Below are 230,022 nucleotides of genomic sequence, written 5' to 3'. Positions count from 1 at the left end.
GTCCGTATGCGTCACCCATTGTTGTGGTTCGCAAGAAAAATGGAACCATACGTATGTGTGTGGACTACAGGACATTAAACAGGAGGACAATTCCTGACCAATACACAGTCCCACGTGTGGAAGATGCGCTCACCTGCTTGAGTGGTAGCAAATGGTTCAGCGTGCTTGATCTCAGAAGCGGCTACTATCAGATTCCTTTAAGTTCTGCTGACAAAGAAAAGACGGCTTTCACCTGTCAAGCAGGATTTTATCAATTTGAGCGAATGCCGCAGGGCATATGTGGAGCACCAGCTACATTTCAACGTGTCATGGAGAGAACTGTTGGTGACACGAACTTACTGGAAGTGTTGGTGTATCTCGATGATGTCATCGTTTTTGGGAGAACATTGGAGGAACATGAGCAGCGCCTTCTTAAAGTGCTCGACAGATTAAAGGAGGAAGGATTAAAATTATCCTTGGATAAATGTCAGTTCTGCTCACCCTCTGTAACCTACCTTGGACATGTTGTTTCTAGCAACGGCATCGCTACAGATCCTTCAAAGATTGAAGCCGTGAAATCGTGGCCACGCCCAGAAAACATCACTGCTCTTCGTTCTTTCCTTGGTTTCTGTGGCTATTACAGACGGTTTGTAAAAGATTTCTCAAAAGTATGTTATCCACTCAACCAGCTGCTCCAGGGCTGCCTTGTGCCTGGAAGACAAGGGAAAAAGACAAAAATTAAAAAGGAAACCAAAGAGAAAATGACCTCAACACCAGACATGGAACCAAAAGAGTGGTACCACCCCTCACAGCCGTTTGGGGCAAGGTGGGATGAAGATTGTGAGAGAGCTTTTGAGACGTTGAAGCAAAGTCTCACAGAGGCACCTGTCCTGGCCATCGCCGACCCAAAGCTGCCTTATGTCCTGCATGTTGATGCGAGTCGAGAGGGTTTGGGAGGTGTCCTCTATCGGGACCAAGGAGAAGGTTTGCGTCCAGTTGCATTCGTCAGTAGAAGCCTCTCCCCATCAGAGAAAAATTATCCCACGCATAAACTGGAATTTTTGGCTTTAAAATGGGCGGTCACAACCAAGCTACATGATTACCTCTATGGAGTCAAGTTTGAGGTTCACACGGACAACAACCCATTAACCTACGTCCTAATCACAGCTAGGTTGGACGCAGCGGGACATAGATGGTTGGCGGAACTGTCAACGTATGATTTTAGCCTGAAATACCGCCCTGGAAAACAAAACATTGATGCGGATGCATTGTCAAGGCGGCCTCATGTTAACAACAATGTGTCTGGTGAGGAAAGGATATCCATGCCTGCTCCCAACGTCCAAGCTGTCTGTCACATGTCGTCCATCAGACCACCTCATTCTCGTCGTTACAGAGCCGTTGACCTCCTGGGCTCCTCCAAACATGCTGTACCCAGAGCCTATTGTAACTTGTCTTCCTCGAGTTTGCAGCCACTGCCCAAAATGACTTCAGCAGATATCTCACATTCTCAGCAGAAAGACCCGTGCATTTGAGAAGTGTGGCGTGCTGTTGTCCAGAACTGTGCTGACCGGGCTGACAAAAGAAAACATCCTGATGTGTCATTGTTGCTAAAAGAGTGGGAAAAGTTAAAGATCAAAGACTCTGTGTTGTACCGAATCAGTAACCCACCCAACAAACCAGTTCGCCAGCAACTGTTGCTCCCTCAAGAGTTCAGAGAGACTGTTCTTCGGTCATTGCATGACCAGTCGGGCCACCTCGGGTTTGATAAGACCTATGGCCTGATACGAGAGAGGTTTTACTGGCCTCGTATGAAAACCCAGGTTGAAAAGTACTGTAAAAACTGTCCCAGGTGTATTCAGAGGAAAACATTGCCAAAAAGAGCTGCGGAGTTGTCACATCTTAACAGTGAGGGACCGATGGATCTCATCTGTATGGATTTTCTAACAATTGAGCCTGACTCCAGAAACATCTGTAATGTGCTTGTAGTTACAGATCACTACACACGCTATGCACAAGCGTTTGCAACCAAGGATCAAAAGGCGTCTACAGTCGCTAAAGTTCTGTGGGAACAGTATTTTGTCCACTATGGTCTACCAAAGAGAGTGCACTCGGATCAAGGCCGGGATTTTGAGAGTCGCCTCATTCATGAACTGTTGAGTATGCTTGGCATAAAGAAAACTAGAACCACACCCTACCACCCTCAGGGCGACCCACAGCCTGAGAGGTTCAATAGAACTTTGCTCGACATGCTCGGTACTCTTGAGATACAGGACAAAAGTAAATGGAGCCGATACCTCAGTCATCTTGTGCACGCGTACAATTGCACGCTAAATGAGTCAACAGGCCACTCACCATATTTTCTTATGTTCGGCCGAGAAGCTAGGTTGCCAGTAGATGTGGCATTTGGAGTCTCAAGTGATGGTACCTCCACCAAATCCTATTTGAGATATGTGAAAAACATGAAACGAGAGCTACAGACTGCCTATCAGCTGGCTGAGAGTGTGGCGAACAAGAAAAATGAAGGAAACAAGCAACGCTATGATCAAAGAGTTCGTTTCTGTCCTTTAGTCTCCGGTGACAGGGTTTTGATCCGAAACCTTGGACTACAAGAAAAAAACAAGCTAGCTGACCGCTGGAAAGCTACCCCATATGTTGTGGAGAGTCAACTTCCTGGTTTACCTGTCTTCAAGTTGAAGCCAGAGGATGGACAGGGCTCTGATAAAGTATTGCACCAAAATCACATTCTGCCTATTGGACAGGAAGTACAGCTGAGACTCGAAAAGAACAGAGATACACTCAAACCTAAAAGGAGAGCCAGCAAACGGCTCAAAGCAAAGAGAAATTAAAACTGTAACCTTTCTGACTTACCCACACCTGAGCATGATGACAAGATTGAGTCTACATCTGACTCAGAAGATGATGAAATTGGTGTATGGTATATCAGTCAGCACGAGAGTCAAGGGAACTAGAACCTCAGAAAGTTGATCAATCAGAACCTTTCAGTCTGGACGTGGATTTAGCTATCCATACAAGTAACTCAGAGACACAAGAGGCTACAGCTGAGGAACCTGCAGCAGCTGGGGAAGATGAACCCTCAGTTCAAGATAAGACTGCCGAAAGGACTGCTGAAGCCGAAAGAGACACTGAGACACAGACATTAGACGAACCAACTGAGACACAAATGATAGATGACACTGTTGTGAGACGAGACATAACAGAGAGCTTAGACGAGACAAGACGACCTCAGAGACTAAAGAGGGTCCCTACCAGACTAACCTATGACTTTCTAGGGAGACCAACGTCTGTAGCAGTTAGTACCCATACTGCCTCCCTAGTTAAGGTTGATGATAAGGAAGTTGGTTTATTTATATCTCCTTTTAAGAGACACAAGAGCACTTTTTATAAGTGGATAGGTTAAAGGGATTGTGTACCCTGTTCATAACAAAATTATGTGGTTTATGATGTTATATATGTCATGAGGACATGACCATTTTTTGGTGGGGGGAGAGTGTAGCGCCCTGCCATGAATAATGTTATTTCATGTGTTTGGGTTTACGAATATTCAGTATATTTTGAAGTATTGCCTGTTAAATTAGTTCTATGGTGAAATAAGCTTGAATTAATACAGAGAAATTAATAAGTGCACTTCTTTTGGGTAAGGTACTAAAATGTCCCATGTTTTTCATGGTCTGTGAATGTCTCATGACGTTTCTGTTGTTTATTTGAGTAACCAGGTATCAGTCTGTTATTAGCCAATCCGTGCCTGTCAGAGATGAGTGTCAACTACCTACCGGATTCGGGAGGGGGTGGGATTAAACAAGGCGAGGAGACGAGGCTCGGGCTAGTAACGGGAAGAGACGAGGAAAAAGAGGGACAACACCATGGAAAAGTAGTTGTAAGCTATTTGAAACCGTGTAAAGTTACTGTTGTTACTAAAACCTTTAACCGTCTGTTTATGTGTTACCGGTACCAAATGTGGAAGTGAGCCGAGTTCAGAGCTGTTTCAGCCGGGAAATTGTACTGAGTGTCAGAGACGCCATTATCGTTGTGTATAGAGCTAGAGTTAGCCTCGTCCCTGCTAGCTGGAAGGAGACCGCGTGTGTGTGAGGGAGAAATGATTTGTGCCGAGTTTCCTGAGTGAGTATGAACACTGGTTGAACTGGTAACAATATGAAAATGTATGAGAACGAACAGTGAGTTTATTAGTGTTTTGAATTTATGCTTAGTGTATCTACGACCTACATGCCTGCCTGCCGGTTTGCCTGCCGCTGATCTGCTGCGGCTGTAGAGGGTGCTCAGGATCCCCGCTGTCGCCAGAGAGACTGCTGCTGCACGAGGACGTGTCAGCAGGACTAGTATTCTTCATCTCCTTTCACCTTATTCCTCTGAGCCGAGGGTTGGAGGAAACTGTGGTTATCGTGAGTACTAAGAAACACTTTCACAAGGATACATGAGCTCCAACTCAACAAGCGCGCCAACGATATGGTACCATAACTGACTTACAAAACCCCGGTATTTATTTATTTTTCTATTTTATTTTATGAGCTCAAAGGGTCACCAAGTCAAACATAAAGGGTGATTGCCTATATTTCTTTCTGTGTAATAAACACTGCTTCCTGTTGCAACGTGTATTTGCAGTCACAAATGTTTATTTGAATGTGGTATTATTAGGGCTATAGTGTGTTAAAGGTACATGCATGGGAGAATTAAAGTTAACAATAACAATGTAGCTATAAAATAAGCTAATCAGGCCTCTCTGCACCCTAGTCAGAGTCATATGCTCTAGATTAAGTAAACACATTAAAAGGTTGATATTTTCGTGGACTCCCTCCAATTCAGCTCCCATGCTCAAGGTGTCATCAGGTATAAGGGGTTTTACCATGACAATGCTGTAATAAAATAGAGTTGGTTGGGAGGGCTACACAACTTTTCATGAATTCAAAATACCGTAGAAATATTACATGCAACTACTGCACAACATGAAAGACAGAAAAGCTATATAAACTCTGGACTATTACAAGCCTCTATATGGTTTGCTAACACCCCTATCTGTGTACATATGAATATAATTGTTATAAGTGAATTGAATAAGTGTCTGTCTGTGTGTATTAATAAATAAAATAAAAAGACAAACGGAAGGAAAACAAGGGAGTTGTGGCTGCACACTGCCATTAAAGGGATAGTTCACCAAAAATTCAAATTTCACTCATTATCTACTCACCCTCATGTCGACTAAGAGCTGTGAGAATTTTCAGAGTCCTCCGTTCCTTCTCTGAGTTACGGGGGGGTCCGTGCAGCAGTATTTGTCCATATAATGGTTGTCAATGGATACCAACTTTCTTCGTCCAAAAAGACACACCAAAAAACATCCAAATACCTCCATAGTGCTCGTCTGTAATGTCCCTCTTGTATTGAAGCCCCGACATGAGAAATTGTTCCGAAAAAAATTAAATAAGTCTATATTTTAAGCTTGTTTTGTAGCAGAAGCTCCCAGTGTCTCAGTTCACTGCTCTTCCTGTGTCAGTGCAAATCTCGCGTGATTTACACTGACCGGAGGAACAATTTCTCATGTCGGGGCTTCAATACAAGAGGGACATTACAGACGAGCACTATGGAGGTATTTGGATGTTTTTTGGTGTGTCTTTTTGGACGAAGAAAGTTGGTATCCATTGACAACCATTATATGGACAAATACTGCTGCGCGGACCCCCCCGTAACTCAGAGAAGGAACGGAGGACTCTGAAAATTCTCCCAGCTCTTAGTCAACATGAGGGTGAGTGAAATTAGAATTTTGGGTGAACTATCCCTTTAAACAATAATAATAAGAAGGTGTATTATAGTTTAATAGTATTGTCTTGACTTGTAACAGTGGCTTCTTATTGGCCATCACGGCTCCAGTTGGCGCTAACTCCAGCCTCACCTGTTAAGCCTCAGCTCGGCCCCGCCCCTCCCCCTCCTCAGCCAGTAGAAAAGCCCTCAGCAGTGGAGAGCAGATTGACAGTGCGTCTCCATGGCTCCGAGCAGCAGCAGCAGCAGCAGAGCCAAGCAGCGGGCTGAGTCCTTCTCCTCGGCGGAGCAGAGCCTGCTGCTGGAGCTGTACGAGCAGCACAGATCCGTGATCAGCAGCAGAGGAAACACCACGGCCGTCAACAAGGCCAGGGAGGGGGCGTGGCAGAGCATAGCCGGCCGCCTCAACGCGTGAGTCCTCCTTCTCCATGCTTTGGTTCTAGTCCAGGCAATCTAGCTCATTTTGGACCCAAAAATACAACTAATTATAATAGAATTTTTTTTCATCATACATCATTTCTATGAGGTGTCCAGAACAACATACTAAAAGTCCTAAGAAATCCTAGTTGGAGAAATATGTTTAATTCTCATCAATCCAAGACTAATTTATTGTATAAAGTCTATGGCGCCAATAAGGCCAGAAAACAATACACCCCAATAGGTTCTTTTTTCCTTTACTACTATCACAATGAAACTTTACACAATTTACTATTCGGGTGTATTTTGGGCATATTCCATTAGTGTATGGCTCATTTGCATAATTCATTTTCAAAGAAACTTGTAATACAAAAAATGCTACATTTCATAGATACTTTCATTGTGTAAAGTTTCATTGTGATAGTAGTAAAGGAAAAAAAATAAGCCTATTGGGGTGTATTCTGGCCTTATTGGCACCATAGACTTTATACAGTAAGTCTTGGATTGATGAGAATTAAACATATTTCTCCAACTAGGATTTCTTAGGACTTTTAGTATGTTGCTCTGGACACCTCATAGAAATGATGTATGGTGGAAAAAATTCTATTAAAATTATTCTGTCGTAAAATGCTATTTTGCCTGGACTATTCAGACATAGCTGTATAGAAGTAAAGAAATGATTAGAGTGACATCAGGGCTCCAGTCTGCCCCTATGGAGGCATTTCCCCCTACAATTTGAAACAGTGCAAGTAAATGTTTCATCTACCTGCACATGTGCAACCAGTGAATTAGCTGTTTTATTTTTAACACTGGTGAAACATGGAAGGGGCACCTCAAAGAATCTAGAATCTGTCATTCTAGGAGTCAGGCTGATGTGTGTGAGGATCATGAATGAAAAGGAAATGTGCAAGTTGATTTATAATGTGCAACCCTAAAATTTCTTCTTGCGCTCCTAAAATGCTAAGTTAGGGAAGAGTTGGTCTGGAGCCTTGGGCATGTTATTTCAAACTATGTAACATTTATCATACAACTCCATTCGGCCTATTAGAAGTGCATGTGTGTGTGTGTAAACAGGAGCAACCTGAGTGGGCAGAAAAGGAGCTGGCAGCAGGTGAAGATAAAATACAAGAACATCCTTTCAAACGGTGAGTGATGCACAAGCACATGAAGGTTGTTCATCAACACGGAGCTGCAGCTGTGTAGCCTACAGACTCAATGGCGCCGGAATGGGGGGGGCCAAGGGGCCATTGGCCCCCCCACTTTACGCCCCTGCCCTGCCCTACCGGTCGCTGATCGCCATATAATAGGCGGCTATCCCGGTTTCAATAATTCCCCCGGTCCCACCCACATCAAATGAAATAAACCAATATAACATAGGCTAGAAGAATCTTTCATTATAAATCAAATCCAATGCTACTCTGTCTATAGTGCAGCCCAGTAGGCTAAATAGTCCCAATTCAAGTCTCTCCGGCCATATGGTGCCCACGTGAATGCACAGCTGAGCGGAGCTTCTCCAGCTTCCGTCGTCCTCCCTCCGCTTATTATCGTCACCTTCTCATCCTGGAGGCTTCATCCACAAACACTGTGGACCCAAGTGCTCCATCTCAGAAAGTGCAACTTCTGCTCTGCCGGTGAGCGAAGGGAAGTTTACTTTGAAAAAATGCGAGGAAAAGATGAATTAACCTGACGTGTTAATGGCCTAGTTCAGCTTTGGTGATATGCCTTTAGTTATTATCAATTCCAGGTGTTTTACAGTTGTTACAGTTCTTTCACCTGGAGATGACATAGCCTACACCCACAGACAGGTGATGAAACGGACTACGCAGCGGCGAGAGATTTATGACGTTACGTAGGCTAATTCAATAATCAGTATTAACGAGGGCAAAGTCTCCTGGATATTATTTTTTCTTTTCCTTTATTCATTTCTAACTGGCTCGTTTTGCCAGTAAAAACCATAACTTGTGAGAAAAAGAAGAGACTCGCGAAAAAAAACAAAATGGAAACATTGTATCGAATAATGTGACCACAGCTGGCCCGAGTGGTCTATAACAGCTGTCCATATGAAGCGAGCACAGTCACGGACTGAAACAAAGTTATTCAGCTAGGCCCACATAAAGTCCAAACGTCTTAGCAGGCGTTGACCTTAAGCATTGTTCCTAGTATTAAAACATGAATGACAAGAATAAGAGGTGAAAAGTGGCCGCTGCAGACTGATGCGCCACAGACCTGAGTGCTCAAACTGTTACTTCGGCTTTTACAAAGGCTGATTTTCTGCTTGATCCATGATGATTAATTTACCTACAGAAAAACTAAATGCATGGTAAAAGTAGCCTAACATTACTAATATTTTAGAGATCTCAAATTCACAAATTATGTTTTCTATTATTAAAATTCTGATTAAAAATTGGGTCAGGTCGGACCACGGGCTTCTTTTATTTTATTTTATTTTTTATTTTTTTTGCCGTGGTCCAGCCGAGAGACTGCTCGTGAATCCGGCTGCATCAGGTCCAGGCTTCAACACCTGGATCGGACCGGGTTGGGCCGTTGAGCAATGGCGATTCTGGGGGGTGGCCTGGGGTGGCACTGGCCACCCCTGAAAACTCATTGGCCACCCCTGTGGCCACCCCAAATTTGATAGGTAGTTGTTGGTTAAGTTCGTCAACACAAGAAACAAGAGGAACGCTGTCACACACTCCTCTACACACAGTCACTGTAGCTGTGCCTCGCTCCGCTCTCTCTCTCTCTCTCTGTCACACACACACACACATACGGGCGCATAGGTCGCGCTTGACCGCTAATAAACGGTAAATGCGCTATATCGCGCTAATTGTACAGTGTTGAAATTAACACACTTTATACAGAGTGCAGTCAAACACCAGGCTAAAGAGAGAGGAACAGCAGATCCTCTTACTGCGCAGTCAGCTGCAGGTGAGTGACAGGTGACTGTGAACCAGCGACACCAGTGAGGCACAAGTTAACGTCCGTTTGTGGTCAGACCTTCCGTCACGGGGTCGGGGACGAGCTGCTGCATAACTGACACACATCAGGCTACTGTAGCCTAGGCTAAGTCCTCCTGTTAATATGTTTGCTGTGAAATAGGACTAGACTATATAGCTGTGCAGTACCTATTCTTAGTAGACCGGAAAGCAGCAGATGATAGAAGCGTCATTACAACCAGAGGAGACAGGAGATTTTTATTTTTTAGAGAATTGAGACTTGACTTGGATTTGGTAAAAAAAAAAAAAAAAAAAAAAAAAAGAAGACTTGTGAACATCTCTGGCCCCCACTACTTAACTTTAGTTTTCATTCTTGCATTAGAGCATGGCATTTAATGTTTTAATGTCATGGTGTAATTTTCTGTCATGTTTGTACATTTACTAGCTATACATAATGAATATTGCACTGAAGCTTGATTTTAAGAAAATCGTGAATCAAATCAGAATTGTAATATCTGCCCGAACAATTGCAATTAGATCTTTTCCCAAAATCGTTCAGCCCTAGATGCACTTAAGAATATCCATGTTCTGTGTTTCTAAGAAACTTGTTCTGTAAATTGTTTACTTGTGATCAAAAATCTGAAGCTCAGTGCTGATGCTTTTCTGTAAATACTATAGTTTTCTAATAATAATAATAATAATAATAGCAACTTCTTCCAGTTTTAGGCTTACAATTACAGGTTAAAGTCCCACCCACTCCATAGGCTGCATACAGATCATTTTTATATGGTTGAAGAGACAATGGTGTAGCTACTTGCTCATCCCTAGCCATCTGGCCACCATCTGTGTCACCTGTATTGTTACCTACGTTTGCTTTACTAATTTAGGTCAAGGTCAAGGTCAAGTTTATTTATATAGCACCTTGAACCAAAGTGCTTTACAGTTAAAACAATTTCAATTACAGTTTAAACATCAGATAAAAACACAATAATAAAAGCACAATAAATAAAATAAACATTGGATAAAACATTGGATAAAAGCACAACATACAATAAAACTGTAATGATAAAACAATCGGTCAAGGGTTAAAAGCCCGGGAGAAGAGGTGGGTTTTCAATAGAGATTTAAAATGTACTAAGTTTGGAGCTGTTCTGATTGGGAATGGCAGGCTATTCCAGAGTTTAGGAGCGGCGACTGCAAAAGCTCGATCGCCTCTTGTTTTTAATCTTGACTTTGGTGTGCTGAGGAGGAATTGGTCAGCTGACCGTGATGTTCTGCTTAGAGTGTGGGGAACAAGCAGGTCACTTAAATAAAGGGGAGCCAAGCCATTCATGGCTTTAAAGGTCAACAATAAAATTTTAAAATTTATCCTCTGGCAAACAGGAAGCCAGTGGAGAGACCTCAACACTGGGGTTATATGCTCGGTTTTCCTAGTACTTGTTAAAAGGCGAGCGGCCGCATTTTGGACTAGCTGGAGACGCTGGATAGAGGACTGGTCTAGGCCCACATACAGAGCATTGCAGTAGTCCAGCCGGTTGGTAATAAAAGCATGCACCACTTTTTCTAAGTCGCCCGGGGGAATGTAGGCTTTTATTTTGCTTATTAATCTCAATTGAAAGAAGCTTGAGCTGACCACAGATGAAATTTGTTTTCTAAATTTAAAAGAGTTATCGAGGTGCACTCCAAGACTTTTCACAGAGTTACGTGTATTTGAGGAGATTGGCCCGAGGATGGGTTCATCCCCCAATGACAGCGGGGAGCCAAACACAATGAATTCAGTCTTGCTCTCATTTAGTTTTAAAAAGTTTGATGACAGCCACAACTTGACTTCATTCAGACAATCAAGCAGAGGTTGCAATGCACCTTTGCTTTTAATTTTAACGGGCATGTATATCTGAACATCATCAGCAAAGCAATGGAACGAGACATTATGCTTTTTAAATATAGAACCTAGGGGCAACATATATAATGAAAATAGGGTGGGGCCCAGAACCGAACCCTGGGGGACACCACATACGAGCGGGGCATGTCCAGATGAGTAATCTCCCAGGCGAATTGAAAAAGTCCTGTCCGTCAGGTAGGAGTTGAACCATTTCAGAGCAGTGCCCCTGATCCCAACATAACTCTCCAGGCGGGACAGGAGGATATTGTGGTCGACTGTGTCGAAAGCAGCCGTTAAGTCGAGAAGAACAAGGACTGCCGAGTGACCAGAGTCGACTGCTAAGATCAGGTCATTAAAAATCTTTAAAAGAGCTGTCTCAGTACTATGAAGCTGTTTAAAACCAGATTGAAATTTTTCATGGATACCATGTTGATCTAAAAAATCTTGAAGCTGTGATAAAACAACTTTCTCTAGGACTTTGGATAGAAAGGGCAGTTTGGAAATGGCCCTAAAGTTAGAGAGTACAGTGGGATCGAGATTTTTGTTTTTTAACAGTGGTTCTACAACAGCATGTTTAAAGTGAGCAGGAACACAACCAGATACAAGACACGTATTTATCAATGAGAGGATTGATGTCCCCACTGTGTCGAAAACCTCCTTCAACAGGCGAGAGGGAATGTTATCAGAAGGGCAGTTAGTAGGGCGGAGATGGTGGACAACTTCTTGTAGAGCTGCCAGTGAGATTGGCTCAAAATGATCCAACACTGCTGGGCACATAGATACAATATGAGGGTCAAGATCACTGGAACTGGTCAACAAAGATCTGAGGACAGATATTTTCTCAGCAAAAAATCTTAAAAATCTATCACAGAGGATGGGCGAAGGTGTGACTATGACTGCGTCGCACGGATTGGCCAAAGAATTAAAGGCACTGAACAATACCTGTGGCCTATGACAGTTTTTTGAGATTAATTGAGAAATGAATGCAGTTTTTGCATTTCTAACAGCTTCTTGGTAAACGGACAGACAGTTCTGCAAAATCTCATACGACACTTGAAGCTTCTCCTTTTTCCATCTCCTCTCTGCCTGCCGACAAGCACGTCTCAAGGGGCAAGTATGGTTATTTAGCCATGGTTCCGAAGGTGCTTTTGAGTGTTTCCTTCTTAAAGGAGCAATCAAATCTAAAATGTTAGTACAGGTACTAAGGAAAAGATCCAAAAGACTATCGGCAGACAAAGTTTCAGTGGGTTCATCTAAGCTAGGGAGCACAGTATCTTTAAAGGCAGTAGAGAATTGTGAAGGGGTGTTACTGGTTATAGCACGGCGGTGAAGTGTAGGAGGAGAGGGTTTTACAGAGTGGGCGACAGTTGTAGTGAACAGAACAGGCAGATGATCTGAAATACATGTGTCACAAATTTCACTAATAACAACAGAGACACCAAGGGACAGTACGAGATCCAAAGTGTGCCCCTTCTGATGGGTGGGGCCTGTCACTGCCTGAGTAAGGTTGAAGGAGTTAATTAAATCAATGAATTCCTTAACCATAGGTTTCTCCTCACAACATATGTGAATATTAAAATCACCACAGATTAAGAGATGGTCGTAGTCTAATAAAATGCCTGATAAAAATTCAGAAAATTCCTTTATAAAATCCTTGTTGAATTTTGGTGGTCGATACACCACTGCACAGAGGACAGGGGACGGGCCCTTTAGTTCAAACAGTAGCAGCTCAAAACTAGAATAATTAACAGGTGTGGCCAACTGGCACTGGAAGGCAGATTTAAAAACAGCTGCCAGACCTCCACCTTTACCAGTGGTTCGAGGAGAGCTAAAATAGGAGCAGTTAGGAGGGAGAAGTTCCGAAAAAGCTGAGCACTCCCCAACTTGCAGCCATGTCTCAGTTAAGAACATGAAATCCAGAGTGTGGGAAGTGAAGAAATTATTTAATATAAAAGTTTTATTTGATATGGATCTTGCATTAATCAGGACTATATTAAGGTCCATGTTATTCTGAGTTGGTACACGGAGTAAAGGGCGAAGATTGGCTTGATTAATACAAGAAGGATAAGGTCTAAGTGGCCGGTGCACATTCTGTCTTACACGCTGCCTCCCAGAGATCCTAACAGGAATAAGAAAGCTGTTTGCAGAGCTGAAACTGAAGCTTGCAATTGAACTGGAATAACCAATTGGAGAACCATCAGAGTAAATGCTGGGAGAGACTCTAGCAGAGACACTAGCACTAGCACCAGCAGGGCCTGTGTAGTCAAAGGCGGAGGGTCTAAAAGAGGCTGGGTTAGGTTGCTGGGCCTGCTGGGAAAAATGTCAATCCGAGCAAAAAGCAATAAAGTCAATAAAATTCATGGTCAGTCTCCTTGTTCCCTTCCTGTTTGGATGTAACCTGTCAGATTTAAAAAGGTCATGTCTGGACCAGAAGGAGTCAAAATGGTTAACAAAACCAAGGCCAGTAGCAGAGGAAAAGTTTTGCATCCACAGGTGAAGGCTGAAGAGACGGCTGAAACGTTCAGAGCTGCCGTGCAGAGTGGGAGTTGGTCCAGACAGGACACAGCGCCTCCCCAGGCTCTCGATTGTGGAGGACAGGGACTCCAGCTCCGCGTGCAGCTTTGATGATTGCCGAGACATTACGTCATTTGTGCCAGTGTGAACTATAACTGTGTTGATGGAAGGATGAAGGTCAAGGAGTGCAGGAGTGAGCTCAATAAAATCGGTTGTTTTACCACCTGAAAGACAGTAGGTGATAGCGCCTGGGAGTTGGACAAATCTGACAATCGAGTCGCCAATTATTAAGAGTTCTGGTTTTTCCGTTCCCAGATTATCATTGTAGACTGCTAGTTTCGGGTTGAGAAACTTGGAGGATGAGATAGGAGAGCACGGGGGGGCGTGGCAGCTGCCTACCTTGTCCAGTGTTTGTGTGGGAGGAAGTGCAGCAGGTGGTCTGGATGAGGTGGATGGATCCGCAACTAGCGACGGAGAGGAGGACGCAGGCACCGCAGCAGGACGCCACCGCAGGGGTGAAAGACGCCGTTTTTTGCGACCCGGAGAGGCTGGAGGGGAGAATGCTGAACTCGAGGGCGAGGAGATGCTGGATGGTGCAGAGCGCTTTCGGGTCCGGGCTGCGCTGCGTGCTGGAGGGGGGGAGACTGGCTCAGGGGGAAGATTCGCCAGCGGGGAGAAGAAGTTTGCCAGAGTGACATCACTGACGCTGGGGCCAAATGGGTCGTAGAGGGGCAGAGAGATCTTTTTTGGGCCTTTAACGACACGGGTCCAGGATGGAGTGGAGGTTGCGCCGGGGACGTCGTCAGGAGCCGGAGCCAGAACTGGAGCCGGAGCTGGAGCCGGAGCCGGAGCCGCCGCCGCCGGGTTGGGGGACCGCAGGGTGCCCGGAGACTCGAGCGCCGCCAGCCGGGAACACAGCATGGACTGCCGCTGGAGGAGCTCATCGATGAGGCGTTCTATGGAGTGGAGTTCAGTCTGTAGATCCGAGAACTCTACAGTAGGAGCCATGTGTGGAGCTGAGAAAGAGGAAAACAGAGACAAAGAGCCAGCGACGAGTGGAGAGGAGTCCAGCGGGAGCACTGGAGTGGCAGTCTCGGTTTGAGGAGCAGCGAGGGACTGGAGACTTACAGGGCCAGGGCTCCAGTGGAGCCCAAGGCGATGAGAACGCAGATTTTCAAAACTAAGCAGAGAATAAGCAGGAAACCTACCGCCGAGGGCCCGAGACGGGCCCGACGAGGATGTGATCACTCAGGTAGGTTCCTTCAGTCCCAGGTGAGGTGGGGAGTTAGAAGCTCAGACCAAGCAGACGATTGTGGGCTAGCGCTGCCGGCTAAAAGCAAACCGTGGCAGGCCAAGCACCCAGTTCTCTTAGGGCAAAAATACAAGAGATCTCTGGTCTGATGGTTAATTTTAGTCGTCCGGATGTGAAATATGTTTACAACAGACAGGGTTTCTGGCTCGATTTATTTAAAAGCAGTCTAAAACCAGTTTTAGGAGTTAGATTTCCCGGAGCCGAGATGACAGGAGTCCACAAACGCCACGCATGCGCAAGTAGGGGTTGGTAGCTACTTGTAGGCAGCATCTTGTGATTAAACAAAAACACAAGTGTGCTGGCAAAAAACAAACCAAAAAATCAAATTCCAGTATCTCCAACAAATTTAGATGTAAGATAAATAATAACATAAACCAAGCATGTTAAGAGCAATTTCAGTTTTTTCTTACAAGCATAGTTTTTCTTTTGCTTACAGATAGGCCTACACTTTTTAATGAGGCCTATCTTTAAATATTAAGCTTTAATTTGAGTTTTTGGGTTTCCTCTGTTGCCTAGATTGCTGTGTTTATTTAATCACTAGATAGGGCTTCAATTAGTAAAGAACACACAGGTAACAATACAGATAATGAGCTAATGACTGATGAATGTTATTCTATAGGATGAGTTAAGAGCAGGTGAATTTTGCTACCCTGATACAAATTGTGAAGAGGTGAGGACTTTTATCCACTACAAGGCTCTTAGAAAAGCTGTACCCTATCCTGAACAATTACTGATTAAAAACCGACATGTTAAAACAACCAGAGAGTACCAAGAACTGTGAAAAAAATACTGTTTTTTAAAAGTTTTTTTTTTTTTTACCAGTAAACCTTTCTTCTTGACATTTATGAGACAGGAAATCATGGGCGAGAGAGAGGTAATGTGACATGCAGTAAAGAACCTCCAGCCAAGATTTGAACCGCGGTCGGCTGCGTATATCACAATAGTTTTGTTATGCCATGGCCACCCCACACTAGCTTTGTGTCCCATCTTGGCCACCCCAGTAAAAATATCCTGGATACGCCACTGCCGTTGAGAACCTAGCAGTTTATAGAAACTGCTCAAACGGGCTTTAAGAGGTGTATTCACAACATTTTATTTGCTCAAACCTGCAGCCAGACCAGCACAGGTGACCGGAGTACACAGCTTTTTTTTTTTTTTTGATAAGTTACGGTAGGCATGGCAGTCTGGGAGACGCTGGCGGGGGGGGTTTTTCGCATTATGCTGGTATTACGCATCACGGCCGGACGCTACAATATGACTATTGCACTGACAGTGAGTGTGTAAATCTATGCCCCGTAACAACCCAACCTCCACGGCTCCCCCACCTCTAAAATGAATCCGGCGCCGCTGTACAGACTGTGTCATTACCTTGCAGCATCAAAGAAACAGACGGAACACAGAGCCACTGCTGGAGCTGGACCCTCACCATCAGAGACCCTGGACCTCAGTCTCAACAAGGGGCCCCACACTGAGGGGATCCACTCAGGGAGGGGACATCACATCCTACAGCTGGACCCGTCACAACCACAAGAAGACCCTCAGGACACAGGACGCCTGTATAAGACATACCTGCAGCTGTCCATAGAGCACAAGAGGCTGCAGATCAAGAAACTACAACTGGAAATAAAGCAGATGGAGAAGGATGGAAGTATGAGTCCACACACAGCATGAGGTCTTTCTGTCTTACTGTCTCTGACGGTCCTTTCTGTCTCCACAGCCTGACTCTTTGGAATGATAAAGATCTGAAATCAACTTTTTCTACAGTGTTGAAATGTTTTTTTTATTGGTTAGGTGATTTTATTTTTTAATTGTTAATCAATTATATAATTTAAAGGTGATAGCTACAAGTTTAATTCCTCCTGGCCAGTAGGTGTAGAACTCACATTTCGGACCCGCCAACATTTATTAAACAATTATTTATATACTTTTTTTTTTTAATTCAGTAAAATTAATACTTTTATTCTGCACCCCTCTAGACATTCTGTGGATGCATTATTTTTGAAAAATGTATCCTTTTGATGAAAAAGTTGTAGCTATAACCTTTAATGTTATTTTATCATTGCATTGCCAGTGTGTAAAAGCAAAGCAGAGGTGTTTTTTGTTTTTTTTTATTCCAGACTACTGAACAGAGCTGGAGCTAAGCCTCACCTTAATCCTACTGGAGGGGAGGATTGCCTGGCAGCACAAGTCACCATGGTTACAAGGCTGGCTTTCATGGTAACCACTTTGATGGGATGGAGTTGAGGCCCAGGTTGATGGAGCAGAAGTCTGAGCTAAGCTGGAAGGATTAGGTTTAGCTGGAAGCATGGTTTCCATGGCTACTGAGGTGGAGCTAATCTTCTGGAGCAGAGACAGGGCCGTAGCTACCTCTGTCACACTGTTGTCTAGTTCATGTGCTGTCTTGTAAACTGTCTTGTAAACTGTCTTCTTGTCTGTATCTATGTCCTCCGTCTCTCACCCTGAGCTTTCTCCTCTTTTTTTTTCTCTTGGAGTTTTTCCTCAATGGATGTGAGGATGTTGTTATGATGCTGTGTGTACAGACCTTTGACACAAACTGTTTGTAAAAATGGGCTATAGCCGAGGTTACTAATAAACCTGCCTTGACTGTGAAAACAGTGTGTTTGAACTGCAGGACTTGATGCTATAAAGATTTATGGGACAGTAACAAGTGCAGCCATGTCTCTCAGTACTGTGGGGTCAGGTTAAAGGAGAATTCTGGTCATTTTTTACCCCTACATCGTTGTCATGATGGTCACCCAGTGTTGGTGGAGCAAAAAACACGACTAAAATTGATGCAGGCAAACACCACGCACTTTGTTGTGATGATTTCTTTACAAAAATAACCGGTGGAGCAGTGCAGTGGTAATGTCCATAATGTCTCTGACCGTTTATTTTAGGAAAGAAATCATCACAACAAGGAAAAAGTGTTTGTTTCTGTGGCGGGGAGAGAAGGCGCTCTGTGATGGGATAGTAATGTCTTTCCAGGATGTCTCAGAGTTCGGCTATCTGAGGTGAGTGGCTACATGCAAAAACACAAAGTTTATACTGTTTATACTCTACACTATATGAGTTCAGTGGTGTGTCATAAGGATTCCAGTCATGTACCATAGATATTTTATTGTTTTCTGAGTGTTTGTTGTGGTTGAAAGAATTGCCCCCATAGTTTAGCATTGTGGCTATCGCTAGCACCGTCTAGCCATGGTGTAACTCTGGTATGCTGGTGATAACACTGGGTGACCATCAGGACAACGATTTAGGGGTCAAAAATGACCGGAATTCTCCTTTAAGTCTGACTGGCTGAGTGAGGGTAGAGCACTGTAAAAGAGAGTAAGGACACCACCATTGACTCCCGTGGTAAGGGTTTTGCGCCCCTAGTGGCAGGATATGGGTATTGCAAAAGTGCCCAGAAAACTCATTCACTCCAATGTATGTGTGTTGCCCACTTGCTTGTAAATTGATGAAAACGGCCGTGTTTTTGTTTTTAGGTGTCTTGGTCATATCAAATTATACTTATAATTTGTTTATTACAAAATGTAGATTGAAACATTCATGTAGACAACTATTTTTTTTTTTTTTTTTACTGGCCTATGTGTTAATGTTTATCTGTAAAGGATCCTCAATGATGCTATTAACGTGGGTGATCTATAAATGTCCTTAAATTATTGAAAATACCACACTTGCTCATTCACCAACAATGCAGAGATGTCAGTTCTTGGGCACTTTTGCAAAACCCATATTCCTCCACCAGGAGGCGCTTCCATTGGACCAATGCTGTCCTTACTCTCTTTTCCAGTGTTCTAGCCATTTGTACAGGTAGCCTAGCAATCAGAGGACGGGTGTAGTTGGATGGATGTGGACTCTGGCCCAATTCCAATCCGACCCCTCACGGACTCACTGACTTAGAGGCGCGTTCACGGGAAGTCCGTGAGTGTGTGAGGGCTGTTCCATTGTCAGATCATCAAGTCAGTGAGTCAGTGAATGAGCCCTTACTGCCCTCTTACCGTAAGTCAGCACCGATGCTGACTTTGGGTAGGGGAATTACCCACAGTTCATAGCGTTGTGAAGTCAAACACATGAGATGCCGTCGGAACGCAAGTGTTAAAAAAAAAAAAAAAAACGTAAATTACCACACGTAGTCAGAGAGAGCTCCGCCGCTCTCTTTATTGTTAATGGACAGGAGCAACAACCAAAAAAAAAAGAACGAAAGAAAAAAAAAAAGTAGTTTACTGTCAGTATTAACATGTGCAGTTTGTGATTATTGATGATGATTTGAGCAGATCTGATCCGAGAACATTTTGTTTTGAGTCCGTCCACCTTACACACCTTGTGTGCGTTGAAAGTACGGTAAATTATCGGCCCAAGACCGGAGTCAACAACATGTTGTTGTCAAGGTAACGTGTCGTGAGAGTGTGTAAGTGCTGTTCCATTCATATTTACAGCATCTGGACCCTCACAGACTCTCACACTCTGGGCGCTTTCACACCTAATAGTCCGGACCAAGGTCCGGACTTAATTTTTTTTTTTTGTTACATTGTTTCCATATAGTCCAGTAAAGTTCGCTTTCACATTGCTATTATGACAGCGGACTAAAGGATCTACCGACGTCATGACGGATGAGCGTGCGTCTGACGTTAGCGCATAGAAAGTGCTCTGAAAAAAATAAAATAAAAATATGTGTAAAAAAAAAAAGAAAAAATATAGCCTACAGCTGGAAAGCACGCTGTGTTTTGTAATCGCGGTGCAGAAGAGTGAGTTTAGAGCTGATGAAAGGAGAGAAAAAAAGAGGATTGTGCCGCGGCGAAATGCTCTCATTGATCAGAGTGGCAGCGATCAGCGATCAGCTGTTTTGTGTAGTGGAGGGGAACACACACACACGCGATCCTCCTGTCAGATGCGGCTGCATCTCTCCAGGTCACTTGTGTGTGAGTGTGAGAGAAATAAAAGCTCTGACTTGCTGGGGCAGACGTTGTTTGGTGTCACCCGCTGATCCGTCTTTTTCAGACTTTTTTCGGCGGAAAAAATATATATTCGGGTCATTATATAAAAAAATAGGCTTGCATGTATCGTTTGGGGATTTATATTAAACACTCTACTGTTTAATTCCGTGTAAACGTTTACAAGTGTAGCCTATTGACACACCCATCCCTCTGACCAAATCTGGATATAATATGATCTCCTCCTCTCCCCAACCCAGATAGCACACGTACGTCTGGCCGACGTCGGCCTGAGGTTGGATGTCGGCCCTATAATTTATAACAACTGTCAAGCATCGGCCCATGGGCGAATATCTTCAAATTTGATACTCATTTGTGCCAGCTCATCAAACGTCTCTGGTGTGTCGGCTTTAAGTCGGCCGCAGACCTGCCCACAGACGGCGGGACCTCCTGTCAGTTTGGTCCAGGGACGTCGACGGAGTGCGTTTCAGGTAAGTTACTTGGGATATATTGCCAAAAAAAAAGAAAAGTTAGGCCTATTTCGTTTATTTTGTAAAAGTTAAAGGTTTCCGGTGAGTGGTGAGGTACAACGCGGTCGAAATAATAGGCTACCAGCACAGGTGCCAGCTTACCCAGCAAACATTTCCTCGACCTGGGTCGAGATGGAGACGTCCAATCTACGTCGCGTCACGTCGTGACCTTAATTCGACAGTTTTTCAACATGATAAAATAACATCTGAGTAAATATGACATACATAATGAGTCATTTTAGATCGGATTAATTGGTTAAATACTGCCAGCAAACATTTTCTCAATCCGCGTCCAGATGACGACATCCATCAGACGTTGCGTCACGACGTGACTTTATTTAGACTTTTTTTCGACATGATAACATAAGGGGGGATACGATCTCACATAACACATATTTAACTAAAAAAACACTGCCAAGAATGATTTCCTCTATCTACTGCTGTCTAGTGCTGTGTGGAGATGAAGACATCCAGTCAACGTCCAGTCATGTCAGGACGTAGATTCCACCTCTGATTAACGTTGGGCAGGCGGGTTGATATGACGTCTATCTGAGGGGTGAGATGACCGGGCGGATGACGACGTCATTTCAACGGCGTTTAGACGGCATCGGTTTACGTTGTTAAAAACTATTCAAAATGATGGAAATATGTTTGTGAATGGGAGAAAACAATGTAGTACCATCAAGTGTATTGGCGGGGTGGGCTTAAATGTTTGTTATTCTAGCATCCATCAAGGAACTATTTTCCTCGCGTAGTGAACGCACCTGGTTTCAGCTGCGGTGCGGCGGCAGAAGAAGTTTTGAGTCGGCGAGGAGAAGACACAGAGGCGTGTGAAAGGTGAGCTTCGAAAAATAGTGTAATTTAAAATGAAAATGTGCTTGGTAAGACAATACGTTCATGAGTTACATGTTAAAGTTCTGATTTTGTTGCTGCATCGTGTAATGTTACAGATATCTGCTGCATGTTATTCGTAACCGAGCGGCGGCTAACAGTAAGCTAGCAGGCGAAATAGCAAGGCCTACCCTGATACATCGAGTGTAGCATCGATGTTAAACCGAGTATATGTTCACAAAATGTACATTTTAAATTCAAATTCATACCAAGGAAACAGAGTAACCTCTTAGAAAAAGAAAAGTTTGCTGCTGTGAAAACTGTATCACTGCATTATTTTTTTTATCATAAGCAACATGCATGGCTATGACCTAACAGTATGACAAACATTTTAAGATCATGACACACTAACGTTACTGAGCTTGATGATGTCATATTTAGCTATCTCTACCTGAAACAGGACTATATTTTTGTGTCTCTGTCTCTCCCGCCTGTATTGATAACTATCTTTTCAATATCTCACTTTACAGGTGTATTGCTGTGATAAAGAGACGCATACCAGGTAAGATACACACACTTTGATGGGAGCCACTTGCCCAATGGAAGAGCGTTAGCTGCAGGCTGCCTGCCCAGCTCAATACTGCAGCGACCTCAATAAAAGTATTATCCATCACTCACATATACAGAAAAAAAATATGAAAACAGGGCCCAGGTTGAAATAAACTGAAGTTGCCCTTCAACTTTCAAGTGAGGCCCTGTCTTGGTCATTGGTGTTACAGCGATTAATGCAAACAAACCCATTTTTGTTTATTTTATTTAATTCGAGATTGATCCTGCAAAGCAAATTCAGTTCCCAAAGACAGTACAGCAGTTTGAAAAGGTCTATGAACTTTTAATGTGCAGCTCTAAATAAAAACTTATCTGGGTTTGGTCTTAAAGTCCCTGGAAAGTGAAATTGGAGTTTTGTTTCAAAATATATTAAAAGTGTTCGAAATGTATTGATAAAAACATGCAAAAAGACCCATTTTTGTGCAGTGCTTAATTTTAGAGGTTAGGGTTTCACAGTTTCACTCTGCTTCAGTGGTCTTTGTTTTTAAGGGCAGGCTTACAGAGGGGGCGCCGTGACGCACTGGCGTCCCTACTTTCATAACTCCTCCCATGTGCACAGTAATATTATAAATACTTCAAGAATGCCAACGAGCGTCTGCTGCCACTACCCCTAGAGCTACCAGCGCCGCCGGAGCTACCAGTCCACTAGCTTGGTCTCTGTCTTAATAAAATGTAATGCAGACTTATCAGGTCATTGTAAAACATTTATTTATTGATGTAAATGTGGTGTTATTTGAACATAGTCTATACAGATCCCAGAGGCAGCGCTGCTCTTATGTGAAACATGAAGCTCCACTTTTAATTCAAACAAACTAATGAGACTGCCACCGTGGGACCAGCCGGCGCTCGGTGGCAAAACTCTAAAAGCCAAAACAGCCACAGTCCAGGTGAACCTCTGCATCGTCCGTCCCACAGCTCACCGCCACAGCAACGGCTACACCGGCAACAAAACTGAGGGCCGCCGCCGTCAGCAGATGAATCTCCGCTTGCCCTGATAGCATTAGCTCGGCGGCTAGCACTAGGCCCGTCGTCCTGTGCTGACGGTGGCGGCCCTCATTGTTGTTGTGGTGTAGCCTTCAAGGCTCTCGTTGCTGTGGCGGTGAGCCGTGGGTCTGATGCTGCAGTTGCTCGGGACCATGGAGGCTCGGGGTGAACGAACGGGGCTAGCCGCCGAGCTAACGGTTAGCGCCGGGCTAGTCGAGCTAACGCGTTAGCGCCGGGCTAGTCGAGCTAACGCGTCAGCGCCGGGCTATTAGCCGCCGAGCTAACGCTATCAGGGTAGCGGAGATCCGTGTGCCCCCAGCATATTTCCCTCACTGCTCAGTGTGTATCCGAGACATTCAGATAAGAGCTGGACTCAGACTCAGGCTCAAGCCCGTAGCTGCTCGGGTACGATGTGACAGTTAGCAGTAGGCCATTTTGATTGGGGTCATGAAGCTCAGCAAGTGGGCGGGGCTTATGTGCCTGCTGCAGACATCCAGAGCTGCGAGAACTGCCTCATTTAGTCATGATTTTAAAACCTAATTTCACCTACTAAACGAATTTTTCTAGCATCCAAAATTGGCAGGATGGTTAATAGGACATATGTCTGGGATGTGATTAACTCAGAAAACGAATCCAGTGTCACTTTCCAGGGACTTTAACTCTCCTGTCGGCCTTCTGGGTCAAATTGAACCAATCTGTCCACTTCCTCCATCCTTCCTTCTTTCCACAATCTTTTTCCCTTCCTTCCTTCCCTATTTCCTTCCTTCTTCTTCCTCCTCTATTGATCCAATTGACCCTCCATTTTTCTTCCCTCCCTCTCTCCCTTCCTTCCCTTCTTTCCTCCCATCTTTCCCTTTATCTTTCATCCTTCTTTCCCTTCGTCATTCCTTCTTTCCTGTAGATGCTTCCGCATGTATGTGTGTGAGTTCAATGATCATACATCATCTCCAAAGAGTGTATTTTTATTGTAGCTCCGAGAGCATGGAGTGGCAGACTTACTTTTAGCCTAGCAGGCATAAACAACTGAACCCAAACATCCACAAATACACACAGGCGGCGCGACCCCTACTGGGCACAACAGGGATCATCATGAATGATCTACATTTTCCCTTTGTACTTCCTTCCTTGACCCAGGTGGACAACAGGATGGTTAAAGAGGAACTCTTAAGGATTCCATCCTCAAACCTGCTCCATGTGTCCCTTAGCTCCAGAGTCCTAATGCTGGTTAAATCAATGACTTGTAACTAATGCCTATAGGCTTTATAAGGAACCATCAGAAGATTCAGGCTACTGTGTGGGTCTAAGAAGTGGTTATGTCATTACTCTTTCAAATCCCAGGACAAAGTCTTACTGTAATTTATAAAGTTTTACATCTGAATAGGTGTTCTATAATTTTTTTTTTCTTGTGTCCTCTCTCCAGCTGCTGTGAAAAGATGGAGCATTAAGGCCACAGATGTGGAAATAGAGAATGCAATGATGAATCATCTAAAGCATGCGCCAGCCAGAAGCGGGGGGAAGGAGCAGATCCTCGTCGCTGACTGTTAAGCCTCCTTGGCTATGACCTGACTTTACAAAAAAAAATTTGTTCTCTAATAAATATATTTGTTTTACTTGTTTATATGTTTTCAATACAACCAGTTGAATAGATCTTGTCCTGAATGCTTTCCTTTTATTATTCTACCTATTAGTCCATGCACCACTTGTATTTTACAGTATAGCCTAGGTGAACATAAGGATATTTTAAACCTTCAGGTTTATTTGCTATCAAAGTTTCCGTCAGGTTCACTTTTCCAAAAATGCTGATGTGATTTGATGTCTTTGACTTTTTGAAGTCAATGCAGCTTGAGATTTTTTTTTTTGCTAAAATTGAGAAGTTTGTGTAGATTAGAGCATTGAGAATTACACATTCTTGCAGCACAAGATCTGTGCTTTTCATAGAATTTCTAGATATGATAATGCCAGTTATAGACACCTTTTGAAATGCAATACATTACATGTGTAGACAAAAAGGTTGAAATGTAAGCTATATTGCAATTCGAAACGACAAAAGTTGAAATGCTGATGTAAAAATTATGCCGTCTAATAGCCGTCGAAAAGACGTCGGTCATGGCACCGACGTCTGAAAAACTTAAATTTCAGCACCTCAAATAGACGTAGAATCAACCTGTTAGATCGACGTTAATTAGACGTGAGATAGACGTCATGAAGTAGCCTGCTCTGTGAGACGTTGATAAGTCGTCTAAACAACGTTGAAACAACGTAAAATGATGCCGTCTATTAGCCGTCGAAATGACGTCGGTCATAACACCGACGTCAGAAAAACTTTCATTTGAGCACCTCAGATCGACGTCGAATCAACCTGCCTGACCGACGTTAATTAGACGTGAAATAGACGTCAAAATGTTTGCTGGGTATTTATAACTGTATTTGGCGTTAACGTTAGTTTAACTTAACGTTAGTTATCCTAACATAACGGTTACAGCCGACACCAATAAAATGTTAAGTCCTATTTTTTTCCCTCTATTGGACGTTATCTGGCTGGAAAAAGGTAGAAGTGACGGGACCGGTAAGCCGTTGTCAAAGCAAAAAAAAAAAAAAAAAAAAAAAAGCTCCAGAACTAGAGGGGGGGCTGGCCGGCCTGCTGCCCGGGCACAAGGCGCTGGTGTGCGGATGAGTGAAGGAGGGAGACTCGGTCTCTGGAGCTCACCATGGTTACATAGATAGCAGACGCTTTTTAGGCTACATTTTTGTCCTCGCGCTTATGACACGCGCTGTCCCTGCAGATTGGCAGCTGACTTGAGAATGATATTAGGCTACTCTGGTTAACTGTTGAGACAATTGAAACTGGTAAAAACAAATGTGTATGCTTATCAAAATTACAGAAAGAAGTGGCAGGCAGGGAAGTGAAGTCCTACAAGATGGCAGAGGGAAAGGGCTTGAGAGTGTGATTGTTGCTGAGATTTAATCAGGTTGATTTGTCAGTGATTTATGACAAGACCGGACACTGCACAGAGCAGCAACCACGAAGACTTGTCATCTCACTGGTCATTAAATAAGACACATTGTTTACTCCAGCACTCCTTAATTCTTTACCAATTCGCCGCCGGACCGCGGCGTGTTTTTTCCTTTTTATTTTGCAGAGCAGTGAGCGAGTGAGCAAGCACCTGATAAACAGCGGATGCGCACCAGATGATTGACCGGGGCAAAAACTGAAACGAGAGGCATACAGAGAGGAAAACGCATATCGGCTACAATATAAGGTAGGTAGCCTATGTCCAAAAGGCTTTGTCCTGTCGTCACGACGTGAGTGAGGGAGGATGGTGGTTCAAGTTTAGTGATGAGGAAACTGTCACTAGGTGCGTTTCCATTACCCCTTGAAATGCGCAAAACCTAAATATCGAAATTAAAAACTGGTAATGGAAACACCTACATTTCGAAAAAACTCTTAAATATCGCAAAAAAGTTTTAAGTTTTTGAGACGTATCGATACAAACTTGTATCGCAAAAGTGTAATGGAAACACTTTTTCTACACATCACCGGCGTCAGCGGAGTTGTGTGTGTCCACGCTGTGTTGGTTTACGTAACTTGAGGGGACAAATGAACCACATGTTTGTTGTCATGCATTGCTGACGTGGGCATCGTTTCTCAATAAATTAGAAAAACCTTTCCTATCATTCCCCTTTTCCGTGCATGGTTGAAGGAGACTGGCTCGCATCCACGCTTCCACTCCCTCCTGCGCTGAAATGTCACCTTAAGTCACATAAACCAGTACGAGTGTGTGGACACACACCACCACCTATATTGTTGTCAGCGCCTCATCACCGCTGGTGTTAAAAAGGCTCCGTTCTTTCTGCAGTCAGGTTAAAGCACACATCCACCGTGTTGGCAGTGGCGTATCCAGGATATTTTTACTGGGGTGGCCAAGATGGGACACAAAGCTAGTGTGGGGTGGCCATGGCATAACAAAACTATTGTGATATACGCAGCCGACCGCGGTTCAAATCTTGGCTGGAGGTTCTTTACTGCATGTCACATTACCTCTCTCTCGCCCATGATTTCCTGTCTCATAAATGTCAAGAAGAAAGGTTTACTGGTAAAAAAAAAAAAAAAAAAAAAAAAAACTTTTAAAAAACAGTATTTTTTTCACAGTTCTTGGTACTCTCTGGTTGTTTTAACATGTCGGTTTTTAATCAGTAATTGTTCAGGATAGGGTACAGCTTTTCTAAGAGCCTTGTAGTGGATAAAAGTCCTCACCTCTTCACAATTTGTATCAGGGTAGCAAAATTCACCTGCTCTTAACTCATCCTATAGAATAACATTCATCAGTCATTAGCTCATTATCTGTATTGTTACCTGTGTGTTCTTTACTAATTGAAGCCCTATCTAGTGATTAAATAAACACAGCAATCTAGGCAACAGAAGAAACCCAAAAACTCAAATTAAAGCTTAATATTTAAAGATAGGCCTCATTAAAAAGTGTAGGCCTATCTGTAAGCAAAAGATAAACTATGCTTGTAAGAAAAAACTGAAATTGCTCTTAACATGCTTGGTTTATGTTATTATTTATCTTACATCTAAATTTGTTGGAGATACTGGAATTTGATTTTTTGGTTTGTTTTTTGCCAGCACACGTGTGTTTTTGTTTAATCACAAGATGCTGCCTAAATTAGTAAAGCAAACATAGGTAACAATACAGGTGACACAGATGGTGGCCAGATGGCTAGGGATGAGCAAGTAGCTACACCATTGTCTCTTCAACCATATAAAAATTATCTGTATGCAGCCTATGGAGTGGGTGGGACTTTAACCTGTAATTGTAAGCCTAAAACTGGAAGAAGTTGCTATTATTATTATTATTATTAGAAAACTATAGTATTTACAGAAAAGCATCAGCACTGAGCTTCAGATTTTTGATCACAAGTAAACAATTTACAGAACAAGTTTCTTAGAAACACAGAGCATGGATATTCTTAAGTGCATCTAGGGCTGAACGATTTTGGGAAAAGATCTAATTGCAATTGTTCGGGCAGATATTACAATTCTGATTTGATTCACGATTTTCTTAAAATCAAGCTTCAGTGCAATATTCATTATGTATAGCTAGTAAATGTACAAACATGACAGAAAATTACACCATGACATTAAAACATTAAATGCCATGCTCTAATGCAAGAATGAAAACTAAAGTTAAGTAGTGGGGGCCAGAGATGTTCACAAGTCTTTTTTTTTTTTTTTTTTTACCAAATCCAAGTCAAGTCTCAATTCTCTAAAAAATAAAAATCTCCTGTCTCCTCTGGTTGTAATGACGCTTCTATCATCTGCTGCTTTCCGGTCTACTAAGAATAGGTACTGCACAGCTATATAGTCTAGTCCTATTTCACAGCAAATATATTAACAGGAGGACTTAGCCTAGGCTACAGTAGCCTGATGTGTGTCTGTTATGCAGCAGCTCGTCCCCGACCCCGTGACGGAAGGTCTGACCACAAACGGACGTTAACTTGACTGCCTCACTGGTGTCGCTGGTTCACAGTCACCTGTCTGTCACTCACCTGCAGCTGACTGCGCAGTCAGAGGATCTGCTGTTCCTCTCTCTTTAGCCTGGTGTCTGACTGCACTCTGTATAAAGTGTGTTAATTTCAACACTGTACAATTAGCGCGATATAGCGCATTTACCGTTTATTAGCGGTCAAGCGCGACCTATGCGCCCGTATGTGTGTGTGTGTGTGTGTGTGACAGAGAGAGAGAGAGGGAGGGAGAGAGAGCGGAGCGAGGCACAGCTACAGTGACTGTGTGTAGAGGAGTGTATGACAGCGTTCCTCTTGTTTCTTGTGTTGACGAACTTAACCAACAACTACCTATCAAATTTGGGGTGGCCACAGGGGTGGCCAATGAGTTTTCAGGGGTGGCCAGTGCCACCCCAGGCCACCCCCCAGAATCGCCATTGCGTGTTGGTAAACAATTAATCCCTCTATATATCAACGGAGGCAACCGTGCTTGAGCAGCTTGGGTTGGAGGTGGTGTGAGTGCGGGCCAGCGAGGGACAGGGGAGGGGGCATTCGGGCTTCAGCACGGAACAACTGGCCCGTGTGAGTGCGTCCTTATTTGTGGCCGCTGCCAGCGCCACACGGGCTTTGCCTTTCAGTAATCAAGCGCTGTTTTTGTCTTTGTTAAAAACAGTAACAGCAACAGCTGTAGGCAGCTGAGATGGCGTAGCCACGAGTGTGCCAGTGCCACCCACAGAGGAAGCTGGCATACCCAAAAAATGTTTGTTTTTGTTATAGTCTATAGCTTCTAACATGTTATCGATCAGTCAATACATTTGTAAAAATCGCCGTCAGGTGATGCGTTGCGACACCTGCACCGGCTCCCGGAGAAACTGGACTAATGGAATAATTAACGAGTTAAAGGCCAAACCACGCCGTCTTGCCCTTTAAATTGAGAGCTGCGCAGTGCGCACAGGAAAGCAGCGATATCGTTGTCCTCTGCTGCTTTGCGATATAAAACCATCAGGCCAAGCTGTTACATAATCATATGTGATGAATGATGAGCCCAGTAGTTGTGTTCAGATGGTTAAATAGCTTTGTTGATCATGCGATCAAAGTAATTTAAGCGCCGTTACGCACGCCGCATCTCTCTCATCCAGTGCGCTCCTCTCCTCTCCTCCCTCTCCAGTAGCCTACCGGGCTGCTCAGCTCTGGGACCGGGGCTGTGTGATCCCTCTGGTCAGCGCGTTTAGATCCGAGTGGCCTGAGTGTCCCACACCTGAGCTCTGTGCCATAGCGCGCAGCTCCAGCTCAATGAATGACAGCAGGTCTCCCAGTTACCTGCAGCTGCTGCTCAACACTGATCAGAGCAGCTCACCCTTTGCTGAGGTTTTCTTATGCTGCAGCTCCACAATATGTGTATTTGTCCCTCTCTCTATTAATGCGTTGGATCAAATTTTTATTCTGCGTTTGTATCCATCCAGCTCTCTGTCCACACTCTCCATGGCGGAAACGGTTACGCGCAAAACCCTCATTTAAATACTGCGGTTTGCGCGTGTTGTCATTTAGCATATTACTCATAGTAGATCATTGTGCTTGCGCTAACCAGACACGCAAAAGTGTGTTTTTTGAATGACTTTGTTATTGATTTATTTGAGCACGTCATATCCATAAAACCTGTCCCTCTTCAGTCATTTCTAATCGTTAACACACACACACACACTTTGTACGTGTAGACACTCCGTGACTCTGCTGTTCTGGCCCTGACATCTCTTCCTCATCTTTCTCCTCTTTTTCTTCCTCACCGCAGTTCTCAGCCTCTGCAGATGAAATGAGGAGGGGGGAGCCTAATGCCATTTGATTCGTCAGGGGCCAGCGGAGCCTTCGAGGAGTGAGATGCTGATGAAGAGGACTCACAAGTTATAATCTATTGATGACGGTTTTATTGATTGAATTTATGCTGTTTTGTAGCCTAACCTGAGTGAAGCATGAATAAAGTTTTTTTAAAACTTGACTTTTGCCTCTTAATTGTACATGCAGCACACAGGGATTATAATTTATTTATTTATTACGTAGGATTGTAGAGTATTGTAGGCTACCTAGTTCAAAAGGCCCGACTAAATGAATAAAGGTCGTATGAATTATTTATAGGCTAAATATATGGAGCGCCTGGCGCTCCCGCTCCTGCTTTTATTGATCGCCGAGACGTCGGCCGGTGGTCGAGCTCGATCAAAGGCCGACGTCTCGGCGATATCTTGCCAATGAGCAAACGCTCTCCATGCGACGTCTTGGCGACGGAACTTGATGCGTCGGGAATACGTCGGCACGACGTATGTGTGCTGTCTGGGAAGTGTTGCCGCCGGTTGCCGCGGCTCCTCTTTCCTTTTTTTCTGTTTATTTACTTTTTTCGGCACGAGCGCATCTGACGTTATTTCCTGTATTTGGTCTGATAGTTCGAACCTTCCAAAAAAATGCTTTCACACTACGCAGCAGCGGACCTTGGTCCAGGATAGTCCGGACCGAGACCACGTCCTGAGGCTGGACCAAAGACTCGGTCTTTAGTCCGGACCGTGGTCCGGGGGGAGCTTTCACACCTGTCAATTTGATCCGAACTATCTGGAAAGTCCGAAAGTCCGGACCAAACGAGGTAGGTGTGAAAGCCCCCTCTGTCACTTAGAGCTGACGTCACTTTAGTCAGTGAGGGTTCAGGGCTTGAGTCTTTAGGGGGCGGATTGGAATTGGGGGTCTGGTTCCTTTAATTGGAGCCGGAACAGCAGCCGGGGGGCGTGGTCTAGGTCTAAGGAGGGGGCGTGGCCTGGTCCACCAGACTGCTCCGACACAACAAGGTAAGCAGCAGCTGAACTCTTTATGACGTCTGTCCCCTCAGGAAAACAACACGACCGCGGCTTTAACCTGCTGTTTAATGCGACAACTGACTGTCAGTGTCTTTCTGCTCAGTGGCCGTTCACACACACACACACACACACACACACACACACACACACACACACACACACACACACACACACACACACACACACACACACACACACACACACACACACACACACAGAGACGGTCAGTCAGTCAGTGAGCAGAGCTACAAGTCGGTTTTGACTCCGGTGTTGTGGCCCAACTGGTTTCTGATTTAACTGGTTACCGTACTGAACAGCTGCAGCTGTTTTGCGCTCCCGTCAGCAGATTCGTCACAAATTCACAAACATACACAAATATTACCAGCGAGTTTCAAGCCACAATTCACATCTACTGCGGCGAATATGCTGCTGTGAGTGAGCACTAACAGTTACGTACCAGCCACATGGAAAAAAAAAAAGAAAGTGAAGAAAAAATAATTTCACATATTCGCGTGGGTCGGGACTCGATCTCGCTTCAGCAAAAACAATTACACCACTAACCACCTCTCTAGCTCTGCGAGCCACTCAAGCTCACAGGTGATAGCCGTTTCACTGCATATCAGTCAATTACGTCAGCACAGGTAACGTTTTGATGTTTTGTTATTTAATCACTTTCTCAACACGACAGGCTTTGTCATAGTGTGTAGTGTTGTGCGGAGTGTAGTGTAGCGCTGAATATGTTCATTAGACTGGAGGAAAGAGAACATTATACAACAAGTAGTTCCGACCAAGCAATCTGATTGGTCAATAAGACATTTAGAACGTGCTCAAATCAGCATTACAGCACGGTTGACTCATCACTGAAAATATTACTTCGCCATGTCATGTTGTTTACACATCTCCATGGCAACATGGACTTTTCCCCTTTTATTTTCAGAAACGTCATTTATTACTCGTGAAAATAAATCTCAAACTACACTGACCTCCTGTAGGTTGTTCCTGACAGCTGCCACAGTCATATTTATAGAACAATTATGTTATTTTATTTTGTGTTAATATATTGTAAACTTCCCCGTTACAGCCGAGAGGATTGTCTCCCTCCCATGTGTGTAACGTTACAAAGTCGGAGAGACACGAGTTGTGATCGCGGTGAATATGTTTTTTAAAATATGGCCTGGAGCTGAATATTTCATTGGATAAAACGGAGGTGATTACCTGTATGTTTCTCTCTCTCTCTCGCTTGCGCCTTTTGGGCTTTTAAATAATCTGGAGTAATCGTTTGGCTTTCTCTATCAACTGTGTCGGCGACACGGCGCTATAACTTCATTTACATGCAGAGTTTGCGGTTGTAGAAGCTACATCTGTGAAAGGAAAAAAACGGCATCTTTGTTATAACTTGGGCGAGTTTGTGCAGTGTTGATTTAGTTCGGGAAAGTCCGAGACCGCGTTAAAACATGAACGTCAGCTCAGAGTTCACTCATCTGGGACTAGAAAATCATTTCTGTTGCTAGGTCGTTACTAAGGTTCGGACTATTTGCTGTAGAGGTGAACTAGGTTCCATTACACATAGGAGTCTACTGACGTGACTGATTGTGTTTCAGTTATTAGTCAGACCCCATTTATTTCCATGGAAACGGGAAGCACACTCGCTAAAAACTTTAAATTTTGAGAGCAAAACGTCCATCAACATGAATATTTATTTAATTATACGCTTTATTTTGTTGGTAATTGTTGTATAATCGCAATATTACCCTCGAGGGTGTGCTTAAACGTAATTTGAGCACTTCGGTGATGCGGTCAGGACCGAGGCGCTTGCGCTCAAATGACGTTAAAGCACACCCTCTCGGGTAATATTGCTTAAATAAACACCGATGCATTGTCTGTGTATTTTCAAGGCAAACCAATGGTAACCAGTTGTTTCAGATCAGCTCGAGTCAAAACGTTACCTGTGCTGACGTAATTGACTGATATGCAGTGAAACGGCTGTCACCTGTGAGCTTGAGTGGCTCACAGAGCTAGACAGGTGGTTAGTGGTGTAATTGTTTTTGCTGAAGCGAGATCGAGTCCCGACCCACGCGAATATGTGAAGATTATTTTTTCTTCACTTTCTTTTTTTTTTTCATGTGGCTGGTACGTAACTGTTAGTGCTCACTCACAGCAGCATATTCGCCGCAGTAGATGTGAATTGTGGCTTGAAACTCGCTGGTAATATTTGTGTATGTTTGTGAATTTGTGACGAATCTGCTAACGGGAGCGCAAAACAGCTGCAGCTGTTCAGTACGGTAACCAGTTAAATCAGAAACCAGTTGGGCCACAACACCGGTGTTTTGGCTGCTGCACCCGACAGACGTTAATGTCAATCTCAGCTGGTGTGTGTCTGTGCGTGTGTTACTCACTGTCACTTCATCAAGACAAACTACAGCAGTAAAAACAAAGAGCATAAACAGCACGTTGCTAACTAACGAACTAACGCTACTAGAACAGTGTGGGCGTCGATCTTGTTTCATCCTGTCCTGTTGTCTTCAATAATCACTACAGGATGTACGGTTAAAGCACAAACTTGCTTACTTGTTTTATAGAGAGCCTAAGCGGAAGCAGGAAGTAACGGCGCCATGGGACCTCAACTCTGAAAAACTCGCCATTCAAATGAATGAGACTGAAAATTTTATTTCGTGATCCGATTGAATTGCGCCATGAGAAAAAAATATGTCCTCTATCTGTTTAAAACATCGCGTTTCATGCCGAGAAATCAGCCGTTTGTCATAAAACGGCAACAGAAGAATGTATTTTGTGTGAAGACCGCTCCACGGACTACAGATCTGTGTCCCACAAAAAATACGTCACCAACTGACACGGGAAAGGGCGGCATTTGGTGTGTGACGTCACCTACGCGACTTGTAGTCTTTCTGCTTAGGAGATTCTTCTGAATTTTATTCTACAATAGCTTTACAACAAACGGCTGATTTCTCGGGATGAAACGTGATGTTTTAAACAGGTAGAGGACATATTTTTTTCTCACGGCACAATTCAAACGGATCACGAAATAAAATTTTCCGTCCCGTTCATTTGAATGGCGAGTTTTTCAGAGTTGAGGTCCCATGGTGACCGTTACTTCCTGCTTCCGCTTAGGCTCTCTATTGTCAACTGACGATCATAACTGACATATAGAATGTTCACAGATCAGCTGTAATCGGTGATACTGTAACCTGGCAACCGTAGTGTTCCATTTACAATGTTGCCTGGGACTGCGCTACTTATAACAATCCTATCCACCTTATTCCTGGGGTCGTAACTGTAGAAACGGTTATGGGTGGAACTTCCGGTCAGCACCGGAAGTAGCAGTGAGCCATTGGCTAACAGCAGTGGTTGCTAGCGGTCTTCATTACTGTTAGCGGGTTATTTGAAAGTTTTCACATTGTTTTCTGTTTTCTTAGTTAATTCGGTAGATGAGGCAATTCATGTAGTGATAATAGATCGGTTATTGATCCATGGTGGTGAGCGCTCGTAATTAAAAAATCAGCTCGAGTGAAGAGAGGGAGTAGCGCTGTTGACCCGTCTGCAGCTTCTGGGGGCTGCGGGTGGAGGACTGGACTGTGTTGGACGGGTCAGACCAACAGGTCCGCTTGGACCGCGGCCACTCGGACCAACAGGTCCGCTCGTACAACGTAACCTGGGCAGGAGACCGAGAAGTGGACGGGGCTGAACCGGGAGAGAGGCAGCGTGTGTGTGTGTGTTGTGACGGGAGTGAGGGGGCGCGCCGCCCGTCACAGAGGAGAAATGCATTGTAATGAATGTAACAGGCCCCCCCCTCGAGATTATTGTTATTCTGACACATGAGTTAAATAGAGCTCCGGGAGCTGACGTCACGCAGCCCCGAAACTGACAGCGACGCCATTTTGGCAGGAATCTGAAGATTTTCGTAGAGTAGATACAGGGGAGAGCCGGGTGCGGAACGAGTAACAAAGCGATTTTCTCCGAGCCCATACAAGTCTTACATGTATAACTTTGTCAGCATGTAGTATGACCTAACGGAACTGCAAAACATATTGAGGATACGTCTTACTTTGACCGAGTTACGTTCAAGAACCAGCCGTTTTCAGTGACAGAAAAAATTCACTCCAGCTTAATTTTTTTCGATCGATCAGCTGTGTTTACCGTTTCAGGTGTCATAGTTATGATGGTTAGACCATAGACTGTTTGTTAGACGGATAAATTGGTCCTCAAACACACCCTAAAGCTTGACATGTCAGGGTTTTTCAGTATAGAAGCAACTAGGTTTAAGTGTCGGGAGTCACTGTGGGGAGTAACAGCTGTCATTTCATCCCTCTGCACATTGACAATGAACCTGCCTGTCACTCTGTCGGTACTGCGATCACACTGTGTGTGTTAAACAGGATTAATTAAAACACACAACGTAACGTAAACAATGTGACTGTACATGTAGATAGTGCGGGAGGAGGGCAGACGTGGATCGGTGGACCAGGAGAACAGCTGCATAACATTTTGGCAGTAAAATGGAAGATTTTAAGCCGTCTGTTCACATGATCTCACTTTAATTCCAACACATTGGACTTAATATATATAAAAACTAAATAGATTAAATATTACCGACCCTTATAATGCCCCCGGGGTGCTTTTCAAAAGTATCTCCGGCCGCCGGCGGACGTCCCAGACCTGCAGTATCCGGTCACAGCTAAGTTAGGCTACCTGATCAACTTTGCATCGCCCTGCTCTAAAAGCATACAAAAGCCTGGAGGGTTACACATGGACGCAGTCTGGCTTTGTGGTGAACGTCCAGCTGTGGAATCTACCAGCAAAAACCTGCTGTATCCTCACTAGAAGGGTAAGTGTCGTATCATCCCAGTTAATGCAGTGTAGCATGGCTAACGTTAGCTCGTAGCTGTCCGGGGTGCTATCGGGGTGCCGACCGGGAGCTCTCCCCGGTGCTGATCAGTCCGCGGCGGATGCGGCAGTGCGCTGCGACCATAGACTGTAAAAGGCTGCGACCGGCTCTGGGTCAGCTTGGAAAGGCTGGAGGCGAAGGAGACTCACATCTTGTATGTGTTTGCCTCTTTCTTTTCTTTTTGTCACCGTCTTTCCTGCTTGTGTCATTTTGTGGAGCACAAAGAGCATAAAGCCGGCTTTTGTATGCTTGTAGAGTAGTTCATCAGGTAGCTGTGTCCGGATACTGCAGGTCTAGGACGTCCTGTTCTGCGAAAATATTTTTGAAAAGCACCCCGGGGGCATTATAAGGGTCGGTAATATTTAATCCATTTAGTTTTTTTTATATTAAGTCCAATGTGTTGGAATTAAAGTGAGATCATGTGAACTCAGACGGCTTCGGCGCTTACAGTCAATGCTTCGGAGCTGGCCAGTTTCCTGCCAAAATGGCCGCTCGAACGCTGGAGGTCACGTGGGGTCCGGAGCTCTATAACAGCTGTGTTTGAAACCACGCTGCGGTTCATAATCACGGTGCAGAAGAGTGAGTTTGGAGCTGACGAAAGGAGAGAAAAAAGAGAGTCGGTGGAAAATGCTCATTGATTAGAGAGACAGCGATCAGCTCCGCGGTGCTGACGAACCCGCTTTAATATGACAAACTATGACTGTGATTAAAAGAACCTAAACCAAGTGGAGTAGAGCTGAGCTTAACTGTGTAGTGGAGAAGGGGCAACACACGCTATGCGCACACACGCACACGCGCGGTCGTCCCCTCAGATGCGGCTGCATCTCTCCAGGACACTGGTGTGTGTGAGTGTGAGAGAAATAAAAGCTGTGACTTGCTTGGGCAGACGTTGTTTGGTGTCACAGCTGATTTGCATAGGTACATAAATATCTAGACCCCGAATCTATAAGACTATATGTATACAAATATGTATAAAAAATTGCGTGTATCATTTAGGGGTTTTTATATCCCTAAATGATACACGCAATTTTATGTTTACTGTTTCATTCCGTGTAAACGTTGTGTACACTGACACACCCCTCTGTATCAAAAGTATAGGTCTTTATGATTAAAATAAACTAAATGGATTTTTTTTTTACTACAACTTTGTTGGTTGGACACTCGGATGTGTCTGTGTGTGGTCTTATAATAGATCCATGGTGAGAACCTACAGTAAAATACTCCCCCACCACCACCACACACACACACAGTCCCTGAGAGCAGACAGTAAAGAGGTGAGTGAGAGAGGGACCTCCTCCCCACACACATATGCATTTCTTTATAAAAGAGGAATGTGTTTTAAAATAAAATTATTCCAACTTATATGAGGCAACTTTCCAGAGCTAGCAGATAGCTCGTTGCCTCAACAACTGAAGCAACCAAGTTAACAAGTAGCTAAATATGCTACTGTACGTTATCTTTTTATCTTTGGATACTTTTTTAAGTCGTCCTCACACCTCACAATATTAGTAGGCAGCGCAGGGTTCAAGTCAAGTCAAGTCAAGAGATCTTTATTGTCCCCGGAGGGCAATTTGTAGTGCAGCCAGCAGCATAAGACAACAGTAAACAACAGTGACACAACATACGCTAATAATGGAAATAGCAATAAAATACATACACAGGACAACAATTAACAATAGTTAATAAAATAGATAAAACAACCAATAAAGTGCAACCATGCCATCCTGGAAGAAACAGGATTTAAAGTGACCATAGTGCTGTCAATTGTTAAGAAGGCCAATGGCCACTGGAACCCAGGTATTTTTAAGTCTGTTGGTCCTGCATCTTGGCACATGAAATCTGCGTCTGGATGGGAGCAGTTTCATACACTTTTTTGGCAATGGTTTTCCATAACTTTTCAATGACTTTTCCATAACCTTTCAATGAATTTTCAAGACCCAAAAATTAACGAATTTCAGTCAGACCACTGTAGTTGGTGCCTCTAAATCAAACCACAGATACATTTTGATGCACTTTGTTATGTTTTAATTGCAACTTGAATACAATATAATATACATTCTTCAAAAAATAAATTTCAGAATTAAAGTCCAATTTTTGGACTTGTAATCAACCATCAACCAACCGGACATTTTTGTCCGGCGAAGGGTCATGAGTGTGGTAAAAAAAAAAACACACCCATGACCCTTTGCCGGACAAAAGTGTCCACCTCCGCCTATGGGTTTTTTAATGTATTTTAACGTAAACATTTTAACTAACAGATATCATGAAACTTGATATCATGAAACTTTCCAAGTTTATCAGTCACATTAAGACATTTTTTTTTTATATTACAAGTTTTGTCAAATTTTATGTTTAAATGTGGCAATATCTAATGAAATATGCATTACGCATATTATGCAACATTTCCAGAACTGAAATCTGAACAATGGATGAAGCAACTTTCAAAATTAATGTTTAATTTTGTTGACATTAGAGTCAGAAGTTTTCACCGAGGACATTTTGGATATCTCTTTTCTCTATCTCTTATCACTCTGTGAATGAGAAAATACTGTCACCATACACCTTACTAATCTTTACTGCTTCATCTCTTCAAGTTTTGCATCAATGTCCTGTTCAATATTGTTAAGAGAAACTCTCTTTTCTTTGGCAGTGCGACGCAAACTGTTTGACTTGGTGATGAAGGTCAGCTTCCCAGTAGATTCAGCTTTTTCAGCGAACTCATCAGCTGCCTTCTCCAGCGCCACAATGTCACTCTCTGCTCTGGTCTTCTTCCTTTTAAGCTCATCCAGCTCGTCTGCAAGGGCTTTTCTCTTTTCTCCCCGCTTTTCCTGTTCAGCAGCCCTTCTCTGGTCATCCAGGTAGCTGTGGTACCTTTGCCTTGCTCCAGACACAGATATCAACAGTTCTTTGGTAATTTGCACATCTGTCACACCACCAACTGCTCTAATGTGGCCAACAATGAGCCTTTGGGCAACCAGAGAGGCCTCTTTCTGGTTTTCAACAATCAGTTCCTTATTGATTGAGAAGCCTCTCTCAACACTGGCCTGTCCATGAGAGAGAACTAAAAGCATCTTCACCACATTCCATGCATTGGAGAACGCTCTGCTGATTCCCATGGACTCGTATAGAAGAGTATCCACTCTGTCTTTTTTGGGATCAAAATCCCTGAAGCCTTCTTGGTGAGAGGCAAAATCACAGAAGTCTCCGAATTCTCGAAGGACATCATCACAGGCCATTTCATCCAGACGGTTGGATTCAACAAGGATTTTTAGCACCCTTCTCATTTGAACAAGTGACTTCTCTTTAGACCCAGCCATATTCTTGGGGTCTAGGCACTGCATGCTTCTTACAAGCTGATGCTGCACAGGGCACTTATCCTGCAGTTTCCTCAGGATTGTCACCAAGAATGTCCTGCACTCCTTTTTGATTTCTAGTGACTGCCTCTCTGATATCTTGTTGGTGGATTTCAGTTGGTTCAGACTGGTTTCCGCAGAAAATCCCACACTGACCTTTAGGGGAAAGACAAAATTTGGTTATAAAATATCGCAACACAAAATGGTGAAATGATTATTGAGTGTGATTCTTCAAAGATATATTTTGTTTTACATTTCATTGCTACTCATTAATCAAATAAATCAATTTGTCTTGGGCAAGGGAGTTATGACAGCTGTCATGTAGTACATGTAAAACATCCATACAAAATATATACACCAGTAACAACAAATGCAGAGTTAAGAGTAAGAACTCTCAGAGTAGTACATCTTGTCACATGGAGTGCATAGAATTGTAGTACAATAATTAAACATTTCAAACTAAGGTTGTTAGCATTTGAATCCACATGCCTCATTTTTATTACATAGTTATCATATGACATATATATACAGATAAAATGCTCCTGATATGCTACTCTGAATACAATATGAATGAATCATGTTAATTGCAACCGTATAGATTTATATTTTTATATCTAAACGAATCATGTCAATCGCAACTATATAGATATATATTTTTATATTTCAAGGAATCATGTTAATCACAGCTATATTGATTATATATTTTTTTACAATTCAAAGGATCATTGTCCAACCCTGTAACTATGTAAGTGTACTTTTTTATGTTATCTACTGGTCCTCCGTCTTTATGGAATTTTTATGTTAATTGTTGTGTTGTTTTGGGGACTACAGATGTAATTTAGCACATGTGCTAAATCCGGTGTATTTACAGTGGGTACTCTAGTACTCACTGTCCATTAATATGCACTGTACCGACTAAATAAACAAATAAAATAAAATAGACATACTGCAGTGACATTTTCCATTAATCAATAAGCAAGATCACCAGCTCAATTAAGTGCCCCCATTTTATACATTTTTTTAAATAAATATCTAAACAAGTATTTTATTAGTAGTATCATATCAGCAGCATTGTATCTTGATATGCATAATATCATGAATTGTGTGTATTGTATCACCACTACTAACCTTGGTAGTATCCTTGTGCAGACTGCTGTCCAAGAGGGGAAGGTGGAGGAGCTTTAAGATTGTGTTGGCTTCCCTCAGAGGTTGCTCTTTCATATATCGCCCCATGAGTCCTGGAAGACATAAAACTTAAGTGTGAAAATTCTTAATGCAATAGTCAATGTGACCACCAATTTTTTTCTTAACTTTATATGAATTATGAAATATATTAATTGATAAACAGAAAACGTATTTCAATTTAAAAATGCATTATGGATTATGACAGAATGTAGCCTACTTTATAGTTCCACTATTGCAAATCCCAATACTTTGTTCGGCCAGTAGATGGAGACTTCATAAGGTATTTTTAATTCCAGTTATCTGTGTTCCAGGTAATGGTGTGAAAAGGACAGGTTCCTCACTGGTAGCTTTAAAAGCCATTTTAAAATATTTTAAAGTAATTTTAATATCACTGTGGCCTTTGGGTTCAGACAATAATATAATTTTATATTTTTCTGCATTATTTAATAATCCCAATTTATGGTCTACTTTACAAATAAAAATCACACATATAAAGAGGTTTAACACACATCACACACACCATAAGCACAGATCACAGAAAGACACACATTTACCATAGCCTGCACCTCACACCAAACACACCACAAACATGCAGTGTTAACAGGGATAACGTCGCTGTACTGTAATACAGTGCAACCACATGAGAATGCTTAGCCTACCTTTCATCAGTTTGTAGATGTCCTCGCTGAGGAAGGGTAACATAGGCCTATCCGTCTGGTACAGCGTCAGGAAGGGGGCGATCTCTCTTGCGATGCTGTTGAAGATCATCACCTTTGGGATGAATAGAGGATCCTGTGCACTGTTCTTCACAACCTCAAAAGATTGCGTCTTCGGATCGGGTAGCTCTTTGTTGCGCACCAGCGCTATATATGCTTTCACGTGGGGCCAAAGCTGCAAAGCACGGTCAGACACATTTACGTTTTCAAGCCAGCGGTGCCTGCAAAACTTGAGCATTGCTGTGCTGCATCCAGTTGCGGCAACGAAATCCTCCTGGCGAGCGGGGCAGTCATGGAATAGCCAGTACAGGCTGGACAGGGTGTGTTCAATTTCCCAGCCTGTAGCTTTTGCTCCATCTCTAAATGCGTTATGAACAATGTGTAGACCACATGAGCCGACATTGAGAAGCGCCCTGTCCACTTGCTTATTCATCTCCTTTTGAGTCAGTTCAAAAACTTTCCAGTTCACATGAGGTCCATCCATGGACAGTTGCAGGAGATTGCGCAGCCCCATCTCTGATAGCGTTTTGTCCAGTTTTTGAACTATATCGGCCGCCGTTGAGTGCCCCAAAAATTCAGAGCCAATGTATTTAGTTTTGACCTCTGGTCCATCCCACAGTCTAACATGAATGTCCATTTGTTTCGACTGCAAATGTTTGTTAAGACTTTCGTCAAATAACACAACATATGCTGTTTGTTGCGACACCTCTTTCAGTATCAGCCTCTTAAAATACGGTGCAAGCCCGTATGTGCACACATAGCTGCACTTACTCTCTCCACATGCAAATTTCCTCGCAATCTGACTGTCTGGAAACATATTTTGGAAAAGACGAGCTACGTCTTCCGACGATTTGTACGAGTAATGTGAGTTCATAACTTTCAATGCCCACAATACCTCAGCCTTAAGAACCGCTGTTGTTGCAGAGGCATCCAGGTGTGTTTGCCTTGTTGCACTCGCTGCAGCAACGACCATCGGCGGTGCAGCCGCCACAGCAGCGGTCGTCGGTGCGGGAAAAAACCCTCTGACTGAGCTGCTCCTGCAGCGATCTGCTGCTGCCACGTGTTTTTTCCCTCTCATGTGGCTCTGCAGCGCCGCTTCTCCCATGCCGCCCACATCGAATGACTTTGAGCAAAGTCGGCATTTTGCCCGTCTCTGGTCCGAGTCTTTCTGAAGCCATAGTTGGTACTTGTCCTTAAAAAGCCACTGGTTGTTGAAGCTACATTTTCCCGGCATGTTAACCGTTAGTAGCTCGTCTTTTTAGTCCACATGTCGCAAGCATATAGGTCGCAAGTTGAGCGCGAAATGCAGTAACACTCGGCTTGCTTTACGTCAACGTGATTCACGTGAACTGTCGCACCACCGGAACTGTCGCACCACTCTCACGCTCTCTCTTTCTCTCTCTCTCAAAACTTCTCTGCCTGTCACTTCTTTCTGTAATATCATAATTAATCCTAAGCAAATGTTTATTATAGCAGCAAAATGAAATACGCAATAGAAAAACATATGCATGGATTCTCAAGTCAGCTGCCAATCTGCACTGCAGGGGATGGCGCGTGACATGTCATAATCTGAAAGACAAAAAAGTACAGGAGCAGGAAAACTGGTGGAAAAAAGAAAAGAACTAGGCAGAGACGGTCGCCGGCGCATCTGGTGGAGAAAATGCATCCGCCGCGGGCGATCAGCACTGGGGAGAGCTCCCCAAACTTCTCTCTCTCTCTCTCTCTCTGACACGCTGTCATTAATTTCAGCACTGAGACAGCGGCTTGGTCATATTCAGCACTAAGACAAAATATCAGCAGTTCACTCTTCACCAATAAATCCATGGCACTGTCTATATGAGGCCGAAAGAGAACTCAACACTGTCTTCTCCCGAAGTAGGAAAAACATTATTTTATTCAAAAGACATGTTTCCAGCGACTGGCTCTTAACCTTAAAGACCCGACCCGGTCCGATCCGCTGCGGCCAGACTCACGTGCATTAGTAATTCTCGTCCGTTCCGCGGGAAAAAAAAGATAAAGAAAATAATTTTAATAGGCCTTTACACATCCTAAATATTGTCCACGCTATATTTCAATGACTTTTCCAAAACTTTACAGATGATTTTATTTTTCAATAACTTTTCAAGGACCTAGAAATTGCATTTTCAATTTCCATAACTTTTCCAGGTTTTTCATGACCGTACGAACCCTGGCAGCGGTATTATGATATTGTCTCATTTGAGTTGTAAAAGGTGGTGTTTTATGTCTCTAACCCCCGCAGAAAGTGAATTAGCGCGTACTGTTGGCATGTAAACAAACGCTACTTCCGGTTCGCACTGGAAGCTGCGCCCATAATTCCCGCAAAGCATCATGGGGGCTAGGAATAAGGTGGATTGTTACATCTTTTCCTTTTTTTCTTTGAAGTAACTTCCTTTGTCCAAAATAAATAACTTAATGAAAATTAACCTTAAACAAATGACATATATTATGAGTATCAATAAGGATATCTATCTCACTCTTAAAACAAAATTAATCATACTTTCAAATTGCTGTATCAATTATCCGTACAGAGATAAATGTGACTTAAACCAAAATATTACATCCAAAGTGCAAACACTGTTTCTAATAAAATTAAAGATGTCTCAAATATTATTATTTGTATCAAAGATTACATTCAAAGTGTTCCTATAAATTGCATATCAAATACTAGAAAATTTCCTCTGGGGAAATTTTGAATGGGCCACGGGGCTACTGCTGGTTTTGCCATCTCTGTCAACATGGGAATCAAACCCACGATCTTAAGGTCAAGACAGAGCTGATCAGACAGACACATGATCATCTTTCTATAAGCACTGATATGGAGGAGCTGTAATCACATTAGGTTAACTGTGTGTGTGTGTGCGTGTGCGTGTGCGTGTGTTCACATGAAGTTACCTGTGTGTGTTAGAGTGTGGGAGAGGAGTGCGTGCCTCCGCGCGCATTTGTATGTTACCTGTGTGTTTTGATGTGTGTGTAACTGTAATCACATGAAGCTGGCTCTAGAGTCTGTGTGTGTGTGTGTGTCTGTGTGTGACTGACTTGACACATGTTATGAGCTGCATCCTGTGTCAGTCTGATTTAGCTGTGTCTGTGTTTATAAACATTAAACGAGCGCCAGGTGGATTGTTTATTAAGTAAACGAGCTATGGCCTGAGGATCAGAGGTTACCATGGTGATAGGGGCCCCCCAGGCTGAGGCAGACAGAAACATGGAGAAAAAGAGCGATTTTCTTCCTCTGCACCGGTCTCGCATTTAGGCTTACTGTGACAAAACGGTAGCCTAACTCCTATCAGAACAAAACACAGATCACGTTGCTCTAAGGACTTCCTGAAAAATGTGGTACAATTTGGTGTTTCTACAGTAAATATTTTGGAGACGCTGGTAGTTTTAAAACATCGGTCCGTTCTGCTTCTCTCAGAAAATATTTGTATTGGAGTCAATGAGGAGCAGAGACAGACGTGGCCGCACTCAGAGGCTTGTTCTGTAAATTCTGTAAGTCTCTCTGATATTTTGAGCACATGATATGAGAGATTACAAGTTTGTCTTACAAATTCTGAAAAAAATATGTGTGTAGAGTGTAAATTGTGGCCGGGCCGAGTGTGGAAAGAGAAAAAATCTGGAGTTTTTCTGGCCTCTCTCCCACTCTAACCGATGATGTCACGCGCTCTGACACGAACATTCCGTGCAATACACAACCATTATAATCTCATAATTTCTCCAAAAATGATCATGGTCATTGAACAGGGATTGATCAAAAACTATATGACCTATCAAAACGTGGAGTAATACGACAATACACAAGACTTGTGTCTACTGTTTAAAGTTTAAATGGAGTCTCTAGGTGAAAGTATGCCTGAGCAGTAGACGTTTGTTAAACTCCAATGATTGGTCTTTTTCGCTCTTTTTTTTTCGCCCGTCCCATTGACTTCAATGCAAAATTTTGCGCGTACACTGTTGAGAAAAGTAATAGCACACCGATCCCAATCAGGGCGCACGTTTTGATATATAATTTGAAGAGTTGCAGGACTAGTAGCGAACCGAAAATCGTCCGGAAGATGAAAAAAAAACTAGAAAAAGAAGCATTTCCAGCAGGAAATGCGTGTGAATGCTGAAAGCAGCTGAACGCTATTGCTGAATGAGCTGAAGAAATTGTTGAAACAATGCTGAGTTAGATGAAGAAACTGCTGAGGGAATGTTGAAAAAGGCTAAAGCTAAAACATATAACTTGAAGGCTGAGAGATGAATGTCTTTCTATGGGTGGAAGGAAGAGGCAAGAAAGAAAGAAGGAAGTAAAAAGACAGAGAAAATGGGTAGAAGAAAGAAAGAAAGAAGATAAAGAGAGAAAAAGATGCAGAGAGAGGGGTATGATAGATAGAAAGAGATAGAGAGGGGTAGACAGAAAGCAAAGAAGGAAAGAAATAAAGAAGTAAAAAGACAGAGAAAGGGGGTAGAAAGAGACAGAGGGGGATGACGGATAGAAAGAGATGGATGGATGGATGGATATATGGATAGATAGATAGATAGATAGATGGATAGATGGATAGATAGATAGATAGATGGATAGATAGATGTTAAAAGATGCGTCCTTTGTCAGTCTGATTTAGCTGTGTGTGTGTGTGTGTGTGTGTGTTTATAAACATCTTAACAAGCACCAGGTTCCAAACTGTAATTGTACTATTTATAGAGGTGGAAAGGCAAAAGTTAGGTCATGGAGAAGCTCAAAATCCTGACAGAACCTGAGACCAAACTGAAATTTATGAGAAAAAGATAAATTGTTGGAGATGTTTACAAATTGCCCTCAAAAGTCTAAAATCATAGCCTAGAAATCTAGACGCACCCTAGCGGCAGCAAATATATTTGCTAATGATATAGTCTGGCTTGTCAGGCTACTAAAATCATTGAGGGGTTGATGCATGTAGAGGCAGAGGAGGTTGGTCCTCTATTTTTCAAGAGGAAGATCAACATATTTTTAAGAAAGAGTAACTGGTTGAAATAAACCTTTACCAAATCATTTATAATATATTTTTTAATCTCTTTTATGGAAGAAAATCCACTAAATCCACTTGAAACAGCTCAACAGCGCCACCTGCAGGCGGAGGAGACAGAGTAGTCTGTGTGAAGAGCAGGGAGCAGGAAGGGGGGGGGGGGCTAGAGGAGGATGGAGGGCTTCTGTCCTCCTCTAGACACATTGGATTTGGAAAGTACAATAGTTGATCACCACAAAACCCCTCCATGTGCTAATGATCTGATTGAATACACCTGTGTGGCAGCCTGCACTCAGAGGTCGCCATGGTGACTAACTGCTAACCTTTTACTGGGTGGCACAGTGTTGTGTGTGTGTGCGTGTGTCTGTGTGTGTGACAGACTTGATGGCCACCTGCACAACAGAGCAGGAGCAGAACAGTCAGATTTGAGCTCGGCGCAGCTCTCCTAATGACAGCCAAAAAGCAGAGAACCGTACCTCTTATCAGAATGTGGTAGAGACTTTCTGGGCAAGGAGACCTTCCTGAGCATTCTGATGTATATTAAATGTTTGTAGGACAAATACTTTTCTCAACCTGGCTACTTAGAAAAGGGGGTCCTTTCTCCTTTTCTAAAAAAATCAGCTCCTACTTTTCTATTGAAGTCAATGAGCCACTGGAGTGGGTCTAGCTGCACAAAGAGGCTCACTGAGACAAATCTGTAAGTCTGTCTGCTGTTTTGAGCACATCATATGAGACACGACAAGTGTGGCTACAAACTGTGGAGAAAATCATGTGTCTAGAGTTTAATTTGTGGCCGTGCTGACAGTTTAGCCAGAAAAATTCTAGAATGTGTTTTTGCCTCTCTCCACTCTGGCTGAGGATGTCACCACTCTAGCTCTGCTCGTTAGACGCAACACACACCCATTATAAAGCTGGATTTTGTCAAAAAACTTAATGATTTTAAAACTTCCAAAGATCAGAAACTGTTGAAGATATCAATAAGCTGAGTCATAGAGGAATACTTAAAAAGTTTGTCTACAGCTTAGAATTTGAATGAAGTCTCTAGCTGAAAGTATGTGGACGCTTTAAAGGCTGAAAGAAGTAAGAAGATTTGAAGAGTTTCAAGACTGTTCCAATGCATTCTCTATGGGCCCAAAAAATCAGAAATAGTTGAATATTGCAAAAAGTATGAATAGTTGAAAAGAGAAAAGTCATAGCACACCTGTCCCGAAAAGGCTGAACATTTTGATGTGAGAATGGTTGAAATAGCACAAAGTATGAAGGACTAGTTAAGTGTCAAAAAAGGCGGAAGTTGTAAGAATAATAAGTATAAAGAAAATGGCGGAGCGGAAGAACAATAGTGTGAAAGCATTTCCAAGAATGGAAATGGTGTGAATGCTGAAAGCAATGCTGAATGAGCTGAAGAAATTGTTGAAACAATGCTGAATGAGCTGAAGAAATTGTTGAAAGAAAGAAAGAAGCAAAAAAACAGAGAAAGGAAGTAGAAGAAAGAAAGGAGAAATAGAGACAGAGAGGGCGATGATAGATAGAAAGTGGTAGATAGATAGAGATAGAGGGGGGTAGAAAGAAAGAAGTAAAAAGCCAGAGAGAGATAGAAAGAATGAAAGAAAAATACAAAGAGGGAGAGGTAGAAATAAAGAAAGAGAGAAGTTATTGTAAAAGACAGAGAAAAGGGGGTAGAAGAAAGAAAGAAAGAAAGAAAAGACAGAGAGGGGTAGATAGAGAAAGAAAAAAGAAAGAAAGAACAAAAGGACAGAAAGAAAGAAAAAGACAGAGAAGGGTAGATAGAGAAAGAAAAAAGTAAGAAAAACAGAAAGAAAGACAGAAAGATAGAAGAAAAAGAGAATAGAGAATGAATGAAAGAGACAGAGGGGTAGTAAGAAAGAAGGAAATAAATTGGGGTGGATACATGGAAAGAGAGAGATATACAGAGAGCGGTAGAAATAAAGAAATAAAGAAAGAAAATAGAGACAGAGGGTTTGAAAAAAAGAAAGAAATAGATATGATCTGATTGATTACACCTGTGTGGCAGCCTGCCCTCAGAAGTTACCATGGCGACTTTAACTGCTTACATTTTACTGTGTGGCACATTGTTGTGTTTGTGTGTTTGTCTGTTTGTGTATGTGTGCATGTGTGACTGTGTGTGAGTGTCTGTGTGTGTCTGTCTTCGTGAGTGTGCATGCCTGTGTTTGTGCGTGGACAACCTCTGTCAGTCTGGTTTATCGTGTGTGTGGGGCTGTGTTTAAAAACATCTTAATGAGCGGCCAGGCTGCACCTGCACCTGTTCTATTTATAGACGTTGATAACAAGCTGGCCGCTACAGCTGGCCACCTGCACACAGAGCAGAGCAGAGAGATTTGAGCTCGGTGCTGCTCCCGAAAACAGCCCATAAAAAGAGAACCGTATACCTCTTATCAGAATGTGGTCATTATTTTCTGGGCAAGGAGACCTTCCTGAGCACATTGATGTGCATTAAATGTTTGTAGGGCAAAAACTTTTCTTGCCGTCGCAGGTTAGAAAAGGGGGTCATTTCTGCTTTTCTCAGAAAATCTGCTCCTACTTTTTTATTGAGGTCAATGAGCCACTGGAGCGGGTCTAGCTGTTAAAATTCTGTAAGTCTGTCTGCTGTTTTGAGCACATCATATGAGACACGACAAGTGTGGCTACAAACAGTGAGGAAATCATGTGTCTAGAGTTGTATTTGTGGTCGTGCTGACAGTTTATCCAGAAAAAATCCAGAATGTTTTTTCGATCCCTCCCACTGTAACGATGATGTCACTCACTCTAAGCCCTGCTCGTTAGACGCAACACACAACCATTATAAAGTTGGATTTTGTCAAAAATTTTAATGATTTTAAAACGGCCAACAATCTAAAACTGTTGTAGATATCAATAAGATGAGTCATACGGGAATAGACTAAAAGTTTGTCTACAATTTAAAAGACAAATGGAGTCTGTGGGAGAAAGTATGCTGAAGTTTTAGAGGTTCAAAGACGTAAGAAGATTTTAAAAGTTTGGAGGACTACAGATGGAAATTAGCGGCTCCGCTAAATCTGGTGTAGCCATCTTTTTATTGTTTCAATAACTAATGTCACTGCACACTGTCCTTTTTAAATAAATAAATGAAATGAAATGAAGACGTTTTCAATGCATTCCTATGGGAAAACATTAGCAGAAAAAGTTAAATATTTTAAAAAGTATAAATAGTTAAAAAGAGAAAAGTCATTCCGATAAAGTTAAAAAAAAAGCTGCACGTTTTGATATATGAATTGTTGAAATCGCACAAAGTATGAAGGACTAGTTAAAGACCGTAAAAAGGCGGAAAGTAGTAAGAACTAGAAAAAGCATTTCCAAGAATGGAAATGGTGTGAATGCTGAAAGCAGCTGAACACTGTTGCAGAATTAGCAAATAGTGCAAGCAGTGATCACCATACAAATGTTTGACCGAGGTAGGAATCGAACCCACAACCTCATGGCCAGTAGACTTCCACTCTGCCTCTAGGCCACAGTGTACACACAGTTGCAAAGACTGTTGTCTGTTGATGAGCTGCACTCTGTCTCACTCTGAAGTTAACGAGCCCAAATCTGCACCTGTTGGAAACACACTGTGTCAACACCAAGAAAGCTTGAGAGTCAAGCTTGAATGACTTACAATGAAAATTTCTGTGAATTTCAGGCTGAGAGCAAGTTATCAGAAGTCAACAGAGGACAACTGGGAAAATATTTCATTATAATTGTTGTTGAGGCAAGATTTGAACTAGCAACCTTCAGGTCTTCAGCCCAGCAAGCTAACCACTAGGCTACAGACAGAGACAATATGTGAGGGGCAAAGAAAACCTTTAATAAGAGGATCACTGGCTTCTGCTTTAAAAAAAAAAGTAAGGAAAGTTACTACAGAGAGCACACACATAAGCATGTTGTCATTGATTGTAATGTGATGATGTGCTGCAAACTGTGGCACTAGCAATTAATGCGTCTCTTAACGACCACCTGTAACCAATTGAGGGTGATGGAGGGGAGCAGAATTCAACATAACATAACAAGAGTGCTCAACCTGGATTTGAACCAGTGACCTTGGGGTTGGCAAGCAGCCACCCTGACCACTACACTAGAGTAGAGTTATGGAGAAGAGAGGTTCAGACTTTGATGAATGTGAGATTTTTCAATGATGCTTAAAATAAAAAGAAATGAGTATAAATTAGCCACACCAAGTAAGAAGAGGACTTTTTTGTGACCTGTGACTATTTTTTGGTGAATTAAAATGAATTAAAAAGCACTTAACAGCAAGTTACAAAGTTGAGCTCCTTCTCCTGCTGCTGTGAAAAAAATGCATTGGGCTGAATGAGAGCAGAGAGCTCCCTGGCTGCATTTAAAAAATATTTTAAATTATTATCTAAGTCTCTTTGCATTTTTGACCAGAATTTTAGCCAGAAGACAAGTGTGGCTACAAAACTGGAGAAAATAATTTGTCTAGAGTTTAATTTGTGGCCGTGCTGACAGTTTAGCCAGAAAAACTCTAGAATGTTTTTTTGCCTCTCTCCACTCTGGCACCACTCTAGCTCTGCTCGTTAGACGCAACACACACACATTATAAAGCTGAAAAAAATCAGAAAAAGTTAAATATTTGAAAAAGAATAAAAAGTATGAAAAATTTGAATACATCAGATAAAGTCCAGAAAAAGCTGCACGTTTTGATATATGAATTGTTGAAATAGCACAAAGTATGAAGGACCAGAAGAAGACCGTAAAAAGGCGGAAGAAAATGGCCGAACAGAAAGCATTCACACTAATAACTAGAAAAAACATTTCCAAGAATGGAAATGGTGTGAATGCTGAAAGCAATGCTGAATGAGCTGAAGAAATTGTTGAAACAATGCTGAATGAGCTGAAGAAAGAAAGAAAGAAAGAAAGAAAGAAAGAAACAAGAGAGAAAAAAGAAAATGACAGAAGGAAAGAAAGAAAATCGGAAGGGTAGATGGAGAAAGAAAGAAAGAAAGAAATGGGGTAGAAAAAAGGAAAGAGAAAAGGAATAGAAAGAAAGACAGAAAGAAAGAAACAAAGAAGTAAAAAGAAATGGGGTAGAAGAAAGAAAGAAAGAAAGAAAGAAAGAGAAAGAAAGAAAGAAAGATTGAAACAAGAGAGAAAAAAGAAAAGGACAGAAGGAAAGAAAGAAAATGGGAAGGGTAGATGGAGAAAAAAAGAAAGAAAGAAAGAACAAAAGGACAGAAATAAAGAAAAAGACACAGAGAGAAGGGTAGATAGAGAAAGAAAAAGGTAAGAAAAACAGAATAATAGAAGATAAAGAGAATAGAGAATGAATGGAAGAGACAGAGGGGTAGTAAGAAAGAAGGTGTGGTATATTTTGATGTTGATGCTGATGAAAAGATGACCACTCTGACACGTCTTCTTTGTAGATGGTAAAAAATGGTTTATTACAAAAAAGATACAGTGTCATACAGCCGAATCTTCGAGAAGCCTCCGGAACCAAATTTGAGACCTCTGGGTCTTGGCCAAAAGTCCAGACCTTATATACTCTAAAACTCCACCTTCTCTAAACAGAAGAATGTAGGTGACCAGGATGGTCATAAACTAAAACAATACCTAACCTGTCCAAATTACCCTCTGGTATTTGACATCTTGACCAGGCAATTATCCTTAGGCTAACTTAAACATAGGAGAAGCACACCAAATACCAATGTCCAGCAAAAGTGACCTAACGTAAACATCAGTGTTTAGTCTAAACAAAGCCTTGTTTCATATTATACCAGTCATTTACCTTCAGGCAGGTAAAGGACACACCTGGAGATGAAAGACAATTCTAAAGATAAAAGTAAAGAATTTGAAGTGGATTATATACTAAACACAAAAGTAACTCTCAGGGTAAATTACTTACAAATTAGGAGGTACAAAACACACTACAAAGGAAAGAAATTGGGGTGGATAAATGAAAGAGAGAGATATACAGAGAGCGGTAGAAAGAAAGAAAGAAAGAAAGAATGTGTAGCCCGGGAATTAGAAGCACACAGGACACACTTACTGGGGTTCTTGTAGCCTTCTTATTTATTTCACATCAGTTGCAAAAAGGCTTATTTGACTGAATGTCTAAACTCAAAGTCATTCGTTCTCATCTGAGACTTTAGAGAGAACCGAAACCAAAAGCATAAAAAGAAACAAAATAGCATAGGGGACAAAATACGGCAGTGGGCTATGAAGGTCTACAGAAACAACAAAATACACACGTCATTAAAATCATGACACGGTCATATTAACTCGAAAATGTGCATTCAAAATATTACCACAGTCACTTACACGCCACGCAGCGTGGAACACGGGAGCTGGAGCTTCCTGAAGCTAGTCGTTAGCCCCGGTCGACGGCTGGCATGCTACCCTCTGAAATAAATCACCAATATCTCTAAATGAGACTATATTGTCACATTCTGTTACGGCGTCTCTTACAAAGTGTGCGTATTTTACCTACCAATTGAACAGAACAACAGTCTCCTCTGTTCGGCGAGACATTTCAGGCACTTGTGGCTAGTGTTGTGTAGTTCGCGAGTGATTCGTTCGAAGGAACGAATTATTTAAAGCAGAAGTAAGTGATATATTTGTGTTAATATAAGTCTTAAATAGTTATATCTTCCGACAGCAATCACTTACATAGAGTGTTTGGACTGAAACACGGGTCTGTCAGTCCCTCTGCTCTGCTCTGAGCCGAAGAGAAAACATTTATCGTATCCTACAGTTTTTATCCAATGAGGAGAGAGAACAGCATGCAGGGCTGTGTGTGCAGCCAAGGGACGCCGTGAATGTGGCGACGTAGGGACGAGGACTGTTATGGTGCGTTCAAGGAAACTCGTATTTTTCCGACCATGAAGTCATACCAGTTCGATCTGGTACGAGTTCACCGGTCGGAAGTTACGAGTGGCCATTATAGTGACTTTCACCGGTAAAACAGGTCGGAAAAACACGAGTGGGTTGCCTGGAACGCTACAAAGTCGTAAGTTGTGACTTGAAGCTGTAATTTACGATTTCAAAAGCCTGCCTGGAACGCAGCATTAGCGAAAACGACCGGACCACTTACTTCTGCTTTAAGTGAACGTACTGACTAGAATCACTTCCTGACCTGATTCGTTCCTTTCTCAGTTCAGTAGTTGAGCTCAGCAGCGAGTGTGCAGGCCGACAGTGGAACTGCTGTGTGGTCTGTGAATCACTGAATCACCTGCGAATCTGGTGGCGGAGACTCTCATTGCGAGGGAACGGTGTCAGTGATGCGTTCACTGACACTCGGGGCTGAGAGCTCCAGTTCACTCACTGTGCGCGTGGTTCACTGTACTGGGGACTGAGCTCCAGTTCACTCTCTGTGCGTGTCTTCACTGACAGTCGGGGCTGAGGGCTCCAGGTCACTCCGTGTCGTTCGCGAACGTACTGACAGGGTGATTCACGTCCGCGCTGCCACTCACTCACTCATTACCTGCGAACCTACTGCACACACAGAGAACTGCTGCTGAGGACGTGATTCAGGTTCGCGCTGCCTCTCACTCACTCATGATTCGCATACCTACTGCACACACAGAGAACTGCCGCTGGGGAAGCTGTTACTCACTCACTCACTGGTGATTCGTGAACCTGCACCAGAGAACTGCTTCTGCAGACGTGATTCAGGTTCACGTACTGTGCTGACTGTGGCGCTGTGTCACTCACTGCCTGGTGTACTGCATGCACAGAGCTGTGTAACGACTCATTTTAAGGAACTGATTATAGTGATTCAGTACAGTCAAAAGAACTGCCGATCTCATCACTACTTGTGGCTCACATTCAGCAGAAAAGACAACAATAACCCACAATGCACCTGGCGGCTAAACCAAAATGCGCCCAACTGAACCCCAAAGCAGCTCAATGCTGCCACCTTGTGACCACTTGTTTAACTCATTTACATTTTGTTTACATTTACATTTGAAATATGACATTTAGAAGAAAGAACAAAAGAAAACAAAAACACATTATAGTACATTGGAATACATTCACCCTTAAGTGGAAAATTACACCAGGGTTTCCCCCAGTGTATTATAAGCCTGGCGGCCCGCCAGGCCTTCCTTGCCCCCCCACCAGGCTAAGCATCGTTTATTAATTTTTTTAATCAGTTTTGATATTCCATAAACACGTGATCAGGTGTGTCTTTTTCATCACCTGACAACGTCACAACTTCGTCGCGCATAACGGGACACGTCACGGACATCATGCTCATCAGCCCGCTGCTTCACCAGCTGACCGAGAGGAACGCACCGAGTCCAAACGTTAACGTGAGCGGAGCCGCAGCTCCAGAGGCTCAATCAGCTGGACAGCTGCTGCAGCTGTTAGCTGTTAGCTGGTAGCTGTTAGCTGTTAGCACGTCGTCCCCTGCCATAGATATCCCCTGCAGCGTCAGAGCTCCAGACTCCTGTGAGCCGCGGGGCTTTGACCTGATGTGAAAATGATCCATTGTTTCATTTTTCAGCTCGTAACGTTTGCGATCACACACGTTGTCTTCTCTGGTCTAAACAGTAGATCCGTGAGTGTCACGTTTCCATGACGACTGACCGGAAAAAGAGCGTGGTACAGTCATGGATGTATTATACAGTACGTCATGTGCCTCTGTAACGTGACTCCAGATACAAAAAATCTCGGAGAAAAGAAAAAAAAATCTGAGAAATAACGCTACACTTCAACAATGGAGACACCAGGCAGTAGTTTTTACCTTTAAAATCCAGCCTATTTTTTAGGCCTTTTCTCGAAAATTGCATATCCATAATAAAATGAGTATATCTCTGCAACCACAAGGTCTATTTGAATACTTTTGGTGTCATAGTAAAGGGAAAAAAATGAGGAATTGCTGAAATGTGTAAATTTCAGTATATCTGTTACTGGTGAAGAGTAAATGAAGATGACACACAGAAAAAAATTAATAAAATTAATATTCGCCTAAAAAAAAATCATATTTTTGATGAGTGCCCTTTAGAATAATGCTGATGAACCTCAAACTCTCTATAAAATCATTGTACAACATGTGAACATTGTCTCTGCAGTGGTTGATTCTGATTAATTGAAGCAGGACAAAATGATTGAGATTTTACTACAAAATATCCAGGCGAACTTTCCAAAATGTCCATTTTTGGCACAGCTTGGAACCACCTGCTACTATAAACTATTGTTTAATCTTTATTTTCACACAATTTGGATAAACTAACTGAAAATAAATCTACTGGAACCGATTGGAAATAACTAACATAAGTGGATTCAGTCTCTCTGCGTACTGCTGCACTCTCAGAGCAGCTTCTGGGTGGGTTTGGCTTTCAGCCTCTATCTCTGCAGCGCAGTGGTCGATTCGAGTGAGGGGCGGCTCATTTTAACCAATAGAGAGAGAGGAATGACGCTAGACCCAGGTCGATGTGATTGGCCGCACTGGCAGCCATGTGACAGCCATGAACCAGTCAGATCAGCAGATCCACGTGCAGGCCAACGTGGGGTTGTATGCGCGCGCACCAGGCTTCCGTGCAGGCTTCCGTGTAGGGTCCTAGCGCCGTCGGGTTTCGGCCCGGCTAGTTCAGATGTACACACTAGGCAGAGTTCAACTGGAAATATTGTGGATTTACCCATAACACAACCTTTTCACGGCAAAACAGCAAAGGTAAGAGCAAATGTACGACCATGTTTTGGCCACGCAGTGTCTGTTTTTGCTCGACTTTGCTGATTGTTGTCTTCTCCCTCTGCCGTGCTGCTGCTAGCTGCTGCTGCTAGCTGCTGTTGCTGGGGGACGCCCTGATGTTCACGTTCAGATGAGAGGTCGCTGATGTGTTTTGCATAATGTACAGTTGTATACGAGCCAGAAATGTGGCGACTGGGTCCACACAGAGGTGCTTTATGAAGTTTGATGTCTAGTTGTTTGTTTGAGTAGTGTTTGGGCTGTGTTTGGGTCATATAAACATGGTTTTTACACGTTTTAGCCCAGCTTCTGCTGTTTAATTTGACGTATAATATGACCATATTCTTTCATAATCAGTGCAGTGGGGGCTTTGTTATTGTTATGCATGTCTTCAAGTCCCCCATATGGGGGACTCTGGATTACAGGAGATGCAAAGAGTTGATGTTATTTATTTAAATAGTTTTTTAGGCTATGATTTGTGGTTGATTGAATAGTAGGAGGCTATTTCAAGAGTGCCTTTCTGTAAGACTCTGCTATAGGTGTTTAAATATGTTACATAAATGTCTTATAATAACAAATGTTTATGATAAATTATAATATTTTCAAATTTCCAGTCAACTTTTAACATTGATCTTAAGGCCTTATGGAATCACGCCTTCTAAATGCTACTGCTCCATTAATGAATCTGTTACCTACAGGGCCCTGCCATCAGTCAATGGTCAGGGTCAGGCCCCTGTCACAGAAAAACACGCTTGGGCACCGGTGGCCCGCCGATGGGCCGCCGGTGCCACCCTACCACCGGGCTTAACAAGTTTTCTGGGGGAAACCCTGTACACTTATGATTAATTTACCACCCGGCTACAAAAGAAAGAAAGAAAGAAAGAAAGAAAGAAAGAAAGAAAGAAAGAAAGAAAGTGCATGTGTGACTTTTATATTGAAGTCGATGAGCCACTGGAGCGGGTCTAGCTGCACAATTAGGCTCACTGAGACAATTCTGTAAGTCTGTCTTCTGTTTTGAGCACATCATATGAGAGACGACAAGTTTGTCTTACAAATTCTGAAAAAATCATGTGTGTAGAGTGTAAATTGTGGCCGTGCTGGCAGTTTATCCAGAAAAAATCCTGAATGTTTTTTCACTCTCTCTCACTCTAGCGCACTCTAAGCTCTGCTCATTAGACGCAACACACAACCATTATAAAGTTGGATTTTGTCAAAAATTTTAATGATTTAAAAACTGCCATATATCTGAAACTCTTGAAGATATCAATAAGATGAGTCATACAGGAATAGATTAAAAGTTTGTCTACAATTGAATAGACAAATGGAGTCTGTGGGAGGAAGTATGGTGAAGTTTTAGAGGTTCAAAGTAGTAAGAAGATTTTAAAAGTTTGAAGATGTTTTCAATGCATTCATATGGGAAAAAATTTGCAGAAAAAGTTAAATATTTTTAAAAGTAGAAATAGTTTAAAAGAGAAAAGTCATTCCGATAAAGTCCAGAAAAAGCTGCACGTTTTGATATATGAATTGTTGAAATAGCACAAAGTATGAAGGACTAGAAGAAGTCCAAAAAAGGGAAGAAGAACTCAGAATAATAAAAAGAAAAATAAAGAAAATGGCCGAACAGAATAACAATAGTGTGAATGCCTTCAGCATTCACACTATTAGTGCCTTCAGCATTCACAGCATTAGTGTGAATGCCTTCAGCATTCACACTAACTAGAAAAAACATTTCCAAGAATGGAAATGGTGTGAATGCTGAAAGCAATGCTGAATGAGCTGAAGAAATTGTTGGAACAATGCTGAATGAGCTGAAGAAAGAAAGAAAGAAACAAACAAGAGAGAAAAAAGAAAAGGACAGAAGGAAAGAAAGAAAATCGTAAGGGTAGATGGAGAAAGAAAGAAAGAAAGAAAGAACAAAAGGACAGAAAGAAAGAAAAAGACACAGAGAGAAGAGTAGATAGAGAAAGAAAAAGGTAAGAAAAACAGAATAATAGAAGATAAAGAGAATAGAGAATGAATTAAAGAGACAGAGGGGTAGTAAGAAAGAAGGAAAGAAATTGGGGTGGATAAATGAAAGAGAGAGATATACAGAGAGCGGTAGAAAGAAAGAAAGAAAGAAATGGGGTAGAAACAAAGGAAAGAGAAAAGGAGTAGAAAGAAAGACAGAAAGAAAGAAACAAAGAAGTAAAAAGAAATGGGGTAGAAGAAAGAAAGAAAGAAAGAAAGAAATCAAGAAAGATTGGAACAAGAGAGAAAAAAGAAAAGGACAGAAGGAAAGAAAGAAAATGGGAAGGGTAGATGGAGAAAAAAAGAAAGAAAGAACAAAAGGACAGAAATAAAGAAAAAGACACAGAGAGAAGGGTAGATAGACAATAAAAAAGGTAAGAAAAACTGAAAGATAGAAGATAAAGAGAATAGAGAATGAATGAAAGCGACAGAGGGGTAGTAAGAAAGAAGGAAAGAAATTGGGGTGGATAAATGAAAGAGAGACATATACAGAGAGCGGTAGAAAGAAAGAAATGGGGTTGAAACAAAGAAAGAGAAAAGGAGTAGAAAGAAAGACAGAAAGAAACAAAGAAGTAAAAAGAAATAGGGTAGAAGAAAGAAAGAAAGAAAGAAAGAAAGAAAGAAAGAAAGAAAGAAAGAAAGAAAGAAAGAAAGAAAGAAAGAAAGAAAGATAGAAAGAAGAAAAAGAGAGAGGGGGATGATAGATAGAACGAAGTAGATGGATGGATGGATGGATGGATAGAGAGGGAAAGATAAAAGAAGTTATGTAAAATATAAATGAAGGAGTAAAAGAAAGAAAGAAAGAAAGAAAGAAAAAGAGAAAAAAAGAGACAAAGGGTTTGAAAAAAGTGATAGATAGATAGATAGATAGATAGATAGATAGATAGATAGATAGATAGATAGATAGATAGATAGATAGATAGATAGATAGATAGATAGATATGACACATGTTAAAAGCTGCGTCCTATATCCTAGGCTCCACCTGTAATTGTACTACTATTTATAGAGGTGGAAATGTTAAACGTCTGAACTTAAATTCATGAGAAAAATATAAATTGAATGAATGTGAGCTGAAAACCTATGTGTGAGTGTGTGTCTGGGTGTGTGAGTCTGACAGTCTCTCTGTCTGCGTGTACATGTGCAGAAAGTAAAACTGTTGATAAGCGCCACAGAACTCCTCTCTCCCTAATGATCTGATTGATTACACCTGTGTGGCAGCCTGCCCTCAGAAGTTACCATGGCGACTACCATGCTTACATTTTACTGTGTGGAATAGTGTTGTGTCTGTTTGTCTGTTTGTGTATGCGTGCATGTGTGACTGTGTGTGAGTTTCTCTGTGTGTCTGTCTGTGTGAGTGTGATGCCTGTGTTTGTGCGTGGACATCCTCTGTCAGTCTGGTTTATCATGTGTCTGTGTGGGGCTGTGTTTAAAAACATCTTAACGAGCGGCCAGGCTGCACCTGCACTGTTCTATTTATAGACTTTAATAACGAGCTGGCCACTATAGCTGGACCAACTGCACACAGAGCAGAGCAGAGAGATTTGAGCTTGGAGCAGCTTCCGAAAACAGCCCATAAAAAGAGAACCGTACCTCTTATCAGAATGTGGTCCTGACCATCTGGGCAAGGAGACCTTCCTGAGCACATTGCATACCTGCAAACTAGTCACCTTTCGGCTATAATCGCCGTTTTTCTGGTCAACTGGGTCGTTTACGTGAATCGTGCAGAACCGGGGAGTTTTTCAAAGGGGGGGGGGGGGGTGATAGAGTCTTGATAAACATATCGGACAGCTTTTATTTTGAAACGACACGCGGGAAGTTATCTGGTGTATCGGTGGAACGCAGAAAACTATGATGACAGGCGCCTTGGATAAGCGTGTGTGTGTGCATCGGGGCCATTCAGCTGTAGCGTCTTTTGCTCACATACTTTCAATGTAGGCGCGAGTTATGCACGCGGCGCGCCGCACATTCGCCGTGCTTGTTTTTTCATGCACGTTCGCGGCACACAGCTCCATACCTGCTTCTACCGCTGGTGTTCTGTCAGACCGGTTCTGCTCCGTTTGAAAGGCGAAGGAAGAACGTATGTGGAAAGACGTGATACACACTCATTTTATGTGCTGTGATTTTCAACCCCCAGGCTACATACAATGCTGTGAAAAAGTATTTTCCCCCTCCTGATTTCTTACTCAAACTTGTTATTTGTCATCAAACAACTTTTAATAGCCTAGACAAAGATGACCGAAGTACGGTAAATATAAAATGCACTTTTTAAATTATGATTTCATTTATTAAGGGGAAAAAAGCTATGCAAACCTACCTGATCCTATGTGAAAAAGTAATTGCCCCCTCTTGTTAAATCATGAACTAACTTTGATAAACCTTTTTATTTTTTTTGGAAAGCTGGTTCAATTTCACTCTTCACATCCAGGCTCCAGTGATCCATGGTGAGAGCCTTTATCCACTAATGGAGAAAGCTTGGAACAGTGGTGAAAACCTTCCCAAGATGGCTGCCCCATCAAAATATTATACAAATAAATAAAAACATTGTGTGACAAATCTGCAAAAAAGTAAGAAATCAGGAAGGGGGCAAATACTTTTTCACAGCACTGTATTTAATGGAGGAGGGACAATACCTGATATTCTCAGCTGTAAACAGTAGGCTAAATATAATCATAGAAAGCTGAAAGCCACAGGTCATGTGGTCATCCAAACTGATGCATTATTTTTGGTCAAATAATGTGAACATTTTCTGCAGCTGACCCCACCTGATTGAGGTGTACTTATTCTCTCAAAGCTGTCTTTTTAATGAGAGATTTGCTCTCTGTTTAACTGGGAACGCTCCAAAAAGCATAACTTGCATATTAAAATCACAAACATTTTCTCCCGGGGGGGGGGGGGGTGGTTTGGTTTTTCGGACCTTGTCACCTTTTTTACTCTATGGAGTTTGCAGGTCTGACATTGATGTGCATTAAATGTTTGTAGGGCAAAAACTTTTCTTGCCGTCGCAAGGTAGAAAAGGCGGTCATTTCTGTTTTTCTAAAAAAATCAGCTCCTACTTTTATATTGAAGTCAATGAGCCACTGGAGCAGGTCTAGCTGCACAATTAGGCTCACTGAGACAATTCTGTAAGTCTGTCTGCTGTTGTGAGCACATCATATGAGAGATAACAAGTTTGTCTTACAAATTCTGAAAAAATCATGTGTGTAGAGTGTAAATTGTGGCTGTGCTGGCAGTTTATCCAGAAAAAATCCAGAATGTTTTTTCACTCTCTCTCACTCTAGCGCACTCTAAGCTCTGCTCGTTAGACGCAACATACAACCATTATAAAGTTGGATTTTGTCAAAAATTTTAATGATTTTAAAACAGCCAAATACCTAAAAACTGTTGAAGATATCAATAAGATGATTCATACGTGAATAGATTAAAAGTTCGTCTACAGTTTAAAAGTCAAATGGAGTCTGTGGGAGAAAGTATGCTGAAATTTTAGAGGTTCAAAGAAGTAAGAAGATTTTAAAAGTTTGAAGATGTTTTCAATGCATTCCTATGCGAAAAAATTTGCAGAAAATGTTAAATATTTTTAAAAGTATAAATAGTTTAAAAGAGAAAAGTCATTCCGATAAAGTCCAGAAAAAGCTGCACGTTTTGATATATGAATTGTTGAAATAGCATAGCATAAAAGTATGAAGGACTAGTTTAAGTCCGTAGAAAGGCGGAAAGTTGTAAGAATAATAATATTAAAAAAAGAGAATAAAGATTTGAATAACAATAGTGTGAATGCTGAACAGAATAACTCACACTAAATATAAAGAAAATGTCCGAACAGAATAACAATAGTGTGAATGCCTTCAGCATTCACACTAACTAGAAAAAGCATTTCCAAAAATGGAAATGGTGTGAATGCTGAAAGCCATTGCTGAACCATGCTGAATTAGCAGAATAAATTGACAAAGACATGCGGAATGGCATACAAGAAACATGTCCAAGGAAGGAATTAAACCCACAACCTTCGGTACATCAGCCCAGAAGCACCCTAACACTAATAGACGTGAGCACATTACTCCTGTTCTTAACTCCCTTCACTGGCTCCCTGTCCCTTACAGAATTGATTTTAAACTATTAATGTTTGTTTTTAAAGCACTTAACGGCCCACTGTATTTATCTGAGCTACTTTATTAGAAATGTTTGTGTTAAGTTTTGATGAAAAATTTCTCTTAAGGATGATCACTTTTGCTTATTTCTTTCTTATTCATACATGATGGAGTGTGCATTTCACTCCACTTACTTACATTCAAAACAGACCTCAGATGACACCCAGAAAAAATCAGGGCGATCTGATGTGGAATTTAAATGATACTGTAAATGTACACAAAATACTTCAAAATATTAAAGTTCAGAGGGCTTTTATTCTGAAATTCCACATCAGATTGGTCTGATTTTTTCTGGGTATCATCCTCAGGTCGAGTACTATCAGTCTCAAGTGGAATGGTACAGTAATAACTAGCAGTTAAAAAAAAAGATACTGTAAATGTACACAAAATACTTCAAAATATTAAAGTTCAGAGGGCTTTTATTCTGAAATCCCACATCAGATTGGTCTGATTTTTTCTGGGTGTCATCTTCAAGTCGAGTACTATCAGTCTGAAGTGGAATGGTACAGTAATAACTAGCAGTTTAAAAAAAAAAAAAAGATACTGTAAATGTACACAAAATACTTAAAAATATGCAAGTTCAGAGGGCTTTTATTCTGAAATTCCACATCAGATTGGTCTGATTTTTTCTGGGCGTCATTCTCAGGTCGAGTACTATCAGTCTCAAGTGGAATGGTACAGTAATAACTAGCAGTTAAAAAAAATTATACTGTAAATGTACACAAAATACTTCAAAATATTAAAGTTCAGAGGGCTTTTATTCTGAAATCCCACATCAGATTGGTCTGATTTTTTCTGGGTGTCATCTTCAAGTCGAGTACTATCAGTCTGAAGTGGAATGGTACAGTAATAACTAGCAGTTTAAAAAAAAAAAAAAAGATACTGTAAATGTACACAAAATACTTAAAAATATGCAAGTTCAGAGGGCTTTTATTCTGAAATTCCACATCAGATTGGTCTGATTTTTTCTGGGTGTCATCGTCAAGTCGAGTACTATCAGTCTGAAGTGGAATGGTACAGTAATAACTAGCAGTTTTAAAGAAAAAATGATACTGTAAATATACACAAAATACTTCAAAATATGCAAGTTCAGAGGGCTTTTATTCTGAAATTCCACATCAGATTGGTCTGATCTTTTCTGGATGTCATCTTCAGGTCGAGTACTATCAGTCTGAAGTGGAATGGTACAGTAATAACTAGCAGTTTTAAAGAAAAAATGATACTGTAAATGTACACAAAATACTTAAAAATATGCAAGTTCAGAGGGCTTTTATTCTGAAATCCCACATCAGATTGGTCTGATTTTTTCTGGGCGTCATCCTCAGGTCGATTACTATCAGTCTGAAGTGGAATGGTACAGTAATAACTAGCGGTTTAAAAAAAATTATACTGTAAATGTACACAAAATACTTCAAAATATTAAAGTTCAGAGGGCTTTTATTCTGAAATTCCACATCAGATTGGTCTGGTTTTTTCTGGGCGTCATCCTCAGGTCGAGTACTATCAGTCTGAAGTGGAATGGTACAGTAATAACTAGTAGTTTTTTTTAAATGATACTGTAAATATACACAAAATACTTAAAAATATGCAAGTTCAGAGGGCTTTTATTCTGAAAGTCCACATCAGATTGGTCTGATTTTTTCTGGGTGTCATCCTCAAGTCGAGTACTATCAATTTCAAGTGGAATGGTACAGTAATAACTAGCAGTTTTTTTTTTTTTAATGATACCGTAAATGTACACAAAATACTTAAAAATATGCAAGTTCAGAGGGCTTTTATTCTGAAATTCCACATCAGATTGGTCTGATCTTTTCTGGATGTCATCTTCAGGTCGAGTACTATCAGTCTGAAGTGGAATGGTACAGTAATAACTAGCAGTTTTTTTAAAAAAAATGATACTGTAAATGTACACAAAATACTTAAAAATATGCAAGTTCAGAGGGCTTTTATTCTGAAATTCCACATCAGATTGGTCTGATCCATAGACTGTAAAAAGAATGGACGTAGCGTCCGTGACGTCACCCATTGGTTTTGGGGAGTCGTTTTTGTGACTCAAATATGGCGGCCTGAACAGCGCCATGTTGGATTGGCCGGCCGAGAACCCGCCCACTGGCCTCGAAGCAGCCTGTCCACGGAGCTGCTCGGACCTGTCACTCAACGTTTCCGCGCCCTAATTGGTCAGAGTTTTAACCTAATAACAGTAAAACGGTAGAGTTAAAAAAAAATTCACCCCCCTCAGAGTGTGTGCGGGGGTAGAAACTATCGATTGAGACGAAAAAACGTTCTGACACCAGGCTTTTAACATGTTTACTGAGGATGTAAAGTCGGCGATTTTAACATGGGGCTCTATGGGGAATGCTCCCTTCTGACACCAGCCCCCAGAGGAATTCGAGGGGATTGCAGTTTTTTGAACGCGGAAGTGAGCTTCACTCCTCAGACCGACAACTGCCCCCTTGGTCTGATCTTTTCTGGATGTCATCTTCAGGTCGAGTACTATCAGTCTGAAGTGGAATGGTACAGTAATAACTAGCAGTTTTAAAGAAAAAATGATACTGTAAATGTACACAAAATACTTTAAAATATGCAAGTTCAGAGGGCTTTTATTCTGAAATTCCACATCAGATTGGTCTGATTTTTTCTGGGCGTCATCCTCAGGTCGAGTACTATCAGTCTCAAGTGGAATGGTACAGTAATAACTAGCAGTTAAAAAAAAATGATACTGTAAATGTACACAAAATACTTCAAAATATTAAAGTTCAGAGGGCTTTTATTCTGAAATTCCACATCAGATTGGTCTGATCTTTTCTGGATGTCATCTTCAGGTCGAGTACTATCAGTCTGAAGTGGAATGGTACAGTAATAACTAGCAGTTTTAAAGAAAAAATGATACTGTAAATGTACACAAAATACTTAAAAATATGCAAGTTCAGAGGGCTTTTATTCTGAAATCCCACATCAGATTGGTCTGATTTTTTCTGGGCGTCATCCTCAGGTCGATTACTATCAGTCTGAAGTGGAATGGTACAGTAATAACTAGCGGTTTAAAAAAAATTATACTGTAAATGTACACAAAATACTTCAAAATATTAAAGTTCAGAGGGCTTTTATTCTGAAATTCCACATCAGATTGGTCTGGTTTTTTCTGGGCGTCATCCTCAGGTCGAGTACTATCAGTCTGAAGTGGAATGGTACAGTAATAACTAGTAGTTTTTTTTAAATGATACTGTAAATATACACAAAATACTTAAAAATATGCAAGTTCAGAGGGCTTTTATTCTGAAAGTCCACATCAGATTGGTCTGATTTTTTCTGGGTGTCATCCTCAAGTCGAGTACTATCAATTTCAAGTGGAATGGTACAGTAATAACTAGCAGTTTTTTTTTTTTTAATGATACCGTAAATGTACACAAAATACTTAAAAATATGCAAGTTCAGAGGGCTTTTATTCTGAAATTCCACATCAGATTGGTCTGATCTTTTCTGGATGTCATCTTCAGGTCGAGTACTATCAGTCTGAAGTGGAATGGTACAGTAATAACTAGCAGTTTTTTTTTAAAAAAATGATACTGTAAATGTACACAAAATACTTAAAAATATGCAAGTTCAGAGGGCTTTTATTCTGAAATTCCACATCAGATTGGTCTGATCCATAGACTGTAAAAAGAATGGACGTAGCGTCCGTGACGTCACCCATTGGTTTTGGGGAGTCGTTTTTGTGACTCAAATATGGCGGCCTGAACAGCGCCATGTTGGATTGGCCGGCCGAGAACCCGCCCACTGGCCTCGAAGCAGCCTGTCCACGGAGCTGCTCGGACCTGTCACTCAACGTTTCCGCGCCCTAATTGGTCAGAGTTTTAACCTAATAACAGTAAAACGGTAGAGTTAAAAAAAAATTCACCCCCCTCAGAGTGTGTGCGGGGGTAGAAACTATCGATTGAGACGAAAAAACGTTCTGACACCAGGCTTTTAACATGTTTACTGAGGATGTAAAGTCGGCGATTTTAACATGGGGCTCTATGGGGAATGCTCCCTTCTGACACCAGCCCCCAGAGGAATTCGAGGGGATTGCAGTTTTTTGAACGCGGAAGTGAGCTTCACTCCTCAGACCGACAACTGCCCCCTTGGTCTGATCTTTTCTGGATGTCATCTTCAGGTCGAGTACTATCAGTCTGAAGTGGAATGGTACAGTAATAACTAGCAGTTTTAAAGAAAAAATGATACTGTAAATGTACACAAAATACTTTAAAATATGCAAGTTCAGAGGGCTTTTATTCTGAAATTCCACATCAGATTGGTCTGATTTTTTCTGGGCGTCATCCTCAGGTCGAGTACTATCAGTCTCAAGTGGAATGGTACAGTAATAACTAGCAGTTAAAAAAAAATGATACTGTAAATGTACACAAAATACTTCAAAATATTAAAGTTCAGAGGGCTTTTATTCTGAAATTCCACATCAGATTGGTCTGATTTTTTCTGGGTGTCATCTTCAAGTCGAGTACTATCAGTCTGAAGTGGAATGGTACAGTAATAACTAGCAGTTTAAAAAAAAAAAATGATACTGTAAATGTACACAAAATACTTAAAAAGATGCAAGTTCAGAGGGCTTTTATTCTGAAATTCCACATCAGATTGGTCTGATTTTTTCTGGGTGTCATCGTCAGGTCGAGTACTATCAGTCTGAAGTGGAATGGTACAGTAATAACTAGCAGTTTTAAAGAAAAAATTATACTGTAAATATACACAAAATACTTCAAAATATGCAAGTTCAGAGGGCTTTTATTCTGAAATTCCACATCAGATTGGTCTGATCTTTTCTGGATGTCATCTTCAGGTCGAGTACTATCAGTCTGAAGTGGAATGGTACAGTAATAACTAGCAGTTTTAAAGAAAAAATGATACTGTAAATGTACACAAAATACTTAAAAATATGCAAGTTCAGAGGGCTTTTATTCTGAAATCCCACATCAGATTGGTCTGATTTTTTCTGGGCGTCATCCTCAGGTCGATTACTATCAGTCTGAAGTGGAATGGTACAGTAATAACTAGCGGTTTAAAAGAAATTATACTGTAAATGTACACAAAATACTTCAAAATATTAAAGTTCAGAGGGCTTTTATTCTGAAATTCCACATCAGATTGGTCTGATTTTTTCTGGGCGTCATTCTCAGGTCGAGTACTATCAGTCTCAAGTGGAATGGTACAGTAATAACTAGCAGTTAAAAAAAATTATACTGTAAATGTACACAAAATACTTCAAAATATTAAAGTTCAGAGGGCTTTTATTCTGAAATCCCACATCAGATTGGTCTGATTTTTTCTGGGTGTCATCTTCAAGTCGAGTACTATCAGTCTGAAGTGGAATGGTACAGTAATAACTAGCAGTTTTTTTTTTTTTAAATGATACTGTAAATGTACACACAATACTTAAAAATATGCAAGTTCAGAGGGCTTTTATTCTGAAATTCCACATCAGATTGGTCTGATCTTTTCTGGATGTCATCTTCAGGTCGAGTACTATCAGTCTGAAGTGGAATGGTACAGTAATAACTAGCAGTTTTAAAGAAAAAATGATACTGTAAATGTACACAAAATACTTAAAAATATGCAAGTTCAGAGGGCTTTTATTCTGAAATCCCACATCAGATTGGTCTGATTTTTTCTGGGCGTCATCCTCAGGTCGATTACTATCAGTCTGAAGTGGAATGGTACAGTAATAACTAGCAGTTTTTTTTAAAAAAAATGATACTGTAAATGTACACAAAATACTTAAAAATATGCAAGTTCAGAGGGCTTTTATTCTGAAATTCCACATCAGATTGGTCTGATCTTTTCTGGATGTCATCTTCAGGTCGAGTACTATCAGTCTGAAGTGGAATGGTACAGTAATAAAATAACTAGCAGTTTTAAAGAAAAAATGATACTGTAAATGTACACAAAACACTTTAAAATATGCAAGTTCAGAGGGCTTTTATTCTGAAATTCCACATCAGATTGGTCTGATTTTTTCTGGCCGTCATCCTCAGGTCGAGTACTATCAGTCTCAAGTGGAATGGTACAGTAATAACTAGCAGTTAAAAAAAAATGATACTGTAAATGTACACAAAATACATCAAAATATTAAAGTTCAGAGGGCTTTTATTCTGAAATTCCACATCAGATTGGTCTGGTTTTTTCTGGGCGTCATCCTCAGGTCGAGTACTATCAGTCTGAAGTGGAATGGTACAGTAATAACTAGTAGTTTTTTTTAAATGATACTGTAAATATACACAAAATACTTAAAAATATGCAAGTTCAGAGGGCTTTTATTCTGAAATTCCATATCAGATTGGTCTGATTTTTTCTGGGTGTCATCCTCAAGTCGAGTACTATCAGTCTCAAGTGGAATGGTACAGTAATAACTAGCAGTTTTTTTTTTTTAAATGATACTGTAAATGTACACAAAATACTTAAAAATATGCAAGTTCAGAGGGCTTTTATTCTGAAATTCCACATCAGATTGGTCTGATCTTTTCTGGATGTCATCTTCAGGTCGATTACTATCAGTCTGAAGTGGAATGGTACAGTAATAACTAGCAGTTTTTAATAAAAATGATAGTGTAAATGTACACAAAATACTTAAAAATATGCAAGTTCAGAGGGCTTTTATTCTGAAATTCCACATCAGATTGGTCTGATCTTTTCTGGATGTCATCTTCAGGTCGATTACTATCAGTCTGAAGTGGAATGGTACAGTAATAACTAGCAGTTTAAAAAAAAATGATACTGTAAATGTACACAAAATACTTCAAAATATTAAAGTTCAGAGGGCTTTTATTCTGAAATCCCACATCAGATTGGTCTGATTTTTTCTGGGTGTCATCTTCAAGTCGAGTGCTATCAGTCTGAAGTGGAATGGTACAGTAATAACTAGCAGTTGTTTTTTTTTAAATGATAGTGTAAATGTACACAAAATACTTAAAAATATGCAAGTTCAGAGGGCTTTTATTCTGAAATTCCACATCAGATTGGTCTGATCTTTTCTGGATGTCATCTTCAGGTCGAGTACTATCAGTCTGAAGTGGAATGGTACAGTAATAACTAGCAGTTTTTAAAAAAAATGATACTGTAAATGTACACAAAATACTTAAAAATATGCAAGTTCAGAGGGCTTTTATTCTGAAATTCCACATCAGATTGGTCAGATCTTTTCTGGATGTCATCTTCAGGTCGAGTACTATCAGTCTGAAGTGGAATGGTACAGTAATAACTAGCAGTTTTAAAAAAAAATGATACTGTAAATGTACACAAAATACTTAAAAATATGCAAGTTCAGAGGGCTTTTATTCTGAACGTCCACATCAGATTGGTCTGATTTTTTCTGGGTGTCATCCTCAGGTCGAGTACTATCAGTTTCAAGTGGAATGGTACAGTAATAACTAGCAGTTTTTTTTTTTTTTAATGATACTGTAAATGTACACAAAATACTTAAAAATATGCAAGTTCAGAGGGCTTTTATTCTGAAATTCCACATCAGATTGGTCTGATCTTTTCTGGATGTCATCTTCAGGTTGAGTACTATCAGTCTCAAGTGGAATGGTACAGTAATAACTAGCAGTTTTTTAAAAAAATGATACTGTAAATGTACACAAAATACTTAAAAATATGCAAGTTCAGAGGGCTTTTATTCTGAAATTCCACATCAGATTGGTCAGATCTTTTCTGGATGTCATCTTCAGGTCGAGTACTATCAGTCTGAAGTGGAATGGTACAGTAATAACTAGCAGTTTTAAAAAAAAAATGATACTGTAAATGTACACAAAATACTTAAAAATATGCAAGTTCAGAGGGCTTTTATTCTGAAATTCCACATCAGATTGGTCTGATCTTTTCTGGATGTCATCTTCAGGTCGAGTACTATCAGTCTGAAGTGGAATGGTACAGTAATAACTAGCAGTTTAAAAAAAAAAAGATACTGTAAATGTACACAAAATACTTAAAAATATGCAAGTTCAGAGGGCTTTTATTCTGAAATTCCACATCAGATTGGTCTGATCTTTTCTGGATGTCATCTTCAGGTCGAGTACTATCAGTCTGAAGTGGAATGGTACAGTAATAACTAGCAGTAAAAAGATACTGTAAATCTCTCAATCTCTTCTGGAATAGTACCACAAATATGGAAGACCGCACAAGTAACACCATTACACAAAAATGGCGACAAATCAAATCTTAATAACTATCGGCCGATTTCCAAACTGCCATGTCTCGCAAAGATCTTAGAATCTCTAGTCAGTCACCAATTAAAATCATTCCTATCACATTACTCTGTTTTGAATCCTCACCAGTCCGGTTTCCGAGCTATGCATAGCACCGTCACCGCTATTTCATCTGTTACCAACGACATAATAAGTGCATTAGACAAAGGAAAATACTGTGCTGCTCTATTTGTGGATTTATCAAAAGCATTTGACACTGTTGACCACATCCTGCTGCAAAAACGTTTATCTGATATTGGTTTCAATTCAAATTCACTTCAGTGGTTCAAGGACTATCTATCCAACAGACAACAGTCAGTGACATTGGGACATCATCATTCTTCACACCTACCCTTAACGAAAGGTGTTCCGCAGGGATCCATATTAGGACCTGTATTATTCACAATCTATATCAATGATATTACATCCACAATAACCAACTGTCACACCCATCTCTATGCTGATGATACAATTCTTTACTGTGTATCTGATACCCCACACTCTGCCATTGAAGCCCTCCAGCAAGCCTTCAACAAACTCCAGTATTCTCTTTTCAATCTCAGTTTAATTCTAAATACGGACAAAACCAAGTATATGATCTTCTCAAAATCCAGAAATACAATAAATACCAACTTATGTATCACCACTCATTCTGGACATGACATACAAAGAGTCACTGAATACAAATATTTAGGCATCTGGCTGGATCAAAAACTTACATATAAATATCATATCGACAACCTTGCAGTTAGATTAAAACAAAAACTTGGATATTTCTATAGAAACAAATCTAACTTTCCATTAATTTATAGAAAGCGTATAATAGAGGCCGTTTTGATGCCTGTTCTGGATTACGGTGATGTCATCTACAAGCATGCATCTGCTTCTATTCTTGCCTCACTCGACTCATTATACCACTCTGCTCTCAGATTTATCACCGGATCCACTTATTCTACCCATCACTGCATACTGTAGCCTATAAGAAAGTAGGATGGGCTCCTTTATCAATCAGAAGAGACATACATTACTACCTTTTTATTTATAAAGCTTTAACTGGCTTCACACCAACATATCTTAGTAATTTATTGAACTGGCCATCTCAAATTTATCCAACTCGTTCAAATGATTATCTAACACTCCAGGTTCCTCGGACGGATTCAGCTTTCGGTAGAACTGCATTCAGTTTTTCTGCTGCTCATACCTGGAACTGTCTTCAACGATCTCTGAAAATGAATTCATTTGTTACCCCAGGCCAGTTTAAAAACATGATCATAAATATGCATACTTTTGAATGCAATTGTTTTAAAAAAAAAAATCCTAAAAAATTGTTGATAATGTCTGATCGTATTGCTGTTGATGTATTTTTATGATCACTGTATTTGTTATATGATTGCTGTTGATTTGATGTGCTCTCGACGTCATTGGAAATGAGGGTTTACCCTCAATGGCTTTCAAGATCTAAATAAAGGTTAAAAGAAAAAAAAAAAAAGAAAAAAATGTACACAAAATACTTAGAAATATGCAAGTTCAGAGGGCTTTTATTCTGAAATTCCACATCAGATTGGTCTGATTTTTTTCTGGGTGTCATCCTCAGGTCGAGTACTATCAGTATCAAGTGGAATGGTACAGTAATAACTAGCAGTTTAAAAAAAAATGATACTGTAAATGTACACAAAATACTTCAAAATATTAAAGTTCAGAGGGCTTTTATTCTGAAATCCCACATCAGATTGGTCTGATTTTTTCTGGGTGTCATCTTCAAGGCGAGTACTATCAGTCTGAAGTGGAATGGTACAGTAATAACTAGCAGTTTAAAAAAAAAAAAAAAAGATACTGTAAATGTACACAAAATACTTAAAAATATGCAAGTTCAGAGGGCTTTTATTCTGAAATTCCACATCAGATTGGTCTGATTTTTTCTGGGTGTCATCCTCAGGTCGAGTACTATCAGTCTGAAGTGGAATGGTACAGTAATAACTAGTAGTTTTAAAAAAAAATGATACTGTAAATATACACAAAATACTTAAAAATATGCAAGTTCAGAGGGCTTTTATTCTGAAATTCCACATCAGATTGGTCTGATTTTTTCTGGGTGTCATCCTCAGGTCGAGTACTATCGGTCTGAAGTGGAATGGTACAGTAATAACTAGCAGTTTAAAAAAAAATGATACTGTAAATATACACAAAATACTTAAAAATATGCAAGTTCAGAGGGCTTTTATTCTGAAATTCCATATCAGATTGGTCTGATTTTTTCTTGATGTCATCTTCAGATCGAGTACTATCAGTCTGAAGTGGAATGGTACAGTAATAACTAGCAGTTTTTAAAAAAAAAATGATACTGTAAATGTACACAAAATACTTAAAAATATGCAAGTTCAGAGGGCTTTTATTCTGAAATTCCACATCAGATTGGTCTGATTTTTTCTGGGTGTCATCCTCAGGTCGAGTACTATCAGTCTCAAGTGGAATGGTACAGTAATAACTAGCAGTTTAAAAAAAAATGATACTGTAAATGTACACAAAATACTTCAAAATATTAAAGTTCAGAGGGCTTTTATTCTGAAATCCCACATCAGATTGGTCTGATTTTTTCTGGGTGTCATCTTCAAGTCGAGTACTATCAGTCTGAAGTGGAATGGTACAGTAATAACTAGCAGTTTAAAAAAAAAATGATACTGTAAATGTACACAAAATACTTAAAAATATTGAAGTTCAGAGGGCTTTTATTCTGAAATTCCACATCAGATTGGTCTGATTTTTTCTGGGTGTCATCCTCAGGTCGAGTACTATCAGTCTGAAGTGGAATGGTACAGTAATAACTAGTAGTTTTTAAAAAAAATGATACTGTAAATATACACAAAATACTTAAAAATATGCAAGTTCAGAGGGCTTTTATTCTGAAATTCCACATCAGATTGGTCTGATTTTTTCTCGATGTCATCTTCAGATCGAGTACTATCAGTCTGAAGTGGAATGGTACAGTAATAACTAGCAGTTTTAAAAAAAAAAAAATGATACTGTAAATGTACACAAAATACTTAAAAATATGCAAGTTCAGAGGGCTTTTATTCTGAAATTCCACATCAGATTGGTCTGTTTTTTTCTGGGTGTCATCCTCAGGTCGAGTACTATCAGTCTGAAGTGGAATGGTACAGTAATAACTAGTAGTTTAAAAAAAAAAAAATTATACTGTAAATATACACAAAATACTTAAAAATATGCAAGTTCAGAGGGCTTTTATTCTGAAATTCCATATCAGATTGGTCTGATTTTTTCTGGGTGTCATCCTCAAGTCGAGTACTATCAGTCTCAAGTGGAATGGTACAGTAATAACTAGCAGTTTTTTTTTTTTTTAAATGATACTGTAAATGTACACAAAATACTTAAAAATATGCAAGTTCAGAGGGCTTTTATTCTGAAATTCCACATCAGATTGGTCTGATCTTTTCTGGATGTCATCTTCAGGTCGAGTACTATCAGTCTGAAGTGGAATGGTACAGTAATAACTAGCAGTTTTTTTAAAATGATACTGTAAATGTACACGAAATACTTAAAAATATGCAAGTTCAGAGGGCTTTTATTCTGAAATTCAACATCAGATTGGTCTGATCTTTTCTGGATGTCATCTTTAGGTCGAGTACTATCAGTCTGAAGTGGAATGGTACAGTAATAACTAGCAGTTTTAAAAAAAAATGATACTGTAAATGTACACAAAATACTTAAAAATATGCAAGTTCAGATGGCTTTTATTCTGAAATTCCACATCAGATTGGTCTGATTTTTTCTGGGCGTCATCCTCAGGTCGAGTACTATCAGTCTGAAGTGGAATGGTACAGTAATAACTTGTAGTTTTTAATAAAAATGAAACTGTAAATGTACACAAAATACTTAAAAATATGCAAGTTCAGATGGCTTTTATTCTGAACGTCCACATCAGATTGGTCTGATTTTTTCTGGGCGTCATCCTCAGGTCGAGTACTATCAGTCTGAAGTGGAATGGTAAAGTAATAACTTGTAGTTTTTAATAAAAATGAAACTGTAAATGTACACAAAATACTTAAAAATATGCAAGTTCAGAGGGCTTTTATTCTGAAATTCCACATCAGATTGGTCTGATCTTTTCTGGATGTCATCTTCAGGTCGAGTACTATCAGTCTGAAGTGGAATAGTACAGTAATAACTAGCAGTTTTAAAAAAAAAAAGATACTGTAAATGTACACAAAATACTTAAAAATATGCAAGTTCAGAGGGCTTTTATTCTGAAATTCCACATCAGATTGGTCTGATTTTTTCTGGGTGTCATCTTCAAGTCGAGTACTATCAGTCTGAAGTGGAATGGTACAGTAATAACTAGTAGTTTTTTTTAAAAATGATACTGTAAATATACACAAAATACTTAAAAATATGCAAGTTCAGAGGGCTTTTATTCTGAAATTCCATATCAGATTGGTCTGATTTTTTCTGGGTGTCATCATCAGGTCGAGTACTATCAGTCTCAAGTGGAATGGTACAGTAATAACTAGAAGTTTTTAATAAAAATGATACTGTAAATGTACACAAAATACTTAAAAATATGCAAGTTCAGAGGGCTTTTATTCTGAAATTCCACATCAGATTAGTCAGATCTTTTCTGGATGTCATCTTCAGGTCGAGTACTATCAGTCTGAAGTGGAATGGTACAGTAATAACGAGCAGTTTTTAATAAAAATGATACTGTAAATGTACACAAAATACTTAAAAATATGCAAGTTCAGAGGGCTTTTATTCTGAAATTCCATATCAGATTGGTCTGATTTTTTCTGGGTGTCATCCTCAGGTCGAGTACTATCAGTCTGAAGTGGAATGGTACAGTAATAACTAGCAGTTTTTTTTAAATGATACTGTAAATGTACACAAAATACTTAAAAATATGCAAGTTCAGAGGGCTTTTATTCTGAAATTCCACATCAGATTGGTCTGATCTTTTCTGGATGTCATCTTCAGGTCGAGTACTATCAGTCTGAAGTGGAATAGTACAGTAATAACTAGCAGTTTTAAAAAAAAAAAGATACTGTAAATGTACACAAAATACTTAAAAATATGCAAGTTCAGAGGGCTTTTATTCTGAAATTCCACATCAGATTGGTCTGATTTTTTCTGGGTGTCATCTTCAAGTCGAGTACTATCAGTCTGAAGTGGAATGGTACAGTAATAACTAGTAGTTTTTTTTTTAAAAATGATACTGTAAATATACGCAAAATACTTAAAAATATGCAAGTTCAGAGGGCTTTTATTCTGAAATTCCATATCAGATTGGTCTGATTTTTTCTGGGTGTCATCATCAGGTCGAGTACTATCAGTCTCAAGTGGAATGGTACAGTAATAACTAGAAGTTTTTAATAAAAATGATACTGTAAATGTACACAAAATACTTAAAAATATGCAAGTTCAGAGGGCTTTTATTCTGAAATTCCACATCAGATTAGTCAGATCTTTTCTGGATGTCATCTTCAGGTCGAGTACTATCAGTCTGAAGTGGAATGGTACAGTAATAACGAGCAGTTTTTAATAAAAATGATACTGTAAATGTACACAAAATACTTAAAAATATGCAAGTTCAGAGGGCTTTTATTCTGAAATTCCATATCAGATTGGTCTGATTTTTTCTGGGTGTCATCCTCAGGTCGAGTACTATCAGTCTGAAGTGGAATGGTACAGTAATAACTAGCAGTTTTTTTTAAATGATACTGTAAATGTACACAAAATACTTAAAAATATGCAAGTTCAGAGGGCTTTTATTCTGAAATTCCACATCAGATTGGTCTGATATTTTCTGGATGTCATCTTCAGGTTGAGTACTATTAGTCTGAAGTGGAATGGTACAGTAATAACTAGTAGTTTTTTTTAAAATGATACTGTAAATATACACAAAATACTTAAAAATATGCAAGTTCAGAGGGCTTTTATTCTGAAATTCCATATCAGATTGGTCTGATTTTTTCTGGGTGTCATCATCAGGTCGAGTACTATCAGTCTCAAGTGAAATGGTACAGTAATAACTAGCAGTTTTTAATAAAAATGATACTGTAAATGTACACAAAATACTTAAAAATATGCAAGTTCAGAGGGCTTTTATTCTGAAATTCCACATCAGATTAGTCAGATCTTTTCTGGATGTCATCTTCAGGTCGAGTACTATCAGTCTGAAGTGGAATGGTACAGTAATAACGAGCAGTTTTTAATAAAAATGATACTGTAAATGTACACAAAATACTTAAAAATATGCAAGTTCAGAGGGCTTTTATTCTGAAATTCCATATCAGATTGGTCTGATATTTTCTGGATGTCATCTTTAGGTCGAGTACTATCAGTCTGAAGTGGAATGGTACAGTAATAACTAGCAGTTTAAAAAAAAAATGATACTGTAAATGTACACAAAATACTTAAAAATATGCAAGTTCAGATGGCTTTTATTCTGAAATTCCACATCAGATTGGTCTGATTTTTTCTGGGCGTCATCCTCAGGTCGAGTACTATCAGTCTGAAGTGGAATGGTACAGTAATAACTTGTAGTTTTTAATAAAAATGAAACTGTAAATGTACACAAAATACTTAAAAATATGCAAGTTCAGATGGCTTTTATTCTGAACGTCCACATCAGATTGGTCTGATTTTTTCTGGGCGTCATCCTCAGGTCGAGTACTATCAGTCTGAAGTGGAATGGTAAAGTAATAACTTGTAGTTTTTAATAAAAATGAAACTGTAAATGTACACAAAATACTTAAAAATATGCAAGTTCAGAGGGCTTTTATTCTGAAATTCCACATCAGATTGGTCTGATTTTTTCTGGGTGTCATCTTCAAGTCGAGTACTATCAGTCTGAAGTGGAATGGTACAGTAATAACTAGTAGTTTTTTTTAAAATGATACTGTAAATATACACAAAATACTTAAAAATATGCAAGTTCAGAGGGCTTTTATTCTGAAATTCCATGTCAGATTGGTCTGATTTTTTCTGGGTGTCATCATCAGGTCGAGTACTATCAGTCTCAAGTGGAATGGTACAGTAATAACTAGAAGTTTTTAATAAAAATGATACTGTAAATGTACACAAAATACTTAAAAATATGCAAGTTCAGAGGGCTTTTATTCTGAAATTCCACATCAGATTAGTCAGATCTTTTCTGGATGTCATCTTCAGGTCGAGTACTATCAGTCTGAAGTGGAATGGTACAGTAATAACGAGCAGTTTTTAATAAAAATGATACTGTAAATGTACACAAAATACTTAAAAATATGCAAGTTCAGAGGGCTTTTATTCTGAAATTCCATATCAGATTGGTCTGATTTTTTCTGGGTGTCATCCTCAGGTCGAGTACTATCAGTCTGAAGTGGAATGGTACAGTAATAACTAGCAGTTTTTTTTAAATGATACTGTAAATGTACACAAAATACTTAAAAATATGCAAGTTCAGAGGGCTTTTATTCTGAAATTCCACATCAGATTGGTCTGATCTTTTCTGGATGTCATCTTCAGGTCGAGTACTATCAGTCTGAAGTGGAATAGTACAGTAATAACTAGCAGTTTTAAAAAAAAAAGATACTGTAAATGTACACAAAATACTTAAAAATATGCAAGTTCAGAGGGCTTTTATTCTGAAATTCCACATCAGATTGGTCTGATTTTTTCTGGGTGTCATCTTCAAGTCGAGTACTATCAGTCTGAAGTGGAATGGTACAGTAATAACTAGTAGTTTTTTTTTTAAAAATGATACTGTAAATATACGCAAAATACTTAAAAATATGCAAGTTCAGAGGGCTTTTATTCTGAAATTCCATATCAGATTGGTCTGATTTTTTCTGGGTGTCATCATCAGGTCGAGTACTATCAGTCTCAAGTGGAATGGTACAGTAATAACTAGAAGTTTTTAATAAAAATGATACTGTAAATGTACACAAAATACTTAAAAATATGCAAGTTCAGAGGGCTTTTATTCTGAAATTCCACATCAGATTAGTCAGATCTTTTCTGGATGTCATCTTCAGGTCGAGTACTATCAGTCTGAAGTGGAATGGTACAGTAATAACGAGCAGTTTTTAATAAAAATGATACTGTAAATGTACACAAAATACTTAAAAATATGCAAGTTCAGAGGGCTTTTATTCTGAAATTCCATATCAGATTGGTCTGATTTTTTCTGGGTGTCATCCTCAGGTCGAGTACTATCAGTCTGAAGTGGAATGGTACAGTAATAACTAGCAGTTTTTTTTAAATGATACTGTAAATGTACACAAAATACTTAAAAATATGCAAGTTCAGAGGGCTTTTATTCTGAAATTCCACATCAGATTGGTCTGATATTTTCTGGATGTCATCTTCAGGTTGAGTACTATTAGTCTGAAGTGGAATGGTACAGTAATAACTAGTAGTTTTTTTTAAAATGATACTGTAAATATACACAAAATACTTAAAAATATGCAAGTTCAGAGGGCTTTTATTCTGAAATTCCATATCAGATTGGTCTGATTTTTTCTGGGTGTCATCATCAGGTCGAGTACTATCAGTCTCAAGTGAAATGGTACAGTAATAACTAGCAGTTTTTAATAAAAATGATACTGTAAATGTACACAAAATACTTAAAAATATGCAAGTTCAGAGGGCTTTTATTCTGAAATTCCACATCAGATTAGTCAGATCTTTTCTGGATGTCATCTTCAGGTCGAGTACTATCAGTCTGAAGTGGAATGGTACAGTAATAACGAGCAGTTTTTAATAAAAATGATACTGTAAATGTACACAAAATACTTAAAAATATGCAAGTTCAGAGGGCTTTTATTCTGAAATTCCATATCAGATTGGTCTGATTTTTTTTGGGTGTCATCCTCAGGTCGAGTACTATCAGTCTGAAGTGGAATGGTACAGTAATAACTAGCAGTTTTTTTTTTAAATGATACTGTAAATGTACACAAAATACTTAAAAATATGCAAGTTCAGAGGGCTTTTATTCTGAAATTCCACATCAGATTGGTCTGATATTTTCTGGATGTCATCTTCAGGTTGAGTACTATCAGTCTGAAGTGGAATGGTACAGTAATAACTAGCAGTTTTTAAAAAAAATGATACTGTAAATGTACACAAAATACTTAAAAATATGCAAGTTCAGATGGCTTTTATTCTGAAATTCCACATCAGATTGGTCTGATATTTTCTGGATGTCATCTTCAGGTTGAGTACTATCAGTCTCAAGTGGAATGGTACAGTAATAACTAGCAGTTTTTTTTTTTTTAAATGATACTGTAAATGTACACAAAATACTTAAAAATATGCAAGTTCAGAGGGCTTTTATTCTGAAATTCCACATCAGATTGGTCTGATCTTTTCTGGATGTCATCTTCAGGTCGAGTACTATCAGTCTGAAGTGGAATGGTACAGTAATAACTAGCAGTTTTTTTAAAATGATACTGTAAATATACACAAAATACTTAAAAATATGCAAGTTCAGAGGGCTTTTATTCTGAAATTCCACATCAGATTGGTCTGATCTTTTCTGGATGTCATCTTCAGGTCGAGTACTATCAGTCTGAAGTGGAATGGTACAGTAATAACTTGTAGTTTTTAATAAAAATGAAACTGTAAATGTACACAAAATACTTAAAAATATGCAAGTTCAGATGGCTTTTATTCTGAACGTCCACATCAGATTGGTCTGATTTTTTCTGGGCGTCATCCTCAGGTCGAGTACTATCAGTCTGAAGTGGAATGGTAAAGTAATAACTTGTAGTTTTTAATAAAAATGAAACTGTAAATGTACACAAAATACTTAAAAATATGCAAGTTCAGAGGGCTTTTATTCTGAAATTCCACATCAGATTGGTCTGATCTTTTCTGGATGTCATCTTCAGGTCGAGTACTATCAGTCTGAAGTGGAATAGTACAGTAATAACTAGCAGTTTAAAAAAAAAAAGATACTGTAAATGTACACAAAATACTTAAAAATATGCAAGTTCAGAGGGCTTTTATTCTGAAATTCCACATCAGATTGGTCTGATTTTTTTGGGTGTCATCTTCAAGTCGAGTACTATCAGTCTGAAGTGGAATGGTACAGTAATAACTAGTAGTTTTTTTTAAAATGATACTGTAAATATACACAAAATACTTAAAAATATGCAAGTTCAGAGGGCTTTTATTCTGAAATTCCATATCAGATTGGTCTGATTTTTTCTGGGTGTCATCATCAGGTCGAGTACTATCAGTCTCAAGTGGAATGGTACAGTAATAACTAGCAGTTTTTAATAAAAATGATACTGTAAATGTACACAAAATACTTAAAAATATGCAAGTTCAGAGGGCTTTTATTCTGAAATTCCACATCAGATTAGTCAGATCTTTTCTGGATGTCATCTTCAGGTCGAGTACTATCAGTCTGAAGTGGAATGGTACAGTAATAACGAGCAGTTTTTAATAAAAATGATACTGTAAATGTACACAAAATACTTAAAAATATGCAAGTTCAGAGGGCTTTTATTCTGAAATTCCATATCAGATTGGTCTGATTTTTTCTGGGTGTCATCCTCAGGTCGAGTACTATCAGTCTGAAGTGGAATGGTACAGTAATAACTAGCAGTTTTTTTTAAATGATACTGTAAATGTACACAAAATACTTAAAAATATGCAAGTTCAGAGGGCTTTTATTCTGAAATTCCACATCAGATTGGTCTGATATTTTCTGGATGTCATCTTCAGGTTGAGTACTATCAGTCTGAAGTGGAATGGTACAGTAATAACTAGCAGTTTTTAAAAAAAAATGATACTGTAAATGTACACAAAATACTTAAAAATATGCAAGTTCAGATGGCTTTTATTCTGAAATTCCACATCAGATTGGTCTGATTTTTTCTGGGCGTCATCCTCAGGTCGAGTACTATCAGTCTGAAGTGGAATGGTACAGTAATAACTTGTAGTTTTTAATAAAAATGAAACTGTAAATGTACACAAAATACTTAAAAATATGCAAGTTCAGATGGCTTTTATTCTGAAATCCCACATCAGATTGGTCTGATTTTTTCTGGGCGTCATCCTCAGGTCGAGTACTATCAGTCTGAAGTGGAATGGTAAAGTAATAACTTGTAGTTTTTAATAAAAATGAAACTGTAAATGTACACAAAATACTTAAAAATATGCAAGTTCAGAGGGCTTTTATTCTGAAATTCCACATCAGATTGGTCTGATCTTTTCTGGATGTCATCTTCAGGTCGAGTACTATCAGTCTGAAGTCGAATAGTACAGTAATAACTAGCAGTTTAAAAAAAAAAAGATACTGTAAATGTACACAAAATACTTAAAAATATGCAAGTTCAGAGGGCTTTTATTCTGAAATTCCACATCAGATTGGTCAGATTTTTTCTGGGTGTCATCTTCAAGTCGAGTACTATCAGTCTGAAGTGGAATGGTACAGTAATAACTAGTAGTTTTTAAAAAATGATACTGTAAATATACACAAAATACTTAAAAATATGCAAGTTCAGAGGGCTTTTATTCTGAAATTCCATATCAGATTGGTCTGATTTTTTCTGGGTGTCATCATCAGGTCGAGTACTATCAGTCTCAAGTGGAATGGTACAGTAATAACTAGCAGTTTTTAATAAAAATGATACTGTAAATGTACACAAAATACTTAAAAATATGCAAGTTCAGAGGGCTTTTATTCTGAAATTCCACATCAGATTGGTCTGATCTTTTCTGGATGTCATCTTCAGGTCGAGTACTATCAGTCTGAAGTTGAATGGTACAGCAATAACTAGCAGTTTAAAAAAATAAGATACTGTAAATGTACACAAAATACTTAAAAATATGCAAGTTCAGAGGGCTTTTATTCTGAAATTCCACATCAGATTGGTCTGATCTTTTCTGGATGTCATCTTCAGGTCGAGTACTATCAGTCTGAAGTGGAATGGTACAGTAATAACTAGCAGTTTAAAAAAAATGATACTGTAAATGTACACAAAATACTTCAAAATATTAACGTTCAGAGGGCTTTTATTCTGAAATTCCACATCAGATTGGTCTGATTTTTTCTGGATGTCATCTTCAAGTCGAGTACTATCAGTTTCAAGTGGAATGGTACAGTAATAACTAGCAGTTTAAAAAAAAAAAAGATACTGTAAATGTACACAAAATACTTAAAAATATGCAAGTTCAGAGGGCTTTTATTCTGAAATTCCACATCAGATTGGTCTGATCTTTTCTGGATGTCATCTTCAGGTCGAGTACTATCAGTCTGAAGTGGAATGGTACAGTAATAACAAGCAGTTAAAAAAAAAAAAGATACTGTAAAGCCGCGTTTCCACTACATGGTACCGGCTCGACTCGACTCGACTCGACTCGGCTCGGGTACCAGGTACTATTCTAGAGAGCGTTTCCATTACAGAATAGTACCGGCTTTCTCGTACCTGGGTGTCATAGCGACGCTGCGCGTACGTCTCTGGCGTAACTTCCGTGACGCCGTCTCTAACGCGACACAGCTGACGGTGAAAACAAGAAAAGAGGAAGAGAAGAGTGACAACAATAACAACGACGACGATGGAGGATGTTGATGGGATTATATTTTTGATTCTTGGTATGTGGCTGTTCGTCACAGCCAGGAGAAAAGTAATGTTCCAGAGGAGGCTGGAGGTGGCGAGACGAAGTACTGCAGCAAAATATAAACGAGTTTGGAAACTCCTACAGAGCTCTGACGACGAGATGAGTCGGGTGTCACGGCGACGCAAGAGGGTAAGATAACTTGAAGTGTAACGTTAGCTACTATGAAGCCAGTTTAGTGGATTAGCGAGGTATATGTTGAGTCTAAAGGCTTTCCTGTATCACATAAGTGGCGTAAGATCACCATGGTAACTACTTCCCTCATTACCGTCCGTTATGTTCAGAGTGTCACCTATAACAGCTCCGCACTTTAACAATTAAACTCATTTTCAGCTGGCATCACCTTTCCTTTGAAAGTCAAGTAGAGCTGGATGAGGGAGAGGTTTTCTTGATTTATTGTTTTTTATAGACCGCGCTCTCTCTCTCCGGTCTCCTCTTCCATCGATAGGGGTCTGGCTGCAGACCTGCACTGTGGGAAGTTGAGACATATTATAGCCAGCTATTTGAATCGTCACCTATTTAAGACGCCAGCATATAATTTATTTTATAAGTAATCCTAAAAAGAGTTATCGTAATTTGTATATTCTTTTTTTTTTATCCAATATTAGCCGGTATTTTATATAGTATCAATACAGCATGTGAAGCGTGGTGACGATAGTCTAGAGGTTAAGCATTTTGTTATATGTGGCTTTACTCCATGGACCATGGGTTCGATTCCCGGCCCAGGCACATTTGCTGCTTTCATGTTATGATTTTTTAACTACTGTAATAGAATCAGTGTACCCAGCTGATCCTTGAAACGTTAACAAGAAATGATGGGTAAAGATACCTGATTAAAAAGGTATAATGAAAAATATGCCATGATGATAATGATAACATTGGTGCGTGACACCCGGGGGTCAACGCCAGGGGGCGCACTGCTCTGGGTTAGCAGCCTATAATATACATCTATGGAGGCCACTGAAAGAAGTTGTGCGCTCACAGTAGAACAGATTATCAGATAGGAAATCAGTAAAATTTATAATTCCACTTGAATGTGTCCATGAATAAATTAATATTTATGTTTCACCTGTGATATGGCAATGCAACACAAATCTTGAATATGCCTACGCTATTTTCACAGTTATCTTTGTCATTGTAAAGAGATCATATGAGATTTGCTTGAATTTCAATGTAGGGCTACTGTTTATAAAGTCTTTAATCCCTCTAGATTGCTATTAAAATGAATGTATCTCTCTCTCTCTCTTCAGATCTTTCACTCTTTGAAAAGTCGCCGTTGTACACCATCTGTTTGGACATTTAACCGAGCTACCGAGTGGTGGGATGTCATTGTGCCCGGCTTCACTTCCCTTCAGTGGCTGCAGAACTTCAGAATGTCTGAGGAGACATTTCTCTACCTCTGTAACACAATGCGTCCAGTTATGGAGAGACAGGACACAACCTTCCGTGTGTGTGTTCCTCTGAAGAAGAGAGTGGCCATTGCACTATATGGAAACTTGCAACTGGTTCTGAGTATAGAACTGTTGGCCATCTTTTCGGGGTGAGCAGGACCTCTGTGTGCCGCTGTGTATATGAATTCTGTGCTGCTGCTGAGCAGTTACTGGTACCAGACCAAATTCGTTTTCCGGACCAGGAGAAGTTACAAGAAATGGCTGCCTACTGTGAGAACAGATGGGGGCTCCAGCAGTGTGTTGGTGCTATCGATGGCTCTCACATTCCAATCTTGGCACCTCAGGAGTATCACTGTGATTATTTTAATCGAAAAGGCTGGCACTCCATCATACTGCAAGGTGTTGTCGATGGAAGGGGGCTATTTTGGAACGTGTTTGTGGGCCTGCCTGGGAGCTTACATGATGCACGGGTCCTGAGACTGTCCAGTCTGTGGGAGTTGGCCAGCCGTGGCAACCGGTTTGCAGCACACACAAAGAACATCAGTGGGGTGAATGTGGGTTACTTCCTCCTGGGAGACTCTGCCTACCCCTTGCAGAACTGGCTATTGAAACCATTCCCCGACACTGGACGGCTGACAGCAGAACAGCAGCTCTACAATAAAAAAATCTGCCGAGCACGGGTAGTGGTAGAAAATGCATTCGGTAGGCTGAAGGGAAGGTGGCGTTGCCTCATGAAAAGAAATGACTGCGACATTAAACTGGTCAAATCTATGACGCTGACCTGCTGTGCTCTGCATAACCTCTGCGAGAATCACGGAGAGGCATATGACAACGAGTGGAATGCACCTGTAACAGCAGCAGAGCCTGTTGTGGCAATGTCACAGGCTGTAGAGGAGGAGGGCAGGGATGTCCGAGAGGGTGTTATGCGCTACCTGAACAGCGAATGACATGATGTTTATTGTTTGTAATATATTGTTTTTTCTAAACTGCCTGTTGATTTAATTATTCAGGCTAGCTCATAGTATGTCAGCCTGGGGATTCACCTCGTGTGCTGCACAACATTTTCCTGTTACCCTTCTTTTGTGTGAACATAATAAATCTTGTACTATCTTTCCACGTATGTGCACCCCTTTGTTTTTTCTACTATTCAAGTTTCAGGTTTTGGTAAATTCAATGCTATAGCACTTGAAACAGGAAAACATAATGAGAATGTGTGTAAAGTTAAATAATTTAATAAGCAAACAAATGTGCAAATCAAGCAAACGATATACATAAATAGAATAGAGAATAAAAGACATCAGTGTAGAATGGCAAACCTTGTATCTAGTATAACAAAAGGCATATGGGGGGCAGATGGTACAGAAGACACAGGTCTAGTCCAGGGGTGGAGGAGCTGGGTTGTACCGGCCACTTAAAGCCTGTACTAATTGGCTCAGTGTACCCAGGAAGGCCTGGTTGAAGGCCGCCGTTGCTGCAATCTCCTCCCTCCTCAAGGCTGCTTCCTGTTCCCTTGCTTGGGCTGCATCTGCAAGGGCCACCTCGAACTGCCTCTCACGCAGTGCCCGACTCAGCTCTTGTTGCTCCACATCTGCTGCCTGCATCTCTCGCAGCACAGCTATATGGTCCTGTTCACGCTTCCTCTTGCCTGGACAATAATGAAGAAAAAGCAAAGGTGGTTAACCAAAGCACAATTATCAATTCTTTTTTGGGTACACTGATTCTATTACTGTAACAGTAGTTGAAAATTGGATTACTTATAAAATACATAGCTGGCTAATATGGCTCAACTTCCCACAGTGCAAGTGGCCTCATATTGCAGGTCTGCAGCCAGACCCCTCTCAATTTGGAGCCAATTCACTTTTATTAATTTTACTACAACAATATATTAGCCTATGTACAGTAGCCTACTATCATTTGCTGATATGTGTGTACTGTTTTCTTCACACCCACCTTTGACTACGCGCTGTGATGTCACGGCGCTCGAGTTTGCCTGTGCCGGTGGTGCCGGTGGTGGTGTCTGAGCCAGTGTTGGACTTTCTGCTGGTGCTGGTGTCGACGCTGCAGCTGGTACACTTGCTGTGTCATCCAGAGAGCTCTCTTCAGTCGCCCACGTGTAGTCTAGAACAATAATCAGAAGCAGCTTTGGTTTTTCAGCTTTAAAACAAAATTTTCAAGTTGTTGTAATCTGGGGTGGCAGGGAATGTGTATAGCCTATTATTTTACAAAAAAAAACAAAAAAAAATACATTCAAATATCAGTTTGGACAACTCTATCAACAGATCAGACATGTGCTGTGATTTTCAGCCTTCTATAATTATATTTAGCCTATATTTAGCCTAATCTGACAGCTGAAATATCAAGTATTGTCACTTCTCTATTAAATATGAATACAGGGTAACATGAAAGGAAGCCGAAATTCACAGAGGCAACAAAAACGCCAGCACTCAAGACACACTGTAACGTCTTTGTATCGTTTCTGTTTCTGTCCTAACAGTTCTTAACGGTCCTGGGTTAACGTACATACGTTATTATTTATTTACAATTATGTCAGCTCTGTTTTCATACATGTCCTACACACACGTTTTTTTCTCTCTTTTTTGGTTACTGTCGTGGTTGTAATGCTACGTTTAAAAAAAAAGAAAACAACTTACCATCCTCCATCAGGGAATTTAACAAGGAAGTGGCCGAGTCGACGCCACCCTCCCTCCCGTTATTCGCCGGTCTGTGGCCGTATATAGCGTCCATCATTTCGTACCACTTCCATTTCTTCCTGTTAGACCCACTGCTGCTATTATGATCTTTTATGGACCGATAATCGCTCTTTAGTTTCTTTAGCTTCTCCCGGCACTGCATGAAGGTCCTCTCGTACCCGTGTGCTACCATCTGCTCAGCGAGTTGTTGATAGACCCTCTCGTTTCGTGTCGCCCCATCAAGCTCACGCTGTATGGTTTCATCTGCCACCAAAGTCAGAAACGTCTGCACCTCCTCAAAAGACCACGGTGTTGATTTGCGGGCTGTCATCTTGTATTTCGCCTACCGGTCAGAGACGTGAAGGATTTTGCTACCGGGTAACGGTTGTCAACATCCGAATCGGGTATTTAAAAATGGCGGGCCGCGCATTGATGACGCAGTGACAACTCTCTGACCAATCAGTGGTCTGCAGTGTTGCCACGTCACATTTTAGTACCGCTTCAGCTGTTTTGGAACCGCGGCCGAGCAGGTACTAAAAAAATAGTACCGGGTACCAGATTCCAGGTACTTTTACGTAGTGGAAACGCAAAAAGGCCGAGTCGAGTCGAGTCGAGTCGAGCCGGTACCATGTAGTGGAAACGCGGCTAAAATGTACACAAAATACTTCAAAATATTAACGTTCAGAGGGCTTTTATTCTGAAATTCCACATCAGATTGGTCTGATTTTTTCTGGATGTCATCTTCAAGTCGAGTACTATCAGTCTCAAGTGGAATGGTACAGTAATAACTAGCAGTTTAAAAAAAAAAAGATACTGTAAATGTACACAAAATACTTAAAAATATGCAAGTTCAGAGGGCTTTTATTCTGAAATTCCACATCAGATTGGTCTGATTTTTTCTGGGTTTCATCCTCAGGTCGACTACTATCAGTTTCAAGTGGAATGGTACAGTAATAACTAGCGTTTTATTTCTTTTAAATGATACTGTAAATGTACACAAAATACTTAAAAATATGCAAGTTCAGAGGGCTTTTATTCTGAAATTCCACATCAGATTGGTCTGATCTTTTCTGGATGTCATCTTCAGGTCGAGTACTATTAGTCTGAAGTGGAATGGTACAGTAATAACTAACAGTTTTAAAAAAAATGATACTGTAAATGTACACAAAATACTTCAAAATATGCAAGTTCAGAGGGCTTTTATTCTGAAATTCCACATCAGATTGGTCTGATATTTTCTGGGTTTCATCCTCAGGTCGACTACTATCAGTTTCAAGTGGAATGGTACAGTAATAACTAGCAGTTTTTTTCTTTTAAATGATACTGTAAATGTACACAAAATACTTAAAAATATGCAAGTTCAGAGGGCTTTTATTCTGAAATTCCACATCAGATTGGTCTGATCTTTTCTGGATGTCATCTTCAGGTCGAGTACTATCAGTTTGAAGTTGAATGGTACAGCAATAACTAGCAGTTAAAAAAAAAAAGATATTGTAAATGTACACAAAATACTTAAAAATATGCAAGTTCAGAGGGCTTTTATTCTGAAATTCCACATCAGATTGGTCTGATCTTTACTGGATGTCATCTTCAGGTCGAGTACTATCAGTCTGAAGTGGAATGGTACAGTAATAACTAGCAGTTTAAAAAAAAAAGATACTGTAAATGTACACAAAATACTTAAAAATAGTAAAGTTCAGAGGGCTTTTATTCTGAAATTCCACATCAGATTGGTCTGATTTTTTCTGGGTGTCATCTTCAAGTCGAGTACTATCAGTCTCAAGTGGAATGGTACAGTAATAACTAGCAGTTTAAAAAAAAATGATACTGTAAATGTACACAAAATACTTCAAAATATGCAAGTTCAGAGGGCTTTTATTCTGAAATTCCACATCAGATTGGTCTGATATTTTCTGGGTTTCATCCTCAGGTCGACTACTATCAGTTTCAAGTGGAATGGTACAGTAATAACTAGCAGTTTTTTTCTTTTAAATGATACTGTAAATGTACACAAAATACTTAAAAATATGCAAGTTCAGAGGGCTTTTATTCTGAAATTCCACATCAGATTGGTCTGATCTTTTCTGGATGTCATCTTCAGGTCGAGTACTATCAGTCTGAAGTGGAATGGTACAGTAATAACTAACAGTTTAAAAAAAATGATACTGTAAATGTACACAAAATACTTCAAAATATTAAAGTTCAGAGGGCTTTTATTCTGAAATTCCACATCAGATTGGTCTGATTTTTTCTGGGTGTCATCTTCAAGTCGAGTACTATCAGTCTCAAGTGGAATGGTACAGTAATAACTAGCAGTTTAAAAAAAAATGATAGTGTAAATGTACACAAAATACTTAAAAATATGCAAGTTCAGAGGGCTTTTATTCTGAAATTCCACATCAGATTGGTCTGATATTTTCTGGGTTTCATCCTGGTCGACTACTATCAGTTTCAAGTGGAATGGTACAGTAATAACTAGCAGTTTTTTTCTTTTAAATGATACTGTAAATGTACACAAAATACTTAAAAATATGCAAGTTCAGAGGGCTTTTATTCTGAAATTCCACATCAGATTGGTCTGATCTTTTCTGGATGTCATCTTCAGGTCGAGTACTATCAGTCTGAAGTTGAATGGTACAGCAATAACTAGCAGTTTAAAAAAAAGGATATTGTAAATGTACACAAAATACTTAAAAATATGCAAGTTCAGAGGGCTTTTATTCTGAAATTCCACATCAGATTGGTCTGATCTTTTCTGGATGTCATCTTCAGGTCGAGTACTATCAGTCTGAAGTGGAATGGTACAGTAATAACTAGCAGTTTTTAAAAAAAAGATACTGTAAATGTACACAAAATACTTCAAAATATTAAAGTTCAGAGGGCTTTTATTCTGAAATTTCACATCAGATTGTTCTGATTTTTTCTGGGTGTCATCTTCAAGTCGAGTACTATCAGTCTCAAGTGGAATGGTACAGTAATAACTAGCAGTTTAAAAAAAAATGATACTGTAAATGTACACAAAATACTTAAAAATATGCAAGTTCAGAGGGCTTTTATTCTGAAATTCCACATCAGATTGGTCTGATATTTTCTGGGTTTCATCCTCAGGTCGACTACTATCAGTTTCAAGTGGAATGGTACAGTAATAACTAGCAGTTTTTTTCTTTTAAATGATACTGTAAATGTACACAAAATACTTAAAAATATGCAAGTTCAGAGGGCTTTTATTCTGAAATTCCACATCAGATTGGTCTGATTTTTTCTGGGTGTCATCCTCAGGTCGAGCACTATCAGTCTCAAGTGGAATGGTACAGTAATAACTAGCAGTTTTTTTTTAAAATGATACTGTAAATGTACACAAAATACTTAAAAATATGCAAGTTCAGATGGCTTTTATTCTGAAATTCCACATCAGATTGGTCTGATATTTTCTGGGCGTCATCCTCAGGTTGAGTACTATCAGTCTGAAGTGGAATGGTACAGTAATAACCAGTAGTTTTTAAAACATTTTACTGTAAATATACACAAAATACTTAACTCATTGAGTGCCAACCACGTAATTTCTCGTTTTTCGTTCCCATGCGTTGAGTGCCAAAAACGAAATTTTTCGTTTTTTGCTTTTTTTTTAAATTATGAAAATAGACACTTTAATACACATTATATGTAAATTTGGGGACTCTACGACGAGGAGAACTGAAATAGATGACGATCAAAGTCACATGACAGCTCATGATCTGGAAGTTTTTATCATAACTCAGCTTCTGCAAACGGAGGTCTGCATGTGGATGCAGCAGCTGCTCCGCTGCTGCTCCGCTCTCACCCGCGAGGCTGCAGCAGCTGGGAGCTGAACCAGGAAGCTCTCAGCCCACTGTCCCGCCCAGTCTTCATCTGGAGCAACACCGTGTCCTCCCCAAAGTCCTCCCGCGGTAAAATCTGATGGTCTCTGGACCAAAGCAGACCGGCACCACCGACCCGTACCACAGACGGACCGCGACCACCGGCGGGACCGGTGTTCGCGAGCCGCTGTGGCCGGCAGAGCCTCACGTTCCGCGGCGAGAGGCTGTGACACGGCACGGTGCGTCTGTGTTATTGCTGTTTAGTGGCGCCCCCCCCGCCCCCGATGGTGGTTTTGTGAATAGAACAACAATTGTTGTGTATATTTATCTTATACGAGCCCTTTGATCCAGAAATGCGAGTGTCTGAAGAGCGACAGACACAAACAGCGCACCTTTCATAAAAGACGCTCTATCTCCTTTTCTAGAAAAAAAGGAGGGATTTTGGTGAAACCCAGCCATGTTTAGCTTGACTTTTCTCAGGAACGGAGGCACGTAGAAACAAACGGTTTGTGGCCATTTGAAGGATAAAGTTAAACCTTTCAAATGAGCTACAGTATGTGTTGGTGGCAATAATATAGAATACACTATGGCTCTAAAATAAAAAGTCAAATATGGTCTAATTTGCCGGTACACTTGACTAAAACTTTGGAAAGGAGCGCGGCACTCAATGAGTTAAAAATATGCAAGTTCAGAGGGCTTTTATTGTTGTTTAAGTTGTTTATTATCAGCAGGATAAACCCCTTGAGTTGTCGCAACTCGTTTTCGAGGGGGTCCTGCGCACCTCACATCAACATAAAACACAACAACACAACACATCACAGTACAATGAAAGGATACAGAACAATACAATCAAAACAAAACAAAACAAAACAAGACAAAGATAAAATCTGGACAGACATACAAAAATCAATCAGACAAGTTGCAACCGAGTTTGGACAGGTATTTAGCGAAATGTGGTGACAGATTCAATGAAAGCATGAACAAGTACTTTCAAGATGTGAAGACAGGGCATGATAAAAGCAATTAAGAGATGGAGAAGATCTGATACACATGGGTAGGTGATTCCAGTCATTTGGTGCTCTGAACATAAATGCTTTTCTACCGGTTGTTTTTCTGGTATGTGGAACGGAAAAGTAGGGGTGAACAGAGTGTCTGGTTTGATAAGTAGAGTTGAGTTGCATAAAATACAGTTTAAGATAAGGGGGGTAATTAAAGTGAATACATTTGAAAATAAATTGGAACCAGTGTAACTGTCGTTGTGCATGTGGAGAAGGAAACTGAAGAGATTGGTACATTAGGCAGTGATGTGTAAGATAGGGACATTCAAGTATGAATCTGCAGGTTCTGTTATAAACTTTGATCAGAGGAGCTAACACAGATTTAGAAGCAGAGATATACACAACGTCACAATAGTCCAAAATTGGAAAAATAAGTTGCATAGCAAGTTTCTTTCTAACACTGTATGTAAAACAGTTTCTGGACCTATACAACATATTAATACGATAGTTCACCTTCCGTACCATATAGTCAATGTGCATTTTAAATGACAAAGTAGGATCTAACCAGACACCAAGGTATTTCATTTTATCAACTTTCTGCAGAGTTGTACCATCTTTACAAGATATTTTACATGAATCTGAGATGGATTTCAATTTGGAATTTGTGCCAAAAATCATTACGACAGATTTGTTTTTATTAAGAAGTAATTTATTTTGTAAGAGCCAGTCTTCAAGAATACTGAAGTTAGACTGAATGGTGGTTTGAACTTCAGATAGGTCAGATTTTGAAGTATAAATGACGGTGTCGTCTGCATACAATTGCACAGAGGAATATGTAAATATAGACGGTAACTCATTAACAAATATAGAGAAAAGAAGGGGTCCCAAGGCTGACCCTTGAGGCACTCCTCTTTCCTGCACCAACAAGTCAGAACATTTTCCATCAACAACAACACACTGTTTTCTATTATGTAAAAAAGAGCTAAACCATAGAATTACATTTTTAGATAGACCAATATTATAAAGCTTATCTAATAATAAATACCGATCAACGAAATCAAAAGCTTTGGTTAAATCAACAAAAATTGCACCAGTAATTTCACTATTCCCTGCAGCAGTAAAAATATCGTTTGTTATTTTCAACAAGGCAGTGGTTGTTGAATGGTTGGATCTGAATCCAGATTGAGAGGGAGATAAAATATTATTAATCTTGAGGTATTCTGACAGTTGAGAATATACCAGTTTTTCCAGGATTTTTGCAATTGAACAGATGATAGATATAGGTCTATAATTATTGCAATCAAGGACATCATTTGCTTTATGAAGTGGAGTGATTCGTGCTGATTTCCAGATGTAAGGTAGTTCATTAGTAGAGAGAGAGATTAAACAAGTCAGCGAGAGGATACATAAGAACATTGGCAGCTAATTTGATATATCTGTTTTCCAGGCCGTCAAGTCCAGCGCTACTGTTTCCATTGGATTCCCTAATGACATTCAGCACTTCAGTTGGTGTGATTTTTCTAAATGAGAAAGATGAGGGTGAGGATGAGGTGATAGGAGGTGCAGTGTAGCCACGACAGTCATAGGTATAAGATTATTCTGAAATTCCACATCAGATTGGTCTGATTTTTTCTGGATTTTTTTCTGGGCTTCATCCTCAGGTCGAGTACTATCAGTCTGAAGTGGAATGGTACAGTAATAACTAGCAGTTAAAAAAAAAATGATACTGTAAATGTACACAAAATACTTCAAAATATTAAAGTACAGAGGGCTTTTATTCTGAAATCCCACATCAGATTGGTCTGATTTTTTCTGGGTGTCATCTTCAAGTCGAGTACTATCAGTCTGAAGTGAAATGGTACAGTAATAACTAGCAGTTTAAAAAAAAAAAAATGATACTGTAAATGTACACAAAATACTTAAAAATATGCAAGTTCAGAGGGCTTTTATTCTGAAATTCCACATAAGATTGGTCTGATTTTTTCTGGGTGTCATCCTCAGGTCGAGTACTATCAGTCTCAAGTGGAATGGTACAGTAATAACTAGTAGTTTTTAAAAAATGATACTGTAAATATACACAAAATACTTAAAAATATGCAAGTTCAGAGGGCTTTTATTCTGAAATTCCACATCAGATTGGTCTGATTTTTTCTGGGTGTCATCCTCAGGTCGAGTACTATCAGTCTGAAGTGGAATGGTACAGTAATAACTAGCAGTTTTTAAAAAAAAATGATACTGTAAATGTACACAAAATACTTAAAAATATGCAAGTTCAGAGGGCTTTTATTCTGAAATTCCACATCAGATTGGTCTGATCTTTTCTGGATGTCATCTTCAGGTCGAGTACTATCAGTCTGAAGTGGAATGGTATAGTTATAACTAGCAGTTTTTGAAAAAAAAATGATACTGTAAATGTACACAAAATACTTATAAATATGCAAGTTCAGAGGGCTTTTATTCTGAAATTCCACATCAGATTGGTCTGATTTTTTCTGGGTGTCATCCTCAGGTCGAGTACTATCAGTCTGAAGTGGAATGGTACAGTAATAACTAGTAGTTTTTAAAAAATGTTACTGTAAATATACACAAAATACTTAAAAATATGCAAGTTCAGAGGGCTTTTATTCTGAAATTCCACATCAGATTGGTCTGATTTTTTCTGGATGTCATCTTCAGGTCAAGTACTATCAGTCTGAAGTGGAATGGTTTTTTTTTTAATGATACTGTAAATGTACACAAAAATATGCAAGTTCAGAGGGCTTTTATTCTGAAATTCCACATCAGATTGGTCTGATTTTTTTTGAGTGTCATCTTCAGGTCGAGTACTATCAGTCTGAAGTGGAATGGTACAGTAATAACTAGCAGTTTTTTTTTAATGATACTGTAAATGTACATAAATGCAGTGTTCAAGGCTTTTATTTTGAAAGGCTGGCTCTTATTTTGAAATTCCACATCAGACGTTTCGGGGTCATTGCTTTCATTTTACGGGCACTTTCTGGCTCTTGCGGTAATGTGCCGTATATGCGCGTACCTTAAAACAACGTGTGGGCTGGCTTGACCAAGGATTTCAAAGTGTGGGCTGGCTTGACTTCAGTAGATTACTCAAGTCCAAAGCAAGAATCTGCGGCGGTCTCAACCCGTCCATCTCAACGTCCGTCTTCTCTCGGTGCGCTGCGAGCTGGCGGCACTTTAAACTCTTTAAACTTTCTTTTTCCGTCAGTAACTGTAGACGTCGGCGTTTACTCACACGCTGCCACCATGTTTCATCCTGTCCTGTTGTCTTCAATAATCACTACAGGATGTACGGTTAAAGCACAAACTTGCTTACTTGTTTTATTGTCAACTGACGATCATAACTGACATACAGAATGTTCACAGATCAGCTGTAACCGGTGATACTGTAACCTGGCAACCGTAGTGTTCCATTTACAATGTTGCCTGGGACTGCGCTACTCAATCCTATTGTTACAGATCTGTCGTCATGTGGTCACCAGTTTCCTGTCAACACATCAAAAAACTTTCTAGAATATCAAACTGTATTCTTTGGTTTCTTTTCAGTCACATCCTCCCAATTTCATCAATATTATAGAAATTACTTCATATTATTTTTTAGCTAATATTCATCACCGCCAATTGACTAATAAAACACCATGTTTTGCCGTTTTCGAAAAGGAAATGAAACATCAACACAATAAGTCAATCTGAAAACAAGACTCTGGAATTAGGTTTGTTTATGTATTTGAAATGACTTCATGTTGGCCTGTTAAATATGTTTTGTTTCTGTTCTTCTCCTGCATATTATTATGTAGCTGTTCATTCTATCTGCTGCAAATAACAACAATGGATGTGCACAAACCGGAAACACGTTACCCCAAATATGCATGACGATACAGCCAATCAAGATGAAGTGTTGTTGCTACGTCATGTCTGGTCACATACAAAGCTTTATGTTGCCAATAGAGAGCCTAAGCGGAAGCAGGAAGTAACGGCGCCATGGGACCTCAACTCTGAAAAACTCGCCATAGAAATGAACGGGACTGAAAATTTTATTTCGTGATCCGTTTGAATTGCGCCATGAGAAAAAAATATGTCCTCTACCCGTTTAAAACGTCACGTTTCATGCCGAGAAATCAGCCGTTTATCATAAAACGGCAACAGAAGAATGTATTTTGTGTAAAGACCGCTCCACGGACTACAGATCTGTGTCCCACAAAAAATACGTCACCAACTGACACGGGAAAGGGCGGCATTTGGTGTGTGACGTCACCTACGTGACTTGTAGTCTTTCTGGTTACGGATTCTTCTGAATTTTATTTTACAATAGTTTTACAACAAACTGCTGATTTCTCGGGATGAAACGTGATGTTTTAAACAGGTAGAGGACATATTTTTTTCTCATGGCACAACTCAAACGGATCACGAAATAAAATTTTCAGTCCCATCCATCCATCCATTGTCCGCCGCTTATCCGAGTCCGGGTCGCGGGGGCAGCAGTCGGAGCAGGGATCCCCAGACTTCCCTCTCCCCGGACACTTCCTCCAGCTCTTCCGGGGGGACCCCAAGGCGTTCACAGGCCAGCCGAGTGACGTAGTCACCCCAGCGTGTCCTGGGTCTTCCTCGGGGCCTCCTTCCGGTGGGACATGCCCGGAACACCTCACGAGGGAGGCGTCCAGGGGGCATCCTATACAGGTGCCCAAGCCACCTCAGCTGACTCCTCTCGATGTGGAGGAGCAGCGGCTCTACTCCGAGCTCCTCCCGGGTGACAGAGCTCCTCACCCTATCTCTAAGGGAGCGCCCCGCCACCCTGCGGAGGAAACTCATTTCGGCCGCTTGTATCCGGGATCCTGTCCTTTCGGTCATGACCCAGAGTTCATGACCATAGGTGAGGGTGGGAACGTAGATCGACCGGTAAATCGAGAGCTTTGCCTTTCGGCTCAGCTCCTTCTTCACCACGACGGACCGATACAATGACCGCATTACTGCGGCCGCCGCACCGATCCGCCTGTTAATCTCACGCTCCGTTCTCCCCTCACTCGTGAACAAGACCCCAAGATACTTAAACTCCTCCACCTGAGACAGGAACTCTCCCCCGACCTGGAGGGTGCAAGCCACCTTTTTCCGGTCGAGAACCATGGCCTCGGACTTAGAGGTGCTGATTCTCATCCCAGCTGCTTCACACTCGGCTGCAAACCGCCCCAGTGCATGCTGAAGGTCCTGGCTCGAGGGAGCCAACAAGACCACATCATCCGCAAAAAGTAGAGATGAAATCAAGTGGCTCCCGAACCGTACCCCCTCCGGCACTTGGCTGCGCCTAGAAATTCTGTCCATAAAAATAATGAACAGAACCGGTGACAAAGGGCAGCCCTGCCGGAGTCCAACACGCACCGGGAACAGGTCTGACTTACTGCCGGCCATGCAAACCAAGCTCCTGCTCCGGTCGTACAGGGACCGTACAGCCCTCAGCAGAGGGCCTCCGATCCCATACTCTCGGAGCACCTCCCACAGGATGCCACGTGGGACACGATCGAAAGCCTTCTCCAGATCCACAAAACACATGTGGACTGGTTGGGCAAACTCCCATGCGCCTTCGAGCACCCTGCGGAGGGTGTAGAGCTGGTCCAGCGTTCCACGGCCAGGGCGAAAACCTCCTGAATCCGAGGTTCGACTATCGGCCGCATTCTCCTCTCCAGCACCCTGGAATAGACTTTCCCCGGGAGGCTGATGAGTGTGATCCCCCGGTAGTTGGAACACACCCTCCGGTCCCCCTTTTTGAAGAGAGGGACCACCACCCCGGTCTGCCAGTCCAGAGGCACTGTCCCCGACTGCCACGCGATGCTGCAGAGGCGTGTCAGCCACGACAGCCCCGCAACATCCAGAGACTTGAGGTACTCAGGGCGGATCTCATCCACCCCCGGTGCCTTGCCACTGAGGAGCTTCCGGACTACCTCAGTGACTTCAGCTTGGGTGATGAATGAATCGACCTCTGAGTCCACAGCCTCTGCTTCCTCGATGGAAGGAGTGTCAGTGGGATTGAGGAGATCCTCGAAGTATTCCTTCCACCGCCCGACGATATCCCCAGTCGAGGTCAACAGCTCCCCTCCTCCACTGTAAACAGTGTTGGCGGAGCACTGCTTCCCCTTCCTGAGGCGCCGGATGGTTTGCCAGAATTTCCTCGAGGCCGACCGGTAGTCCTCCTCCATGGCCTCCCCGAACTTTTCCCAGACCCGAGTTTTTGCTTCCGCGACCGCCCGGGCTGCCGTCCGCTTGGCCTGCCGGTACCCGTCAGCTGCCTCGGGGGTCCCCCGAGCTAGCCAGGCTCGGTAGGACTCCTTCTTCAGCTTGACGGCATCCCTTACTTCCGGTGTCCACCACCGGGTTCGGGGATTGCCGCCGCGACAGGCGCCGGAGACCTTACGGCCGCAGCTCGCAGCTCCGGATGGCCGCGTCAACAATGGAAGTGGAGAACATGGTCCATTCGGACTCAATGTCTCCGGCCTCCCTCGGAATCTGGTCAAAGCTCTCCCGGAGGTGGGAGTTGAAGACCTCCCTGACAGGGGATTCTGCCAGACGTTCCCAGCAGACCCTCACGATACGCTTGGGTCTTCCAGGTCTGACCGGCTTCCTCCCCTGCCAGCGGATCCAACTCACCACCAGGTGGTGATCAGTTGACAGCTCAGCCCCTCTCTTCACCCGAGTGTCCAAGACATACGGCCGGAGGTCAGATGACACGACTACAAAGTCGATCATTGACCTCCGTCCTACGGTGCCTGTCCCGTTCATTTGAATGGCGAGTTTTTCAGAGTTGAGGTCCCATGGTGACCGTTACTTCCTGCTTCCGCTTAGGCTCTCTATAGAGCTTGCTACTGTGACGTAAACAGCCTAATTCGGCGCAATGCATTATGGGGTTGTGCGGCTTTTGGAAATTCTGACACTTGGTGTGAACGCAAAATTACATTGAGTTGGTCTTGGTTGAATACATACGGTCAGTCTGATTGGACAAATTGAAACCTCAATGATATGTGATAATGATATAGGCTATAATAATATAAAATCAGCTCAGTGCGCGATATAGAGCTGATACGAGCAGAGTTTTATCTGTCTTCATGTTGCCCTTCATTCATCATCCCGTTACACTCTGAATCAAACAGGTGGGGAATGAGAAATCTGCAGCACTAGTCCATTGATCACCGTGTCTGTAGTGCTGCATGAAGCGGACTAGTGTGATCTGGCTGAGGAAAAAAAAAAACCTGATGTCCGATGATCCTGGTAGAAAACCAGCACGTAATTTGAATGAGAACAGTAGTAACAAACGAGAGTTTAGCTATATATCATATTTTTCACGCCCTATCACCGTTTACACAAATCTGAAATGATTTAAGAAACATTAATATTTATGTGTGTGTTTTGTGTTGCTATGTGTTGTATTCAGTTTGGGGGGAATCACAGTGTCTAGAAAACATCAGTGGCTGCAGCTGACAGGGACAGCTAACGGTAGCTAAGCTAACGGCGGTAGCTAAGCTAACAGCAGGACGTCAGCTGTTAAAACCCTCCCGTTGTGGGACACCACATGAAACTACTCCAGTTAGCTCAGTCATGTTGGAACTCAGATATCCGCTGGAAAAAATATTTTTTCATGGATCGTTTATTGAGTCACTGAGTTATTAAATTTAAACAGGTAGCTAACCGTTAGCCCGGCTAATCTATGATAACCATGACTAATTACAAAAATGTGCACACATAAATAGTAATGTTTGTCCAAACATTGGTTTTATAGACTTTACAAACATCAGATTAGTCTAAACGGTGATATAGTGACGTGAAAAATTAGATATAGCGAAATTCTCGTCTGTCAATATTGTTCCCATGCTGGTTTTCTACCCAGCAGTAGTTGTAAACAACGAAGCGATTTGTTCTCTGTGCCGTATTTACCCAGAATGCATCGCGCTTTCAGCTGTCAAAGTCACGTGTGCCAGAAAGGTCTATAAACTTCATAAGAAAAGTGTTATGAGCCAGAGATATGAAACTGACTTTACTGGACAGACATGGATGTAAACAACAACTAAACGATACCCTCAGGTTGGAACTGGAAATCCAATGAACAGTAAGCAGCCTTGCCTGTAACAGTATATAAAGCCCTGTATCATGCGTCTGTGTCCCTGCCTTGTCCTCCAGCAGGGCTCAGAGCCATGTCCTCTCCAGAGATCGCGTCCCTGTCCTGGGGCCACATGAAGGTGAAGGGCTGCTCCTCCAGCTACAAGGACTGTAAGGTCTGGCCTGGAGGCAGCCGGGCCTGGGACTGGAGGGAGACCGGGACCGACGTGAGTGGAAACAGGATCAGTCAAGCTTCCGTCTAACACTACTACTGAAACCTAACTTTAAAGGGATAGTATCGTTTTTTTTTAAAGTGGGGTTGTATGATCTACAAATAGCCCATAGCCCTGCCCAGAGATTTACAACATACATTGTTGTGAACAGACCCAAAGAAACGTCCTATTTTCACGGCCTAAAAGAGGTTTTACCTGAAAAAAAATACACAGTTCCATTGTTGGCTATAATATAATTTTTTCCAGCCCTTCAAAGTGCAGGAAAAACACAGTTTTTATTTGGACCTAACCAACTGCTGATCAGCGGGCGCTAACCTTGGGCGGAGGGAAACGTGAGTTGGTTAGGTCCAAATAAAAACTGTGTTTTTCCTGCACTTTGAAGGGCTGGAAAAAATTACATTATAGTGAACATTCAGGTAAAACCCATAGACTGTAAAAAGAATGGACGTAGCATCCGTGACGTCACCCATTGGTTTTGGGGAGTCGTTTTTGAGACTCAAATATGGCGGCCTGAACAGCACCATGTTGGATTGGCCGGCTGAGAACCCGCCCACTGGCCTTGAAGCAGCTGTCCACGGACCGTTCTGGACCTGTCACTCAACGTTTCAGTGCCCTAATTGGCCAGAGTTTTAACCTAATAACAGTAAAACGGTAGAGTTAAAAAAAAATTCACTCCCCTCAGAGTGTGTGCGGGGGTAGAAACTATCGATTGAGACCAAAAAACGTTCTGACACCAGGCTTTGATCATGTTTATTGAGGATGTAAAGTCGGCGATTTTAACATGGGGGTCTATGGAGAATGCTGCTTTCTGACACCAGCCCCCAGAGGAAGCCGAGGGGATTGCAGTTTTTTGAACGCGGAAGTGAGCTTCACTTCTCAGACCCACAACTGCCCCCTTGGTAAAACCTCTTTTAGGCCGTGAAAATAGGCCGTTTCTTTGGGTCTGTTCACAACGTTGTAAATCTCTGGGCAGGGCTATGGGCTGGCGTCGCTAACGGGAGGAGTGCAGAGAGTCTTCTACTGCAATTAAAGTACTTAGGGGCTATTTGTAGATCATACAACCCCACTTAAAAAAAATGCTACTATCCCTTTAATGCTTCAGCTGAAATGTTCTTGTTGCCATAATGAAGACAAGTCAAAATGTAACTGTAGGTCCCCAGTCCACCTGGATCACCAGACACCTGTCACACTACTACAGCTACTGCAAAACTCTAGTTCCAGTAATGACAGTGGACTTTCCTTGTGCAGCACCGTCCAGGAGTTCAACCGGCCGATCTGGAGGAGGTGCTGAACAAGGGGGTGGACCTGCTGGTTATTGGCAGAGGCATGAGTGAAGCTTTGCAGGTAGAACCTCCTACACACTGTCCAGTCTGTCCAACAGATCCACTGAGACATTAGATCACATGGCAGCAGTTTATGGGACTGACATGGACCGCTCAGATTTAGTCTTTTATTCAACTGGAAGTGAAGGTTGTTGAGTTCACACGCAGGTTTAAAGGGATAGTTCAACATTTTGGCAAATTGGCCCATTACCATATTCCCTAGTCATAGCAGTAGGTTCGTTACCTTTAATTGTCGGTGCAAGCTATTTTTAGAACGGCGGAGCAGAGCCGTGAGCTGCTCAGAGCTACGCTACGGAGGCTCATGGGATTTCTTGGTTTCCCTCATCAGACTCATCAAATACACAATCCAACAACTCCACAACGCTCTGGTGAACAAGTTGTGACCTGCACATTCACCACGCTATGAGATAATAACACAACGTTACCAGACAGAGTTGTTTTAGAGGGAAATTCATGCAAAACCGCTGATGCGCGTTGCCTTCAGGGACAGTTTCTCATCAAGCAGTCTCTGCATTTACCTCGAAAAGCTCGCTGCTCTGCTCCGCCGTTCTAAAAATAGCTTGCACCGACAATGAAAGGTAACAAACCTACTGCTATGACTATAGGGATTATGGCAATGGGCCAATTTGCCAGAATGTTGAACTATCCCTTTAAGTTGTTGTTTTTCATTTTGTGAACAGAATTCCTGTAATTAGTGTGTGTAAAATTAAGGCAGATGTAGTCTGGGTCCTGCAGGTCTGTACTTCAGTTGAAGTGCTTCCTGTTGAGGAAGACCTTCTTTCCTCAATGTCCAGTGTGGACATGACTCCAGTGTGTGTGTGTGTGTCCCCGTGTGTGTGTGTCCTCTCAGGTCCCCCCCTCCACTCTGGACTTTGTGAAGCAGAAGGGTGTGGACGTCAGGGTCTTCCAGACGGAGAAGGCTGTTGCTGAATACAACAAGCTGGCGGGAACGGGAGCCAAGGTGGGCGGGGTCTTCCACTCCACCTGCTGAGGATGTCCCTCATCTCGACACACACACACACACACACACACACACACACACACACACACACACACACACACACACACACACACACACACACACACACACACACACACACACACACACACACACACACACACACACACACACACACAGAGACGGCCTACAGAAGATGAGGGTCACCTGTAGTCTAGTATGGCTCTTTATTCTCAGCTGCTTGCTTACAGCCAGTGGGAAGACGGGAACGCTGCTGATCCCCTGGCAGACTAGAGGAGCACAGAGAACTAGTGTGTGATAGTAGATCTGGATCTGGATCCAGACTCACATCTGTGTCCAATCAGGAACAACTTCAGCTGTGTCCTTGACCTCATTGTAAAGTTTACTTAGGGATAAACCACACAGACATTATTTGACTTTTGACAACTTCTTAAAAGACAGTCGGTGATGTTAAAGGGATGGTTCAACATTTTGGCAAATTGGCCCATTACCATAATCCCTATAGTCATAGCAGTAGGTTTGTTACCTTTAATTGTCGGTGCAAGCTATTCTTAGAACGGCGGAGCAGAGCAGTGAGCTGCTCAGAGCTACGCTACGGAGGCTCATAGGATTTCTTGGTTTCCCCTCATCAAACTCATCAAATACACAATCCAACAACTCCACAACGCTCTGGTGGACAAGTTGTGACCTGCACATTCACCACACTATGAGATAATAACACAACGTTACCAGACAGAGTTGTTTTAGAGGGAAATACAGAGACTGCTTGATGAAAAACTGTCCCTGAAGGCAACGCGCATCAGTGGTTTTGCACAAATTTCCCTCTAAAACAACTCTGTGTGGTAACGTTGTGTTATTATCTCATAGCGTGGTGAATGTGCAGCTCACAACTTGTCCACCAGAGCGTTGTGGAGTTGTTGGATTGTGTATTTGATGAGAGAAACCAAAGAAATCACATGAGCCTCCGTAGCATAGCTCTGAGCAGGTCACGGCTCTGCACCGACAATTAAAGGTAACAAACCTACTGCTATGACTATAGGGATTATGGCAGTGGGCCGATTTGACTAAATGTTTAACTATCCCTTTAAGGTTATAAATATCCAGAAGTGAAAATGTATTGCTATTGCTGCAGGAAATAAAATGTGACAACGAGTCCTCTCCATCACATTTGTCTTCATGAGAAACAAGAGTACAAAAATATTCCTTGTACAAATGACACTAATGACTTGTATGTGTGCCACTCAACAAGGCTGAGTGACGGTGTAGAAGTTCAGTTGTGTTGTTGTGTGTCAGCGTCTGGCAGGCTTGGGCATGATGTAGACTTTGACCGGCTTGCTGAAGGGGATGGTTCCCTCCACAGCGGCTTCTGGTGGCGGGATGCCGTCTCCGCCGTCGCTCCATCCCTGTTTACAGGCCGGGGAGGAGGAGCTGTAGGCCAGCAGGAGGCGCACCTCCATCTGACACGGCTCTGAGACAGACAGACAGGAGACAGGAGACAGGAGACAGGAGACACAGTCACGGTGAGGGGGGGTGTCCCTGTCCCTGTGAAGGGTGAAGAGTGAAGAGGAAGCTGAGTGTGAGCCTCACCTGTCCACGCCGTGTGTGAGAGGTAGACCTGCGTGATGAGCCGGTGTCGGTCAGGTCCAGGTTTCCTGAAGTCTCCAGGTTTAGGATGGATGATGTGGCTCTGCCCGTCTGGATACAGAACCTACAGACATGTAGAGCTGCTGTTAACACCAGGATATGGACCTAACTTCTCTAGAGAAGCAGAGATGGACAGAGTACTCGACCCCAGTACTTGAGTAAGAGTACAAATACTACTGGTCAAAATTTACTCCGTTACAAGTAAAAGTAGCTCAGTCGACATGTTACTAGAGTAAGAGTAAAAAAGTACTTGCTTTTAAAGGTACTTCTCGTCCAGGCAATTTAGCTCATTTTGGACCCAAAAATACAACTACGGTAATTGTAACAGAAGGTTTTTCACCATACATCATTTCTATGAGGTGTCTAGAACAACATACTAAAAGTCCTAAGAAATCCTAGTTGGGGAAATATGTTTAATTTGCATCATTATTTACTGTATAAAGTCTATGGTGCCGAGAACAATACACCCCAACGGGGCTATTTTTTTTCCTTTACTCCTATCACAATGAAACTTTACATGATGAAAGTATCCATGAAATGTAACATTTTTTGTATTACAAGTTTCTTTTAAAATGAATTTGAATATGGAAATGAGCCTTAAGGGGCGTTCACACCGGACGAGATAGACGCGAATGGAGCGGCAACTCTACATTGAAAATCAATGTAAATGGCGCGATGACACGCGATTCAGGCGGAGGCGGCGCAAATGGAGCGTCTGGAGCGATGAGACGCGGCGCGAATGAAGCGGCGCGTCTGAAGCGGCGAGAATAAAGTTGAAAATATTGAACTTTTCAGGCGGCATCGCGCCGTGACATCCAATCAGCGACGAGTTCAAGCCGACGACGTCACTTCTCTGTACGGTTGTTTACACTCAGAACAACATGAAGGAGAAGCTAATTGTATTTGAGCTGTGTGTGGGCACCGCTGCCGTCTTCTACACAGAGTGAACACACACACACACACACACACACACACACAGTGAACCCAGACAGGACGGCGGGTGGTTTTCCGGTGTTTCTGAGACTTGTACAGCAGTAGTACAGTGCAGCAACGGTGGTGATATCAGCCATGATTGACGTGGAAAGAGAGCAGGTTGAGATCACCGGTTTTCAAATGAACGGGCGGAGCGTCTAGCGCGAATGACGCGATGGACGCGAATGATCCAAAATGACCAAGCGGCGCGATGGAAGCGTCTGGCGCGATTATATTCGCGTCTATCGCGTCCGGTGTGAACGCCGCTTTACACTTATCAAATATGCCCAAAATACACCCGAATAGGCTTATTTTTTTCCTTTACTCCTATCACAATGAAACTTTACAAAATTAAAGTAGACATTAAAAGTAACATTTTTTGTATTACAAGTTTCTTGGAAAATGAATTTGAATATGCAAATGAGCAATACACTAATGGAATATGCCCAAAATACACCCGAATAGGCTTATTTTCTTCCTTTACTCCTACCACAATCACACTTCACACAATAAAAGTATACATGAAAAGTAACATTTCTGTATTTCAAGTTTCTTGGAAAATTAATTTTAAATATGTAAATGAGCTCAACACTAATTGACTTATGGTCATAAAGCCGCAAGCAGCAACAGGGGCCAAATAACTTAGTTCTTAGTCCCGCTCATATGTTATTGAACATAACAGCATATTTAATATAACATCACACACAGTCGTTGAAACGACTTTGATGAATTCTGACTTTCTTCTGATGTTCTCTGCAAACTGGGAGGAAAGGCTTGTTCGTTAATAATTGCTGCTTGCGGCTTTATGGCTTCTTGACCATAAGTCAATTAGTGTTGAGCTCATTTACATATTTAAAATTAATTTTCCAAGAAACTTGAAATACAGAAATGTTACTTTTCATGTATACTTTTATTGTGTGAAGTGTGATTGTGGTAGGAGTAAAGGAAGAAAATAAGCCTATTCAGGTGTATTTTGGGCATATTCCATTAGTGTATTGCTCAATTGCATATTCAAATTCATTTTCCAAGAAACTTGTAATACAAAAAATGTTACTTTTAATGTCTATTTTCATTGTGTAAAGTTTCATTGTGGTAGGAGTAAAGGAAAAAAATAAGCCTATTCGGGTGTATTTTGGGCATATTTGATTAGTGTAAGGCTCATTTGCATATTCAAATTAATTTTCAAAGAAACTTGTAATACAAAAAATGTTACATTTCATGGATACTTTCATTGTGTAAAGTTTCATTGTGATAGGAGTAAAGGGAAAAAAATAGCCCCATTGGGGTGTATTGTTGTCAGCCCCATATAGTAAGGGCATTTTAGCAGATATTTGACCAATCTGGGAACTAAATCCTTACCAAGAAATTTCTTCACAGTTGTCTTTAGGAACATGCGTAGTATGATGTCTTAAAATGTTGAAATTCAACTCCCGTGGGAAACCCCCTAAAAATCTACTCAAAGTTGGGGTACCCGTAACTGGGTTTTTGAACATTCCGAAATGTTAAATTTGGCCTTAGGTAACTTGTGAGGGGTCAAACTAGGGGTTTTTCATGATTCTGAGTTGATCGCAAACATTAGTTTTACACCCAAAACACTCCTTGGTGGAGAAAAAAACAACCACACCCAATTTTCTTGTTCATCGGAACCCCCATCACCACCACCAATAGAATGTATTACAGAGAAGCCATTCCTTAGCATTGCAGAGGTTGTGTTACATAATACTACTAAATACTCAATATAATATAACTTTTATTCTACCTTTTTTTTCTACAGGACATTATACAGACCCTCCAGGATTTTGTGGTGTCGCTAAATTTATTTAAAAAGTTATTATAAATGTCATTTATTATCGCGAGAGAGAAAAGACAGTGGACTTGCACCAGATTTCACATACCAGCAACAACTGAAACAAGTTTTTTTCGAAATGAAGATAGGAAAAGTACAAAAAATACACAGTGGTGCTACATTGATTGCAAACATGATCATGTTAATCTGCACACACACTGAGCATCAATCTCCATCGAGCATCCAGGCTCTTTTTGAAGAATGGAAAAAGATAGATGTTGCAGTGTGTCACAAACTTGTTCATTCCAGCTTGGGCCTATTGCTTGGTCATGACCGTATGGTAACTGTTGTAGTGTATTATGGGATTTGTAATGTGAGTAATGGGAATATTGGTGGGCCATTATTAACATAATATTTTTCTTGAAGGCCATATAAAAGTGTATCGCAGGAGAGATCTGGCCCCCAGGTTTTTGGCATGAGATTGACATGTGTGCTAGATTAATGTCAACAATGTAAAAAAGGTAGAATATAAGTATTTCAGTAGTAATAGTAGACGTTTTTTTTTTGTGACATTAAAGAAAACTTCTTTCATGCACAGGAATGCTGATCTCTAATGTATTCTATTGAGTACAGTAGATCACCGCCTAAACCTAACTGCAAAAATCCTTGCGATGACAATAGGCCTACGCCATGTTTTCCTAGCTTGATAGCTAATGGAGCAGTCAGCCAGCATTTAGGAAAATAAAATGGTCAGATGGTCATCAGATTCAGTCGCACATAGGAGTTGGCTAACTAACCATATTATTTACTACTAGCCAACTAATTTTGGTAAGACTTTGATGCCTATCTCTATAATGCATTATAACCATACTTATAATGAGTTATAATGTGGTTATAGCATTGTATAACTATAATTATAAACAGTCATACATTATCATAAGGCTTTTATAACAATAATCATAACACACTGTAAAGCATTTTATTGTGACTTATAAGGTCAGGTATTATAAATACGTTATAATTGTTAGTAACTTGCTGACAATGCCCACATTGATAATACATTATAAATGTAGTTATAATGTGTATAATTGGCTTATAAAAGTGTATAACCATCATTATAAATACTTATTAATGATCATAAGACTTTATAACAATTAGCATAACACATCATAGAGCATTTTATAATGCTTAAGGTCAAGTATTACAATAGAGATATAATGCTCTATAATGTGTTATGCTTATTGTTATAAAGCCTTATGATAATTTATGAGTGTTTATTATGATAGTTATACACGACTATAAGCCAATTGTAACACATTATAACTATATTTTTAATGCATTATCGATGTGGGCATTGTCAGCGAGTTCCTAATAGTTATAACATATTAATACCTGACCTTATAAGTCAAGATAAAATGCTTTATAGTGTGTTATGATTATTGTTATAAAGCATTATGATCATTTATGAATGTTTATAACTTAGAGTTATACAGTGCTATAAACTGCATTTATACCTTTTATTATGATAACCTATTATAAGTATGAAAATAATGCATTATAGAGATAGGCATCAAATAAAGTATTACCACAATTTTTAAGTTTCTTATGCATGTTATCAACGCAATGACATGACATATTTCAAGTTCTTGAAAAAAAAAAAGGAGATAACACACATAAGGTGTAAAAAGTAGTATGTCTGTCAATGATCTAAGGTTGTAAATGGCTTCAACATGTCTAGCACTAGCTAACTCCAAAATTCCTCACTTTTAATGCTAACCAACTACAACTACCACTAAACAATACTTAGGCCGATTTACCATGGCAATAAATAAAAAGTAGAAGAAAGCAACCTTTAAATGTACATGTACCCAATAGTGAGAAGTGTGTGTGTCTGTGTGTAGGCTATGTTTCCGTTTTTTACTGGTATGTGAAATCTGGTGTGCACCTCATGTCTTTCCTTCCCTCTCGCTCCCGATCGCATACAACTTAATGTTATATGAAAACAATAACTAGTAATAAAAACACAGACATGCAAAAAAACGTAATGGAAAAAAACTGTTGCCACAGCTGACCACAGCTAGCCACGGCGGTCTATGATAGCAAATTTGCAGAAAGTTGCAGTGGCAAGGCCAAAGAATTCATGATTGAATTTGCATTAATAGTTGCAATCGTGACATCACAAAATCCTGGAGGGTCTGTATAATGTCCTATAGAAAAAAGGCTATAGAATATAAGTTATATTGAGTATTTAGTAGTGACACAACCTCTGCGATGCTAAGGAATGGCTTCTCTGCAATACATTCTATTGGTGATGGTGATGGGGGTTCCGATGAACAAGAAAAGTGGGTGTGGTTGTTTTTTTCTCCATCAAGGAGTGTTTTGGGTGTAAAACTAATGTTTGCGATCAACTCAGAATCATGAAAAACCCCTAGTTTGACCCCTCAGAAGTTACTTAAGGCCAAATTTAACATTTCGGAATGTTCAAAAACCCAGTTACGGGTACCCCAACTTTGAGTAGTTTTTTAGGGGGTTTCCCACGGGAGTTGAATTTCAACATTTTAAGACATCATATTACGCACGTTCCTAAAGACAATTGTGAAGAAATTTCTTGGTAAGGATTTAGTTCCCAGATTTTCATATGTTGCCCTTACTAATAGACTTTATACAGTAAATAATGATGCAAATTAAACATATTTCCCCAACTAGGATTTCTTAGGACTTTTAGTATGTTGTTCTGGACATAGTTGGGGAAATGATGTATGGTGAAAAACCTTCTGTGACAATTAGTCTGTCGTATTAAGTATCCAAAAGTAAATGCTTTTAAATTTACTTTAAGTAAAAGTAAGAGTAAGAGTAAATTTCTTACTTCTCACATCAATGAATGACTATAATTGTTTCTAAATGAATGTAAGGAGCTTTTAACTCTTGTTTGTGAGAATGAACTCTTTGAAAGCAGCTGCACTGATGTGCTGCTTTTAGGGGTTAGGGTTTCCTTCTTTGACAAACACAGCTTGTGTCCAATAGGATTTTAGAAAAAGACCTGAAAGTAACCAGTACTTTTCAGCCTTCCTAGAAAGTAACTTGAGTAAAAGTAAAAATATTTGTCTTGGAAATGTATTCAAGTAAGAGTAATAAGTACCAAAGAAATCTAATACTCAAGTAAAGTACAAATCCTCTGGATATGTACTTAAGTACAGTACTCAAGTAAATTTACTCCGTTACTGTCCACCACTGCAGAGAACTTAGGTGGTTTTGAATTGACAACACATCATTTCTTCTTATTTCAGTTGAACCCAAACTGTGTATGAGCTGATCTGATTCAGTCAAGGCCAGAGAACACTGCTGTAAACAAACAACCATGTTTTTATGGAATGTGGTTCATATTTGCACAGCTGTGGTCTGTGGTCTGATCCAGTTCTTGGTTCGGGGTGTTCCATGAAGCTCCCCTAGCTTCTGGCCTCGTCTCGCTCATTTTACTGACCGCTCTGTTCCCATCAATCAATTCCATAAGATCAGCTCCACCCCGGTTACCATGGAAACCATGGTTCCAGCTAAGCTCCGACTTCAGTTCCATCATCAACCTGGGCCTCAACTCTGTTAAACTGAATGCCAGCCTCGTAACCATGGTGACTAATCCTGGTCTGGAGCAGGATTAAGTTCTGCTGGTGCTTTTACACACTCACCGTCAAGTGATGATATAAAATAATATCATTAATAAAAAAAACATTTACTATTAAAAACAATGATAAAATCATGTACACCGATAAAGCTAAGCTAAAGTCAAGCTAATTAAAAGATAATAAAATGAAACTGAGGCATAAAACTTCATTTCATAGAGTCCTCATCTCCTTGAGTTGATGGATTTAGTCAATGTTATTTTCTACAGTCAGTTGTGTGATAAATGTGATGAATCATGGTTAATACATTTCTAAAATAAATTCATACATTGGTGAAATTCTTTAGGTCTATTAACTAGGGCCCGACCGATTTATCGGCGAGCCGATTAAATCGGCCGATTATAGCCCGTTTGAGACTAATCGGTAATCGGCCAAAACTCGCCGATTGTCGCCGATATTTTCAGGAATAAAACAGGGTTTATACAGAAATTCTTAAGTTGAATTTAATACCTTTTAATACCTTTTTTAATACCGTCACAATATTTTTTAATACCAACACGATTTCGAGCTGCAACTGTAGTGGCAACTTTTCGAACTTCAGTGTTGGGGGTAAGTAATTAAAAAGTAACAGATTACTGTCATTTTCTTACTTAACTTTCTGAGTGACTAAGTGTAGTAGGCAAATGCTCACAATTCAAATCAAGTACATGTTACCTGTTGGGGCGGGGGTGTGCTTAGGGCGGTGACACTCAGCATTAACAAATTATATACAGGTGCATCTCAATACATTATAATATCATGGAAAGTCCATTTCCAGAAGTAAAGCCAACATTTCTGTAGCCTATTAAAAATGCTTTTTTTTTTATTTTTATTGGTCCTTTGTAATATTTAGATTTTTGGGGATACTGAATTATAAGTCTTCATTTAACGTTAGTCATAATTAGTACAATTAGAATAAATAGAATAAATAAAGACATGAAATGTTTCATTCTTTGTGTTAGTTTCACTTTTTGAATTGAAATACTGACATATGCCTTGATAAACGTAACCATGATATTCTAATGCACCTGTGAATTGGAAATAATAGGAGTGATAGGTACAGTATATGAAATAATTAATTACTGCATACATCTTGACAGCTCACCTTTACTTCATTTTTAGCCTTCTGTGATTACGTTTGTCTGTACAGCACTTTGAAAACCTTTGTGTTTATTTAAATTGGGCAGAGCTCTGTGGGAAACACCTGCCTGACACAGCAACATAGGGAACCGTGCATGTCTGCAGCGCACAGCTGATACTCGTGCACGAAAAAACAAGCCGTCGCACCGAATGCGCGCGGCTACGGTGCTGCTTTCGGTTGTGAGCGTGCATGTCGCGCGTCTATATTGGATATTGTATAATCAGAGCGAACTATGAATGAGGTTGCACTTTCACGTTATTATCAGCCTGTTCAACATTTTACTGACCTGACGTCTTTTCACATGGGCTTCCTTCACCTTTCAAACGGTGCAGAGCTCCGCGGGAAACAGTAGGAGAGACACCGAGGGAGAATCTTGGTCTGACCCAACACTGACACATTGTGATCGCGCATGATGCGCATCTATGGTCAAAACCAGAAGCCGGTTTTGCCGGTTTGGTGGAATTGTACGTTTCCATGGTTTTCAGTCGTTGTCATAGTTGCGGTAAACGCATGGATCTATTAACGCTGGCTTTTAACACGGATGTCAATTTGTGTGATATCCATCGTTAAAAGCTGCTGTGATGATCCATGCGTTTTACACATTTTCATTGAAAAAAAGAAAAGAAATCCATGCATTTACCGCGACTACCGAAACCATGGAAACGTAAACATAAAATTCCACCGGAAGAGCAAAACCGGCAAAAACAGGCTTACGTTTTTGATGTTTGGAAAAAGGTGGATATGATGCTGAAATAGAGGGAACTCTGTGTCACTTACACATTGATCCTTCAGTCAGATTGTTCCAGACCTCCTCCGTTACCTTGGTAACAGCAGCAGTGTTTCCTCTTCTTGTTGTACATTCCTTATATTCATCATAAATCTCCATAAGCAGCCTTTACTCTGTCTTTGCTTTGGGCCAGTTTATAGTGGAGCCAGCTGAACAGGTCTGGCTTCAACATAACACCATAGTCTGGATGATCTTAGAGACAGTGACTGAATACCTCCTAGTAGTCGTGCTGATAGTTGTTACTACCAAACAAGCTAAGTGTATTGAAGAGCTCAGTGTTTATTTACTGACCTGCACTTTGACACTGCTCTGTGGGTCCTGGACGTGCTCTAGCGTTGCATCGATGTCTAGCGCCACCACCAGGCCTGACGTGAACCTCAGTGGGTTGTCAGACTCCCCCGTCGGCTCTATGATGGTGGCTGTTGCCCGATGGATCTGTTAGCCGCAGAGCAAAGGTTATCAGTTAACCCACGAGTCACAGCTCTTTAAAGGGATAGTTCACCCAAAATTCAAATTTCACTCATTATCTACTCACCCTCATGTCGACTAAGAGCTGTGAGAATTTTCAGAGTCCGGACAAACAAGCTTAAAATATAGACTTATTTAATTTTTTTCGGAACAACTTCTCATGTCGGGGCTTCAATACAAGAGGGACATTACAGACGAGCAGTATGGAGGTATTTGGATGTTTTTTGGTGTGTCTTTTTGGACGAAGAAAGTTGGTATCCATTGACAACCATTATATGGACAAATATTGGTGCGTGGACCCCCCCGTAACTCAGAGAAGGAACGGAGGACTCTGAAAATTCTCACAGCTCTTAGTCGACATGAGGGTGAGTGGATAATGAGTGAAATTTGAATTTTGGGTGAACTATCCCTTTAACCCACTCCACAACTCCAACGGTTCAGAATCATCTGTCCCACCTGCTGGGGCAGTTTGAGCTGCAGCAGGCCGCTCTGCCTCAGGGTGGTCTGGAGGATCTTCACCAGCTCCACCGGTTTACACAACGACAGCCGCGGCATCAGCTCCAAAAGCTTGTCGACAAAACTGTCCTGGAGGTGGGGCAGCTCCGTCACAAACAGCCTGCAGGGGCAGAAAGCACAGGGCGGAGCCGGTAGGACCGGGGCAATCCTGCAACACACACTCCACTATCTAGAGCAGACTATTCTTTAAACCATGCACAGGGACAACACCAGCATGGAGGTTCATCAGTTTCATTTTCATTTGCATCACCATCCGTCCCCATCCAGGTTGGCCCTATACTACCTATATCAAACATCTGCAGGGGCAGGGCTGGATTCAGTCTTAAAGGGGAATTGCCGTTTTTTTTTTTTTTTACAATCTGGACCTTATAGCATAAAATACGATCATTTACTCACCCAGATAACTTTGGTGTCATTACAAGTCGTTCTGATGAAATGAGCTCCAGCCGAGAGCCGCATATATCCGTATAATGTGAGTCTACAGGGCAGCAGAATGCAGCCTCTAAATAACACATTATCTGCAGAGAAACTCCTTCATTTCACCAATATTTAGTTCTGATAGGCTAGTGCTATTCCCCGAGTCCGGGGTTAGCTGTTATCAACATCTGGGGTCGTGGTGGTGTTTAGCTCAGTTGGTAGAGCGCCCGCCCCATGTGTTGAGGCTATAGTCCTCACTGCAGGCGACCCCGGTTCGAATCCCGCGCCGAGCGGCCCTATCCTGCGTGTCACCCCCCCCTTTCTGCCTCCCATTTCCTGTCTCTCTCAACTGTCTTGTCACTTAAAGGTGAAAAAGCCCCTAAAAAATATTTAAAAAAAAAATCAACATCCGGGGTCTGTAGGTTGACCTACTGACCTCTGACCTGGATGATGTCATCTCTGAGCGCTGCCCGGCTCATTCTGATCATAATCATTCCATTTTTATCTCAACTAGCCAGAACTTTAGTGAGTCCAGGTTGAGGAGAGGAAGCCTGTGGAAGCTGTTGTATTGCAACGTTTCGGTGCTAGACCTTTTTCAAGCAAAAACAATTTTGCTTGAAAAAGGTCTAGCGCTGCAATACAATAAATTCTGCAAGTTGGCCATGTGTGCGGGAACTCTTCTTTTTCTAATTTGGACTTAATTGTCACCCTCCGACACACCTGCCAAAGAAATAGATGTGCGAAGATTTTTGCTTGTTCTGACAAGTCGGAAACACGCAGAAACGAACCGTAGCATTAGCGGTAGCAACAAGCCGTGCTGTGCAGCGCTCAGAGATGACATCATCCAGGTCAGAGGTCAGTAGGTCAACCTACAGACCCCGGATGTTGATAACAGCTAACCCCGGACTCAGAGGGGAATAGCACTAGCCTATCAGAACTAAATATTGGTGAAATGAAGGAGTTTCTCTGCAGATAATGTGTTATTTAGAGGCTGCATTCTGTAGACTCACATTATACGGATATACGTGGCTCTCGGCTGGAGCTAATTTCATCAGAACGACTTGTAATGACACCAAAGTTATCTGGGTGAGTAAATGATCATATTTTATGCTAGAAATAAGGTCCAGGTTGTACAAAATGACAATTCCCCTTTAAGAAGCTCAGCACCTCTGTAGGTAAAGACTCCCAGAGCTCCATAATGTTCCTCGTGTGTTTAGAATGGAGCTGCAGTTCTTTCATATGTCCAGAACAAAAACCAAAAACAACACAAGAATACATTCCCTTTTCTATCTTCTCAGTGTCTTTACAAATGAACATGAGGGTTGGTCAGAGAAGCAGTGCTGTGGCTCCATGTTTAAATAAAGGTTTAAATGACAGCTGACAGATGACGACGTTACCTCTGAAAAGACTCCACATCCTGCAGGAACTTCTCACAGCTGCTGATGAGAGGATCCAACCTGGAGACAGTTGACAAACACACGGTCGCTGAGTGAGGCGGTGTGTGTACAGATGTCATCCACATGTTGGTCACAGTGTGTGTATGTGTACCGACCCCTGCCTGGTGCGGGCCGTCAGGACCAGCTGCAGGGCTTTGGCCTGCAGGCGGACGTGATGTATGGCGGCCACCTGTCTGCTCTCCAGACCACAGTACACAAACTCCAGCTTATAGGTCTCCTCTAGGATCTGAAAACACACAGCAGCAGTAGAGTGAGCCATGTGAAGCTCGTGACTCGTGGCGATGATGCCGTGGTGTGGGAGGAGTGGCCGACCTGCTGAGCCGCTGCCGTGGCTGTGACGTTCTGTTTGGGGCAGAGAGGGACGGCCATGTTCCACAGCTTCTCCTGCAGAGCCTGAGGAACCAGAGCCAGGGTCACACATGAGGATCCTCACCTGGACACGCACACTTCTGTTCCACTAATCATGTCTAATGTGTGGAGCATGTTCACACCATGTTAAAGGGATAGTAGCATTTTTTTAAAGTGGGGTTGTATGATCTACAAATAGCCCCTAAGTACTTTAATTGCAGTAGAAGACTCTCTGCACTCCTCCCGTTAGCAACGCCAGCCCATAGCCCTGCCCAGAGATTTACAACATACAGTGTTGTGAACAGACCCAAAGAAACGGCCTATTTTCGTGGCCTAAAAGAGGTTTCTACTGCAATTAAAGTATTTAGGGGCTATTTGTAGATCATATAACCCCATTTAAAAAAAATGCTACTATCCCTTTAAAACTTGGAAGGCTAAAATACGTAGTGTCATCTACGGCCTAGGTCATCAAGGTGAAGTGGAAAAGAACTTACAGATCTTAAGGGTGAAAACTCAATTATGAGAGAAACATTTCAAAGATGGTATGATATGGTTAAAAAAAAATACAAGTTAAAGGGATAGTTCAACATTTTGGCAAATTGGCCCATTACCTTTAATTGTCGGTGCAAGCTATTTCTAGAACGGCGGAGCAGAGCCGTGAGCTGCTCAGAGCTACACTACAGAGGCTCATGGGATTTCTTGGTTTCAGTTACCTTTAATTGACGGTGCAAGCTATTTTTAGAACGGCGGAGCAGAGCAGCGAGCTTTTCGAGGTAAATGCAGAGACTGTTGATGAAAAACTGTCCCTGAAGGCAACGCGGATCAGCTGTTTTGCATGAATTTCCCTCTAAAACAACTCTGTCTGGTAACGTTGTGTTATTATCTCATAGCGTGGTGAATGTGCAGGTCACAACTTGTCCACCAGAGCGTTGTGGAGTTGTTGGATTGTGTATTTGATGAGTTTGATGAGGGAAACCAAGAAATCCCATGAGCCTCCGTAGCGTAGCTCTGAGCAGCTCACGGCTCTGCTCCGCCGTTCTAAAAATAGCTTGCACCGACAATTAAAGGTAACGAACCTACTGCTATGACTATAGGGATTATGGCAATGGGACAATTTGCCAAAATATTGAACTATCCCTTTAACAGGAGACTGTAAGCTGTTGATTTCTCACACCTGCAGGTTCAGACCAGGAGCGTTAGACGAGACCTTTGGACAGTGGAGACAAAGGAATAACAGCTACGTGCAACTAATTTTAATCCCCCTCCTTCTCTCCCCTTTTTATTTATCTATTCATTTTATTATTTAGTTACTTAAAAGTTCTAAAAAATAAAGAAAGAAACAAAGAACACTTGGAAGTCACAAAGCAGAAGAGAGTGGTACCTTGATGAGCAGCAGCTGGCAGTGCAGGAAGGTAGCACAGAAGTCTGCTGCCCCAGCCAGCTCCGTCTGCAGCTCCCCCAGACGCTGCAGGTCTCTGACACACACGACAAACTCTGCCTCAGCCTCGACAGTGCAGTCACAACACTCATCTTACTGAGCTCTACCAATACTACAACACTGCAAAAACCCAAAATCTTGCCAAGAATATTTGTCTTATTTCTTGTCAAAATGTCTCATTTCTAGTCAAAACTAATCTCTTTCCACTTAAAATAAGACTCATCACCTAAAAATGAACTTGTTTTGGGATAATTTTCACTTGTTTCAAACTAATTTTCACTTAAAATAAGTAGAAAAATCAGCCAGTGAAAGCAAGTTTTTTGTGCTTCTAATAAAGAAAGAAAAACTTGCTCCACTATCAGATTTTTCTACTTATTCCAAGTGAAAATCTGCTTGAAAGAAGTAAAAAGTGTCTAAAAATAAGCTACTTCTAATGTGATGAGTCTTATTTTAAGTAGAATGAGATTGTTTCGACTAGAAATAAGACAAATGTTCTTGGTAAGAGTTTGAGTTTTTGCAGTGAACACAATGAAACTATGACCACAGCCTTTTGTTAGTCACTTGCAAACTTACAGAATCCTCGGAGACATTTCTGGAGCTCCCACATCAAACATGTGCTGAGTAAAGTTACAATTATCCAGAAAACATGAAAGAAAGCACAGAGCTGTGTGTGTGTGTGTGTGTGTGTGTGTGTGTGTGGATACCGTATGGTGAAGTCCAGCAGGTCCTGAGCTCCGGGTGCTTCCAGGTTCTGGATGGTGCTGACCCTGTTGAGACTCTGCTGGAGGAAGAGCTGGGCTGACTCCACAGAACCTGAACCACATCCTGAGTCCACCGAGTCCAGACCGTACACCTGCTTCCTGCCCGGCAGCTGAGAGACAGGGACAGGGACAGCTCCAGGTGAGACAGGGACAACTCCAGGTGAGACAGTAACAACATTGTAGATGCTCTTGTTTCATCTCATGAGTTGATAGAGTTATCGTCTTGTGTGATCATGTGTTTGGCTGTGGAACATGACTATAAATGTCATTTTACCCCAAAATGTCACTTACGCCCCTTGTGCTCCAAGGGGTATGTTCTTTTACGCCCCTTGTGCGCCAAACCCTCGCTGTGACCTGAATGTGTCAGCTTGGATTTTAGAAAACTGGGATATAATAGTAGTAGTAGTATAATAGTAATAGTTATTTGGTTTCAGTAGATTCAAACAGTATGGCCTAAAGCAGTGGTTCTCAACGTGGGGTCCAGGGACCCCTAGGGGTCCTTGAGAGATCTGAAGCGGGTCCCCAATTTATTTCTTGAAATTTTACCACTTTTTTCCAGAAGTTTTATTTTTATTTTTATTTATTTTTTACCACTTTTTCTAGATTTTTTAAACTTTTTGTTTTAGAAATTTTACCACTTTTTTCTGGAAGTTTTTTTAAAATTAATTTTACCACTTTTTTCTAGAAAATTTTTACTTTTTTATTTTGAACATTTTTTACCACTTTTTTCTGGAAGTCTTTTTTTGTTTTTTTTGTTTTTTTTATTTTACCACTTTTTCTAGATTTAAAAAAAAAACTTTTTTGTTTTAGAAATTTTACCACTTTTTTCAAGAAGATTTTTACTTTTTTTTATTTTTTTTCATTTTTTTTTGAGAATTTTTACCACTTCTTCCTAGAAATGTTTGAATGTTTTTGGAGAAATTGGACCACTTTTTTCCAGAAATTTCTCTATAATATTTCCAAAAATTCACGCCATTGGCCCCAATTTAAAAGTATAAAAAAGTAATGTTCTTCAGTCTCAGAACAAATATTTGTGTATTTCTGGTGTTTACTTCTAAATTTGGTCCAATGGGGGTCCGTGGTCTAATTTGTGTCAATTTAGGGGTCCTTGATGTACAAAAGGTTGAGAAGCAGTAGCCTAAAGAACTAATAGAAATGGAAATGTACCCCCAAACTAAAAGACAGACAAGGATGAAAACAGAAACTCCCTGGCTGCAGCTATGAACAGCCAATAATACTGGTGTCAACAGTGCTCACCCTGAGCGGCGGGACGAGGTGGGACAGGCTGTCCCTCAGGTAGGCGTAGTGTCTGAAGGTGTGGTCGGAGAACAGAGCCGGCATGGTGGGACACGACCTGGCAGCGTTGAACACCAACACCAGCACTGCAATGTCTGAGAGCAACGGCCAGAGTCAAGGAGAGACGGGAGGAGAGGTCAGAGGTCAACCTGACACCAACACACAGTACACACACAGCCCATGTGCTAGAGACGCTCTGGTAATGACAACATGAGAGCAACACATCTTCTACATGGAGCTGACTGGACCAGACGGGATATGACTGGATCAAGACTGAGCCATGGTTTACTGCCTATGGTTTCTGGGTCTTCATTCAGTGTACTCTATGTAGACTAGGGATGGAACAATACAACAATTTACATTGATATAGTGACCTAATGGTAAGGGAATCACTAGCATTCATCCAAAATGAAAACTGATCAGACATAGAAGGGTTAAAGAATGTATGATATGCACTTTGCAGCCAGTTCACACTGAAATCCCACTTAATTGTTGCTTCAGTTTTCTTTTCTAGAAAAATGTTGCTAAAAAAAAAGCAGAATGTGGCCAGCGGCTATTTTCATTTTAAAGGGATAGTTCAACATTTTGGCAAATTGGCTCATTGCCATAATCCCTATAGTCATAGCAGTAGGTTCGTTACCTTTATTTGTCAGTGCAAGCTATTTTTAGAACAGCGGAGCAGAGCCGTGAGCTGCTCAGAGCTACGCTACGGAGGCTAATGGGATTTCTTGGTTTTCCTCATCAAACTCATTAAATACACAATCCAACAACTCCACAACGCTCTGGTGGACAAGTTATGACCTGCACATTCACCACGCTATGAGATAATAACACAACGTTACCAGACAGAGTTGTTTTAGAGGGAAATTCATGCAAAACCACTGATGTGCGTTGCCTTCAGGGACAGTTTTTCATCAAGCAGTCTCTGCATTTCCCTCTAAAACAACTCTGTCTGGTAACATTGTGTTATTATCTCATAGCGTGGTGAATGTGCAGGTCAAAACTTGTCCACCAGAGCGTTGTGGAGTTGTTGGATTGTGTATTTGATGAGTTTGATGAGGGAAACCAAGAAATCCCATGAGCCTCCGTAGCGTAGCGCTGAGCAGCTCACGGCTCTGCTCCGCCGTTCTAAAAATAGCTTGCATTGACAATGTTGAACTATCCCTTTAAAAATATCTGGCTGAGTTCAGAAATAAAAATATCTAAGGATATCTTAGTTTATTTTGTGAGTGTTAATCATCTCATCTCATCCTCCTGCTCCTTGAATCCACTCCAATCAAAACAGCATCATGGACTTTGTTGAATTGTTGTCTATTGAATGGTCGTGAGGGTTGGGATTCACACCCTCGTCAATACTTTACTCTGCAGTCAGAATATAATATGGAACTGCAAACTTTTGAGGCTGAGCCGCCGAATGACAGACCATAACTCCACCAGCACCAGTACAGTAAGGGGTCTGAGGCTCAGTATGGTCGTGAGCTGCTACTCAGGCACTAGACGTTTACAAGTGGATGTGTATCTGCCTCTGACTTGCATATGTGTGTGTTTGAAGGGTTTTCAGGCTTGTGGAGGATACAGGCTGGATCATCCATATCAGGCTCAGGAGTGTCAAAGTATGGGTGTGTGCTCAGCAGTTCAGAAACCAGCGGCAGCACCAGTGTTGGGTGGCGGGAACCCACGAACTTCAGACACCTGAGGACCAAGTCAAAAGAAAATATCAATCAATCATCAGCTCATCAACACAATTTCCACAACTTCCCATCATCATCATCATCAAACACACAGAAAGACAGACAGACAGAGTCGTACTTCCAGACAGAGTTGCGGTCAGTGGGATACTTGTTGAGGTTCTTGAGCAGATCCAGCAGAGCCAGCTGGATACACTCTTTAGTGGAGACGTTGGTGTAACACAGTAGCTCATGGACGGCTTCTCTGATGTCACGAGAGGAGTCCTGGAGACAGACGGGACAGATCACAGTGTGTTAGAGCAGTGCTTCTCAACCTTTTGTACATCAAGGACCCTGAAATTGAGACAAATTAGACCACGGACCCCCATTGGACCAAATTTAGAAGTAAACACCAGACTGAGACTGAAGAACATTACTTTCTTATACATTTAAATTAGGGCCAATGGCGTGAATTTTTGAAAAAAAGTGGTCAAATTTCTCCAAAAACATTTAAACATTTCTAGGAAGAAGTGGTAAAAATTTAAAAAAAAAAAAAAGTGTAAAAAAAAAAATCTAGAAAAAGTGGTAAAATTAAAAAAAAAAAACTCCTAGAAAAAATTGGTAAATTTCTCGTGAAAAATGTTCAAAATAAAAATAAAAAAGTAAAGATTTTCTAGAAAAAAGCGGTAAAATTTCTAAAACCAAAAAGTTTTTAAAAAAATCTAGAAAAAGTGGTAAAAAAAAAAAAAAAAACAACTTCTAGAAAAAAGTGGTAAAATTTCTCGTAAAAAAATTTCAAAATAAAAATAAAAAAGTAAAGATTTTCTAGAAAAAAGCAGTAAAATTTCTAAAACAAAAAGTTAAAAAAAAAAATCTAGAACAAGTGGTAAAATTTAAAAAAAAAAATTCTACAAAAAAGTGGTAAAATTTCTCGTAAAAAATGTTCAAAATAAAAATAAAAAAGGAAAAATTTTCTAGAAAAAAGTGGTCAAATTTCTAAAACAAAAAAAGTAATAAAAAAAAATATAGAAAAAGTGGTTAAGTTTCAAGGAAATATCGGGGACCCCCTTCAAATTTCTTAAAGGACCCCTAGGGGTCCCTGGAGCCCACGTTAGAGAACACAGAGGGGCTGTCCCATTTCTCCACACTTTGCTCAGTGCGCTTGGTTACGCACACACTTTGGTGACGTTTTGCCGGCGGAACGTATATTTACATATAGTGTGCAAGCATGGACTAAGTGGCCAAGCGTGTGGGGGGATATTTAAAAACAATCGGGACACACTTGACAAGTGCAGCCTGTGCCATTGCGCACAGCACACTAGCACAACTACTACACACTCACACACAGCACAGCAACAGTTTTAATCAACAGTGCTGCTGGATCATAGTCTCATCTGCTCCTAAAGTGTCTCTATGCGCAAGATTCAAATCATAAATATGTAAGTTCAACTCTGTAAGTAAATAAAACAAACAAGAAAAACGAAAAAATAAAAACATGAACAGATCATGATGAATATAACATATGACATTAAAAAGTCATAATTATGAGATAGAAAGTTAATTTCATTTTATTGAGATTAATTCAATCGCATTTCCTAAACGGGCTTGTGGCTGCCGGTGACGGCGGACTTCACCGTGGTGCATTGTGGGATTTATACTTGGCCAAATACCGCTCGGATGCGGTCTTACCTTAAGTGTGGGTAAAGTGCAAATCAAGCGCGCTGCACTTTCGGTCGTTGGAGAAATGGGACACACTTGCGCACTGACACTAAGCCCGTGAACGCGCACGCCAAGTGCCCAAGTGTGTAAGTGTGATCGAGTGTGCATATTGGGACAGGCCCAGAGGCTGCGTTCAGGTACCTCCAGCACGGCCAGCACCGTGTCCAGCTGGTCCTCTCTCAGCGTGATGTGGGTGGAGATCTCTCTCAGCACGTGGATGGACTGCAATCTCACTTCCTCGATCTCGTCGTTGAACATGTCCACCAGGAAGTCCAGACACTTCTCGGCGAAGCTGGGAGACGAGCGAGCCAACTGGCACAAGGCCTCCACCGCTGCGATACGGACCTCTGAAGATACAGATACAGTTCAACATCACATCACCGCCTCTGGCCTGCTGAGTGGTTACCATACCAACACACACTGTAAAACCTTAGGGAACAGTGAGACAACATATGTGGAATAAAAGGCAAAAGGAGAGAAGCTTCACATTGAAAACCTCAATTAAAGGAGAAATCCGGTCATTTTTGACCCCTACATCGTTGTCCTGATGGTGACCCAGTGTTGGTTGGAGCAAAAAACTAGGGCTGTTTTCGACTAAGGATTTTCATAGTCGAATCTGATTCGTCAGATTTTGCCGTAGTCGACTGATCGTCGAACCTTTTTTTTTTTTTTTTTTTTTTTTAGATAGCAGCAAATTTGCGACTTTTTCCCGTTTCAAACAAAAGAGCTAAAACACCCAAAACAATGGTAGGTGTAAAACAAATACCTTTATTTATTTTCCACACTTTGGATGATTTTTAGTGGCCATTGTGAGCCAGGGTATGCGTTTATGTTACGTTGCACTGTGAGTCATCCCTCATCCCTCAACGTGATGAAGGATAGCGGTGGTCGTGGACACAGAGAAACCGGGTAAAACATGTAGTAGCCTATCAAAACAAACGGAGGTCAGAAGGACTCGACAATCCGTACATTACGTTAATCAATCCTGTAACACACACAGTGTGACCGCGGCACCGGCAGAGAGACAGACAGGCTGCAGAGGGACGAGATTACAGCTGTGACTCCCGACACTGATGGTGCGTTCATGACAACTCGGAAGTCGGAAAAAAAACAAGTTCCTCTTCTGAAAAACTCTGACATGTCAAAATTTAGGATGTGTTAGAGACTAATTCATCTGTCTAACCATCAGAACTATTGACACTTGAAACGGTAAACACAGCTGATCCATCGAAAAAAAAAAAATCACCGCTGGAGTTAACTTATTTTCCGTGATTGAAAGCAGGTTCTTGAATGTAACTCGGTCGAAGTCAGATGTATCCTCACAATGTTTTGGTGTTAGGTCATGCATGATAAATGCTGACAAAGTTAGACTGTCGGACTTCCTTGATTTTAAACTTTGGCGGCTCTGCCTCTCGTCTCACTCCGTGAGTGTTCTGCAGTGACTTCTGAGTACCGTGACTTTGACGGTCCTACTGCTCACCTCCGCTCATTTGAAAAAAAAAAAAAAAACCTCCGCTCATTTGATTGTGCAACTGCAGTGGGTGATTTATTAATACGTAGTAAGAAGCTAAGACTACCGTTTAAATGCACACATCATTTTGAACTCTTTATTAACAGAAAGTAGGCAGATTTTGTATCAAAATAGTCTTTTTATAACGAAAAAAGACATTCTATGTAACAATTTATGCTCAGCAGCCGTGGGCACCCCCATATAGTCAGAATGGTATGGTCCTGGTTAGATTCGACTACGAGGTTCATAGTCGAATCAGACCCCTCCGAATCGAATCGTCGAATAGTCGACTTTTGGAGGTCAGCCCTACAAAAAACGTCACTAAAATTGATGCAGGCAAACCAGAGTTACACCATGGCTAGACGGCGCTAGCGATAGCCACAACGCTAACCTATGGGGGCAATTCTTTCAACCACAACAAACACTCAAAAAACAATCAAATATCTATGGGTGAGTTATTACATGCAAAAACACAAAGTTTATACTGTACACTATATGAGTTCAGTGGTGTGTGTGATTGTTTTCTGAGTGTTTGTTGTAGTTGAAAGAATTGCCCCCATACTTTAGCGTTGTCGCTATCCCTAGCGCCGGGTAGCCATGGTAACTCCGGTTAGCCTGCATCAATTTTAGTCGCGTTTTTTGCTCCACCAACACTGGGTGACCATCAGGACAACGATGTAGGGGTCAAAATTGGTCGGATTTCTCCTTTAAGCAACTGAAATAAGTTCTGAGGCGTCGATACATATAATCTCCTCCTTGATTAGAAATCAACAAATATAATGTACCAGACTTTACACATCTGCTTTCAAACATGTCCCCCCTACCAAACATCTCGTCCTCCAGTCCGTGAACGAAGGCCCCGCAGGCCCCTGAGGCAATCAGGTTGACGGTGTTGGTGTCCAGTTTCTCCTTAGGGGCGTCGTCTGCCCACTTCCTGCCGGAGGAGAACTCTCCAGAGGCAAACAGCTCCTTGGCCCGTTCATGGGCTGTACGCTTCCTCTGGACACAGAGAGGAGGGGGAGGGGGGTGAGTGGAGCTGTCCTGATCCACTTCCAGAGCTTTTCTACAACAGACAACCTGAGAGGAAGCAGGCACTCACCCTGAGATCTGACATCAGCTTCTTATCCAAGGTTTGCTCCAGAAAGTGAGGACTGACCTGCGGCATTGAACCCTGACACACACACACACACACACACAGTTTCACTATAAAGTATTATGTTTAAAGGGATACACCAACATTTTTTTTTCGTGTCTTGCCTCACACCCGAGTCCATGACCAGCAGATAGACACCATCCTTTCCACTGTGCGTGCAGTAACAAGGGAGATAGAGCCGTATCGCCCGTAATTAGCTAAGCTCAAACGCTGGAAGTGTATAGGTAGTGTTAGCCTGCCTCCACCTAAAGTCATCAGAGAAACTCTTCAGCAACTCTAAATGGGCCGATCTTCGTCTCAGAGCTGACAAAACTCTCCGGTAAGGCATCTTGAGCGGTCAAATGCCGCTAACGGGACGAGATCGGTCAAAACAGATGGTTCAAGCAAAGACGGTTTATTTTGGTTCAAGCTAGCTACATCAAGGGTAGGTTAGCTTCCTATTTCAAAGTAAAAGCACTTCTGTATGTAAAGGGCAACGGGTGTTTTATTTTGTGAAAGTAACCGGAAGTGCGTTGGTCACAACGGCTAGCTTGAGTAGCGCCGAATTCGTCCGAACAAAATAGTAAACAGCTGATATTTAGACAAATTAACGACACACTGCTGATCTAAACGGCTACTTTCTCGCCTAAACATGTTTGAAATGTTGATAAAGTGATATATTTACAGAGTTTATAGCTAAAATGAAATCAGCTTCTGACTGCTGATTTTGGCAGGGGTAGGAGGCAGGCTAACACTACCCATACACTTCCAGTGTTTGAGCTAAGCTAATTAGTGGTGTGCCAGCTTTCCCCGTATCTCCCTTGTTACTGCACGCACAGTGAAAAGGATGGTGTCTATCTGCTGGTCATGGACTCAGGAGTGAGGCAAGACACGAAAAAAAAATGTTGGTGTATCCCTTTAAGCCTCAGGTACTTTATCTGTGTGTTATAAATAGGTTTGTACCATTGAGTAGGGCCCGACCGATTTATCGGCGAGCCGATTAAATCGGCCGATTATAGCCCGTTTGAGAATAATCGGTAATCGGCCAAAACTCGCCGATTGTCGCCGATATTTTCAGAAATAAAATGCAGGGAATAAGACTTGGTTTTACTTTGAAAATGTTCCCCCATTTGAAAAGATCCCCCGACATTAGGTTATTTATCCTGTAGAGGGCGCATCCAACTGCATCCACTAACCACCTCACAGCACACAGCAGAGTGACTGATCTGCAGCAGGACACGCTCCGCCATAGTCAGTCACTCACACACATCACACAGCTTATTAACAACTTGATTAACTGTTAACTGTCTCAAAACCAGTGTTGCTGCTGGCTTTCTTTTAACTTTTTTTTTTTTTTTCACACCGCGGTCGGGTTGTGAATTTAATTAATGCTTGTGACTCCGGCCGTGTTGGGTCCGAGATTCAACAAGCCGGTCGGGTTTTACAGTTATTACCGGCAGTATGCCCGTTTATCAATAAACACAGTGGATGAGGAGGGTGAGTGACTGAGCTCAGGCTGTGTAGACTGGGGGGCGGGGGCGGCGGCGGTGCGGGTCTCTGACTGCAGCGGGACAATCATGTCTCTGCTCCGTGACACACTGTGCGCGGTGGGACCGGGGCTCGCGGCAGCACCCGCTAAACATTGAAAACAGAGGTGATACGTGCTTCCACTTCGAGATCAACAAACCAGAAACGTCTGGAACAACACTGGAAAAAGTCGCTTTTCAAAAAAAAAAAAAAAAATGAGAGCAAGAGAGAGAGAGAGACCGCCGTCCGTGTAAAAACAACAACAACAACAAAAAAGTGTCACGTGTCATGACTTCCTGTATCTGGCCCTTCAAAATAAAAGCCTACAGCCTTTCACAGTTCAGTCATATTGATTTTGACTTAATTTTGACAAGACAGTACTCCAAATGTTGTTGTTTTTTCCTGCAACCAATTGACCAATGAAAATTTGTCAGCCCTAATTTATATATTATATAATATATGTAGATATATTACTTAAATTAATAAAATTGTAAAACTTTATAAAAAAAAAAAATAATCGGCCGATTAATCGGTTATCGGATTTTTTCCCCCCTAATAATCGGCATCGGTATCGGCCCCAAAAAATCCATATCGGTCGGGCCCTACCATTGAGGTGTCCAGTGTGTCTTATAGTTTTATTCAGACTTGATAAAGAGTCACAACAGTGTGTTCTGGTCTCACCAATGTTTTGGCAGCCTGCACCCGAACCATCCAGGAGCCGTCGCTGACCATGTGACTGATCTTCCCGAAAGCATCATCAACCAGTCTGATCTCCTCATTGGACGATGGAATGGGCACAATGCTGGTTGGAGCAGAGAGAACAGAGTCACACTCTCACTGACTGTATGGGAGCGTTCAACAGACACACAACCAGCTTGTTGTAGACGTGAACGTTGCGCTGACGCCTCGCCTGCAGCGACAGGAAGTCAGAGTCTTCTCACCTCTCTGGGTACAGCTGGCTGAGCACCCACACCATCTGCACGGCTGCAGAGCGGACCTGCTCATAGTCGTCTGACAGCAGCCTGCAGGCCTGACAACACCGTTTAACACTTAGCTTCAGTCTGATCATCATTTAACACCTTCACGCACAAATACAGCACAGTGTCATTCAGGATATTTTTGTCCTTAAAGGGATAGTATAATTTTTTAAAAATGGGGTTGTATGATCTACAAATAGCCCCCAAGTACTTGAATTGCAGTAGAAGACTCTCTGCACTCCTCCCGTTAGCAACGCCAGCCCATAGCCCTGCCCAGAGATTTACAACATACAGTGTTGTGAACAGACCCAAAGAAACGGCCTATTTTCACGGCCTAAAAGAGGTTTTACCTGAAAAAAAATACACAGTTCCATTGTTCGTATAATATAATTTTTTCCAGCCCCTCAAAGTGCAGGAAAAACACAGTTTTTATTAGGACCTAACCAACCCACGTATCCCTCCGCCCAGGGTTAGCGCCCGCCGATCAGCAGTTGGTTAGGTCCAAATAAAAACTACGTTTTTCCTGCACTTTGAGGGGCTGGAAAAAATTATATAATAGCGAACAATGGAACTGTGTATTTTTTTTTCAGGTAAAACCTCTTTTAGGCCGTGAAAATAGGCCGTTTCTTTGGGTCTGTTCACAACACTCTATGTTGTAAATCTCTGGGCAGGACTATGGGCTGGTGTTGCTAACGGGAGGAGTGCAGAGAGTCTTCTACTGCAATTAAAGTACTTAGGGGCTATTTGTAGATCATACAACTCCACTTTAAAAAAATGCTACTATCCCTTTAACCTCATAATCAACAGCAATCCACACCGTCCTGGTGGCAGACATTTGTTGTTATTATCATTACTGTATAACTATATGGCCATAGAGAAATACAGTTGACACTGTAGCCAACCAGTAAGTGAACACAGTTAAACAGTGCTGTTACCTGCTCATAGATGATCTGATGGATCTTCATTCCTCTCTCATGCAGCTGAAGCTGGAGAACAGTCAAGAGCAAACCCAATGAGCTGAGGTGTACTCAGAGAATACATATAAAGTGCTTCAACTGAAGCCCCCCCCCCCCACTGTATCAACACTGAGGGACACAGACAAGGTACAACTGTTCCAATGGATAGAATCTGATTTGACTGTAGAGCTGCACACAGCACATTCAACTGGAAACACAAAGTACATAGAAATGAAAGGAGTTGCAGTTCGGCACACACCTCAACCCTTGAGTCATAAAGGGAGAGTTCAACATTTTGGCAAATTCACCTATCACCATAATCCCTATAGTCATAGCAGTAGGTTCATTACGTTTAATTGTCGGTGCAAGCTATTTTTTAGAACGGCGGAGCAGAGCCGTGAGCTGCTCAGAGCTACGCTACGGAGACTCATGGGATTTCTTGGTTTCCCTCATCAAACTCATCAAATACACAATCCAATAACTCCACAATGCTCTGGTGGACAAGTTGTGAGCTGCACATTCACCACGCTATGAGATAATAACGTATAGTTATGTAACACTACTCAGAACTACTTCGCCCAGGAGCCGTGTCCAGAATGTAGTTCCAGCTGCATTTGCCTTGAAAACAACTCAGCCTCATAATGTTGTGTTATTATCTCATAGCATGGTGAATGTGCAGGTCACAACTTGTCCACCAGAGCGTTGTGGAGTTGTTGGATTGTGTATTTATTTGATGAGTTTGATGAGGGAAAGCCGGAAATGCCACGCGGCGTACAGAGCTCACCTCTCTGCCCCGCCGATCTAAAAATAGCTTGCACCGACAATTATAGGTAATGAACCTACTCCAAAAACTGTAGGGATTATGGCAATAGGCCAATTTGCTAAAATGTTGAAATATCCCTTTAAATACATAGATAAAGATTTTGGTTTTTTTTGCTGAGTGCAGGTTTCAGTGGTGTCCTACCATGGCTTTGATGGCTGCAGTGCGAACTCTGGGGTCTTGGTCTCCAAAGTAGTCACTGATGATGCTCTGGACATCCCTCACTCCACCTAACACACCACAACAAAACCATGGTAACATGTCACACCACAACTGGAAACGTCATCATGAACTACAGGGGTTGAATGACACAAAAATAAACATCTATGAAAATCATTTCACATCTGTGTCTTGAACACTTTTTCCTACACTAAAGAAGGAAAAAGTTTCATATCATTCCATGAAATGAAAAGGCCCACACCTATGGATGTGCCCGGTCCCTCGTCTTTGTTCAGAGGAGTGTCCACCATGCCGAGACATCCCAGCAGCTGGAGACACTTGTTCCTAACCCCAAAGTATGTATCAGACAGGTGCTGAGGAGGAGAGAGAAGAGACACAAGTGTTTCACTGTCAAGAGCAAACACGTAATGATGAGTACTGTGTGTGTGTGTGTGTGTGTGTGTGTGTGTTACCTTGCAGGCCACCTCGATGAGCCTCTGTCTGAGTGTGGGACTCTCAGGTAGCTGTGAACCAATGACCAGCAGAGTGTCCAGCAGCTGAGCAAGGACCTGGTGGGACTCTGGAGACACAGCAGCTCTTATTGTGTGTGTTCTTTTAGTTGGAAGTAGGGCCCGACCGATTTATCGGCGAGCCGATTAAATCGGCCGATTATAGCCCGTTTGAGAATAATCGGTAATCGGCCAAAACTCGCCGATTGTCGCCGATATTTTCAGAAATAAAATGCAGGGAATAAGACTTGGTTTTACTTTGAAAATGTTCCCCCATTTGAAAAGATCCCCCGACATTAGGTTATTTATCCTGTAGAGGGCGCATCCAACTGCATCCACTAACCACCTCACAGCACACAGCAGAGTGACTGATCTGCAGCAGGACACGCTCCGCCATAGTCAGTCACTCACACACATCACACAGCTTATTAACAACTTGATTAACTGTTAACTGTCTCAAAACCAGTGTTGCTGCTGGCTTTCTTTTAACTTTTTTTTTTTTTTTTCACACCGCGGTCGAGTTGTGAATTTAATTAATGCTCCGGCCGTGTTGGGTCCGAGATTCAACAAGCCGGTCGGGTTTTACAGTTATTACCGGCAGTATGCCCGTTTATCAATAAACACAGTGGATGAGGAGGGTGAGTGACTGAGCTCAGGCTGTGTAGACTGGGGGGCGGGGGCGGCGGCGGTGCGGGTCTCTGACTGCAGCGGGACAATCATGTCTCTGCTCCGTGACACACTGAGCGCTGTGGGACCGGGGCTCGCGGCAGCACCCGCTAAACATTGAAAACAGCAGTGATACGTGCTTCCACTTCGAGATCAACAAACCAGAAACGTCTGGAACAACACTGGAAAAAGTCGCTTTTCAAAAAAAAAAAAAAAAAATGAGAGCAAGAGAGAGAGAGAGACCGCCGTGCCGTGTAAAAACAACAACAACAACAAAAAAGTGTCACGTGTCATGACTTCCTGTATCTGGCCCTTCAAAATAAAAGCCTACAGCCTTTCACAGTTCAGTCATATTGATTTTGACTTAATTTTGACAAGACAGTACTCCAAATGTTGTTGTTTTTTCCTGCAACCAATTGACCAATGAAAATTTGGCGGCCCTAATTTATATATTATATAATATGCAGATATATTACTTAAATTAATAAAATTGTAAAACTTTATAAAAAAATAAAAATAATCGGCCGATTAATCGGTTATCGGATTTTTCCCCCCCTAATAATCGACATCGGCATCGGCCCCAAAAAATCCATATCGGTCGGGCCCTAGTTGGAAGATCAACACGTTTTTAACTAAATGTTATTTTAGATGAAATGTGTCAATGCATTGCTGGGGTATGAATGAATGAATGAATGAATAACTGGGATTTCCATTAAACCCTGTCTCTGTCTCTAACACATACAACAACAGGATGTCTTTCAGGTTTATTGAATGTAAAAGTAAAGAAGAAGAAGAATGACAATGAATTTAACCCTTGTGCCTGATGTGGACAAAGATGTTCATTTTTATTTTTCGAGGGTTATTACCATCAAGTTTGGTAAAAAGTCATTTTTCACTAGCTTCGGAGTTCAGTATATTTTAGTATAACAGTATATTTTTCAGTACAATTCACCCAACTAGCCCAACTCAAAAAGGTTACACCTGATGAGGACAAAAGTGTCCACGGAAAAAACACCCCAAAAAAAAAAGTGTACGTTAAGATTTCTTGTATGTGCGTATGAGTGTGTGTCTTTCTTTCTCCATTGTTGTTGTGTTTTGTTTTTTTTATTTGGGTGTTTTTATTATTATAATATATTATTTACTTATTTTATTTTTTCGTTCCATTACTCTCTTGATACTTGTGTGATGTCATTATTACTTATTATCAATTTTAAGATTAGTAACATAATTTATTATTCTTGTATTAATCAGTATATGCACGCATGAGAGAGTATGTTTTTGTGTTTGTGTATGTATGATATGGATGAATTGAAGAAAGAAATAAAAAAATAAAAAAAAGATTTCCAGTTGTTTTTTTTTTGCATACATATATTAATAAATATTCAATTAATTTCAGACTTTTAACCCCTTAAATGCCAGTATATAGGGTCCTATGACCAAGATTGGCTAAAAAAAAGTACACAAAAAGGGGGATATTTACAATATACTGAATCCAAACTGGATTTGTTGAGGGGGGATTATACCAGTCTTGGACGTGTCATTCATTAGTAACACCTGATTTGGATGGATTTTTAGTTTTTTTGCAATCTTAATGTGTACTATTCTTATGGTGTTTTTTCCGTGGACACTTTTGTCCTCCCCGGGTCAGAGTGAACCTAAATGAGGACCAGGCACAAGGGTTAATGTGCATGTGTGTGTAAAGAAAGCTTACTCTCATTGGTGAGTGTGTTGATGGTGTCGTCTACAATGCAGTCGGGGCTGAAGCCCTGAGTCTTGGACAGCAGACCCAGCAGAGAGGCGATCTTCAGCCTCACTGAGTTGTCTGTTTCCTGGGAGAGAACGGCAGCAGCAGATGAGTTTCTGAATATAGTCTACAGCAGTGGTTCTCAACCTTTTGTACATCAAGGACCCCAAAATTGACACAAATTAGACCACAGACCCCTATTGGACCAAATTTAGAAGTAAACACCAGAAATACACAAATATTTGTTCTGAGACTGAAGAACATTACTTTTTTATACTTTTAAATTAGGGCCATGGCGTGAATTTTTGGAAATATTATAGAGAAATTTCTGGAAAAAAAGTGGTCCAATTTCTCCAAAAACATTTAAACATTTCTAGGAAGAAGTGGTAAAAATTCTCAAAAAAAAAGTAAAAAAAAGTAAAAATTTTCTCCAAAAACAAAGTGGTAGAATTTCTCGTAAAAAATGTTCAAATAAAAATAAAAAAGTAAAAATTTTCTAGAAAAAAGTGGTAAAATTTCTAAAAAAAAAAAAAAGTTAAAAAAAGAAAAAAATCTAGAAAAAGTGGTTAAGTTTCAAGAAAAAATCAGGGACCCCCTTCAAATCTCTTAAGGACCCCTAGGGGTCCCCAGACCCCACGTTGAGAACCACTGGTCTACAACACCTTCACTTTAAGAACACTACACATAGTGTTTACCAACAGTAAGCACTCTTTATTATAGACAGATCTATACTGTTCCAGCTTTGCAGGGATGTTCCTGTGTCCTCCTCTACCTTGTAGTAGTGCTCCAGCAGGATCCGGATCACACCCTCCACACTCTCCGCCTCCACAGGCTTGCGTGCAAACTGCAGCAGGTACTGCAGGGCGTCGGTGGAGTTGGTGGCTTTACACAGGTCGATGTGCAATGCCGCAGATTTACTGGGTTTGGACAGACGTAACTTCTTGGCCGGAGCTTCTTCATGAGGAATCTGTCAGAATGCAAAAGCTTGATTTGAAACATTATTTATGGAGAAAAATAAATAATAACTAGAAAATTTCCTCTCGGGAAATTTTGAATGGGCCACGGGAGCTACTGCCGGTTGTGCCATCTCTGTCAACATGGGAATCAAACCCACGATCTTAAGGTCAAGACAGAGCTTATCAGACAGACACATGATCATCTTTCTATAAGCACTGATATGGAGGAGCTGTAACCACATTAGGTTACCTGTGTGTGTGTGTGTGTGTGTGTGTGTGTGTGTGTGTGTGTGTGTGTGTGTGTGTGTGTGTGCGTGTGTGTCTGTCAATTAAAACAATTAATCTAATTAATTAGTTTTGTAATTAATCAATCGCAATTAATTGCATTTTAATCGCATATAAATATTTGACCTGAGAACAGTGAGAAGCATTTTTTTCACATGGATTTTAGTATACCATTGAATGACTGAATAGCTTAAGCAACAAAACATTGTTTTTTTTTTCAAGGTGGTACTTAACCAAGACCAACATGCAAATTATCGATTAATTCATTAATCGATATTTGATACAGATTTAAATGGTCTTTCCTGCCAATACACTATGATGATTACTGTAGTATTTAACTAGGCTACATAAATCACAGTAGCATAAACTGATTTGTTGAACGGACCAGGTGATGGGCTGACTGGTCCTGTCTAACTTCTGTGTACTGGGTGCCATTGTGCAGGGTGTTAAGGCAGCCTTCCTCCACTGCCTCACATTTAGGCTAATCACATGAAGTTACCTGTGTGTGTGTGTGTGTGTGTGTGTGTGTGTGTGTGTGTGTGTGTGTGTGTGTGTGTGTGACTGTAATCACATGAAGCTGGTTCTAGAGTCTGTGTGTGTGTGTGTGTGTGTGTGAGACTATGAGCTGCATCCTGTGTCAGTCTGATTTAGCTGTGTGTGTGTTTATAAACATTTAGACGAGCGCCAGGTGGATTGTTTTAGATGTTAACGAGCCCCCGCAGGCTGAGACAGACAGAAACGTGGAGAAAAAGAGCCATTTTCTGCCTCTGCACCGGTCTCACATTTAGGCTTAGGGTGAGAAAACGGTAACTCCTATCAGAACAAAACACAGATCACATTGCTCTAAGGACTTCCTGAAAATTTTGGTACGATTTGGTGTTTCTACAGTAAATATTTTGGCGACGCTGGCAGTTTTAAAACATCAGGCCGTTCTGCTTCTACTTCAGTCTATGAGGAGCAGAGACAGACGTGGCCGCACTTAGAGGCTCAGAGTTTAAATTCTGTAAATCACTCTGATATTTTGAGCAGATTAAGAGATCAAGGATGAGCTCGTCTACAAACGTGCCGGAAATTATGTGTGTAGAGTTTAAATTGTGGCCGTTTGGAGTTTGGATAGAGAAAGATTCTGGAGTTTTTCTGGCATCTCTCCCAACCGATGATGTCACCCACTCTGACACGAACATTCCGTCCAATACACACCCATTATAATCTCATAATTTCTCCAAAAATGACCATGGTCATTGATCATGGATTGATCAAAAACTATATGACCTATCAAAACGTGGAGTAATACGACAATACACAAGACTTGTGTCTACTGTTTAAAGTTTAAATGGAGTCTCTAGGTGAAAGTATGCCTGAGCAGTAGACGTTTGTTAAACTCCAATGATTGGTCTTTTTCTGTCTTTTTTTTCCGCCCGTCCCATTGACTTACATGCAAAAATTTTGCGCAGTTTTTCGCGACGTACGTCGCGAAAAAATCGTACACTGTTGAGAAAAGTAATAGCACACCGATCCCGATCAAGACGCACGTTTTGATATATGCCCGGGCACTGGTCCCTGCAGCTATTTCATAGCTGTTGGGACCAGTGCCCGGTGCGATTGCCCATGGCCCTAATAATAAAACAATGGCTTCCTCATAGTGTGATATTTTCTGCAGACAAAAACCTCAATCTTCCTTTATTACTACGGCACTGCCTCATATGAGTTCCTTCAAAAACTACCATCTGTAGAGATGTTGAAGGTACCACATTAGACACATGTGTTTACTACGGATTACAGACTATGGATTGAAATTAGCTCTCTAGCGAAATGTGGCATATTTACATCAAATAATTGTTTTTGTCTGTTCATGAATAATAGTCCACTTCAAATAAACTATTATTGTGCAGCTGAGAAACTGAATTTCCTTTGGGATTAATAAAGTATCTATCTATCTATCTATCTATCTATCTATCTATCTATCTATCTATACTAATAAATGAAATGTTTTAGGCAAACAGCTGCAGGGAGAGCATGTAAAAACAGTGACAACACAACCACACAGTCACTGAACAACAGCACCAGCAAAGGATGCTTTCTACTGTGTGAAACTTTTTGGATTTAATTTTTCCACAGTGTAATAATCCAAAACAATGTCAAATACAATGCTACGTCTTCTGATTGACTGATAACCGTCATGGTTCATAGAAAGTCATAATAAACGTTTGATCATATTATGACGTGGCAGAGCATGACAGCACCTCAACACGAAAAGTGTCAATACAGACTGTTGAACACAACACCACACCACACACTGTGTACATAGTGTAGTTAGCTGACCCCAGTGCTGTCTAACGTGTTCTTTAGGCTGTTGTTGACTGGAGCTCAGCTGTTGTTAGTCAAACAAACAGACGAAAAGTCAAACAACACAACAGACTGAGCTGCTCCGGGCTGTTGTTACTGCTTGTTACGGCCGTTAGCCACTTAGCATTAGCATGAGTGAGTGAGTTGTCAGGGTAACAGTCCCGGGTTCGAGTCCCCAGCCAACAGCAGTCAGAACTCCGCCTGCTCACCTGTACCGTTTTGGAAAACTCCTCATACACTCGTTTTTTCAGGTGTGCTGCCATGTTCTGGTGAACAGTTAAGTTAGCCGAGGCTAGCTCCGCTCTACAGCTGCAGCACCAGATTGTCCCTCTTTGAATCCCGTAGTTAAAAACGCGTTTGGAAATGACGTTGTTTCCGCCGCCTGAGAGGTCTGACCTGTTTCTGTAGTTTATTTAGGTATCATCATTGATAAAAATGAATCCCAAAGATGTTATAATAACTTCACTTCAATAATTGATAAAACCAAAAAAAGATTTAATCAGTGGCTTTTATGTGACTTGTCTTTAAGAGGTCGAATACTCCTTTCAAAAGCCGAGGGTAGGCTATATCAAGGTTAACATAATGCTGCCTTATCACTAGGAGTTGAAAGTCGTGTGTGTAAATCTATAGACAAGATTTTATTTGACTTTGTTTGGAAAAACCATAGACTGTAAAAATAAAAACCGGACTCACTATCTTAGAAAATCTGTGTTAATGAATGAATATAGTAAAGGCGGCCCTAATCTCTTGGACTTCACTTCCCTAAATTACACCTTCAAAATTAATTGGGTTAAGCGTTACCTAAAGTTTCCAACCTCTTTATGGAACTTATTCCCCATTATGTTTTTTCTTCAGTCGGCGGGCTCCAGTTCTTGTTGCACTTACAATGCTGACAAACTTCCTCTCAAACTTTCCTCATTCCACAAACAAATGCTGCTAGCATGGTGTTTAATTTACAAGCATAACTTTACTCCGCATAGGTTCTTTATTTGGAACAATAGATATCTTTTGTCCAAAAACAAATCTATTTTCCTCCAACAATGGTTTGATAACAATATACTTTTACTGAGTCAGTTGTTTGACCGACATGGGCGTCTTTACAGTTATGTTGAATTTATGCAACGGTATGGAATCCCTGTTACACCCAAGGATTTTTCTATTGTTTTTGATGCTGTGCCTTCGGGTATTATTTCTCTCTTTAAAAATCTTAATGTAGGCTAAACAACAACTTGCCCATATCTTTAAACATTACTGAAACAGTAATGGGGAAAGCTTGTTTCACAGGTAATAATAAAAATAAAAATAAATTTATTCGTCAACTATTTCAACAAGATATTGTAAGTTCACCCTCTGCTTTATCCTACTGGTCTACATTTGTTGGAAATATTAATTGGGAAAAAGTCTGGCTACTGCCTAATAAGTTTTTTTTAACCAACAAGGTCAAAGAGATTTCATTTAAAATGCTTCATAGATTTTACCCAACTAATCATTATATACAAAGACTTAAGAAGGACATTGATGTGAACTGTACCCACTGTGTCTCTGTCAATGAAACCTTGGTTCATTTATTTTGGTCTTGCCCACACACCAGACAACTTTGGAGCAGACTGGCACGCTTTATCAGTGATCATATTTATCCCCAGTTTAATTTATGCTGGAAAAATGTTTTGTTTGTCTACACTGAATATGATTTAAAAAAAAAACTATTCTCAGTTTTATATGACTAATTTGTTAATTATTTTATCCAAATTTTATATACATAAGTCTAAATTTAAGAAGCCACACTTCTTGGAACTGTCTGCATATGTTGGTCAATATATCTCCTCCCTCTGTGATTGTGAGAATAAAAAAGCTGTTAAAACGTATGATCTCTGTAAGCTTTACAAAATATTTATTTAAGTTTATGTTTTTTCTGTCTTGCTGTCATCCCCTGGCGTATTTATGATGGTTTGGTTGTGTATTAATGTTGTATACACTTATTTCATCTAACTGTATTCAGTCCTGTGTATACTCTTGTTAAAAAAAAAAAACCTGTTTCTGTAGTGTTTTCTGGTAAAATGTTTGTAGGCTACTTTTATTTCTCAGAATATCTTGTCTGGTGTGTCTCTTACATATGTGAATGTGCTGTTTGGGTTCCACTCCTATCATGTGAACAACAAAGATCATTATTACATCATCAACCTGCTTGTTCTACTTGCAAAATACCACAAAAACCCCAGTAGTCTAATCCAGTGGTTCTCAACGTGGGGTCCGGGGACCCCTAGGGGTCCTTGAGAGATTTGAAGGGGGTCCCCGATTTTTTCTTGAAACTTTACCACTTTTTTTAGATTTCTTTTTTTTTATTTTATTTATTTTACTTTTTTTGTTTTAGACATTTCTAGAAAATGTTTACTTTTTTATATTTATTTAGAATTTTTTTTACGAGAAATTTTACCACTTTTTTCGAGAAAACTTTTACTTTTTTTTATTTTTCACTTTTTTTTGAGAATTTTTACCACTTCTTCCTAGAAATGTTTAAATGTTTTTGGAGAAATTGGACCACTTTTTTCCAGAAATTTCTCTATAATATTTCCAAAAATTCACGCCATTGGCCCTAATTTAAATGTATAAAAAAGTAATGTTCTTCAGTCTCAGAACAAATATTTGTGCATTTCTGGTGTTTACTTCTAAATTCGCTAATCACAATCCATCATTTTTATAGCCTGACAAGCCAGACTATATCACTAAAATGTATTTTTAAATAACAAATATTAGGGTAGGGTGCGTCTAGATTTCTAGGCTATCATTTTTAATTTTTCAGAAGGAACTCAAACAATACTTCACAACTATCCAATATTCATCAAACAAAAAAGCTATTAAAACCACTGAGTTATGCATTTTATATAATATTTTATTGATTTAATAGCAATGTTTTGTATACTGTTTTGAATACCACGACCCCCTGGCATTGTATTGTTCTTATTTTTTACAAAATGTAATTCTTGACTTGTCAATAAAATTTACTTAAAAAAAAAAGAAAAAAAAACTTTCTGTAGCCTATTTGTCTGGAACAATTAGATTTTGAAATAGACTGGGTTTAAAAGTGTGGTTATTACCGAGGGGATTTTTTGTTTTTTGTTTCCAATAAGGTGCGACAAGTCTCTCTGAAAATATAGCACAGATGTTATCCAGTTAACTCAGATGTTGTGAAGTATAGCGTTAAATGTTGAAGCTCTCTGTTCCTTCTGTCACCACAGAAAAAAGACAGATCTTTTTTGGGGTTGTCCCTTCAGTCAAATCTTCTGGTGCGACCTCAACCTTTTTTAAAACAGAAAATTAGATATCCCTTGTAGAATCAAAATTGAAAATTGAATAATTATTTTATTTTATTAGGAAATACCTGCAAAGAAATTGTTTATTATCAACATTTTTAATAGCAAAATTCACACCGGCAAGTACAGTATACAAAACAAAAACCCAACTTTTTTGTCTTCATCATATCTGGACACATTTAATTATTGCAAAAATTCCAAATCTTTAAAAACGTTATAATGAGTTGTGATTCATTTAAATTTTTAAATTTTTATTATTTTATTTTCATTTATTTATTTTCTCTCCATCGCTCTCTTTATTCGATTCCTGCATTATCATTATTATGATGTTTTTGTTTTATTTTCCCCAAACTGCATTACCTCAAACATTCCTTGTTTCTATTGACAACCTTGTACTAATTGTGTAAAAAAAAAAAAAAAAGTGACAGCACTGTCATGACCTGATGACAGTCATGATTATAATGTCAGATACTGACACACAGAAAACTAAATCGGACTTCTTCACTTGTTGTTTTCCCTTTTTTCTGTTCTGTTTGAGTATTCCTGTCTGTGCTACATACACATACTGTATCTACATTCAATAGACGACATGTGCAGCCATTGCACCTGTAGCCTACTGTAGCCTGCTACGCTACCACATTCACACAACCATGAATAAACACAGACAATTGGATGTAATTAGTTTATTGTGCTTTTTTTTATGTCCATGGTTCATCCAGACAAAGTTGCTGTATTATGTCTTCATTGATAAAAACATGAAAATAGAACATAAAACATGAAACGTAAGAACCTGTCCACACTGAAATGCAAACTAGCTTACTGTCATTAGCTTAGCTTCATGTGTAAAATATGAAATAAAAGCCAAAATCTGAATAGCAAGTCACAACAGAGAAAGAGTGGAGACATTCTTCTGAAACAACAAGAAGGAGGGACAGGGCCGTTGTATAGGGGAGAAAGGTGTTGATAATTCAAGTAGGGCCCACAAAAACCCCAGTAGTCTAATCTAGTGGTTCTCAACGAGGGGTCCGGGGACCCCTAGGGGTCCTTGAGAGATTTGAAGGGGGTCCCCGATTTTTTCTTGAAACTTAACCACTTTTTCTAGATTTTAATTTTTTGAAATTTTACCTCTTTTTTCTAGAAAATTTTTACTGTTTTATTTTTATTTTGAACATTTTTTACGAGAAATTTGACCACTTTTTTCTAGAAGTTTTTTTTTATTTTTTAAATTTTACCACTTTTTCTAGATTTTTAAAAAAACTTTTTTGTTTTAGAAATTTTACCACTTTTTTAGAAAATTTTTCCTTTTTTATTTTTATTTTGAACATTTTTTACAAGAAGTTTTACCACTTTTTTTTTTGAGAAAATTTTTCCTTTTTTTTTTTGAGAATTTTTACCACTTCTTCCTAGAAATGTTTAAATGTTTTTGGAGAAATTGGACCACTTTTTCCCAGAAATTTCTCTATAATATTTCCAAAAATTCACGCCATTGGCCCTAATTTAAATGTATAAAAAAGTAATGTTCTTCAGTCTCAGAACAAATATTTGTGCATTTCTGGTGTTTACTTCTAAATTTGGTCTAATGGGGGTCTGTGGTCAAATTTGTGTCAATTTAGGGGTCCTTGATGTACAAAAGGTTGAGAACCACTGATCTTTGTATGACTGAATTATTCTGCATAAGACCCTGACTAATACTAGTAATGCTGCATTAGCATCAAAACAAAGTAGGCTAAATAACAAATGATAATACATATGTAGTTTAAGAAAAAAAGTGGAAAAGTGGCCCACTTTATTCTTTCAGGGGCCACAGAATTCCTAGCAACGGCCCTGGACAGGGATCAGAGGACAGCTGCAGCCTTATTGGCCCTCCTGACGTCTGTCCTCCATGTGAAGACCCCCACAATCATCACCATGACCGGCAGAGCCACACAGAGCACGATGCGGCTGATGGGGAGCGGTGCGCTGCAGTCCACAGCAGATGCAGATGGAGTCACGGCTTGTGTGGAGGGATTGTCAAACAGAAAGGCGGAGGTGAAGTCCTGAAACACGGCCCTGCTGTTTCCTGTGGTGGTCACCTGACACCTCCACTTCCTCTGGTTGTCTTCCCTCTGGAGCTTGGTGACCAGAGTCATGTTGCAACGAGTGGAAACAACCACCTCGTACCTGCATGAGGGAGAATTCATCAGAGAAACATTGCAGTTTTGAGTATTTTATATATTTGTATGTTTTTTGAGCTGCTCCTTTATTATCACAAACACAAGCAGCAGTTTATTCTGACAATTCAACATTCAACATTTCCATAACAGCAGCCTTCATCATCCTGGTTCCCCAAATCCCTGCTAGAGCACCACATACGGATTATTTTGCTGCTGAAAACTGTTTCTATCAGCTATTTCCTCATGTCTCTTTGTAAAAACATGAAGTACAGCAACCTGCTGTTTTGGGATATTGCTGTGCCTTTTAAAGAATTATTCTAGTATGTGACTCAAGGTTAGATGATTGATTGGTAAGTAAATTATCATCCACCTTATTATTAACGTATATTAACATCAGCCCTAGAAAACAAACTAGAAAATTTCCTCTCAGGAAATTTTGAATGGGCCACGGGAGCTACTGCGGGTTGTGCCATCTCTGTCAACATGGGAATCAAACCCACGATCTTAAGGTCAAGACAGAGCTGATCAGACAGACACATGATCATCTTTCTATAAGCACTGATATGGAGGAGCTGTAACCACATTAGGGTGTGTGTGTGTGTGTGTGTGTGACTGTAATCACATGAAGCTGGTTCTAGAGTCTGTGTGTGTGTGTGTGACTGACTTGACACATAGTTAGTTAGTAGCTGCATCCTGTGTCAGTCTGATTTAGCTGTGTCTCTGTTTATAAACATTTAAACGAGCGCCAGGTGGATTGTTTATGAAGTTAACGAACTCTGGCCTGAGGATCAAAGAGGTTACCATGGCGATAGGGGCCCCCCGCAGGCTGAGAGACAGACAGAAACGTGGAGAAAAAGAGCCATTTTCTGCCTCTGCACCGGTCTCACATTTAGGCTTCGCGTGACAAAACGGTAACTCCTATCAGAACAAAACACAGATCAACGTTGCTCTAAGGACTTCCTGAAAATTTCGGTGCGATTTGGTGTTTCTACATTTTGGAGAGGATGGCAGTTTTAAAACATCAGGCCGTTCTTCTTCTCTCAGAAAATATTTGTATTGGAGTCAATGAGGAGCAGAGACAGACGTGGCCGCACTTAGAGGCTCAGAGTTTAAATTCTGTAAGTCTCTCTGATATTTTGAGCACATGAATTGATAGATAACAAGTTTGTCTTACAAATTCTGAAAAAATTATGTGTGTAGACTGTGAATTGTGGCCGTGCTGACAGTTTATCCAGAAAAAATACAGAATGTTTCTTCACTCTCTCCCACTCTAACCGATGATGTCACGTGCTCTGACACGAACATTCCATGCAATACACAACCATTATAATCTCATAATTTCTCCAAAAATGATCATGGTCATTGATCAGGGATTGATCAAAAACTATATGACCTATCCTGGCCCGTAGCCAAGGGGGATCGGAGGGTTCGTTCGAACCCCCCCCCCCCCCCCCCCCCCTCACCCCCCACCACACCGCTGCCGCAAATGCGGTGCTTGTCTTTAGGCTCTCTAATAACTCTGATTGGTGTGGGATGCGTGTCCCCGTGTTGACTGGACTGCTGCTGAAGCAAACAGCCCAAAGCCTGTGAGTTCTAGCCAATCATAGCGCAGTAGGGCGCCGCGCGAGTTGACGCTCTGCAACCTGCGGTGCGGTGCGGTGCGTCAGCAGCACTGACATGCTGCTCTGAAGTCCTGCTCCTGGCATCAAGCTGAACGGGCCTGGAAGTTAAAAGCCGAACCCGGTCCGACCCGCGGGTGTTGAAACCCGGACCCTGAATTAAGTGCGTCCGAACCCGGCCAAAAGAAAAGAGAGAGAGAGAGAGAGAAGCCGAGTAGGAGCGCGACCTGACCTAATTAATGTCTACATATTTTCGGACTGAACTGACGCGTCCGGTCCATGAGAAGGTCCATGCACACCTGGTAGCCCAAAAGAACAGCCAGGCAGCCTAGTCCAGAGAGCAGAGGAGAGGGAGACAGCAACAGGTGTGTGCGTGTGTGTGTGTGTGTGTGTGTGTGTGTGTGTGTGTGTGTGCGTGCGTGCGTGTGCATGTGCGTGTGTTATACCTGCAACCTCCAAATGGGAATGGGAGCCTCCTTTCATTTATTAATATCTGACAGTAGCTACAGCCATCATACAGATGAGAACAGGGTAGTGGTGGTGTGGTCTTAAAGAGGCTGAAGCAGAGGAAACTGGCCTTGAAAGGCTGGTCCAGGTCAAAAGATTGAAAAAAAAGTTTTGTTTTTTCTCACCAGCCACAGCTCCCCGCTAGACTAGTGTCATACAGTCCAGCCATTCGTGCCATTACAAAGATAGAAACCTCAGTCAGTAGCCTAGTATATATATATTTTTTTTTATCTGAAGTGAATGTTGTCTTCCCATTATATTCTTCTCAGAGTACACCAGAATGCTTCATTTACCTCTTAAAATCATAAAAACTTTCTGGGGGGAGGATCCCCCCAGACCACCCCTACAGGGGTTTATTTTATCATAATTTCCAGTTTGCAGGTACCTCTGTGTGTGTGTGTGTGTGTGTGTGTGTGTGTGTGTGAGTGAGTGTGAGAGAGAGAGAGAGATACATTTAACTACATTAAACATTATTATGATTATTGTTATGAAAAAGCTAAGCCTTTTTTTATATATATATAATAAATGAATTACATGGTGAAAATTGTGTTGTAAATGAGAGCAACAGTAAAGGATAGTGGAGGAAGAGAAACATGTGATGTCAAAGTGAAGTTATAATGGGGAAAAAAAGAAGTGTGTGCCTTTATTATTATTATTATTATTATTATTATTATTATTATTATTTATTTACTTTTTATTTTGGGGGGGGGGGGGTCCACTTTTTGGGAAAAAAGAACCCCCCCCTCCACAAGGCTGGCTACGGGCCTGCTATCAAAACGTGGAGTAATACGACAATACACAAGACTTGTGTCTACTGTTTAAAGTTTAAATGAAGTCTCTAGGTGAAAGTATGCCTGAGCAGTAGACGTTTGTTAAACTCCAATGATTGGTCTTTTTCGCTCTTTTTTTTCCCCCCGTCCCATTGACTTACATGCAAAATTTTGCGTAGTTTTTCATAAAAATTCGTACACTGTTGAGAAAAGTAATAGCACACCGATCCCGATCAAGACGCACGTTTTGATATATAATTTGTCCTGCAACTCGTTGCTGACCGAAAAAGCGTCCGGAAGATGAAGGAGAACTAGAAAAAACATTTCCAAGAATGGAAATGGTGTGAATGCTGAAAGCAATGCTGAATGAGCTGAAGAAATTGTTGAAACAATGCTGAATGAGCTGAAGAAAGAAAGAAAGAAAGAAAGAAAGAAAGAAAGAAAGAAAGAAAGAAAGAAAGAAGAGAGAAAAAAGAAAAGGACAGAAGGAAAGAAAGAAAATCCGAAGGTTAGATGGAGAAAGAAAGACAGAAAGAACAAAAGAACAGAAAGAAAGAAAAAGACACAGAGAGAAGGGTAGATAGAGAAAGAAAAAGGTAAGAAAAACAGAATAATAGAAGATAAAGAGAATAGAGAATGAATGAAAGAGACAGAGGGGTAGTAAGAAAGAAGGAAAGAAATTGGGGTGGATAAATGAAAGAGAGATATACAGAGAGCGGTAGAAAGAAAGAAAGAAAGAAAGAAAGAAAGAAAGAAAGAAAGAAAGAAATGGGGTAGAAACAAAGAAAGCGAAAAGGAGTTGAAAGAAAGACAGAAAGAAACAAAGAAACAAAGAAGTAAAAAGAAATGGGGTAGAAGAAAGAAAAGAAAGAAAGAAAGATTGGAACAAGAGAGAAAAAAGAAAAGGACAGAAGAAAAGAAAGAAAATGGGAAGGGTAGATGGAGAAAGAAAGAAAGAAAGAAAGAAAGAAAGAAAGGACAGAAATAAAGAAAAAGACACAGAGAGAAGGGTAGATAGAGAAAGAAAAAGGTAAGAATAACAGAAAGATAGAAGATAAAGAGAATAGAGAAAAGCCAGAGGGGTAGTAAGAAAGAAGGAAAGAAATTGGGGTGTATAAATGAAAGAGAGAGATATACAGAGAGCGGTAGAAAGAAAGAAAGAAATGGGGTAGAAACAAAGAAAGAGAAAAGGAGTAGATTGATTGATTTTTAAAACCAAACTTTTATTATCAGTCCATACTATGTCACACAACTCTATCAAATTCAATCACACAATTGCGACAGAGAGAACCAGGACATAATCAACTGAGCAAAATGACGACAACAGAAAAGACTCAGAAACTCAGGACTAGTGAGTCCTCCTGGACCGAACACAAAACACCATTTACAGCCCAGGTCTTCACAAAACCCTCTATCTGGTCAGTCAGCCTGTAGAAGCTGAACTCCACCCTCAGCCGAGCTGCCAGCATCCCCGTTACCATAGCCACCACCTCCTGTGACCCCTGACCCCTCACCCTGTTCTTGCGTGTTTTCCAAGTGACTAACTTCGCTAACCCTGAGATGTAGTTGATAAGTGTGTGTGTTGCCTTCTTCCTTGCGGAGTAGCGTGGCCCGTAGATGTATAAACAGGAAGTGAAGTGCTCCCCTAACCCCTGAACCCAGCCCTGCAGCAGCCTGAACAGAGGCTCCAGTCTGGGACACTGGACAAACAGATGTTGTAACGTCTCAGTGTCGGAGCAGAAGGAACAACTAACCCCCGTGCTAGGATCAAGGTGTGCCAGATACCTGTTTGTAGCTATGGCCCCATGTACAATCCTCCACTGGAGGTCGCCCGTCCGTTTTTCAACGGGGGGTTTGTACAGGGACCGCCAACAACCTCCCGGAGAAGAGCCCCTGCCAAAAAACTCAGTCCACCTCGACACCTTCAGCTCGGCCAGAGAGCGCAGGCCTGCCACCTTCAGGACGATGTTATACGCCTCCTTCCTCCCCAGAGACTCCAGGTCTCCCAGCTGTGGGGTCCTCAGAGAAAGCAGGAGGTCCTCCTCCTCACGCCACTGGCCAACCGCAGGAGAAACCATCAGGGCTGGAAACACGTACTCATGCTGCTCATCCCACTGGTCCAGAACAGTCCGGTCCTTCACAAACCCCCTAAGGACCTCCGGCAGGGACCCACAGACCTCTGCCACCAGCCTGTGCAGCACTCTGCTGGACCTAAAGCTAAGTCGCTCTGCCAGGTGGGGGATGGAGGTCCTTAGGAGGTGACCCAGCTTCAGGCAGCCGGCCTCCCTCAGTCTGATCCTGAGGCTGTCGGAGGACAGGACCCCCGAGGTGATAAAACTATTCCATAGAAGAGGTTCTTCAAAGAGCCACATCCCAGGTGTTACTGCAGCCTTCCGCTGGAACGTGAAGACCTGCGCCGCCTCGAGCACCGACTGGTAAAAAGATGTCAAACCAGATAAGTCCACTGAGCTGAGCTCAAGCAGAAACAGATGTTTATCGTACCCGAGACGACCGGCCTTCCTCAGCAGCAGGCATGCTGTGTCCATCCACGGCAGACCAAAACTGTACAGGAGTCTCTGGGCCGTCTGCAGCCTGAAAGCCGCGACCCGTGCCGCGATGTTGACCAGGCCTTGTCCACCCTCATGTACCGGCAGGTGCAGCACCGCTGATCTCAGCCAGTGGTGTCCCGACCAGAAGAAATCCACCGTCTTCCTCTGGATGGCTTCAATCAGGCCCCTCGGTGGCTGCAAGACCCTCAGCTTGTGCCAAAGGGTCGAGGCAACCAAGTTATTGACAATCAGGACTCTTCCCCTGTAGGAGAGCTGAGGGAGCAACCATTTCCACTTAGACAGTCTGGCACACACTTTCTCCATCACACCCTCCCAGTTCTTCTTCTGAAACTCCTCACTCCCCAGAAACACCCCCAGCACCTTCATGCCCTGCCTTCCCCAGCTCAGGTTCCCTGGTAACACCGGTGCCCCTGTTTCCCCCCACGACCCCAACTGCAAAGCCTCACTTTTCCCCCAATTTACCCTTGCTGAAGCAGCTTTGCTGAAAAGATCCAAGGCATGTGTTAGAAAAGACACATCTCCCTGGTTCCGAACAAAAACATTAACGTCATCAGCATAGGCCGAAACCACCAGTGGGGGCCGGTGAAGCAACCCCGGCAAACTGATCCCAGACAGCCTAGATCTCAACTTAGCCAGAAGTGGCTCAATGGCCAACGAGTACAGCTGGCCAGAGAGTGGACACCCCTGCCTAATGCCCCTCTGTACCTGCACTGGACAGCTCAGCCCCCCCCCCACCTTGACCAGACAACAAGCTTCACTATACAACAAACTCAACAGTGAAACAAAACCATCTCCAAAACCAAAAGCTCTTAACGTGGAAAAAAGAAAACCGTGATCAATTCGATCAAAAGCTTTCTCCTGATCTAAAGAGATAATACCAGCATCCATGTTCTGCAATCTACAAATGTCCAGTAAGTCTCTCACAAGAAAAAGATTGTCAGTAATGGTTCTGTCCGGTACACAGTATGACTGGTCCCTGTGGATTATTATTCCCATTACATTCCTGAGTCTGTTTGCCAGCACTTTGGATAAAAGTTTGTAGTCAGTGCATAACAACGCAACCGGTCTCCAGTTCTCCAGCAAAGCCAGATCGCCTTTCTTAGGCAGCAGTGAGAGGACTGCAAGCCTGCATGATGTAGGTAAGATGCCGGTCTGAGAGGACTCTCGCAGCACCTCACACAGGTCAGTTCCAAGACACCTCCAAAAATGTTTATAAAAATCCGCCGGGAGTCCGTCCAGCCCAGGAGCCCGACCAGAAGCCATCTGAGCCACAGCAGCGGTGAGCTCCTCCAGAGAGACCTCAGCATCCAGCACGGCTCTGTCCCCAGACGTCAGCTGAGGGAGGTCCTGCAGCAGCTCGTCCACACACTCTCTGGAACAGTCCTCCCTCCTGTAGAGGGCGCTGTAAAAATCCACAGCATGCTGCCTCATCTTCACTGGGTCCGTGGATAAAGAGCCATCAGGGAGGCGGAGACAGACCATCTGCTTGGTCTGCGACACAGACCTCTCCAAATTAAAGAAAAAAGAAGTGGGAGCATCCATGTCTCTAATATTTATAAAGCGAGACCTGACCAGGGCCCCTTTAACCCTCTCCTGCATGAAAGACCCTAGTTCCTGCTTTTTAAGATGGAGTCTGCTGCTGTCTGCACAGTAGAAAGAAAGACAGAAAGAAACAAAGAAACAAAGAAGTAAAAAGAAATGGGGTAGAAGAAAGAAAAGAAAGAAAGAAAGATTGGAACAAGAGAGAAAAAAGAAAAGGACAGAAGAAAAGAAAGAAAATGGGAAGGGTAGATGGAGAAAGAAAGAAAGAAAGAAAGAAAGAAAGAAAGAAAGAAAGAAAGAAAGAAAGAAAGAAAGAAAGAAAGGACAGAAATAAAGAAAAAGACACAGAGAGAAGGGTAGATAGAGAAAGAAAAAGGTAAGAATAACAGAAAGATAGAAGATAAAGAGAATAGAGAAAAGCCAGAGGGGTAGTAAGAAAGAAGGAAAGAAATTGGGGTGTATAAATGAAAGAGAGAGATATACAGAGAGCGGTAGAAAGAAAGAAAGAAATGGGGTAGAAACAAAGAAAGAGAAAAGGAGTAGAAAGAAAGACAGAAAGAAGCAAAGAAGTAGAAAGAAAGAAAGAAAGAAAGAAAGAAAGAAAGAAAGAAAGAAAGAAAGAAGAAAAAGAGAGAGGGGGATGATAGATAGAACAAAGTAGATGGATGGATGGATGGATGGATGGATGGATAGAGAGGGAAAGATAGAAAGAAGTTATGTAAAATACAAATGGAGTAAAAGAAAGAAAGAAAGAAAGAAAGAAAGAAAAAAGAAAGAAAGAAAGAAAAAGAGAAAAAAAGAGACAAAGGGTTTGAAAAAAGAAATAGATAGATAGATAGATAGATAGATAGATAGATAGATAGATAGATAGATAGATAGATAGATAGATAGATAGATAGATAGATAGATAGATAGATTTGACACATGTTAAAGCTGAAAACCTGTGTGTGTGTGTGTCTGGGTGTGTGAGTCTGACAGTCTCTCTGTCTGCGTGTACATGTGCAGAAAGTAAAACTGTTGATAAGCGCCACAGAACTCCTCTCTCCCTAATGATCTGATTGATTACACCTGTGTGGCAGCCTGCCCTCAGAAGTTACCATGGTGACTTTTAACTGCTTACATTTTACTGTATGGCACAGTGTTGTGTTTGTGTGTTTATCTGTTTGTGTATGTGTGCATGTGTGACTGTGTGTGAGTGTGATGCCTGTGTTTGTGCGTGGACATCCTCTGTCAGTCTGGTTTATCATGTGTGTGTGTGGGGCTGTGTTTAAAAACATCTTAACGAGCGGCCAGGCTGCACCTGCACAGTTCTATTTATAGACTTTGATAACGAGCTGGCCGCTACAGCTGGCCACTGCACACAGAGCAGAGCAGAGCAGTGAGATTTGAGCTCTGTGCAGCTTCCGAAAACAGCCCAGAAAAAGAGAACCGTACCTCTTATCAGAATGTGGCCATGACTACTGGGGCAAGGAGACCTTCCTGAGCACATTGATGTGCATTAAATGTTTGTAGGGCAAAAACTTTTCTCAGGGTCGCAAGGTAGAAAAGGGGGGCATTTCTGCTTTTCTAAAAAAATCAGCTCCTACTTTTATATTGAAGTGGATGAGCCACTGGAGCGGGTCTAGCTGCACAATTAGGCTCATTGAGACAATTCTGTAAGTCTGTCTGCTGTTTTGAGCACATCAAATGAGACACGACAAATGTGGCTACAAACCAGTGAGTAAATCATGTGTCTAGAGTTTAATTTGTGGCCGTGCTGGCGATATATCCAGAAAAAATCCTGAATGTTTTTTCGATCCCTCTCACTCTAACGATGATGTCACTCACTCTAAGCCCTGCTCGTTAAACGCAATACACAACCATTATAAAGTTGGATTTTGTCGAAAATTTTAATGATTTTAAAACAGCCAAATACCTAAAAACTGTTGAAGATATCAATAAGCTGAGTAATATGTGAATAGATTAAAAGTTTGTCTACAGTTTAAAAGTCGAATGGAGTCTGTGGGAGAAAGTATGCTGAAGTTTTAGAGGTTCAAAGTAGTAAGAAGATTTTAAAAGTTTGAAGATGTTTTCAATGCATTCCTATGGGAAAAAATTTGCAGAAAAAGTTAAATATTTTAAAAAGTATAAATAGTTAAAAAGAGAAAAGTAATGCCGATAAAGTTCAAAAAAAGCTGCACGTTTTGATATATGAATTGTTGAAATCGCACAAAGTATGAAGGACTAGTTTAAAACCGTAGAAAGGCGGGGGGGCGCTAGTGAGCAGCGCATGGAGTAGACGTGCTTTCAGGAGCTCTTCCCTGCCAACATGTAAAATTAATATTTCGACAGTCTTGAACATTATTCTAACAGCCTCGGGAACATCTGTACACACCAGGGACCTAACCAGTGAAGTTTATGCAACAACATGCCGAAGAAGAAGCCAAACAACATCGAGTCGCCTCGACCACCGTTTGTTTCTGCTGATGCTAATGCTAACAGTGCTAGCCCTAGCCAGCCTGATCATGACTCCGACAGCGACAGCGACACGGATGTGTTACCATTAATTTGGGAGAAAGTCTCTGACAAGATACTGGGACACATGAACGGCAGATTCGACAAATTAGAGCAAACACTTCAAGTGGTGCAGAGCTCCCAGAGGGAACTGTTGGAGAAGGTGGAAACAGTGGAAGAACGAGTGCTGGACCATGAGACCCGCATAACCAGCCTGGAGGAGACCGTCTCTGGCCTGAGAGATGAGAACAGCGCGCTCAAGCTAAAAGTTGATGACCTCGAAGGCCGGTCGCGCCGCAATAATATCAAGATTATCGGCATTCCTGAGCAGGAGGAGGGTGGTAAACCAACAGAATTCATCGAGGCATTAATCCCGAAGCTTTTTGGCAGCGACAGTTTTCCGTCTCCGGTGGTTATCGACCGAGCCCACCGGACCCTGCGCCCGCCGCCCACAGCTGGAGATAAGCCTCGCGCCATCATTGCCAGGGTTCACTTCTACCGGGAGAAGGAACTCATACTTCGCCTCCGGAGGGATCGCCAACTACAGTACAAAGGCAACAAGGTGCTCATCTTCCCGGATTATACGCCTGACGTGATGCGGCAGCGGCGTGAGTACACTGAGGCCCAGCGGATGCTACGAGAGCTAAAGGTGCAGCACAGCCTACTTTTCCCTGCGAGGCTCCGGATAAAACACGGGGAGCGGGTCAAGGTCTTCAGCACACCGAGTGAGGCAATGACTTTCATCAACACTGACTTAAAAAACGCATCTTAGATTGATCATTCAGGTAACTGTGTTCAACACATTGAGAGACTGTCAATCAATTATTATGACTCAGGTCAATTATGTTTGGCAGTGGATTTGGGCTAAAGTAGCTATTTCAGCGAGTTAGGTTAGAAAGTGTGTTTCTGGCCGTGCGTGTAGCGGCCCCGAGCATGAAGGGATGTCGGTGCTTCGTTTGGGGGAGTGCTTGCGGCGGGTGGGTGGAGGATGTGTTCAGGTTCATGGGTTTGGTTGAGGGTGTTACCTCAGGTTACAATGGATGTTCTTTCTGTGCCTTGTTTTATCATATTTTGTGCACTTTTGAGAGGGTAACAGCTTGCTATTATTACAGGAATCATATCAGTATCAGATAACGTAACACGTAGCAGCATAAATGATAACTTTAGATTGGTCTCATGGAATGTAAAAGGATTAGGTCATGTGATTAAAAGGGGTCGTGTCTTCTCTCATCTCAAGTCATTAAAGCCAGACGTAATTTTTCTTCAGGAAACGCACATTGGTGTAAATGAACAGCGCAGGTTGAGAGCAAATTGGATCTCCCAAGTTTATCAAGCACCTTTTACCCGCAAGTCTAGGGGGGTCGCTATTCTTTTTCGGAAAAATATACCGTTCAGTCTTGATTGTATGACAGCAGACCCATATGGCAGGTATTTGATGATATCTGGACACATAAATTCCCTTCCAATAACAATGCTTAACATCTATGGTCCAAATATCGATAATCCTGATTTCTTCCGTAAAATATTTGATTTGATACCAGACTCTACTACGAATGTTATTATTGGGGGTGACTTTAATTGTTATTTGGACCCTGTTCTAGATAGGTTTTCTACAAAACCTCCTCCCAATATAGCTTCAGTGGGAACTTTGAATGATTTAATTAAAACAAGAAACATGGTAGAAATATGGCGTCTGCAGCATCCTACAGATAAAGAGTTTTCTTTTTATTCTCATGTCCATAAGTCGTACACTAGGATCGACTACTTTCTGATAGCTTCCGAATTACTACCCAGTGTTACTAACTCTACATATCATAATATTTTAATATCTGACCACAGTCCAGTCTCTCTTAATTTCAGAAATATCCTATCTGGTCCCAAATACAGCTGGCGTTTCAACCCTCTTCTTCTTGAAGACCGGTCTTTTATTGAGCATATGACTTTAAGTATAGACGAATTTCTTGTTACAAATGATAATGGGGAAGTGTCAGATTCTGTTTTGTGGGAGACCTTCAAAGTAGTTATGAGGGGCCACATTATTTCATTTGAATCAGCTAAGAAAAGAGAACTTAACAACCGCCTTAAGGACATTGAAAAAATGCTTCCTGTATTGGAAGAGGCGTATAAATCTTCCCTCTCATCTGCTGATTACAACAAGATCCTGAAATTGAAATATGAATATAACACCATTCTTAACAAGCGTGTTGGTAATCTTCTATTAAAAATTAAACAAAAACAATTTGAACTTGGAGATAAACCAGAGAAACTGCTAGCAAGCCAACTTAAAGGTGCAAGAGCCAAACAGGCCATTCATAAGATAAAATGCAAATCAGGCAGTCTCCTGACCAATCCAAGAGAGATAAATGCTTGCTTCAGGGACTTCTATAAGGAACTGTACTCTAGTAAGGTAAAGGCTACTGAAGCAGATTTCTGTAACTTTTTTGCTAATTTAAATGTTCCCCAATTAGATAGTGTGGCGAGAGATGACTTAGATGCCCCGTTTTCTGAATCTGACCTCTTGAATGCTATTCGAGCTTGCCCCTCGGGAAAAACATCTGGCCCAGATGGCTTTGGCTGCGAATTTTATAAATCATTTCATGATAAAATAATTCCACTCATGCTGAGAATGGTGAACGATTCTATGAGAAACAAGACACTTCCCAGATCATTATATGAGGAGAATATTTCCTTGCTTTTGAAGGGGGGAAGGGAAGCAGTGGATCCTGCAAGTTACAGACCGGTTGCTCTCTTAAATTGTGATCTGAAAATAATAACAAAAATTTTGGCCACAAAACTAGGTAAGCATATTTCCACAATTGTGCACCCTAATCAAACTGGATTTATTCCAGGTCGGTTTTCCTTTAGTAATGTCCGTCTGCTTTTAAACACAATATACTCAGTACAGGGGAAAAATACACAAGCTGCTATTCTATCTCTTGATGCCCAAAAGGCATTCGATCAGATCGAATGGCCTTATATGCTGAAGACACTAAAGCAATTTGGATTTGGGGAACATTTCATTGAATGGGTGAAAATAACTTATCTTAAACCAGTATCCTCTATTCTTACTAATTCAGACAGGTCCCAACCCTTTGAGTTACAGCGGGGTGTAAGGCAGGGTGACCCTCTTTCCCCTCTTCTATTTGACATCACCTTGGAACCACTTGCAATAGGTATAAGGGGTCACCCAGGTATTCATGGTATAAAGTTTGGCAATATGGAAAGTCTTGTGAATCTGTACGCTGATGATTTATTGATCTGTTTATCAGACCCAGTGGTCTCAGTTCCCAACCTCCTGAATTATATAAAATCATTTGGTAGATTGTCCGGGTACACAATTAACTGGGACAAATGTGAGTTCATGCCATTGACTAACATGTGTCCTAGTTTCTTGAAATCTTTGCCATTTAAATTAGTTTCTACCCATATTAATTATCTTGGTCTTAAGATTTCCAGAAACCCCAAACTCTTACTGAAATTGAACTTTTTGGAGATGATCGATAAACTTAAGGCTAATATAAAGAACTGGAAATTGCTCCCTCTCTCAATGATTGGTCGTATTAACACTATCAAAATGGTTGCACTTTCAAGGTTCTTGTATCTTTTCCAAAACCTCCCTATTTACTTACCGTTAAATTTTTTTAAACAACTAGATTCAGTTGTCCTGTCATTTATTTGGGCAGATAAACCCCCTCGCATTTCTAAAGCCCATCTGCAGAAGAACGTAAAAAGCGGGGGTCTTGGCCTCCCGGTTTTTAGGCATTATTACTGAAATTAACCACAACAAGTAAGTAGAGGACACTTTTGTGAAAATAGTGCAAGCAGTGATGACCATACAAATGGTTGACCAAGGTAGGAATTGAACCCACAATCTCATGGTCAGAAGACTTTGACTTTGCTTCTAGGCCACAGTGTAAACACTGTTGCAAAGACTGTTGTCTGTTGATGAGCTGCACTCTGTCTCACTCTGAAGTTAACGAGCTGCACCTGTTGGAAACACACTGTGTCAACACCAAGAAAGCTTGAGAGTCAAGCTTGAATGACTTAGAATGAAAATGTCTGTGAATTTCAGGCTGAGAGCAGCAGTTTCAACATGAAGCAAGTTATCAGAAGTCAACAGAGGACGACTGGGAAAATAATTCACTATAATTGTTATTGAGGCAAGATTTGAACCAGTAACCTTCAGGTCTCCAGCTCAGCAAGCTAACCACTAGGCTACAGGCAGAGGCAGTATGTGAGGGGCAAAGAAAACCTTTAATAAGAGGATCACTGGCTCCTGCTTAAAAAAAAAGGTAAGGAAAGTGCAGAAATTAGCCACACCAAGAAAGAAGAGGACTTTTTTGTGACCTGTGACTATTTTTTGGTGAATTAAAATGATTTAAAAAGCACTTAACAGCAAGTTACAAACTGTGGCAATTAATGCGTCTCTTAACGACCACCTGTAACCAATTGAGGGTGATGGAGGGGAGCAGAATTCATAACAAGAGTGCTCAACCTGGATTTGAACCAGTGACCTTGGGGTTGGCAAGCAGCCACCCTAACCACTACACTAGAGTAGAGTTGGGGAGAAGAGAGGTTGAGACTTTGATGAATGTGAGATTTTTCAATGATGCTTAAAATAAAAAGAAATTAGTATAAATTAGCCACACCAAGTAAGAAGAGGACTTTTTTGTGACCTGTGACTATTTTTTGGTGAATTAAAATGAATTAAAAAGCACTTAACAGCAAGTTACAAAGTTGAGCTCCTTCTCCTGCTGATGTGAAAAAAATGCATTGGGCTGAATGAGAGCAGAGAGCTCCCTGGCTGCATTTAAAAAATATTTTAAATTATTATCTAAGTCTCTTTGCATTTTTGACCAGAATTTTAGCCAGAAGACAAGTGTGGCTACAAAACTGGAGAAAATAATTTGTCTAGAGTTTAATTTGTGGCCATGCTGACAGTTTAGCCAGAAAAACTCTAGAATGTTTTTTTGCCTCTCTCCACTCTAGCACCACTCTAGCTCTGCTCGTTAGACGCAACACACACACATTATAAAGCTGAAAAAAATCAGAAAAAGTTAAATATTTGAAAAAGCATAAATAGTTAAAAAGAGAAAAGTAATGCCGATAAAGTTTAAAAAAAGCTGCACGTTTTGATATATGAATTGTTGAAATAGCACAAAGTATGAAGGACTAGAAGAAGACCGTAAAAAGGCGGAAGAAAATGGCCAAACAGAAGAACAATAGTGTGACTGCTTCCAGCAGTCACACTAATTAAAAAGCACTTAACAGCAAGTTACAAAGTTGAGCTCCTTCTCCTGCTGCGGTGAAAAAAATGCATTGGGCTGAATGAGAGCAGAGAGCTCCCTGGCTGCATTTAAAAAATATTTTAAACTAGAAAAAGCATTTCCAAGAATGGAAATGGTGTGACTGCTGATAGCAACTGAACGCTGTTGCAGAATTAGCAAATAGTGCAAGCAGTGATCACCATACAAATGTTTGACCAAGGTCGGAATCGAACCCACAACCTCATGGTCATTAGACTTCCACTCTGCCTCTAGGCCACAGTGCACACACAGTTGCAGAGACTGTTGTCTGTTAATGATCTGCACACTGTCAACATCAAGAAAGCTTGAGAGTCAAGCTTGAATGACTTAGAATGAAAATTTCTGTGAATTTCAGGCTGAGAGCAGCAGTTTCAACATGAAGCAAGTTATCAGAAGTCAACAGAGGACAACTGGGAAAATAATTCACTATAATTGTTGTTGAGGCAAGATTTGAACCAGCAACCTTCAGGTCTCCAGACCAGCAAGCTAACCACTAGGCTACAGACAGAGACAGTATGTGAGGGGTAAAGAAAACCTTTGATAAGAGGATCACTGGCTTCTGCTTAAAAAAAAAAGTAAGGAATCGAACCCATGACCTCATGATCAATAAACCTTTACTCTGCCACTTCGCCACAGACAGCACAGACATAAGCATGTTGCCATTGTAATGTGATGATGTGCTGCAAACGGTGGCAGAAGCAATTAATGCGTCTCTTAACAAACACCTGTAACCAACTGGACTACAGACAGAGTTGTGGAGAACTCTCAGCATTAGGCTGAATGAGAGCAGAGAGCTCCCTGGCTGCATTTAAAAAATATTTTAAATTATTATCTAAGTCTCTTTGCATTTTTGACCAGAATTTTAGCCAGAAGACAAGTGTGGCTACAAAACTGGAGAAAATAATTTGTCTAGAGTTTAATTTGCAGAAAAAGTTAAATATTTGAAAAAGTATAAATAGTTAAAAAGAGAAAAGTAATGCCGATAAAGTTCAAAAAAAGCTGCACGTTTTGATATATGAATTGTTGAAATAGCACAACACCTAACACACTAACCATATGGCCACAGAGAACCTGAGTTACAATGAGCTTTATACTATGAGGAATCAAAGACTGTCCAATGACAGCTGAATAATTGGAATCAAAAGTCAAGCAATGATGTGAAATGACTGTGACAGGAATCGAACCCATGACCATATGATCACTAAACCTTTACTCTGCCACTCGGCTACAGAGAGCACACTGCTTTCAAGACTGTTGTCATTCATTGTAATGTGATGATGTGCTGCAAACTGGTACGAGTAATCAAGGAGATAACAAACACCTGTAACCAATTGAAGGCGGGGGAGGAGAGCAGAATTCAACATAACATAACAAGAGTTCTTCCCTTAGATTCGAACCAGTGACCTTAGGGTTGGCAAGCAGTTACCCTAACCCCTACACTACAGTGGAGTTGTGAAGAAGAGAGGTTGAGACTTTGATGAATGTGAGATTTTTCAATGATGTTTAAAATAAAGAGTAATTAGTATAAATTAGCCACACCAAGTAAGAAGAGGACTTTTTTGTGACCTGTGACTATTTTTTGGTGAATTAAAATGAATTAAAAAGCACTTAACGGCAAGTTACAAAGTTGAGCTCCTTCTCCTGCTGATGTGAAAAAAATGCATTGAGCTGAATGGGAGCAGAGAGCTCCCTGGCTGCATTTAAAAAATATTTTTAAATTATTATCTAAGTCTCTTTGCATTTTTGACCAGAATTTTAGCCAGAAGACAAGTGTGGCTACAAAACTGGAGAAAATAATTTGTCTAGAGTTTAATTTGTGGCCGTGCTGACAGTTTAGCCAGAAAAACTCTAGAATGTTTTTTTGCCTCTCTCCACTCTGACACCACTCTGGCTCTGCTCGTTAGAAGCAACACACACACATTATAAAGCTGAAAAAAATCAGAAAAAGTTAAATATTTGAAAAAGTATAAATAGTTAAAAAGAGAAAAGTAATGCCGATAAAGTTCAAAAAAAGCTGCACGTTTTGATATATGAATTGTTGAAATAGCACAAAGTATGAAGGACTAGAAGAAGACCGTAAAAAGGCGGAAGAAAATGGCCAAACAGAAGAACAATAGTGTGACTGCTTCAGCAGTCACACTAATTATTATCTAAGTCTCTTTGCATTTTTGACCAGAATTTTAGCCAGAAGACAAGTGTGGCTACAAAACTGGAGAAAATAATTTGTCTAGAGTTTAATTTGTGGCCGTGCTGACAGTTTAGCCAGAAAAACTCTAGAATGTTTTTTTGCCTCTCTCCACTCTAGCACCACTCTAGCTCTGCTCGTTAGAGGCAACACACACACATTATAAAGCTGAAAAAAATCAGAAAAAGTTAAATATTTGAAAAAGTATAAATAGTTAAAAAGAGAAAAGTAATGCCGATAAAGTTCAAAAAAAGCTGCACGTTTTGATATATGAATTGTTGAAATAGCACAAAGTATGAAGGACTAGAAGAAGACCGTAAAAAGGCGGAAGAAAATGGCCGAACAGAAGAACAATAGTGTGACTGCTTTCAGCAGTCACACTAACTAGATAAAGTAGCATTTCCTGATGGAAATGCGTGTGACTGCTGAAAGCAGCTGAACGCTGTTGCAGAATTAGCAAATAGTGCAAGCAGTGATCACCATACAAATGGTTGACCAAGGTAGGTATCGAACCCACAACCTCATGGTCAGCAGACTTTCACTCTGCCTCTAGGCCACAGTGTATACACAGTTGCAGAGACTGTTGTCTGTTGATGAACTGCACTCTGTCTCACTCTGAAGTTAACGAGCCCAAAGCTGTAGTTCCAGTGCAAATCAATCTTAGTGCAGTGGTATAAACAAGAAACATGTTAACACAAACCAAGATTGAAAGAGGTAAAGAGAATAGGTGGGGGTGCATATGCATTATCAAGTTTGATCATGTGACCAGACCAAGTGGTATTGGTTAAAGTTCAAAGTGGCTGACACACTAACAAGACTGCTCAGGTGGGATTTGAACCTGTGACCTCGTGGTTGGATGGCAGGAACCTTATCCACTAGGCCATTCCAACACTTACGATGAAGTAGAGGTTGAGACTTTGATGAATGTGAGATTTTTCAATGATGCTTAAAGTCCCGCTCCCGCGACCCTTTTCGGCCATTTTAAAACCAGCTCATTAGCCATGCATATTAGCAATTCACCTTTGGGGGGGTGGGCGGAGACTGTGCTGTTTTGCACCCGCCCAGCCACCTCCTCGCACCCCACCCCCTGGTTGCTGACAGCTGGACATTGTACAATCACAGATTCAGCGCATTTAGTGTAAAACTCCACACTGGGGGCCTGTCCCATTCCTCCACACTTGGCTCAGTGCGCTTGGTTCCGCACACACTTTGGTGACGTTTTGCCGGCGGAACGTATATTTGCATATAGTGTGCAAGCATGGATTAAGTGGCCAAGCGTGTGGGGGGAGATTTAAAAGCAATCGGGACACACTTGACAAGTGCAGCCTGTGCCGTTGCGCACAGCACACTAGCACAACTACTACACACACACAGCAACAGTTTTAATAACCTGGGGCCTCATGTATCAATACTTGCGTGGATTTCATACTGAAACATGGCGTACGCCAAAATCCAGAAACTGTCGTACGCACAAAGAAAATCTGATGTATCAAAGTGTGCGTACGCATGGATCCAAGCACTTTTCCTTTGTACATCCCAATCAACGTGGAATTGAGCGCACATGCCGAAGTGGTAATCTCCTCCCTGTCCACGCCTCCATTTAAATATGCAAAATCAATGTAAATAAGGCCTGCACCAAAGATTCCCTTCTCTTTACGGTCAGATAACACCATGAGAAACTGTGAGGAACAGCAATTTAACCAAATTTGAGTTGAAGGTGCTCCTCGATAAAGTTGAGCCGTGTAAACATCTTTTTTTTTTTTTTTTTTTGCCGTCCTCCGGCACCATCACAAAGGGGGTGGGAGAGTGTGTGTGTTATATAAAGGTGAACGTGAAGCGGAGGACCGCTGTCATCCCAAATGAAAGCAGACAATGTACTCTAATTAAATTATGTGAAATGGATTTACAATTTTATTTGCCTTTTTTTATACACAGATCGCGTAGTAAATGCAGAAGTGCGCCAGGGAGGCTGATAAAGACACATGTCCAACTTTACGCATGTGTTTATTGACATTAAGTACTTCACACAGTCTGTGTAGTTTAACCAGCAAAAAGAAAGTCACTGACAGTGTGATATCTGGGCGGACATGCTCAGTGTGCATCGGGGGGTTATAGGACAATTAAACAAATACATTTACTTTGCGCGCATACAATCCCAGCCTGTAATCTGTCCCCAGCTGTGCTGAATGAATGAATCGTGCGCTGAACCAGCCACCTCGCCACAATGTTTGTTAATATGTGATACATTTACGCATCACATATGATCTGTACATTTATAGTATAAAAATGCTTCCTGTTCACAGTGTGGTCAGCACCTGAATGGATGAATGCTCCCCGCCGTGTCGCGCGCTCAGGCCGGTTGCAGCGCACTGCACTCAGTTCCAAGAGAATTGCCCTCGGAAACCAAAAGAGTCATCATGTGCAAAAAAACCCTCCGGGACTCGTGTGCACTTCGCACTGCAGCATCTGCAATATCTTAAGACTAAAGCTGATGCTATTTTCTGCACCACTTTGCGCATGCTTTTCTATCCACTTATCTAATTGCAACATGTGGATGGGTTAGTTGTTCATGTCTCTGATGTGCACATTACTCTGAGGTCTAATTGTTTTCACATTATTAACAGTTTCCCAGCTTCACCTCTAAGTGTCGCCAAAGGAACAATTGCTGTAGAAACGTGCGTACGCCAGCTATGGAGTTGGCGTGGGCCACCGTACTTTTCCACGGTCATTTCACTTTTGATACATCTGAACGTTGGCGTGGAAAATGACGTACGCCACTTTTTTGTGCGTACGCAACATTGATACATGAGGCCCCAGTGCTGCTGGATCAGTCTCATCTACTCCTAAAGTGTCTCTATGCGCAAGATTCAAATCATAAATGTGTAAGCCCAACTCTGTGAGCAAATAAAACAAACAAGAAAAACGAAAATATAAAAACATGAACAGAGCATGATGAATATAAAATATGACATTAAAAGGTCATAATTATTAGATAGAAAGTTAATTTCATTTTATTGAGATTAATTCAATCGCATTTCCTAAACGTGGCTTGTGGATTTATACTTGGCCAAAGACCGCTCGGATGCGGTCTTACCATAAGTGTGGGTAAAGTGCAAATCAAGCGCGCTGCACTTTCAGTCGTTGGAGAAATGGGACACACTTGCGCACTGACACTAAACCCATGAACGCGCACGCCAAGTGCCCAAGTGTGTAAGTGTGATCGAGTGTGCATATTGGGACAGGCCCTGGGATTCGATCCTGAAGAACGGGGTGGGAGCTTGTAGCATTAGTGCCCTCCCCTGGAGCTGTGACATGTCAGCTCCAGTCTCCCTGAAACTGCCAGTTTGCGTCTGCCATTGGTTCACAGCAATTTGAAGGCAGAAAAACTCAGAAATGCAATTTTGCACTTCCTTTTCTGCTGATATGTGCTCTAACACAAGAAAAATGCCACAGGAACTTGTGAAAAGCACGAAAAACATGATTTTCATGGGAGCAGGTCTTTAAAGTTCAAAGTTGCTGACACATTAACAAGACTGCTCAGGTGGGATTTGAACCAGTGACCTTGTGGTTGGATGGCAGGAACCATATCCACTGGGCTATTCCAACACTAATAGTGAAGTAGAGGTTTGATGAATATGAGATTTTTCAATGATGCTTTAAAAAAAAAGAAATGAGCCACAACAAGTAAGTAGAGGACTTTTTTGTGAAAATAGTGCAAGCAGTGATCACCATACAAATGGTTGACCAAGGTAGGAATCGAACCTACAATCTCATGGTCACTAGACTTTGACTTTGCCTCTAGGCCACAGTGTACACGCAGTTGTAAAGACTGTTGTCTTACTCTGCCACTTCGCCACAGAGAGCACAGACATAAGTATGTTGCCATTGTAATGTGATGATGTGCTGCAAACAGTGGCAGAAGCAATTAATGCGTCTCTTAACGAACACCTGTAACCAATTGAGGGTGGGGGAGGGGAGCAGAATTCAACATCACATAACAAGATTGCTCAGCCTGGATTCGAACTAGTGACCTTGGGGTTGGCAAGCGGCCACCTTACCAACTGGACTACAGACAGAGTTGTGTAGAAGAGAGGTTGAGACTTTGATGAATGTGAGATTTTTCAATGATGCTTAAAATAAAAAGAAATGAGTATAAATTAGCCACAACAAGTAAGTAGAGGACTTTTTTGTGACCTGTGACTATTTTTTGGTGAATTAAAATGAATTAAAAAGCACTTAACAGCAAGTTACAAAGTTGAGCTCCTTCTCCTGCTGCTGTGGAAAAAAATGCATTGGGCTGAATGAGAGCAGAGAGCTCCCTGGCTGCATTTAAAAAATATTTTAAATTATTATCTAAGTCTCTTTGCATTTTTGACCAGAATTTTGGCCAGAAGACAAGTGTGGCTACAAAACTGGAGAAAATAATTTGTCTAGAGTTTAATTTGTGGCCATGCTGACAGTTTAGCCAGAAAAACTCTAGAATGTTTTTTTTGCCTCTCTCCACTCTAGCACCACTCTAGCTCTGCTCGTTAGACGCAATACACACCCATTATAAAGCTGAAAAAAATCAGAAAAAGTTAAATATTTTAAAAAGTATAAATAGTTAAAAAGAGAAAAGTAATGCCGATAAAGTTAAAAAAAAGCTGCACGTTTTGATATATGAATTGTTGAAATAGCACAAAGTATGAAGGACTAGAAGAAGACCGTAAAAAGGCGGAAGAAAATGGCCGAACAGAAGAACAATAGTGTGACTGCTTTCAGCAGTCACACTAACTAGAAAATTTCCTCTCGGGAAATTTTGAATGGGCCACGGGAGCTACTGCGGGTTGTGCCATCTCTGTCAACATGGGAATCAAACCTACGATCTTAAGGTCAAGACAGAGCTGATCAGACAGACACATGATCATCTTTCTATAAGCACTGATATGGAGGAGCTGTAACCACATTAGGTTAACTGTGTGTGTGTGTGTGTGTGTGTGTGTGTGTGTGTGTGTGTGACTGTAATCACATGAAGCTGGCTCTAGAGTCTGTGTGTGTGTGTGTGACTGACTTGACACATAGTTAGTTAGTAGCTGCATCCTGTGTCAGTCTGATTTAGCTGTGTCTGTGTTTATAAACATTTAAACGAGCGCCAGGTGGATTGTTTATGAAGTTAACGAGCTCTGGCCTGAGGATCAAAGAGGTTACCACGGCGATAGGGGCCCCCGCAGGCTGAGACAGACAGAAACGTGGAGAAAAAGAGCCATTTTCTGCCTCTAAACCGGTCTCACATTTAGGCTTAGCATGACAAAACGGTAACTCCTATCAGAACAAAACACAGATCAACGTTGCTCTAAGGACTTACTGAAAATTTCGGTACGATTTGGTGTTTCTACAGTAAATATTTTGGCGACGCTGGCAGTTTTAAAACATCAGGCCGTTCTGCTCCTCTCAGAAAATATTTGTATTGGACTCAATGAGGAGCAGAGACAGACGTGGCCGCACTCAGAGGCTGATTCTGTCAATTCTGTAAGTCTCTCTGATATTTTGAGCACATGACATGAGAGATAACAAGTTTGTCTTACAAATTCTGAAAAAATTATGTCTGTAGAGTGTAAATTGTGGCCGTGCTGACAGTTTATCCAGAAAAAATACAGAATGTTTCTTCACTCTCTCCCACTCTAACCGATGATGTCACGCACTCTGACACGAACATTCCATGCAATACACACCCATTATAAACTCATAATTTCTCCAAAAATGATCATGGTCATTGATCATGGATTGATCAAAAACTATATGACCTATCAAAACGTGGAGTAATACGACAATACACAAGACTTGTGTCTACTGTTTAAAGTTTAAATGGAATCTCTAGGTGAAAGTATGCCTGAGCAGTAGACGTTTGTTAAACTCCAATGATTGGTCTTTTTCGCTCTTTTTTTTCCGCCCGTCCCATTGACTTACATGCAAAATTTTTGCGCAGTTTTTCGCGACTACGTCGCGAAAAATTCGTAAACTGTTGAGAAAAGTAATAGCACACCGATCCCGATCAAGACGCACGTTTTGATATATAATATGTAGCGAATCGAAAAAGCGTCCGGAAGATGAAAAATAATAAAAACTAGAAAAAGCATTTCCAAGAATGGAAATGGTGTGACTGCTGATAGCAACTGAACGCTGTTGCAGAATTAGCAAATAGTGCAAGCAGTGATCACCATACAAATGTTTGACCAAGGTCAGAATCGAACCCACAACCTCATGGTCATTAGACTTCCACTCTGCCTCTAGGCCACAGTGCACACACAGTTGCAGAGACTGTTGTCTGTTAATGATCTGCACACTGTCAACATCAAGAAAGCTTGAGAGTCAAGCTTGAATGACTTAGAATGAAAATTTCTGTGAATTTCAGGCTGAGAGCAGCAGTTTCAACATGAAGCAAGTTGTCAGAAGTCAACAGAGGACAACTGGGAAAATAATTCACTATAATTGTTGTTGAGGCAAGATTTGAACCAGCAACCTTCAGGTCTCCAGACCAGCAAGCTAACCACTAGGCTACAGACAGAGACAGTATGTGAGGGGTAAAGAAAACCTTTGATAAGAGGATCACTGGCTTCTGCTTAAAAAAAAAAGTAAGGAATCGAACCCATGACCTCATGATCAATAAACCTTTACTCTGCCACTTCGCCACAGAGAGCACAGACATAAGCATGTTTCAGACAGAGTTGTGGAGAATTCTCAGCATTGGGCTGAATGAGAGCAGAGAGCTCCCTGGCTGCATTTAAAAAATATTTTAAATTATTATCTAAGTCTCTTTGCATTTTTGACCAGAATTTTAGCCAGAAGACAAGTGTGGCTACAAAACTGGAGAAAATAATTTGTCTAGAGTTTAATTTGCAGAAAAAGTTAAATATTTGAAAAAGTATAAATAGTTAAAAAGAGAAAAGTAATGCCGATAAAGTTCAAAAAAAGCTGCACGTTTTGATATATGAATTGTTGAAATAGCACAACACCTAACACACTAACCATATGGCCACAGAGAACCTGAGTTACAATGAGCTTTATACTATGAGGAATCAAAGACTGTCCAATGACAGCTGAATAATTGGAATCAAAAGTCAAGCAATGAAGTGAAAAGACTGAGGCAGGAATCGAACCCATGACCATATGATCACTAAACCTTTACTCTGCCACTCGGCTACAGAGAGCACACTGCTTTCAAGACTGTTGTCATTCATTGTAATGTGATGATGTGCTGCAAACTGGTATGAGTAATCAAGGAGATAACAAACACCTGTAACCAATTGAAGGCGGGGGAGGAGAGCAGAATTCATCATAACATAACAAGAGTTCTTCCCTTGGATTCGAACCAGTGACCTTAGGGTTGGCAAGCATCCACACTAACCCCTACACTACAGTGTAGTTGTGAAGAAGAGAGGTTGAGACTTTGATGAATGTGAGATTTTTCAATGATGCTTAAAATAAAAATAAATGAGTATACATTAGCCACACCAAGTAAGAAGAGGACTTTTTTGTGACCTGTGACTATTTTTTGGTGAATTAAAATGAATTAAAAAGCACTTAACAGCAAGTTACAAAGTTGAGCTCCTTCTCCTGCTGATGTGAAAAAAATGCATTGAGCTGAATGGGAGCAGAGAGCTCCCTGGCTGCATTTAAAAAATATTTAAAATTATTATCCAAGTCTCTTTGCATTTTTGACCAGAATTTTAGCCAGAAGACAAGTGTGGCTACAAAACTGGAGAAAATAATTTGTCTAGAGTTTAATTTGTGGCCGTGCTGACAGTTTAGCCAGAAAAACTCTAGAATGTTTTTTTGCCTCTATCCACTCTGACACCACTCTGGCTCTGCTCGTTAGACGCAACACACACACATTATAAAGCTGAAAAAAATCAGAAAAAGTTAAATATTTGAAAAAGTATAAATAGTTAAAAAGAGAAAAGTAATGCCGATAAAGTTCAAAAAAAGCTGCACGTTTTGATATATGAATTGTTGAAATAGCACAAAGTATGAAGGACTAGAAGAAGACCGTAAAAAGGCGGAAGAAAATGGCCAAACAGAAGAACAATAGTGTGACTGCTTCAGCAGTCACACTAACTAGAAAAAACATTTCCAAGAATGGAAATGGTGTGAATGCTGGAAGCAATGCTGAATGAGCTGAAGAAATTGTTGAAAGAAAGAAAGATTGAAACAAGAGAGAAAAAAGAAAAGGACAGAAAGAAAGAAAGAAAGAAAGAAAGAAAGAAAGAAAGAAAGAAAGAAAGAAAGAAAGAAAGAAAGAAAGAAAGAGAGAAAGAAATGGAGTAAAAACAAAGGAAGAGAAAAGGAGTAGAAAGAAAGAAAGAATCAAACAAACAAAGAAGTAAAAAGACAGAAATGGAGTGAAAGAAAGAAAGAAAGAAAGAAAGAAAGAAAGAAAGAAAGAAAGAAAGAAAGAAAGAAAGAAATGGAGTAAAAACAAAGGAAGAGAAAAGGAATAGAAAGAAAGAAAGAAACAATCAAACAAACAAAGAAGTAAAAAGACAGAAATGGAGTGAAAGAAAGAAAGAAAGAAAGAAAGAAAGAAAGAAAGAAAGAAAGAAAGAAGAAAAAGAGAGAGGGGGATGATAGATAGAAAGAGGTAGATGGATGGATGGATGGATGGATGGATGGATGGATGGATGGATAGAGAGGGAAGGATATAAAAAGTTACGTAAAATACAAATGAAGGAGTAGAAGAAAGAAAGAAAGAAAGAAAGAAAGACAGAAAGAAAGAAAGAAAGGAGACAGAGGGGTTAAAAAATAGGGAGATAGATAGATAGATAGATAGATAGATAGATAGATAGATAGATAGATAGATAGATAGATAGATAGATAGATAGATAGATAGATAGATAGATAGATAGATAGATAGATAGATAGATAGATAGGACACATGTTAAAAGCTGCATCCTATGTCCCAGGCTCCACCTGTAATTGTACTACTATTAATAGAGTTGGAAAGACTAAACGTCTGAACTTAAATTCATGAGAAAAATATAAATTGTTGGAGATGTTTACATCAAAAGTATAAAATAATTGAGAGCCTGATGAATTTGAGCTGAAAACCTGTGTGTGTGTGTGTGTGTGTGTGAGTCTGACGGTCTCTCTGTCTGCGTGTACATGTGCAGAAAGTAAAACTGTTAAAGGGATAGTTCACCCTAGAATGATATTTCGCTCATTATCTACTCACCCTCATGTTGACTAAGGGCTGGAAGAATTCTCAGAGTCCACCGTCCCTTCTCTGAGTTACAGGGGGTCTTGGCGTAGCAGTGCATGTCCATATAACGGTTGCAAAGGGACACCAGAGCTCTTCGTAAAAAAAACACACACAAAAAAACATCCAAATACCTCCATGATGCTCGTATGTAATGTCCGTCTTGTGCTCGAAGCTCCTCTTCCTGGTCCGTCCAAATCTCGCGTGATTTGCGCCGGCGTCAGTGCGGTTACTGCGAATCACGCGAGATTTGGACGGACCAGGATGTTTTTTTGTGTGTGTTTTTTTACGAAGAGCTCTGGTGTCCCTTTGCAACCGTTATATGGACATGCACTGCTACGCCAAGACCCCCTGTAACTCAGAGAAGGGACGGTGGACTCTGAGAATTCTTCCAGCCCTTAGTCAACATGAGGGTGAGTAGATAATGAGCGAAATATCATTCTAGGGTGAACTATCCCTTTAAGCGCCACAAAACTCCTCTCTCCCTAATGATCTGATTGATTACACCTGTGTGGCAGCCTGCCCTCAGAAGTTACCATGGCGACTACCATGCTTACATTTTACTGTGTGGAACAGTGTTGTGTTTGTGTGTTTATCTGTTTGTGTATGCGTGCATGTGTGACTGTGTGTGAGTGTCTGTGTGTGTCTGTCTGTGTGAGTGTGATGCCTGTGTTTGTGCGTGGACATTCTCTGTCAGTCTGGTTTATCATGTGTGTGTGTGGGGCTGTGTTTAAAAACATCTTAACGAGCGGCCAGGCTGCAGCTGCACTGTTCTATTTATAGACTTTGATAACGAGCTGGCCCCTACAGCTGGACCAACTGCACACAGAGCAGAGCAGAGCAGAGAGATTTGAGCTCTGAGCAGCTTCCCAAAACAGCCCAGAAAAAGAGAACCGTAACTCTAATCAGAATGTGGCCATCTGACCATCTGGGCAAGCAGACCTTCCTGAGCGAGGCAATGTGCATTAAATGTTTGTAGGGCAAAAACTTTTCTCAGGGTCGCAAGGTAGAAAAGGGGGGCATTTCTGCTTTTCTAAAAAAATCAGCTCCTACTTTTCTATTGAAGTGGATGAGCCACTGGAGCGGGTCTAGCTGGACAATTAGGCTCACTGAGACAATTCTGTAAGTCTGTCTGCTGTTTTGAACACATTAAATGAGACACAACAAGTGTGGCTACAAACTGGTGAGGAAATCATGTGTCTAGAGTTTAATTTGTGGCCGTGCTGGCAATTTATCCAGAAAAAATCCTGAATGTTTTTTCGATCCCTCTCACTCTAACGATGATGTCACTCACTCTGACCCAACCCCATACACACTCATTGAAAAGTGTGAAATTTGTCAGAAATCCTCATGTGCTTTTAAAGGATCTATCTCAAAAACGGTACAAGCTATGAAAAAGTTGTACATACAGGATGAATACATTAGAAGTTTGTCTACAGCTCAGAATTTGAATGAAGTCTCTAGCTGAAAGTATGTGGACGCTTTAAAGGCTGAAAGAAGTAAGAAGATTTGAAGAGTTTCAAGACTGTTCCAATGCATTCTCTATGGGGAAAAAAAAATCAGAAATAGTTGAATATTGCAAAAAGTATGAATAGTTGAAAAGAGAAAAGACATAGCACACCTGTCCCGAAAAGGCTGAACAATTTGATATTTGAATTGTTGAAATAGCACAAAGTATGAAGGACTAGTTACATGACGAAGAAAGGCAGAAAATGGCCGAACCGAATAACAATAGTGTGAATGCTTCCAGCATTCACACTAACTAGGAAAAAATCCACACAATAACAGTAGTGCCCGGGCTTCGCCTGGGCACTGGTCCCTGCAGCTATTTCATAGCTGTTGGGACCAGTGCCCGGGGCGATTGCCCGTGGCCCTAATAAAAATAAAAATAAAGAAAATGGCCGAACAGAATAACAATACTACACTACACTATTGAAGAAAAAATCCACACAATAACAACAGCTATTTCATAGCTGTTGGGACCAGTGCCCGGTGCAATTGCCCGTGGGCCTAATTAAATGATTATGTGGTGGAAAATTGCTATGATGGGTATTCTCTTTGTAATAAGTGGTAACATGGTCTTTGAAGTAGTTGTAGTAAGACCATGTAGCAATCCTGTTCACTCCATTAGTGGAGACATTTGTGTATTGACCATAATAAACCTGGGGGCAGAGGAAGGACACTACCCAGATAGCAAAGAATCATTGAAACAGTGTTGAATCAACATTATTTTGTCAACGTTAAGTCATTGAAATTGAATTGAATCAACGTTGGACTGGAACGTTGATTTTAGATCAGTTTGCACCCTTTTTTAATATTGAAACAATGTTGATTTTCTAACTAAAGATCAATGGAATTTCAATGGTATTTCTACTAAAAAGATATTGAAACAATGTTGAAATTTCAACCATTGAACAATGTTGATTTTCTAACTAAAGATCAATGGAATTTCAATTATATTTCTACTAAAAAGATATTGAAACAATGTTGAAATTTCAACCATTGAACAATATTGATTTTCTAACTAAAGCGCAACTGAATTTCAATGATATTTCTACTAAAAAGATATTGAAACAATGTTGAAATTTCAACCATTGAACAATGTTGATTTTCTAACTAAAGCTCAACTGAATTTCAATGATATTTCTATTAACACTAATATTGAAACAATGTTGAAATTTCAACCTAACTAAAGATCAACCCACTTTCAATGATATTTCAAATGATATTAAACCACAAAAAATACTAAATATGCCTAAGAAAAATAGGATGATAATAATACAAATAACTGTTTTATCTACAGTAAGGATGTTAGGAGTACACTGTAACAAATTTAGGCTATATTTCTGTGAATATCAGTTACATTCTGATAAGGGTCACTTTAAATGTTCACCGTTCAGTGTTAACAGGCATACGTGACTCAGTTTAGCAGTTTAGAATATATACAATCTCAATTTTCAATGCAGTTAAAGAGTGACTGTATTGTTCTGACAGGTACTTAACAATCAATAAACAACCTACAAAGGATGTACATCACACAAATGTTTATTTAGACAGGCAGTGTCAACATAAATACTGTTAGACGTCCCAGATTAACAAGCTAAAAAATATTATAAGTAACAGTAAAAAACAGCCAAACTGTCTGCGGGAAACAATGTCATTTAACTAAAATTGCCCCTTAGCGAATATTAAAACACAGCTTGTGTTTCCTCTCATAAGATCTCTGTGCAGTAGGCATGTGCTTTACCTCAGAATTGTCCATTGAGGGTTGTGTTTTACCTCTTACAGAGTTCTGTGAGGTGTAGATGCATGTTTATCTTTGTCTGGTTATGTGTGGACAGTCCTGATTTAAAGAGGAATCTTCTTGGTCAGGGAGAGATGATCGTCACCTTGCTGGTCGTTGTTCCTCGCCCTGGCTTTATTCCAGTGTTGCTTCTCTAAAACAACGACAGAGAGAAAAATCGAAATAACTCAGGGATGTACAATAACATTACATGCTTATAGTCTCCACTGGTTTAATGGGGCAATGTCAGTCTGTCGAAACAACATCTGGAGTTAAGAACAAGATATAAGATTGAGCTCACTGACCTACATGATGAAATTCCATGAGGTTCATACATCTTCTGGACCATCATAGGTGTCTTCTTGATGACACTTTCCCTGGATAGCCTCTGTTCCCCTCTCTGGGCAGATACCCATGAAGTGCCTGAAGTCAGAGTAGTCTATGATCAGAGACTGAATGAAAAACTATAACATTTTGGAGTTTAGTTTAGACTTTTGTTTCTAAAAAGTCTATAAACAATGATCTGATATATGAAACAATAAAAATGAGATGCTTACCAGGCAGTATCAGGCAAGGGCTTGCACAAGGAATGAGGGTTGACTCAATATCAGCTGTGGAGGCACACACAAGGTGAAAAAAAAACAAACAAGAATCAATAATCAGAAACACTGAGTGAGAATAACCTAGAGGTAAAATGAAGTATCCTCAGTTAATCTGCTCTGAATAAACAGCTATGGCATTCACTATTTAAAACACATGGGAAGGCCATCTCTGTATCTCCACTAGTAGAGAGGACATCCTGAGCATCGTACTGTGTTATGGCTCTCCCACACTCCTCCATCCTGAGTTCCAAGATACAAAGCACATTTATGTCAGTAACTCAAAATGAACATAGATGCATACTCAGTGCAACAACCTATGACTGAATGAAGATTATCCATTTCATTCAGACTCAACAGAAAAGTAAAATAAAACTCCCCACAACCATCTCAGAAACTCTATAAATGCAGGCTAAATATCTTCTGGCTCAACAACATGCTCTACGTTGCTGGTCTCGTCTAGTTGTGCTAATGTCATTAAAATACAATTTTGCTAAAGTTATAAAGTTATTTAAACAGCTTTATCAGCCTAACTGATCAGTAGCTTTGAAAATCACACACTCTCTAGCTGCACAACTTGCAGAGCAACAGTTGGATTTCACACACCTCATATCACTCTCACCACTGTCTCCTAGCAACAGCCACTGCTGTCACATCGCTAGCATAAAATGCTAATATTGGAAAAAATGTTAAGACTCTGTAATTAATAAAAATAGCTGTAAATTGATCCTATTGTTTTGATCGGGACTACTGTGCATCCTTGATCTGACATTGTCCTCTTATCTACAGTTAAAAGCTATCTCGGAGCGATAATGCTAACGCTAATGCTAACGCTAAAGTTGGTATCGATCATCTTTTCACATCCTATTTGTGACAAAAGTAGTGGTGTTAGGTAGAGCTAACATTCCCACGAAATAAACTGGTAAAAGCCTGTTTAATAACCTCGGAATGAACATCAATTGGGTACAAAGATTAGATAAATGCTTACCTGATATTAAGAAATGAAGTGCCAGGTGCAGGTGCAGAGGTCCAACTGCCACTGTGGTCTCCGGAGAACAATGACTCGATGACATTTCAGTCATATTTCCCGGTCAGCTACAATTCAATGATTTTTCAATCATCTTTCCCGGTCAATTATAAATCAATGCTTTTTCAACAACATGTAGTTTCCCGGTCAACTGTAGATCAATGACTTTTCAACATGCAGTATCATCACCCGGTCAACCATGAATCGATGCTCAATCAATCATAAGCAGATTGATAAACAGAACTATAAATCAATGTTGTTTCAATGTAACTGTTATCAACATTATCTTTTGTCGGTTTTCATCGCTATTGTAATGTTGATTCAACATTGATTTTGCATTGATATTTCAATTTCAGTATCATCACCCGGTCAACTATGAATCGATGCTCAATCAATCATAGCAGAACTATAAATCAATGTTGTTTCAATGTAACTGTTATCAACATTAACTTTTGTCGGTTTTCATCGCTATTGTAATGTTGATTCAACATTGATTTTGCATTGATATTTCAATTTCAACCATTCTGATGATTTAGATGGAAAATCAACATTGTTTCAGGATGACCCATGTACAACCTTGTTTACTAACTGATCTAGGTTGTAAATTCTTATAGGGAAACCAACAACTGGGGTAGCCATTTGTTGAGTAACACATCTGTTGATTGTTTTATTGTCTGAGAAAGCTAGAAGTGCTTGTAGTAATGAAGTAACCAGAGTCATAAAGTGGGGTATAAGAAGGGACTGCAATCTCTGTTCTTGGGGCACTACTCTGAACTGCTACCTGCCATGTAGTTCTGTGTTCTGTTCCCTTCTCCCCTTCTCTGTGGAGAATGGAGAATAAACTTGGGTGCATGCTACCTCTCCTGTCTTGTTCTTTGACTCGCCACCGGCAGGACCAATATTTCCACGACAAGATGGTGGCAGTGGTGGGATCTCGTGAGTGATTCGTCCATCTGCTGAGGGCAGACAGAGGCTGATCACCCCGAACAGGAAAAGAGTTCGGTCTCAAACCTCGACTCGTTCAGAGAGAGAGAGAGCTGACTGACTCAAGGCAGAGGGACCATCACCGACGAGACAAAAAGAGCAAAAGGGCGAGTCAAAGAACAACACTTGTTACGGTAACGGGGTTTAAAAAGAAAAAAAAAAGAAGGCTGTGTTTATCTTTCCTGTGCTGTTCACCTGGAGAAGAGAGGATCTCAAAAGGGCACAGCCATATTCCGCCTGCAGAACTGCTGAGGGTATTCGGTAAAGTACCCATTGGGGGGTCTGGGACCTCTAGTGCTTCTAAGGCGAGACGCCGTACTAGTAAAGATCCAACTACGGGGTCGGGGTATTCTGGGAATACTGCCTAAAAGTTGTCTCTGGGAGGCACGTGTAAATAGCCGGGGTTTACACCTAATAGACGCGTAGAGGCCGTGAGGACGCTCATTGAGCATGGGATCTAACAGCAGTCAGGAATGTGAGCCTGTGTCGCCAAACGAGCAATGCATGAAAGATAAACATGGTGATGAAACAATTAAGTTTATGCAGCTGTGGTGTAGCAAAATGGGTTCCCCTAAGGGCGTTCTTTTAGTTTGCAACACTTGGCGTTGTTAGAAGGAAAACTAAGTAAAGAAGAAAAAGAAATAAGAAAGGGTAAGAAGGTAGTAATGATGGATTTGAGGAAGTGGAATAGCAAAGAGCGGCATTTAATGTGTGGGTAAAGGAAGCGAAGCGTAGGGATAGAAAGCAAACTTGTAAGTTGATGCCGAAGGTGCGTATAGCGCAGTCAGACATGACAAGAACAGACAATTCTTCTCAGTGCTCTTCTCTGTATGCTTCTCTTTCACAGTTGGTAAAGGTTGACCTGGAACTCGACTCCTGTACCACTCCTCCCCCACCACAACAACAGCAGCAGCCGCAGATGCAGCGGATGTCGGATGTGCAGCAGCAGCAGCAACAGCCGCAGCCAGCACACCAGCCACAAGCAGATGCGGGCACAATCAGCAGCAGTACAGCCACCTCAGGCAAGCACAGAGACTGGTCCTGAAGCAGGAGCAACAGTATGGAGAGTGGGGAGCTGTACATCAGTCCGCTGATGTGATGTCACCTGATGTGAAGCCAAAGACACTGACTTCTTTGACATCTCCACACACAAGGACATGTGTGTAACATGGAAAAGAAGAGACACAACAAGAGTAAAAAGACAGCAGATCTTCACAATGCCACCCTCACTGTGCTGAAAACAGTTCACAGCAATTCTCAGAGAGACAGAGAGTTCAACACCCGAGGAAGATGCCGTGAAGGAGGACAAGTGGGCAGAAGATTTTGAGGGCCAAGCAGGGCCTACATTGAAGACGATGTGTGTTTCACAAGCGGGCAAAAAGGACACTGGGCGCGAGATTGCCCAAAGAACAAATCAGACTGATGGGGAGAGCGGACGGAGGAGAGGAAAAGGTCTCAGCCGAATGCCACTGTGTCAGAAGATAGAGGTACTGCACACACTCACAATACACACAAAACACAAACACATGAGAGTGCTACTGGGAAAACTAACGTAAACAGAGGCACATATGTACAAATGCAGACTGAGGCCTATCAGCAATTGCCAGCATACGCTAACTGTAGGTCAAAACAAACTCAAATTTCTTGTGGATTCAGGAGCAACAAACTCTGTAATCAGAGCATGTGATCTCTCTCCCTCTCCAAAGATGAGGGGTAGATATGTGTATTCCATGGAAGCATCAGACACAGCAGTCTGATCACTGTCCTATTAATCTCTTGGGAAGAGATGTAACGATAACTTTGGGGATATCTATTTTGTCAACTATAGAGGGACTGAAAGTCATAAAAGCAAATGCCTTGGTTAACCAAATGGTGAATATTAACACTCCACTGTGGTACACGTATCAATGGCAGTTGGCCGACACAGGAAAAAAAAGCAGAACATTAATTGAAGAGGCAGAGACAATCATGACCACTCCTGACATTACATTCATGCAAGTTTTACTGTGTATTGACATATGAGACTAACTGGTACCAGGACAGACGACTTGGACATACTGACTATTGGTGACGTTTACAGGGACACAGACAAAAGTGCAGAAGCCATAAACCTGCCTAACGACCCGTGACAACTGTTTGAAGTTCCCAATGCAGTCCCACATGTAGCCTTGGCTAATACAAACAACTGTGAGTGGGAAGACATAGGGTCATTTGTTAAGGACTGCACACAAGCGACTGACTGGATAGACACTTCCACTGAAGGTGTCCGATACTGTGCGAGACTGAGCTCATGTAAATAAGCATTTTTCTGCTGATGTACACAGCATGCGCAGCGTAACACTAATGTCTGAGAATATGAATGATCTAACCTGTATGTTTCCATGTATGTCTGTAGAAAAAAAAAAAAAAAAAGCGCATGTTCATCCCTTGTTAAGTCAAGTCCCTGTCGAATTGTGGGCTAAAGGGAAATATGATGTGGGTTTAGTAAGAACGATAGAACCTAAAGCTGATTATCAACCATGTCAGAAACAATACCCACTGAGGCAAGAGTACGTCCTTTAAGGGGAAAACGTGGACGTTTACACACATGAGTCAAGGTGACTGTGAATCACCTACTATTTACAACAGTGCCTTAGCAGTGTCACTGTCATCTCTGCAACTCACACCAGGATCAGCCTTGTTGCAATACTTTGGTGATCATCTCCTTTGTGCCTCAAGAAGCCTGTCTACCTAAAGCGTGGTTTCTGCATTTCGCCAAATAGACACATGGGTTAGGCCGCGTGTCGAAAGGGGGGATGTATGCCGCATTGGCAAAATATTGGTTTATTGCTTGTTTTTTCCTTGTTAGTGGACTTTCATTCACAGGTGAAAGCAGCACTGCTGGATCCAGCCAGCAGTACACTCCACCCATTCCAGCGAGGACATTGGGTGATAGTAGAGGACCTGAGGGTTGAGAGGTGGAACCAAAAGAAGTGGCTAGGACCATTCCAAGTGCTCCTGATATACAGCAGTGACAACGTCTGAGAGAGCAACGTGGATACACGCCAGTCACTGCAGGGAGGTACCAGAGCCAGAGGACAACCCCACACAAGTTTAACCAAAAGGAGGGAAAACACTCACTTGCTCACACACACACTTACAGTGAGGCAGCGATGACCAGCACAGCTGAAAGGTGTAAGCCAAGCGCTGCCACAGCTGCAACAATGAAGTTCACATGTTGCATACGCATGATTCCAGGGTAACTGCAACACAAAAGACACTGTGTAGTGTCCAAAGAGGGACAACGATGGAACGCAGAGCTTCGTGACAAGTGTTTAACAACCTATTAAGATACTGTAGTGCTAACAATGATGTCTATGATGTGTAAAGGTTGAAAAAAGTGTATTCAATGATGTGTTGGATTGAAGCTTATGCATTTTCTACACTGATGTCTGATTAGTTTATCATAAATGATAAAAAGGGGGGAGTTGTGGTGGAAAATTGCTATGATGGGTATTCTCTTTGTAATAAGTGGTAACATAGTCTTTGAAGTAGTTGTAGTAAGACCATGTAGCAATCCTGTTCACTCCATTAGTGGAGACATTTGTGTATTGACCATAATAAACCTGGGGGCAGAGGAAGGACACGAGGATGACCCATGTACAACCTTGTTTACTAACTGATCTAGGTTGTAAATTCTTATAGGGAAACCAACAACTGGGGTAGCCATTTGTTGAGTAACACATCTGTTGATTGTTTTATTGTCTGAGAAAGCTAGAAGTGCTTGTAGTAATGAAGTAACCAGAGTCATAAAGTGGGGTATAAGAAGGGACTGCAATCTCTGTTCTTGGGGCACTACTCTGAACTGCTACCTGCCATGTAGTTCTGTGTTCTGTTCCCTTCTCCCCTTCTCTGTGGAGAATGGAGAATAAACTTAGGTGCATGCTACCTCTCCTGTCTTGTTCTTTGACTCGCCACCGGCAGGACCAATATATTCCCACGACAATTAAATATAGGTTTTTGCTTATATTGTAGCCTACAGAAGGATAGGAGTGAAAAGGAGTAATGATGTCACATTTTTACATTTTTAAAGGGATATTTTAACATTTTGGCAAATTGGCCCATTGCCATAGCCCCTATAGTTTTAGCAGTAGGTTCATAACCTTTAACCTGTTCACGCAGGCCCCCTAGTGGTTGGGATGCCGGCGTCCCAAATTAATAACACATGAAGGGCGTCCTTAATACAAACGAAAGTAGGCCTGGTGTAATTAAAACTCCACCACAGACCTTTTAAGGACACTTTCGGCAACATGTAGAAAAAAAAAGAAGTTTCTAGGTGCTACGGTTTTTTCACAGTCACTGAAAATGTCTCAAACAATATCAGACTACGGCAGCCCACAAGCGATGTCACGTCAACAACAAAGGTGATTTAAACATATATGGACCATCTGTACACCTCTTCTTTCACCACCAAAAAATCGTATACTGTCATATAAACAAAAGCAAAGAACAAAAATGCAGTTTTTACCCCATCAAAGTTTTAAACAAGCCTGCTCACTGAACACAAACAAACCCGGAAGTCATTTTCGAGTGCCGAAAAATACGGACAATCATCAATAATAGACCCACTAAAACACTGAATAAAATTACAAGCTTACCCTCTTGTTAAAGCTGAAGATGTGCTCGACAAAACGGGCATGTTCGATTTTATCCATCGTGACCAGATAATCCATCATAGGTTACGTTTACCCGCAGTGCTAATGCTAATGAGTCATTCTCCGTCAGACTGCGCACCCGCTTTGCGCATCTCTCGTGCCCTGTCAATCATAGTCACGGGGGTGAAAACTTTTTCGTCCAATAGCAGAGACCCTAAGGTGTGACCTGATATATAATGATCCCTGATTGGGCAAAGCTTAAGCCTGCACCCAGCTGGTTCCTGTGGTTCCCTCTCCCCCTAGTGTCAACAAGTAAGCAATACAAGTCTCCACAAAAAGTTTGTTTTTACTGCCCCAGTTTTAATGTAATAATGTTTTATTCTATTTCTATTCTATTTCAAATGTCCTTGTTAATTTAAGCCATCACTGGTGGTTGTGGGATGTTTACTTCTGGAGTTATAAAGGAAAATAACAATATAATACAGGCGAAAATAGGTAAATTCCTGTTTGGATGGGTTTTGGACACTTACGCAATATTACCCTCGAGGGTGTGCTTAAACGTAATTTGAGCACTTCGGTGATGCTTGCAGGGTAATATTGCGATTATACAACAATTACCAACAAAATAAAGCGTATAATTAAATAAATATTCATGTTGATGGACGTTTTGCTCTCAAAATTTAAAGTTTTTTGCGAGTGTGCTTCCCGTTTCCATGGAAATAAATGGGGTCTGACTAATAACAATCAGTCACGTCAGTAGACTCCTATGTGTAATGGAACCTAGTTCACCTCAACAGCAAATAGTCCGAACCTTAGTAACGACCTAGCAACAGAAATGATTTTCTAGTCCCAGATGAGTGAACTCTGAGCTGACGTTCATGTTTTAACGCGGTCTCGGACTTTCCCGAACTAAATCAACACTGCACAAACTCGCCCAAGTTATAACAAAGACGCCGTTTTTTTCCTTTCACAGATGTAGCTTCTACAACCGCAAACTCTGCATGTAAATTAAGTTATAGCGCCGTGTCGCCGACACAGCTGATATAGAAAGCCAAACGATTACTCCAGATTATTTAAAAGCCCAAAAGGCGCAAGCGAGAGAGAGGGAGGGAGAGAAACATACAGGTAATCACCTCCGTTTTAGCCAATGAAATATTCAGCTCCAGGCCATATTTTAAAAAAACATATTCACCGCGATCACAACTCGTGTCTCTCCGACTTTGTAACGTTACACACATGGGAGGGAGACAATCCTCTCGGCTGTAACGGGGAAGTTTACAATATATTAACAAAAAATAAAATAACATAATTGTTCTATAAATGTGACTTTGGCAGCTGTCAGGAACAACCTACAAGAGGTCAATGTAGTTTGTGATTTATTTTCACGAGTAATAAATGACGTTTTTTAAAATAAAAGGGGGGAAAATCCATGTTGCCATGGAGATGTGTAAACAACATGACATGGCGAAGTAATATTTTCAGTGATGAGTCAGCCGTGCTGTAGGCTAATGCTGATTTGAGCACGTTCTAAATGTCTTATTGACCAATCAGATTGCTTGGTCGGAACTACTTGTTGTATAATAAATATTAATCCCCCTAAATTAAATTTTCAAATGGCATTTTACTTATGTAACTAATGTTCCTAAAAGCCATCAAGTTTGTGATTGGCCCCAATAGGTTATCTGTTGGAAAAAAAAAATCTCACTAAAATCTTGCAGTGTGCATTTTAGCCAAATTGGACAATTTTGGACAGGTTTTGCACACTGGACATCGCCAAGGGACACTCTTGGGAAAAACTCTATAGTGCCTCAGTAGTTTTACATATCAACCTAAAATTTGGTACATATGTGGACAGGGAGTGTGTGAACCATATATGTAAAATTCAACCTGTTTTATAATTAGGATTTTGAAATATCACCTTTTCACCAAAAATTTCAAACTCGTTTTTTTTGTTGTTTTGTTGTCAGCGAATTAGTTTTTCATCAAGCAGTCTCTGTATTTCCCTCTCAAACAACTCTGTGTGGTGACGTTCTGTTATTATCTCATAGTGTGGTGAATGTGCAGGTCACAACTTGTCCACCAGAGCGTTGTGGAGTTGTTGGATTGTGTATTTGATGAGTTTGATGAGGGAAACCAAGAAACCCCATGAGCCTCCATAGCGTAGCTCTGAGCAGCTCACGGCTCTTGCACCGACAATTAAAGGTAGCGAACCTACTGCTATGACTATAGGGATTATGGCAATGGGCTAATTTGCCAAAATGTTGAAATATCCCTTTAAATACACAGTCACAGTCAAATTGTTATCTTTAAGAAAAACCAACAAACATTTAACTTTAGTTAGAATAGAATAGAATAGAATAGAATAGAATAGAACAGGAAGTCTTTTGCTGTTACTGTATTCCAAAAAATTCCATTCCATTTGGTTTATCGTCTCTCCTGGAAGAAGCTGCCATATCAAAAGGTTTGAATAAGTTAGGTAGATTTTGTAATAGTGAAGGTAATTTTTGATTGTGTCAAAAATTGATTTCTGTTACAAATTCAAAGTCTAGTTCGAAGTCTTTATTGACACTGTACATAATGAAACTGGATTTGCCACTACTGACACAGTTACTGTTCTGAGACACAGTGATGTCACAATATAGTGAAGTAACGAACCAAAGTGAAGCAAATTAATTGTTTGTATCATTCTATATCATTCCCTTCATTCCATTTACTTTAAACCTGACACAGTGAGAGAAGACTGAGCACTGACCTGGAGTCTGTGGGCAGCGTAGAGCCATCCTGGTTGACCCAGCTGAGGCTGAACGTGCTGGAGTAGGACTTGCAGTTGCCGGCATCATAGTAGGTGAAGAGGATGCAGCTGAGGGCCAGGCTCCCTCCGAGTCGCAGCTGGCTGACTCCAGAACGGACGGTGATGGTGAGGAGAGAGAGGTAAACGTCTGTCACCACCACGCCGCCGTGCAGGCAGACGTAGGAGCCGGCGTCGTCCGCCTGGAGCTCCCGGAGCTGCAGAGAGCAGTTGGCTGTGACCGACATGCGGCCCAGTTTGTCTGAGCCCACGTCCACCTGCCCCCCGGTGACCTCGTGGGTGAAGCGCACCTGCCCCCCCTTGTAGAAGGTCCAGCTGGTGAGGGAGCAGTCTGAGGACAGCAGGTTGGTGCAGGGCAGCAGGGCACTGTCCCCAAGTCTCCTGTACACAAACACTGCTGCTTTCTCACACCACACACCTGGAAGGGCCAAAGTCAGTCACAGTCCAGGCAAAATAGCGTTTTCCCACAGACTAATTGTAATAGATTTTTTTTCACCATACATCATTTCTATGAGGTGTCCAGAACAACATAGTAAAAGTCCTAAGAAATCCTAGTTGGAGAAATATGTTTAATTCTCATCAATCCAAGACTAATTTACTGTATAAAGTCTATGGTGCCAATAAGGCCAGACAACAATACACCCCAATGGGGATATTTTTTCCTTTACTGCTATCACAATGAAACTTTACACAATGAAAGTGTACATGAAAAGTAAATTTTTTTGTATTACAAGTTTCTTTGAAAATGGATATGAATATGCAAATGAGCAATACACTAATGGGATAGGCTCATTTGCATATTCAAATTCATTTTAAGAGAAACTCGTAATACAAAAAATTTTACTTTTCATGTATCCTTTCATTGTGTAAAGTTTCATTGTGATAGGAGTAAAGGAAAAAAAAAACCTATTGGGATGTATTGTTTTCTGGCCTTATTGGCACCATAGACTTTATACAGTAAATTAGTCTTGGATTGATGAGAATTAAACATATTTCTCCCAATAGGATTTCTTAGGACTTTTAGTATGTTGTTCTGGACACCTCATAGAAATTATGTATGGTGGAAAAAAATCTATTACAATTAGTTGTATTTTTGGGTCCAAAATGAGCTAGATTGCCTGGACTAGCCTACATTACAAAACAAACACACTCTAACCTCTACTGGTTTAACAAGGTGTTACTTCCTCTCTGTCCGTCTGTCTGTTGCTTTCTTTGTTTGCAGGTTACACAAAAAGAACTGAAAGCAAACTCAGTCTATAGGGATGAGTGCTAAGTGGGGATCCCACTCCATGTTAGTGCTGGGTAAAGGGGCAGATACAGCATTTATACTTTGTGAGCATGTGAAATATAACAGCAGCAGACAAAAATCTAATCAAATCTGATAAAAGTAGGTTAAATATAGACATATAAATCACCTAAAGCAGCTGCACATTTTAAAGATACAGATGGCTTGATGTATAAAATCAAAACCCACCCAGAACCAAAGACCAGGGACACACTCAGGAACCAAACCAGATCTAGTGGTGGAATTTAAGTAGTAATGTGAATGTAATGTACAACTTGAATAAAGGTCAAATTAATCATTAAACTGTTGCATGTCTCAAAGGATAATAATCCAAAAAACTCAGATTAATGGGCTTCTCAGGTTGACAGGGTCACCCTGGACCTTTGGAGGCCACCTGACCCTAACCCTGGAAACCACTGGACAACATGACTGCAGGTGTAAAGCAGAAAAGACAAGTCCAAACCTGCCAGCAGCAGACTGGTGAGCAGGAGAGATCCCATCAGACTCTCTGTGACCGTCATGTTGGGGCTTCAGCTCGACAGCTCCTCTGTTCGTCTCTGCTGGTCTCTGTCTCTTTGCTGTGTCTCCTTGTAGACGGCTCACTTCCTGTCTTAGCAGCAGCACACGCACTTCAGCCTGCATGAAGACATCACTGTCCCTCAGTGGATGTGAGGGTCTGAGGACAGAGGATGTTGTTATGATGCCGTGTAAAGCCCTTTGAGACAAACTGTTTGTAAAAATGGCCTATACCAGTGGTTCTCAACCTTTTGTACATCAAAGACCCCTAAATTGACACAAATTAGACCACGGACCCTCATTGGACCAAATTTAGAAGTAAACGCCATAAATACACAAATATTTGTTCTGAGACTGAAGAACATTATTTTATTATACTTTTAAATTAGGGCCAAAAGTGTGAATTTTTGGAAATATTATAGAGAAATCTCTGGAAAAAAGTGGTCCAATTTCTCCAAAAACATTTAAACATTTCTAGGAAGAAGTGGTAAAAATTCTCAAAAAAAAAGTAAAAAATAAAAAAAAGGAAAAATGTTCTCAAAAAAAGTGGTAAAATTTCTCGTAAAAAATGTTCAAACTAAAAATAAAAAAGTAAAAATTGGTAACATTTCTAAAACAAAAATGTTTTTTTTTTAAATCTAGAAAAAGTGGTAAAAAAAAAAAAAACTGTGGTCAAATTTCTCGTAAAAAATGTTCAAAATAAAAAAGTAAAAATTTTCTAGTAAAAAGGGGTAAAATTTCTAAAACAAAAAAGTAAAAAAAAAAAAATCTAGAAAAAGTGGTAAAATTACAAAAAAAACAACAACAAACAAACTTCTAGAAAACAGTGGTAAAATTTCAAGAAATAAATTGGGGACCCCCTTCAGATCTCTCAAGGACCCCTGGGGGTCCCCGGACCCCACGTTGAGAACCACTAGCCTATACTAATGAAATCTCCTTGCCTTGCCTTTTCTGTGTTCTGTTTTTGGAAGCTGCAGACAACTTACCACCCACATCCAATCACGTCGGATGAAGATCATTGGATTTTTGGCCCACAGCTGCTCGAATCTTTAATATTTTCCTGCTACCTACTTTAAAAAGAGTCCTATGCATGTTCAGTAATTTCACACAATAAACAATAGTGTTATTAATTTTCAAAATGACTTTGTATGTTTTGCACAATTATGCTATTGGCATATTTCATTTAATACAGTGCAATGTGAATGTTGGCCCTTCACTAGGAAGATTTTGGGGATCCCTGCCCTACAGAATGTCATCATCATCATGCGCACTGTGTCTCTTCTGTTTAGTTTGGTTTATCTAGTTTATTAAGGGACAGTGTGTGCAATGACATTACATCATTTGCAGGAAATGAGGAGAAGGTTGCACCAGATTTAGCTCACAGCTAATTTCCATCCGCAGTCCCAACATGTAATACACAGAAGACACAGACCACAAACTAAAATACAGAGGAAAACCTCTGAAAAGTAGACAATAGACAGCACAGAGACAATACAGAAAGACAGCTTCCACATTTAAAAAGTGTCAACTTGACACTTTACTTGGCAAACACAGCAGGTTTAGTAAGTGTCATACCAAACCTGCTGATGCATGAACACAATTTGCTCATGTATTGTTCTTTTCCTTGGCTTTCAACCCAGCATGAGACTCTGCTCTTGTTTTAGTGTTTTAAAATTGTTATTGTATTATGTTTTATTCTTATTTATGTACAGCACCTTGTTTCAGCTGTGCTCTACGAATAAAGTTGAGTTGAGTTCTTACACATGTTTTTGTCAGTGGGAACATCCTGTCAGTCAAGAAGCAAGAAGCAGGTTGAAAACGTACAACATGCACATATTCATCTCAGATCAGTTGTGTTATGATTGGATGTTATTACATGGTTGACCGCTAGGCGGCAGTACTGGTTTGTAGTCAGCTTACCGTACCATATAACAGAGTAGAGCAAGACTGCATGAAGCCACATGTATGTTGTTGAGAACGTGAGACATTAAACTAAGTTACTTGCTATCAACACGGCCTCATCCTTGGAACACGAACATGACATGGTACCAGGAGTAAACTCGAATGAACGACATGGATTTAAAACCACCGGAAAGTTTGAAACTAACGGGGAATGTCGACGAGAACTGGCGCACCTTCAAACAGCAGTTTCACCTGTATGTTGCGGCTATGGGACTTGAGGCAAAGCCGGAAGCAAGAAAGGTAGCGCTGATGCTAACGATAGCAGGGCCACAGGCCATATAAGTATTTAACACGTTCGTGTTTGACAGTCCTGAAGATAATGAAAAGTTGGATGTAGTGCTTAGCAAGTTTGATACTCACTGTTCTCCGAAGAAGAACGAGACGTACGAGAGGTACGTGTTTCGGTCTCGTACACAGCGGCAGCATGAGCCTTTTGATAGCTTCCTGACGGACTTGCGGCTAAAGGCGCAGTCCTGCAACTTCGCGACGCTGAAGGACTCCATGATCCGGGACCAGATCGTCTTTGGCGTGGAGGATAAAAAGGTCAGAGAAGCTACTACGGGAGATGGAGCTGACGCTGGCAGGAGCCATTAAGATCTGCCAGGCGAGTGAGCTGTCCCAAAGGCACGTGAGGACGTTCAGCGAGATGTCTGCAGTCGCCTCGGCGCAGAGCGACAGCGGTTGGAGCAGTGTCGTATCAGCGGAGACGGCGCACACAGACCCGGCCTGCACAGCAGGAGGACGTGATGATAAACTGCAAGCCCTGCGGCTCACAGCACAAGCCTAGACAGTGTCCAGCGTTTGGTAAGCAATGCTCCAGTTGCCAAGGCAAGAATCATTTTGCTAAACAATGCTTCTCCAAACGCAAAGAGGGGAAGAATGAAAAAACTGTAAACTTAATAGACGAGCCTGATCTAAGTGACACGTTCTTTGTTGGAATGGTGAATTGTGAAAGTGAACAAATAAATAAACCAGACAATGTAAATGATGTCACTAGAGAAGATAAGTGGATAGCTCCTCTAATGATAAATGGGACTGTAGTCACCATGAGATTGGACACTGGTGCGAAAGCAAATCTCATAAGCATGTGTGATGTGAAGGCAATGAAAAATAAGCCACAAATAAAAAGAAAAGAATCTGGACTGAAAGACTACAATGGGCGGCCAATCAAATGTTTGGGCACATGCAGGTTGAATGTCACAGTTAAAGGAAAAGTGCACCACCTATTCTTCTTTGTTGTGAATGAGGGACGTGAATCACTTCTTGGTGACAGAGCCTGTGAAGAACTGGGGCTTGTGAAAAGAGTGTATGTCCTTGCTGATGCCCTATCCAGAGCAACTACAAGCGACAGTGTGAGTGCGACAGACGAGGACATACAGTGTCACGTGAACATGGTGTCGGCTACACTGCCTGTGTCTGACACAAAGTCAAGACAAATAGCGGAGGCTACAGCAAAGGATGCTGAGCTACAGCATGTCATGAAGAACATGGATGAGGGATGGCCAGCTGGTTCATGTCCACAATTTTACCATGTCAGAGGTGAGCTTAGTACTGTGGATGGTCTGCTGTTGAAAAAGGGCAGGATTGTTATTCCACGGGCTTTGAGAATGGACATGTTGCACAGGATACATGAAGGCCATCTCGGCATCGAAAAGTGCAAAAGGAGGGCGAGAGACACGGTTTTCTGGCCCGGACTGAACAAAGACATTGAAACACTTATAAGTAAATGTGAAACATGCCAGAAACACAGGAACAAGCAGAGCAAAGAGCCTATGGTGGTAGCTGAGGTGCCAACAGCACCATGGCACAAAGTAGGAATGGACTTGTTTCATCTCAGAGGTAAAGACTATTTAGTGGTAATGGATTATTACTCAAACTTCCCTGAGATGGCGCTACTAGCAAGCTCAACGTCAACTTGTGTCATAACACATGCTAAATCTATCTTCGCCAGGCATGGCATCCCACACACCGTGGTGAGCGACAATGGCCCCTGCTCAAGGGGGCAGTTGTCGGTCTGAGAAGTGAAGCTCACTTCCGCGTTCAAAAAACTGCAATCCCCTCGGATTCCTCTGGGGGCTGGTGTCAGAAGGGAGCATTCCCCATAGACCCCCATGTTAAAATCGCCGACTTTACATCCTCAGTAAACATGTTAAAAGCCTGGTGTCAGAACGTTTTTTCGTCTCAATCGATAGTTTCTACCCACTCTGAGGGGGGTGAATTTTTTTTTAACTCTGCCGTTTTACTGTTATAAGGTTAAAACTCTGACCATTTAGGGCGCGGAAACGTTGAGTGACAGGTCTGAGCAGCTCCGTGGACAGCTGCTTCGAGGCCAGTGGGCGGGAACTCGGCCGGCCAATCCAACATGGCGCTGTTCAGGCCGCCATATTTGAGTCACAAAAACGACTCCCCAAAACCAATGGGTGACGTCACGGACACTACGTCCATTCTTTTTACAGTCTATGCCCCTGCTTCAGCAGCAAAGAATGGCAGAAGTTTGCAGTGCAATATGATTTCAAGCATGTGACGTCAAGCCCACACTATGCACAATCAAACGGGCAAGCTGAAAAAGGAGTTCACATTCTCAAGCAACTCCTAAAGAAAGCTGCTGACAGTGACTCGGATCCGTATTTGGCTTTATTGAGCTACAGAGCATCACCTCTTCAGTGCGGCCTATCACCAGCTGAACTGCTGATGAAGAGGAAGCTCTGAACAACATTGCTGAGCCATCACAACGACAAATTAAAGCAAAAGAATCACTCAAAGATTGAACATGAGCTACGACAACAGAAAATGATGCAAAAGTCATTCTATGACAGAACAACCAAGCATCTCCCTCCACTGACTACCAACAACACAGTCAGGATTGAGGATGCTGATGGATGGAGTACAAAAGCAACTGTCCACGATCGTACACGGTGAAAACTGATGATGGACAAATCCTCAGACGCAATCGTCGCAGTCTATTAAAGACTCCTAAAGGGACTGTTGGTGAGCTCAGTGTAACCTGTGGTGAAACTCAGGTAATTCCCACACCTGTTATGGACTGTAACACTGACTCTCGCACACCTACTCCAAGCGAACCTGAGTTAAGAAGGTCCACAAGAGAAATCAGAAAGCCTGATAGACTGAACTTATAAACAAAGAAAATTCAATATGCATGTTAAAGATGTTGAACAAAATGTATATTGATTGATGTTGTGAATGTGTTCTAAATGGTCTAGTGTTGGCTTAGATATGAGTTATGCAATCTGATATAAACTGTTTATACTGCTTATGTGTTGCAGAGTAATGCTGAATGTGAAATGGTTAAAATAACTGACACAGCTAATGTGATGATTCATGTTAATGCATTTTTACCTTAGAAAAAGGGGGATGTTATGATTGGATGTTATTACATGGTTGACCGCTAGGCGGCAGTACTGGTTTGTAGTCAGCTTACCGTACCATATAACAGAGTAGAGCAAGACTGCATGAAGCCACATGTATGTTGTTGAGAACGTGAGACATTAAACTAAGTTACTTGCTATCAACACGGCCTCATCCTTGGAACACGAACATGACAAGTTGGACTTTTCTTTTCATGTGAAATGAAGAGTGTGCAGTGTGTGTGTTCAGGGGTTTCTCAGAGGAAGTCTCATTGCGTCCAACTGAGGTGAGAATACCGTCCACTATACTGCCACAAACACCACCAGCCCTGATTTTAAAATATTTCTCAACAAGAGTAAAAAGGAAAGTCTGCTATTAATTATAATTATTAGGCTACTATTATCATTAAAGACCTTAATGTGTTAATTTCATTCATGAGTGATTAGTTACAAGGACAGTTGCTGGAAATGAACATTGTTTAAAGGGATAGTAGCATTTTTTTTTAAAGTGGGGTTGTATGATCTACAAATAGCCCCTAAGTACTTTAATTGCAGTAGAAGACTCTCTGCACTCCTCCCGTTAGCAACGCCAGCCCATCACACTGTATGTTGTAAATCTCTGGGCAGGGCTATGGGCTGGCGCAGAGAGTCTTCTACTGCAATTAAAGTACTTAGGGGCTATTTGTAGATCATACAACCCCACTTTTAAAAAAAATGCTACTATCCCTTTAAAGGTTCTAATGTCATAACATCTAAAGAGTCACAACTGTGCAGAGTTGGAAGCCAGTCTGGTTTTCAGTGAATGGTTTCTCTGTTCCGTTAAAACAAGGGGTGAAGGTGTGAAGAGGATGGATGCTCGCTGCCAGCAACAACCACGCTTTGTCTAATCATAGGCCTCAGAAGAGCATATATGTGCATGTTGTTTAACCACGGTTGAGTGTTGTTGTTCTTCACACCCTGATGACACAGGAAGTGGCCAGACAGTAAGGTACAGCTGTCAGATACCTTCCACTGCTGTGTGGTTACCCTGGCCTGCTTTCTGCTGACACACCATGCTTGGGTTCTGAGGCTGTTTCTCGTTAATCGGGTCATGGATAGCCCAATGTCTATGATGCAATAGTTTCCTCAGTGGCTGAATTCCCCTGTTTACAGTGGTGTTGTCAAATTTTTTGTAGTGGGTATACTGCTTTTTAGGTGGGTAAACTGGTGGTTCTCAAACTTTTTTTATATCTAGGACCCCAAAATTGACACAAATTAGACCACGGACCCCCATTGGACAAAATTTCGAAGCAAACACCAGAAATACACAAACAATCAATGTATGTTTAAATGAGGCGTACATCTTTGAAAGATTATAGAGAAATTTCTGGAAAAAAAGTGGTATAATTTCTCCCAAAAAGTTGAAACATTTCTAGAAAAAAGTGGTAAGATTTCAAAAAAACTAACAAAAATAACAAAAAGTGGTAAAAAATAAATAAATAAAATAGTAAAAAGTTTGTTTTTTTTTAATTGAGAAAAAATAGTAAAATTTCTCAAAAGAATTCTAGAAAAAGTGGTAAGATTTTGCAAAAAAAAAAAAAGAAAAAATGTGGTAAAATTTCTCCAAAGAAGTGGTAGCCTAAAATTTCTCAAAAAATATAGAAAAATGTGGCAAAATTTCTCTCTCTCAAAAAAGGGGCAAATACAAAAAGGGGTAAAATTTCTTGAAAAAAAAGTAAAAAGAAAAATTGAGAAGAAACTGGTAAAAAATTTCTCAAAACAAATCTAGGAAAAGCGGTAAAATTTCTAAAAAAAAAAAAAAGTCAAACAATAATAGAAAAAGTGATAACATTTCTGAAAAAAAAAAGTAAAACAATTCTAAGAAAAAGAGGTAAAATTTCAAGAAAAAGTTGGGGACCCTCTTGAACCCTGTCAACCCCTCCCACTTTGAGAACCATCATTTACTTTAGTTAGATAGTTTTGTTGTACTGGGTATACTGAAATATTTATGCATTTCCAGTGGGTATACTGAGTACACCACTGCCTGTTTATCAACTTGATGGTACACCTTTAAAATAAGACTAGCCTACTCTTATAAAGAGCTGCATATAGTTCCCTCTCCCATGTTTCTCTTAAATACAGTGGCTAGCCATTCAATTTTTCACCATTTGTCATGTTGCAGCTTTATGTTAAAATCAATTCCATTATTTTTTTCCCTCATCAATCTACACTCAGCACCCCATCATGAATCATTCAAAAAGAAAAACTGAAACGTCACCTGAACATAAGTTTTCAGAGCCTTTGCTGTCAGACTCATGTTACTGTAGGTCATCCATTTCTTTTGTTCATCTTTGAGATGGTCCTACACCTTCACTGGGGTCCAGTTGTGTTGTTGAATTAAACAGTTTGGACATGATTTGGAAAGGTACACACAGTCTGTCTAAATAGACCTTAGCTCATTTGCATATCTGAGCAAAATGAGATGTGTGGAGATGGCAGGAAGTTCCAGAAGGTCAACCATCACTACCGCAATCTGATTGGCCACCCTGTGTGCCCCCCAATGTTCATTGACTTGTTGCAATGTCAATCACTGTGTAAAGCTCTTAAAGGACAATTCCAGGCAAATTCAACTCGGGGGTGTATTTTCATATCATTTTAGGTCTAAAAGAATGAATCTGAAGATTTTCAGTTTAATTGCTCCTGTTTTGCGGTAGTTGCGTCTGTCCCCGCATCGCCACGGCAGCAATGAATGGGAGTGGATGTAAGTTCTGCTGTTTAGGCTGTTTATCTCCCTCAAAGCCGCATTTTCTTTCCACAGACAGCGTCAGATGGCTACTCAAACATGCACCGAGAAGTTTATTTACTTCAAGCAAGCCGACATGTTTGTAAAACTAGATCTAATTCAAAGTCTCCTGGAGTCTCGCGCGAGACCCAGTTGCCGTGCTCGGTGTGTTCACATGCAGTGGGAAAAGCTACCGTTTGTGTCATAAACACAGGAATATCAACTCTTGCTTCAAGTAAAAAAAACTTCTCGGCGCATGTTTGAGTAGCCACCTGACGCTGTCTGTGGAAAAAAATGTACACTTCAAGCAAGTAAAGAGTTGATATTCCTGTGTTTATGACACAAACGGTAGCTCCCACTGCGCCTGAACACACCAGCACTGCAACTTCGGGCTCGCGCGAGACTCCGGGAGACTTTGAATTAGATCTAGTTTTACAAACATGTCGGCTTGCTTGAAGTAAATAAACTTATCGGTGCATGTTTGAGTAGCCATCTGACGCTGTCTGTGGAAAAAAATTGCGGCTTTGAGGGCTGTAAACAGCCTAAACAGCGGAACTTACATCCACTCCCATTCATTGCTGCCATGGCGATGCGGGGACAGACGCAACTACCGCAAAACAGGAGCGATTAAACAGAAAATCTTCAGATTCATTCTTTTAGACCGAAAATGATATGAAAATACACCCCTGAGTTGAATTCGCCTGGAATTGTCCTTTAACCACTTCTGTGTTCACTGTACAGAGCTACAAACTAACGTCTGACTAAGGCTCTTCATCAACTCTGTCTAGTAAATAAAGACAAGTTGAGCTCTCTAACTACTGACTAAGAGTACAAGATATTTCTGTTCACTGTGAGAATTTGTTGTGTTCTGCTAAGACTTCCTATTTGCAAGATAGAGTTGATTATTGATTGACTATAATTTTTATATTGACAAGTGGAAAATGAAAATGTCATAGGCATCTTCCTTACAATGAGAAAGATTCAATGTGGCCAATAAAAGCAAAATGAAGACATAGACAAGACAAGACTGTAAACAGTGTGTAACCCCCCCCCCCCCCCCGAAATTCATTCTTGTGGCCCCCCACCAGAAAATACTCTGGATCCGCCCCTGATCACTACAGCTAACTGGGCTGCATAGAGTTACTCATTGCCCTAAGTTGGTTGTTTTTTTTTTTTTTTAAAGTATATTTTTCGGGTTTTTGCCTTTATTTGATAGTGATGACAGTAGAGATAGACAGGAAATGGGGAGGCAGAGAGAGGGGGAATGACACGCAGGAAAGGTCTGACCGACGCGGGATTCGAACCGGGGACGCCTGCGGCAAGGACTGTAGCCTCTACATGGGGCGGCCGCTCTACCCACTGCGCCACGCACCGCCCCAAGTTGGTTGTTTTGTTAAATTCTGCTTTTGTGCTGTCATTATGGGGTGCTGAGTGTAGATTGATGAGGATTGATGATGTGTGTGTGTATGTTTATCACATATACATAAGGATGGCATCTTTCTATATATGTCTTATCTTATTTATAGTAAATATAGGAAGGAACTAAGTGAGTAGAAAGAAGAATGTTGTAACTATGAAGCTTATTATTTATTTGAGTTAAACAAGAACAAAATGATTGTACAGAAACACTTCTGTAAGCACCTAAAACTATTCATTAGATACACACTTTGTTACTCTAGCATTGAGAATCTGTGTCTCTATGAATACACAGTGGTAGCGTTGGCGTTGAGGATCTACAGATGCTGTATACTGACCCCTTGTGTCTAAATAAGGCCCCACTCCCCTCTCCTCTTCACATGGGTACATGAGCAGCTGAAACAGTGGCAACCTGACATTGTAAAGGGATAGTAGCATTTTTTAAAAGTGGGGTTGTATGATCTACAAATAGCCCCTAAGTACTTTAATTGCAGTATAGTGTTGGGCGATTTTGACATTCTCAGATCGTCCCAATCGCCCTCCCTGGAGATCGCCGATAGACCTATCTATCGCCGGGGTCCGGGGGGGGGGGGGGTGTTGGCGGCGGCCGTTCCATGTGTTTGTTCGACCGGGGGGGGCGGACGGCGGCGGCGTATGAGTATCGCTTTTACCGTGCCCTGCTGTCATGCTGTCATGCGTGCGCGCTTCTCTCTCTCTCTCTGTGTGTGTGTGAGGGCTAATAACGGAGAAAGAGCACTATGATCAATGAACGGTACGCTATTGCGTTGCCGAAAGCCAAAAAATCTATTCATGGCGGACGTAATTTATTTGTGGCATTAGTGAACACCTCGTCGGGCTGTGACATACAGTTATAGGGCTGGCGTCGGCAGCCTAGTCACAGCCACAACACCAGCTAAACGTGTTTCCTCAAATTTGAGGCGGAGTGGCCACCCTGTTTACCACAGAGATTTTGTGTGCGGTCATATGACTACCTGGCTCCGTCTGATTGGACGTCGCCAGTGGCTGCATTTGATTGGTGAAACACTGTCATTTGACAGAGTATCTGTTGGAAGCAGCAAGCCAAGCGGCTTCATTAAAACAAAACAAACAGATTGCGCATTAGATCAATAAAAAAGTAGCGAGTATGTGTGTGTGTAAAATCGGCAAGAAAACAAAACATCGCCGATCGTCCTTCCAATCGCCGATAGATGATTGGATCGCCAATCGGAGAGAAGACTCTCTGCACTCCTCCCGTTAGCAATGCCAGCCCATAGCCCTGCCCAGAGATTTACAACATACAGTGTTGTGAACAGACCCAAAGAAGCGGCCTATTTTTTTTTTTTTTTTTTTTTAAAGTATATTTTTTGGCTTTTCATGCCTTTATTCGATAGGACAGTTGAGAGTGTGACAGGAAATGGGAGGCAGAGATGGGGGGAATGACATGCAGGATAGGGCCGTCCGACGCGGGACTCGAACCGGGGCCGCCTGCAGCGAGGACTATAGCCTCAACACATGGGGCGGGTGCTCTACCAACTGAGCTAAACTCCGCCCCCGAAGCGGCCTATTTTTGCGGCCTAAAAGAGGTTTTACCTGAAAAAAAAAAAATACACAGTTCCATTGTTCGCTATAATATATATATATATTAAAAAAAATTATATTATAGCGAACAATGAAACTGTGGTTTTTTTTTCACGTAAAACCTCTTTTAGGCCGCGAAAATAGGCCGTTTCTTTGGGACCATTCACAACAATGTATGTTGTAAATCTCTGGCCAGGGCTATGGGCTGGCGTTGCTAACGGGAGGAGTGCAGAGAGTCTTCTACTGCAATTAAAGTACTGAGGGGCTATTTGTAGATCATACAACCCCACTTTAAAAAAAATGCTACTATCCCTTTAACAAATGTAAAAAGGACAGCGCTGCCTGGTGTGTTCTGAGCGCTGTCCTCACCACCAGCTGAATGTGAGCTGATAGAAGAACTCGTAGCTCCGGGACAGGAAGCTCTTCTCCATGACGTGAGGCTGGATGCTCACCGCGTAGCCCTGACTCTCAATGTCCATCTTGATGCAGTCCAGCAAGTCTTTAACAGAGGGCTCGGCCTTCCAGGGCCCGAACGTCACCACAGACTCCTTATCCGCCCCCAGGTTGTTGATGGCGTTGTCGTAGAAACCCAGATCCTCCTCCGTCCGTAGTACACAGATCATGATGGTGGAGTGGCGGGCGGCGATGGCCTCGGCTCTGGCGATACGGATCAGCACCTGGACCAAAAGGGACATCATCTACAGCCAAACAGTCTCTCCTTTCTGTTCTGGTGGAATTTTTGAAGTTCTATTTTACTGTATTTTTATTCAGCTGCTATGAAAATCATACAGGTGATGTGCATCTCAATAAATGAGAATACATTTATTTTAATTGCAATGATTTTAACCCTTAAACAGGCAGGAGTGGAAAATAAGTTGCAAAAAATAATTTTATGTTATCACTCATCTCTTTAGGCCCTAAGAAAAATATTTCAAAATTCAAAATATATATATATTCAATATTTTGGATTTTATGAGTTGTATCTCCCGGGATACGTTGCCCTATTAAGGTATAAAAAGAGCCCAAATGATAAACATATTAATGCTCATTTTGATGAAGATAAGTTATACATTGTTGTATTCCTTGGTCATTTACATTACACATAGCCCTTTTAAAGTTGATTTTATTCATTTTTTCCAATCCAACTTTGTAATCTCATAAGAAAGCGGTCTCATAAAGAAGTGACACGCTACTGCTGCTACTCCATAAAAAAATCCTAGTGGAAACACTGTTTTATAGTGAAGACAGGCAACAAACTTTTGTATGTTTTTAAGTCTGCATAAGGGAGAAATTAAAAAATAATATTTTTGCATTTACCTTTAGAGAGACAGAATTTTATGTTTGTATTTCGCACTAATCTTAAATTAACATTTATTAATATTAATATTAATAATAATAATAAACTTTTATTCTAACATTTTGCACATGGGAATGGCAGAAGATGGCAACATACTTGCTTGTTTTGTGCACATAGTTAGGAAAAGACTGAAAAACAAAAGGCCAGGTCTTGTGGGCTGCCTGACTCAGGTGTTTTATGTTTGTGTCTTAGATAATGTCTTTTTCGCTGTAGTTTCAGCCTCAGCAAGGTAGGGATCTACTTGTTAAAAAAAAATTGTTATAATTGTTATAAGCTAAGAGATATGATTTTGGGTTGTGCATTTTGAGCCAAAAGTATAAAGGCCCTAAGTCAAAAGCTTTCAAAACTTCTCTGTATAGGAAATAATAAAAACGAACTAGTGAGATTGATAAATCTGTGCAGGAGTGTTTTGCTTCACAAAGAAAGAATGAAAACACTCTCTCCAACTTTTGCAGTCCAATTGGCTTTATGCACAGCTCCACAACTTCCTGAAATAAGTCAGTTCCTTTATTTCCTGTCTTACATTATTGGACCAACTAATTAATCCAGGTGTGCCTGACCATTGTTGTGGGGTCAGACACACCTGGATTAATCAATTGGTCCAATAATGCTAAGCCCCAAGGTAGGGATCTACTTGTTAAAAAAAAAATTGTTATAATTGTTATAAGCTAAGAGATATGATTTTGGGTTGTGCATTTTGAGCCAAAAGTATAAAGGCCCTAAGTCAAAAGCTTTCAAAACTTCTATGTATAGGAAATAATAAAAACGAACTAGTGAGATTGATAAATCTGTGCAGGAGTGTTTTGCTTCACAAAGAAAGAATGAAAACACTCTCTCCAACTTTTGCAGTCCAATTGGCTTTATGCACAGCTCCACAACTTCCTGAAATAAGTCAGTTCCTTTATTTCCTGTCTTACATTATTGGACCAACTAATTAATCCAGGTGTGCCTGACCATTGTTGTGGGGTCAGACACACCTGGATTAATCAATTGGTCCAATAATGCTAAGCCCAGGCACTACTGTTATTGTGTTGATTTTTTCTTATTAGGGCCACGGGCAATCGCACCGGGCACTGATCCCTACAGCTATGAAATAGCTCTACCGGGCACTACTGTTATTGTGTGGATTTTTTCCTAGTTATTCTATTTAGTGTGAATGCTGGAAGCATTCACACTATTGTTCTTCTGTTCGGCCATTTTCTTTATACTTTTGACACTTAACTAGTCCTTCATACTTTGTGCTATTTCAACAATTCTCACATCAAAAAGTTCAGCCTTTCCGGGACAGGTGTGCTATGTCTTTTCTCTTTTCAACTATTCATACTTTTTGCAATATTCAACTATTTCTGATTTTTTTTCCTCATAGAGAATGCATTGGAACAGTCTTGAAACTTTTCAAATCTTCTTACTTCTTTCAGCCTTTAAAGCGTCCACATACTTTCAGCTAGAGACTTCATTCAAATTCTGAGCTGTAGACAAACTTCTAATGTATTCATCCTGTATGTACAACTTTTTCATAGCTTGTACCGTTTTTGAGATAAATCCTTTAAAAGCACATGAGGATTTCTGACAAATTTCACACTTTTCAATGAGTGTGTATGGGGTTGGGTCAGAGTGAGTGACATCATCGTTAGAGTGAGAGGGATCGAAAAAACATTCAGGATTTTTTCTGGATAAATTGCCAGCACGGCCACAAATTAAACTCTAGACACATGATTTCCTCACCGGTTTGTAGCCACACTTGTCGTGTCTCATTTTATGTGCTCAAAACAGCAGACAGACTTACAGAATTGTCTCAGTGAGCCTAATTGTGCAGCTAGACCCGCTCCAGTGGCTCATCCACTTCAATATAAAAGTAGGAGCTGATTTTTTTAGAAAAGCAGAAATGCCCCCCTTTTCTACCTTGCGACCCTGAGAAAAGTTTTTGCCCTACAAACATTTAATGCACATCAATGTGCTCAGGAAGGTCTCCTTGCCCCAGTAGTCATGGCCACATTCTGATAAGAGGTACGGTTCTCTTTTTATGAGCTGTTTTCGGAAGCTGCACAGAGCTCAAATCTCTCTGCTCTGCTCTGCTCTGTGTGCAGTTGGTCCAGCTGTAGCGGCCAGCTCGTTATCATGTCTATAAATAGAACAGTGCAGGTGCAGCCTGGCCGCTCGTTAAGATGTTTTTAAACACAGCCCCACACACACACATGATAAACCAGACTGACAGAGGATGTCCACGCGCAAACACAGGCATCACACTCACACAGACAGACACACACAGACACTCACACACAGTCACACATGCACACATACACAAACAAACAAACACACAAACACAACACTGTTCCACACAGTAAAATGTAAGCATGGTAGTCGCCATGGTAACTTCTGAGGGCAGGCTGCCACGCAGGTCTAATCAATCAGATCATTAGGGAGAGAGGAGTTCTGTGGCGTTTTACTTTCTGCACATACGCAGACAGAGAGACCGTCAGACTCACACACCCAGACACACACACAGGTTTTCAGCTCACATTCATCAGCCTCTCAATGATTTTATACTTTTGATGTAAACATCTGTTTATTTGTTAGCCATCGAAATTTGTCTTGTTGTAATTTGTTATACGGGTGGAACCTATGTACAAGCCAACCGGCTTCGTTCCCTCCTTGCACCATTGAAATTTGTGTGCTAAATAAATAAACTCTCTAAACTCTAAACTCTCCAACAATTTATATTTCTCTCATGAATTTAAGTTCAGACGTTTAGTCTTTCCAACTCTATTAATAGTAGTACAATTACAGGTGGAGCCAGGACATAGGATGCAGCTTTTAACATGTGTCCTATTTATCTATCTATCTATCTATCTATCTATCTATCTATCTATCTATCTATCTATCTATCTATCTATCTATCTATCTATCTATCTATCTATCTATCTATCTATCTATTTTCAAACGCTTTGTCTCTTTTTTCTCTCTTTTTCTTTCTTTCTTTTACTCCTTCATTTGTATTTTACATAACTTCTTTCTATGTTTCCCTCTCTATCCATCCATCCATCTACCTCTTTCTATCTATCATCCCCCTCTCTCTTTTTCTTCTTTCTTTCTTTCTTTTACCCCATTTCTTTTTACTTCTTTGTTTCTTTCTTTTGTTCTGTCTTTCTTTCTACTCCCTTTCTCTTTGTTTCTACCCCCTTTCTTTCTTTCTACCGCTCTCTGTATATCTCTCTCTTTCATTTATCCACCCCAATTTCTTTCCTTCTTTCTTACTACCCCTCTGTCTCTTTCATTCATTCTCTTTATCTTCTATTATTCTGTTTTTCTTACCTTTTTCTTTCTCTATCTACCCTTCTCTCCGTGTCTTCTTTCTTTCTGTCCTTTTGTTCTTTCTTTCTTTCTCCATCTACCCTTCCCATTTTCTTTCTTTCTTTCTGTCCTTTTCTTCTTCTTTCTTTCTTTCTTTCTTTCTTTCTTTCTTTCTTTCTTTCTTTCTTTCTTTCTTTCTTTCTTTCTTTCTTTCTTTCTTCAGCTCATTCAGCATTGTTTCAACAATTTCTTCAGCTCATTCAGCATTGCTTTCAGCATTCACACCATTTCCATTCTTGGAAATGTTTTTTCTAGTTAGTGTGACTGCTGGAAGCAGTCACACTATTGTTCTTCTGTTCGGCCATTTTCTTCCGCCTTTTTACGGTCTTCTTCTAGTCCAGTGATCATCAACTGGCGGCCCGCGGGCCGAATCCGGCCCGCCGAACCTTCCAATCTGGCCCGCAACTGAGTTCTAAAAGTTTACAAGCATTATATTTGTCGGGCTCTGTGCGCCTGTAAGTCAATGCGCTGGGAAATGGAGACACGCTCAACGTGTTTGTGTGTGCCTGTGAGCCCCTGCACTGGGATTAGGAAACGCCGCGGTACTCAAAGCACCGTGCATGAAAGTTTAGGGGGCTTGGACTGCAGGGTTTTCCCTGTCTGTCTGCAGAGGCGAGCTGCCTGGGTGATTTTGGCCGCCGCCTTGGTTAAACCAGCCGGGTGTGCACGGGCGGCCCGATCAGTAGCGTCTTTTGCGCACTCAAACCCATTCAGTGTAGATGCGCCCCATGCACCCTCTCAAAACAAAAACGATGCGGTAGCGGCGCGTGTTTGATGCCACTCGGTTGTTTTTTTTTCTGTACTTCCGCGGCGCACAGCTGCACGGACCTGCTTCTCCCTCTGGTGTTGTGTCCCGGTTCCCCCTCGGCCTGAGTCTCTCCTACTGTTTCCCACTGAGCTCTGTGTGTGGAAAAACGTCGCCTCCCAGATGTAGAATGTAGTAGAGCATTTCAGGACTACTGACTTGTATCAATCAGAACCGATTGTCAGCCTCCTTTCATATTTAGGCTGAAAATCACAGGGCAAGTCAGCAGTGTAAAGCTCCAGCATGTATCTGAAAGTCAGCTGTCAAGATTTTTCATTTTATATCATACAAAACACCAAAGATGTGTATAAATGAAAATTATGAGCTTACAGGTAAAATAAAATATAAACAACTAAATTAATAGGCAAAAAGGTGAATTTAATTTCAATCTCAGCCTATTTGAATGTCCGGCCCCCAAGGTGTCTGCTGAGAAAGATTCTGGCCCTTCGACAAATATAGTTGATGACCCCTGTTCTAGTCCTTCATACTTTGTGCTATTTCAACAATTCATATATCAAAACGTGCAGCTTTTTTTGAACTTTATCGGCACTACTTTTCTCTTTTTAACTATTTATACTTTTTCAAATATTTAACTTTTTCTGATTTTTTCAGCTTTATAATGTGTGTGTATTGCGTCTAACGAGCAGAGCTAGAGTGGTGCTAGAGTGGAGAGAGGCAAAAAAACATTCTAGAGTTTTTCTGGCTAAACTGTCAGCACGGCCACAAATTAAACTCTAGACAAATTATTTTCTCCAGTTTTGTAGCCACACTTGTCTTCTGGCTAAAATTCTGGTCAAAAATGCAAAGAGACTTAGATAATAATTTAAAATATTTTTTAAATGCAGCCAGGGAGCTCTCTGCTCTCATTCAGCCCAATGCATTTTTTTCATAGCAGCAGGAGAAGGAGCTCAACTTTGTAACTTGCTGTTAAGTGCTTTTTAATTCATTTTAATTCACCAAAAAATAGTCACAGGTCACAAAAAAGTCCTCTTCTTACTTGGTGTGGCTAATTTATACTCATTTCTTTTTATTTTAAGCATCATTGAAAAATCTCACATTCATCAAAGTCTCAACCTCTCTTCTCCACAACTCCACTGTAGTGTAGGGGGTAGGGTGGCTGCTTGCCAACCCTAAGGTCACTGGTTTGAATCCAAGGGAAGAATTCTTGTTATGTTATGTTGAATTCTGCTCTCCTCCCCCGCCTTCAATTGGTTACAGGTGTTTGTTATCTCCTTGATTACTCGTACCAGTTTGCAGCACATCATCACATTACAATGAATGATGCAGCTACTAACTAACTATGTGTCAAGTCAGTCACACACACACACACACAGACTCTAGAGCCAGCTTCATGTGATTACAGTCACACACACACACACACACACACACACACACACACACACACACACACACACACACACACACACACACACACACACACACACACACACACACACACACACACACACCATGTGATTACAGTCTCACACACACACACACACCATGTGATTACAGTCTCACACACACACACACCATGTGATTACAGTCTCACACACACACACCATGTGATTACAGACACACACACACCATGTGATTACAGTCACAGACACACCATGTGATTACAGTCACACACACACCATGTGATTACAGTCACACACACCATGTGATTACAGTCACACACACACCATGTGATTACACACACACACACACACACACACACACACACACACACACACACACACACACACACACACACACACACACACACACACACACACACACACACACACACACACACACACACACACACACACACACACACAGTTAACCTAATGTGGTTACAGCTCCTCCATATCAGTGCTTATAGAAAGATGATCATGTGTCTGTCTGATCAGCTCTGTCTTGACCTTAAGATCATGGGTTTGATTCCCATGTTGACAGAGATGGCACAACCCGCAGTAGCTCCCGTGGCCCATTCAAAATTTCCCGACAGGAAATTTTCTAGTTATTCTCCTTCCTCTTCCGGACGATTTTCGAGAGTTGCAGGACAAATTATATATCAAAATGTGCGTCTTGATCGGGATCGGTATGCTATTACTTTTCTCAACAGTTTATGAATTTTTCGCGACGTAAGTCGCGAAAAACTGCTCAAAATTTTGCATTGAAGTCAATGGGACGGGCGAAAAAAAAAGAGCGAAAAAGACCAATCATTGGAGTTTAACAAACGTCTACTGCTCAGGCATACTTTCACCTAGAGACTTCATTTAAACTTTAAACAGTAGACACAAGTCTTGTGTATTGTCGTATTACTCCACGTTTTGATAGGTCATATAGTTTTTGATCAATCCCTGATCAATGACCATGATCATTTTTGGAGAAATTATGAGATTATAATGGTTGTGTATTGCATGGAATGTTCGTGTCAGAGCACGTGACATCATCAGTTAGAGTGGGAGAGAGTGAAGAAACATTCTGTATTTTTTCTGGATAAACTGTCAGCACGGCCACAATTCACAGTCTACAGACATAATTTTTTCAGAATTTGTAAGACAAACTTGTTATCTATCAATTCCTGTGCTCAAAATATCAGAGAGACTTACAGAACTTACAGAATCAGCCTCTGAGTGCGGCCACGTCTGTCTCTGCTCCTCATTGAGTCCAATACAAATATTTTCTGAGAGAAGCAAAACGGCCTGATGTTTTAAAGGATCATAGGGCAGGATTAATGAGAACGGCCAGTGACGCGACGGCCGCTGCGCGTAACTACAGCAACCAGCGAAGCCACCGGCACGGGAGCGCGCACAGACTCTTCACTGTTTACTTTACTCTTTACAGTCTTTCCTATCTGCTCTCAAGGAGGGAGGGAGGGGGGTATTTTACTGTAGGTTCTCTCTCTCTCTCTCTCTCTCTCTCTCTCTCTCTCTCTCACACACACAGACACACACACACACACACCTGCCTCTTCACTGTGCTGCAGCAGGAGGCCGCTTGTCTGTTCCTCTGAGCTCCTGCATGGATCTGTATGGGCTCCTACCTGCCGGTACTGAGAATTAACGTGCCGGGTCCGGGTGTCGGACCGCATCTGTCAGGGTCCGCGGTCCCATGAAAACCAATAAACACCGGACATATTCATGATTTCATTAAAAAAAAACAACAACAAAAAAACGGACGCGTCGGGGACACCCCGGCCAGGACGTGAAAAGTGGACTTGTCCGGGCAAAAGAGGACGTTTGTCCACCTGCCTGATAACGTTGTTAAAGTTATAACGTCGGCTTTTAACCGCTAGCTGCGGCTAATGGCTAATAATAAGACAGTAGTGATGAGGGAGAGGGTGTGTAAGACCTGCCTGCTGCTGTGTGCGTGTGTGAAGGGAGGGAGAGAGAGAGTGGTGGCGGCGGCGGGGGGGGGGGGGGGTTAACAGGGCTTTCAGTTGTGCTGGGTCGTTTGCTGGCAGTAACAGTAGGCCTAATTTGGATCCACCCTGGTTCAGAGCGATTGATATAACAGGGAGCGTCGCCACTCTGTTACTGTATCAATGGCTCTGCCGCGGTTGCCCTCTTCATGTGTCCATTCCATTGATCCATTCGAAGGCAGTCGTGGACGCGCTGACGTCAGGTCCGCTGGCCAGCGCGCGAAATTCACCCCCTGAATTGCAGCGCATTTTGCAGCACAGACCCCGTTCAGAGCAATGGAGAGATACGCAGGTGGGCTCGTTCTTTTTGGTTTTGAACGCTTCCTCACCCATTATTATTTAAAAAACGTAAAACGCATGGGTATTTTCTCACAAATCCTGCCCTATGATCCTTTAAAACTGCCAGCGTCGCCAAAATATTTACTGTAGAAACACCAAATCATACCGAAATTTTCAGTAAGTCCTTAGAGCAACGTTGATCTGTGTTTTGTTCTGATAGGAGTTACCGTTTTCTCACCCTAAGCCTAAATGTGAGACCGGTCTTTTTATGCTCCATTGTTGACACTGATTCTGCATTGATATTTCAATTTCAACCTTCCTGATGGCTCGACAGTTTTGTTACAGTACCTATATAATTATTAATAAAGTGTAAAAAAAAAAAAAAAAAAAAAACTCGGCCGGGACAGTGTTGCAGCCTCTGTGCAGCTATTCAGGTGCACAAACCTAACGCACATCTCCAGCTGGGTCCGTGTAGGTCCGTGTACTTTGCGGCCATTAGAAATCAAAAATCAAAAAATGAAAAAGTGACAGATTATTTTGTTTTTTGTTTTTTAATCTAACACAAAAAACAAAAAAATGTTTGGTTTTTCATATTTCAATTTTAGGCTCAATCAAAAATACGAAATGGAAAAACAGGCAGCAGGACTGAATTTGATTTTAATATTTAATTTGTGGGGTTTACGTGACCCGGAAGTTTGCACGCAGTCACAAAGATCATACATTTTTAGAGACGTGATCCGTGGAGCTGGAGGGTAAAACATTGGGTCAAGGACAAGACGGGACACTGCACAGAGCAGCAACCACCAAGACTTGTCAAATCACTGGTCATTAAATTAGACACGTCCCCGCCGCCCCCTCCCCCCCTTACCGGCTACCGTTCTCAAATAAAAGCTGGGACTCAACCAGACTCTGGTCTCCTATAGGGCCGGGTCTGGCTCCAAGTTTGAGCAAATACATGAGCAAAGACCCGACCAGGTCCGACCAGTGTTGGAGCCTGGACCCGATGCGGCCGGACTCACGAACATTAATTCTTTATTAATTATAAAAAAAAAATATAAAAAAAAAAAGAAGAAGAAGAAAAAAAAGAAGCCCATAGTTGTGTTCATAGAGACGTGACAGGTGGGGCCAGACAAGCTGGTGATCAGCTGTGGTCATTGAATTGTTAGACACTATAGGCCTAGGTCATTTCAATTTGCGCGTCTGTGTTTTTTCCTTTTTAAAATAGGCTCATTATATGCGGACTGAGACTGAGCGAGTGAGCAATAAGCGCGAGAGAAACAGCTGGTGTGCACCAGATGCAGGTTGACCAGCAAAAACTGAAACGAGACGGTTAAAGAGAGGAAAAACACAGAATATACAATAGGCCTATATGTCCAAAAGACATGTCCGGTCGTCACGACGTGAACGAGGGAGGATCTGATGGTGGCTCAGGTTTAGTGATGAGGAAACTGTCACTGCAGCTGCACAGGTGTCAGCAGCTGCTCCAAACAGACACGTTACAAACTTTATTTTGAAGGGACAGATTAGATGTTGATTTTGTTAACAGTGACTTTATTGCACCCAAACATTAAGCATATAGCCTATCTGCCTCCTACGACATCTAAAGCTTTTATCTTGGTTTAGGTGAGGGATTCTCCAGGCAGGGACTGTTTTCAATGACTGAAATGCTGGCGGAAAAAAAAAACAGCGGCGAGAGCTGGATGTGATCGCTCAAAACGTGACAGTGTCTTAATGACCAGTGAGATGACCTAAGTCTTCGTGGTTGCTGCTCTGTGCAGTGTCCGGTCTTGTCGCTGAACCAATGTTTTACCCTCCAGCTCCGTGGATCACGTCTATGAAAACTATGAATTATCTTTGTGACTGCGTCTCTTGATATCGCCAAACTCTAATTGGCAGCTTAGATGAGGGGAATCGCCGTGCGTAATGGTCGCGCGTAATGACAGCTCCTCGCCGGTGAAACACAATAAACTGTGCTACTTCTTGCATGTTTGTCTCATGGCACGGAGGAGCCTACACAGAGGTGGATCAGGCGGCAAAGAAGTCCACTGTGAAAATTATCTGACTGAATGGAAGCAAAGCAAAGCGCTACAGCTCAGCGGAGACAGAGACCCAGCCCAGCGAGGAGAACAGTACATGAGAAAAAGACAAATCAAGACAATCAAAATTTGACCGTAATTTGATTTTGGTTTCCTCGTTTTTCCGTTTCAAAACCAAAAAAAAAAACAAAAAACTACTTTGTTTTTCTGTTATTCTGTTTTAAAACAAAAACAGAATAACGTGGAAAATTAAGTCTTTGACTTTTCTATTGTTTTGTTATTATGATATTTGGAAACTTCGCTCCACAGCGGCCAGGTCCCGGGGCAACTCTCTCCACACCCCCCGCTTGCGTCCGCTCCCCCCAACCCCCCACCCCCCGGCCGGAGCTCCGTGGTCCATATGCCATCCCTGCACCAGAGTTCCCCGGGTCACGCTGCTGATCCGCCCCGCGGAGCAGGCAGCTCGCAGAGGCCTCTTCCTACAGCGGATCGCTCCGTCCCGGACCGGGGAGCGACGTCGCCGCAGCCGCCACTGCCGCTGTGAGCTGCCTGGTCAGCGGGGCGGAGCAGCAGCTTGACCCGGGGATGGCATATGGACCACGGTCCACAGCGGCTCAGACGCAAGGTGTGGACAGAGTGGCTCCGGCCGGCCGCTGTGGCCAGCTGGGACACGGATTATTCTCTCTGTCTTCATTGAACAAATACATCATGTCATGCAACAGCCTATATACATGTATCTGTATCTCGTATTGGATCGATTGCACCATCTACTGGATGAAAATGAAAATGCAACACAGAACAACTAAGTTACACTACGCGTCACGTTACGCGTAGTGGTGCACACCGGGCAGATCAACTTCCGGCTGCGCAGCAATAGAGTCTGCGACCGCACGCACGTGTGAACGCGTAACAACATTAGTCAAACAGTGACAGACAGACGTGCACAATCTGCTTCATACGAACGCAGCTTCTTGTCACGCGTGACACAGTTTGCGCACGTCGTTTCCGCGTACGCGTGAGCGCCTGACAAAATTGTTCAATCAGATTCATGCGAGCGTTAATGCGTGCGTTTGCTACAAAACGCATGAATGTTTACACGTGACCACTACGCGTAGTGTGATTACCGGCGCGCAGCAGTCATCACACGTGAACGTGCACGTGAACGGCGGGCCATTATAAGTCAATGAGGAAACTACATGTCAGGCGCTGTCTGCTGCACAGGCGTCAAAGCACGCGGGTGTGACACGTTCAGTTGACATGTGCGCACGCATTATGAAACGATTGTACCGGCATACACACACACACACACACACACACACCATGTGATTACAGTCTCACACACACACACACACACACACACACACACACACACCATGTGATTACAGACACACACACACACACACACACACACACACACACCATGTGATTACAGACACACACACACACACACCATGTGATTACAGTCACACACACACACACACACCATGTGATTACAGTCACACACACACACACACACACACACCATGTGATTACAGTCTCTCACACACACACACACACACACACACACACACACACACACCATGTGATTACAGTCTCACACACACACACACACCATGTGATTACAGACACACACACACACACACCATGTGATTACAGTCACACACACACACACACACGCACACACCATGTGATTACAGTCACACACACACACACACACACACCATGTGATTACAGTCACACACACACACACACACACACACCATGTGATTACAGTCACACACACACACACACACACACACGCTCACACGCACACACGCACACACACACACACACACACACACACACACACACACACACACACACACACACACACACACACACACACACACACACACACCCTAATGTGGTTACAGCTCCTCCATATCAGTGCTTATAGAAAGATGATCATGTGTCTGTCTGATCAGCTCTGTCTTGACCTTAAGATCGTGGGTTTGATTCCCATGTTGACAGAGATGGCACAACCCGCAGTAGCTCCCGTGGCCCATTCAAAATTTCCCGAGAGGAAATTTTCTAGTTTATATTGTTGTTTTATTGAAAATAAGTATGACTAATATATGATTAGCTCCACGGAAGGAAGCAGGTTCTCCACCACCGGCAGCCATGATGTTTTCAGATCAGGCTGACAAAACGATGAAAGATAGCCTGAACCAAATCATATCATCTAGATGCTAATACCAGACAAGACTTTTGATAAATGCAAACTTCATTAGTGAAAACCTCCCAGCACACCCCCTACAGCAGGGGTCATCAACTATATTTGTCGAAGGGCCAGAATCTTTCTCAGCAGACACCTTGGGGGCCGGACATTCAAATAGGCTGAGATTGAAATTAAATTCACCTTTTTGCCTATTAATTTAGTTGTTTATATTTTATTTTACCTGTAAGCTCATAATTTTCATTTATACACATCTTTGGTGTTTTGTATGATATAAAATGAAAAATCTTGACAGCTGACTTTCAGATACATGCTGGAGCTTTACACTGCTGACTTGCCCTGTGATTTTCAGCCTAAATATGAAAGGAGGCTGACAATCGGTTCTGATTGATACAAGTCAGTAGTCCTGAAATGCTTGTTTCTCTTCTGTAATTCTACATCTGGGAGGCGACGTTTTTCCACACACAGAGCTCAGTGGGAAACAGTAGGAGAGACTCAGGCCGAGGGGGAACCGGGACACAACACCAGAGGGAGAAGCAGGTCCGTGCAGCTGTGCGCCGCGGACGTACAGAAAAAAAAACAACCGAGTGGCATCAAACACGCGCCGCTACCGCATCATTTTTGTTTTGAGAGGGTGCATGGCGCGCATCTACACTGAATGGGTTTGAGTGCGCAAAAGACACTACTGAACGGGCCGCCCGTGCACACCCGGCTGGTTTAACCAAGGCGGCGGCCAAAATCACCCAGGCAGCTCGCCTCTGCAGACAGACAGGGAAAACCCTGCAGTCCAAGCCCCCTAAACTTTCATGCACGGTGCTTTGAGTACCGCGGCGTTTCCTAATCCCAGTGCAGGGGCTCACAGGCACACACAAACACGTTGAGCGTGTCTCCGTTTCCCAGCGCATTGACTTACAGGCGCACAGAGCCCGACAAATATAATGCTTGTAAACTTTTAGAACTCAGTCGCGTGCCGGATTGGAAGGTTCGCAGGGCCGGATTCGGCCCGCGGGCCGCCAGTTGATGATCACTGTCCTACAGGATGTTAAAGTGGGTGTATCTCCTGGTGCACGTTGCCTGTTTAAGATATGCCAACTTATTTTTTTTAACGTATCTTGCCTCACTCCTGAGTCCATGACCAGCAGATAGACACCATCCTTTCCACTGTGCGTGCAGTAACAAGGGAGATAGAGCCGTATCGCCTGTAATTAGCTTAGCTCAAACACTGAAAGTGTATAGGTCGTGTTAGCCTGCCTCCACCTAAAGTCATCAGAGAAACTCTTCAGCAACTCTAAACGGACCGATCAGAGCTGACAAAACTCTCCGGTAAGGCATTTTGAGCGGTCAAATGCCGGTAACGGGACCAGATCGGTCAAAACGGAGGGTTCAAGCAAAGACGGTTTATTTTGGTTCAAGCTACATCGAGGGTAGGTTAGCTTCCTATTTCAAAGTAAAAGCACAAATTCTATCGTCATGGTTTTCTGTATGTAAAGGGCAACGGGTGTTTTATTTTGTAAAAAGTAACCGGAAGTGTGTTGGTCACAACAGCTAGCTTGAGTAGCGCCGAATTCGTCCGAACAAAATCGTAAACAGCTGGTATTTAGACAAATTAACGACACACTGCTGATCTAAACGGCTACTTTATCGCCTAAAAATGTTTGAAATGTTGATAAAGTGATATATTTAGAGAGTTTAGAGCTAAAATGAAATCAGCTTCTGACTGCTGATTTCAGCTCGGGTAGGAGGCAGGCTAACACTACCTATACACTTCCAGTGTTTGAGCTAAGCTAATTACGGGCGATACGGCTCTATCTCCCTTGTTACTGCACGCACAGTCAAAAGGATGGTGTCTATCTGCTGGTCATGGACTCGGGAGTGAGGCAAGACATGAAAAAAAAAAGTTGGTGTATCACTTTAATTGTGATGGTTATGGCTTACATTTAACATTGGGTATCTAAAAAAAAACAATGTAAGGCTTTTCATTAAATGTAAGCCATAGTCATTACAATTAAAAACCTATTATGAAAGGGAATTGTTACTAAACTCCTTTGTGTATTTATTATACAATGGCAATTATCTCATTATATTCTAGTCCGCAAAGTTTTCAAAGTTGCTTCCGCAAAGTCCATTAATAAAATGACAATAAAAGCATCTTAATTAGGTGTAAACATAGAAGTTATTGATCAGCATTAGTGACTGCGTGTCTTACCTCGATGTTTTCTTTGTAGTGGGGGACTCTGGAGAGGAACTGCTGCCTCCCCACCAGCTCTCCAAACAGCTGAGGAGTTTCCCCCAAACGTTTGACCAGTGGTTTGATATTGTAGTGCACCGCCTCCCTGTAAACCTACACACACACACACACACACACACACACACACAGACACACAGACACAGACACAGACACAGACACACACACACACACACACACACACACACACACACACACACACACACACACACACACACACACACACACACACACACACACACACACACACACACACACACACACACACACACACACACACACACACACACACACACACACACACACACACACGGATCGGTCCGAGCTCTGATACCATTGTACGTATTATAAATAAGGTTGGTTACTATGAACATACAAATCCATTGTTTATAAAATCCCATGTTATGAAATTTAATGATTTGGTTTATTATAAAATAATGCAAATAATGTATAAAGCTAAATTAAAGTTACTCCCTGTCTGTGTACAAAGGTTTTTTTCTCAATACATGAGTCAAAATATAATTTGCGTGATGTTTGTAAATTTGTTGTACAAAAAGCGAGAAAAGAGACTAAAAGGAGATGTTGTATATCTGTTGTGGGAGTTAAACTATGGAATGACGCTAACCTGGATTTACGAATGTGCAGTTCATTTTTGGTTTACAAAAAAAAGGTATGCAGGGCAATTTTTGAAGGCTACAAATGTTAATGTTTATTTTATTATTTTTTTTTTTTTCTGATATTTAAAAATGTATTTACTACTATATATTTAAATACTGTTCTTATTGGTTCTGGTCCTTTTCTGGTTTAGTTTTGCTTTTATGTTTGTTTGTTTTCTTGCTTGTTTGCTTGTTTTTTTTCCTCTGGTTTAGTTTAGTTTAGTTTGTTCGTTTGCTCGTTTGTTTGTTAGTTGTTGTCTTATGTCTTATTGTGAGTTTCTTTGTTTTTGATATTGTAAGAATGCTGGGTAGCTTCATTTGGTATGTAGGACAGGCATTAATATCAGCATTATGCTCCTGCCTGTGCCTTTTCAGTCACTATTTTGTCGATAATGTTTGTGTCGATAATGTTTGCTATTAGGGCTGGGACGATATGCTTTTCTCCCGATTCGATTCTTCTACGATTTTTTGGATGGCGATTCGATTTAAATTGCGATTCTACGATATTGCCGATTCTCTCGATTTTTAGTCTGCATTTTTAACATTTATCTGCACACAAATACTGTAGGAGCCTATAAATGAACATACTCCATTATAAAGTGAACTTAAACCCTTTTCAAAACCTGTACTCTCTGTATGTAAAAAAGGCTAACAAATGCACATTGCACAATATTTAAAAAAAAATCCCCCCCCAAAAAAAATTCAAAATAATTTCGAAATAAAAAAAAAATCGATTTTTGAAAAAAAAAATCGATTTAAATATCGTCAAAAAAGATATTAGTGGGGCGGATTAGCTCAATATTTTACACCAATCGTTCACTTTGTGATAAAAGCATGAAATTTGGTGGATGTGTTGGTGAATATGTTTCAAACAAATCTGGATATTGGGCCACCTCAAAAGCGCCCCCTAGTGGCCGTGGCAGCCATTTGTTATGCGAATAAATGAATGATTAATATAAACTGCCCTTTTAATAATACCAACTGGTGATGTATTGTATATTGTTGGAAAGCCTGATTAGTCACCTTTACAACGAGGTGCAGCTTGTAAGGATCGTGCATTCATGGAATGAGCAACGGGGCTAAACGTGTGGGTAGCGCACCCCAAAAATGTGCATCCCCTGTGGGGCAGATTAGCTCAATAAATCACAAGAATTGTTTATTTTGTGGTAGAAGCACAACATTTGGTGGATGTGTTTGTGGATATGTTTCAAACATTTTTGGTTTTTAAGGACCCTTAAGATGTCTACTTAAGATTTTTGCTTGTTGCCCGGGTCAACTAATGTTCCATGGGGGTTTTTTGCCGGTCATTTTGAATTTATGTCCGCACGAATGGCGAAAACGCCAATTTTCATAACTCCTAAACCATACATCATACAAAGACAAATGAACACACTTTTTCATATAATTATGACACCAGGAATCAAATGGAAAGGTCACTGAGATGGTAAAACCACTCTTTATCAGAGAAAAATGAACTCCCGTGTAGTATTTTAGTATAAATAAATTGGTCGCTCCAACACATATGGGTCATTCCATGAAATTGGTAACTTTGCAACTTTGAAAAGTTAAAATTTAAACTATATTTAATTGCTATGTTTTAAGTAGCCAGGAATCAAAGAAAGTTTAAAATTACAAGAAATTATGTAGTGTCATCTCAGGCTGTGGAATTTAATATTTTATTATAGTTTTAATGTTTTCCTAATCTTGTCAACCCTGTTACCGACATAAACTTTACAATATACAGTATTTCTAATTAGAGATTATTGAGAATATTTTCTATATATAGTCTATATAGTCTATAATGGTAACAGTTGAAATTAAATTTTTTAAAACCATTTTTATCAAATTAATGACAACAACAGGGTTGAAGTTATGGTAACAGGGTTGACAAGAGTAATAGATGACAGGACACACATTCTATTGTCACTGCAAAGGTAACAGGGTTGACAGTAACAGGGTTGACTATTTCAAGCTAATTTGCCCATTGCTAGCTGAAATAAATGCTAGCTAAAGGGCAAACTGTGTACTTTGAAAGGTAATTACCTGTAGATATCGATTATATTATGAGAAATAGATAATTGTTTAGACTTATATGTTAAAAAGTGGTAACAGGGTTGACGTTATATGCTTGTCCCCCCCGGTCCAACCTTGAAAAAACATCAAAAATAGCACATAAGAGATGAGAGAAAGCTACTTATTACTGAGCTGTTAGCATCCTGGGTAAGAGATGATGCAAACTCCTGTCAATCATGTCAAATCTGGGATGTACCATTGTTTTTCAAGGGTTTTTTGGTTAGGGTAACAGGGTTGACATAAAATCAGGGGACACCGATAAATTGGTAAATATTTATAATAATTAATATAAATTATTACCAAAAATTTCATGGAATGACCCATATAGTTGTGTTGCTCATTCCATGAATGCACAACCCTTACAAGTTGTACCTCGTTGGAAAGGTGACTAATCAGGCTTTCCATCGGTCTAAAAGACAGCACCAACCGGAATTATTAAAAGGGAGAAATTATGGACTGAAAAAACATTTCCGAACTTTTTTTTGAGTAATTTATACTAAAATACTACACAAGAGTTCATTTTTCTCTGATAAAGAGTGGTTTTACCATCTCAGTGACCTTTCCATTTGATTCCTGGTGTCATAATTATATGAAAAAGTGTGTTCATTTGTCTTTGTATGATGTCTGGTTTAGGAGTTATGAAAATTGGCGTTTTCGCCATTCGTGCGGACATAAATTCAAAATGACCGGCAAAAAACCCCCATGGAACATTAGTTGACCCAGGAAACAAGCAAAAATCTTAAGTAGATATCTTAAGGGTCCTTAAAAACCAAAAATGTTTGAAACATATCCACAAACACATCCACCAAATGTTGTGCTTCTACCACAAAATAAACAATTCTTGTGATTTATTGAGCTAATCTGCCCCACAGGGGATGCACATTTTTGGGGTGCGCTACCCACACGTTTAGCCCCGTTGCTCATTCCATGAATGCACGATCCTTACAAGCTGTACCTCGTTGTAAAGGTGACTAATCAGGCTTTCCAACAATATACAATACATCACCAGTTGGTATTATTAAAAGGGCAGTTTATATTAATCATTCATTTATTCGCATAACAAATGGCTGCCACGGCCACTAGGGGGCGCTTTTGAGGTGGCCCAATATCCAGATTTGTTTGAAACATATTCACCAACACATCCACCAAATTTCATGCTTTTATCACAAAGTGAACGATTGTTTAGCTAATCCGCCCCACTATATCGCGATATTTATGTGAATCGTTTTTTTTCTCCCACCCCTATTTGCTATTGTGTGATGTGACTGAATAAAGAATTTCAAATCAAATCGATCAATCAATTGTAATGAAGGAGGTCAGCTGAGACGGATTCCCACGTGCGCACACCTCCTGGATGTTCTCCGAGGGAAGCTGCTCCGACCTCAGGAACTGCAGCACGGCTCCGAAGTGGGAGCCGTTGCGGTCGATGAAGTAGCGTCCTCGATCGTCCGTGCGGAGTTTGGGCTGTCCGCCGAACATGTCGGCCAGCTGGGAGTCTGGGTGTTTCCTCAGCGTGCTCAGTAAGGTGCTGAACAGGTGACCGCCCACGTTTAACTGCACCACAGGAGAGTGCTGTGGGGGAAGAACATTTATTTACCTTGCAGCTGAATGAGGTCAAATCAAATGGAAATGTTAAAGGGATAGTTCACCCAAAATTGAAATTTCACTCATTATCTACTCACTCTCATGTCAACTAAGAGCTGTGAGAATTTTCAGAGTCCTCCGTGCCTTCTCTGAGTTACGGGGGGGTCCGTGCAGCAGTATTTGTCCATATAATGGTTGTCAATGGATACCAACTTTCTTCGTCCAAAAAGACACACCAAAAAACATCCGAATACCTCCATACTGCTCGTCTGTAATGTCCCTCTTGTATTGAAGCCCCGACATGAGAAATTGTTCCGCCGGTCAGTGCAAATCACGCGAGATTTGCACTGACACAGGAAGAGCAGTGAACCGAGACACTGGGAGCTTCCGCTACAAACAAGCTTAAAATATAGACTTATTTAATTTTTTTCAGAACAATTTCTCATGTCGGGGCTTCAATACAAGAGGGACGTTACAGACGAGCACTATGGAGGTATTTGGATGTTTTTTGGTGTGTCTTTTTGGACGAAGAAAGTTGGTATCCATTGACAACCATTATATGGACAAATACTGCTGCACAGACCCCCTCGTAACTCAGAGAAGGAACGGAGGACTCTGAAAATTCTCACAGCTCTTAGTTGACATGAGGGTGAGTAGATAATGAGTGAAATTTCAATTTTGGGTGAACTATCCCTTTAACAAGTTTTTAAAAATTGCTTATTACCTACATACACACCCATCAGTGTGTCCATGCACTACTAGACGGACAGATATAGGATGGCAACTAATGATTATCAGTGATTCTTGTGATTCTTATTTCAGTTGACTGTCTGAACTTTTACAAGTGAGCAAGTGCAACTAGAAAATTTCTTAAGGTCAAGACAGAGCTGATCAGACAGACACATGATCATCTTTCTATAAGCACTGATATGGAGGAGCTGTAATCACATTAGGTTAACTGTGTGTGTGTGTGTGTATAATCACATGAAGTTACCTGTGTGTGTTAGAGTGTGGGAGAGGAGTGCGCGCTTCCGCGCGCATTTGTATGTTACCTGTGTGTTTTGATGTGTGTGTGTGTGTCTGTAACTGTAATCACATGAAGCTGGTTCTAGAGTCTGTGTGTGTGTCTGTGTGTGACTGACTTGACACATGTTATGAGCTGCATCCTGTGTCAGTCTGATTTAGCTGTGTCTGTGTTTATAAACATTTAAACGAGCGCCAGGTGGATTGTTTATGAAGTTAACGAGCTCTGGCCTGAGGATCAGAGGTTACCACGGCAACTCGAGGTGGTTACCACGGCGATAGGGGCCCCCCAGGCTGAGACAGACAGAAACGTGGAGAAAAAGAGCGATTTTCTGCCTCTGCACCGGTCTCACATTTAGGCTTACTGTGACAAAACGGTAACTCCTATCAGAACAAAACACAGATCACATTGCTCTAAGGACTTCCTGAAAAATTTGGTACGATTTGGTGTTTCTACAGTAAATATTTTGGAGACGCTGGCAGTTTTAAAACATCGGTCCGTTCTGCTTCTCTCAGAAAATATTTGTATTGGAGTCAATGAGGAGCAGAGACAGACGTGGCCGCACTCAGAGGCTTATTCTGTAAATTCTGTAAGTCTCTCTGATATTTTGAGCACATGATATGAGAGATAACAAGTTTGTCTTACAAATTCTGAAAAAATTATGTGTGTAGAGTGTAAATTGTGGCCGGGCCGAGTGTGGAAAGAGAAAAAATCTGGAGTTTTTCTGGCATCTCTCCCACTCTAACCGATTATGTCACGCGCTCTGACACGAACATTCCGTGCAATACACAACCATTATAATCTCATAATTTCTCCAAAAATGATCATGGTCATTGAACAGGGATTGATCAAAAACTATATGACCTATCAAAACGTGGAGTAATACGACAATACACAAGACTTGTGTCTACTGTTTAAAGTTTAAATGGAGTCTCTAGGTGAAATTATGCCTGAGCAGTAGACGTTTGTTAAACTCCAATGATTGGTCTTTTTCGCTCTTTTTTTTTCGCCCGTCCCATTGACTTCAATGCAAAATTTTGCGCAGCAAAATTCGTTAACTGTTGAGAAAAGTAATAGCATACCGATCCCGATCAAACCGCACGTTTTGATATATAATTTGTCCAAGAGCTGCAGGACTAGTAGCGAATCGAAAATCGTCCGGCAGATGAAAAATAAAAATAAAAACTAGAAAAAACATTTCCAAGAATGGAAATGGTGTGAATGCTGAAAGCAATGCTGAATGAGCTGAAGAAATTGTTGAAACAATGCTGAATGAGCTGAAGAAAGAAAGAAAGAAAGAAACAAGAGAGAAAAAAGATAAGGACAGAAGGAAAGAAAGAAAATCGGAAGGGTAGATGGAGAAAGAAAGAAAGAAAGAACAAAAGGACAGAAAGAAAGAAAAAGACACAAGAGAGAAGGGTAGATAGAGAAAGAAAAAGGTAAGAAAAACAGAATAATAGAAGATAAAGAGAATAGAGAATGAATGAAAGAGACAGAGGGGTAGTAAGAAATAAGTAAAGAAATTGGGGTGGATAAATGAAAGAGAGAGATATACAGAGAATGGTAGAAAGAAAGAAAGGAAAGAGAAAAGGAGTAGAAAGAAAGAAAGAAACAAAGAAGTAAAAAGAAATGGGGTAGAAGAAAGATTGGAACAAGAGAGAAAAAAGAAAAGGACAGAAGGAAAGAAAGAAAATGGGAAGGGTAGATGGAGAAAAAAAGAAAGAAAGAAAGAACAAAAGGACAGAAATAAAGAAAAAGACACAGAGAGAAGGGTAGATAGAGAAAGAAAAAGGTAAGAAAAACAGAATAATAGAAGATAAAGAGAATAGAGAATGAATGAAAGAGACAGAGGGGTAGTAAGAAATAAGTAAAGAAATTGGGGTGGATAAATGAAAGAGAGAGATATACAGAGAATGGTAGAAAGAAAGAAAGAAAGAAAGAAAGAAAGGAAAGAGAAAAGGAGTAGAAAGAAAGAAAGAAACAAAGAAGTAAAAAGAAATGGGGTAGAAGAAAGATTGGAACAAGAGAGAAAAAAGAAAAGGACAGAAGGAAAGAAAGAAAATTGGAAGGGTAGATGGAGAAAAAAAGAAAGAAAGAAAGAACAAAAGGACAGAAATAAAGAAAAAGACACAGAGAGAAGGGTAGATAGAGAAAGAAAAAGGTAAGAAAAACAGAATAATAGAAGATAAAGAGAATAGAGAATGAATGAAAGAGACAGAGGGGTAGTAAGAAAGAAGGAAAGACATTGGGGTGGATAAATGAAAGAGAGAGATATACAGAGAGCGGTAGAAAGAAAGAAATGGGGTTGAAACAAAGAAAGAGAAAAGGAGTAGAAAGAAAGACAGAAAGAAACAAATAAGTAAAAAGAAATGGGGTAGAAGAAAGAAAGAAAGAAGAAAAAGAGAGAGGGGGATGATAGATAGAACGAAGTAGATGGATGGATGGATGGATAGAGAGGGAAAGATAGAAAGAAGTTATGTAAAATACAAATGAAAGTGTAAAAGAAAGAAAGAAAGAAAGAAAGAAAGAAAGAAAGAAAAAGAGAAAAAAGAGACAAAGGGTTTGAAAAAAGAAATAGATAGATAGATAGATAGATAGATAGATAGATAGATAGATAGATAGATAGATAGATAGATAGATAGATAGATAGATAGATAGATAGATAGATAGATAGATAGATAGATAGATCCTACAATTAAAAAGACAAATGGAGTCTGTGGGAGGAAGTAGGCTGAAGTTTTAGAGGTTCAAAGAAGTAAGAAGATTTTAAAGCAGAACAATGCAGGATTTGGGCTGTAATTATTGTGGCTCAGAGTCACTGTGATGGTTGAGTGACCTGTTATGAAGTGAATGGGGTCTAGGCCAATGCACTCACCCCCCCCACTGGCTGAAAACCGCACTTGCAAGATCAGTCGTCCGTCTCGGTGTTACAAATCTCGTCAATGGATAGAAGTATCGCGAGAAACTGCCTTACGGCAGTACGAGATAAGAACGCATATGACGTCATGCATGTCACGAATCGTGATTGGTTTGAGTTCGGAAAGTCGGAGGAAACCATGGAAACATGAAATGTTTACTGATGAAGTTCAGCTTGTGGCTAACGGGGAGCTAATGCTAACACAGATACACACACCATGGGTCTTTTATAAGATAATGTAATACATCATGACACACACACACCTTCGCGTTTTGGAACCTTTATTCCTGTGTGTGTATGTCTGTGTCTTTGTGCCTGTGTGTGGCTGTAATAGCGTTAGCGCCGTGTTAGCGTTAGCTCCGTGTTAGCATAGCGTTAGCTCGGTGTTAGCATTAGCTCCGTTTTAGCGTTAGCTCGGTGTTAGCAGGGCTTAGCAAACAGCAGTAAACACAAGCACGTGTAGGGGGGGTGGAGGAGGTGGCGGCGGCGAGTTTTTTTTTTTTTTTTTTTTTACGACAGTGACATGTGCCTCCCAGAACTGTGGGGGAGCTCCGGAGAGGGAAAAAAAGAGAAACCAACGAAGGAGCGAGCTATTTCCGGCCGACTTGCAAAGTTCTGCTTTAAAAGTTTAAAGATGTTTTCAATGCATTCCTATGGGAAAAAAATTGCAGAAAAAGTTAAAGACCCCCTAAACCAAAAATGCACTTTTTTAAATGATTAACATGTCAATTTAGTGTGTGGGCTCTGTTACAAGGCATTTCAGGAGCAAAATTGCTAATCCACGCCATAACTGAGCATTTTAGACTTGAAAATGCAGTTTCAATACGTTTCAATACCAGACTCTGAAAAAACTGGATTCAATTTTTCAAATTGGAGTCAGTTTTCGTGCGTCACAAAACTGTAGCAACCAATCCCGTTGATTTTCCCCCCATCTCATTACATAAAATATGAACAGGGTACAAAGCGGGAGTAACGTACGTTAAACAGCGATGACGGCGACGTTGCTTCGTGTTCGGGTGAGGAGCGGTGATACCAGCCTGTTACCGAGCAACTCAGAGACTCTGGGCATGGCCCCTGGATGCGAGCACCTAAAAAACTCTATATTCACAGCAGCAGCGGCTCTCTGCAGCCGTTATTTGCTGTAGTAGTTCACCATGACTCTACATATAGAGCTAGATGCAGCCTGTGTATGCAGTTAGTTGCGGTGGCTGAGCGGCAGCGTCGCCGCCTTGTAAGCGGGAGACCCGTGTTCGGGTCCCGACGATGTCTCTTTTTTTTTTCTTTTTCTTTGTTATAAACTTTATTCACATTTCGGTTTACATTCAAATTTACATTTACTCGCCGGAGGAAACACAAGCTTGCACGTGAAACCTGACGTGAGCTTCGTGTTTTGAAATCACCTTTCTGTCTCCCTTGCCCCTGACGCGCACCACCGTTACCTAGCAACCCTGACCAGGCAGTCATGCATATGAATAGAAGATGAATTTTTCAATGAGGGAGAAATAATGGACGTGTTTTTAGTGTCTTGGAGAGTTATTTTAAACATCGTTGTGTAGGTAAGCAATTTTAATCAAAGAATAGCCATAGCAGAGCATTTTTACAAATTTTAAAATGCCTCTTTAGGGGGACTTTAAATATTTTAAAAAGTATAAATAGTATAAAAGAGAAAAGTCAGACAGCACCCCTGTCCTGAAAAAGCTGCACGTTTTGATATATGAATTGTTGAAATAGCACAAAGTATGAAGGAGTAGAAGATGTCCAAAAAAGGGTGAAAGTAGTAAGAATAATAAGTATAAAGAAAATGGCCGAAGAGAAGAACAATAGGAAAAAATAGGAAAAAAACTAGGAAAAAATCCACACAATAACAGTAGTTTCTCTTTTATACTATGGTCCCTGCAGCTATTTCATAGCTATTTCTGCAGCTATTTCATAGCTGTTGGGACCAGTGCCCGGGGCGATTGCCCGCGGCCCTAATAACTAGGAAAAAATCCACACAATAACAGTAGTGCCCGGGCGAAGCCATCCGCGAAGCCCGGGCACTGGTCCCTGCAGCTATTTCATAGCTGTTGGGACCAGTGCCCGGTGCGATGGCCCGTGGCCCTAATAACTCCTCAATAATAAGAAGGTGAAATAGAAAGTGCTGGTCAGATATGTCAGGGGGCTGGTAAAGGTGTTTGGAGAGGAAAAGGTCCTCGAAGACAGAGAGACGTCCTGCTGTGACCAAGGCAGTCAGCAGTGAGACTGAAGTAGACCCTCTGCAGGTGAAGACCATGAGGTTAAAGGGATACGCCAACATTTTTTTCCCCGTGTCTTGCCTCACTCCCGAGTCCATGACCAGCAGATAGACACCATCCTTTCCACTGTGCGTGCAGTAACGAGGGAGATAGAGCTGTATCGCCCGTAATTAGCTTAGGTTAGCTTCCTATTTCAAAGTAAAAGCACTTCTGTATGTAAAGGGCAACGGGTGTTTTATTTTATGAAGTAACCAGAAGTGCGTTGGTCACAACGGCTAGCTTGATTAGCGCCGAATTCCTCCAAACAAAATAGTAAACAGCTGGTATTTAGACAAATTAACGACACACTGCTGATCTAAACGGCTACTTTCTCGCCTAAAAATGTTTGAAATCTTGATAAAGTAATATATTTACAGAGTTTAGAGCTAAAATGAAATCAGCTTCTGACTGCTGATTTCCGCTCGGGTAGGAGACAGGCTAACACTACCCATACACTTCCAGTGTTTGAGCTAAGCTAATTACGGGCGATACGGCTCTATCTCCCTTGTTACTGCACGCACAGTGGAAAGGATGGTGTCTATCTGCTGGTCATGGACTCGGGGGTGAGGCAAGACATGAAAAAAAAAATGTTGGCGTATCCCTTTAAAGGGCCCATATTATGCTAAATCCACTTTCTACTGGTTTTGTAGTGGTTCTATGTGTTCCTGCGGCCTTTCTACGACGCTTGGAGGTGAAAAAAGTCTGTTCGCTCCATTAATTGATTGCTTCACTTTTTGAGATCGTGTCTCCAAACGGGCGAATTGGAAGTGCTGGCAGACTTGACGTCAAGAGACACCGAACTCAAGTGACTCCACCTTCCAGTACTTCCTCATTCTCCCCCTGGGCCAGTCTGGAAAAACGTGAGCTCTGCCTGCTGAGACTTTTCCGGAACAGTGACAGTCAAGCAACATTGGCACATGTAGTGAAAACCACACCCTCTCCCCGTGACGGCTGTGGAGTGGACGTGGTTTACACATCTTATTTGCATTTCAAGGTGCAGACACAGAAATAGAGCTCTGGAGAGACACTTTTAGATTGCTGAGATTTAGAGCTGCAGATTGATTTTGGGACAATACACTACCAATACAATGTGGGTGGACAACTTAGAACCATGTGAAATGGTTGAAAAACAGCATAATATGGGACCTTAAAGTAAAAACAAGTGCCTGCTAATTACTGGTCCCAGTGTTCAGCTGTTGCCAAAGTGCTGACTGACAGAACTATCAAGGAGGCTTCAGGTTCTAATGCTCACAGTCCTTTGTTTGACATCAGTCTGAAATGACCAGTGTGGACTCATGATGATCAGAGTGTGTGGGAAAAGTGCCCTGAACAAACTGATGCAGAGGATCAAATGACAGTGCACCCACTGTGTAACACAAGACAACACTTGAGTAACTTTCCACACAGACACACACACACTGAGCAGCTACAAGGAGGGTGGTGGCATGAGTCACCTGCACCTTCATTTGTTTAGGTTGATAAGACACAGTTGTGTTATCAGAAAACCACACAGCTCTGTTATTCCTGATCAATCACAGTACTGACAGCTGCTAGCTCCAGAAGCTGCAGCTGGTCCTCTGTCCCGTGGACGGCCACGGGGCAGAGGGCCAGCCACGGGACAGAGGGACGGCCACGGGACAGATTACAGAGGACAGAGGGCCAGCCACGGGACAGAAGACAGAGGACAGAGGGCCAGCCACGGGACAGAGGGACGGCCACGGGACAGAAGACAGAGGGCCAGCCACGGGACAGAAGACAGAAGACAGAGGGCCAGCCACGGGACAGGGAGCCAGCCACGGGACAGAGGACAGAGGGCCAGCCACGGGACAGAGGACAGAGGGCCAGCCACAGGACAGAAGACAGAGGGGTAGCAGAGGGCCAGTCACGGGGCAGAGGGCCAGCCACGGGGCAGAAGACAGAGGGCCAGTCATGGGACAGAGGGCCGGCCAGTCAAAGACTGTCAGCCATCTGCAAACTGAAGGCTCTCTATGTGGCCTCCATCTCCTTCTGTTGCTGTATCAAAGATACATCATGATCCAACACATTCTCAAGTACTGTTCAACACACACACAACCACCACAGCTTCCCCCACACCAAACCTGACAGATCTATACAACAGGGCCATCACACACCCAGTAAACACCCACCTCCCCCCACTTCCCTCAGGACACGGGTGCAGTACACTAAGGTGCAGAAGAGCTCGCAAAAGGCCAGAGTGTGGACTCTTCTGGATTGTTGTTAATTTCTATATGCAGCAGGCTGTTATGTGTGTTTTGCCCCAGTGTTACCATCTGCTTTGCCCTTGTGGTGGAATGATGTGGTTATGTGAAAAAGAAATTTCCCTGGGGCGCCGTGTGGCACTGTGGGTTGAGCAGGCGCCCCATATGCAGAGGCTACAGACTAGTCCTCACTGCAGTCGGCTCTGGTTCAAATCCCGCATCGGGCAGCCATTTACTGCATGTCATTCCCCCACTCTCTGCCTCCCACTTCCTGTCTCTCTCAACTATCCTATCAAATAAAGGCAAAAAGCCCCAAAAATAAGAAGAATTTCTCTAATAAGGGGCAATAAAAGTCTAAAGTCTATACAAACAGCTGGCTACGAGTCCCTGCATCAAACTCAGCATCTTAAAAACGTCATATGATATAACACCACTTCAGACTTGTAATAACAATATTCATAGCAGGCATGGCCACCTGTGTGTTTCCACGTGACAGTTCCTAAACATCAACTACACAGCTGTCAATGAAGGCTCAATAAGCACAGTGTTATGTAATGTCTCTGGCTGCAGGTAACAGACTATATGCTGTAATTATAAAAGACACTATCATCAGGTCCATCAGTTTTACACAGACAGTTCAGATGTAGAATGTCTGACCCAGACGCAGGGCCATTGTATAGGGGAGAAAGGTGATGATAATTCTAGGGGCCCAGTAGGGCCCACAAAAAACACAGTAGTCTAATCTTTGTATGACTGAATTATTCTGCATAAGACCCTGACTACACTGCAAAACTCCAAAATCTTCCCAAGAATATTTGTTTTATTTCTTGTCAAAATGTCTAAATTTTAGTCAAAACTAATCTCTTCCCACTTAAAATAAGACTCATCACCTAAAAAAAATGTTGGCGTATCCCTTTAAAGGGCCCATATTATGCTAAATCCACTTTCTACTGGTTTTGTAGTGGTTCTATGTGTTCCTGCGGCCTTTCTACGACGCTTGGAGGTGAAAAAAGTCTGTTCGCTCCATTAATTGATTGCTTCACTTTTTGAGATCGTGTCTCCAAACGGGCGAATTGGAAGTGCTGGCAGACTTGACGTTACGAGACACCGAACTCAAGTGACTCCACCTTCCAGTACTTCCTCATTCTCCCCCTGGGCCAGTCTGGAAAAACGTGAGCTCTGCCCGCTGAGACTTTTCCGAAACAGTGACAGTCAAGCAACATTGGCACATGTAGTGAAAACCACACCCTCTCCCCGTGACGGCTGTGGAGTGGACGTGGTTTACACATCTTATTTGCATTTCAAGGTGCAGACACAGAAATAGAGCTCTGGAGAGACACTTTTAGATTGCTGAGATTTAGAGCTGCAGATTGATTTTGGGACAATACACTACCAATACAATGTGGGTGGACAACTTAGAACCATGTGAAATGGTTGAAAAACAGCATAATATGGGACCTTAAAGTAAAAACAAGTGCCTGCTAATTACTGGTCCCAGTGTTCAGCTGTTGCCAAAGTGCTGACTGACAGAACTATCAAGGAGGCTTCAGGTTCTAATGCTCACAGTCCTTTGTTTGACATCAGTCTGAAATGACCAGTGTGGACTCATGATGATCAGAGTGTGTGGGAAAAGTGCCCTGAACAAACTGATGCAGAGGATCAAATGACAGTGCACCCACTGTGTAACACAAGACAACACTTGAGTAACTTTCCACACAGACACACACACACTGAGCAGCTACAAGGAGGGTGGTGGCATGAGTCACCTGCACCTTCATTTGTTTAGGTTGATAAGACACAGTTGTGTTATCAGAAAACCACACAGCTCTGTTATTCCTGATCAATCACAGTACTGACAGCTGCTAGCTCCAGAAGCTGCAGCTGGTCCTCTGTCCCGTGGACGGCCACGGGGCAGAGGGCCAGCCACGGGACAGAGGGACGGCCACGGGACAGATTACAGAGGACAGAGGGCCAGCCATGGGACAGAAGACAGAGGACAGAGGGCCAGCCACGGGACAGAGGGACGGCCACGGGACAGAAGACAGAGGGCCAGCCACGGGACAGAAGACAGAAGACAGAGGGCCAGCCACGGGACAGAAGACAGAAGACAGAGGGCCAGCCACGGGACAGGGAGCCAGCCACGGGACAGAGGACAGAGGGCCAGCCACGGGACAGAGGACAGAGGGCCAGCCACAGGACAGAAGACAGAGGGGTAGCAGAGGGCCAGTCACGGGGCAGAGGGCCAGCCACGGGGCAGAAGACAGAGGGCCAGTCATGGGACAGAGGGCCGGCCAGTCAAAGACTGTCAGCCATCTGCAAACTGAAGGCTCTCTATGTGGCCTCCATCTCCTTCTGTTGCTGTATCAAAGATACATCATGATCCAACACATTCTCAAGTACTGTTCAACACACACACAACCACCACAGCTTCCCCCACACCAAACCTGACAGATCTATACAACAGGGCCATCACACACCCAGTAAACACCCACCTCCCCCCACTTCCCTCAGGACACGGGTGCAGTACACTAAGGTGCAGAAGAGCTCGCAAAAGGCCAGAGTGTGGACTCTTCTGGATTGTTGTTAATTTCTATATGCAGCAGGCTGTTATGTGTGTTTTGCCCCAGTGTTACCATCTGCTTTGCCCTTGTGGTGGAATGATGTGGTTATGTGAAAAAGAAATTTCCCTGGGGCGCCGTGTGGCACTGTGGGTTGAGCAGGCGCCCCATATGCAGAGGCTATAGACTAGTCCTCACTGCAGTCGGCTCTGGTTCAAATCCCGCATCGGGCAGCCATTTACTGCATGTCATTCCCCCACTCTCTGCCTCCCACTTCCTGTCTCTCTCAACTATCCTATCAAATAAAGGCAAAAAGCCCCAAAAATAAGAAGAATTTCTCTAATAAGGGGCAATAAAAGTCTAAAGTCTATACAAACAGCTGGCTACGAGTCCCTGCATCAAACTCAGCATCTTAAAAACGTCATATGATATAACACCACTTCAGACTTGTAATAACAATATTCATAGCAGGCATGGCCACCTGTGTGTTTCCACGTGACAGTTCCTAAACATCAACTACACAGCTGTCAATGAAGGCTCAATAAGCACAGTGTTATGTAATGTCTCTGGCTGCAGGTAACAGACTATATGCTGTAATTATAAAAGACACTATCATCAGGTCCATCAGTTTTACACAGACAGTTCAGATGTAGAATGTCTGACCCAGACGCAGGGCCATTGTATAGGGGAGAAAGGTGATGATAATTCTAGGGGCCCAGTAGGGCCCACAAAAAACACAGTAGTCTAATCTTTGTATGACTGAATTATTCTGCATAAGACCCTGACTACACTGCAAAACTCCAAAATCTTCCCAAGAATATTTGTTTTATTTCTTGTCAAAATGTCTAAATTTTAGTCAAAACTAATCTCTTCCCACTTAAAATAAGACTCATCACCTAAAAATTAACTTGTTTTTAGACAGTTTTCACTTAACAAATTTTCAATTGAAATAAGTAGAAAAATCTGCCGGTGAAAGCAAGTCTTGTAATAAGAAAGAAAATTTGATTCACTATCAGATTTTTCTACTTATTTCAAGTGGAAATATGCTTGAAAAAAGTAAAAAGTGTCTAAAAAAAAAGCTACTTTTTATGTGATGAGTCTTATTTTTAGCATAATTAGATTTATTTTGACTAGAAATTACATTTTAACTAGAAATAAGACAAATATTCTTGGTAAGATTTTGAGTTTTTGCAGTATATGTAACGCTGCATTAGTATCAAAACAAAGTAAATAAAAAATTATAATACATACGTAGTCTAAGAAAGAAGGGGAAAAGTCAGGGGGCAGTGGCCCACTTTAGTATTCTTTCAGTGGGCCCAGAATTCCTAGCAACGGCCCTGCCACAAAAAACCCCAGTAGTCTAATCTTTGTATGACTGACTAATACTCATAGTAATGCTGCATTAGTATCAAAACAAAGTAGGCTAAACAAAAAATTATAATACATACGTAGTCTATGAAAAAAAATGGAAAAGTTAGGGGTCCACTTAAGTATTCTTGGGGACCCAGAATTCCTAGCAACGGCCCTGCCCAGACGTAGAGCAGGTCCTCACCATTAGAAAACCTATAGAAGGAAGTGAACTCCTCTACCTTGACTATAGTGTACTACATGCAGGGCCGTTGTATGGGGGAGAAAGGTGATGATAATTCTAGGGGCCCAGCGCCCAGTAGGGCCCACAAGAAACCCCAGTAGTATTTGTATGACTGATTTATTCTGCATAAGACCCTGACTAATACTCATAGTACACTGTAAAAACTCAACATCTTTCCAAGAATATTTGTCTTATTTCTTGTCCAAATGTCTCATTTCTAGTTAAAACTAATCTCTTCCCACTTAAAATAAGACTCAGCACCTAAAAATGTACTTGTTTTTAGACAGTTTTCACTTGTTTCAAGCAAATTTTCACTTGAAATAAGTAGAAAAATCTGCCAGTGAAAGCATGTTTTTTGGTAATAATAATAAGAAAAACTTGTTCCACTATCAGATTTTTTTCTACTTATTCCAAGTGAAAATATGCTTGAAAGGAGTAAAAAGTGTCAAAAAACAAGCTACTTTTAATATGATGTGTCTTATTTTAAGTATATTGAGATTTGTTTTGACTAGAAATTCAATTTTGAATAGAAATAAGACAAATATTCTTGGTAAGATACTTGAGTTTTTGCAGTGTAATGCTGCATTAGCATCAAAACAAAGTAGGCTAAATAATACATGATAATACATAGGTCTAAGAAAGAAAAAAAAAAACTGGAAAAGTTAGAGGGAGGGCCCACTTTAGTATTCTTTAAGGGGGCCCAGAATTCCTAGCAACGGCCCTGACTACATGTCCTTCACCATCTTCCCACAGGTTTTTATCTCCTCAGACTATGGGCTGTTAAAGCTGCCACACAGGGCAGGCGCTGAAACTATGTGCAGGAGGAACTGGTTGTGCAGGAACATGTAGAAGACAGGTGAGCCTCAGTCTGTCCCCAGTGTCCGCTCTCCGGCTGTGTGCGGTAAAGAGGACGCTTGTCTTACCGGCGCTGCGTGTGCTGGCTGCTTCTCCGGTGACTTGTAGTCCGGCAGACTCATCCTGACTGGACTCGGACTCGGTCTCGTCGGGAGCTGGAAGCCAGCGTCCGATCAACAGGTGGAGGGAGGCCACTAGACCAGGTCCAGGGGGCGTGGCCTAACCCGGACCTGAGACTGTTCCTACCTAGCCCTAGCCTCGCATCACCAGGCTCTTCAGACAAGCGAAGAGCCTGGGCTGCGTTCCAAAAACAGGTTGAGTTTCCCTCGTTCACTTGCCCTCAGCCCTTGCTATGACGTCACACGGAGGCCACTTGGAGAGCGGAGGGAAAGTGGGCGGGGGAGGAGTAGAAGAGGTAAACGGAACGCACCTGCCCTCGTTCACTAACAGCTGGGACAATCACTGGTCGACCACATGTCGTAGGTGTAGCGCCGTACTGCCTCTTAAGGGGGGGGGGGGGGCTGGCAGGTTTACGGTGAAAATTCAATACTCTATCAATATAATACTACTCTCTCTGTCACTGATGATGAGCTCTGCTTCATCAAACCAATCCTGATTAAAATTCCTTATTACACATCAACTCAGGCACAGCAACTATGTGAATATGAAACGTCAGATTAAAAAGGCTCTTTAGACACGTTTTTTTGTGTGACAAATGAGCTCTTTTCCAAAACGCGATAAACGCCAAATTTAAAAAAAATGAGTTTGTCACGCCATTTTGCTGTGTACTGAGCCTATTCACTGCTCCATCAACGTATCACGTCAAATCGCTAAAGGCACCGCAAGATGCAGTTCTCCTCCAAACCGCGATAAGCGCCAAATCTATTTTTAGCCAAAACGCGACATCTCCTCCCTCTCCTCAGAATTCTATGAGCAGCGCTCCATGCAGTCCAACATGGCGGTGCTCTGAACCCAGGTCTGTTTTCAGTCATTCATTCAGTAGTTTCTGGGTTCTGTGTTAATTATCTGTTAATGTGGTGGACACACTGTGCACACTGCGCCCCCCCCCCGTAACGCCGCGTGTCCTCCGAATCAACTATCGATTTTTTTTTTTTTTACAGCAAAGACGTAGTTTTGTTTACAGCAACATGTGCTCACGTCATGATAGCGTCTGTATTTTGACTATTAAAACTTTCATAGTCCATAGTTCTCTTTGTTTAACATGTCAAGAGAGAAAAATTTAACATGAAACTTCCCAAGTTTATCACTGACATTAAGACAAATATTTTTCGTTTTACAAGTTTTGTCCAATTTTATGTTTAAATGTGTAAATGAGGCAATATCTAATGGAATATGCTCTAATTTGCATACATTTCCAAAACCGAAATCTGAACAATGGATAAAGCCCCTTTCAAAAATTCTTTCATTTTGTTGACATATTAGAGTCAGAAGTTTTTACAGAGGGGATTTTGGATATCTCTTTTTATCATTTTGTAAATGAGAAAATACTGTCACCAGCCCTAAAAAATCTAATTTTGCCATATTTTTAGTAATAAAATGTTGTATAAATGAGGCTGTGAATGATATATCAACAATCCCCTCTGTAAAAACCTTCAGAATATAGACAGGAATAAAACTGGAAGGTTTGGTGTCTGTAAGTGCTGCTGAAGTGGAGATTTCTAGCTCAGAGTCTGAGGAAAAACTCATTTTGAGAAAACAGCCTTTAAAGACTTTCCATAGATTGTCAATGTAAATCATACTTTTACAATTGGTTGCAGATACGGAGGAAATGACAATTTTTGGAGCTTACATCATTGTTCAGGAGAGAGAGAGCTTTACAATGACACCTGACATGACATGGGTCAGACAACAGCACAGTGTGTCACAGTAGTTAACTTTTAGTGAATTTAGGAGAAATCTACCAACAAATCTAGATTTCTACCCCCCCCTTCCACTTTCCAAACCTGTCCTGTCCCCTGGACTCCCCTGTTCTGTCACTAATGGACAAACAAATATCAGGGGTGCAAACTCATCAGGGGTAAAAAAGGTGACAAGATACCGGGCATGCTCCCCCGGGAAATTTTTAAAAAAACCAACTTTAAAGGTGAATTTATAGTCAATTTTAGCATGAGACTAGGATCCATTTACTCGGGTTTGCACAGCTTTTGCTCCTGGTAAACCTGCACAATCTGTCTCTCTGGTTTTGAAACATGTGAAGGGGGTCTTCAGCCCATGCAGGTTTAGCATGAGCAAAAGCTGTGCAAAACTTAGAGAATCTGTCGCTCGATGTCCATCAGATGAACCTTGCAAACCTTGCCTTCAAACTAAATAAAATTTAATACAGACTGATCGGTTCATTGTGAAACATTTATTTATTGATGTAGCTGTAGCCTAAATGTGTTTTCTGTTCCGAGGCAGCGCTGCTCTTTCTGTCCAATAACACACATGAAGCTTAAAAATGCCATAGGCTACATAAAACAAAAGATGTTCAAGCAAACGGTTCGGTTCACGGTTTTGTGGTCATGGTTTTCGGTTCGGTTTGGTAT

The 230,022-nt window shown here is 41.1% G+C and overlaps 4 protein-coding genes and 2 long non-coding RNA genes across 6 annotated transcripts; 3 read left to right on the top strand and 3 right to left on the bottom strand.

Moving 5' to 3' along the window:
• Positions 1-20,399: 20,399 nt before the first annotated feature.
• Positions 20,400-24,325, top strand: LOC146975340 (uncharacterized). The gene is made up of 3 exons (XR_015037351.1): positions 20,400-21,128; positions 21,653-21,684; positions 24,136-24,325. It is a non-coding gene; the product is annotated as an uncharacterized LOC146975340 (long non-coding RNA).
• A 6,664-nt stretch (positions 24,326-30,989) lies between these two features.
• Positions 30,990-102,563, top strand: aamdc (adipogenesis associated, Mth938 domain containing). Its single transcript, XM_085794749.1, has 4 exons — positions 30,990-31,045; positions 99,989-100,131; positions 101,386-101,481; positions 102,331-102,563. The coding sequence occupies exons 2-4, from the start codon at positions 100,000-100,002 to the stop codon at positions 102,469-102,471; spliced, it is 369 nt and encodes a 122-aa protein (XP_085650875.1). The 5' UTR covers positions 30,990-31,045; positions 99,989-99,999; the 3' UTR covers positions 102,472-102,563.
• LOC146975339 (uncharacterized) lies at positions 46,983-51,435 on the top strand. The gene is made up of 2 exons (XR_015037350.1): positions 46,983-47,655; positions 51,326-51,435. It is a non-coding gene; the product is annotated as an uncharacterized LOC146975339 (long non-coding RNA).
• Positions 102,564-103,528: 965 nt separating the features above from the next.
• Positions 103,529-136,480, bottom strand: ints4 (integrator complex subunit 4). Its single transcript, XM_085794744.1, has 24 exons — positions 136,329-136,480; positions 133,305-133,499; positions 132,500-132,617; positions 130,087-130,193; positions 129,876-129,987; positions 129,599-129,684; positions 128,614-128,664; positions 127,643-127,731; positions 127,383-127,503; positions 125,142-125,213; positions 124,867-125,041; positions 122,674-122,879; positions 120,956-121,098; positions 120,723-120,838; positions 119,108-119,241; positions 117,794-117,960; positions 117,033-117,126; positions 115,616-115,696; positions 115,399-115,529; positions 115,244-115,303; positions 113,370-113,529; positions 112,737-112,880; positions 104,047-104,167; positions 103,529-103,927 (listed from the first exon to the last, which is right to left on the bottom strand). The coding sequence occupies exons 1-24, from the start codon at positions 136,380-136,382 to the stop codon at positions 103,749-103,751; spliced, it is 2,916 nt and encodes a 971-aa protein (XP_085650870.1). The 5' UTR covers positions 136,383-136,480; the 3' UTR covers positions 103,529-103,748.
• A 4,284-nt stretch (positions 136,481-140,764) lies between these two features.
• LOC146975336 (uncharacterized) lies at positions 140,765-183,031 on the bottom strand. Its single transcript, XM_085794747.1, has 3 exons — positions 182,892-183,031; positions 181,087-181,561; positions 140,765-141,590 (listed from the first exon to the last, which is right to left on the bottom strand). The coding sequence occupies exons 1-3, from the start codon at positions 182,947-182,949 to the stop codon at positions 141,266-141,268; spliced, it is 858 nt and encodes a 285-aa protein (XP_085650873.1). The 5' UTR covers positions 182,950-183,031; the 3' UTR covers positions 140,765-141,265.
• An 11,332-nt stretch (positions 183,032-194,363) lies between these two features.
• kctd14 (potassium channel tetramerization domain containing 14) lies at positions 194,364-227,634 on the bottom strand. Its single transcript, XM_085794748.1, has 4 exons — positions 227,545-227,634; positions 213,803-214,027; positions 209,688-209,822; positions 194,364-194,703 (listed from the first exon to the last, which is right to left on the bottom strand). The coding sequence occupies exons 1-4, from the start codon at positions 227,596-227,598 to the stop codon at positions 194,392-194,394; spliced, it is 726 nt and encodes a 241-aa protein (XP_085650874.1). The 5' UTR covers positions 227,599-227,634; the 3' UTR covers positions 194,364-194,391.
• Between the last annotated feature and the right edge of the window lie 2,388 nt (positions 227,635-230,022).

This window comes from Trachurus japonicus, chromosome 13 (genome assembly GCF_045865225.1).
Source record: "Trachurus japonicus isolate A0001 chromosome 13, Traja_1.0".
Taxonomy (NCBI): domain Eukaryota; kingdom Metazoa; phylum Chordata; class Actinopteri; order Carangiformes; family Carangidae; genus Trachurus; species Trachurus japonicus.
Note: the sequence above shows the minus strand (reverse complement) of the source record. Positions and strands in the feature narration are given on the sequence as shown.

What these genes read in the sequence shown, in the direction of transcription:
- aamdc (XM_085794749.1), top strand. Translation starts at nt 100,000, where the DNA reads ATGTCCTCTCCAGAGATCGCGTCCCTGTCCTGGGGCCACATGAAGGTG. An exon ending in GGAGGGAGACCGGGACCGAC is followed by an intron (nt 100,132 to 101,385) that starts GTGAGTGGAAAC and finishes TTCCTTGTGCAG; the next exon opens with CACCGTCCAGGAGTTCAACC. An exon ending in GCATGAGTGAAGCTTTGCAG is followed by an intron (nt 101,482 to 102,330) that starts GTAGAACCTCCT and finishes GTGTCCTCTCAG; the next exon opens with GTCCCCCCCTCCACTCTGGA.
- ints4 (XM_085794744.1), bottom strand. Translation starts at nt 136,382, where the DNA reads ATGGCAGCACACCTGAAAAAACGAGTGTATGAGGAGTTTTCCAAAACG. An exon ending in GACCGCAACTCTGTCTGGAA is followed by an intron (nt 120,839 to 120,955) that starts GTACGACTCTGT and finishes CTTGGTCCTCAG; the next exon opens with GTGTCTGAAGTTCGTGGGTT. An exon ending in CTCACACACGGCGTGGACAG is followed by an intron (nt 103,928 to 104,046) that starts GTGAGGCTCACA and finishes TGTCTGTCTCAG; the next exon opens with AGCCGTGTCAGATGGAGGTG.
- LOC146975336 (XM_085794747.1), bottom strand. Translation starts at nt 182,949, where the DNA reads ATGACGGTCACAGAGAGTCTGATGGGATCTCTCCTGCTCACCAGTCTG. An exon ending in CACCAGTCTGCTGCTGGCAG is followed by an intron (nt 181,562 to 182,891) that starts GTTTGGACTTGT and finishes TGGCCCTTCCAG; the next exon opens with GTGTGTGGTGTGAGAAAGCA. An exon ending in ACGCTGCCCACAGACTCCAG is followed by an intron (nt 141,591 to 181,086) that starts GTCAGTGCTCAG and finishes TCCCTCATGCAG; the next exon opens with GTACGAGGTGGTTGTTTCCA.
- kctd14 (XM_085794748.1), bottom strand. Translation starts at nt 227,598, where the DNA reads ATGAGTCTGCCGGACTACAAGTCACCGGAGAAGCAGCCAGCACACGCA. An exon ending in AGCCAGCACACGCAGCGCCG is followed by an intron (nt 214,028 to 227,544) that starts GTAAGACAAGCG and finishes CTTCCCCCACAG; the next exon opens with CACTCTCCTGTGGTGCAGTT. An exon ending in CCTCGGAGAACATCCAGGAG is followed by an intron (nt 209,823 to 213,802) that starts GTGTGCGCACGT and finishes GTGTGTGTGTAG; the next exon opens with GTTTACAGGGAGGCGGTGCA.